Source organism: Eptatretus burgeri, chromosome 2, assembly GCF_056783735.1.
Source record: "Eptatretus burgeri isolate ZD-2024b chromosome 2, Ebu_testis_v1, whole genome shotgun sequence".
NCBI lineage: Eukaryota > Metazoa > Chordata > Myxini > Myxiniformes > Myxinidae > Eptatretus > Eptatretus burgeri.
The window spans coordinates 44,959,628-45,241,616 of NC_140962.1; the positions used below are offsets into that span (position 1 = coordinate 44,959,628).

At 43.7% G+C, this 281,989-nt stretch overlaps 2 protein-coding genes and 1 pseudogene across 11 annotated transcripts in view; 2 read left to right on the forward strand and 1 right to left on the reverse strand.

Annotated features, from left to right (window-relative positions):
- Window positions 1-12,578: 12,578 nt before the first annotated feature.
- Window positions 12,579-231,722, reverse strand: LOC147031950 (TRAF2 and NCK-interacting protein kinase-like). 9 transcript variants are annotated; one of them, XM_085869189.1, is made up of 35 exons: window positions 231,276-231,721; window positions 230,852-230,917; window positions 150,709-150,765; window positions 130,238-130,363; window positions 126,890-127,000; window positions 126,536-126,626; window positions 123,797-123,927; window positions 121,784-121,838; window positions 120,807-120,885; window positions 119,124-119,299; window positions 118,885-118,957; window positions 117,673-117,784; window positions 116,099-116,188; window positions 106,141-106,251; window positions 96,616-96,702; window positions 90,426-90,662; window positions 75,355-76,182; window positions 74,753-74,914; window positions 64,375-64,560; window positions 57,117-57,214; window positions 53,457-53,647; window positions 52,837-52,925; window positions 52,407-52,624; window positions 48,804-48,894; window positions 34,023-34,154; window positions 33,841-33,897; window positions 32,962-33,076; window positions 30,974-31,162; window positions 30,706-30,849; window positions 19,895-20,029; window positions 18,832-18,932; window positions 18,530-18,679; window positions 14,782-14,941; window positions 14,397-14,536; window positions 12,579-13,264 (listed from the first exon to the last, which is right to left on the reverse strand). In XM_085869189.1, the coding sequence occupies exons 1-35, from the start codon at window positions 231,330-231,332 to the stop codon at window positions 13,181-13,183; spliced, it is 4,929 nt and encodes a 1,642-aa protein (XP_085725315.1). In that variant the 5' UTR covers window positions 231,333-231,721; the 3' UTR covers window positions 12,579-13,180. The 9 variants fall into 9 exon arrangements, with proteins under 9 accessions (XP_085725315.1, XP_085725319.1, XP_085725317.1 ...); XM_085869193.1 differs by lacking the exon at window positions 64,375-64,560 and having other exon boundaries at window positions 231,276-231,722; XM_085869191.1 differs by lacking the exon at window positions 96,616-96,702.
- LOC147031951 (alpha-N-acetylgalactosaminidase pseudogene) lies at window positions 71,199-72,583 on the forward strand (annotated as a pseudogene).
- A 41,320-nt stretch (window positions 231,723-273,042) lies between the features above and the next one.
- The window catches only part of ESD (esterase D), a 57,642-nt gene continuing 48,695 nt past the window's right edge, over window positions 273,043-281,989 (forward strand). The window contains exons 1-2 of one of the 2 annotated variants that reach the window (XM_085869205.1): window positions 273,043-273,147; window positions 278,859-278,934. In XM_085869205.1, coding sequence (XP_085725331.1) covers window positions 278,867-278,934 — 68 coding nt within the window. In that variant the 5' untranslated portion in view covers window positions 273,043-273,147; window positions 278,859-278,866. Of the gene's footprint in view, window positions 273,148-278,858; window positions 278,935-281,989 lie in introns of those variants that run through there. The other variant, XM_085869206.1, reaches the window with a different exon arrangement.

Here is a 281,989-nt window from a genome sequence, read left to right on the forward strand (position 1 = left end):
GGTAGGTCTTGACCCGGTACGGAAGGATCGCTTCGCACACCGCCATCTATGACTGTAACGATGGGCGATGACCCTCGGCCCACACACCGTAGACGACCTCGAGTGCTCAGACCGCCGTCCGAGTGATTGCATTGCAACGCTCGCCCACGACCCGCGCCGCAGACCGTGGCCGTGCGTGCCTGGCACATCGCGCTGACCTCCGGACCATCTGTTTCGCACCGACCATCGAGACCCTGGACATTCTTCAGAGCTTGCACGACGTCTCACGCCGCGTTCGAGCCGAACCGCGTGTCCTCGTTCTTTAGCCGTGGCTTTGCAGCAATCATTCCCCCGTTCTGTCGTGCCTCAATAAAACGAACACTGAGCGCGGCCGTTGCCCACTCGACGTGGCCGAAGTCGATTCCGACGAAGGCGGGCACGCGTTCGTGCGCCGTGCACCGACCTTCTGCCATGCTCGTGCTGGCGAGACCCTTGGCTCCGTAGCCTGGAACCGCACGGGTTATTTGCCGCCCTGCACACGCCGATCCGAAGATCCTCGTCAGCCAACTGTGGTGTACTGGATAGAAGATGCTTAGCAGGCAGACACGAGCGGGGGAACAGTCGAGCCGGGCTGTGTTGCACAAGCGCGAGCGCGGGCGTACTTTGCCCGCGGCTCTCCTTTATTACGCATTCAGCACACTCACGAGCCGGGCGACTCCAGCATTACTACAACGCCTCAGGCGGTGCGCACACCTTATATTCCTTGCAGATACGATGACCATGACGACCCCTCCTCCCATCATCATGCCCCGCCCTGCATGCCCGCAGGCTACACCACACAAATGAGTTTAAATATATTCCTACAACTAAATTACTGACAACATTGTTTGATAAAGAGTAGTATGTTTTACATCAATTAAATGTAAAGCAATTTATAGAAGCAGGACTATAAATTAAAAAGGTACATCAAGTACTAAAGTTTAGTCAGTCATTGGTGAGGTAAATATATTGATTATAATATGAGGTGAGAACAAAGGCTAAAATTGATTTTGAGAAAGAATTTTACAAGTTGATGAATAATTCTGTATTTGGTAAAACAATGGAAAATATAAGGAAGAGACAAAATATAAGACTTGTTACAACTTGGGAGCAGGTGGAGAAGTAGATAAATAAACCAAGCTTTAAAAGAGTAGAAATATTTACAGATAATTTTTGTGCTGTTCCTTTGAATAAAGATGGATAAACCAATTTATGTGGGAACATCTGCTTTAGATCTTTCAAAGTATTTAATATATGATTACTTTTGTAATAATCTAAAGAAAAGATATGGTGAGAATATTGTTTTCCTATAAATGGATACAGATCGCTTCATTCTGGAGATAAATACAGATGATGTTTATAAGGATATGAAAGAAGATGCAGATATTTATGATACAAGTAGTTATGATCCTAATAACCCGCTTTTTTCAAATAAGAATAGAAAGGTTATTGGTAAATTTAAAGATGAATTAGGTGGAAAGATACTAAGTGAATTTGTAGGTGTTAGATCAAAGGCATATTCTTATAAATACTTATCGAGAGGGTTAAAAGAATGCAAATGTGAAAATAAACTTAAAGGTCGAAAGACGAGTGTATTAAAAGTGACCATGAACTTTCAACATTTTCAAAAGTAGTATCAAAATGGAGGCGACTGACGCAGTAATGTGTTCCAGTTTGAATAGGAGAAAGATGAGTGAGCGTAAGCAAGCAAATATTGAGACTTTAAGAAATGGGACACGTTACTGCATCAAAGCCTTCCTTTTGATACCACTCATATCCCTTTCCCCCCCCCCCTAATCCCTCTCTCTCCCACCCATCTCTCCGTCTCTCTCCGACCCCTCTCCGTCTCTCTCCTCCCCCTCTCTGTCTCTCTCCCACCCCTCTCAGTCTCTCTCCCACCCCTCTCAGTCTCTCTCCCACCCCTCTCAGTCTCTCTCCCACCCCTCTCCGTCTCTCTCCCACCCCTCTCCGTCTCTCTCCCACCCCTCTCCGTCTCTCTCCCACCCCTCTCCGTCTCTCTCCCACCCCTCTCCGTCTCTCTCCCACCCCTCTCCCACTAGTTTCTCGTTCCCTCTGTCGTCTGGCCCTGTTTATAATATCCAGTTTCCATTCTAGATAGTACCGAGCTGACCGTCAAACCCGCTCAGGTGTGTGTGTGTGTGTGTGTGTGTGTGTGTGTGTGTGTGTGTGTGTGTGTGTGTGTGTGTGTGTGTGTGTGTGTGTGTGTGTGTGTGTGTGTGTGGAAGTTGCTGGTGCTGGTGCTGTCTCCACACATGGGTTGGTTTCAGAAGATGGAATGGAGATCTACTCAGTCTCAAAGTATCCACCTCCATTTATGTGTGTGTGTGTGTGTAACATATATATATATATATATATATATATATATATATATATATATATATATATATATATATATATTGTTGTGGTTGACGAAATTCGCAAACCACCATTCAGGTCCCTTAGGTGAGATATCTCTGTAAGTATATGTGTAGTTAGGCCCAAACCCGTTGTTTCGAGGGAATAAATGTCATTCATTCGGGCTGCGACCCCTCTAGATAGCCGTTTTTCTTTTACTATCTTTATTTTGGACCAGCCGCCATTACTACCACCACCAACCACGTCTCAACAGCCATCACACAACAACCACCAACCGCAACGCCGCTTCACAACAACAGCCACGACCCTTACCGTCACAACTCGCTCTCGCAACCATCGCATCACCGCCATTTCCGCGCCGCTTGTGGGCACCGATACTGGACTCGTGCAGGGCGCGCACCGAGCAGGGGTGCAAAAGCGCCGGCCTTTCCGAAGAAAACGGATCAAAAACGACTCACGCCCACTTCTGCTCCGTCCTATCGGCGAGCGTGGGGCGATTTGGCCCCGCCTCCAGGTGCGTTGGAGGAATATCGCTATATGCAAATTCATGGATCAAAAAGCATTCACGCCCACTTTTCCTCGGTCCAATGGGGAGCCAGTTAGAGGTGAAGGGTCGGAGGTAAAGGGTCGAAGGTGAAGGAGCGAGGCCACGGGGCATATAAGGGGCCGCGCTCGCCAAACAGTTCAGTACGGAGGGGAGAGAGTTAAGAGTTCGGAGTCAGTGAAGAGTTGGGACGAGTCAAGAGAGGAGTCGGAGAAGGTGGTTGGACGGAGCTGTGGAGAGGTGGCGGCGGCGAAGGCGGTCGAGGGGGTGCTCGTGTCGGAGTCGGGGAGCTGCGGAGGGAGAGGCCGGCGGCGCGACCGAGGTCGTGGTGGAGACGCTCGTCGCGGGACCCGAGACAGGGAGATATCATCCTTCCCCCGAGCATCAACAACCCCCTCCTGTTTCCCCCCCCCCCCCCGCGCTGAGATAGTGCGAGAAGGGGGCCCCGTTCCCACCCCCTACGAGACACTGTCCGCGAGGCCCGCGGAGTCGGGGCGCCACCGCCATCTTGCGGCTCATCATCAGACGGGTAGGCCCGACGCGGTCTCGGCCCCAGGCCCGCCTACCCCCCTCATCCTTGAGGGTGGTCCTTTTCTTTTGCTTTGAGTGTATGTGTTGTCGGCGCCGTCTGTGAAGTAAAACTGTATTAGTGTTGCCGTGTGCTCGGTAGTCGGTTAGATCTGCATTGTTGCATTTGCTTTTTGTGTATTATTGTGTTTCTTCTTCTTTTACATTTGCTTTTGGTGTAATTGTATATGTGTGCTTTCCGTTCATCGCGAAATAAATGTGCTTCATCTTGAACTGTTTTCCCGTTTCGCTTCGTCTTTTCCTTTATTGAATCTCCATCTTACTTCACGTAAAGGGTTGGTCGTGGGCTAAAACGCCCGATAATTAATCGAACCGTCGAGGCCGATGATAACACCGCTCGGTTATCCCGATAGTACGGAACGGGTCGCTTAAAGTGGCCCGTGTCCGAAGTCGACCTGCGGCGAGGTGCGATCGCCCGGTCTACCCTCCGTGTGGGTACTTAGGTAGGTCGAATTTGGCGAGCAACCCTATCCCACGTGGGGGGCTGGTTGGCACGATCGTGGTGAGGCCGAAAGGTCCACCCGTGACTGGTTCCCGGCGTTAGTCCGAGAGGGTCACGACGGGATTGTCCGTCCGGTGGGCGACGTGCCGCGATTCGAGTTACGTGGCCGCTCGCACGCCGGCGGGCGCGAATCCGCAACAATATATATATATATATATATATATATATATATATATATATATATATATATATATATATATATATATATATATATATATATATATATATATAATTCCAGCAATGTGTGTGTGACCGCTGTTTCTCGACAACCTCTGGTCCGATCTAATTGAAACTTGCCAGGTATGTTGCTGGGGACCTGAGGATGTGCCTTTTCAAGGTTTGATATTAATCGGACAAGTGCTTCCCAAGTTATGGCCATTTATTTACCAACCAATGGCAAGACACGTTGCGTGGGCGTGGCCGATGGGGAAGGGAAGCTCAGCCGCGTTCCCCATTACGGGTTACAACGTACGGGCTTCCGGAGAGTGATGACTTCGTGTATTCTAATAATTTCTCGATTTCTTATGCGTATTTATAGATAAACACAATGGCCCAAGTTATGATCGTTTTCATATTAGACGGTGTATAAATTTCGGGAACATCAGAGTGCTGGTATGCTCCGAACCAGGAAGTAAATTTTTTCTCTCTCTCTTCTCTTCTCTTTTTGTTTTTCCTTGCCACGACATTGCGAAAAGGTAAAATATGTTGGCGCTAATTGAATAATTGGGTATTAAAAATAAATTGTGAATAATCATAACTGCGAATAATATCGAACTTCCGGGTCACGCACGTACGCGTACGTCAGAGCGAAGAAACGGCCTGTGTGGTTTATTCATTTTTTTTTTTTTTACGGGCACGTACTAGTATATATAATAATGTGTATATCACTTGTGCAATATCATGTAAAACGTGTGTATAATGTCATGCATTGTGTCATGGAAACGGTGTATATAACGTGCAATATCATGCATAACAGTATGTATATACAACAGTCTGTATAATGTGTATGATCACACATCAATATGCATGTATTTAATGTGTTTCAATCACAATTTGTGTGTGTATGTGTACGTGCATGCCACTGCCACCGGTCGTTATCTCCACTTGCGAGTCTCTGAACTGAGCCTTCCCTGGTCCTGAAGCATCCATCTTCACCGCAGTAAGGAACCAGGACTTGTGGACCAAGCTGTTCCCCTCATCTGTGCTCTGCCCAATAATAGAGCCCTCCCCAATGCTGAAGCGTGTGTGTGTGTGTGTGTGTGTGTGTGTGTGTGTTTTATTCAATAAGGCAATTTGGTCAATCATTGTCGTGGTGCACACCAAGATTAACTTTTACCCCAGGCACGCAAAGCAAAAAGCATGGTTAAGGAAATGATTCACTTCTGTCTGTCCGTCCATCTACAAACATCAGTTGATGATCGAGGAACAACTTGATTTCATTTGAGTGTTATATTGTGAAAACGAATCTGAAGTTTCGCAGTACTTTGGCTCTCAATTCATCCTGATCGTACACGCACAGAGAGGAATGAGATTACGTTTTCTCTGTCTCCCTGTCTCCCTGTCTGGCAGTCAAACCAAATTGAAAATCGTTCCAAACAGGACCCTTACTGTTTTTAAGGACATCATAAAAGGACACAAACAACAGGAACAAATAACTAATGTAACATGTTTGATAAGGTGGTGTAATAGACACCGAGTCAACCGCAGTAAACTTCTGGAAGAAATTTTTTTATACGACCTTTACAATATTTATTTTATTTCAATTTAATTATTTACTTGAACACTGTAGAACACAAATCACCTTCCTACTGCTTCCAAAACCTCCAGTTTTGCAGTATTTGGACATATTAAATAAAGTGTTGTATAAGACTACATCAATGGTACTAAACTTCCCGATTTGGTTTTAATACGACCTTTAAAATCATTATTTATTTAAAATGAATTTGATAATTGAACACTGCATGTGGTAAGGTGTTCTATGAACTCTGATTGCTGCAGCTTTAAACATCAATATTCTTAATGGTTTACTAAAGTCTAAATATAACCTGACCTTGATTAGGTGATCCAACTTGTGAAATATGTAAAGCCCTTTCTAACTCCTCACACACTGAATGACCATGGTAATAGATAGGCCATTTTGTTTGATGACCCAATGGTGCGTCACTCCCTCAGCCAGGGACAGGGGCAGCACTTGGACTGCGCATAAATAAAGAGCTCGTGCTGCTCACTCATTCGTCATTTTTATTATTTACTTATTTGCTTGCAGACCGCAAGCTTGCCCCACGAGTAAAATAATACATCCATTAGGAGTTGCTTTGTGTGGGGACTTTACAAGGCTAAGTAATGAGGTTATAAGGAAAGCAATGTCACTCCCAATTCTGTATTAGTTAGGTAAGGTGTCTTGTCAACCTTAAAAAGATCCCTGTTGAGCTTGAATCGTGTCTTATTGTCGTGCCTGTATACGCCATGAGTTATTTCATGGACTAGACTATTGGCTTGAGCCCAGGAATGACTACTATTTATTGTTTTGAGGCAGCCTGTAAAGATTGCCTCAAAGGTAACATACTATATTTCATTTACAATATTAAATGCACAACAGCTTTGGCAAGAAAACTTGTGAGGTCCATGGTGGCTCAATAAGATAAGTGGAGGCAACTGCATCCCCAGTCCTGTGAGTTACGGTGATATAATGGTCACAAGAAAGATGGGGGAACAGAGGGAAAGACATGTGATTATGTGGAAAGAGCTGAAAAGTTAGCAGTATGAAAATCAGGAATAAAACTTCACATCGCTCCCTCACCAATTTTAACACTAAACAAATAAAAGGTAAATTTTTATCAATTTAGTTGTCACATACACTTCATGAGTTCATAAGATGAGCCATCTCACCATGTCAGAAGATAGATGAGCAATTTCAAATGCTCTGGGAGAGAATGTGATTGTTTAGTATCTTGCCTTCTGGGGGTTAAAAGTAAACTTTTTTTTATCCAATGCACTTTAAGAAAAGGGTATTATGAGCTTCCATGTAAAATTTTAGGGTATAAAGATGGATTGGGTGTGGAAATGAAGCCCGTGTGATCATCGAGTTAAAGCCGAGGATTGTGCTTCTCAAAAAAATAATAATTAGGGAAACAAGAATTACTTGTACCACATTTGAATGCAGTCCAGTGTATTCTTTTTCCTGTTCCATAATCTAAGAACGTGAAAATTTTAGTCATTCTCACTTCTCGTTCTGCCCAAATGTCTGTTGACGATTCGAGTGGCCATTTGATGGAAGGTAAAAGCCTTTTGGTTCCAGATCCATAATATTCATCAAAATAGTCTTCGGAAACGACTTCTGATTCCCTTTGTTGATAAACTTTATAAGATTGCTGACATAGGTCACGTGGTGTGGCAGCCATATTGGGAAAAACTTTGGAACTCTATCTCAAACCGCACCAAGGACAAAATTGAAACTTGGCACGTAGCAAGTACTCCTCATTGGGAATGTGTGATTTTATGACGTCATAGGTGCCCTCATTATGACGTCATAATTGCATATGTAGAAGGCCACATCTGATCAGTATGAAAATTTTTGAGGGTCATCTAGGGATAAAATGGTCAAGAGAAAATAAATGAATGACGTCATCGGTCACGTGATTTGGCAGCCATATTGTAAAAAAAACAAAAACCCTTCAAAAATCTTCTCGGAAGTGGCTGAACAGATCGAGGCAAATTTACACGTATGACCGCCTGTCCGCGAGAAACAAAAGGTTCACGCATATGATATCACAGGTCACATGGTTTAGCAGCCATATTGGATTTGCCCTAAAACTTATAAAAACTAGACCACTCAAAAGAAGTCCTGGTGAAGGTCTGCAATCTCTGATTGCTCTTCTTCTTGTTTCATTCTTTGGATCGTCAATGGTACATGGTCTCATGGTATAAACCAGTGATTCCAGATGTCCCCAAATAAAAGAGTGAAGTGGCATTAAACCTGGACTACAAGGGGCCATTATATTGTTCCAAAGGCATGATCCATCCCAAAAAAAAGAAAAGAAATTAAAAAATATTTCCAATGATTCCGGACTTTTGAAACACACTGTATTACACTGACTAAACATGAGCCAAGTTTGCCCATTCCACATTCATTCAATGATAACAACCTACCCATTGTGACCAACAATCAGAAAAAGGAAGCAGATCCCCTCCCTCTCCTCACCCCCAAAATAACCCTTTTGTGTTGTATACCTGTCTTGTCTTCTGTTTATTCATCTCTGTGCAAAAAGAGTAAACAAAGTTTATTTTATTATATTTTTTTATTTTTATTTTTTGTTTGTATACCTTGTCGAGGCTCGTATGAGAGCGAACACACAACACACAGCAAGGGGGCATGATACAAGAGGGGCGGGAGTGGGAAGGACAAAACAGTGGGGAACAGAGGCATTAGGAGTTCTGTGGAAGGGAGAGGGATGGGGCGGGGAACATGGGGACATTACAGGGACTTTCAGGAAGGAAAGTAGGGAATTGAAGGAGATGGGCTTGGGTGGATTATCGGGGGTAGAAAAGATCGAGGATTTGGATGGGGGATGATAAAAGGTGGTGGTGAACAGCTGTTTTGAAGGCCTGGAGGGAAGAATGGGATTGAATAGAGTGAGGGAGTTTATTCCAAAGGTGGGGAAAAAAAGAGTAATGAAAGAGTGAAGGTGAGTAGTGATTCGTGATTTTGGTAGTTTTACCAGAAGGGGGTTTTTGGCGGACCTTGAGCACCCTGCGGAAATGTGGTGGGGACAAATCGCAGAGAGAGCGGGGGGGGGGCGAGGCTGGAGAGGAGATGGTAGAAGACAGAAAGACCACCGACCAGCCTGTGGTGAGAGAGTGAGAGGCCCAAAGACAGCCTCATCGCGGGAGATCCCAATGATCCAAAATGCCTTGGTTTCCACAGCGTGAAGCCGAGAAAGATGAGAGGCAGGAGCACCAGCCCAGAGGGGAGAGCAGTACTCCATCAGGTTGCGGATGAATGCTTTGTAAGTGGTCAAGAGCTCAGGTGGGCCGAGGAAGGACTTTGCACGACGGAGGATTCCCAGTCGGCGACTGACTTTGGAGGCGAGATTTGAAATGTGGCTTTCCCAGGAAAGGTCATGGCAGATAGTGAGACCCAGAAGCTCGAAAGAAAGGACTTCTTCCAGAGGATTGTTGAGAAAGTGGATGGGGGGGGTTTTCTAAACGGTCCTTTCGGAGAGACATAGTGAGAGTGAGATTTTTCCGGATTGAAAGACATGTTCCACGTGTTAGACCAGTTTGTTATTTTACCTCGATCTGCAGTGACCGAAGAAGCTGCTGCTTGCCGGTCTGAGGGATGCCAGATGGTACGGCTGAGGGTGGAGTCATCAGCAAAGAGATAAAGAGAATTTTCCAGAGTCGGATAGATCATTGATGAAAACCAGAAAAAGAACAGGGCCCAGAACGCTACCTTGAGGAACTCCAGCCTGGACAGGAAGAGGGGATGAAAGAACCCCATTTAGGGCAACACGTTGACTGTGACAGGAGAGGAAGTCTGCGAGCCATGAGTGGAGATGGCCTTGGATACCATAGGAAGAGAGTTTGGTGAGCAGGGCAGGGTGCCAGACCGTGTCAAAAGCACGCGATATGGCTCTGATTTCATGTCCGGCATTAAGTACCTCCATCCGTTGTTGGGAGAGCAGAAGCAACATGTCCACGGTAGAGTGACCTGGTTTGAAACCAAATTGATGATTGTAAATCAAGCCATTGGAGAAGAGTAAGGATTTAATGTCTGAGGCAATGATGGATTCCATAACCTTGCTGATGATTGGCAGAAGGCTGATTGGTCTGTAGTTGCAGGGATCTGTTTTTGTACCTTTTTTATGCAGGGCAGTAATGTACTCATCATAATTACCTGCCACGTTGGAATGAAGGGTTAGTAATCTGAGCGTACTTGTGTATCTCTAATTTCGAGTTAAGATGCAAGTGCCATATGTTTAAATGAGTACATGATTGACGGGTGAATCAAATGATACGACACGAATTGCTTTGGTGGTTATGTGCAGTTTAACGAGTTTGTTTTTCTAACCATTCCGGCTCTATTCTGCCTTGTGCACAACCATGGTACGAATGATAAATGTAGTAAATTTAGCAATCGAATAGCTTGGTTTTTAGTCGTGGAAATTTAATTCCAGCTGGGAACTTCTCTTTATGGAGCTAATCTCGCTTCCAATCCTGAAACAAAATGTGATAAAAGCAAAGAGAGTCTGCTACAAATCTGGCCTGTGTTTATCATTTATTCATTGTTGTAACATACAGGTGCAAAAGAAGCAAATATAGTACCATTGTTTCTGATCAGAGACAGCTGAACCTCAGCAGAACGTGTCTCACCGGTTAACAAAGGAGCTGGAGTAGAAACGTAGTAGGAAAATAATACACAAGTGCAGCTGCATCAGTGAACATAGCAACCCATACAGGCCTGCATTACAGCTGGGAATTGTGGGGAGAAAATGAGGGAGATGGACGGTGACCTTGTGACCACCTCTCCCGATCCTCCACACTCACCCGAGGCTGACTCACCTGAAACGTCCAGTAATCTAACAGTGCCTCAAAAACCACAGTTGCAAGAAATGTGAGAGCTGAGTAAACTTGGAAGAACTCACAATAAACAATGTGAAGCTCTAAAAGCAAAGTTATTTATGGTTGTGCTGCATAATTCAGCATTATACAATCACAGGCTGGGAAATGCATCAAGATCATCTCCAAATTATAACGAAGTAAAAATGTCCATACTGTACTTATATATCCCAGATGTTTGTAAATTCAGTGATTGCTACATCTATCCAGTTTGACAATCCGGCATCCACTCCAACAGGCCTCCTGCCTGGCAGGATTGACAATCCATATCGATGGGACAACATTGGTTCCCGTGCCTCAGGCAGGAAATAAATTGGGTTTCCCCTTGGCAGCTTGCACACATGGCTTGGACTTTCAATTGCCAGGAGCCAGGCCACCCCTCTCTGGTCCTTCGCCTTGCCACAACACCACACCGCTCACCGTTTTAGCTTCACATCAAAATGGATGAAAACTAAAATTCAAGGCCTTATTCGGCATTGACGAATCTTAACAGCCACATCTGACCCCCTTGTTCTTCATTTTCACAATTAAGAACAGCTACTGGATGATGGTGAAATTTGGAGGACAGCGGGACACCCATGTTCCAAAGCAAATTATATTTCTTACAGTGGTCAACAATGGCAGTTAAGACGAGCACTGTGTGCAGTACATTTTGGTTGTGGTGTGGTTTGCATTCTTTCAACCACCTTGCAACAGGCCAAAACGACTGACATTTTGAACAGTTCCTTTGTACCCTAAGAACAACGCTATTGACTCCTGCTAGTGCATGTCAGTGTTGCCGATTTCATTTGTGCGTGAACATTTTGGTCACACAAGGGGAGAGAAGACGGGGAGGAGAGGGAGGGCAGGGGGAGGGGTAACAGTGGGACAGGTAGCTCCGGCACCACCACCCAACCTCCTTCTGTGACAAAGAGAAGGTACACATGTCGCTCATTTGGGTTTCGTATGGTACAACTGCAAAAATTAAAGAAAGAAAGAAAGAAAATAACAAGCTCAAAAGGAAAACATGCTCAGAGTTATAAATGTGCACAACAGCCTGTGAGTTATCTTCACAGGAACCTGGCGTTAACCTATGGCTTATAAAACCATGAATGAACCGATAATGACCTGTTATACCAGATAACTCATCTCTATGAGAACATTTTCTGCATTGTCATTTGCTGATACTGAGCACAGTGCAGTGCAGTCTGTCGTCATTTCTGTATACATCAGTTAGACACGCTCGATGTCAAACTTGACTAATTATGATGCAGGCAGTCAGTCACCTGCTCTGTATACCTCGCATTTGGGAAAATATAAAGCGATCCCTGGCACAGTAACAACAAAATCAAGAGTCAAAACGCATCTGCAGACCAAATCAAATCAGACTGCCGGCGTTGAGGTAGAACTTAAATTGGGAATACGAGACAAAAAAAAGCAGTTATGTCACAGGAATCTCACAGCAGAGATGAAGCAACGACATGAAATCGCTTTCGACTGGAATGCTACTTCTGCCCGAGTCACCATCTCCACCCTTCCTTCTCCCTCCAGCTATGATGGCAGAAGCGATTTACTGTTCAGTGCACCAATAATTTGTACCGATACGCCGCCATTAACCCTGTCCTCGGATGAAAGCCCTGGAGGATTTAAAGAATTCGGCGAGGTTCTCCCCGGGGCTGTGGAAAAGGCTCGGTCCTAGCCACAAGAGGCTGTGCAAAATAAGGGCCCAATACCAACCCCAAATGGATAACAAAATGAAATATATATTCTCTCTCTCTCTCTCTCTCTCTCTCTCTCTCTCTCTCTCTCTCTCTCTCTCTCTCTCTCTCTCTCTCTCTCTCTCTCTCTCTCTCTCTCTCTCTCTCTCTCTCTCTCTCTCTCTCTCTCTCTCTCTCTCTCTCTCTCTCTCTCTCTCTCTCTCTCTCTCTCTCTCTCTCTCTCTCTCTCTCTCTCTCTCTCTCTCTCTCTCTCTCTCTCTCTCTCTCTCTCTCTCTCTCTCTCTCTCTCTCTCTCTCTCTCTCTCTCTCTCTCTCTCTCTCTCTCTCTCTCTCTCGCACTCCATTGTTCTGCTAATAAACTCTCTGTACCCATATCCCTCCATAATTCCATAACAATTCAACAGCAAGGCAGAGACGAAAATGTTGATATAAACCACATGTGCACCCCAAATAAAATTGTATAGCTTGAAAACTATGGACTCGTGTTTACGAGACCTGCAGGAGAAAAATATGCAGGCAGCTGCAAAAACCAACCTTAAAAAAATTCCCCACGGGCGTGTGCAAGTTTATGAGCTAATTAAAAAAAACAATGCATAATGGGAAGAGTCAAAAGCAGCTGTCAAGATACGAGAATATGAAGATTTAAAATACCACCACGTGCCTTGTGCTCAGGAAATAAGATGAAATGTAACTAAGAAAAGCCGCTGCCGAAAGATGTGGGAACAAGTCACAACCGTGGAGATTTGAACCAAGGCAAACGCTAACGGTTCGAAACTCCTCAAAGTTCTTCCAGCAACCTTCTTTTATTCTTCACACGTATCCAGGGCAACTAAGTGATCACCAATTCATGATGGAGTTGCGGTTGAGGGTCATGAAGTACACCTGACTGCTTCCTCCAGAACGGACAGAAGCAAAGAAAACCTGGAGGGCAGAGGGTCAAGAATGATAACTTGGAGTTGGAAGAGCTTCATCTTCAGAATTTTACATGTTTTTATCCACATAGCAATGATATATCAATTTGACAGACTGAACGAAGAGATCACAGTCGAGGGGTGCACATAAATTTGGACTGACAGGATGGTCTAGACGAGGTACGCACACACTCGCCTCTAAACCATCTAGCCTGGGTTTGAATTTCAGGCCAGCTATAAACTGTCATCCTTGTGTCTCGCAGCCAGGGCGAGGAATCGATGTGTGTACCGTCCCTCGGATGGACGTTAAACAGGGGTCCTATCTTCCGGCATTAGTTGGTGGATGTCAAATATCCCATGGTGGCCTTCGTGAAGAGTAGGCGAGCTATCGTTGGCACAATGGGCAAATCCCAAAATTCCTACCATAACTACTCAGTTCAACCTCAGGCTTGATCAGCGGTTCAGAAAGACTTAGGCCAAAAACTTTCCCCGGCCAACCCCACAATAATGTGGAAATAATTATGGCCATTAAAGAAGAAGGGTGAACATAAAGTCTGTACAACTTCACTGATAGAGTGAAGAACTAATTCGAGCTCGATTTGAAGTGCCCACACTCACTATAGAAGCAAAATCGCTCCTCCAAGGCTGTCAGATCATCCTGTTATGGGCTTCTGCGAATGATAAACATGGCCTTTGGTTCAAGGTCAAACTACTTCTAACCTGAACTAGTGCAGACTTCGCTAGTGGAAACAAGGTTTAATTAATTTGTTGTGAAAAAAACATTGCATGAATTGCAAGGCGACAAATCTCACTCATTTGACCTTTTCCCTTTTTCATGCAACATCTGGATGGAATACCACGAAGAAGTGCTTCTGTTAACATAGAAAGTGACAGGAGCCTTCAAGGCATTTTGATAATCAAGTGGTTCCTCCAGCATGTGAAAAATTGGTGCATCGTTAGGTAAATGTGGCTTGACGGCCATATCTAAAAACTCAGTAAATTCACTTTGATGGATACGTTTGCTGAGCTTGTCAACTGGCACGTTTGCTCGTGCTTTTTGTGCGACGTACATTACGTGGTGTAAAATAAATTACTTGTGATCGTCTCATATTGAAGAAGTAACAAGTGAACACTCCACATGCCTTGTCGTTTCTCTCGCACAGAAACTTGAGTCTCTGTGCTCGTTTATGCATGAAAACCCCATCAAGATGTCCAGTTTCCACCGAACGTATCTCTATTGCCTTTTCTCCCCAGCCCATGATCTGGCTTGAGTGGATGTATGCTGCACACGAAGGCAAAAGCGCACACACACACACACACACACACACACACACACACACACACACACACACACACACACACACACACACACACACACACACACACACACATACACACACACACACACACACACACACACACACACACACACACACACACACACACACAACAGGGTGAATATATAATTCATGGGAGAGACAAAGATAGATCATAGTTCTCTCTCCCTCTCTCGATCTGTTTTCTTACCCACGGAGGTTGGCGTCTCTCCCCACTGCAGCACCACATCCTTAGTGATGCGCCCATATGTACTCACGTACACCCCTTCATCCTCATAACATAGCAACAGCTCCAAGCCTGCAGTGTTAGGCAGCACGATGATGGCGTGCGGTACAACACTGCCCTGCATCTGAAATTAAAATTGTGACTGAACGTCAACAATTTATTCACAACATTGAATTTATTCACTACAGCCCTATTACGAGGGCGGTTCAAGGTTTAAAGGGATTTTTTTTTCTTGAATAACTTGAAAAAATAAAAATGAAATGCCAAATTAAGGTTATATATAGGAAGTGACACCAATGTGGGTCAAAGCATTATGGGTAAAACTAAGATAGCGGCTAAGTTACTTGTGATGTGTAACAGAGGTGTACGATAAAGTTCCTTGTGATGGAGAACATCAAATCAGTTGTAATTTACAGAGGAAGGCACACTGAATAATTTGGTGACAATGTCTTTCACACTAATGTGTTTAAATTGAGCAACCAGTTTAAAAAGGTCATGAATTGGTGAACAATGTTGAGCATTCTCACACACAACTAACCGCTGTCACTAAAATGGACATGAAATGTGCTGAACAGATACTTTTGGAGAATCATTGGATTATTATATGTGAAATTGCACATGAAATGGATATCAGTGTTGAAAGTACTGAGTACTGAAGCACAAACAGGTTTGAAAGTTCCACCGGTAATCATCTCTCTCATGTTCGAGCACTTCCAACGAACTTCCTACATTTCTTTGTCGAGGTCACCTCTGCATCTGCTGACGTAAGCTGTCTGACAGAAACCTTTATTTGGGGTACCTGTGTGGTTTTTATATCTTCATTTTTGTCTCTGCCTTGCTGTTGAATTGTTCTGGGAATATGGAGGGATATGGGGTACAGAGAGTTTATTTGCAGAATAAAAGAGTGACAGGGAGAGTGCGAGAGAAAATCATTTTGCAATCCATTTGGGGTTGGTATTGTGCCTTTATTTTACACAGCCTCTTGTGGCTGGACTGAGCCTCAGGGAGTACCTCGCACTGAACTGAACAGCAAATCGTTTCTGCCATCATAGCTGGAAGGAGAAGGAACGGTGGCCAGTCAAAAGCGATCGAGTTCCTGTTTCTTCATCTCTGCTGTGAGATTGCTGTGACATACTGCTTTTTGGTATCATATTCTCATTATAAGTTCCACCTCAAGATGTTCTCAACTCATCAGTCTCCCTCCAATGCTTTTATAAACCAAGCTCTCAGCCTGGTGGTGGGGCATATATTCGTAACTCGCTTCGCAACAACCCCTCCTCTTGCTTGCACCCCTGCCCCATCCCTCCTCCGACCCCATGGAGTATTCCTGGTTTCCCGTCTCTTTCCATAACCTCCTGCCTCTCTGTGTGTGGTGAACCATCTCCTCCAGATCTGACAACTGCATCTCGGTATCTTTCTTCAGAAATGCTGTCCTCCCATCCCAGGTCTGGGTGTTTTTGCTCCCACTGTCCTCCCACTCCTGTAATTTGTATAGACTTCATTTGTCACCATGCTGGCTTGCGGCCCACAGAATTCCAGCCATAGACTTTAGGTTGTCCTTAGTCTGTTTTTTCTCACCAAGATCTCTCCAATTGGTCGTCATACTTTGTGATGTGTAGTAGGTCGGTTTCTATTTTAAAAATTTTGAAAGTTGCAAGTCTCACCCCACATTTCTTTTCCTTTTGATGAGAAAACACCACTGATGAAGTTTCAGCCAAAATCGAACTATATTTAGGGGTCGCGACCGGACATTGAAATTTCAGAATTTTTAAAAATTCCAATAACCCAGAATAAGAAAGAAAATCTCCTGAATTGAATAACTTCTGGATAAAAAGTAATACAGGTCATGAATTTACAATCATTAGGCATTTATTTAATCAATTTTCAATTTTCACATCACTGAATACTTGCATAATAATGCATGAACAATTTCACTATTCGTGCCAAAGTTCTTTCATGCAGGTCGGCATTTTCCTTCTATGCTCTGAAACAACCTGGAGCAAATATTGTTTTTGGTCCTTGTTGGAAGTGAGTATTTCATTGTATTCCGTCATTAGAGCTACTCCAGTGGAGTAGCTGGAATAGTCGCTCTAATGTAGTAGCTCCAGTGGAGTAGCTGGAATAGTCGCTCTAATGTAGTAGCTCCAGTGGAGTAGCTCTAATGACGGAATACAATGAAATACTCACTTCCAACAAGGACCAAAAACAATATTTGCTCCAGGTTGTTTCAGAGCATAGAAGGAAAATGCCGACCTGCATGAAAGAACTTTGGCACGAATAGTGAAATTGTTCAATGCATTATTATGCAAGTATTCAGTGATGTGAAAATTGATGAAATAAATGCCTAATAATTGTACATTCATGACCTGTATTACTTTTTATTCAGAAGTTATTCAATTCAGGAGATTTTATTTCTGTTATTTTGGGTTATTGGAATTTTTTAAAATTCAGAAATTTCAATGTCCAGTAGCGACCCCTAAACACAGTTCGATTTGGCTGAAACTTCATCAGTGGTGTTTTGTCATCAAAAGGAAAAGAAATGGGGGTGAGACTTGCAACTTTCAAAATTTTTAAAAATAGAAACCAACCTAATGTGTAGTCATTTTAAATATCTCCTCCAGCCTGTTCTACTACTCACACTTTTGACTACAACCTTATGAGAGTGTTTGTCTCTTTGGAAGTCCTTCGAGACCCGACAAAGCCTTAACATGTATGGCAGTTTGGCAAGGCAAGTTGAACTGGTCGGAAATCCATCTCCCTCACAGACTTGTCCATGATATCAACTTTTAAAATCAACAGCACCTGAAATTGCTTCATCAACAGATTGCCTTTTGTTCTTCACCAGCTCCTCTACCAATTACCCTCATCAACATTTTGACCTTGGTAAACTGACGGATGTGTTGAGGCAATTGCAAAAAAAAATTATCCACCTGGAAAGGAAACCCAACTTTTGGGAAGCTAAGGTTCCAAAAGTTGGGTCTTCCTTCGATAATGCAGTACCCAAAATCAAGTTCATCTGCAGTGAAACCTCTCAAATCTCTCACCATCCTCCAAAGACTGGTGGCAGTGAGTCAATAAAAAGTCCATGTCAATCTTAAACTGCCTTTGTTATGAAAGTTACTTCATGGATGGAGTTGCATGGCATCTCGACCTATTGGTAACAGAACAGCATCCACATTTTGGTTGAGAGTGTTGAAATCCCATGTTCGGTTTCAAAGGAGCAGGCCATTGTGTGCTGTTACCCTGGTTACATTCAATCCTTTCTGGTTTAGTGTATAAGTAACATATCAAAATTGCTGGTATGTGGATGTAGCACAGGAAAAATGGATCACATGTCCTTGTTGAATATTTAAAGAATGATAAGTTTGCTCACTTTCTAACTCAAAGATAGTTTTTTTGATGTGTGATTATATAGCACTTAATGATGGAGACGAGCGGCAAAACTGCTGCACTCACAGGATGAGTGTGGTTGTAGCACAAGGGGCTTTGTAGATGCAAAATACAGACGCAAACACAATGTCACTTTCCGTGCGAGTCATGCTATGGGAGTCATGCAATCATTACTGTGTGAGTCAAGCAATATTATTTAAGATTCAGGATTTAAAAAGAGCTATCATTCTTTATTTTTATCTCGGCTGCCAATTTAATCTTTCTTTGCAGCAATGGTTCGACACCACCATTTTCTATGTTCATGTCAAGGGTGAAACCTCACATGTGTTGGTGTGTACACGTCGTACACACAGCCCGAATCAACATCAATCGCATGAAAGCCCACGTGGGAGCCGTAGATGACCTTCAGTCGTTGACCTTCTTCTACAGTTAGGTCAACAAGATGTGGTTTGTGCTCCAGCTCCGCAAAGGACTGAAGGTTAGAAAAAAAAGAAACTTTGACACAAAATAACTTTCTGAAAAGTGTTAGTTTGGAAATGGTGAGAATGAGCATGTATCAGGTAACCAAGGCAGGTAATGGTCCAGCTTTTAGAGCACCTGCAGGATTTTAAGTGTGAGTCTCACCTTAAAGGCCATAAACTTGTGGTAGGGCTTGGGGGCCCAAGCATACACTTCCACAGAGTTCTTGAGAGCGATGACCAGAAATTTGATACGTTCGTATTTTACTACAGGGGGACGCAGGGGCAGAATCATGCGGTAGAACCACACATTCAGCACAACTTGGAAAAACACTAAATTGCTACGATCGTGATACAACCAACTCTAGCATAATCAATTGGTCTGCCATCCCTACAACACCACATTTGACATTCTTGTTTGAAGGAATGTTGAAAAGTAATGCCTCATATTATTCTTCTCCAAAACAGTGAAAGATATTTGAATGAAACAAAGCGCAATCCGCACATTAGTTCTTCCTGCCACTGTGTGTGAAGTTATCATGATTCTGACACTGGATGTCTGGACGTTAGTCAAGATGGCAGAAAACAGCACAACGTTGTCAGTTAAGATGAGAGTTGGGATGACTGGAGATAAGAGTTTGGTGCACCATTAAGATCATGAGAGTATGAGACAGGAAATGGAGTGCTGTCCCAAAGGATCACCATCCCCGACTTGGCTCCGTCAGATTTTCATCTCTTCCCCAAACTTAAGGAACACCCTCGTGGAGAACATTTTTCTTCCAACGATGATGTCAAGGCCGCTGTGGAGCGTTGGTCAAGTCAGCAAGATGCACAGTTCTATCGTGACGGCATCACAAAACTACTTGAACATTAGCAGAAATGTGTGGACCGTAGTGGTGATTATGTTGGGGGGAAAAAATTTGCTCCATGGGAGAATAAAGATCGATTTTAGTATCGGTCTTTGTTTCATTCAAATATCTTTATAACGTTTGAATAAAAATAATGGGAGAGATTACTTCACAACACACTTTTCAACACATGTGTCTTTGGTACAAGATTAACCTACTTATTATGGAAAATCTGTCATCGTAAAAAAAAAAAAAAATTGCACAGGAAGCTGAGGTGCAACTTTAGAGGAAAGTGTGACAATATAGTCCAAATGTTACAGAATCTGTTATGAAAAGACATTTTATAGTGGACGTTCGTTTCAGATGGATAGCAAAACGTACCAACACGATAGTGCACACAGCCATCAAAGTCCCCAACCGTGGTCCATCCTTGTTTCTTTTCCACTTCGGGGTCATTGTGCAAAATCTTATTACGAAGCCAGGAGAGGTAATAAACTCGCAGTTTGTTTTTCTTTCCTATAACGATAGAGGGAATCAAAAAACAAATGTATGGACGATATTAATTACCCACCTGCAGCACACAAACACAACTGCTTTGGGAAGACGGTTGAGCAAAGAAGCGATTTCAAAAAAATCGATTATATAATGATTGTGAGAAGGAAGAATTGCTTAAAGTATTTACTGGCCAACTGTATCTTATGGACACTGGGAAAATGAATTCAGCATGGAAGATGTGAAGTATGTACACACAAATGGAATGTGGTGGAACACAGAAGGTTATAAAAAAAATAGGACCATGGGTCTTGAAGCTCACCTGGATCAGGAGCAACAGTCAATGATGTCATAAATATCTAAACTTTGTTCATGAGCAGAATCTGGTCATGTTTTTGGCTGAAGGCATGGCCATGCTACTGATGCAACTCTCCCTGTAGGTTAGGGCAGGAATTTTTTTGTGTGTGTTTTAGGCCTGATTTCAACACTATTAATGAGTGCAGATTTTGATGCAGTCAATAAACCATCATTAGGCATCAGAAAGGAAGCTTGTGGCCAAGTTTCATTAACCTCTGCCATCTTCGAAGATGGATGGAGGTTACTGTTTTCACCCCTTTCTGTTTGTTTGTTATCTTGCCAAAACGAAGTTTTTGCAAGATATGTTAGTCAGCTTGTATGTTTTTTTTTGTTTGTTTTGTTTGTCTGTAATCACGTATAAAAAATTCTGCAGAACACAGTTATCATTGGAAATTTTTGTAACTTCGCATATCAGAGGCCTATAGAGGTCCCTTTCAGCGCATAAAATGTTGAAGGTCAAGGTCAAAGGTCAAGGTCACTTTGTCGCAAATCAGGGGAGTCGACGAAACCCTTATTTTTTGAGTAATTTTGATCGGATCGTCTTCAAACTTCATGGGAATATCGTTCATGGTCTGGCGCTCAGCTGATTAATTTTTGGTGGCGATTGGCCTTGATCTTCATGGTTAGTGCCTAAGGTCAAACATATTTGACCCCAAGGTCAAATTTTCAAGTTTTAGGAACCATATCGTGTAGTACCTCAAATTGAACACCTCGATGAGTGCTTTCTAGATATGTCAAGCTTGAGACATTATGACGTCATTTGGTGACGTTATGAGGAAAAAGCATATTTTTCATGGTTACTCTGTAGAACAATTCTCATCGGAATCTCTCATAGGCAGATATTCCTTAAGGAGTCGCTCCTGGTGGATAGCAGTTCTGTTCACCTCAGTGTGACCTTAAAGAAGTCACACGTGGTCACCTTTTGGCAAGATACGGGTCACCCTGCGGGTGACATTGGTTTATTTGTTTGTTGGTTTGTTTGTTTGTGAACAGTATTACGGAAAAACTCTGACGGATTTCGACGAAACTTGGTGGGGGGGGGGGTTAGGTATGGTCCAAGGATCATGCCATTAAATTTTGGACTTGGTCCCCTCCCCCCCCCCCAAAAAAAATTGTTAGAGAAAATTTTTTTTTTTTTTTTTGCATTTCTACATGTTTTAAGTGATTTCCAACCCCCCCCCCCCAAAAAAAGATTGTTACCCCCCCAAAAAAAATTGTTAGAGAATTTTTTTTTTGCATTTCTACATGTTTTAAGTGATTTCCAACCCCCCCCAAAAAATTGTTACCCCCCCCAAAAAAGAAAAAGAATTTTTGTTTTGCATTTCTACATGTTTTAAGTGATTTCCAACCCCCCAAAAAAATTGTTACCCCCCCAAAAAATGGTTGGAGAATTTTTATATATTTTTTGCATTTCTACATATTTTAAGTGATTTCCAACCCCTCCCAAAAAATTGTTACCCCCCCCCCAAAAAAAGATTTTTTTTGCATTTCTACATGTTTTGAGTGATTTCCAACCCTCCCCCCCAAAAAAATTGTTACCCCCCAAAAAAAATTGTTTGAGAAAATTTTTTTTTTGGCATTTTTACATGTTTTAAGTGATTTCCAACCCCCTCCAAAAATTGTCACCCCCCCCCAAAAAAGAATTTTTTTGGCATTTCTACATGTTTTGAGTGATTTCCAACCCCCCCAAAAAATTGTTAGAGAAAAAAAAAAATTGGAACTTTTTTTTCAACAAAATTTCGATTTTTTTTTTTTTGCATTTTTACATGTTTTAAGTGATTTCCAACCCCCCCCCCCCCAAAAAAAAAATGTTGGAGAAAAGAACTATAACTCAGCACTGTTGACATCATATTTAATGAATAAGATATAAGGTTCACTTGAGTGACCCAGTAGTATTGGCGGCGGAGGTTTTACATTCTCCCGAGTGCTCCCCCTCTATTTAAAATTGTGTTTGGTTCAAGCGATAATGACTGAACTGCTTACAGACTCACTGACTGACAGACTAGCTGACTTATAGACATAGCTCACCGGACTAAAGTCCAGGTGAGCAAAAAACGATTTATTAGATTTTAGTTTAATCAAGTGAATATGAGCTTGTTATTTGAGGAATCCATGCTCAAAGCACAACTGAATAAGAGAGGGAACATAAATAGTCACAGGTCAAATCAGGAGGCAGGTATGACAGAAAAAGGTCAGGGTGGGTGAAAGACAAACACAAACTCCTCTCAAAATCTTTCTACTTTGGCAGAAAAAAAACATGGAATGTAAGTCAAAAGTATATTACTGTATTTTCCCATGTATAATCGAAACTTTTTTAATCAGCAAAAACGGTAAAAGTTGGGGTTGTGGTTGTGGTTAATATCAAGGGTACAGAAAAAAAAATCAGTCTTAAAAACGATCAATGCTGAATTTCAACTATATTCCAAATGAACACTTTTGTCGCAGTCAGAACTGCTGTTAAGCTCAATTCTACCATTTAAATTTTGAAAATTAGTTCAGGTTAAGAGTTTATACAGCGTTTTGTTAACCTGTTTTCGGATATTAAATTGAAAAAATTTAAAAACAGAGACTCCCGGAGTTTCGGTACATAAAATATATAGAGACTTGCAGCTCTGAAAACGCCATTAAACACAAAAGAGGAATTATTCACAATAGCTAGTCTTTGGTAAGGACACTTGCAGATCGAGTGAATCATACCTTTATTAACACTCCAAATAAGCAAACAAGAAAAACAACAGTGAGGGCGTCCTTCACGTTAAGCGGTGCAACAAACCTCTCGTAACTCACTCTCAGCTCTACCTTTTTTTGTGCCGCCTCCGTTAGAGGGAAAACACAATTGGTAACATTCGACGGGCAAATGGATGCTATCCGGTCTCTGGAAGGAAAGGACCGCAACAAGTCTAATAACGGAGCACCCACCTCAAATAAGCTTGTGCGCAATTTGACTATCAACACGACTGGTCAGGAGAATGACCGATTCACCATCATGCTCGCCTTCACCACAGACGGTGGCAAGCTTCCCGTGTTTGTCGAATTGAAGAGGAAGACAATGCCCAAAGACAAGTTTCCAGCCGGCGTCATTCGTGCACAGCAGAAGGGGTGGATAGACAAGGGACTGGTCCAGGACTGGGTGGTCCCGACAACGAAGCATGCTAAGACTGGACGTGTTCATTTGTCACAAGACCGACGATACCAAAGCGCTGCTCCGTCGGATCAACACCGATCTTGTCATCATCCCAGGCGGGATGACATCGCTCCTGCAGCCCCTTGATGTGTCCAGCAACAATCCATTCAAGGACGGGCTACGTCGCTGCTGGTCCGACTGGATAATGAGTGGGGAGAAGACCTACACCAACAGCGGGAGGATGAGAAAGGTCAACCTTCTGGATCGTCAAGGTATGGGAGGAGATACGGTCGGACATCATCAATAGAACATTTCTGAAATGCTGCATCTCCAACAACATGAACGGTACAGAGGACGACATCATTTGGGAGGAGGAGGCTGCAAATGATGGTGACAGCGACGGGAACTTGCTCTACGGTCAAGGAGTTACGTGCCGTCTCCGACGAGGAAAGTGTCGACGAGGATTTCCTCGGATTTAGCTGAAAAGCTTCATCAAACCCAAACGGCCCTTTTCAGGGCCACAAATCCACAAGAAATATGTATGATACCGCTATGAATCCCTTTTTGGGTGGTCGCTAGACTACTGTTATTCTCAGGTTTTCCGTCTGTCTGTATGTATGCAATGGACAGCTCTAGAGGCCAGAGGAGTCAACCGATTTTGATGAAACTTGACTGGTAGGTTCATACCAGGATCTAGTTGTATGCTTTTGAGCATCGTTGCTATGGACGCCACCGTTGCCGAGCAACGGGACTTTGAATTTTTTGGAAAATCCTAAAAAAAAAAAAAATTCGAAAATCAAAAATCGGCTTCCGTGCTTTTATGCGCACTATAATCAACCTCTTTGTCAAAAGATTTCAGCCCGATCTGGCAAAAACTGTATGACTAGTATGCAATTATATAGCGACCACCCATGTCGCCGACCGGCTTGTCTTCCTTTTTCTCGTCACAAAAAAATCCTCTTTATAATATTAAAAAAACATGAAAGAAAAACAAAAACTTCTTGGTATCCTCTCCTCTCTCTTCAACTTCTTGAAAATGAGAATAAGACTGAGGCAAAATTAAGCGGACATGGGAGTAAGCATGTTGATACCTCTCCGTCACTTTGTTCCGTACAAAGTTAATGTACAAATGTATTTAGATTGAGATCAGAAAATAAAATGATCAACATATTCATGTATTTTGGGGGTGAAAAACAGGGGTGCGGTTAATACACTGGAAAACACGGTATTTCGGATCGGTATTAATAAGTATTCTAATGAAGGTATTTTACAGGTTGTTTTTTTTTAACAGCATCTAAGACTCCTGGAAGAGCTGTCACACATATCACACAGACACATACAGGCAAATATACCAAACAACACAGGGCTTCTCTTCAGAAAATCACAGCCAGTGACAGAGGAATTGAAGCAACTTCCCAAAGCACTCTGGGTACTGGTGACGCCATCTTGCTACGTCGCTTTTCTATATATCATCAGCAAGGCAATTAAGGAGTAATCTCCCTAATCCTCATCCTATGGCACATAAACACATGGGGTTTGACTGTGCTCTATTATCTAAATGCTGAGTGTCAAGCAAAGGAAGAGGCACGTAACTTTTGAAGTCTGTGGCATGACTCGGCCAGCATCAAAATCGAAGTTCCAACCACCCAGGCTCAGAGTGAAAGCTCGAACCATGCCACTGTGTCTGGTTCAACTTTACACTTGGGAAACTTTGAAGAAAGATATACATTAAATATTATCTATCCATAAATAGTAACGTATATAAACCTCACACAAACACTCATCTAAATATGTCAACACTTAAATGACTGTCCTTTCTCTCCCTCTGCCAATCAAAATTTTTAAAGATGACCTCTTGTACTCCAAAGGACTCTGTCTGGCCATCCCCAAGGACCAGGCAGATGCCTGACCCATCCCCATCTCCTTGAGATGTTGATCAATCTGCTGCAACCACGAGGCACGTGGTCGGCCCATTGGCCTCCTCCATTCACGAGGCTCCCGCAATGAGAGAATCTGGTGAACAGGATCAGTGTCAGGAAAATGAGCCACATATCCATACAGCTGCAGCTGACGCTCACGTACGATGCAGATAACAAATATCATTTGAGTCTGTCTCAGCAACTGCTCGTGGGACACAAAGTCCGACCAGCGATAGTGAAAGATTCTCCGAAGAGACCTGGTCCCAAAGGAATTAAGTCTCCGTCTCAGATCCCTGGTCAGAGTCCAAGTCTCACATCCATAGAGCAAGACTGCAAGCACCAAGGACATGAAGACTCAGACTTTCGTCCTTCTGCACAGGTACCGGCAGCACCACACCCCATTATCCAGTGAATCCATGACTCCCCAGGCCCGACCCAGACGTTTGTTGACCTCTGACTCACAGCCAGCAGAGACATGAATATCACTGCCAAGGTAAGTGAATCTCTCCGTGACCTCAACATCCTCGCCACAGACAGCAGCATCCAAGATGTCAGTGAAAGCCTGGATCTTAGTTTTTACCCAGGAAACCTGTAATCCCAGCGAGTCCAACTCCTCATTCAGCACCTCGAGAGCCCCCAAAAGGATATCCAGAGTCTCCGCAAAGATGACTGCATCATCTGCCAAGTCAAGGTCACAGATCTTGACATTCCCAAACGATGCACCGCAACTTCATCTCTCCGACATCCTCCCCAGAATCCAGTCCATATAAGTGCTGAAAAGTGTGAGGGCCAGTCCACACCCCTGACAAACTCCAGTAACAACTGGAAATAAGTCACAGCACTGTCAGTACCAAAGTATATTTCAGATATCAGATTGATCAGTTTTGGTGGCACCCCACAAAGACCAAGAACCATCCAGAAGGCATCCCGATTCACTGAATAAAACGCTTTACAAGAGATCAACATCTGCTGCAAGCAGCCATGGCCAAAACTCTCGTCTGCGTTCGGTGAGGACCCGAAGGGCAAGGATATGGTCAATCATTGACATCTTTGGTGTAAAGCCTGACTGCTCCAGACACTGGTGCTCAAGCAGATGGTGGTGAACCCGATCAATAATTATCTGAGCAAAGACCTTGCCCAGCACTGAGAGCAGCATCACCCCTCGGTAGTTGTTGCAGTTTTGGCAATCACCCTTCCTTTTCCACGGGGGGACAACAAGGCCCCTCTTTCAGTCAGTTGGGATGATGCCCGTGTTCCAGGCAGAGCACAGAATGTGTTCAACTGGTTCATCGCAGTCTGTGTTTCCACAAATGAAGGTGGACCGCAGTTGACTGGAGTGTCAGCAAAAGGGATAGAAACACCCCTGACATCCAACTCAACAGCTAGTGGATCACCTTGGTACAGCCGCTCAAAGTAACCGGTCCAGCGGGCCTTCACTTCGAACTCCTCTGGCAAGAGCCCACAACCCTCTGCTCTAACTGCAGTGCACCGAGGGATGGGCTTGGAGGAACGTAATGCACAAATTCCCCTGGAAGCAGGATGAGAATCACTTGACCACAGGTGATGCTCTACCCCCCTCACAGATTCCCCGCACATAGGCCTCCTTGTCCACCCTAAGTGCACAAGCAGTTTTACGCCTCAACTCCCTGAACAGCTCAGCTCTGCCATTCAGCCTGGCCTTGGGACTCTGTTCAATGCGACTATGCAACTTGGACACAGCTACAGCAACCCCTTGGGCATGGTAACCATCAGAGCGACCAGGCCATCAGTGTTCCTTGAGAGACAAAATTCTTCTTCGCCCAACGGTGAGTTCCAAGACATCCACCGGCAACATCAAGAATGGTGGTCTTGAAGGCACTCCACAACTCTTCAGGATCCCCCAAACCACCCAGACCCCCAAAATCTCCACTCAGTCTGTTCACAAACTCCTCAGCTACTCTCTCATCCTTGAGCTCGCCAACATCCAGCCTAGGCTGGGATGGTACCATTCTCCTGGATTTAATCTGAAACTTCAGAGCTGTTACAACAAGCCTGTGGTCAGTCTTGAGGAACTGAGCACTCCGGTTGACCCTGCAGTTCTGGATTATCCTTCAGCGACCTTCAACGAGCACATGGTCAATCTCCTTTGCCACACCACCGGCGTTAGAATACCAAGTCCAGCGATGAGCTTGTGGGCACTGAAACCATGAACCAGCCACCCTAAGTCCATGACTTCTTGCAAAGTCAAGCAACTTAATAGAATTCTGGTTCACAGTTCCAGACCCATAGGGACCAACATATGTCTCATAATCATCCCTTTCAGTTCCAATTGATGCATTGAAATCCCCTACAACGAGAAGAGTATCTCGCATTGGGCACTGATCAACCACAGACTCCAGCGTGGCATAGAATGCGTCCTTCACGGTGAGATCACTCGCCTCAGTCGGAGCATCTACAGAGACCAGGGAAACGACACCCAAGGAGTGATGAATCCTTAGTCTCATAATATGCTCGTTGACCGGTGTTACCTCAATTATCATTGGAGTCGGCTTATTGGACAGAGCTAAAGCAACTCCTTGGGCATTGTAACCATCAGAGTGACCAGACCAATGGTAGATGTAACCACCCACCATGATCTTGCTGCAATCCCGTCTCCGAACCTCAGAGAGTGCTATAATACCGATGTCCAAACGCTTGAGCTCAGATGATAACAGAGACAGGTGATCCTCCTCTCTTAGGGATAGGACATTCCAGGCACCCACCTAAAGGGACCGCCTCAGGTTAACCCAAGGAGACCGCAGTCTGGTGGATGACACCTCAGCACTACCCCAACACACACTACCACAATCTTACCCTGGAAGGTTACCCCGTGGTTTCCCTCCTATCATCAAAGATTGGGGGTACCAAAGGCTTTGCCCCAATCCCATCATCCGGTAAGCTGCCCTGTGAATGGTAGCTGCACAGGAGGTACTCCCACAGAGTACGTTTTCAGATTTATTTTTGCTTTTGGTGTGTTTTGCGAGAGGAAGTGTTTTATGTTATGGTGGCCGGAGTGCAAATCCTGCCACCAACCTCCTAATAAAAAGTAACCCAACTGCAGGAGGATGTCCGCAGACACAGGTGAGAAATAGAAATGGATGGCCGTTGGCTCACTAGGAGCTCCTCCACCAGGCTACCAACTCGCTGTAATCCCCTCCCCCTTTCTTTCCATTCTTTAAAGCAAGAAGGTATTCTTACATTTCTTCTTTCACCGCATTCACAATCTTGGTAGCAACAATATATGTCTCCTGAGAACAATTCTCCAAACTACCTTCAGATCCCCATCCACAACCTCGCAAAATCTCTCCCGTGGAAATCCTGTGGCATTGCCACTCTCAAGTGATTGTGAGTAGCCTAATAATTGTGTTCATAAATTATCCGAAATTAATTATCTTCTTCGTGACGTCGAAAAGGTTAAAAGTAAATAATGACGAAACAACATTTAATTCACAATCTTTTGAGATATGTGGCAGAGGGACAGACAGACTAGCAAGCGTATTATGATATAGATTGACCTTCATGGCTTTCATAGTGACCATTCAACTATTTGGTCAATTACAGAGGTTCCTCTGTGGTTATACTCTTAAAAATCACCAATCAACTAACATTGCAGACACAGTCTACAATGTGGACTCATCTGTGATCACCGATGGGAAATGACTCACCAATTCCAAGGGGTGTCGTCACAGCTCTGAAAACAATTGTGATTTTGCATGGGATCAAAACCAATTTCAGCAGCTGTTGGATGTACATTTAAGGAACAAATAATTTATGGAACAGGGAGATGTACATTTTTCTTTCGATACACAGCGACTAGGATGAGATTGAGAGCAAATTCAGGCAAGAGGTTAAAAAAGAAAAGAAAAAGAAATCCCAAGAAGATCCAGAAGCCTGGTGTTTGTTTTACAGTCAAGGTGGCTGGCTTAAGATCTAAGCGTCCTGAGTTTGTATCCCTGTCGTGCCATTACATAACACCAGGTGGGCTGACAGCCTGTCATCCTTCCGAGGTCGACAAAATGAGTACCAACTTACTGGGAATGAGCAATTTGAGTATCCTGCATCGGAGTGGCGACCCGTCCTGGATTGTGCCCCCTACCCAATGTAAAACGGCCTCAGCAGCCATATGCATCTGAACACGCAAAATGAGTGGTTCTTATTCTTCTTCATCATGATCCATACGTGAGAAATTCTATGGCAAAAAATTATAAACACTAAAATGACTAATAATAATAACACGATCATTTGAAACAGAAGGCTGAGAAGATGTTACTTTGATGCACCTCTTCGAAACAGAGTAATGATAAGAGTATTTTCGAGACATCCATAGCTCAGTAGCATGAGTTATATTTCTGGAGATACTTTTGGATAGTCTGTTCTGTTTATCACTTTTGTCCCTACTTTGATTCTAAAACTAATACCTTGTTTCCCTGAGCAGAATGAGCACAAATCCAAGCTGATCCGTGTTATCTCGCAACCCACATTGCAATCCATCTCCCCGAGTTGAGTGAAATGACTTCGGCTTCCATAGGATGCATGTTTTCTAAGGATGTGGGCATTTCTTTCCCAGCACGCCTTGCAACAAAGCTCATCTTAATCTGTTTACGAAACTGAAGGCATTGACACTATTTCCATTTATTTGGAGATTTGTGTTGAGAAAGAAGACAGGGGAATATGAAAGCACAGATAAATCAGAAGTGAACCTGTTAATCCCACCCATTCATCTTTTGATTAGTTAATACTCTGACATACTTCCACCCATCCTGTGTTGGTGCCTTTGGAAAGGGTCCAAAAAACAAAACAAAACAAATAAAAGTCGGGCAGCTTGAAATGTCCGCTAAATCGGGTTTGCCGAAAGATGATGTATCAAGGTCATCAGGGTTTTCGACGTGGGTTAATTGGCGCAAGCATTTGAGGTGTGTGGCTACAAGATCATAAATGTATTATCTACGCAAGAGCGGCATTCATGTATTACCAAACTCAGTGGCATTGTGGTTAGGGTATCTGCTTTGAGTCTTGCAGATTGGCAGTTCGATTTCCCAAGGTCAATGGCTGTTTTTATCTCATGTTAAAGTCGAGTCGTGTGCGTGCGTGCATGCGTAATTATTATTACACAGGTTGTATGCAAATTGTTGGAAATCAATTTAAGTAGTAACAAAATAAATTTTAAAAACAAATAAACAAAAAGGCCAAAGGTAGGAGAAGGAGGAAAATTCAAAAACATGACAAATTTGTAGTTTTGTTGAAATCAGACCACACCCCAAAGGACAGCATTGTGGCCTCACCAGAAATGGTCACCAAAATGTTGAGTCCCTCCAGAACATCCATCTGCTGAAAGCGACGTCTGCTAATCAATGGATAGACTCGACCTTGTCCACTACGATCGAGCAGCAACAGACCATTTTCAGTACCAACCAAAAGATTCACACCTGTGGAACCAAAGTAAGCACCAAGGTCCAACCTGATTACCTATCTATACTTTGTTCAATGATAGCTCCAATCAAGCACATATCATATCCTCTTTACAAATAAATGATACAATCACAATCCTACCCCAGAGAGCTGCACAAAGAATCTCAGAGTTGAACCTCTTCTTGTATTTGCGGATCTCAGGTGTATCGCTGTGAGGCCGAGTATTTGTAGGGTTTACGTTAACTACTGCGCCATGAGGGACCTCATCTCCATGCTGCTCTTCACCGCACTCCTGTTCCGTCGATGAGGGTACCAAAGCACCTACTTCTTCTGCAAATCCAAATGACATTTGAACAATGCTTTTATAACTGTAAACAATTGGCATTTCAAAAAAAAAAACATGATTTAATAACCAGAATAAACAGCAGAATGGATGAAAGGATTAATCCCAAACCCTTTTCAATGTGTCGGATTGCCGAAGCAACTTATTGGGCAAGGAAATACAAAGGGTGATTTGCTATTGCCTGTCCAGCATCAGCAGTCCCGACGTGAATTTGGAATTTGGTCAGAGTTCCCGCGACAATCAGCTACTCTTTGTGAAAGATAGGGTGCAATATTTAATGTTCACTACCAATCAATGTTCACAATTGTGTGCCAGTTTAAATTCCCATCTGACAGACAGCGCACTCATCGATTCGACGTCCAGCCCACAAAATACCGGAGTGACAGTTTATTTACCGGTTGGAAATCGAACCCAAACCAGACAGATCAAAGACAAGAGAATACCTCCGAGATATTCTGCCAACCCAAACAGATTATGGATACAATAGAATGCATTAAATTTGGGTTATAAAGCTTCGACTGTCTTGGCAAACCTAGTTTTCACCAAATTTTTTTTTTCATTTTTCTGAAACATGCTTTACCCTCTACCTTCACTTTCAAAATCATTTAAATAATCTGTGAGTCCAAAATGCATGATGGAATTCTTCTGATTAAATTACCCAGAAATGCTAACCCCTAACCCTTTTTCAAGCAAGTATTTCAGTAGCTGTGAGCTGTTTTCCCCATATAAATGAAACTCAAAAGCAAAAGCATTTCTCGTACAAGGAACTCCAGCATACATTTCAATTTTAATTCCGAACGCCTTAAAGCACAGTCACCATGGGGCATTGGACAACAATTTTAGACGGATTTTAAAGAGACCCTAATACACAAGCCCAGCATGCAACATGCATGAACGAGCTTCGATGGTGAGCCTTTCTTATAATAAAACTATTGCAATCATATTACTATAGTATGAAATGGAAAGATGACAAATGTGAATTATATGTAATTTATTGGATTGTCAAAATCACTCAAAGGGAGAGTAAAGTGTGAAACTAGGGGGAAATGCACTTGGAAACAACGAGGTCTATTGCTCTCCACAAAGTAGAAATGTATAGATTGTCTTTACAGTGGCTCTGCTACTTTTAAATTTGATAATGAGAACCAAAAAAAAAAACCAATGCATTCCATTCAACTGGCTGGCAGAATGGCCGACAGGCATGCACTCTCGCCTCAAAGTTCTTTAGCCTGGGTTAGAATCCCGACCCAGCTATCAACTGGCGTTTCATAGGCAGGGTGATTCATCAATGGGTGTGCCGTCCCTCGGATGGATGTTAAACTGGGCGTCCGTTCTGTTGGCATTCGTTGATGGATGTTAAAGATGCCACGGTGACCTTCGCGAAGAGAGGGCGAGCTATCGCCAGCACCATGCCAAAAATTCCTGCCCTAACTACGATTGGGAAGGCAATGGCAAACCACCCAGCATAACACTTGCCAAGAAACTGCTTCGGCAGCACCGATGCTCTGTAAAGAGTATGGTACATCAAATCAGAATTCTGTTCACTGCGCGTTCTCTTTTGTCTGTAATAATGAAGTGTGGAAATCAGATCACATAACTGCATATTCATTCAACATAATTAATTCAGTAGGGCATCAAATAACAGCAGATTGGCCATTTTTCTGAAACAGGCTTTGCCCCTTACTTGTTTGTTGACGACATTAGACAATTTAGATCCTTTTGTATTTGTGTCTGGATATAATCAGGACAAATGAACTACAATTCCGAAAAGTTTTCGGCTTCTTACCACCAGGCAAGACCAAGGGTTCACTCCCTGGAGATGTCTGGTACACCCAAGGAGTAAATGAGGAAGATGATTTGTGCTTCAGCAACTGCTTGCTGTTAATGCCTGCACCTGGGAGCTGGGAAAGTGGGAAAGGAAGAAAAGTAGGCAAATAAATGAAATTTATAGGAAGTGTGGTTGGTGTTATCAGTGGGAGAGGGAGGAAAAAGGAAGTGAAGACCAATTTATACAAAACTATATAAAGCTACAACGAGAGTTATTTTGTAAAGAAACACAAAACAGTGTATAACAGCAAATGGAAAGCAAAAAGCACAAAACAGTGCATGAAGCAGAAGCAAATGGAACGAATAATGGAAGTGGTAAGGTTGATGTAGATGAGAGTGTCTGGTGATACGAAATGAGGCAACTCAATCATTCGGCCATTTTCATCACGGACCGAGGTCCACCTAAACCACAAAAAAATGCAGTGGGAATGAAGCCAAGATTCAGAGCACTGATGAGACAATTATCCAAATGGTCCTTGTGCAGCTCCTAAGACGACTGTTCCTCAGTCAATGCAAATGGCATATGCCAGGCACTGAAAAATCGGGCCGGCTCACACGAGTTCACGATTGAGAGCGTTCAGTTTGGTATTCAAATTATTATAACTATTTTGTGGTCACTATTAGAAAATGATGGTTTTAATTTAGGATGTTCAGTTGTGCCATTTAATTATTATGAAAAGTTATTTTGTACTCGCCCTTGCTTACGTCACTTTCTAAATGACTTTAATAAGTTTTTAAAAACTTATTTTCATTAGGGAGAACAATATAACACGAGGCTCTCCATTGGGAATTGAGTTACGACAATGAGAAGGAACATATAACCTTTATCTTCACAGACCTTATTCAAGTGATGCAAACATACTGCCCTCCACTTTTCTTCAGAAAGCCTCAGTTCCTGAAGGACCAAGCACCAGACAACTCTTAAAATTGACCTGTTCTTTCGATAATGAATGCTGAACGTAAAAGGTGCGACGAGGGAACAAGTGTAGGGAGATGACAGGAACACACTGACCGGCCTACCTCCTCCAAGAGATGCAGGCTTGTCGGAGCGACGGCACCTAATGCTGAACCAGAGGGGCCTCTGCTGCCCTGGACAACATCGGGAAGTGCTCCAGACGTAGGCCTGGGGCATGGCAGCCTGTCCTTCCTCAGCTTCAATCAGCCAACAGCCAGCCAAATCCCACATGCCCCAAAATTCAACCCAATGAGGGAAGAAAAAGAACAAAAAGCACCGTAAGGCCACTTGCGACGTATAATCAAAATATTAGCTGCTTGTTAAATGCTTAGGAAAAGAAGGAATTGACCAAGTGTACCAATTTGTTTAAGCATTTCAATTCTGAAGATGCATTTGCAAAGAAAACTGTGGGGAGGGGGTGGGGGGGGGAGATATACAAAACAAACTGTGAATGAAATGTTTTGCATTATCAATTCTTCAGGGTTCTTGAAAGGAAGTGAATGTTTCGATGTAAAAGCTCATGAAGTTGCAAAATCAATGTATTCAATGAACTATGGGTCCTTCAAATGAATACTTGCAGTCGCTTCGAGAAAATCCATTTCAAATTGTGTGGATACAGCTCTGCCGTAAGCAGCCACGAAAACATACAACAGCGGAAAACGGCTACAATGTTGCTCAATTGTACTTGGCATTTACTTTTTGTTGGCAGAAATGTAGACACCGTACAATGACTGACCTCAGTTATGTTAATCACATCCCATGCCCTTGTACTTGTTTTCATGCAGATTATACAATTACAGTATCTGGACAATGCTCACAGCAATAAAAGAACGAAGGTCTTCATTGTCTTACTGCTGTGAGCATTGTCCTGAAATTGTAATTGTATCATAATAATATTCTGCAAAGGAATTGAAAACAATTAAGTGAGCGAATGTTTCTGTTCTTGGTATTAAAAAAAAAGTATCCATTTAGCAAATGGGTTTCAGCAATAGCTATATTTAGACAAAGTGTAACAGTACGTGGGGCTGGAAGGGTAGCTTTGAGGTAATGCACTCAGCTCTGATCTGTCCAACCTGAGTTAGAAACTAGGCCAAGCGATAAAATGTGAGCCTGGTTTTGCATGTGGGGCGATCAATCCATCATTGTGCATGCCATCTCTCGGATAGACGTTAAACTGGGTGTCCCATCTGTTTAGCATTCGTTTGTGGATGTCAAGATTCTATGGCGTCTCACCGACACCAAAAACAAATTACAAATTCCTGCTCTGACTAACTGTTGCAGAGGCTGCCATCTCCACCCAACCTGTCTTCCCTTTTTCTTTCTCCACTTCTTCCACATATCCTGTTCTTTTTTTGCCTCTCCTTCTGGATCTTCCTCTCCCCTACCAGCTCCCCCCCTCCCTTTACCTGCTTTGAAATGCAATCTTAATTTAGCACCCCACCCACCCAGCAGCATCACGACACTAGCGCCCGTAGTTCATCACAGCTGCAACCGACAGTCACTTGCTGCATACGAACGAAAGCAGCAGCCTCCCTTACTCCCCCTCCCCTCTGCAGACAGCCTCCCCTCTTCCACCCCCTCTGCACTCCACACCTCCGCCTTCAATGTCTTCTTCATTAAGAATAAATTTTATGTAACTTTTATTGTACAAAGCTAAGTGTGTTGCTGTTTACTCATTTGACTTCTCTTCCTTTAACATATATATGTAAAGCCATGGAGCCATGGGGATGGGTCAATGCCAGCTCGACGTCTCCCCTGCCAGGGTTTAAGGGCCCTGGCCCACTGTCCTCCCCTCTACTCCCCTCCTCTGCACTCCTACGTGTTTCAGGTGTTGACCACCTCGGTGCAGAGGTGGCAGACTGAAGCTTAAGATCACCACAGTGGACGTCTGTAGCAGTTTGGGACCGTGAACCATTCCAATATTGGTTCACTTGAGGTCCTCTGCGATGAACGCCGACCCAGCACCCATATCCTTTCCACCGGATCTGCACAACTGGTGTGGTGGGTAAGACCATCTGCCCTGAAGAGTGCAGGGCACGGTGCTCACTGATATTGCCAGGCCGGCGGCGATTAGCACACAACGACCCAGCGGTTAACTACGTACGGCGAGGCCAACCCAGGTCAGGAGTCTGAGGTTGCCGGCGGAATACCTGTCACTGACCCCCAACAGACTCCATTGAGAGGGCCATGCCGCACGCAGTGAGTCGCAAGCACAATGGAGAAATCCTGGGGCACAGGAGTAGGACCTTTGCAAAGAAAATAGATCTTCTTGGAGGGATCGTCCCCACATCTTATAGGAGAGATCTGTCCCTACAAGCCCGGCCTTACCATGGACTGGTCACTGCATGCAGTAGACTGGTCCATGCGAGGTGAGCTGCCGCTCAAGACATCACGTACAAATATATATATATATATATATATATATATATATATATATATATATATATATATATATATATATATATATATATATATATATATATATTGTTACTGCCATGGATATTGAGACACCAGTTTGTCACTCAGGGGGATTAATCCCCAGTTGTCCTCGGAAGAGCCAGATCTGGGGCCACCGCTCACAATTAACGTTGTGGCACGGTGGGTTGTTTTAGAACCACGAACGCCACTCAGTCAACCACGAGTTCCAGTGTCCACCGTCTAATTATTCCATTAAACTTGAGGTCACGTGGTTACCTGAATGGGGAGCGTGCCCTCGGCAAAGCACCAATCTTATCTTGATTCGATCTTAATTAGGGCGGCCGAGTGTTTTTAACCACTGGTACCTGCCGACTTATACAGGGCATTTAGTCTGGTAATTACCTCCCAGTCTATCGAGGTTCGGACAATGCTAAACCAATAGAAGGAAAGGACAAATATGGACAGGTTGGAAGTCAACAAATTATTTATTAATAAGAAAATAAATAAATAAAAAGAACTTTTTATTTCCTGAGGTAAATAAGTGAATAAATTCCAAAGCATTCAAAATGAACAGTTAATCAGGGAAAATCAATCGAAATGACAGGAAAGAGACACAGAGCAGATGCTTATCGGGGGTTGACTTACTTACAACTAAACACAGACAAGGGTACCCAGAAGATCATTGGGGGGGGGGGGAGAGTCGTCTCGCTCACCAGAGAGAAGTCGTCCGTTAAGTGAAAACGTCCTGAAATGTGTATGTGCGTGTCTTGTCCGTCGCCAGCACCCAGCCTTGCTATGAACCCACTCGCCAACAGCCTTGAACACCAGTCAACGTCTGCGGGGCACCGAGATCATCTGTCGCGGGTTTAGGCCCTGGTGCTGCGACACGGGCAGCTATTCACACTTCACGGAACTGGTGACGTCCAGTGACCCACATGGTCTGTTGGTGACTGACCCGCGTCTCACTTCTTGGTGACCGACCTGTACCTCACTCGTTGGTGACCGACCCGTGCCTCACTCGCTGGTGACTGACACGTGCCTCACTCGTTGTCAGACACCCACACGCTCACTCGCTCGCTTCCTCGGTTGCTTTTCTTTTTCCTCAGAACGGACCTCCAATTGTTTTTATATATGCGGCCTGTCCCGGCAGGCAGAGTCCCAACAAACTCACCCTGCCCCACTTGCGCACCGTTACCATGACAACCCGTGCTCTCGAAAAAGGGTGGGCCTCGGTGTCGGTGAAAGAAATGTGTGTAAACGTTGTTGGAAAAAAAAAGGCGGGCATCAGAACTCGTGAAATAAATATGTGCATAAATGTGTCTGTCGTAAAGAAAAGAAGCTTCCCATAAGAGAGGGGATATATTCTTTAGCCTTCTCAACGCACCACATTTAAAATCCCACTAAACATGGGGATGGGTCTATCCTGAACATGCAGTTAAGGAAATAACTGTCTGAGGACCTGGATGTGTGGATGCATTCATCAGACCGGATTCTGAAATCCGTTATATATATATATATATATATATATATATATATATATATATATATATATATATATATATATATATATATATATATATATATATATATATATATATATATATATATATATATATATATATATATATATATATATATATATATATATATATATATATATATATATATATATATATATATATATATATATGTACATATATATATATATATATATATATATATATATATATATATATATATATATATATATATATATATATATATATATATATATATATATATATATACAGGGTGGCATGAAAGTCACTTTACCCCTTCCCAGTGAAGCATTGTTCTTGAACTCTGTTAATATACAGGTTTTATTGTGCAGTACTTACAATCATTAGTTTGTCATTGTATCTGTATGTGCCTGGTGTTGGCGTAGTGGTTAAGGTAGCGGCTTGGGATCCAAAAGCTCTTGAGTTCAAGCCCCGTTGGCCGCTTGAATTAATACACATCAGGAGGTTGACTCAGCCTGTCATCCTTCCGACGTCGGCGAAGTGAGAACCAGTGTACTGGGCCCAGTGTATGCCCCGGTTAGAATAGGTGTACCATATCCCTGTGTCGTAAGAGGCGATTTGCGTCAGGAAGGGCATCCGGCGTAAAGCCTGTGCCAAATCATTATGCGGATCATAACGGATGATCCGCTGTGGCGACCCCTAACGGGAGCAGCCAAAAGAAGAAGAAGATATATATATATATATATATATATATATATATATATATATATATATATATATATATATACATACATACATACATGTATATGTATGTATAGGGTAAACCAATCATCCCATACCAATAATGCCACATTTGGATGAATTACGAATTATGCAGAAACAATTTTTCCAAATGAACTTTTTATTCATGTGACGAAGTCGCCGGTGGCATTATGTTTTCGGGTTGTCCGTCCGTACATATGCATGTACGTACATCCATGCGAAACTGCTTATCCAATTGACACAACATTTTCACCATGGATGCGACTACTCCTGCAGAATTTTTAAATGATAATTATGACGTCATAGGTAACATGGGGTGGCAGCCATGTTGGAAAAACGGGAAAACTTTGGACCTCTGTATCTCCTCAACCGCACCATGGGAAAAAATTAAAACTTGGCATCTGGCAACTATTCTGCATGGGGAATAAGAGTGATCTGACTCTGACATCATCGGTGAAGTGGTACCCCGGTGAAAATACATTTTGAATGCTGCATCCCATCAGTATGAAAATTTCTGTGTTTCATCTGGAGAAAGATGTGAACACAGAAAAAAATTATTATGACGTCATCTGTCACGTGGTTTGGTGCCATTATTATTATTTTTTTAAAAAGAAAAATCTTCTTCTTCTCGAGAACCGCTTTACAGATCAAAGTGAAACTGCACCCAAATGATCGATTCACCACGTCAAATAAAGTTTAACTGTGACGTCATAGGTCACATGGGCTGAATACACTCCCGAAGGAGTTGTTGAGGGTCCATGCTTTCTCTTCATTTGTCGTGGCGAGTGAACCATCCTCCTTTCTTTGGATGGTATCTAAAAATAGTTGAGATGGGTGATGGATTGCCGTAGAACTATGTGCCTGGGACCAGTCAATATCTGGAAATTTCATATCTCCAATTACAAGGACCTGCGTATTCGTGCCCTCTGCTTCATTTCATGCTGTGTCAAGCATATCAAGATTGAGATCTGGGTCCATTTCTCCAATACAAACTTGAAGCTCAGATATCTTGTTCATTAATGAGTCTGTATCGTAGTACATAACATTGAGTTCATTTTGTTTCCTGTTCCCTTTTTCTTTTCTGACTAATTGGTGGTTATTTGGTATGGTCGTTCCTAGTCACTTCTGGCTATCCATTGGGAAACCCCCTCTGGCCCCTTCAAGCTCTATGTTTCTGCCATCACTGTCATCAGAGAGATGTTGTGGAGAGTTGCTCACTGCGATGTCTTCATCATCCTCCTTTTGGACACTGATTCACTTTTGACTCGCCAAGGTCGGTTGGGAATCTCTTTTCCCTGGTGACAATTTTCCCCAGTCTAATGATGAGGATGTGCTCACCACTTAGCTTCCTTGTTCTAAGCTCTTGTCTTAGTTTCCATCAATCCTCTCTGTCTCTTTGTGTTGGCTGGTGATATGAATACATCCTTCCATTCTTCGCTCTGCCTCAAGTTCTTAGCTGATGCGAGAAGATCCACCTTCTTTTTGTGACTATCAACTTGGATGAACAGAGTGGAAGAAATAAAATTAATTACATTCATGTATTCTCAATTTTACTACAACTGTTTTTAATAGTATAAAATAAAGTGTTACTTTTGTAGGGGAATCAAATTGACCGTCAGTAAAATCTCTTTTTACAGTCTTTTGATCTCCATAGTGATGTTGATGATATACAAGCAGGATAAAATGGTATCTTACTAAATCTTATGTGCTTTATCTCATATATATATATATATATATATATATATATATATATATATATATATATATATATATATATATATATATATATATATATATATATATATATACAGATAAATTAGTATTTCCAATGTTTAAATGCCCCTGCACCTTCGCTGCACCTTCTTGAGCACCTTCGCTGCTCAAGAGAAGGACGCTTTGCTGCTGACTCCAGAGAAGAGGCGTCCTATTGTTTGGTGGTAATTAAATAACTCCCGGAAGGCGATTGCAACAGACGCCTTGTTGCCCAATGACAATTATATAACTAATGGCTTTTGGTGGCAAAGGCTTTACTAACAGCATAAAAATGGAATGTAGTGTTTTGAGAATCTGGTTATTCAATGGTGAACGGAAGGTATGATCAAAGGAATAGGGTTGTGTCTCATCCACTCAGCCTCTTCATATTTTGTCTCAATTCTGTTATCCACCTCTCCTTCTGACGGCTGACCTCGTATTCCCATTCTGCAAATCATGACCTGAGCGTGTCTATCCCCCTTCCCTCCCAAAGTGGTCATGTCTGCAGTACCCTTTCTCACGCTTGCCGCCCCCATCCATTCACTCTTGCCAGATATTTAGCTCTTCCATGTCTTTTGCTGTCCAGGGTAATATAAAGGCAATTGCTCTGTGCATTATGAGCAGAAAGAGGATCGTGTTTGATATTGCTTGTCTTATTATCCTCTTTCCCATGTGCATGTTTGTTGTTAGTTGTAATTTGATGTGTGCCGTTAATAAATTTTTTCAGACTCCGCAAGAGAAGAACTGAATTTCTTCCACAGCAGTATCCTTGGTTTTACATTCCTGTTTTGACCTTTTCCTCCAAATCGAATTGCTTTCAAGATTTGTGTTCCCTGAACCCTCACTCCATTTGAGAGAATGTCTTTCACTGCCTTCTTGTCCCCTGCAACCCTATTGTGCATCTGATCCTGCTTTGACTCAGGAACATTGAACATTACAAGGTTGTTCTTCCTCCTCTCACGGTCTACCCATTTCCTGCATGGTTACCATGCTGACCACACTCTCCATTGGTTCCGACATGACTTCACATGTCTTCTGGCTTAAGGTAGACCCACTGGGATTTGAGTTTTGGGTATATAAGTGACTAGTATCATGAAATGTATTCTTGCGAGTAACCTCAGCAAATGTCTTGCTCATTTGTTGCATTCTGTCTTCCACCAAACCCTTTACTGACTGCTGGACCTTTGTCACAATTTTGTTTCACTTGATCACTCAGCACCTTTTCAATTTTTTCTGTCATAAGTTCTGCCAAATCCTTGCCTTTCATTGCAGCCTTGACTGTTTCCACGGCAGTCTTTTCACAGGTGTTGCAAAACCAGTGAGCACACTCCACCGTCATAAATACATCATACATCTCAGTCATGATATTTTGGCAGGTAAGACAGAATCATTGTTCATGGGTCTCATAATCCAATCATTAGATATACTTCTGCTTGGCCGTGGTAACACTCAAACCTTTCCTGGCAATTATATTTTCTGACTAATGCCATCTTGCTTCTTTTTTTCCAGCTTGCTTAGCTTTTCCTCTTTTACCCGTCTTAGTCTCCCTTTTATCTTCAACACGTGCAGCACTCGTGACTCTGTACACTGTGTCGCACATGTGACTCTCTTACTCCACGCAGCTCCTCATCCTTCCTTCCCTCCAGTCAGTAACCGGAATACCAGCGAATGGCGCCGAACCTCAATACCAGCGAATCTTTTCACCATCCACCTTCACAATCTTTTCTTAAACCTTTTCCTTTACTCGACCACTCTCTTACCTAACCTTAAAAAAACCAGTCCTTCCTACTGTACTAACCAATTGCCTAACATACCCCCACGATCCTGCTCAAGCTATGCTCCACCTGGCCTGTTCATCTGGTTGTATTAGTTTTTTTTGTTTTTACCTTCACATTCTGCGAGAGGTTATGTTTTGGTCGCTGTGTATTTATTTATTTGTGAATATGTGTGTTTGTTTATTATTCGCATAACTCAGAAAGTATTAAACCGAATTGCATGAAAATTGGTGGGATGATTCGTGATTATCCAAAGACGATTTGATTAGATTTTGGGAGCGATCGGGTCAAAGGTCAAGGTCATGAAAAGGTCAAAAACAAACCTTTGAGCATAACTTCCTTCATAAGACAGCTATCGACATGCAACCAACGCCATATTGTTCCATGACGAAATACCTTTCGGGTACGTGGTGTCAGATTTGACGTGACGTCATCAGAAGTGCGTCAAAATGACGTCACAAGATGACGTAAATTTTCAATTTTCGACCTCATCAGTTTTGATCATACCGTTTTGTAGGACTTACCTTAAGGACGTCACACACCAAATTTGACGTTGTTCGGATTGACCGTTATGACGTCATTGACGTTTGAACATAACATTTTTCAATTGTGGCTAAAATGTCCAGATATTTTATATTCAAATATCTATGTAATTTGTAAAGGAAATTGTCCCAAATCCAGGCATTATGATCAGTACCAAAATATCTGCTTATTTATGAACAGGTTTTGCAAATTAACTCTATGGTCAAGGTCAAGGTCACACTCAAGGTCAAAATATACTTGTCGGCATAACTTCAGATCTAATAGAGCTATTGACATGAAACCAACGTTAAAATGTTCCGTGAAATAAGAGCTTTCAGGATGGTAGTCCGCGATTGGTAGTGACGTCATTGGAAGTGCGGCAAAATGACGTCACAAGATGACATCATTTTTAAACTTTCGATTTTTTTCAGTGTTTATCATTCCATTTTGTTGGACTGCCCTCAATGACATCTAACACCAAATTTGACGTCCATCGGACTGATGGTTGTGACGTCATGGACGTTTTTAAATGACGTTTTTCAAATGTGCCCGGAAAAAAGTAGCGGCGGCGAAGGTATGCGCTCTACCAAGTGCCCGTTCTAGTTTTTTTTAATGTTTCAACTTCCTTTTTCTCTCATGTTGAATACTCGATTCAATGACAATTCACTCTTCTTTCCCTTAAAAAGGCTGCATTCAAATCGATCCTTCAATTATTCCATCTCCAGAAATTCCAACTCTTACAACACTTCCTTTCTCGATTCTCTTAACTCACCATTATTCCACCTCTCCCCTAATGTTTTGAAACATATCTCTGACTTGAAGATCTCATAAACCCCAGTTTGCAATGGCTGTTCATTTTCCATCAGCCTTTTTGTCCATCTTCAGTGTCAAACCTTTCCCTGTCTGTTCCCTCCTCCACTTCTACTTGCCCGTCGCCACCGTACCCTATCCCTTACCAGCATCTTACTACTTGTGCTCACTCTCGACTCCCTCCTACCCCCATTCCATCACAACCTTCCCCCTACCCCTCCCCTTCAAAACCTCCCTCCAAGATTCTTCCTTCACCTCCTTCAATCTTCTACTTCCGTCTGCAGTCTCTCATATTACTCCCCACTGTGCATCAATCAGCCCATCACCACCTAGGCTTTTGTCCTACTTTGACTCATCCTGCCCTCTCCCCAAGCTCTTCTGCAATCTCCTATGCACTGTCAACAGTTCTCCCTCCCTTGTCTTACCCTCCCCCACCCCTCCCCTCTCTTGAACCCAATGACTCCTCCCACCCCTCTTCCTTAACGGTGTGGACCTCAAATATCCGGGGCCTTCGCTCAAACTTGACAGATCTCTCCATACAGGTTGCCACTGACAAACCAGACATAATCTGCTTTACAGAAACTTTCCTCCTTCAAAGCATCCCTAACTCCTTAGTATCTCTCCCTGGTTACTCCCTCCTTCGGTATGATAGACCCAAGCCTCCTCCTGGTGGTGGAGCTGCTCTCTTTAGCAAAAACTCTATTCCTCACTCTCCATGCACAGCCCTCACTTTACCACACTCCTAAGAATATCTCTTCCCCTCCACTTCCACCTCTTGTTTCTGTGTGGTGTCCCATCCACCAAACAGGGATGACTCCATTACATCTCGCTCGCCGACAAGATAGACCAACTTCTATCCACTCATCCCAACTCTCTCTCTCTCTCTTCCTCATATGTGGTGATTTGAATTGCCATCATGTCAGTTGGTTGGGTGTGAGTAGCTTCCTCACCTGCCATGGCACTTCAGCAAAGGATTTCTGCAACTGACACATTCTGTTAACTTCCCGACCCGGATCTCAGTCAATGGTACATCATCACTTCTGGATTTGATTTTGACCAATTTCCTTGCAAATATCTGCTGTTTTTCTGCTCTATTCGGTTCATCTGACCATGTTCTTGTTCAAGTGGACATCTCTCCGGCCATTCTCAGAGAGACACCTTAGCGCCGAAGAGTCTGGCGTTTCACTCAGGCCGACTGGCAGGGACTTCAAGCAGCCATCAGACTTCTAGACTGGTCTCCTATCTCTACTTCCTCCGACATCAACTCATCCTGGGAATTCATTCAAAGAAATTTGCTCTCTCATGCACAGAATTCTTCCATCTCGTCTTCAGCTGTTATATCCTTCCGCCTATGGTACACTGAAGCCTACTCTATGGTGAGGCAGTTGGCCTGAAACAACTTGCCTTCACCTCAAGGAAGGCAAATCCAACTGAAGGCGATCTCAGTTCCTTCCACAAAACTCGGAACAAGTGTATGTCTGCAAGTGTGTAGCTGAGCCAGGAAACAACATCTTTCTAATCTCAAGACTGAACTCTCAAACCTGCCTTCCTCCTCCAAATCGTGATGGTGTCTGGTTACCTACGCCACTGAAGGTGAAGGAGGTTATGTTTTCACCACTTTCTGTCTGTTTGACTGTTTGTGTACAGGATATCTCAAAACATTGTGCACGGATCCGGATGAAATTTTGTGGAAAGGTTGGGTGTGTGACAAGGACGAAGTGATTAGATTGTGGTGAAGACCCGGATCCGGCTACCAGAATTTTAAATGTGATTCTTCACCATTAAGAGATCAGGCCAAAAACGATCTAGTACTGTGTAGCATGATATTTCAAAAATGTAATGGGCCCGACACGTTCTCGCGGATCAGGCATTACGCGGCGGAGGTTTGCACTCTACCAGGTGCCCTTCTCGTTAAGTCTGTTTCCGGTGTAAGTTCCCCCTCCATCCCCTTCCTTACCTCAAATGGCTGCACAGCTGAGCACTGGCTTAATGGAATTAATTCTTCCACCAGCACTGGTTTAATCAACGCTTGTTGCAGCAGAGTATGTATTTGTTGAATCAGTTAATCTCTGACAGGGGTTTCAGCATGGAGTGGGTACATTTTATGCAGTGAACTCAAGCATTTTCAAAGGCCCTCCATATTTCGTGATCCGACATAAGCAATTTGCCACAGTTTTGACAAAAAGCTTGGTGAAAAAGCTTATGCCTCATGTCCATAAGCACGTTTTCCTGCACAAACCTGTTCAGAATCCCCCCCCCCCAAAATCAGCTCAGCAAGCCTGCTTGTGCCAAACATTTGACTATGAGTTCTGGATATTTTTTTTGTGTGACATCACTGCCCACGCATTATCATGTTTAGGACGCAGTGTTCATCATGAGCCCTTGTTCAAAGCATTTTGGCACCTCGGGTGTAGCACTCATGGGTAATGGCCACATCCTGCGCTTGTATTAGGGCAGGCAACCTTGTTGGCTGACCACCAAAATACGAGCTCTTGTTGTGGCCATTACCTGCGAGTGTTACATGCTAGTAAGGTTCTGATTGTTCAAGGATGCATTGAAACAGTGAAAAACTCCTGATAAATTCAGCTGCCATCCTATAGGCCCTTCCATCCCCATCCTCCTCATCACCATCACCATCGTATGCATCACCATCACCATCCCCATCCCATATGGGGACCACAGCTAACAGAGCATGTAGTATTGGCCCAAGTTTTTTCACGAACTGGTTGGTCAGGCATGACTTGCAACTGGAGCTGGTTAGGGAAGGAATTTTGAATTTTACCAGGGTGAGGGGTGTAAAATTTGCGAGGGATATCGTTTCCAGGATGCCAGGCAATTCTTCGTCGAAATACACTGTGGGATATTTAACATCCACCAGCATCCAATGTTGTTAGATGGGGTTGGCCTTTCTATGTTTCCATAAATCATCCAACTTTGTAACCAGATATATAATAAGAAAGGGCATTTTGTTGTCGTTTATGCACAGTTACTTACGAAACATGACAATATGCAGGAGAGCATTACCATAAGCCATAAACCATGTACATATTGTATGGAGAATGGCACAGACTAACAGCATTGCTATGTGTAGTGCGAGTCTGACTGTTGCCAATTATACACGGTCCCAATTCTGCCAGCACCTGTATGCAGGTTCTTCTGATGCCAATACTAAACTAAACATGGCAGGCTTACTTTTTTCCTTATGGTTTTATGGATATGTTGAAAATGCTGTTTTAAAAGACAATATTCCTCGGATGAAAGTCATAGCTGGCACAGAGGCTGCTGGTGGAACTTTCATAGATTTACATTCAAAGGTTGAAGGGGGAAGCGATGGGGAAGATGTGATAAATGTAGGTTTGCCAAGACATTTTGGTTGCATAAACAGGGTCATGCTGCAGATGCTCAGCTGCATGTGATGGGCTACATGTAATAACGTGCCCTTGCTTCTTCCAAACCCCTTTTTGCTCTCCCCTTCTCTTGTGTGACTCATTTGCTGATTTTCTTTGTTCCTGAAGATCCCCCAATACTTCTGTCATCAAAAAAGTTTTCAAATATTGAAACAGAAGTGGGAAGGAGTGGAGAACATCCTGTTGTGATGATTGTTGTCGATGCAACATCTGCATATATACATCGTGATAATCACGTGACTTTTTAAATAGATTAGACCAGCCAGATGTCCCACACATACTGCATTCATTTCACCCCCACCAAACTCTTATTGTTGAAAGATTATTCCTCATGGTTTCACACCGACCGGGTTGGGGGTGGTGGGAGAGTGGGATCTCAACTGATCACACCAGGTCAAATGGGCAGTAGGTTGTAATCATCCCGGGCCAGCGCAGAGAACCAAAACTATGGCGAAAGGACGAAGCAGCTGGGAAGGCTCGATTCAGTTTCCAGATAATTAGGACAGTGCATCAGGGGGAATTCCAGAGTTGGCTGGAGTTGACCGAAGTTCCCTAGTCAAGATTGAAGTTCAGTTTGTCAGAAGCTGGGTCAGGAGCCAACATGGAGAATTCCACAGTTCAGCGCCATGATGGTACAAGTATCAGAATGGTGAAGCACCCAGATGGCTTCATGCAGTTCGAAAGAGTGTGAGCTGGGGGGAGCTGTGGGTGCCATTGCAACCAAAAATAGGGCTTAATGCCCAGAGCCCAGGAGCTCCTCGTGCCACAAGTGGGAAGGTCCACCAAATGGTCACATTTTTTCCCCAATTATTGTAGCACCAGCACTTTTGATTTTTTGCTTTGATTTCACCCATCATTCCCAACCAAACCCTCTGTCATATATGGATGTGAAGCCATAGCTCAGGTACTTTATATTCTTGTTCATCAGGCATGTAAAATTTGTGCCTTGTCTCCTCTTTCAGTGTGTTAACGGAACAGAATTGAGATTATTGTGTTCCTGTTAATTTCCATCGTCATCATTTTAAAGTTGTTCGAGACGATCATGAGGCCCCCATCTTGTTTTACTATTTCGAGGGAAAACCCATCAGGTAACGTTGACCATTAATTAAGGCATGAACAGAGTCACGTGATTGTTCGTCGATGCTATTCGATCCAGCCAGGTACCATTCAACAATTAAGGGGAAAAATAAGCCCGGCACATAAGTGGTCACTTAACGACCCCATGCATGCGTTCCAAAATATGCATATAGGCTGTGTATTTGTTTAGCTAGTTGTTTCGATACAAAAGCATCCTATGGAATCGAATGTTGTTGCTTTAATAGCATTTCTCCTTGTAAAGCCAAAGTTAAAAAATTCAACTCTTGAAACAGTCATTTAGTTACAAACAAGTTCGTTTCGGAGTAACGGTAAAACATTAGTTTGCAAAAGGCCGCTGTACTGCACCATTCACCTTCATGGATTCCCATCTCAGGATAGCTGAAGGTGAATGGAACATATTAGCATGGACAGGAGGCACCGTGTTGGCAGGACAATGGTTGGAACAATGGTAAGCATAATGAAAAAATGGACAAGATGGGTAGATGGTTGAGGCATGAGAGATAAAGACAGTGCACAACACAACAATGCAAAGCATTTTCACAGTTATACATTTTTGTTGCACAATGGATTTGGAATAAGGCCACATATTATCACTACATGCAAAGCCATGCTACCAAAACAACACCACAAAAAAGTCAGATTAAAAAAATAAAAAACCTTCAAATCCTATAAAGCCTCACACAACTATTGATATTCAGAAGAATCTCAAGATGAAACTGAAGGGCTTTGTAAAATACCAGTGCAAAATTCACAAATTTGTATGCTGTTAGTTATCTCATCCATCTCAACCTTTCCGACCTCACCTCATGCACGACGAGTGTCCCATCCCTCCCGGTCGCTGCCAGCCCTTCTGTGTGGATCACCAAAGTGCTAGAATCTCCCTCTGACTCAGGCCTGCACATATTAGTTCCACACTAAGTTGCAGTCCCTGACTTACCTAACTTCAAACATGCATGGGGAATACACCAAAAAACAAAACCCCAAATCCTGACACATATGCGCACGCACGCACGCACGCACGCACACACACACCCCTTAGGATGGATGGATATATATATAATAGGTTTTTGCGGTTGGGATGATCCATTGTAATTATTAAAAAATGCACAGCCAACCAAAATGATAAAACTCGACCAAACTCGCACCTATTTTAATACAAACAAGCGTGAGCCGATTAAGTCTCAAGGCAACGTTTCGTTCGTGACAAACAAACTTCTTCAAAATCTCGTGAACAATCGAGTGTGTGGACCTGCCTTGTTCTGCCTTGTGTTAATCCTCTTCTGGTCCAACACACTGATGTTCGGAGTGGAAAATAAAATTCTTACTTTTCTCCTTGTCATTCACGCTAATCGTCCTGATCGATTGTCTGCTCTCTCTCTCTCTCTCTCTCTCTCTCTCTCTCTCTCTCTCTCTCTCTCTCTCTCTCTCTCTCTGCATCTGTTTCCTGCATGGCCTGGTAAAATAAGTACGTGCATTAAAACTTGGCAAGATATTGGACATGTATTGTACATCCGGGTTCGTCCTCCTTGGTGCTGCGATCTGGTCGCGTGGTCCTGTTGTAGGTCGGGTTGGAATGTGGGTGGAGCGAGTCTGTCTCAGTGAAGACTGTGCGATGGAGCATGTCTGTGGTCGAGCGATTAGTGTGTCCTCGAGGTTCAATGTTCTGGGCATGTTGTGGATTATTTGTGGTCCACACTGTCTTCGTTTTTGGAGTTTGCACCAACCACTTTCTGCTTTTTGGATCAAGTGGTGGTACTGACCAGGAAGTTTTAATGTTTCTTCTGTTAATCCGTCATTCTGTGCTTTAGCATGCCAAGATTCCAAAATTAGTCGGTGGTGTTTGCTTGGCGTGACGTCCAGAATGTGTGTGTTGCTTCCATCATAACCGTGACCAGAGCGTACGCAATGACGTGCTATGGCTGATTGTGAGGCCTTTCTCAGCCTTGTATCTCTGGTATGTCCATTTAGCCTTAGTGTAAATTTCTTCCCGTTTCCCCTACATAAGTTGTGCCACACTCTCATACCGTGCAATATACCACATCTGATCTGTCCCCAAATGGTATTTTATCTTTAAATTTAATGATGGCATGATAAATGGTGTCGAGCGGTTTGTATACCACCGGTATTTGTGCACTGCGTATGATTTTGCCAATTTTCTCTGATAATACTGGGTAACATGGTAAAACACCAAAACCACGCTCGTCTTCTTTTCCTTCTTCCTCCTCCTCTCTGTTACCTACGCCACCGAAGGTGAAGGAGGTTATGTTTTCATCTCTTTCTGTCTATTTGTCTGTCTGTCTGTTTGTTTGTGTGCAGGATATCTCAAAAAGTTGTGGACAGATCCGGATGAAATTTTGTGGACAGGTTGGTTTGGTGTGTGACAAGGACGAACTGATTAGATTTTGGTGAAGATCCAGATCCGGATCCGGCTAGTAGAATTTTTAAAGTGCTTCTTCACCATTGAGAGTTTGGGCCAAAAACGATATATAGCACGATATCTCAAAAAGTTGTGGACGGATTCAGACGAAACTTGGTGGACACTTTGGGTGTGTGACCAGGAAGAACTGATTCAATTTTGGTGGATCTGAATCCAGATCTGGATACGAGAATCATTTAATTTTTAAAGTGATCATTCATCATTGAGGGATAGGGCCAAAAACAATGTAGTACTGCATAGCATGACATTTCAAAAATGTAATGGGCCCGATATGTTCTCGTGGATCAGGCGTTGCGTGGCGGAGGTTTCATAAAATCATAAACGGAATGATTCATAAATGATGAATCCCGACTGATACATGATCAGATTACATGTAAGGGGTCGAAGGTCTTGAATCCCTTCGGTCTGCATTAACACGTTCTTAAAACAATATACTCTCGTTAAAAAAAAAAAAATTGGCTGCCGTGTTTGTTCAGGAAAAGGCTGTACGTGATATCTCGTTAGCAAGAAGGGCTTCTTAAATCGTTTTGGTCGAAATGAAATCGTTCATACATGGTCGATTCTGACCGATATGAGATCGGAGGATATTTTACCATCAATTTCATGCTTGGCCTCAAAAGTCTAATTAGAACGCTAATTAACGCTAATCAGGGCAGTTTTTAAACCCCTTCGGTTTACGTTTTTATGATGCATATTCTTGAACAGGATGCCGAGATCTATCATGTGGTGAGAACTATATCCTTGCGCAGGAAACTCTAATAGAGACCGATTTTGGTGCCCCTTTTCAAGGCACCAGGACCCCTCGAGTCTACCTCGGGACACGCAAGAATCCACATTATTGCATTCGACCATCATCATCTATACTCTGGATAGGTCAAACCTTTTGTGCTCGGGAATCTAATTAAAAGTCGGTGGGCTCTCGGACTAACAAGCGGTTGCAGAAAAAAAAAAGAGAGAAAATCAGCATGGACGGACGGATGGAAGGACAGACGGACAATCCGAACTGCCCTAATGCCTCCGGCGATTTCATCGGAGGCATCAAAAGGTGCAAAAAAACCGACCCCCTTAACTAAAGAGCGAACAGCTTGCTTCCAATCAGCAAGGTGATAGAATCCATCATTACAGTTGATATGAAATCATTATTTTTCTCCAATGACTTAATTTCAGATCATCAATTTGAATTCAAACCAGGTCACACGACCTTGGACATGTTGTATTCACTCTCCCAACAATGGATAGAGGCCCTCAATGTCAGACATGAGATCAGGACCATCTCCCTCTCCACATATCTTGAACTTTCAAGATAGTCTGACATCATGCCTTGCTCCCCAAAATCTCTGCCTCTGGAATCCAAGGCCAACTCCAAACTTGTGTTGCTGACTTACTCTGCCCTCATTCTTTCATCTCCTTTCCCTGTCAAGGCTGGAGTGCAACAAGGCGGTGTTCATAATCTTCATCAATGATCTCTCTAACTCTCTGCAAATTCATCTTTATCTCTTTGCTGATGATGACTCCACCCTTTGCCATGACATCACTCATCCTTCAGAAAGACAGGCACAGCAGCTTCTTCCCTCTTCACACATTGTTTAAATAACAAGCTGATCAAACACTTGGAATATGTCTTTCAATCCCAGTCTGGTAAATGCTCCCATTTACTTTCTTAACAATCCTCTTGAAGAAGTTCAGCAACTCAAACTCTTGAGTCTCACTAGCAGCCACTGGATCATACTCGCAATACTGTACTCGCATGCTCTGCCTATGGTCGTGGCATGATTAATAATGTCTGCATTTGAACAAACAATAGAGACACGAGTAAAAGTAAATTAAAGCACACAAGAAAAGGTAAATAAAACAAAAAGGATTCTTAAGATGACAACAATTAAACTTCCAACATAAATATCCTTCAAAAAAAAAAAAATGAAAGAACAAAAAAAAAAAAAACAACGAATCAATAAACATTTCTGCTTACACAGTGAGCTGCGATTCTTGAGTCATTCCTTCAATCATCTGTGTCTCATCATCCTCCTCTTCTTCCTCCTCATCATCCTCATCCTCTTCTTCTTCACTGCTATCTGACTGCTCTGAAGATGAGGAATACTCAGTAACCTTACGTGGGTGTGTAGCAGGACGGCCGCTCGACTCTTCAATGGCACGAAGCTCGCGTGCAAGAGACGCCAGATCTGAATCCTGAATCAAATAAGCAATGATAGATGCATGACCGATTTCCAATGGTATGTTACAATCTTAAATCACTATATGGACAACTGTTATAGTAATGGACAACTGTATTTGTTCAAATACAAATATTATGAGCCAGGTGCATCAAGATGGGAATTACAATGAAAGCTTAAACTCTTTAAAAAGGACATTTTCCACACTGAAAATGAACTATGTCTCACCGCAGGTCGCTGGGGTCTCTGCGAGTCTTCAGGACGTCCAAGGCGAGGACTTTCATGGAGTCGTGCAGGACCATCAATTTGAGTTGGAACTGCACAATGATTTTTGTCAGACAATACTTTTTCTTTTGTTTCAAATCAGAACCTGTGATTAAACTTAATATGTGCTTTAAAATATTGATTATAATATATCCCTCAAGCTCAAATGGAAATTAGAATTGGAGATCTGTGTGTACCCATCAGTTATCAATGTTACAAAAGATAGTTTCTCAAAACACTTGTTTAATTGGAGACAATTCATGTTGATTTTTAACAAGGCTCAAGGTGAAATACATCAAATGTTTGGTGGTCTACAACATACATCAATCTTGATGGAAATATACGACAGAGAAGTAAATATGAAGTACAGGACAATGATGGAAATTAATGAAGAGACAGGGATCACACGAATGCAAAAAGGAGGTGATGCAATAACGTGGAGTTTCAGAAAAAAAGGTTTTTCCTAAAAGGTTTCAGAAAAGGACAGGCAGGGAAGAAAGGAATGGGACATCAAACTCCAGAGAAGGTAGGCAAGGAGAGAGAATACAACATGCATGCATGCGCACACACACACACACACACACCTGTATTGTGGTCACGCTCACTCGAACCAGAATGTGATCCAGGCTGTGAGATAGGAGTGCTGCTACTGCTACTACTGCTGCCGTTGCTACTGCTGGTGCTCGCACCTTGGGCTGTGACAACCGCTGGACCCGATGCAGGCCCAGTCCATTCCTTCTCCCAACCTGGTTCACCTCGCCTCAGTTCTGGAGAGCTTCAAACAAAAAAAATGTGGCCAAAGAACCTTGCATTTGGAAAACAAAATTACATGCAAAATATATTCCGCTGCGACACATTTTGCTCATCATCATGTTATTTTCAGGCTGGATCATCAAAACGCAACCAACATTGGTTTTGTAACAGACTGTAAACACCAATATTGTACTGGCTCACTGTTGCAGGAAAAAAATGTCACTTACAAAGCTAGCTGATGCAAGAAGGCATGTCATGGAGATCACTCTCCAAGGAGATCTCCAAGCCAAGCCATGCCTTGCATCAAACAATGCAAGACAATGCTTGGAGATCACTTTTTCCAAATTGCCAGTTTTAGAAATCTCACCTTTTGGCTACTTTAATTAACTGTCACACTGAACATTAAAGAACGAGTAGAAAATTTTAACTTTGGTAAGCTAAATACAACAAAGCGCTCGGATACAAATGATTTTAAAAGTATCAATGACACATCATTAAACTTGATACCACAAAACCAAAACAAAACTGATTAAAACCAACGAGTTGAGACATTCAGCTTAATTAAAATCCACTCGGAGAGCTCAACTCCCACCCCCTCCAACTAAATACAAATAAATATCTTCTTTTTAAAAAATATTCACACTTTAGCAGTGGTGGTACCACAAATGTGTGTCCTCTTGCAGCCATTGCCACACACGTTCTAATCATCATGCATCGCTTGCCATGCAAACCAAAAGGTTTTCAATAAAGGCAGTTAGGAAAAAAAGAGTGTGCAATAATCTCCCTGCATCCATTATCTCAGCCTCCTCACTTCAATCTTTCAAACGCCCTGTCCATCATTACCTCATCCGGTCATCCATGAACATTCACGACCTCTTCTACACATGCCGATTCCTTTCCATTCATCACTCTGTTCCTCTCAGGGATATTGCGACTCATTTTTGTGTTTATCCTCCTTTCCTCCTTGTGTATTGTCACCCCTGCCCATACCCATTGGTAAGCTGTGAACCTGCTGCCCATTTTAATTTTGCTCCTCCATCCTCTTAGACTCTTCCATGGAAAAAGAAAACAAGAAAGCTGTGATTGAATTTGTGTATTGCAGAGAGAAAATTATGTAAATGTCACAATTGTAAGACTGGATAATAAACATCCGATAAGTTCTGAGTGGCTGTCATGGATGACAGTACAAGCAGCCACCCTGTAAGTATCCTTTATGGAGTTATTCACACCAATTCTAAAGGCCCAGTCACACCTTGACGTTTTAGCCAGCTTATGCCGATTTTTGAAAAATTTGTGTAAAACGCTGGTACACGTCGAATACGTTATGGGTACGTTTTGTATATGTTAAGACCACGCTGAAAAACACTGCCATAAGTGGTAGTACGCTGGCTTTAAACCTTGAACTTTTGGGTTTTCCTCAAATTTTTTCATGCTTGAAATTTTACGACGTATGCCGGCGTATGACTCACACGTTCCGCTACGCTGGCCATAAGTTGTAGGCACGTTATGCGATCGTTGACACACGTTGAAACACGTTACTTGTAAGTTACTCATAAGTCGAAACACGTCGAGGTAATGTTTAGCGTACCCGAAACTTATTTCTAACCTATGAGTAACGTTTTGTAAGAACGCTACACAAACGTTGTTCACACTTTGCAACACGTTACTTGAAAGTACTACTACTACTACTACTACCAACATCGACATCACAAAATTCTCTTGAACTACTACTACTACTACTACTACTAATAACATCGACATCATTAAATTCTCTCGAACTACCACTACTAACACTACTACCAACATCTACATCACTAAATTCTCCAGAACTACTACTACTGCTACTACTACAACTACCATCGACATCACTAAATTCTCTCGAACTACTACTATGACTAATAACATCAACATCACTAAATTCTCTCGAACTACTACAACTACTAACATCGACATCACTAAATTCTCTCGAACTACTACTACTACTACCAACATTGACATCACTAAATTCTCTCAAACTACTACTACTGCTACTAATAATAACATCGACATCACTAAATTCTCTCAAACTACTACTACTATTACTACTGCTACTGCTACTGCCACTGCTACTGACATTGACATCTACTCAACATGGAGTCTGGAACACTGACGGGTTCCTCTTGTGAAGCCCATTTGTATATACCAATTCCCCTAAGCGCTGCCAATACGCCATTATACGGTAGCTGTAAGTTAGAAACATGTTCAGTAAGTTCTGTGGTCGTCCGGAAGACGTCAATCAAATTCGTCTATGTACGCCAATGTGCGTTTGAGATACATTACACATAGGTTCTAAGCACGCTACTCATAGGTTCAAAAGCATGCCACTAATAGGTTCAAAGCACGTTACTCGTAGGTTAAAAATTAAGTTTCGAGTATGCTAAACATTACCTCGACGTGTTTCGACTTGTGAGTAACTTACAAGTAACGTGTGGCCGACGTGTGTAAACGATTGCGGAGCGTGCCGAGAACTTATGCCAGCGTATGCGGAACTTGTGAGCCATACGTCGAGTACGTCGTAAAATTTTCAGCATGCTTGAAATTTCACGACGTACTCGACGTACGACGTAATATGCCAGAGTACTTCATTGTTTTTCATTGTGCTCCTAACGTATACACAACTTACCCATACCGTATTCGACGTGTCCCAGCGTTTTAGACACATTTTTCATAGGTCGGCATACGCTGGCGAAATCGTCAAGGTGTGACTGCGATGTTGACACTTCCAATTTTCAGGCGGTTATGATTTAAATCGGCGAGCGGCAGCTTTCTAACAGAGAACGCCACGAGTTCGTCGGCGATACGTGCAGCGCACTATGACTAAGTTAAACTATCGTTGGGCATAGGTTGTGAACGCCGACAACAGGCTAAGCATTTGTTGGTATAAGTTATCTTTGACACAACGAAACGTTCTGTGACCATTACTAATACGTTATGCATACGACCAACACGTTATGAATACGACCAAAACTTAAAAAAAAAAACCTCAAAACTTCAGCGTACGCCAACGTTTTACGTGCATTTTTATACGTTGCCATTCCTGGCTAAAACGTCAAGGTGTGACTGGGCTTTAAAGTAAGTGTCATACTAATTTATAGGAGATGTAAATGTAACAATTACACTAATACAGTACCACATAAGTTTCATCAAACCACTGCAATACTTACCGAGATATGGACCGGAAACAAAAAAATTTCATGGATGGACAGAAAAATTAGGGCAGCTCAGCCGGAGGCTATGTGGGTCATGGATTTTTATACTACAAAACATGCGCCGAGCATGATTGCACAAATGAGTGCTGAAAACATGTTATGTGCACTTCTGATTGACCACAAAAAAATACAAAGCTGTTGAAAAGGAAGAGCGCATGAAAAGGGGAAGAAAAAAGTGAGCTACGAAGAAAGAGCAAGCAAAATAAAGGGAGGTTAACATTCTGATGAACAATGAATGCCCACCTGCCCTGCAGAGAGGAAAGGGCTGGGCGAGTAGCTCCATTAGATGGTGCTTCACGACGAGACATGGCAGGAGAACGAGATGTTGTTCGAGGAGGCACCTGCATGAAGTAGAAAAGAGGTAGGAAAAAAAAAAAGCAGAAATTGTCCAACTAAGTAAAACAAGGATACAAAAACAAAGATGGAGAAAGACTACCCTGTAGTTTGATGTGATCAAAGCACATTAGCTCAGGATGCTGGGATTCCAGTTTCACATCACATATAATCAGATGATTTGTCATTTTCTCCAAAGTCCTCATAATTGATGGAAAAGTATAACGATGTCTGTTAATGTGTTTGTCCTGGAGGAACAATATACAAGTTCAAGCTCCTCAAATAGCATCAGACCATTATATAAACTAGAAGGGCACTCTTCGACATCACGGCATCACCAGATATGCCTCCGCCGACATCATTACATCATGATACATACTTGTACAAAGTTTGAATTTAATCCCTGAGCCTAGATTCAAAATATTAAATAATTCTGGCTGCCAGACCATGCACCCAATTCGGTTGAAATTTAAAACACAAACTCCCCATGACTACGAGATCATAACTGTGATGTTTCACATCAATTGATGAAGCGGTTCAAGAGAAAGAATTGTTTTAAAGATTTTCATTCAATCCAATATGGCTGCCAGACCATGTGACCTATTAATTATTCGTGAACAAACTGGTGTCTCCATGGCCTGGGGAACATGTGGGTGAAGTTTCCCCTTGATCTGTCAAGCTGTTAAGGAGAAGAAGATTTTTAAAGTTATATTCTTCAAAAAATCATAGCTGCCAAACCATGTGACTTATGGCGTCATAGGTGGAGAACTTTATGTTTTTCATGGACAGGCGATCATATATGTAAAGTTTTGCCTCGATCTGTTCAGCCATTTCATAGAAGATTTTTGAAGGTTTTGATGTTAAAAACAATATGGCTGTCAAACCATGTGACTGATGAGGTCATTAATCTCCCCCCCCCCCACATACAATTTAGCCCAAGATGACCCTCAAAAATTTTCCTACTGATAGGATAAAGCGTTCAACGTATACAATTGTATCATAATTAAGCCACCTATGACATCATAATGAAGCCACCTAAGACATCATCAACAAAAAATCACTTGTATCCCATGTAGAGTACTTCACATGTGCCAAGTTTCAATTTTTTCCATGGAGCGGTTTCGGAGATACAGATGTCCAAAGTTTTTCCTTTTTTTCCAACGTAGCTGCCACATCACATGACCTATGCCATCATAATTATCATTAAAAGATTCTACATGAGTAGTCGCACCTCTGGTGAAAATTTTGTGTCAATTGGATAGTGGTTGCAGAGAAAAAAAAACTAAATTAGCAAGGATGGACTACGTGCGTACGTACATCGATGCCAATTTTCTCTGTGCGTACGGGCATACATACGTACGGATGGACAACCCGAAAACATAATGCCACTGGTGACTGTCTGTGAAGACATAAAATAGCCTAAGTGAGCTGAAGGTCATCTCTTGAGGTTGTAGTCCAGACCTCTGATGAATTCAAAAGCTGGGAAATGGAGGAGGAGATCCTTTCAGAAGATTTTGTGGCCCAAGGGCCCAAATTTGAAAAAGAAAACAAAAAAAGTTTGAACTGAGATTCAAACCCATGCTGATTCGATTTCTTGGTCACGAAAGTTACAGGGCGAGATTTGGGGGAACACCCCTGGGAGCAACCCTGATCCGAAATCGAAAAATCTAAGCCTGAGCCATCCTGCGAGCTATCGAGTAGGAGGGCCGTACTGAGTTTCAGAGCAATCGGTCGGTAAATAGGGAACGATCAGGGATCCTAAGTTTGAGGGGGATAACCACCTGGGAGCCCCCATGATCTCAAATCAAAAAATTGAAGCCCGAGCGATTGTGTGAGCTACTGTCTTGTACTCATTGGTCAAGTTTCAGGACAACCAGCCAAGTGATAAGGGAGGAGTAGGAAAAATATCAAAAAGTTAATGGACTACTGGACGGATGCACAGATGGACATCAGGACCCATTTTATAAAGTCATCTCTTAGAGATCGAGAGGATATGACCAAAAAGGAAATTATAGTCAGGTCAGGTATGGGAGCATGCGCCAGCACAGCGTGTCGCTGCTCCTTTTCTAGTGCGTGTTGACTAACTACTATACATGTGCGTGCCGACACACCTAATCATATATTTATATACATATATACACGTTCGTGTACATGCACATGTATGCATTGCTGTCTTTCTTTCACCAGTCCAAAGGAATTTTTTCAAAAAAAAGCTAAAGCATCAACTCAGAGACATAATTGACTTTGTCCATCCTCTTCAATGATGGTCCATAATCATCTTTGTCCATCATCTTCTTTATCCACAGAGAGACTCACTGCTGAATCATTAAAAATATGATCATTGCTGGATCGACAATTGCAGATTTTGGAGGGAAGACTCATGACGACATGCTTACCATTATGGTATTCAAAAGATGATAGCTTTTTGTTGATAAAACATGATGTAGTAAAAGCATTGTTACAGATCTGAACTAAGGGGTAAATGAGGCATAGTTTCGAAAAGTTATTTCATAGTGCATGTTCGTTCAAGTGTGATGGAGTTACTGCAATTAAAGAGATAGTGTCGAGTAGTGCTTTGTGAGCTCTTGTCAAATTGTATGTTTTGAAGCTCCCATGAAATCACCGCCTCACCACAACTCCCCACCCACATTCTCAGATTTTCCACGATGTTTGCATCCATATATGACGTGTTCCTTGCAGCAAGCAGCTAATTGGTGCAGCCCCCGGCGTGGTCGCTGGGGCGAGCGGAAGGGTGTCAGACATGCTGGGTGGTACCATATGACGCCATGTCTGGGTAACACCCAATCAGCGTATACCACGCGTGAGCGTATACTAGCAGACCGCACGGGGGTAAACAAAGAGGACAGCACAGCTTCTGGGTGAGCAGATTCTCGGTGACTTCATCTTCGCGAGAGAGCTTCTCAGTCCTGATTTTTCTGGCAGCCTTTGGTGCTACAACGTGCTCTTTGGTGATCTCACGCAGCAATCTGGTATGTCTGTGTCTGTCTCTGTCTCTGTCTCTGTCTCTGTCTCTGTCTCTGTCTCTGTCTCTGTCTCTGTCTCTGTCTCTGTCTCTGTCTCTCTCTCTCTCTCTCTCTCTCTCTCTCTCTCTCTCTCTCTCTCTCTCTCTCTCTCTCTCTCTGTCTCTCTCTCTCTCTCTCTCTCTCTCTCTCTCTCTCTCTCTCTCTCTCTCTCTCTCTCTCTCTCTCTCTCTCTCTCTCTGTCTCTCTCTCTCCAGCTGGCATGCGAAGCTCGCAGCGGAATGTACGCAGTGAAGGACAAGCCGGCCGAGAGTTTCCGAGAGCGCAGGGGTATTTATTTCAGCATTCATTGAACACCGCCTGTTTCATGATCACATGTGTTGTGTTCTTTCCTTCCCTGCCACATTTTGTTAATATATCCTGTTTGTTAATAAAAAAAACCTGTGTGGTCATCGGGACATGGGAACTCAACAGTTCATGTGTCATTATTTACTTTTAACGATGAGCATCGATGCATCAGGAAGAAGATAATTGGTTTTGGGTCATTTATTGGCACAATTAGGCTGCTCATGGTCACTTGAGGGTTGCAATTCCACAGCGTTTCTGCATTTCAGAAAAGGAAATGGCATCACTCTCTTCAAATGGCGAATGCATGGATGGACCTATGATTACACATACAGGCGACTGTGATGGGGCATGACATGTGGGAGACGTACTGTTGCTGTATCGATCGTGGATTCTGTGAAGTTGGTTATGGCATGATAGGGGAGGGGAAAGAGTTAAATATTCCGCTATTTCCATGAGGTCCAAAAAAAAAAAAAGGTTATAAAAGGAGATAAAAGCCCTTGCTCAATAGAGAATTGGCAGAGTCGGGCAGTGGGGTCCATGCATTGAAAATGCCTGTAAAAGAGAATTGGTGACAAAAGCTCGGCTCAGCTATTCCTGTTGGCGAATTCAACGCAGTCATAGGTTTTAACCACTGAATCGAGCCCAAAATTAAAGGGCAGAAGAGGAGATCTCTTGGCCCCTTCCCACCTGGTGGCACGACTGTTGTCCAAGTCCCACAACCATTACGGTTGGCAGCAATGTGATACCAAATCCGGTTTGTCAAGATATGAGTGAAAACAAACGATGCTATCGGTTGTATCCCAGATAGCCTCCATTTAGAAGTCAACTCACTGCACAGTGCCATTGACAAAGAATTGTGACAGGATGACAAGAGTAGGTGCAGCTGTAATAACTAATAATTAAGGATATTTTGATGAGCAGAGATTGTAAAAAGTGCTCGGAAAACATATTGTCGTGTCCGAGTGTCCGTTAACATGGAATTTCTCAGAGCCGGGATCTTTCCTCTCGAGGGATGGTCAAAGTGTTTGTTTTTTTAAAGGCGCTGCATTCGATAATTACTATTCTTTACCATTCCCCAAGGTTTCCCAAATGAGCCGAAACGAAAGGATATATTTTATCATTAAAGCACAGGGAAGATGGTCGACAAGACGTTATAATAACCAAAACAAACCAAATGAGTCAAAAGACACAAAAAAAAAGAGCATGGGAATATGCAAACAGCTTGGCAAGGAGCCGTGGTTGATACAGTGATCTCTCCTCTGATTTGCTATCACTCTGGAAGATGTTCTCGCTCAGAGTGTCCTCTGAGCATTTTTGGCTTGCGTTTGAGCGATCCTTGGGGGAACGTAAATGGTACAAGTAAGTCCAAAAGCTTTTGGTATACGGGAGAAGACTAAATATTGTTGCGAATCTGGAAGCCATGAGCACACAACAGCTAGGTCCTATAAATCAGTTATATCGGTAAGTACGTGTTTCTAGTTAGGGTCCCGTCTTTTGTTTAATGGGTGATTAATTGTACGTGCGCTGTGCATTATTTTATAGTTAGGATTTTTACATCCCCCAACAACTACAACAACAACTCTCTGCTTTTGGCATTGTTCGTGCGCGCTCTTTGCTCGCCAGCGAGCGAGCGCGTGTGTGGGCGGAGTTTAGGGCATGGCGTCCCTCTTTGGCCAATCGGCAAGGAGCGGGCGTCTCGCCCGCCCCGTCCCCGACTCAACACCATCGCCATTACGCACGTGGTCGGAGGTGAGGAGGGAGGCGGAGCTACATATGCCTCCGATCGGGCCTCCACCCAGAAGGGTGGGAGTTGCTCCACCTACCGTGGGCCTGTCAAATGGGAGACGGCCAGGGAATTGCGCGATGGGTCCGACCAATCAGGAGGTGAGTGGCCAGGAGAAGAAGCCCCTCCCTCCGAAAGAGGAAGAGTGTGGTTGTCGAGACCAGCGTAGAGAGACGGAGATCGTGGCGTTTGCCAAGCAGCCTGTCATCGTGTGTGAGATATTTCTTGTGGGAAAGGACATCTCAATTCAGACATTTCGAACCTGGCATCCAAAGCCAAGTGAGTGGTTGTCGACAAGAGTGGGTTCTGGAGGATCGTGGATCGTGGCGATAGCGGTCGACCATCTCATCACGGGCAATCACCTCATCTCGCCTCCTCTGGATTTGGCTGCCCTGGTCCGTCCTTTGGCCACTGGTGCTCCGGGAAAGTGCGGACATCGAGCCGCGCGCTCGCGGCCAGGCAGCCAGCCGTTCTGACTCCCAGCCGAACTATCCTCCTCGGCTGGAGAATCGAATAAAGACCCGGCGGGTCCATTTCTTTTCTTTGGGTGTGCGTGTCTGTTTGCGGGCCTGTCTTGTCAAGTAGAATCGTTAAGTGCTTTTTGTTGTACATTATTTGCATTGCTTATTCGGATAACTCTACTCTGTGTCTCCCTGCCTATTGTAAATAAATATCTGTTAAATGTTCCAGCTCGTTTCTGTGTTTCTTTCATTGGCTGAGCACGCTGCGTATTGAGAGATAGCAAGGGTAAATTGTTCATTTGGTCCGGCGCGGCTCTGGTAACTCCGCTCGGTTATGCCGGATCCGAGTCGTTACCTGCAACTCGGATCGGACAGAGTCGGCCGAGGGTGTGGTTCCCCGGTAGTTAGACTGCGTGGGTATTTAGATATATTGAAATTAGGCAAGTAACCCTTCCCCACGCGATCGAATTATTGGCGATTCATGGTCCTGTAAGGGACCCGTACCTTCGGACTTATCCGAGGGTCACGACCTAAATTCCGGGTGTTCGGTGGGAGACGACTCCACTGCTCCACCTTGCGGTCGTGCTCGCCACCGATACCCGGCCCCACAACAATATCACCTAATTTTCGAATCATTCCCCCAATTAGGTTTTATTTATTCACCCTTGTTCTTTCATTCCCCTGCTGGCCCAGAGTATGGTAATTATTGCTCTTTTCTTTAAAGTCTTTTATTACCTCCACCACCGAAAGTGGACGGAGGTTGTGTTTTCACTTATGTCTACCTGCTTGTCTCTGTGTCTGTTTGTTTGTCTGTGATCAAGATATCTCAAAAAGTTGTGGACGGATTCAAACGAAATTTGGTGGACAGGTTCGGTGTGTGTCAAGGACAAACTGATGAGATTTTCGTGAAGATCCGGATCTGGTTCAGGATCCAACTCCTAGAATTATTTAAGTGATTCTTCACCATTGAGAGATCGGGCCAAAAATTATATATAGTACGATATTTCAAAAAGTTGTGCACGGATTAGGACGAAACTTGGTGGCCAGTTTGGGTGTGTGACAAGAATGAAATGTTTCCATTTTGGTGAAGATCCGAATCCATATCCGGATACTAGAATTATTGAATTGTTAAAGTGATGCTTCACCATTGAGAAGTGGCCAAAAACGATATATAGCATGATATTTCAAAAAGTTATGGATGTGTTGTGACAACACTCGGTGGTTGAGTTGGTGAGGTGACAAGAACAAAGCTGATTAGATTTTGTTTCAGGTCCGGATCCAGATCCAGCCTATCAGTGAGATACAATGTGTAAACTGTTCAACCTGGCAGAGGTATACGCTCTACCAAGTGCCGTTCTAGTTTGTTTCTGCTTTTGTCTGTCCTTATGTACAATTTGCTTATATTCCATGTGGTGTTATACTTTTTTGTTTCGATGGTGCAATTAAGGCTCTAAATTAAACCGTATGGGAGGTTAAGATAAACAGGTTTCTGTTCAACCCGATTGGCTATCTGAGCTCGTATTTATAAACTTTAATTCTCTGTGTGTGCTCGGAGGTTCGTGATCGTATGATATCAAGTACAGAAAAAGACTCACTCTGGGTGGCATTTCTTCTCCATCTGTACCACCCCAGCCAGAATCTGGGCCTGCCATGCGCGTAGACACGAGTGGGTTCTCTGACACAGGTTCCATATCCAGCCGTCCTGCATCTCCACGTGCACTAGGCCCCTCACCCGCCTGGTATGCACTTCCACCACTCCTGCCCGTCTGATCATGCACTGACTGGGATGAAGGCAGGGAAAAGTTCATTCTTTCAAGGGAACTCCATGAGAAACTGGCCAGTCGAGTGTTAGACAGGTTGGAGAGAATATACTGTAGCAGCAAAGAGATGGTGTACTTACTACTAACTAAAAGCATAGCCAAGTGATGTCAAAGGAGTGGAATAAAAAAAGCATCAAACCAGAGGGGGGAAAAACAAATTAGGGTGATGAATCAAAATTGAGGAAACAGGTATGAGGAGAGCAGGGAGTGAATGGTGGAAGAAGAATTTGATCAAAGTCACAAAAGTACGTGGATAGTTGAGTTACTCGTAAATGCTTTACATGAAGCTGAACATCGAATCCAAATAACAGACAATTTTAAACTGATGTTGTTCAAGCGTCAGGAGGTAGAAAATGAACCTAATGTATTGTCTGTCAGACAATATGGGATGAAATAAATTCCACTTCTTGGAAGTCCTTCCACTCACTGGGAACTACATTTTCAACTTGTGTCTAAACAATGAGTCGTCATTTTGAGGGGGATTTAAAAAAGCAAAAATATATATCGCACCCATGTCTGAAGGAAGTGGTGCAATTTGGCATTTTAATATGAAGTTGGCAAAACCTAGAAACTCATGAAACCTATTAGAATTACCCTTGAGAATTATCTTTTAAAATTAGAACTACTATTTAGAACCCTTTAGAACTCCCTTTAAGAATTATCCTTTAAAATTACCCTTTCGAGCCCTTTTGAATTACCCTTTAGAAACCCCTAAAATTACTTTGGAATCCTTGAAAATTGAACACTGTGGGTTAGAAATGTTCTTTATTTTTTTGCGGATGGATGGATGGAAGGACGGACGGACAGATGGAAGGAAGGACATACCAAATATAGAAGCGTCTGCGCCGCTTAAAGATGTTGAATGCATTGGTGAAATAAAAAAAATTTCAAGCTTAATGTTAGTTCGATCAAGCTATTTGCTTCACTTGAATACAACGTAGTTTTCATATTGTACAATTTCAATGTAATTCTGAAAGCTGTCTCAAACTGAGCAGTATTTTCCACGAGCAGTCACCGGTTGAAAAAAAAAATCACTGGGATGAGATACTTTGAATAAGATAATTTCCTGGGGAGGAGAACACGCTACGGGCCTGGGGAGGAGATGTGCACACACACATGGGTCGTCTGTCACGACCATCAGCATACAGATCAATGGGACACACCCGCAGAGCAATGGCGATCACCGCGGCATAATTCAGTCGATCACCGACATTGAGGACTGCGACACGAAAATCAAAATATTGCGCTCCATAGCGAGCGGGGCCACCGATCCATCGCGATGGGTGGAGGCGGGCGAAGGGCAGCGGGGAAGGATTTTATTTTGGTCAACCGCATACTTTTTGCACATTGTTCCACAGATAATATTTTTCGAAGAGGAATATATGCTTTTTGCAAAACTTTTGTCCAGAAATCTTGGCCTGGATGCCTTGAAAATAAATATTTTCCAGATTTTTCTCAAAAGCTTGAAAAGACCCAAATACATTGGAATGTTGTTAAAGGGCAATGGATACCACGTTTTGTGTTGCATCAACTGACGGACACCACTAAATAAGTTGGTAGCTACGACCGACGGTATTGATAGTGAGCAAGGTGACAGCTTAGAACTGGATGATGGTGTTACCGTTGGAACTGAGATCGCTAGATGGCAATTAATGGGGAGCCATTGACTGCTAAGTTGACAAACTCAATAATTTTGTAAAATATAGACAAAAAGTTACATTATTTGATTAAGAAGCAGAAAACAAATATAGTGAGCCAGATTCGTCTGTTGGACTGCCAGATGGTGAAGCATGATTCATCACTCCAGAGAACGCGTTCCACTGCTCCAGAATTCAATGCCGGTGAGCTTTACACCACTCCAGCTGATGCTTGGCATTGCGCATGGTGATCTTAGGCTTGTGTGCGGCTGCTTGGCCATGGAAACCCATTTCCTGAAGCTCTCGAAGAACAGTGCTTGTGCTGACGTCAGTTTGGAACTCGGTCGTGAGTGTTGCAACCGACGACGGACGATTTTTCCGCGCTACGTGCTTCATCACTCGGCGGTCCCGTTCCGTGAGTTTGTGTGGCCTACCACTTCGCGGCTGAGCTGTTGTTGCTCCGAGAAGTTTCCACTTCACAACAACAGCGCTTACAGTTGAACGGGGAAGCTCGAGCAGGGCAGAAATTTGACGAACTGACTTGTTGGAAAGGTGACATCCTATGACGGTGCCACATTGAAAGTCACTGAGCTCTTCAGTCCAGCCCATTCTACTGCCAATGTTTGTCGATGGAGATTGCATGGCCGTGTGCTTGATTTTATACACCCGTCAGCAATGGGTGTGCCTGAAATAGCCAAATCCACTAATTAGAAGGGGTGTTCGCATACTTTTGGCCATGTAGTGTATAACGCTCCTTCCAACCACTGACTGACTCACTGATATTAGAGATCGGTACTTTCCGGGTGATGTAGAAAGCTGAAATTTTGCGTGCCGATGGACATCGAAGCCGGGTACACCGGGAAAATTCACATGACCGCCAGACAACATCCACAAACGAAAATATAAATAAACTAGAAGGGCACTCGGTAGAGCGCATACCTCCGCCACGTAATACCTGATCCACGAGAACATATCGGGCCCAATACATTTTTGAAATATCATTCTATACAGTACGATATCATTTTTGGCCCTATCTCTCAATGGTGAAGAATCACTTTAAAAATTAACTAATTCTCGTATCCAGATCCGGATTCAGATCTTCACCAAAATTGAATCAATTTGTCGTGGTCACACACCCAACCTGTCCACCAAATTTCATCCCTGATCTGTCCACAACGTTTTTGAGATATCCTGTACAAAAACAGACAGAAAGGGATGAAAACATAACCTCCTTCACCTTCGGTGGCAGAGGCAATGGAAAAAAAAATAACTGAAAAAAACATGCAGGTGAGTGACCCGAGGCAATGGGGAAGCATGGTTCGTATGCTGACACAATGTGTAAGCACACCCCGCTAGTATTATTGTAGAACTGAGTCAAAGTCACTGGAGCTTCTCAATCATGTTTGTGCCAAAACCTGATGGATCTCAGAGATTTTGTCTCGATTAGATAAAGGTGAATCCCTAAGGCAAGACCGTCTCCCACCAGATTCCTCGAATTGAAAGTGGGTAAACTGGTTCTGTGTTTGTAATGCCGGAAGGCTTATTCCAATGAAAGTCATGCTTTTTTGAGATGAAGAATTTCCTTGCCACTTTCCAAAGAAGAATAAATCAGGTAAAATGCAGGGCTGAACAACTGTGCCACGAACATTGATGATGTGTTAGTGTACAGTAACACTAACACATGCTTTGACAGAGTCGCTAAAGCTAAGCTTGTAAATTTAAAGAAAAGTGATTTTGCCAAAAAAAAAAACCAAGTTACATATTTAGGACATGTTGTTGGTTTCAGTCACTTATTGCCACACGAAGCCAAGATTAAATGCATCATTGATTTTCCTGGAGCTATAAATAAAAGAGCATTACTCAGGCTTCAATGAATCCATCCATCCATTGGGCCCATACTCTGTGCAGAGCGTTGGTGCCAGTGTGACCACTCCTCATTTTCATAAATGTCAAGGTGAGCCAATGAAAAAAGCCAAGAATTCACAAGGTTTCGGAAAAGCGATGATAAGAGAAAACCTACACGCCAAGAAAACTTATAGAAAACCAAGACGCCAAGGAGAACAACGAATAGCCAAGATCTTGTGAAAAAAGCCAAGGAGTGGTCACACAGGTTAGTGCTGCCTGAGCAGTCTCCTTGGCTATTGAGCACAATCCTGGACGGGTCGCCACTCCGACACAGGATACCAGCAAGCTGGCACTCATTTTGCCGACCTCGGAAGGATGACAGGCAGTCAACCCCACCTGGTATTAATTCAACAGAAAAAGAGGGATTTGAACTCAGGATCGTAGGATCCCACCACCCTAACCATTAAGCCAACACCAGGCATATTCTATGAATGAGTGGATTTATATTAAATTTGTACCAAAACCTATGGTCTTTAGCAGCTGCACTGACTAATGTGTTCGTGGACGGCCCGTGCAAGGGCTTATCCAAGGATCTCACCAAACTATCTGATCAGTAGTAGCGACGGGTGGTGTGTACAAAGTGCAAGGACTTAATCAACCTGAGCTGAGGACTCATGCTTGCTGGGAATTCCTCGTTTGCGAGACACTGTCTCAAGCCCCAGTCCCCATCATGGATGGGACTCGGCGGTTTACCCGAACTGTTGGTGAAGGGCAAGGTACACGCTGGCCCGTCCAGTATAGCGTGCGTGTGACCCCGGACGTCGAAGGGCATCACAGACCTGTTATTGCTCCATCTCGCACAGCTTGCAGCTGCTTGTCCCTCCAAGAAGTTAGCCCGCCGGCCACACCAAGCCGTAGGCTGGGTCGCGGCAGTAGTTAGCATTACTCAGGCTTCTATGAACGAATGGATTTATATTAAATTTGTACCAAAACGTATCATCTTTTGCAGCTGCACTGACTAATGTGTTCGATAAAAATGTTAAATTTGTATACTGTACTGCAGTCTGAAGCTTGCCAACGAGCATTTGAGAAATTGAAGTCTTATACTGGTGCTGCAGCAATTTGAGGTACGTGTAAACAAGTGGAACTCAAGTTGTAACTGGGTCTATAGATCACAATTCTTCGATATTCTTTGAAATGTTTTAAAATGAGAACAAATTATTGTTTCGGTACGTCTTGAAAATTGTACATATCTCGAGCTGACATGATGGAATCGCAGATTTTCTGTCCAGACCCGAAATGCCATGCTTCCTTGATGGCGCATCGTGTGACAATTGTGAGGGCATACCGCACATCTTGGGAGATATTTCCAAGTCGTGTACAACCATTGTGCCAAAAGAAAACCTCACTTGAGTGACATTTTCTTTCGGGGTGGAGGTATCACATGCGACATAATCTTCATTAGTTTTGTAATTCTGGGGCTGTAAACCGCAACACGGGTAGTGATACTGCTACCATCTTAAATACCCTGCAAACCTGAATTGCTGCATCGATTGGTGAATCAGAGAGGCCATGTTATAGAGGTGAGCGGCTAGGGAGAAAGAGGTGAGGCTTTTTCCGAAGATTAAGATGAGAGCAAAAGGAAAAGACAGGTGCGAGAACAAATGTGCTTACACCTGAAATGGGTTCAGAGCCAGGACCGACTCAGTTCGTGATCAGCGAATGCTGATGACCAGCGGTTCTTTTTCTTCTTTTATTTTTGTATAAAATAGGGGGGGGGCACATATTTCAGACAGAGCAGGGGGGCGAGGCTGGAGAAGAAACGGTAAAAGACAGAAAGACCACTGACCTGCCTGCGTTGAGAGAGTGAGAGACCCAAAGACTCAGCCACATCGCAGGAGATAGCAATGATCCTAAATGCCTTGGTTTCCACAGTGTGAAGCCGAGAAAGGTGAGAGGCAGGAACACCAGCCAAAGGGGGGAGAGCAGTACTCCATCAGGCTGCGAACGAAAGCTTTGTTAGTGGTCAGGAGCTCAGATGGGCTGAGGAAGGACTTTGCACGACGGAGGATTCCCAGTTGGCGACTGGCTTTAGAGGCCAGGTTGGAAATGTGACTTTCCCAGGAAAGATCATGGCAGATATTGAGACCCAGAAGCTTGAATAAAAGGAATTCTTCTCAAAGCTAGTTGAGAAAGTAGATGGGGGGGGAGGGGTCCAGACGTTCCTTTCGGGGAGACATCGTGAGAGTGTGAGATTTGTCAGGATTGAAAGACATGTTCCATGTGTTGGACCAGTTTGTGATTTTATCCAGATCTGCAGTGAGTGAAGAAGCTGCTGCTTGCCGGTCTGAGGGATGACAGATGGTACGGCTGAGGGTGGAGTCATCAGTGAAGAGATAAAGAGGATTTTCCAGAGAGTCGGAGAGATCATTGATGAAAACCAGAAAAAGAACAGGGCCCAGAACGCTACCTCGAGGAACTCCAGCCTGGACAGGAGGATGGAATGAGGGAATTCCATTAAGGGCCAATAAGTTGGTTGCGACAGGAGAGGAAGTCTGCGAGTCATGAGGGGAGATGTCCAAGGATACCAAAGGAAGAGAGTTTGGTGAGCAGGGCAGGGTGCCAGACCGTATCGAAGGCACACATATCTGCAATGACGAATTGCAGATACGCGTGCCTTCTCTGGTAGTCAAGACATGAAAAAGTCTGCTTTTATACACATATCTGCAATGAAATAGCCCTTTCCTGCAAAATCCTGAAAGGTGATGAACTCGCTTTGAGTCATAAGCTACGGTGCTCGACCCACCATCAAAAGTCGACTTTCAAAACGTAATGCCAGTGGAGGCTGTACGGCTGAATGGGAAATTGTTCCTTTTGTCTCGAGTGGTGAAGGACATCTTGTCCTGAATGATCAGAGAACTGATTTTAAGTCAACAGAAAACCTGCTCCGCAAACTTTTGCTATCATTGTCGAAAACTCAAATCCTGAGTGTTGCCCACATTGATACATTCTACTTTCTGTTTTCTATGCAAGTGCTGGAGAGTCCCAGACATGCTCATAAATGGCATACAGATTGCCTAATGTATCGATTATAACAGTATCGATCGTTGCCTTCCTTTCTCACAATAAATTAACATTATGGTACACCCGAGCTGATGCATTGAGAAGTCAATTCCCTTTAAATAACTAATACACGTTGCAACTGGGATTGTGGGACAGGTGGTAAACGAGACTGGATTTTGGTCGTTCCCATTATTGGGCATGACAATTTGTTATAAAAAAAAAATGGATAATCTATCAGCAAAGGATGTCTGGAGTAACCTTGGGTACGAGTACATAAACATGAACAATGACTGGGCTGAGAAAATGAGGAATACCATAACAGGAAGTGTTGTGCTTGATCTCAAATGCTTTCTTTGGACTTTAAGCCCCTCACAGACTATGTGCATTCCCTGGGTTTGAAGCTCAGAATTTATGCTGATGTTGGCAACTAAAAAAAAAGTTAAGGATATCCTGGAACAACGCGTGATCAAATTGCATAGACACAAGTTGTCGAATGGAGTATTGGCATGTTAAAGCTTGATGGCTGTTCGGCCACACCAGAAGAGGGGGCTATTGGCAACACCATGGCGGGCAAAGTTTTGAATAAAATGGAGCGATTGATTGCATTTGGCTTGCTAACGACAAAGGTCTTCCACCAACAGTGAATTATACACTGCTAGGGGATATTTGCAACTTGTGGAAGAACTATAGGGACATCCAGGACGAATGGGATGATGTGCTGAGCATTGTTGCTTCAGCAGGGGAATAACCAAGATATCCTTGAGTCAGCTGCTGAACCTGGCCATTGGAAAGTCCCAGACATGCTCAATGTGGGTGACTTCAGCTTGAGTGACGGTGAATCTCTGCATGTGCTGTTGTTGAGCACCCCGGCCCCACCAACGTCAACCAGCACTCATTGTGCATCCATGGTTGGCGACTCTTTTACCATGAATCATGAGAAATATGGAAATGGCAGCTGAAAAGCGGACTATACAACGGCAGACTCGACAGTTTCGTGGTTCGAGCATCCGCTCTGAGTCAGGAAGTTCAGCAGCTTGATTCCAAACCTGGACAAGTCATGCCAAAGACTTTAAAAATGTGCATGCTTCTTCCTTGCTCAACGCTCAGCATTTAAAAGATAGAGCATGGGCAAACCCCATTGGTTGGCATCGATGGAGAGAGAGGAAATTCCTCCTTCGTTGCACCACTGTGTGTGGAGAGAAAAACGACATCGTAAAGATCCCTTCACTATTACCCAGAGTGCTTTGTTTAGTGCCGTCACTTCACCCAAGCTCAGTGAGCATTTGTCTGAAGTCAAGTCAGGTGTTGTCTAAAGTACTTGTTAAGATGGGTGGGCGATTTCTGTTGCACGTCCTCCACCAGCCTTATACCCTGTACAAAAAAATAAATAAATAAAAGGCACCAGTGGTATTCCCAGAAAGCTGCACCCGTCCTTGTCATTTTTAAACATCACAACGGCTAAGTTATACATAGAAAAGGATGATTATGAAGATAAGCCTCTGGGGGTTGTACAAGCCATACGCCTTTTTCCCAATTTTTCCGAACCCATCCGACGTTTCTTCCTGCTTGTCGTACCTCTGAGCTGATGGGTGACAAGATAATCACCAAGGCTGTTAATAGGATGAATAGTGACTCGGCCTGTTCATATTTCCATGCGAATTCCTTGCTCATTATGAAAGGAACTCTGATTCAAATCCATACCATATATGTTTCTTTGTTGTCTACTAATGTCCTTGTATTTCATGTAAAAATACACTGATGTCTCCTCACATTTTCCTCCTGAATGTGATGCATGTACCAGCTCCATCACAAGCTTTACATCAATGTGAAAACAACAAAAATATCACGAAAACTCCCAGAAAACCTGGAGAGTTGGATCCCAACCGGGTTTCCCCTCGAGATCGAGTAAAGAAGAAATGTTAAATAGTTGTCTGTTCCGTAGGAGTTGAGAGAAAGTTGTAATGAAGTGGTGTACAGTGTCAAGATGAAGATGACAGCACGGGCAGAACAGGTCCTGAGTTGGGTCGAGTTTGTTTCAATCGGTTTTAAGTGCGGGGGTGGTAACCGGACCCAAGTCGAGGTAAGGAGCGAGAAAGGTTTGTTCACATAGATGGATCACGGTGCGTCATTCGTCGAGTATTTTATCGTTGTGCCGTTGTTGCAAAGCGATGGTGGTGATGTGATTGTGAATGTTTTTTTGTTTTTTTTCCGAGATGTGTTTAAAGTTGGAGGTGGCACGTTTGAAAATCTGTTGCTATAGCAAGTTGCTTGTGAGATTATTTTCGTGTCTGAGAGGGGGTGGGTGATTGGACAAGGCAGAACATGGGTGTTCTCATGTGTGAGTGGCATCGATGAGGTGTGTGCTTCTGATATTGAGGTGGTGTTGGACAGTTAGAGGGGTAACTATTTTGGTTCCAGCATGGAGATCTATGCTGGTGAGTTAGGTGCAACCTGTGATGATTCTGAGTGCTTTGTTTTGTATTAGTTGAAGTTTTAACGCATTTGTTTTGGATATGGTAACTTGTGAGTTAATGTTTTCAACAGCAGCACAAAATGACAAATATGTAACTTGAAAAAAAAAAAAAATGGAAAAAAAAATACCTCCAACTTAAAGTTGAAGAATACACACCATGAATGCTGGGATGTGAACAAAAACGAAAACCTTTACAGTCAAAGCTACAGACAGAAGTTAAATTTGTACTAAAAGTAGGAATAGGAAGAAAAAGCGATAAAAGAAGAAGGCCAGAAGGAGAAAAAGAAAGAAAAATAAAAAATAAAGACATTATCAGGCACCTGAGAAGATGGTTCACCAGACACTTTCCCAAACAGTTATTTAAATTAAGTATATACAGCAGAACCGATGATAAGTACGAAGGCAATATGAATTGCCAGAATTGTCTTTTTTTTTTCCCCGAAATACGATTATATGAGCATTTTTTGGGCGGTTACCTTTTTAACTAGAAGGGCACTCGGTCGAGCGCATACCTGGGTCACGTAATACTTGATCCACGAGAACATGTTGGGGCCAATAATTTTTTTTTGAAATATCATGATATACAGTACTATATCATCATAAAAAAAATTAAAGAATCCAGATCTAGATCTTCAGCAAAATCGAATCGATTCGTCCTCATCACACACCCAACCACCTGTCAACCAAGTTTCGTCCAAATCCGTCCATAACTTTTTTGAGATATCCTGCTAACAGATAGACAAACAGACAGACTGGGGTGAAAACATAACGTCTGTCCACCTTCGATGGCAGAACTAATAAGTTGCATGCACTCCTGTGAAAAATATTTGGTTGTTTTTTTCACCACAAATAAACATTTTCAATCTTAGCCTTGAGATTTTTTTTTTTACTTTACCTATGGAGATGCGGAACAATTGGTTCCATTTTAGCTTGTTTTGAGCACGGAAACGTTTTTGTTCATATATTCGAGACAAGGTCATATAAACAAGGTTTCTTAGCATGAAATCTGACATGTGTGTGCATTGTTTATTGCTGACAATGGAAAGAAGAGGTTGAACAACAGCAATGAGATACTTAGCCTGCGGACTGCAGGAGGTTTAAATAAATAAATTGCCTCAAAGGGTATGTTCAATACCTGCACGTCAGTGGTACGTGTGAGTGGCGGGGTACGGCTGGGAGCGGCTGCAGTGCCAAATGATTCTGAGCGGGGTGGCACGGACGTCTCGGCATTACGCCCAAGTGCCTTGGATGCCATAAGAGGAGATGACTGCTTGTTCAGCTGGGAGCGAGCCTGGACCTGAAGAGTAGGAATGGAAGAGATTATATTGAGATGAGCAAGGACTACATGCATAGCCCCAAAGCAGAAAATCCATGTGAGCACGTCAGAAGGCCCATCCACCATATGAAAAAAATGTGCAATAGAGCTCCAAAGATTTGATGTTTCAAGCAACAGATGCAGAATTGAAAGAAAAGGGGAAGAAGAGGAAGCATTCCATCCCATAAAATTCCAAAGAACATGGAGAAAAGCAAGCAGAAGTAATATGGAGGGCTTGAAAGATATTGCACGCACTATTAGGTTGCCAATTTCTTTCCAAAATAAGAAAACATTGGCAATAATAATGAACCATGAAAGATAGAAATGGTTGACATGTCCAAAAGGGTGCCTCAGATCAGCATGGCTACCATCACCAAGGCAGCAAAAAGGCCCTCAACCAAGCACAACAGAGAAGAACTAGCCTCTGTATGAACAATTGATCCAGGCTGAGGGGTTGTGGTGTCCGGTGAGATGTGAAGATCTTCCAGAGATACTGAGCGCCGTGCCAGGCGGTTGAGGTATGAGGCACTAGGTACCGCAGCAAATAAGGGTGTTGGTTGGCTGGACTTTCGTGCTCCAGAGACTCTCATAGCCGGCGGCCGGGGAGGTGTGAAGTTGATAGATCTGTGTGATGCCGACGACAAAGCCAAAACATTGTTGGCTAAAACATTAACCCGTGCTGCAGGCCTCGCTGCAGGCCTCGCTGCCTCATCAACCACAGGCAGATCATCTGTGGAGGTTGAATGTCTCTTTTCCCACTCTGAACTGTGGAGAACAACAGGCATCTGCGTAGGCCTGGAGCTGACCCGGCTATCACGAAGAGGTCTGGGTGTCATTGACACAGCCTGCGGTTGTACGACAACTCGAGCCTGAGGATTCTTTAGTGGCTCAATAGACACGTCTTCCGAGGAAACAGATCTGCGCTGGAGTCTTTTCTGTGTACGAATAACATCTTGACCACGGCTATTCGGCGATTGTTGAAATACTTTCTCGTCGTGGGAAACTTGCTTAAACTCAGGTGGATAAACTCGCTGATTGAGTGGTGGCCCTTTCAAGCCAAGAATGCTCCGTGACTTAGCAATGGCAGCACGCAACAGACTGTCAGACATTGAGAGTGCTAAGGCACCATCTGCAGACTTGCGTCTTGGTAACTCCGGTGCCTGTATATTTTGGTTGTAAGGCCCACGACCAGGGTGTCCGACAAGGCCGAGTTGAGAGTCGTTGGCATTTTGGAGAGAACGCCACTGCACCTGTGTTGGAATAAAAATCAGGCTAAAGAGGCGATACGGTTTAAAACGGCACACAGCCGGAAACACAGCTACTTTTGTAGGGAGGTAAAGCTTAAAAACAAATAAATAAATGCATTTTTGCCACATAAAACAGGTCAACATTCATTTTGGGAACATCTGAGGCAGACAGAGGATCATGATGTACATTGACTTCCAATGAATTTCCATGAAAAATGAAACAATACACACGACTCATTCAATTAAGCCTTTGAGATAAAAACTTTATCCATTTCTTTGTTTTGGCTATCATTTCCTAAAGTACACTTCCGTTTAAAAAAAAAAATTCATCGTCAATATGATTAATCATGAAAAGCATTCACTTCAACGATTCGTTGTGGATATTCATCGTGAATACCGTTCAGTCTCGTGTATTATTAATATCAGTGCCACTCATTCATTATGCAAGATCCATGTCATGGGGCCTTGAACCTGTGATTAAAAAAAAAAAAACATGCATGGACAAATATTTCAATGCAATTTCAAAACTATACAGCAAATTGCTTCCAAGAGAAATACAGAAAAACATATGCGAGGTGAAATAAAATAAAATATATTCTGCAATTAGATGCAACTATAACCTCCTTATCTCTTACTCCATACAAGTTCGAACAAATAATCCCAAATACAGTTCAACGATGAGTAAACAACATGTGAAAGAAAATTCCATAAAATATAAAGGTTGTGCAGGTGGCCGCAAGGGTCGTCATCGTAATCATCATGGTTGCCCTTTGTAGCGAAGAAGGCTGTTCACACATGACAAGCACATGACCTGGGAATAAGTTTGTTCATAATGTAGGAGCCACTCCCCAGATAACAACCACAATGATATAGCAAGCAGTGAAACCTGGTGTTAAGGGATATCCAAGAAGATCAAACTACTTGCCACCCACAGATTTACGCAGGAATTTGTGATTCGGCCAGGGTGCTGGTGATAACTCATGAAAGACATCACTGAATCTTTAAGGTCCACCAACAGCCGGTGTTAGCGGAGGGGTCAAAATGGTTTAACGTCCTTCCGACGGACAGTGCACGCATTGATGCATAGCCCTGAATGTGAAACACCAGGATGACAGTTTACAGTGGGTTGAGATTCAAATCCAGGCTAGACTGCTCAAAGGCAAGTGAGCATTCTGCTGAGCTATCTTGTCAGTCCTGTATGGGTCAAAGCATAAGAAGAAATGAGAGTTTAAAAAAAAAAAAAAAACTAAACACAAAACACTTCCTTGATTAGATTGGAGGGAGAGGGTGGGTCAGGAGTGCTGGGAGGAGCTCGATAAATCACATTGAAAGTTGGGAAATATTCAGAGCATCCTTTGTAATAAACAGAGTACACAAAAACAGAACACTGTGGTGAGAGAAGACATAATTGTAACAACAAAATTCAAATTTTCCTTCATTATTAAGGTTAAAGGTTGAAACGTTGCCAAGATAAGCAAAAACTGCAGGTATATCATCTAGTCTGAGAACGACTGCATAAACCGAAAGATTTAAAACAATTACATTGCAATTATCCAAGTCAAAATGATCACAATTCGAAAGTTTAATGGAACTAACGATCTAATTTAATGCCACTGTCGAGCCGGCCGAATTAAGGAAATCACGAACCCAATAGTCTTGTTCCCTGTAATGGAGAAGATCTATCTGCACAATATTCAGACAGCCAAAGTGTAAGCCACAAGGAAAAAGAGAAAAACGAAACGAAAACCAAATAAAACTGTGTGTAAGTGGTATAAGCTTGCCATTTAAATGCATTACGATTCACGTGCAATCCGTTAATGTTGAATAAAACATACATTGCTGGAGTTTCCATTGCACACCATTGTAAAATCGACAAACCTGCGATGCAAGTTATCGTATCACAGGGATAGAAAATCATGCAAATTTGGCTTTTTTAGTTAAAACTATTTCACACACCAAAATAGGAAGAGTTAAGGCAGGATAAAAACTAGAAGGGAACTCGGTAGAGCGCATACGTCCGCCACGTAATGCCTGAGCCACGAGAACATATCGGGCCCCGACACATTTTTGAAATATCATGCTGTGCAGTACTAGATCGTTTTTGGTCATATCTCTCAATGCTGAAGAATCACTTTAAAATTAAATAATTCTCGTATCCAGATCTGGATTCGGGTCTTCACCAAAATCGAATCGATTTGTCGTGGTCACACACCCATCCTGTCCAACAAGTTTCATCCGAATCCGTTCACAACCTTTTTCAGATATCGTGCTTTATATTCGTTTAGCCCAATCTCTCAATGGTGAAGAATCACTCAAAAAATTCTCAGATCCGGATCCAGATTCGGGTCTTCAAAACTGAATCAATTCTTCCTTGTCACACACAGAATGTGTCCACCAAGTGTCGTCCGAATCCGTCCACAATTTTTTGAGATATCGTGCGATTATATAGTTTTTGGCCCGATCTCTCAATGGTGATGAATCACTTAAAAAATTCTAGTAGTCGGATCCGGATCCGGATCTTCACCAGAATCCAATCAGTTAGTCCTTGTCATACACCTAAATTTAATCCAGATCCATCCACAACTTTTTGAGATATCCTGTACACAAACAGACAATCAGACAGACAAGCCGGTAGGCGGCGATGGGTCGCCGAGCATGGAAACTATAAGATTATAGAGCAAAATGAATGTCATATAGCGGATAGGGAATCACCTTAAGATTATGCATATCAAATCTCATCCAGTTCCATCTATTGATAACTACTCGGTATCCATTTGAATGAAAAGTACCGAAAATGCGGTTTGATATCGGAAATCCCCAAAGTTCGAGGGGGTGCTGTGGGTGAACAAAGATCTAAATCGAAAATCCGGCTTGGACGTTTGTGCACAATGTATTCCAGACGATTAGTGTGAATTTTCATGACCATCCGACCATAACCCTAGGAGGAGTAGCATTTAGCTCGAAGAGACCTCCAGCTCTCGCATATTATCGATTTTTGCAATAATTGACCTTTGACCCCTGACCTAAGTGAAATCGGTCAATATGTCCTGAGGCAAAGTTGTAGTACTCATTGAGTACCATGAACCTGCAAAGTTTCATTCGTATCGATGCACTCACCTGGTCGCTAGGGGGCCTTCAATTTTCGTCAATTTTCGCGCATACCCTAATTGTCGGGGGTGCTGCGGATAAAGTATTCCATATATCACAAAAACTGGAATATATTTGATAGAGCATCACCTGTAGATCATTTGTGCCAAATTTCATAACCCTACGTGGGATTTTTTTCAGCTTTCGGAATTGATTTCGCATGAAAGGTGCCGATTTTGAAGGTTTTTCGGTTGTTGCTAGGGAACCAAAGCGTCCCTAGCAACCATCACAATTTCCAAAGCACTAGGTCATAAGATGTACCTACCACCCGAGTTTGGTCAAAATTGGCCCACGTTTACAACAATGATGCTGATGACAAACGAACAAACATCCAAACAAACATCCAAACAAACAGACAGAATTACTGACAATAAGGGTCACATATTTCGGCGACCCCAACAAACAAACAAACAGAAAGGGGTTAAAACATAACCACGTTCACCTTTGGTGGTGGAGGTAAATGATTAAAAAATTTTTTTGAGGGAAACAAGTATAGTAAATGACACAAAAACAAAAGAAAAAGTGAGTCCTTTTTTTGGCAGGGATCCATTCGACGAGAGCTGATGAAGAACAGTCAGTGCACGCAGCAGGCTGTTGAACTTGGCACATCAGCAAGAGAGGAATTCAGCGGAGTCTGAAATCTCACAATTGTGTTGAAAAAACACATCCTAAATAAATACCAGCAAAAGCAGTGAAGTATGCTGAATTAGTCACTGGCAGTGACTTCGTGTAAAAATTTTACTGGTCCTGCCAAGCCAGTTAAAGTGACATTATACCAATCTTTCCATCTTTTACTGTTCCGAATCACCGATAATCTCAAGCAATGGTTGACAATGTTACACCTGTCTGCGACTGGTAAACAAATAATATGGTGGACAATATGAATCTTTCGGAAAGAGGTCACTTTGATGTAAAAGCGTGATGAATGCAAGAATGGAATGCGAGTCTTAGTCAAGTCCGAGAGTACGAACTTATCAATCTTCATCGTTAATCTTATTTGTTGACAATCATTCAGATATTAATAGACAGGACAATGGACTGGCAGACTATGGAATTTCTAGACCTGCATTTGGAGGATTGTGTCATCATTCGGATGCTGGTCAGGTGTGGGTGGTAAAAGCTCAGGGCTGTCTGTAGCTGGTGAAACGTCGTTTTGTGTCCAGGATTGATAAGATTCGGTGTAATTGGAGAAAACCACAACTCCTCTCCAATGGGTACCTTCCGGACATCTGATTTCCTTAATGTCAAAGCCGTTAATTTAGATTTAGGATCACTGCAACTCCCTCTATACCCTCGACATCTATCCATACATTTTTTAATAGGTACTTTCAATCTCCCGACTGAGCGGCGCTATTTTCACATTTCTGGAATACTCGTGGACCTCAGGAGAAAGGAGAAATATCCTCAACTAGTGGTAGTGTATTGACACAACTTGTTTTCAGACATGAACCTTTATTTTACTACCATGTAAAAAATACAAGACATTTTTATTGCTCGGCTTTCGGAGTTTGATGGCTATTTGATGCAGTTTCAAAATAATTATGTGCAATGGGATTGTCCTTAGTCAGACAGGATGGTATGGAGGAAGCATACTTGCTTTTGATTCCCAACCCAAATATAAACTGCCAAATTGGTGCTTCACAGACAAGGTGTTGGATCACCAAAATGTATCGTCCCTTGGATGGATGTTAAACCAGGTGTCCAGTTTGCTAGCATTAGTTGGTGGAAGCAAAATATCCAAAAATATATTTTGTGAATAATTGGTGCGGTTAAAATGGGAGTAGACAGGAATGGAAATGTCCTTGCTAATATTGCACACCTTAGTGCCAACACACATGCCAAGAGCATGTCTGTGTCTGGCAGCATCTCTGGAACGTTATTGTGCAGGCTCGATCAAATAGTATATCTCGGTTGTTTTATATCTGCATTTGTCAAACCATCAACATTCTGTTGGACATGTTGTCTAATATCTTCAATTCACATCCATCATGATTGGACGTTCCACTTTGCCTCCGTATATAAGCATCAAACGTGTGATGTTTAACAAAGTTCATGAGAATATCAACTGTGGGAACTTCTCTGATGCGTCCTCATATCAGGTTTCCCCCAAAAAACATAATTCTCTCATGTTCTGGTTCTAAAGGTGAAGGAGTGGGGTCATTTTCCTTTTCATCCAAATTAAAAATGAGAAGTTCATGAACTAGGTTTGGCCTAAACGGGAGTTTAGTATAATCAACAAGAAGGCAGTATCGTTTTTCTCTCGATACCAAGAAGTAAAAATGTATCTACAAGTTGTTCCATTACCTTGAGCAGCCTGTTGTCATCTGCCAAGTCATATTGTTGTGGTGCCGGGTTTGGTGGCGAGGACGACCGTTAGATGGAGCAGTTGGGCCATCTCCCACCGAACACCGGAATTGAAGGTCGTAACCTTCGGATAACTCCGAAGGTCACGGGTCCCTTAGTGGACCGTGGACGCCAATATTTTGATGGCGTGGGGTAGGGTTAATTGTCTAATTCCAATTAACCTAAGTACCCACGCCGTCTAACTACCGGGGAAGCCACACCCTCGGCTGATTTTGTCCGAACCGAGTCGCTGTTACCGACTCCGATCCGGCATAACCGAGCAGGGATTACCAAAGCCTGCCGGACCAAATAAATAATTTACGGCACAAACGGCCTCGCTATTTCTCAAGCCCGAACCATGCTAGGCCAATGAAAGAAAACACGGACAACGAACTGGAACATTTAACAGGGGTTTATTTACAATAATCGGGAAGGGAGGAACAGAGCAGACTTAATCACGAATATTCAGGAAAATGTACAATGGAATCTCTTAAACAGTTCCACTTACAGACTGGCCACAGACACACACATCCAAAAAGAAATGGACCCCACCTTGTCTTTATTCGGTCCTCCAGCCGAGGATAGTTCAGCTGGGGGGACAGAGTCTGGCCGGGTACCTGGCCGCCTCGTGCGGTTTCAGACTCCAACCCACCACGGTGGGACTCGAACCCACGACCCGGAATCCAACGAGCCCACGATCCTGGCTGCCACGAACGACGATCGACGGCATGAGCGCCACAGAACACCTCCACAACGACCACCACCACCACGAGCACCAACGTACCCCGAAAAAGACCAGGACTAAGACCACACACACGACAACGATGACTGACGACAGTTCGATGGCTCGAGCGCTACAGAACACCTCCGCCACCACCACGAGCACCAACGTACCCCGAAAAAGACCAGGACCAAGATCAGACACACGACGACGACGACTGATGACAGCTCGCCACCTTTTTATCCCTGCCCCCGGGCGGGTGGAGGGATCCACTCTGAGGTGACTCGCCTCCGGATTGGTCAGGGTGGGGGGGGGTCGGGCGATCGGTGTCCTCCCCTCATTGGACGAGGCGAACATTCCATCTGGCTGGGGCGGAGTTGGCCCTGAAGTGATCTCACCCACGATTGGATGAGGGGGAGATTCCATCCTGCTGGGGCGGAGTTGGCCCTGAGGCGAGGGGGCTCCGCCCACGTCCGTAGCCTTGAACACGTGGGTTATGGCGCCGTGGTGTGATGTGAAAGCTGGGCGGGTGAAACGCTTGTTCGCCCGCAGAGTGGGAGGAGGAGTGAAGCGAGGGTTTTGTTGGCGTTGTGCAATTTCAAGATGTAAAAAAAAAACAGATTATAAAAGAAACCCGCAGAGCACAAATGAAATTAACCCATTAGACATAAGGACGGGACCCTAACTATAAACACATACTTATCGAAATAACTGAACAGAGGGGACTCTGGCTATTGTGTGCAAATGGCTGTCATATTCGTAACAATATACCTGCACAATCATAATCGGTATATACACTGGATTCCAGAACGACAAGTCTGGGAATAAACGACAAGAACGACAATTGCTGGGAATGCCAGAAGCTGCCAAACACTCAAATGCATGACTTTGCAAAGGTCACGATCAAAGTTGATTTCTATAAACTTTGCCACTTCACTCTTCCAGCTCAAACAAAGTGAGTTATCAGCAATGAGTATATTCACCACTGGCAGATAATAATCTTATAAATTTTCTAAACTTTGTGCACATGCTTGTAAAACTGGAATAGCGTCTTCCATTGCACCTTTTGCAGTCAAAAAAAGCAATGCAGTCGAACGAGATTTTTGTTGAGTTTGTCGTGACATGACTTGAGTTGCAGAGCGAGAGTTTTTGTATCCACTTTCATTTTTGTTGCTTCAGACATTCCTTTTGACAACTAAGTTCGCCTCAACTGTGTTGTGGTATTTGGAAATAATATCAGAATCCTTCTCGATGAAACTTTGATTTTCCAACTATGCAGTTGCAGGCTGGAAGTAAAGTAAAACATCGGGAAGATGGATGGGATACATTGGAAAAACGAGACCGGCACTCTGTGGAGTGCATACCTCCACCAGGCTGAATGGTTTATGTTTTGTATCCCACTGATAGGCCAGATCTGGATCCGGACCTCCAAAATTTAATCGGCTTGTTCTTGTCACCGAACCAACTCATCCACCTCGTCTCGTCCGAATCCATTCATAACTTTTTGAGATATTGTGCTACATATCGTTTTTGGCCCCATCTTTAAATGGTGAAGAATCACTTAAGAAATCCTCGTATCTGGATTCAGATCTTTAGCAAAATCGAATCAATTCTTTGCAAACTAAATCGCAAAGAGCTTAGCAAAGGAGGATAATAAAACGAGTAAAGATTCAAGAATGGCACAAACAAGGGTAGGTATTAAGAAGAAGCCACTGTTAAAAGACAGGACTTCAAAAAAGATGTAAACACTTTGATTGATAAGGTTTTAAAATGCAGAGAGTTCTCCAGTCAGGGAGAATTACTCATCTTGGCACAGGAAGAATCAGGAAATTCCTGGTTCTGAACCGCAGCTTTCTTGCAGGTTCTCATATCTAGTCTGTCTGTAAGGAGAAGGCTTTCCTTTATCCACTGGAGAATTTGAGGTGATGGATTAAGGAAATTATTTTTATGGATGACAAGTGGAAGAATGCACTAACATAATAGCCACACAAGCACCCATATCCCCTCTCCCTACCCACCTCAACTCACCCCACAGCAAAAACAATGCCTGGCACCCGACACCAGGAGACCGAAAATGGAGATACTATCCTGGGTCGAACGGAAAAAAAAAACCAACCTACCACCATAGGATTAAATTCAGTCTTCCTCCTCCAAGGTGGGTAACGCTCACTATGGGTATCCACCTTCCCAGTAAGAAACAGCCAGAGTGGATAAATGATGCAATGTAAAGGGTTAGGCAATCTCTTAGGAAAAAAAAGACTCGGTGGCTTAACTCAACACGTCACCCAAATAAACTTTTCAAACAAAGTAAAGTAGTTTGGTCCCCAGAATATCTCTGATGGAATACAAATGAAAATTATGCTGCAAGTGTTGGTGGATCAAGGTTAATCTGAGGAAACTACAGTAAATCCAGTCCATGTGTGATAAAAGTTCAAAATGAACGCTAAACAAATTATTATATTCTGGCTAACATTATTTTTCATGGACTGAGCTGGAGGATGTAATGGACTCCAATGAATGGAAGCGTTTGAGTGAAGAGGCATGGGATGGTCCACTCCCAACCATGAGCATCGAAGGATAATTGTCCTTTGCAGCAAATGAGGGCCCAGTCAGATCATTGAGGCTTGAAGTCATGAGAATGCTTGTGGCATTGAAAAGGTCATCATCAATGCGACCGAGTTGGCGAGGGCCAGCCAGCCTCCTGTCACTGACAATCTGTGTGGCGCAGGACACAGATGGGCATCATTAGATCCTCGTGGTCTCATTTTCAGATTATGTGGAGAAAGAGCCATCACCCAGAAAAGTAATCAACCAAGATAAGACTCTGTGAAATAATTTTAAAATCGGAATATTTTTGTACTAGCATGATTCGCAAAGGCAAATGACAGAAGGAAGAGCATTTTCCTCTCTTTCACACACGTGTGTTCTCTTGTTCTCTCGTTCTCGTTCTCGTTCTCGTTCTCGTTCTCGTTCTCGTTCTCGTTCTCTCTCTCTCTCTCTCTCTCTCTCTCTCTCTCTCTCTCTCTCTCTCTCTCTCTCTCTCTCTCTCTCTCTCTCTCTCTCTCTCTCTCTCTCTCTCTCTCTCTCTCTCTCTCTCTCTCTCTCTCTCTCTCTCTCTCTCTCTCTCTCTCTCTCTCTCTCTCTCTCTCTCTCTCTCTCTCTCTCTCTCTCTCTCTCTCTCTCTCTCTCTCTCTCTCTCTCTCTCTCTCTCTCTCTGTCTTGTCCATAAGATGGATCCACAATTCCCAAGCCATAGAAAGAAGACAACCAAGTAAATTGAAGAACGAATGAACAGATGATGTGCATGCCACCACAATAAACCAGGCACCATAAGAAGAAAAAAAAAAAAAGGAAAAGAGAGAGCAACGGAATGATAAAGATAACAGCAAAAATGGACCTTGTGCCCAGGCACATCGCTTTGGTGCTCATCAAACATGGTTTTGCGTCGTGCCAGGCGGCGTTGGACCAATTCACGAGCTTTACGCAGCACAGCTGCGTCGTTATAGCTTGCACGACGGTTTTCATTGGCATATTCACGTGCTGAAGGGAAGACCGTAGACGATGTTTTCGTGCCTTCCTCATGAAGCTGAAAAGAGGAATTAGTATGCGCCATTAAATCCATTCTAAACAGCAGGTGAGAGCATATAAAAACACCTGCAGAGACCGGTGGATCCCCACCAAAAATGACAGCAAGGGATGGTCACCTTTCTCATAACGTTCTAAACTCTCCTCGTTGTTTGGTGCTATATGACTGTTCATTTATACAGATTGCTCCCAATACCTCTCTTTTCTCACCTTCTCCTTCCACCTGCCACGGCCCTCCCTTGATCGATATTTTTCACAATTTACCCTCCTTCCCCTATTTATGTATGCATTACATAGATGCCCGGTTCCTGCAGTGAAGCTGAATCGCAACACAAATCGTGTTAAAAAATAAAAATTATAATAATAATAAAAGTGGAACTGTCATTATGGGATTTGTCAGGCCATGGTTCCAACTGGAGTCACTCGGTCACTTAGCATCAGCAGGTTAGTGCGAAAAAATGCAAACAAGGGAGAAAAGAATAACAAATTTCAGGAAGTTATTTGGTTCCGCCAAAGCTCTACCCTGACAGACTGATCAGATCCATTAAAGTCAATACCGAACAACTCACCGTGAAGGAATTGTTGACATTGGACATCATAATAATCTTCTAAGAACATTCCTCTGAGATACGCTTCACTATTTTTAGACATTTACAAACAATGAGAAATGGAAACATAATAAGACAGTTTACCATAACTCAAAACAAATAAGACAAAGTTATTTCTCAATGAGATTTCAAGATAACAGTTATTAATGTACTCGAGCTTTGGGGGCAGCCATTCATACATTTGACGTTCAAAGGTTAATTAAAAATTGTGCAATGATTAAGGCTGTTTTTAGATTTTAATATATTTTTATACAACAACTACTTCTTCTTCTGCTTCTTCTACTTCTACTTTGGTATGCAGCACATAGTTGCGGCTCGCAACATTTGCTGAAGGTGCGGCTGTGTTAATGATGCAGGGTCCCCTGAAGGTTAGAGCAGGAATTAGGAAGTCGGCCAGGATGCTGGCGATAAGTCGCCTCCTTTCTGTTTTTTTAATACAAAATTGAGGCTCATGTAAGAGTCAGATCACAAAAGGGAAACAAGGAAACAAAAAGACAGTGGGGGCACAAGGACCATATGTGGATTCAACAGGTAAGGGTTATTGATGAACCAGTTGAGTTGAGCATTATTGGGAATAGTTAGGCTCAGGGTTGTGAATGCCAGACAGTAAATGAAGTATTGAATTTCTCTATGTTACCATTATTTTTGTTAACATGATAAGAGTGCTTGCTATGTAGATGAAGCTATCAAATAATGCGCATGGATTTCCATTATGATAACATTTCCTGAGGGGAACCCTGTACATCTGTCGATAAAAGATCCGTGGGATATGGTACAGAACTGTATTATCCTTCAACAAGTCACAAAAGAGGTGGAAGAAAATGATTAAGGTATTTTATCAGCATGACATAGTCTAAAAACAAAAGCCAGCTATTGGAGAGGGGGGCAGGGGAGGGGGTGGTTCAAATTGTCCCCCACCAAATGTACAATTGAAAAATGCACGTTTCATATTAAAATAAGCATAGAATCCTCAGGCTCTGTATGCATGCGAGGCTGAAGTTTTTAAACCCCTTCCGTATAAATAAATCTTCATAATCTCAAAAGCACAACAAAAGTATCTCCGGTAAAGAGAGGATTTCAATATATAGTTACGGATCTGGAAACCATATGCATTCAAACATACAGATGTCCCAAAGTTCAGTTATTCCGTTAAGTACATGTGAGACAGGTCCCTTCCTTTTGTCTAGTGGGAGAATCAAAGGTGTGCGTTGTGATGTTCTTTTAGGTAAGTTATTACATCTATAGACCATCCAACAAACCATCTAAGACCATCCAACAAACAAACCGACAACACCACTGAACAAGCGCTTCACTCGCCAAACCGGCGACTCGCTGTCCGAGGCAGAATCTCTGGCAGTTCCTTCTCGGCTTCCACAAACATTGTAACTTCTTTTTGACGAGTATGGGCACGTGTGGAGTGGGGGCGGGGTTTTCCCGGCATGGCCGAAATCCCGCCCAGAAAGGGCAGACCCATGGGAGTCCCGTCCAATCAGGGCAGACAGTGACGTCTGTTCCACCGAGCCCCCGCCCCGTTCGGGGAGGTCCATAAAAGTTACGACGCGATCCTCAGTGGAGAGTTCTGAGGGGGTTCGGTCGTTGGTTCTGAGTAAGTCTCTTGGAGGAGGAATGAGAGTTGTTTTGGAGGAGCAAGTTGGTTGGTGTGCGCTCTACATTTTGCTGGCGTTCGTGGAGTTTTCCTGGGTCCCGTCCGCGACGCTGATCTCCACCCTGGGACTCCGACTGCCCCGTTCGGTTTCCTCCACGGGCACGAGCCCCACGCGTGTGACTGTTGGCCGAGCCGCACGACCAATAGCAGGTGCCGCACCGTGGAGCACTCCCTCCCTTCAACGTGCAGGTACTCACGTGAACTGTGACCCCCAGCTCGTCTCTCCCTCTGTGGCTGCGGGGATCTTTCAATAAATCGTCTGAGTGTGCGTCTGAGTGTGTGGGCCCGTCTTATAAGTAGAACTCTTAAGTGTTTTCCATCATTGTAAATTCTTGCTTGCATATCCACAATGTCTTGCTCTGTGTCTTCTTTATTGTAAATAAATTACTGTAGAAATGTTTCCAGTTCGTTTCCGTCCTTTCTTTCATTGGTCCAGCATGGTTTGGATCTGAGTTTTAGCCGGGTTTTTTATACCCGATAATCCGTTCATCCAAGCCGGCACGGCTTTGGCAGTTCCGTTCGACTGCACCCGAACCGGAGTTGGTAGTCAATAGTTGGAACTCCACCGCAGTCGGTAGAGTGACCTGGTTCGAGCAAGACGTGCCGAGGGCGTGGTTCCCCGGTAATCGAAATCTCCTAGTTAATTAGGTAAATTGGTTCTCGACAAAAAGACCCTACGCTACGCGATTGAGATATTGGCGTCCACGGTCGGTTCAGTGACCCGCCGGCTCACGGAGTTATCCGAGGGCGACAGCCTACAATTCCGGGGAGTCTGGTGGGAGACGGCGTAACCTCCCCCACCTAGTGGTCGTTCTCGCCAGTGGACCCCGGCCTGCAACAATTTTATCAGCACACCTCTTCAGATGACAAAATTCAGGCAGTAAGTTGGCTAACTTGACTATTTCTATACAAAAATCATGGCTCACAATATAGCTAGGAAGAAAACATGCAGACCAACACACAAGTTAAACTTAGTACAAAATAACAGGGGTATGTATGAAGCCTGGAGAGAGGGAGGGGGGTGGTGATGGGACAGAAACTTGTAGCCAGTCACCGTATTTGAAGACTGCAAGAGAAGATATCAAAAGCAGAGAAGGTGAGACAAAATAGTGGACATTGGAGGGATGCTTCGATTTCAGGAAGAATTATCAAGATTGTTATTACAGTTACTATTACATAAAAATATCCCCATTGGGGAGTGATGGTTATTTCTCCAAGAGGCAAGGTGCAAATAAGGGGTTGGGGGAAGGGGCCATGCCCCCCCCCTTTCCTGAAGTGCTACGGTCATGGGGAGCACAACTTAAGTAAACATGTTCCATATGTTTCATGAAGAGTTTGGTCTACATCTGGTCGTTGGTTTCTGAAAGGATTTTAAAAGAAATTACCTGAATTTGAGACGAAACGCCCCCCCCACCTCCTTTTCGGACTCATAAGGGGTGGATCCAGATGGGGACATAACCCCATGAGACCTTACTGTCCTAATGTATCATACTAAATTTGGTCCATATCGATCATGTAGTTTGGGAGGAAAAGATGGTATTTATGACTATGAGGGATTCGGGGAGGGAGGCCATGGCCCCTTTTGTGTGGGAGATACAACCATGAGGAGCACAACTTAAGGTGAGGGCATGGTCACGATGCCGCATGGCCAGTTTGGTCTGGATTTGGTTGTCGGTTTCTGAGAAGAAGATTTTGGAATGAAATCCCAATATTTGGGGCAAACCCCCTTTTTACCCTCTTTATCGGGAGCACATCCGTATGGGGAGCACAACCCCATGAGACCTTGCTGTCCTGATGCATTGTACCAAATTTGGTCCATTTATAATTGGTCAGGTAGTTTGTGAGGAGACGTCAAATGTTAACAAGCGTACGTACATATGGACACCGGTACCCACTCAATGAGCCTATTTCGGAAAAAATAAACCTTAAAAGTAATAAAGAACAAAATCCTTCATTGGCATACCTTCATATTTTCTTTAACGACATGAGTAAGTGGAAAGAAAGATTGCATTAAACATTAAGTAAAGACCAAAAAAGTTCTGCTTCAACTTCATCTTTCATGGAAACACATTGCAATGTACAACCAAACAAAATTTACCGAGCTGTAGGTGAAGGAGATTCCTTCAAAGTAACAGGAATTTAGGAGCTGCAAATAATACACAATTTTCCAATGTACCTCTCGTGCCCACGCTGGTTTCTCGTTGCCCACTTGGTTCTTGAAGTAGTACGGCGGCGAAGGTGCATGAGAACCTGTACTCATCGGTGGAGCATTGCTTGCACTTCCAGGTGGCACAGCAGCACGTGGACGTTCCTGGACTTGCTGCAGGTGCTTGAGGTACGCTTGCTCCTGTTGCAGGCGCCGATGGAGCATTTCTGCTTGTACCTGCTCCTCCCTTTGTTTCCGCTTGTACTCCTAAAAGAGATGCAATTAAAAACAAAAAGCTTTAACAAACAATGAGGGTAGAAAATGGATACAGCTAAGAGGACACAGCTAAGAGCTGCGAACAATGGGTGAGCAGGGAAATAAGACAAGTGAGAGGGGATAATGAGGAGGAAAGAAGCCAAAAGGAGGAAAAAGACAACAAAGAGAAGGATAAAGATAAAAAGCAATAGGAGGAGGAGGAATATCCAGAGCATCTAGTAGAAAAAGGAAAAAAGACAAGGCGAGAAGATAATGGTATTGCCTTAGAGAGGAAAAGGGTAAAAACATTGAAGGAAACAAAGAGAAGAAAAGCAGAGAAACAAAAAGAAAGAATAAGAAGTGAAGACAAGAGGAGGAATAGTAAGGATGATAAAACAAGTGAAATGTGACGACAACACAGAGAAAACAGAGTGATAGGTACTGATGATCAACTGCCTCTATAGCTTGATACTTCAGCAAGCAGACATTGACACTATAAATCGGTCAAACTAATATTTATTTTAACCGACATTCATTACTTTCATACAACATTCGGCACAGACTTTAACAACTAAGGCTAATATTTTGGATATATATATATATATATATATATATATATATATATATATATATATATATATATATATATATATATAAATATATATATATCGTCGACCGAGAATTAACAGGGTCCAACTACACTTTTTTAAAGTTTGAGAAAAATGAAATCAAAAATTCAAAGTGGAATTGCTGCTATCTCATAACATTTTATTTTCATATCGTGTGCTACATAACAGGTACATATAAAGGTTACATAAAATAATCTTACTTAGTTTCCTCTGTTGCCCTTCTACATGGACTTCTTCTAAATTTGAATGAAATGCCAGATCGACCCTGTTAATTCTCGGTTGACGATATATATATATATATATATATATATATATATATATATATATATATATATATATATATATATATATATATATATATATATATATATATATATATATATATATATATACATACATATATACATACATACATATACTCTTCAGTATCGAGTGTACGACATAACAAGGGATTAATCGTTTGATAAATTTATTCAGTTTGCTACTCTTTTTGGCATACACTTGTCATCCATCCAGTACATTTCCTTTTTACGTCACACATTTATTCTAACAAAACTGGGACAAAGCAACATACTTCTTGATGATTACAAATACAACTTGCTATTGAAATTGAAGTATTTCACTTCAATCATCAACCTCAATATAGGCAGTCCATAAATCAAAGAAAATGTGCGCAAACCTTTTTCAGGAATGTCGATCGCGTGTAAGCAATCTCTACATAGTCAAGGCAACAGAACAGTTGGGTGAAGAGGTCATATGCAGGGCTAATCACTTCTCCTTAGCACTTGTCCAAAACACCTTAATTTACTTTAGCAAACAAACAACACGGCAATGGAAAAAAAAAAAAAGACTGATGCACAAAGGCTGAAATAGCAATAGAATAAATTCAATTTACCGTGAAAACAAATATTACAAGATGTCAAAATGTGTTACACAATTTGTTCAAAATGAAAATAAAAACAATTGCAATAAACAAAACACAAACGAATATACGATGCAAGAGAAGGTGAGTGAGAAAATTTGACATTTTGCTGTGATCTCTTGCTCCGATGTTTGCCTTAATTTGCTTCCCACGGCGGTTAGCAAGCCTTTGTCAACTTTCATTGATCCAATTGTCTGCCAATGCAGTCCAACACCAGCCTTGACTTGCTCTGATAATTTCTCTATTTCTAATTACTTTGGTCACGAACTATACAAATTATTTATCGCTCAAAATATTGTATATTAGTCTGTACATCATAATATTTGAACATCAATGACAGAAGAAAAAAAAATAGGAACCATGAACAAAATACTGCACACATGCATGAAAGAGTTGAAGAAATAATTTTGCATGTTTTTTTTTAAGGCTTCTGGGGGGAGGTCACAGTGTCGGCCAGTCTACAAGCTGTAGCCTTGACTCAAAATCATACTTGTTTGCTTGTTTATTTATTTGTTGGTGTTTACATTATTAACTATGTAAAATATGTTCTCAGCCAAACGTGTATAAAACAAAGTACACGCAACAATAACAACCGTTTGACTTTTCAACATAATTACCCTTTTTAATGATGAATTATTTATTTCTTTAATCTTTGTAGGCACAATATAAAAGAAATCCTCCTTCACACTCAACTTTGCCAACTTTCGAACTGTTTCAGCTCTCCTCGTTCATTGAAAATGTCCCACAATAAAACAGGTGGCATACACCGACAAAGTTTGATCGAAGTTGAGAAAGGTGATCAATCTCCAGAATTAAAGAATTGATGCTGAGGACACGTGATAGCTTCCTTTACACCTTGAAGTATTTCACTATCAATATAAAATACACTACTCACGTCTTAGTGAGTCACTCACGTCTTACTCACGTCTTAGTGCTTAGTGAGAAAAAAGAAACTGCCTTACCTTCACCATTGTTTGTTTACTTAACTACTACGACTACTACTACTACAACTACGAATACGCATACCCAACTAGGGGATGTAGCGACCCCCACAACTGTCGGTCTTCGGCCTTCTGCCAACATTCCCGTGGGCTCAGGCCAAACTCATTGGCACACTGGCGTAACCAAGAAAGACTTGGGCGGCCTTGAGGATGGCACCAGGTTGGATTGGGTCGGAGACCATGGTAAAAATTCGTGGCAAATTCCAAGGAAGTATGAGCCGGTACATGTTCACTTAAACGGCAGATGTGTCCAAACAGGGAATAGCATTTCCTTGCAATATCGAATGTAATGGTGCCTAATCTAGTGATCTCACAAATAGTCCTGTTTGAAACTTGGTCATACCATCGTACCCCAAGGATGTGATGTTGACATCGCATGTGGAAAGCTTGCAAAGTGTCTTGGTCCATTTTCAAGAGTCCATGTCTCACAACTATAGAGGAGAACAGGTAGGATGTACGTTTTGAAAATGCGGAGCTTTGATGGTAAACTAAGCTGGTGCTGTTTCCAGTCATCGTCTGGTTACCCCATGACAGAGCCAGCCATGCCGATTCGTCTACGCACATCAGGGCTACAGTATCCAGATGAATGAATATTGGAGCTCAGGAAGGTGAAATGGTCCACTGACTCCACAACTACACCAGAGATAGGTACTGGCAGGGAAGAAGGACCAATGGCAACTTTCTGTACTTTCGTTTTTTGCCATGAGGGCTTAAGGCCGAGGCTTTTATCAACCGATTCAAAGCGGTTGAACACATCCGGACAGTAAACAGGGTCTCTCACAAATAGGGCAGCATCACGTGCATAGAGTAGATAGATCGGTGATGATTTCTCTACCGACATCGATTCCAAGCTGATCTGTACACCTTGACATTATACAGTCCATGGCGCAGCAGAAGAGGGAGGGAGCAAGGACGCAACCCTGACAAACCCCAGAAGACGTGGGGATAGGTGATGATAAGTTGTTGTCAACTCAGACGCAGGCTGTTGTATGTTAATGGAGGTTCAGGATCAGGTTGAGAAGTGGTGATGGAACTCCATTGCCGCTCAGCACCTTCCATAGTGATGTTCGGTCAACAGAGTCAAATACGGCCTTGATGTCGATATACGCCACATTTAATGGATGATGAAATTCCCGATGAAGTTCTGCAAGAATTCGGAGGGCTAGTATGGCATCCGTTGTCTTCCTGTTTTGGGTGAAACCAGATTGCTGGGGGCGTCTACGTTGTAGCAGGAGGGGGTGAATACAGTTCAAGAGAACATGAGCAAAAACCTTCCCAGCGACTGATAGCAAGGTGATCGGGCGATAGCTACTGCAGTTGGAGCGGGGGCCTTTGCCTTTGTAGATGGGGATTATGATGCAATTTTTTCCACTCAGCTCGATCATGCGCAGAATTCCAAACATTTATGAAAAGCCAGTGTAATACGTCACAAATTGGAGTCTCCACACATGTCAGCAATTCTCCATATGTTCTTTCCAGCAGTTGAGGGTTTTCTCATTGGTATGATAGGGGGCGCCGCTTGCCTTCATGATCGGAATGCTGCTTTTGTTTTTATTTGAATTTCAACCAATACACATGCGCTGGATTGATCAGAAGGCAGGTCTAAGGTCGTTTTGATGAATACCTTCCTCAGCTTCATCGGCCAGGTGCCCATACCAAGAGTCAAGATATTTCCTACCCTTCGTCCGACAGATACCTCAAAGGCGCCTTCTTTCTGGGATGTTTCCTTGAAGTCGTGCTTGCCTCTTCATATCAATACCAACATATTATTTTCATATCAATATGGTTTACTTAAACCAAGATATAATTTTCATGTGAATAAAAAAATGTATATATAAGTGCAGTTAATATTCATAAGCAAGACCAGTCTACAGCCATTTAGGGAAATACACTTGTGGGAGTAAAGAGAGAGGAGGGGCGTTATCATTGTGGATAAACAACAGTCCGTCTCTGCTACATGTGGAATGTAGATAACCAATTGCTACTTGAAAATTCAAGTTTACTATTTAACTTGGGCAATTAACACAAAACAGTAAAATAAAGAAAAGCCCCCTTCTGAAATGCACAAACCAACTACTTGTAATGGTTACACATTTTACCAAAAAAAAAAAAAAAGTGGAAAAATAAGCAGAGATGAGGAAGGAAACGCAAGCATAACAACAATCAAATAATATCGAGGGCAAATAACAGTGAAACATAGAGATGACCATAAAACTTTTCAATTCATAAACAAGAAATGTTCATGCCACAGTTGTCTCCTTTTCCATTCAATCATTTGATTTGGAATTTTTCTTAACGATCTATGGGAAAGATTAGAGCCAACTATTTTCACCAATCAACAGGAATTTTTTCTTTCCATAGGCGTACTGAATAATCTCCTGAATTTCCTTGCAGCTTCATGTAGCAAACACAATTAAAACTACAAGGACACTCGATAGAGCAGACATAATGCCTGATCAACAAGAACATATCGAGCCCATTACATTTTTGAAATATCATGAGAGATATCGCTTTTGGCCCCATCTTTCAATGGTGAAGAATCACTTGAACGATTAAATGATCATCGTATCCAGATCCGGATTCGGATCTTCACCAAAATCGAATCAGTTCATCCTTGTCACACACACAACATGCCCACCGAATTTCATCCGAATCCATCGAAAACTTTTTGAGATATCCTGCACACGACAAACAGACAAACAAACAAACAAACAGACAGGGGTGAAAACATAACCTCCTTCCACCTTCGGTGGTGGAGGTAATAACGTATAAAAAGAAGAACAAGCTTTACAAAACAGTGATGTAAATAAGGAAACATAAGATGGGCATATTTGTGAGATGAGAGGTAAAAATGTGCAACTGTAAAACAAATAAACAGACAAAATGAACACATAATAAAAGGGGAGAATACAGAAGAAAAATAAGCAAATCAAGTAAATAAAGCAAACAGAGGAGGAGCAAATAGGAAAAAAATAAAATAAAGGAACAAATGAGCAGGGAGGGTTAAAAACTGAAAGGCACGGTGATGGTGGTAGTAGTAATAATAATAATAATAATAATAATAATAATAATAATTATTATTATTATTATTATAATCAAGCTGAAGGAGGTCGGGTAAATGAGTAAGAGGGGGAGAAAAGAATAAATAAGCAAGAATTGCAAATTAAGAGTTGTTAAACAAAAGAAAGAACAAAAAAAATCAAGTACTTGGAGGAGCAAACAAAAGAGAATTTATTTTTAAAGAAGTGAAAGTAATAAATATAGAATGAGGACAAGACTTAGGAGAGAATAACAAGCTGGCAACAAAAGGAAAATAATGAAAAAGAGAATGTGTAAGAAGACAGCATCACTGTGCAAAGTTCAGATGAAATGCAACATCTCCTTGCTGTGCGAGTTGGTAAACATGGCATTACCAGGAGCAGAGCTTGCTCCTGGAGGAGCTGCTGCTGCAGAATCTCTAACTGTCTTTGCTCCTCCTCTAACTGCCGCCTGATGTACTCCTGTCTCCCCAGGAAGCAGGGGCCGGGTGGTGGGAGGGATGGGGAGGGAAGGGCAGGTGCAGCGTAGTGGGATTGGAGCATTAATAGACGGAATGAAATGGAGGATACGAGATTGGGAAGGGTGAAAGGGTTAATGGTATCGGGGTCAAAAGATTGGATTGGTGTTGACATTGAAGAATTCGAATATGGTTTGCATGAAGTAAAATGATTTGTCAAAATAAAATTGAGATGGAGGAATCGGCAATTCCGTGAAGTGAATTGGAATGAGATTGTTGGATTTACAAAGGATGTTTGAGATATAGGATTACAACAGATGGAGGATTGCCATGCAAAGTGAACATTTAAAAAAAAAAAAATTATAAAAATAGGAGACCGCAAAAGTCGATGATAGTCAAGGATTGAGAATGTGAATAATGCGAATGATTATGTCACAGAAAGCCAAGTGGGGATTCATTAAGAAGGGATATGAATGAAAACATCACAAGGAGACAAAGCATTAAAAACGTGATGCGATTTAGGATTCCAAGACAAAGAGGCATGGTGTAGAACAAATTAAATATATTGGTGAATGATATATGGTGCAAGAAGCAAATGCAATACAACATAAGAGGCATTGCATTGGGGGAATGTGTGAAACCACAAATTACGGACAGACGCAAGGTGTTGTTTGAAATGGGAGAAAGGAAAGGAGAACAGAGGTTATGAGAATTTTGGGGATGGGAGGAGAGGAGCAGGGTGGGGAGGAAGAAAAAGAGAAAGGAAGAGAACAAATGTGGTAATTTAGGGACAGGAGAGGTGAGGGGGAGGAAGAGAAACAAGAAAGGGTTTCATAAGATATTTGCACAAAGCACAGGAACGGCAAACCCCCAACCAACAGGCCTTTGCTTCCAGCCAGCCAGGAGGGTGGTGGGGGTAGGGGGGATTTTGCATTATCCTAGTCTGGTGTATTCACAACTTGATCTTACAGAAAAAAGAAAAAAAAAAAGGCATCAAATCTGTTTGGCCAAGGCAAGTTGAAAAAGAAATCTGTGACAGTGAGGCAGCCAGAAGAAGAGTGAAGAAGAGTCAGGATCAAGTGGTCAGATTAATTATTCGAGTGAAGAAAGACACTCAAACCACAAAGCCTTTCACAATTTCTTACTCGATCAAGAAAGACTGATAAATTGGTTTTGGCACAACACACATTCCAAATCACAGTAGAAAACAAAACGATTGTTAACACATGAGGCAATTTTGATACTCTATGAATTGAAGAGTATATAGGACAAAAAAAAAATGAAACCTGAAAATGTGAAAAATGAACAAACCAGAGAGGTTTTATTTTACAATCCCTCTAAATGACTGAATAAACAAAATTAGCAATAAGATTTCTTCTTTTTAACTTGCTCAAATGACTTGAGTAGAAACACAACAGCCTGAGACATTGAGACGAATGTGATGAGCATTTCCAGACAAGGGATGAAGGCATGACAGTAGCTATAATCTAGCAGGCAGAGTAAGATTGCTGCTATAGCCTGAATTTTGGTGGAGGAAGTAAGGGGGGGGAGGGAGAGCGGAGGAGAGAGGAAGAAGAAGAAGATGGCATTTCAGGGCAGAGGAAAGGAGTGGGTAATGTTGCTTCGGCAACAATGGTTTCCATTCTTATTTTACTCTCATAGAGTTGAGATAATACACTCTGAAAAAGCGAGTGGAATCATTTCGTTCATTGTCACGATAAATGGTTTGAAAGCGTCATTTTGAACTGTGCCTGTTAACAGAGTTACTTGTGACACTGATGTTTTGAGCTCGGGGAAAAACACAACAAACTGATTGTCCTGTCGATGGAACACTACAGTTATTTTAAACACTATGGTCAACCAAGAAATATACTTCAACTTGACATCTCCCCCATTGCAATGAAAGCAGAGAGAGAGGGAGAGAGAGGTGGGGAAAAGAGAGAGGGAGAGAGAGGTGGGGAAGAGAGAGAGAGAGAGGGAGAGAGAGGTGGGAAGAGAGAGAGAGAGAGGTGGGGGGGGGGAGAGAGAGAGAGAGGTGGGGAAAAGAGAGAGGGAGAGAGAGGTGGGGAAGAGAGAGAGAGAGGGAGAGAGAGGTGGGAAGAGAGAGAGAGAGGTGGGAGGGGGAGAGAGAGAGAGGTTGGGAAAAGAGAGAGAGAGAGAGGTGGGGAAGAGAGAGAGAGAGAGGGAGAGAGAGGTGGGAAGAGAGAGAGAGAGGTGGGGGGGGGGGGAGAGAGAGAGAGGTTGGGAAAAGAGAGAGGGAGAGAGAGGTGGGGAAGAGAGAGAGAGAGGGAGAGAGAGAGAGAGAGAGAGAGAGAGAGAGAGAGAGAGAGAGAGAGAGAGAGAGAGAGAGAGAGAGAGAAAGAGAGATATTGATTGAAATAGTTGACATGATGCGAGTACAACAGTACTTCTCAGCCACCTTCCTTCTATTCTGTTCTTGAACTGCGCTCCCACGCCTCTGCACCTTGACTTCATACATGAATAACTTTTATTCCAATAAAATTTGCACATTGCAAGCCATGATATGTGTTTACAAATAAAGCTGTTGAGTTGTTTTAAAAGGCTTCTGCAAAAAGCAGGGTGACAACCATAGCCCATCTTCAAAATGTCCAATCTCAAACAATATCTGATACTTTGACCAATTTTAACTTCCATTGAGTTCCTGGAATATAAAGTACATGCTACTAATTGAGACTGCTGTTTTACAATAACCACATTTGCATTAACAAAAGGATTAGCATGGTGCATACCTCCAAAGGTTCATGTGAATCCTTGTCGTCATTGTGTTTAGAGAAGAAAAGAAAAGGAAAATGTTTTAATTGCAATAAACTTGACAGCTTTCACATATTGATTCCATGTAGTCCAAAGGTTCTAAAATCATTGGAATCTCCTGTGATGAAATGGAAACTCCAGGCCTGTTACTCTTGCATCACAGACAGATTTGTGGCCTCCCTCTAATCTACTACCTCCTTTTTGGTGTCAAATACTCTGCCCTTTACACGCTGTCTCCACACCATCCCATATTCCCCCAGGTTTCACCAGGGTGCAGCATTCCACCAGTAAAACATTTGTGATGATACTCCAAAAATCAGGGCTCACTGCTGAACTCCACTCATTTGTTCCTCTCTTAAGACTGGTGTTGGCTTAATGGTTAGGGTGGTAGGCTTCAGATCCTTGGGTCCTAAGTTGAAATCCTGCCCCAGCCATTAAATTAATACCAGGTGGGGTTGACTCAGCCTGTCATCCTTCTGAGGTCAGCAAAATGAGTACCAACTTATCGGGATGACTGAGCCATTCGAGTATCCTGTGCCAGAGTGGCGACCTGTCCGGGATTGTGCCCAATACCCAGGAGACTGCTTCGGCAGCACCAACGCTCTGTACAGAGTATGGTCCCAATGGATGGATGGGTGGATAGATGGATGGATGGATGTTTCCTCTCTTCTCCCCACAGTGCAACAAACTTACTCAGTCTGTTCAATTTAATTCTTCTTCTAGGAATCTCGGGCTTCAAGACGGCTCTTCATCTCTTCCTCAGATCATCGACCACCATGATATTTTCTACCATCATTAACCCTCCGCAAGCCCACTTCTTGCTTTTCAGGTTATTGTATTTTCTCTCCTCTCCCTGCTTCCACCATTCCATTTTTCCCTTCCTGATTTTTCCTTGTCTTCCTTCCTGATTTTTTTCTTGTCTTCCCTAATGAAGACTAATTGTCTTCCCTTCCTGATTTTTCAAACCCTTTCCTTGTTGGGTTTGAGATTACATCCTACTTGTTCACCCCCCCCCCCTGTCATGCCACCCCCCTCCTCACCACATTCCCTCAACCTCTCATTCTTCTCCTTTCCCATTCTTCCTCCAAGTATCACTCTGTTCTGTCCCTCTATCTTACTGTCGGTGTGTTTCCCCGCTTTGTGCTCTCGCAGTTGTATTGTATGCCTGGTGTTGGCTTAGTGGTAAGAGTGGTGGGCTTGAAATCCTCAGATCCTGAGTTCAAATCCCCCTTGGCTGTTGAATTAATACCAGATGGGGTTGACTGTCTGTCATCCTTCCGAGGTCGGCAAAATGAGTGCCAGCTTGCTGGTATCTTGTGCCGGAGTGGTGACCCATCTAGGATTGTGTCTAATAGTCAAGGAGACTGGTTAGGCAGCACCAACGCTATGCACAGAGTATGTCCCAATGTCTGGAGTTGCATTGTGTTGTGTTGTGTTCCAGCAATTCCACGTTTAAAATACGTTCCTGATTTGGGGTCATCTACAAATTACAACCACATGGTGCAAAGGGGATCACCACTAGCATGTTTGGCGAGCATGTCCCATAGGGACTGGATGGGTGTGGCACATCGAGGGAATATGCTGGTGAGTCAATTCCAATGATTGTATTGCTACAGGAAGTCATTGAAAACACTTACATGGAGTATTTGGGTGTTTTATGCACAAGTGCAAAAACAGATCCCTGAAACTGCAGACCAATCATCTTCTCCCAATCATCAGCAAGGTTATGGAATCCATCATCACTTGAGATATTAAATCCTTCCTCTCCTCCAATGACTTGATTTCCGATCATCAATTTGGTTTCAGACCAGGTCACTCTACCCTGGATATGCTGCTTCTGCTCTCCCAACAATGGATGGAAGTCCTCAATGCCGGACATGAAATCAGAGCCATATCCCCAGACATATCACGTGCTTTTGACACAGTCTGGCAGCCTGCCATGCTCACCAAACTCTCTTCTTATGATATCCAAGGTCATCTCCACTCATGGCTCGCAGACATCCTCTCCTGTCATAGTCACCGTGTGGCCCTAAATGGAGTTCTTTCATCCCCTCTTCCTGTCCAGGCTGGAGTTCCTCAAGGTAGCGTTCTGAGCCCTGTTCTTTTTCTGGTTTTCATCAAGAATCTCTCCAACTCTCTGGAAAATCCTCTTTATCTCTTTGCTGATGACTCCACCCTCTGTTGTACCATCTGTCATCCCTCAGACTGACAGGCCGCAGTTTCTTCGCTCAATGCAGATCTGGATAAAATCACAAACTGGTCCAACACGTGGAACGTGTCTTTCAATCCGGAAAAATCTCACACTCTCACTATGTCTCTCTCAAAAGACCGTTTAGAACCCCCCCCCCCCCTCACATCTACTTTCTCAACAATCCTCTTTAAGATGTCCTTTCATTCAAGCTTCTGGGTCTCACTACCCCCTTCTGGTAAAACTACCAAAATCACGAATCACTACTCACCTTCACTCTTTCATTCCTCTTTTTCCCCACCTTTGGAATAAACTCCCACACTCTCTTCAACCTCATTCTTCCCTCCAGGCCTTCAAAACAGCTGTTCAGCACCACCTCTTATCTTCCCCCATCCAAAACCTCGATCTTTTCCACCCCCGTTAATCCACCCCAAACCCACCTCCTTCAAATTCCCTGCTTTCCTTCCTGAAAGTCCCTGTAATGTCCATCTTGTATACCCCGTGTTCCCTGCCACCATCCCTCTCCCTTCCACAGATCTCCTAATGGCTCTGTTCCCCACTGTTTTGTTCTCCCCTCTCCTGCCCCTTTTGTCTCATGCCCCCTCCCCACCCCCCTTTGCTGTGTGTTGTGTGTTAGCTCTCATACGAGCCTCGTCAATGTAAACAAAATTTTTTTTTTCAAGTATATATCATTTATCGACATGGAAGGTCCAGTGGATGCAGTCCTATATTATTGTGGTGTCACAATGCAATCGACTTTTTAATGATGATGTAGGCACTGTAGTGATACAAGAGACCACCTGACACCATTATGTGGCCCTCGGTTGGATGATTGGTCAAATAAAAATTTGCCATCATGTCAGCACGCAAGGAAACATGTGAAGTGAAATGTGACTCATCGGTAAACAATAATGAAGACCATTGCTGACAGATTTCAGCTGTCGTGTTAAGTTAGTCCCAAGCAAATCATGTTTTGTTCTGTGATGTGGAAGGATGGGTCACACTGCTCAGATGAATGTATTCCTCATCTTCGTTTTCATACTATGACCACCAAAGTATAGCGCTAGCCTGCAAAGCATCTCTGAGAGCATCTGCAGTGACTGTCTCCAACTATAGTGGATTGTTTTGATTGCATGGAATGGAGTTGATTTCTTACACAGTTTGGGTCAAGCTGTATTGTTGTGGCAGTTTGTGAATCACAGAAGGGCTCACTTGAAGTTTTCTGACTGTGTCCTCGTTTCCACTTCCAATAACTCCTGCTCCGTTTTCATTCCTCAAATTGGGCAGAGAGAGCACACCTTACAAATGTGCGATTAGTTGCTCGCAGGTAGACAGTATGTCTTGGTATAAATTAACATTCTGGCCACAGAAAGCACATCTTGCCTCGGCACCAAAACAATCATACTCGTCCGTCACTTTTCCAAACTGTCAGTGCTCTCTTCAGGCCATGGTAAAGGCCAGAACACAGCTTTTCCTATAACTGTGATGGCAGAATATGAATCCTAACACTTCATTTTCCAACTTTGTCCAAGCTTACTGATAAAAGGCATCCATAATGTACACAGAAACTAGCAATACTTACAGGTGGGGTAACAAGAAGTATGTTTCCCAAATATTTTGGAAAAATATAGAAACTTATTGATCTACCACCATTTCCATACAAAGCTTTCAGCTGTGACCAAAATTTGATTCACTATTTCGCAGAGCTTCTTAATGCACGCATGTTGTTTTTGTCCGTGACAACTGGCCAAACACTTGCAGTAGGTACCACAAGTAAAACGGCATTGTATTCTACGTTGGTTTTCACAACCAGAAATGTATATTTTAAAGCATATTTGAAGCGATGCCGATGCTAGACAACCATTGTAAATGGACTAGCATGAGAAAGAAAAGGAGTTAAACAAAATAAACAGAATAAGAGGAGAGAACTGAAGAAAAGAAAGAGAAATAAACTGATGCCTTTTGTACATAAACTACTTTCGAGGCTGTTAAGTTCACCAAGATTCTTTGCCAAACGTTTTCATTTGAAGGAATATTTTTAAACATATCTCCCGATACTATATGGATGTCGTAGTGTTGAGCAAAACTTTGGCAATGAACGCAAGATTTGCATTACACTTTATTTCTGTGTCGTTCCATGCATAGAAATGCAAGCAGAGCAGAATCATCGTTCCGATGTTTTGCACAAAATTTCTGGTGGCCATCTTGGAATATGTATGATGAAGGTGCCTTCAAGGAAGTCACGTAGCAGCAGTGGAGCAGAATATTTTGCGATTAACTGAACAAACTACCAAACCGGAGCAAAATAACGCGGTCAAAGCTTCCAGAAGTGAGTCGTGATTATTCATAATTTCTATGTTTATCTGTATTCAGCCGTTCTGAGCTTGATTTGCATGATTTATTCAGCGAGGCAAAGCAGCCTTGCTATGTCAGTGGCCGACAACTAGGTAGGCCGAGCAGCTATTATTGTCAACACCGTTGATTGTATGAAAGCCAGTGAGACTGTGCTTGCATTTGATTGATTGGGACTGATGGTGGGTAGTATCAAGGTTGATGAGAAGGGGGGGGGTCAGGTGAGAATGCTGCCACGGGGGCCCGAGGGGTTGAGTGGCCCAAGCAAGCTTCTCCCATAATTTTTTTGAAACAGCACAGCAAAACCCCTCATCAGATCGTCCTCAAATCTTCATCGTTAAATGATTGAAGAGTCATGACCGGTGAAAGATCACGTTATGCATTGTTTGAAGTCCCACGTACTTGCTGGGTTGGCCAGGGGAAGTTTGGCTCAAATCTTTCCCAAACCGGCTGGTCAAGCGTGACATTCAACTCAGGTTAGGGCAAGAATTTGTAATTTGCTCAGGGTGCCGGCAAAAGCTTTCCGACTCTTCGCCAAGGACACCATGGGATCTTTAACGTCCACCAACTAATGCTGGTGATGGGACGCAGAGTTTAACGTCCATCTGAGGGACGGCACACAAATTGATGAATCACCCAGTCTGTAAAACACCGGGATGACAGTTTATAGCTAGGCCAGGATTCAAACCCAAGCGAGAAAAGCAAAAGCAGCACAAAGCTATAAAGGTCCAAGGACCTCCCTCGTAATAAACCTCGACACCGCATCTGCAACAATATAATGTAAGGTTAAAAGAGCCATTACAAAATAGGTGGCGATGTCCATCGATCCATTAGCATTTCAGTTTTTTTTGCCCCTCCTCTCTTATTACTGGGCCGATTATTTTGAAACTAACCATCAGAGCTGCTCTCGGATCTATTATTTAATTTGCAGTTTGATGGCTTTCCCATTGTATATACAGTATATATATATATATATATATATATATATATATATATATATATATATATATATATATATATCTATGGAGAGAAAGAGAAAAAGAGAGAAAGAGAGAGAAAGAGAGAGAAAGAGAGAGAAAGAGAGAGAAAGAGAGAGAAAGAGAGAGAAAGAGAGAGAAAGAGAGAGAAAGAGAGAGAAAGAGAGAGAAAGAGAGAGAAAGAGAGAGAAAGAGAGAGAAAGAGAGAGAAAGAGAGAGAAAGAGAGAGAAAGAGAGAGAAAGAGAGAGAAAGAGAGAGAAAGAGAGAGAAAGAGAGAGAAAGAGAGAGAAAGAGAGAGAAAGAGAGAGAAAGAGAGAGAGAGAGAGAGAGAGAGAGAGAGAGAGAGAGAGAGAGAGAGAGAGAGAGAGAGAGAGAGAGAGAGAGAGAGAGAGAGAGAGAGAGAGAGAGAGAGAGAGAGAGAGAGAGAGAGAGAGAGAGAGAGAGAGAGAGAGAGAGAGAGAGAGAGAGAGAGAGAGAGAGAGAGAGAGAGAGAGAGAGAGAGAGAGAGAGAGAGAGAGAGAGAGAGAGAGAGAGAGAGAGAGAGAGAGAGAGAGAGAGAGAGAGAGAGAGAGAGAGAGAGAGAGAGAACGAGAACTTAATGAGCGTTGTGGAGCACCGTTGACATTTGATGAGCCACAAGTGGAGTATTTACGCGGATGTATTTCACGAATAATAGCGAGTGAAATGCGGCACAAATACTCCACGAGTTACCCATCTGATATCAAGAGTGGTAAAGAATGCCAGTTCGGGTTTATATTTATGCCATAATTCCTCAAATTGGATGTTTTTGGATGGAAAACAGATTGGATGTTCAACGCAAAACGTGCTCAATCAATGACGTCACAGTAGCGATTCCATATTCCAAGATGGCCACCGTGAGTTATGTGTGCCGCTACAGGAAATGACAGACGTGGCCATTCTACTTCACTTATATTTCTATGGTTTTATGAACACTGGTGCTCAACCATCATGTTTGTTATTTTTGCAAGTTGCTTATCCACTTATCAGATCTTTTTTAATCTGTTATTAAAAATAAAAAGGCTTTCTCTCTTTCTTTTAATCTGCCCGTCCCTTTTTTCCAGTACTTGCATTCTCCATGAGAGCCAGTGAATATGTGTATGACATGGTGAACCCATCCAATGTCCCATATACCTGTTGCTCTCTTTCGGCAAGACGGCGCTCCTCATTCCGTCTCCGCTCGGCATCCTTGCGCTGCTGCTCCCTTTCCTGCTGTCGGCGAAGCTCTCGCTCTCGCTGCTGCTTCTGTGGGGTCAAGGTTCAGCAGTGGAGGATAATTGCAATGAGCATGACATTAATTCACAAAAACACAAATGCACACACCGTGAGGTGAAAAAAATATGAAGCAATTATGAGATTCTGTCCTTGAAATAAATAAAATAAAATAAAATAAACCTTTAATCTCAGAAGTATCCTGTCTTGAAAAATTAAATGAATAAAGAATCATTAAACACCGAGTTTCACTGCAATAATAATAATAATAATAATAATAATAATAATAATAATAATAATAATAACACTTGTGCTCTTCCCATCAAAAACGATGGATGAACAAATTCCTACCCACTTGCAAGCCTTACTCGGCAGTGCATAAGGCATACTCAGACTGATAAAAATGTTTGCTGTAACCTAACAACTGAAAACTTAGGATGGCATCAAGTTTCTCAATGATGAGATTGTTATTTTGATAAAGTTCTGGAATCATACAATGCTGAACAGTAAAGCAAAACAAGGTGATGTTTCACTGCTTAATGGACGTTCACTTCAGCATGTGAAGTGAAAAAAGATGAATAATTATCTGATGTAGAAATTCCAAGTGTCCAATTGAGTGGTGCAGAGGAAGTGCACGTACCCTTGAGCTGCCTAATCGAGATTCGATTCACAAACTGACTATAAAATGTTGGATTGGCATTTCGCAGGCAGATTATTGCATCACAAAGTACACCGTCCCAGGGATGTACGTTAAAGCTGGGTGTCCCATCTGCGAGAATTGCTCCTGGTGGATGTTAAAGTTTCTTCAGTGTCCTTTGAAGAAGGTCAAATAGGCGAGTTATGGCCAGTGAGTGCCCTGGCCAAATTTCAAATTACTGTATTGCCCAAAAGAGCTCAATCTCGAGTGTCAGACCTGTCCAGTTGGTTTGTGAAAGACCTGAGCCAATCTAACATGATCTATGAGTTGCCAACCCTCTAACTTTTTAATTTTGCCTTTTGTTGAAGCCGCCAGGAAGCATCGACTAATTTGGAGGATTTAGAGATCAGCGAGAGGCAAGCAAATCCTCCATTCTACAACACGAGGAATGTCTAACAGCTGAATCTGTGCTTTATTAAATAATATAAGTACGGTACTTCAATTAAAAACCAAGACAATGAGGCTTGGCCCTAACTTGCTGGAATGCACACAATGTGTTGCTTAATTCATTTGAGAAACTTATAACTACAAGGTATAACTTAATTATTCAACTAAAACGTGTTACCTTCCCACTGTGTTGCACAGCGAAACCTCAAACCTAGAATGTGTCATGAGCCCAAGAACCATAAAAATAACAATATTTTATCCTTCCAAAACAAACAGAAAGGCAGTTTATTCATACAATCAGAGTACCCGCCCAACGGGCAATCTTTTTCCAGGAATGAAACACGTTCTTTTGACACATGCCTTTATTTGGGCATTGTGTAGGCAACTGACAGCTGCCTCAATCACTCCCGAAAATAAAAACAAAACAAAAAAACCGGGTTACGAAGATGAAATAAAAACAAACCTAATGGGGACAGGGGGACAGGAAAACGTGGGGACAGGAATCCTGCAATGTAAATGCTGGGACTTGTAATGCCCTCCCCCACCTGGACGCAGTGCTACACGATACACATTCACATAGAGAATTTGTGTCCCCCACCCCCTTATCTCCACGCCCCCCCCCGCACCCCATCCCAGACCACCGGCAGAGATTTTAAAAAAAATACCCCTATACACTAAATGGGGTCATGCTGATCCGATGTAGCAAATTTAGATGTAACGGACCAGAACTGAAGGAAGAGTAGGGCGGCAAACAAATACACAAACAAACTAGAAGGGCACTCGGTAGAATGCATACCGCCGCCACGTAATGCCTGATCCACAAGAACATATCGGTCCCACTACATTTTTGAAATATCATGCTATACAGTACTATATCGTTTTTGGCCTGATATCTTAATGTTGAAGAATCACTTTAAAAATTAAATAATCCTCGTATCCAGATCCGAATCCGGATCTTCACCAAAATCGAATCAATTCGTCCTTACGACACACCCATCCTGTCCACCAAATTTTGTCCGAATCCGTCCAAAACTTTTTGAGATATCATGCTATATATCGTTTTTGGCCCCAACTCTCAATAGTGAAGAATCACTTTTTACTTACGAAATCTTATATTGAATGCTTCCATCATCTGTTTGTGTGTTTGTGTGTTTGTTTGTGTGTGTGTGTGTGTGTGTGTGTGTGTGTTTGTGTGTGTAGGAACGATAACTCGAGAACGGAAGAAGCTACCAATGTCAAATTACACCACGTGATTCAGGAGGGTGATGGCTAGCGCTGATTAGATTTTGGTCAAAATCGGTCAAAAGTCAAAGTCACAGTGAGGTCAAACATTCGATTTTTGATGGTTCGGTAAAGAATCATCGTAGAAACTTCTGGTTTGTGTCGCTACCTTCTCGAGAGACAGCTTTTATTAGACAAGGTCAGAGGTAAAGTTGACGATTTCGTAAGTACCAGTCTATGACTGCTTGTTTTAAAAGTTCTAGTAGTCGGATCTGGATCCGGATCTTCAGAAAATCTAATCAGTTCATCCTTGTCACAAACTCAATCTGCCCACCAAATTTCATCTGAATCCATCCAAAACGTTTTGAGATTTCCTACAAACAAGCAGAGACAGACTTCCGGTTTACGGACTTCCGGTTCCGGTTTTAGAGCAGCGAGAGGTCTCCTTTGGGGCTCCCTGTTGACGTTCTCAAAGCTAAGTTTCCGGTTGTTATTTGTCCCGTTTTAACTGTTTAATTTTCTCACCTACATGTTACTGTGTGTTGCTAGTTCGGTTTTGTTTCAAAAATCGTGCTATTTTGTGAGTATTTTTGTCGACGTTCTTACCTGTGCTTGAGGCCTAGGCCTAGGCTTGAGGCCTACTGGTTCCACTCGGTGTTCGATCGTTTTTTTTTTTTGTTTGTTTGTTTTTTCTCCCCATTACCTTCAATTTCTATCCTCCCCATTACCTTCAATTTTGATCCTCCCCACTTTCCAAACATCCCCCATTCTCCCAACTAATCTCTTTCTTATCTCAAAAAAAAAAAAAAAAAAAAAAAAAATACCCTACAACAACAACAACAACAACACGCTCACCTTCTCTCGATTCTGCTTCTTCCTCTTAACTTCCTCCTCGTCTTCTTCCTCGATTTTTTTTTTTTTTTACACTTCCATGACCTAATCTGTTGAACTCTCTCATATATTAATATTAACAACAACAAAAAAAAAAAATATATATATATATATATATATATATATATATATATATATATATATATATATATATATATATATACCCAACAACAACAACACGCTCACCTTCTCCTGATTCTGCTTCTTCTTCTTCCTCTTAACTTCCTCCTCGTCTTCTTCCTCGATTTTTCTTTTTTTTTTACACTTCCATGACCTAATCTGTTGAACTCTCTCATACATTATTTTTAACTACAAAAACGATCTTGTAATGCTTCATCTTCCTCTCTCATACATGTGGTACTCTTTACTGTTTCACAATGCACTACTCTTCTGCTATTTTAACAGACTGCTCTCATTTCGACCTCTCCTTCATTCCTTGCCTAAAAAATCCAACTATTACAGCGCTTCTTCTCTCCATGCTCTGAATTCGCCTTCATTGCATCCATCAAGAATTGTGTTAAATCGCATCTCTGACCTAAAACTTTTAAAAACCACAGTTTGCCATGGATGCTCGCTTTCCATCAAACATTCTTTTTTTCCAACTTCAGTGCCAACTCACCCCCCTCACCCCTCACTCTCACTCTCAAAGCAACCATCCCACTCTTCTCCCTCCAAGCCCCCCTCTCACCTCTCTCAAAAATCCCCCCCTCACCTTTCTCCCACCTTTCATCCGGCTCACTCTTCCTTCTCAAAGTTGCCCCCCTCTCATCCACCAACCTGCCTCCCTCCACTGCCCTCTCACCTCCATCTCTTCACTCCACCTCCTCAAATCCTCAACTGCCTTCTTCCTTGTCTCTTGTCCCCCCTCTCCCCCAGCACCACAGAGCCTTTTCTCCTCCTCATTCGGCCCCCTCCCCTCGCTGTTCTGCAATACCCCACACTCCTTCAGCAACCCTCCTTACCTGCCCCCTCATCCCTTGTCCTACCCTCCCCTCCCCTCCACCTCCTGCACCCAAAGCCTCCTCCCCTTCCTCTTCATTAAAAGTGTGGACCTCAAATATCCGGGGCCTTCGCTCAAACCTTTCAGATCTTTCCATACAGGTTGCCACTGACAAACCAGACATTATCTGCCTAACAGAAACTTTCCTCTCCCAAGACGTGTCTGACTCCCAAGTATCTCTCCCTGGCTACTCCCTCTTACGGTATGACAGACCTGAGCCTCGTCCTGGTGGAGGTGTTGCTCTCTTCATCAAAGACTCTATTCCTCACTCTCCATGCACTGCTCTCACTCCCCCACACCCCCAGGAATACCTCTGGCTTCGGCTTCCCCTTCACTCCCACCTCATGTTTATATGTGTACTGTACCGTCCACCGAACAGTGATGACTCCATCTACACCTCACTATCCGAAAACATGGACCATCTTCTATCTTCTCATCCAAACTCTCTCTTCCTCTTATGTGGTGACTTCAATTGTCATCACGCCAGTTGGCTCGGTGTGGGTACCTCTCTCACCTGCCATGGCACCTCAGCAAAAGCTTTCTGCGACTCATTGGGACTGACTCAATCGGTCAACTTCCCGACCCGGATCTCAACCAATGGTACTCCATCTCTTCTGGATCGGATTTTGACAAATTTCCCTGACAATATCTGCTGCTCTTCCTTCGCTCCAATTGGTTCTTCTGACCACGTCCTTGTCAAAGTGGACATCTCTCTGGCTGTTATCAGAGAACCACCTCACCGCCGTCGAGTCTGGCATTTCACTCAAGCCAACTGGCAGGGTCTCCGAGCAGCCATCAAACTTGCAGACTGGTCTCCTATCACTACTTTCTCAAACATCAACTCATCCTGGGAATTCTTTCAAAGAAACTTGCTCTCCCTCATGCACAGATTTATCCCCTCTCGTGTTCAGTTGTCTTACCCTTCCTCCCGCCCTTGGTTTACTGAAGCTTGTGGCGAGGCAGTTGTCCTGAAACAACTTGCCTTTGCCTCATGGAAAGCAAACCCAACTGAGGGCAATCTCAGTTCTTTCCACAAAGCTCAGAACAAGTGTGTATCTACCCTCAGGAGAGCCAGAAAACAACAACTTTCTCATCTCAAGTCTGAACTCTCAAACCTCTCTCCCTCCTCAAAATCCTGGTGGCGTTTAATCAAATCTGTTTCTGGTGTATGTTCCCCCTCCATCCCCTCCCTTACCTCAAATGGCCGCACTGCTGATTCCACACGTGATAAAGCTGAATGTCTAAACTCGGTGTTTGCAGCTAAATCTTGTGTCCTAAACCCATCACTATCTCTACCCACTTTACCCAGTCGCACCCAACTGTCCCTGGACTCTGTATCCTTTTCTCCTGACAAGGTGGAGAGCTTGCTTTCAAACCTCGAGTCAGATTCTGCAACCGGTCCAGACGGCATCAGCCCACGTGTCCTCAAAGCCTGCTCTTCTGCTCTTGCTCACCCACTCTCTGTTCTATTCACCCTCTCATTTGCCCAAGGTCATCTGCCATCTGCTTGGAAATCTGCTAACATCACTGCCCTGCATAAAAAGGTGCAAAAACAGATCCCTATAACTACAGACCAATCAGCCTTCTCCCAATCATCAGCAAGGTGATGGAATCCATCATCGCCTCAGATATGAAATCCTTCCTCTTCTCCAATGGCTTGATTTCCAATCATCAATTTGGTTTCAGACCAGGTCACTCTACCCTGGATATGCTGCTTCTGCTCTCCCATCAATGGATGGAGGTCCTCAATGCCAGACAGGAAATCCGAGCCGTATCCCTGGACATATCACGTGCTTTTGACACAGTCTGGCACCCTGCCCTACTCACCAAACACTCTTCCCATGGTATTCAAGGCCATCTCCACTCATGGCTCGCAGACTTCCTCTCCTGTCGCAGTCAACGTGTGGCCCTAAATGGAGTTCTTTCATCCCCTCTTCCTGTGCAGGCTGGTGTTCCTCAAGGTAGCGTTCTGGGCCCTGTTCTTTTTCTGGTTTTCATCAATGATCTCTCGGACTCTCTGGAAAATCCTCTATTTCTCTTTGCCGATGACTCCACCCTCTGCCGTACCATCTGTCATCCCTCAGACCGGCAAGCAGCAGCTTCTTCACTCACTGCAGATCTGGATAAAATCACAAACTGGTCCAACACGTGGAACATGTCTTTCAATCCAGACAAATCTCACACTCTCACTATGTCTCTTCGAAAGGACCGTTTACAAAACCCCCCCATCCACTTTCTCAACAATCCTCTGGAAGAAGTCTTTTCTTTCAAGCTTCTAGGTCTCACTATCTGCCATGACCTTTCCTGGGAAAGTCACATTTCCAACCTCGCCTCAAAAGCCAGTCGGCGACTGGCAATCCTCCGTCGTGCTAAGTCCTTCCTCGGCCCTCTTGAGCTCCTGACCACTTACAAAGCTTTTGTCCGTAGCCTGATGGAGTACTGCTCTCCCCTCTGGGCTGGTGCTCCTGCCTCCCACCTTTCTCGGCTTCACGCTGTCGAAACCAGGGCATTTAAGATCATCGGCATCTCCCGCAATGAAGCTGAGTCTTTGGGCCTCTCACTCAATCACCGCAGGTTGGTCGGTGGTCTTTCTGTCTTCTACCGACTCCTCTCCAGCCTTGCCCCCCCTGCTCTCTCTGCGATTTGTCCCCACCACATTTCCACAGGGCGCTCAAGGTCCGCCAACAACCCCCTTCTGGTAAAACTACCAAAATCACGAATCACTGCTCATCTTCACTCTTTCATTGCTCTTTGTTCCCGCCTTTGGAATAAACTTCCTCACTCTATTCTTTCCCATTCTTCCCTCCAGGCTTTCAAAACAGCTGTTCACCACCACCTCTTATCTTCCCCCATCCAAATCCTCGATCTTTTCTACCCCCGATAATCCACCCAAGCCCACTTCCTTCATTTCTCCTGCTTTCCTTCCTGAAAGTCCCTGAAATGTCCATCTTCTCTTCGCCATGTTCCCCGTCCCATCCCCATCCCTCTCCCTTCCACAGTTCACCTAATGTGTCTGTTCCCCACTGTTTTGTCCCTTCCACTCCGGCCCCTCTTGTCTCATGCCTCCTTGCTGTGAGTTGTGTGTTAGCTCTCATACGAGCCTCGACCAAGGTATACAAAAAAAAAAAAAAAAAAAAAGACAGACAGACAGACAGACAAAGCAACAGATAAACAGAGAGCGGTGAAAACATTACCTTCTTCCACCTTCGGTGGTGGAGGTAACAAACACCGTTCCATGAATTATAGTAAGGATAAACCACAAAACCATAAGCTTAAGGACATCCTCATTACAGTACAACATACAAAGTTGCTTTCTGCATCTGAATATTCTTTTTCAGCAGAGTGGTTTGAGTACCAATGGTAGGAAAGACAAAAAAAAAAATACACAAACAACTAGATGCACAAAACAAGCATAAAAGAGAAACCATCTAAATATATTGTTGTGGTTTTGGAAGACCCCAGGGAGTTACATAAAACACATAAAGGAACCTTGGAGTTTAGTTATATCAGTAGTTCTGTATTTTATTTAGCTAAATTACCCCTCCCCCTCAAATCAGTGGAAGGGAAAGATGTGTTGTGAATGTAGTTAAAACTATCCCGAGTGTTTTCGTCATTCTCCAACTCTGTTTGAGAATGAAGTTCGAGTACACTTCTCAACTCTTGACGGATTCGAACCCCATACCACATTCACTCCACAAAACATACCAAAATCCACACAAATCCATTCAGTAACACCCCAATAGCATACCTCATACACGTTTAACACTGCAGAACCAGGGTGCCAGCAGTGCGAGCGTTCTTGTAACTACGAGCGCTGCGAGCGTTATCAATGCCAGCGCTGAGAACATTCTCGTCTCGCATTCTTGCACTTTACATCTGTGCATCATTCAGCGCATACACCTCATCGACTCACACTGTTGTGGAGTATCAACCGAGTTCACAACAGTTATTTTCAGAGCTCGCATTTCATGCACTTGCATACACCACACCTCCCACCTGCACTTCTTTATTACCCGCACCATACATCTTGTTCGTTACACGTGAGCCGTCTGGCTCACATATGGGTGAGGCCGGCGTTGACACCAAATTCACTTTATCTGTCTATCACCCTGGCTTATTTTGTTTCCCAGAGTGGCAGGTGCCTGTGTCTGTAGATTTGTGGTAAGATGAATGACTAAGGGGCTTGTGTTCTTAACAGTAAGATGTTTCTATGCGTCACTGCTTTTGCTCTGTAGATAACTGTTTTCCTGTAAATACATGCCCTTTGCTAAAGTTTATATAAATTTTCCAACCTGCCTGATCGTATCTTTCTCCATTGGTTAGACACTCATGTGTTTCTAGTGGATGGGAGTTTTGCTCCGCTGTTTTGCTGTGGACAGTCACTTACTGACGTCCCACTTACGGTATCGCTTGACTGTTCTTGATTTATAGTCGTGGGGCGTCAAGAGCATGGTTCTTTATATTGGGGGATTTGTTTGATGGGAAGGTAATGCGGGAATTGGTTGCAAGGATCCTACCAAAATTAATCGTCTCGGACGGCATCCGTGGTTGCTGAGCAACTCATTATGCCACGGAGTTATCTGTGGCCCGTCGACTTCAGGGTCAAAGGTCGGGAAGCGGGTCCGAGAAGCCCCTCGTAACCCAGCCGCCGACCCATAACAATATACTGTATGAGTGTTGATCAATAAGTCAGTGGCCCAAACGACAAGTTTTTTTTTTCATCCTTACAAGTAATTGTATTTATCCACATGGGAATAATGAGCATCAGTATTTTCATCATGCACAAAAGTTAGGTTGGTGATGTCTGTCACTCTTGTTATTCTGATATCAGTAAATTTTCGATCACAAAGTCGGCAAAAGCATATTTTCGCCAGGGAATCAAAATTTTTGAAATTCGGTCAGGGTGCCAGCAAATAGCAGCCTACCCATTTCAAAATCACATTAGGGGATCTTTAATGCTCACCCGTGAGCATGAGCAGGCATCGCAACAGGCTTACCATATTCACCAAAAGATGGGGGACTGTTTTTTTTTTTTTTTTTACAACGTCTTGCAAAGCACTAGGATGAGTTTGAAATTGGAGAGAAAGCCATTATAGAAAGAGCTTAGCTCCAACAAAAAGAGGTTTTTCAATCCAGGACACATTACCTACAAAATTATCAAATTTCATCACAACATAATGACTGTGTTTTCATCACTTACCATGGCAAGAAGTGGATCAATTGTGGGAGAGAGAGTCTTGCAACATATACAAAGCATATTGATCAACATTTACATACAAACAAATAATATTGGAAAAATTTTAAAAAAAGTGCACAACTATGAAATAAGAAAGCACATAATGTGATAAGATGTAATGAACATGTCACACATTTTGTTAGAAGCACAAAAGAAAACGTCCCACATGATTATAAAACTAATTACACGATGATAAAGCACTTATCAAAATATTATACGTCCTTTGATAAGTTCTTTTAAATTTTCCACTCAGGGAGGACATAAAGTATTAGCACCTAAAGCTCATTCACCAATCAAGCCTTGTTGTTTAATCACGTAAATAATACTGCATACAAAATGTCTTATGAGAGACCAGTGCTGCCTTCTTGCAAGCATTGATGAGGAAAAAGCACTTGCCTTTACATCTTAACAAAGCTGTACGCTTACATACAAAAGGTCAAAGTTATACCTCCTCCAGCCGTCGCCTTTGCTCCCTCTCTTGCTCAATACGCTTTTGCCGCTCAGCCAGAATATGCTGCTGCTGACGCTGATGTGCTGCCTGTAGCAAGCAATAGAGGCACACCAGGGAGAAAAACAAAATCTTATCTTAAGAATTGTGTCAAGGACCGTGGTCAAAATCAAGAGTTTTAAAATACATATTATTGCTTTGAATGGTGCCAAAAGTAAATGTGATAAAGGTTTTAGCATGTCATGAACCAGCAATGAAACCGCATGATTTTAAGACCTCGCAATAGTGAGACTATCATTAAGGCCCCGATAAATGCCCATTTCCGGTTACCCGACCAATTTTGTTTCCCTCTTGTGTGAAGAGTTATCTCCTCTCATGAAGGGCATGTGCAGAAGAGCACGAGAAATTTGCGATGACGACAACGTGTGACGTTCATTGTAGATATAAAATGTGACCGTTAAGGAAGAACATTTTCTTTTTCATGAAGTGCAGCTGTTAAAATTAGTGCATGCACTGTGGCTGAGTGGGGATATACACGAGTTGTGTTCCCCAGTGTAGTGCCATGACATGGACGACAGTTTAACAGTGAATATATCATCAATTTGGAAACTATGTAACAGGTGTGAGACAAAATCCACAACAACATGCAATTTATTCAGAATTATTTTAAAGTTCCCCAAAAACGACAGCAAACTATAAATACATCTCAAGTGTTTTCACCTAGGACACACAATTAGAATTGTTACAGTGGAGGTGTATTTCTGAAAGTGGACGTGTACAACCAAAGTAATGGCTGAAACACCGTAGTGAAGTTGAAGGAAGCGAGTGCGTACCTTCCAAAACAATAAATCTCATGGCCTTAAGCAGTTTAGTCCGAATCAGCCAAAATAATAAAATAAAAGAGTAGAAAATATAATTTTACATGAATGTGTCGACGGATATGCCTCCGCCCGTGTTGGATGTTCACCCAATGGTTAAATTTAATCTCAATTAATGGTCACATAGCAAATTAAAGATTGCATGAGAGAGTGCAAAAGAGAAAAGAGAGATAAGTCGAAGAGAGAAAACATCAGATGCCTCGAACTCGAGTTGCAAAATGATTCTGAAAGGGCACATTATCGTTTACCTGTTTAACCCAAAATTGAATCAGTTCATCTTTGTATCACAGTCCATACTTGTGTCAAATTTGGTTGAAATCCCTTTTGTGGGTCACAAGTTGTTGTGGTAACAACAATTTTTTCAATTAAAGTTTCAATTAAAGATCAGATAACCATAGACCTTTAATATTTTGAACCCAAAATCGAATCTGCTCATCTTTGTATTATTACAGCGTATACTTTTGCCAAGTTTGGTTGGAATCCCTTCAGTGGTTCACAAGTTATTATGATAACAAAAATCTGCTACGCACGCACGGACAAACCAAAAACATAATGCCTCTGGCATTGGGAGCCTTTGGCTGTGGAGGCATAAAAAAAATAATATCTTCTTTCCTTAACCTTTCTTGTCTTAGCCTGTAACCAGAATTGATTTCTTTGGGGGGTTTTTTGGCCTAACATTCCTCCTTCAAAACCTACCTGCAGGAGCTGTTGCTGCCTTTGGCGAGCTGCGTCCGACTGTTCCTTCTCCTGCTGAAGGCGCAAGAAGTCACGTCGAAGGGTGGATTCACCAGGAATGTTTACAATTGAACTGGGAAGGAAGTGCAAAGGGTCTTCGATTAGCAAAAATGAGCCAAGAAAGCAAAATAACTGCAAAGACTAACAATTGGAAAGAAAAATACAACCTCAAGGATTGCTTTGAGCAAACTTGAAATTTAAAAAGTTCCAATGTGGTACAATGTAGAAACGGCATGAAGATCGCTGGCCAGGAGACTCCTTGATAAATTAACACCAACAAAAAACAAAACACACACGCAATTCAAAAAGCTATAAAAGAAAAAAACAAACAAGATACTCACAATTGTTCAAGACGTTGCAAAAAGCATATACTGCATACACAAGAAAAATAATCTCGAGATTTTCTTACAAACTACAAATACATCTATTTTTTATTAAATTAAAATAATGTTTTGGTAAGTCTTGGACTATTGTGAGATCTCATTTGTATAATTTCATGAGCGTAACTTGTATATCCACAAATTACCTCTCGAAGACCATCAAACCCTCTCTACTTCACAAGAACCCATTCATCCATAAACCAATACACTCATGAGAAACATATTTTTTTCAAATTTTACTCTTTCAGTGAATACATTTAAACCAGTAACACCATTTGCTTCCTTGTTGTGCAACCAATGAAACCCTTTTTTGTAAAAAATAGGAATTTATGCGCAGAAGGAGGCCATTCGGCCCATAATGCCTGCACCACACCAATACCAGATTTAATAAATCCATCAATACCCCTTCCCTTCGTGTGCAGCCTTTTGGCTACTACACTGGTACTCATTTCACCGACCTCGGAAGGATGACAGGCTGAGTCAACCCCCTGGTGTTAATTCAGCGGAAAAAAACAGGGCTTGAACTCAGGACCCTAGGATCCCAAGCCACCACCCCAATCGCTAAGCCAACACCAGATAAAAAGCCAACACCAACACCTTTGTCACATGTCCAGTCTTGCTCATTCTTTCCAGGCTTCAATGTCATTTGCAACTCACAATATATGCTTGTGATTTCCCTTCCACCCCTTCCACCCCATCCCCACCCCAATTAAACTACAACTCCCACATTTAGCCAAAACTCAAAATTAACTTCACTTTGCTATCTGTACTCGTTTGGTGTTTAATTATCAACCTTGGCTCTCCATCTTGATTTCCCCCATCGTTCTCCTCATCTTCACTCCCACTGTATTCATACTCCGTCTCTTCTGCAAAGGAATACAAGTTACATCTTCCCCTCTGCCCCTTGCAAACAAGGCAAAATGGTCCGAAATAAGCATGCGAAATAAACTCTATTCCACACTAAGAAGCCAAAAACGAAACTTTGATGAGAAAATGCTGCATGCGCACACAATTGTTAATTGGCTAGCACACCTTTCTCACTCCTCTTCTTCTTTGTTCGGTCCAAGTGGTCCTTCAGCTGAATTCGGACTTGCCGCTCGGTTGGCTGCTCCCGCACCAGTGGGTGCTTCAGCAGCTGCTCAGTGTTGGACCTTTGCACGTAATTCTTCACCAAGCAGCTCTCGATGAAGCTGTGGAACTTTTTGGACCTAAAGCAATGCCAGACTCATTCATTGTCCACCATTGTAATCATAGCTATGAACAGTTAAGCCAAGTCTCTATACATGAGGCTGCATGCTAATTTTGTCCTCGTAGTTCATCGCATTGGTTATCGTAGACTTTTGGTGACTGAGCAATCTTCAGACATGTTCAACTATGGAAATCGATGCCTTTTAAAGTTTGCCTCATCAATTACGATTTTGTTTGAATTCTTTCTAAAATCTCACCTTTTTACAGACGTGTTTTTTTTTTTATAATTTGTACCTTTCTCACCTTTTCCTTTTTGGTAAATCTCTTGAGATTTTTCTGGGCTGGCAGGATAGCCTTGAAGTACACACACTCGACTCTTAGCCATCTAACCGAGATTTGAATCTCGGACCAGCGATAAAAACTGTCCTTCCGATGCTTCGCAGGCAGGGTGATTCATCAATGTGTGTGCCGCCCCTCGGATGGACGTTAAACCTGGTGTACCATTTGCCGGCATTAGTTGGTGGACATTAAAGATCCCACGGTGTCCTTCACGAAGAGTAAATGAGCTATCGCCGGCACCGTGGACAAATTCCAAATCCCTGCCCTAACCTTCAGAGGGCAATGCATCAGCGGCACAGCCGTGCCCTCAGCCAATGATACGATCCCACAACCTTGTGCTGCACATGAAAGAGGAGGAAGAAGAAGAAGAAGAGCAAATTTTGCTTGGAAATAAAAAGCGCTATGCAAGATATTGATGGAATGCATTCCATAAAATCTTCAGGGATGATGCACTCCTATCAAAAGGTTATAGACCAATTACACTCGAGTTAAGTGGCCAAATACAAGGGGAGGGGCAACACTCATTAACTAGCCAACAAGGCAGAGCTCCATGAGCTTCAAAGTTGCACTGCAGTTGTAATCACACCTTTATGCCTCGCAACCAAGGAATGTTCCAGTGATTTTTGTCAACATATCCAACAAAACACAGATAAAAGCTTGCAAACATGGCAAGTGAACTCGCAGGTATACCATTAGCTGTAAGGAGAAAACAAAAGATATTAACATCCGGTTAGATCTGGGCGTGCAATGCAAGTTGGTGGGGCTCAAGAGGAATGCCTTCGCAGATGAAAAAAAAACAAAGAAATCGGCAATGGAATAACTACAATTAAAGTACTGTTCACAACAAAGAAAAACCGAAGACCAAGCTGAAGTGCTGCATAAAAGGAAAAAAACAAAACATTGTATTAAAAAAGTGGGTCCAATGCCTTACACAATGAAGTATTCCAGATTTCTAAGCCACAGCATAAAATGTGCATACAAAGGAAATGCAATTCTTTGAAAGGACCAAGTCTAGTGGGGCCTGTCGACAGCTTCCTCAGCTGCTTAGCACGTAGACATAATAGGCCAGTCGCTTTGTTATTGTGGTTTGTGTTGTCGAATTATTTTACATATATCATTTCCTAAAAAAAAACTAAAAACAAAAGAAAACACATGTCGGTTGAACTACTGTGAGGAAGCATGTCTCACCACTTCTTGGATTTGAGTCTTGGTGGCGGGTTCCGTGGAATGAGGAAGAGTGCACGCATGGGGTGCATGTCACAGAGTGCTGCAAACGCATGCAATCATCGTTACAAACACTTTCATAAATTATTTGACAAATATAAACACAACATTAAATATATCTGCGAGCCAAATGCACCACAAGGACAACAACTCTGCTCGTAAAGCTGCCTTTTTAAGTTAACGGGCCCATCTTGCCATTCTGCTCGACAACATTTAACATGGTAACAGGCCATGCATTTGTTCGCCCGTCCCCCACGCAGCGGGAGACGGGGTTTTGCAATCACTTCTGTGTCTGTCTGTCTGTCTGTCTGTCTGTCTGTGTGTTTGTCCAGACCGGAACTTTTTTTTACCATTTGAGCTTTTGTCATAAAATTCTGAACGAAGCTATATTATGAGACTATGGAGAAGACAAATTAATTATTTGCTCAAAAGGTCATAGGTACCATTTAGCAGATGGAAGGATAAGAAGTCCGAATATAAAGCGGACGGGCCTTGCATCTTCAAATGCTTTTCAGCTACATTTGCAAATATAGTGGAATACATTCGCCACACACACAGACACACGCACGCGCACGCGCACACGCACACACACACACACACACACACACACACACACACACACACACACACACACACACACACACACACACACACACACACACACACACACACACACACACACACCTTCAACCAACCTTCCTTCCCTTCAATCGTCGTTGCTCCTAAACTTCCCTACCCTTCCTGCTCTCTCCCATCATCCTTCCTCATTTTACGTTACTCAATTTCACCCCTCTGCCAATTAACCGGTGAATACATAATAGCAGATCGGTCCAGTACCCAAACCGCAGATTTTGTGTTTCACAGCACATGTAATAAAACAAGGAGGCAAAAGGGCACCTTCGTTAACTAGTGGTACATGGTCATGCAAGGTGGTCACTTACGTGGCGCTCCCTCAGCCATTTCGATCGCCGTTATGCCCAGAGACCACAGATCGCTCTGGAAAATGCATGGAAATGACAGAGATCTCCAGGAGATTATCTCTCGAAAAGGTACAAAGTGAAAAACTGGAATTTAAGTTCTTAATACTGAGGGTAAGGAATGCTTGACGAGAAAAAGCAAGCATGGGGAAAGTGTCCGAGAGTGGCGGAAAGGTAACAGAATTTTTTTTTTTAAAGAGCAGGTTTTGGGTAGCTGATGACTTCGCGAGATTCAAAGGTTGTAATCACATTAATAATCGTTGGGAAATTATTTTCTTACATTTGAAACTCAAAATATGCTAAAATTAACTTTTAAGTCAAAACTTTTGTCAGTGATCAAAAAACAGACCGGAATTTACCGAAGAAGCTATGACGTCACGTTCTCCGAAAACTTCGTGAACATTCGGAAACAGCGTGTGAACAATGGCGAGATGCGAATCAGAGAGTGATTTCAGCGGCGATGAAAATGAGTGTTTTCATTCTGATATTGCCGAGGCCGAGTCAGAGGATGATGCGAATTTATACTATGGAGTTTCTGACCCTGAGCTATATAAATTTGAGCCACCAGCAAGTGCCAGAAAACGGCCTCTTTCGTGTACAAGTGGCAGGACTGACTGCCCGGCAGTTCACACTGACAGATTGGTTTGTAGATTTTCATTTTCTTGTTCGATGCATAAAATAATGTAAAGTTTGATTCGTCTGTGACTTGATATAATAATTTTTAACCCTGTCGTCACTCAAGAGTCAGAAATTGAATGAATCAATAATGGACCCAAATGTATTATACACCGTAGCCTTGGCGTTGAAGTCTTTCTGACAGCTGAGTAAACGTGTTCCGCCGTCCAATAGTGCGGACCCCAGCGAAAGTGAACAGTTAGAACAAACCCCAACTTTCAAGAAACTCTTGTGGCATATAAATACCAAAACATGTTTAGCCTCATTGGGAAATATTCTACCAAATTTAGAAAAAAAAGTGGAAAATTGATCAATTTTTTACAATTGAAATGAAATAGCCCAATTTGCTGATGCTGTTAAAAAAAAATTTAATCAACAATAAGTTGATTTGCTGAGAAATTTTTTCATGCTTGTGTTTTTAGAAAGTTTATTTATGTGTTTTTCCATGTACTCTTAAAGAATACATTTCAAGGTTTTTCTCACTTAAACTCAACAATTGATTCTGTGACAGAGCAGTATCTGGAGAACTTGTCAACCAACAACTCATATTCACAGAGTGGTGATCAGATGTGTATGCCTTCGTAATCCTCAGCTGTGAAATGGTCACCACAAATGACAAGTCTATCCAAAGGGTCCTCTTTACCCGTTTTCTTTGGGGGAAAAATTCGCCCGTTTTGCTTGTACAAATCTTATCCACTGCCGGCGAATGTTTGATTCTTTCGGGAATCGGTGGGAGCGATTACCCGTTTTCCAGCCATTTTCGCAAAACATGACGACACACGTACGAGGCATGATGTACAAACACCAAATAACTTTGTTCTACAATAATTCAAAATAAAAAAGGATAATATTGACAGTTGCAAGCTCAAAAAAGCGAAAGAACAGCCCGCTCAACTGGACACTTCTTCAATGAGCGAGTGAGCGTCCGCTTTGTTTTGGAGAACGTGACGTCACCATCCATATATGGCACGTGGCTGGTTTTTTTCAACAGCCTCGAGAAATAACTTCGGAGTTAAATTTCATTAATATTTCCAATAGTTAGGCAACCACAATAGTTTGCATCGAACTATTTAATGCACATATAATCGTATTGATAAATTTTCAGAACATGTTTGGTGACCCGCAACCTGCTCTTTAAGGTGAGCCGTAGCGTAGAAACAATGTGAGGAATGTGGATGAGATGGGGAGAGGGAGAGGTGGAGAAATGAGAATGAGAAAATAAAAATGAGTGTAACAACAGAGGGTTAATTAAACAAGAAAAAAAAAACCAGGGGAAGTTTTCTTTTTAAACAGGGAACCAACCCGGTAGTCATATGTTGCGTCTGGATTTTCATCACAGGCAATAACCTCTGGAGCCATCCAGTATGGAGTACCAATAAACGTGTTCCGCCGTCCAATAGTGCGGTCCAGCTGGGCACTCACCCCAAAGTCCACTGCAGGAACGTAGGAGTAGGTCCAGAAAAAGCTTACAAAAATTTAACATAATCTGAGATATCATACATATTCTCAAGTCGAAGCTGAGTCAAGGAACATAATATGATGGCATCATGGAAGGAACCATTAAGGTATTGAAATGTGCCACGTGATCGCTCTCCGATGATCATTCTCTCAAGCAGGCCGGCATTGTTGGATAACATTGATGGAACCGACCCAACAATGACTGAGTAAACTTGAAAATAACGCACAAGATATGTGCTGCAACCGAGGTGTAAATACTTTTCAACCTCGGGAATTCAATCGGTGATTGAAAACATTGAATTTGAAACACCAAATTGTGCAATGGATTTGCTAATAAGGTTTGTTGCTGCAGCAGGCTGTTTGTCCCTCCTTTTCCAGATTCCACAACGAATAATAATGAATGAAGGGCTTCACCCACTCTTCTTCTTCTTGTGGATAGCAACTATAATTTTGACGCAGCTGTGCCGCTGATGCTGTACCCCCATACCAGTACACTGGTACTCATTTCGCCAACCTCGGAAGGATAACAGGCTGAGTCAACCCCACCTGGTGTTAATCCAGCGACCAACAGGGCTCAACCTCAGGACCCTAAGATCTCAAGCCAGCCACCCTAGCTATGAAAGCAACACCAGGCTTATGGCTTCACCCATGAGAAGGAGGGTTTGAAAACCAGCACAGTCAATTAAAAGGTCTGTAAAATGACATCGGTCATTGTTGTGTAGAGGAAGGAGCATAATCACAAATGCAAGTGTATGGAAGCCGATGTCTGGCATTTGTATATCTAAACAAAATCTCCCTTGGTGTGTGGGAAAAGTGGCGTTCCTTTTTCTTTATTTTAATCGGGAAGTTATTTTGTGTGAGATTCAATCGGACAGGCCTGTATTCCATGATATAAGTGAACAGATATGTCGAGAACATAGTCATATGTTGCATTTTTAACCACTCAGTGGAGTCATGGTTAGAGAATCCAGTCAGAGTCTGAGAGGTCAGCAGTTCAAACCCTGGCTGAGTCATAACAAACGCTTTAACTAGAAAGGAACTTGGTAGAGAGCATACCTCCGCCAGCAGGCTGAATGGTCTACATTTTTTTTAATCCCACTGATGGCCCGGATTTGCTGATTTGAACCAAAATTTCTCAACAGATATTTAATGATAAATCTTGATTAATATTTTTGAAGCAATCAAAATACAGGAGGGCTATGGATTGGTCTGATCATCATGTCGATGAAACATTCACCACAAGGGTGAGCCACGTCTCAGATGACTTTCCTGATATTGTTGTTCATCATGTGCAGTAATATGCTGCAAAAATGGTGAAGAGCATGGAGGAGGTTTCTCACTGATAAAAAGGTGTCATTTGGCGATTTCTAATTTAGGAAATAAACCATAAGAAATAAACCTCCCCCTGCCTTCCCCCAAAAGAGCTTTGTGTTCCAACCATATGGTGCAATTGACCTACTCACAAGAGTTCAGATTGGAGTGACCTATGGTTTTCTCGTTTAATTATTTTTTGCTTGAAGGCTGGCAGGATAGCTTCAGAGTATATATATATATATATATATATATATATATATATATATATATATATATATATATATATATATATATACATACATATATATATATATATGTATGTATATATATATATATATACAAACATATATATATATATGTATATATATATATATATCTATATATAAATACATATATATATATACACACATATATATATATACACACACACAACCTACAATGGTCTCGCCTAAGTTTGAATCTTAGCCAAACTATAAACTGTCATCCTTGCATTTCGCATGCAGGGCGAGTGTGCTGTATCCCGTGTGAAGCTGGCAGACTCATCTGCTAGCACTAGGGGCATAAAGGAACATTAAAAATCCCCCGGTCTTTTGCAAAGAGTAGGTAAATTTGTGCCGGTAACCAGAACAAATTCCAAATTCCTGCCACGGTAGTGTGTCAGACCTGGCCAGCCGTTTCAGAAAGACTTGGACCAGAATAGTTTCCCCTAGCCGACCCCGCAATGTGAAAATAAAACGGAGACATTGAAAGGGGAGGTGGTGGTTTGTTTTTCCGCTTGAGGATTACTTCTTCAAATTTCTACAAAATTTTAAAATAATATACATTCTTTTTATGCAAGGGGGAAAAAAAACCCCACAAACAACATTTTATAAATTATTATTTTATAGACAACCTAATTTAACAGTGCCTCTTCATTGATTTAAAAAATATGTATAATAATTTCACAAACAAACACAAATGTCATTTCATTTGCTGGTCTGACGATGCGCGATGATATTCTCGTTAATCAAATGTATTGTCCGTGTGGCAGAATAAATTGCAGCGATATATATATATATATATATATATATATATATATATATATATATATATATATATATATATATATATATATATATATATATATATATATATATATATATATATATATATATATATATATATATATATCAAAACAAGTGGAGAGACAATTGAGAAATACAATGAATAGACAAAAGAGCATATTGTACATGCAGGTTAAAATGAAGTGTGTTCACAAAGTGTGCTTACCCAGTTTCACCTCCGCGTTCTCCGTCAGCAGTACATTCTGCCCCTTGATGTCACGATGAATGACCTTGTGCTGGTGCAAGTGTGACAACCCCTTCAAGGGTAAACCAATGAAAGAACACGATTTACATTAGGAATGCAGCCATGGTGATGAGGGAATTGGCAGTAAAACATAAGAATGTAACACATGGTCTTAAAAGAATGTAAAATGTAAATGTAAAATATGAATGTAAAACAAATAAGAATAACATAAGAATAAAATAAAAATAACATAAGAATGTAAAAAAAAACTAGTAAAACATAAGAATGTAACACATGGTCTTCAAGGACCATGCATGCAACCTGGCTGTCCCGTACCCTGAGGATCTCACGGCAGATGTAAGCAATCCACTCCTCCTTCAGTGTGTTCCCCTTGGTGTTTTTAATTAGGTCCGTAACCGAGCCAGCACCACAGAACTCCATCACCAGCTAGAAATACAAGAAGACCAGAAAGATAAGCGAAGAAAGTATACATGTGAATATGATAAAATAAAAAGGGCAGTTACATGCTCCATGGTCATTTTAATAAAAAAAAATCTCCAAGATAAAAATTGCTGCCAAGAGTCTTCAATATTTCCCAAGGTCTTTGCATGAACATGAGATGTCACTGGTAAAAGCATTAAAGAGGAAGTTGTCAAAGTAATATTAAACACAGGAGAAAGCAATTGAGCTGAAGCACAAAGGTCTATCTTCACGTACAGAGGCCATAACTTACAAACTCGGAGCCCAAAGTAATACATCCATTTCATGCGACTCACAAGAAAGGAAGGTCTATGTGGATGGAACATGGAAGAGGAAGAGAAGATAGAAGTGGAAGTGGAAGAGAAGATAGATGTATATTATTTGTATTATTCAATAAATGTACAGTACATGCACAAACACGATTGAAAACTGCATATTCATACGACGAACATTTAATGGCAGAACAGATAAGGTTTGTATACATTTATGATGTAAACTTCTGTAGGATTGTTCATTACCACTGCTACAGAAGGTGGACGGTGGTTATGTTTTCGCCCCTATTTGACTGTCTGTGTGTTTGACTGTGAGCAGGATATCCCAAAAAAGTTATGCATGGATTTGACGAAACTTAGTGCACAGGTTGGGGTTGGATGGGCAACGAGGACGAATCGATTTGATTTCGGTGAAGATCTGGATCCGGATCCTGATATGATAATTTTTAGCTCACCCGAAATGTAGTTCCAGGAGCTTATGGGATTTTGCGTCGTCCATCCGTCAGACCGTCCGTCCGTCCGTCCACAAATACTCTCAACTTCTCTAAAACTACACATACAATTTCAATGAAACTTTACCAGACGTTCATCCATGATTGTACCAAAGCCGTATATGTAACAAAGTTTGTTCATGGCGTAAAAAATAAAATAAAAATATCACGCTCTAAGGGAGTTGCACCCCAAAATAGGTATTTGCTTTCTTCTGCGAAACGACACACATAATTTTGATGAAACTTGACCACAACTTTCATTTCCCGTGATGTACCAAAGTTTGTTCATGCCATTAAAAAAATTCGAGGTCTCAGAGGGTCTATGGGGGGTTGTCCCCCAAAATAGATACATATATATATATATATATATATTTATATAGATATATTTGCTTTCTTCTCAGAAATTACACACACAATTCTGATGAAACTTCACCACAACCTTCATCACCCGTGATGTACTAAAGTTTGTTCACGACATTAGAAAAATCGGGCTCTATGGGGGTGTAAAGGGGTTGCCCCCCAAAATATGTATTTGCTTTCTTCTCTAAAACTACACACACAATTTCGATGAAACTTGACCACAACCTTCATCACCCGTGATGTACTCAAGTTTGTTTACGACAAGAAAAATCCAGGTCTAAAGGGGTGAAAGGGGGGATTGCCCCACAAAATATGTATTTGCTTTCTTCTCAGAAACCACACACACAATTTCGATGAAACTTGACAACAACCTTTATTACCTGTGATGTCCCAAGGTTTGTTCATGGCATAAAAAAAAAAATCCAGAGGTATTTACTTTCTTGTCCATTATACATTTTGTGGGTTATCCAAGCCTACCAGTGGTTCCCTGGTTATCTTATCCAGCCACAACCAGATGAGCGCCCAGGGGTATTGCCCCCATGTTTTAATTTTGCAAGTGATTTTTCGCCATTGAGAGATAGGGCCAAAAACAATATACGGATAGCACAATATCTCAAACAGTTATGGATGGATTCAGACGAAACTTGGTGGATGAGTTGGGTCGGTGACAAGAACAAGCCGATTCGATTGTGGTTTCGGTCAGAATGCAAATCCGGCCCGTCAGTGGGATACAAAACACAAACCGTTCAGCCTGGCGGAGGTATGTGCTCGACTGAGTGCCGTTCTAGTTACCCTCACCAGAGGAGAGGGTATTGCATTTGGATCCGTTTGTCTGTTTGTTTACACAGAACTTTCGTGTTTTTCTTCACAACCGCTTGTCGAATTGAAATGAAATTTTCACCATGGAGAAACTACTCATGTAGAATGCTTTAATGATAATTATGATGTCATAGGTCATGTGGTGTGGCAGCTGGAAAAACTTTGGAGCTCTGTATCTCTGAAACCACACCAAGGAAAAAATTGAAACTTGGCACTTGGCAAGTACTCCTCACGCGGAATAAGTGTGATGACTTATGACATGATACGTCCCTTCGTTATGACGTCATAATTGCATATGTAAAACGGTACCTCCGATCAGTCCGAAAATTTTGAGGGTCATCTCGGGATAAATTGGTCTGCAGAAAAAAATTTTGATGACGTCATCGGCCACGTGATTCGGCAGCCATATTGTTTCTTGTTTGTTTTTTTTAACCTTCAAAAATCACCTTCTCTGAAATGGCTGAACAGATTGAGGCAAAACTTTACACATATGACCGGCTATCCATGAGGAATAAAACGTTCACACATATGACATCATAGGTCACATGGTTTGGCAGCAATATTGGATTTACCTTTAAAAATAGAAAACCTCCTGAACGGCTGGACAGATCGAGGGGAAACTTCATACAAATGTTCCCCAAGCTTTGGGGGTATCAGGGTATTCACGAATAATTGATAAGTTACTGTACATAGTTTGGCAGCCATATTGGATGAAGCAAAAATCTTTAAAAAAAATCATTTCTCTTGAACCACTTCATTGATTAAAGTGAAATTTTCCCAATTATGATGGAAGAGTAATAGGAAATATATATATATATATATTTTTTTTAATTTAAACCTGATCGGACGCATGGTCTGGCAGCCAGAATATACAGTATATATTTTAAATTTGATCTGGGTTCTTTCTTTCTATTTCTTTTTTGAAAAAGGCTCACTTAGCTGCACCTGGATGGGTTTGAGGGTAGAGAAGTAGCATCTGAAATGTGAATCCTATCCAGGTTCCTCCTGATGACTTCATCTTTTCTTTTTGCTTGTTTGGCTTCCTTCTGATTACTCCAATGCAGGACTGTACATATTTGGTCTTCCATTTGATTTGAATTTATTTTAATCCCATTGTAAATTCAATTGAATATTGAGTGCCGCTAAAATTCAATAGAAGCAATCTTGCAACTTATGAGTAAATAACGGTTAAATGAAAAATAAAAACCACACATTGAACCAAATATCATTCATACAAACTGAATACGTTGCACAAGACATACCCAAAGCTGGTCATCATGTCCCGGTAGACTCTTCTTGATGAAAGCTCCATAGTAAGTGGCAATGTTACGGTGATGAGAGTATTTCTTGAGCATGTTTATTTCCAACTTTATCTCTTCCTCTTCATCCTGCGAGAAAGTATGACGTAATCCACAAAGAAAACTTAGACAAAATAATTGTTATTAACATGGGGATTTTCGTATTTGGGTTATGATACCACTGCAGTTATATCTTAAGCCGCTGTCACACCTTGACGATTTAGCCAGCGTATGCCGATTTATGAAAAATTTGTCTAAAACGCTGGCACACGTCGAATACGTTATGGGTACGTTTTGTTTTACGTTAAGAGCACGCTGAAAAACACTGCCATACGTCGTAGTAGGCTAGCTTTAAACGTTGTACTTTTGGGTTGTCCTCAAATTTTTGCATGCCTGAAATTTTACGACGTATGCCAGCGTATGACTCACACGTTCCGCGACGCTGGCCATAAGTTGTAGGCACGTTATGCGATCGTTGACACACGTCGACACACGTTACTTGTAAGTTACTCATAAGTCGAAACACGTCGAGGTAATGTTTAGCGTACCCGAAACTTATTTCTAACCTATGAGTAACGTTTTGTAAGCACGCAACACGAACGTTGTTCACACTTCGCAACACGTTACTTGAAAGTTCCTCATACGTCAAAACACGTCAAAGTAATGTTTAGGGTACCCGTGACTTATTTATAACCTATGAGTAATGTGCTTGGGAATTATTTGGAAAGCATGTCCTAAGCACAAATACGTATGTAGACGTATTTGACGTCTTCAGGACGACCACAGAACTTACTGAACGCGTTTCTAACTTACAGATACCGTATAATGGCGTATTGGCAGCGATTAGGGGAATTGGTATATAAAAAGGGGCTTCGCAGGAGGAACCCGTCTTTTTTTTAGACTTCGTGGTGAGTACATGTCCATGTCATTCCGAGAGATGGAGGATACGGCAAGTCTGAGACGACAATACCTACCTGTCCTCGAACATCAAAATGACCTCATCGAGTTGACACTGCACCAGTTGTGTGCCAATAGAGCCGGGAGAAGAAGACATGGACGGAGGAAAAGGAACTGGGTCAGACCATGGATCGGGAGGCGACGCCATTACGGCATATATGACCAGCTCATGGTGGAACTCCGGAACGAGGACCATGCATCCTTCATCAACTTCCTGCGAATGCCCCCAGCGATGTTCGACGAGCTGCTAGCCAGAGTGGGTCCAATGATAAGCAAGCAGTACACCTTCTACAGGGATCCGCTTGAGCCTGGCATGAGGATGGCACTGAGCCTGCTGCTGTTGGTGCCGTGGCTGCAGTGCTGTGGAAGTGATTTAACTCGTTCAATGAAAACGATTTCAATTGCCGATCACCAGCGTCCAAAAACAATAGGCGAGTGACAAGCATTTATTAAAAGTGAAGTTGCAGCCTATGAATAGAAAACCTCACGTAATCATCGACGATACGCTGCCACGCTCTGCATACGCTGCCACGCTCTGCATACGTTAGACCAAGGGTCGGGAACGTTTTTGACTCAGAGAGCCATTAAAGCAAAATATTTGGAAATCTATTTCAGTGAGAGCCATATAATATATTTTAAGACTGAATTCAACTTAATGTGAGTATAATAAGCCTCTGAATTTATTCTTTTAAATAATGTTGTTATAATACTCACCATTAATGGGACTTCTGGTGCTGCATGGATTTGCTGATGGCTTTGTAGTCTGGTTGGTACTTGGTGAGGTTAAGCTTCATGCAAGCGTTGAGGCTTTCATCCGTTAGACGTGATCGTAGGTTGGACTTGATGTTTTTAAGATGTGAGAATGACTGCTCACATGCATACGTAGATCCAAACAAGGTCAACACAGCAATACTCACACGCTGCAGTGTGAGGTATGTGACAGGAAGCGCGTTCCAAGTTTTGATAATCAGCTCGTCTTCGGGTTGAAGTTTTTTCATTTCTGTCCACATGTGCTTGCTCGCTAACTCTGCTTTCTGTCGTGCGATTCTTTCCAAATCTTCATTCAGTGACTTGAACTTATTCACCCACATGTCTGAGGCCTTCAGGTCAGCCACTTCTGCTTCAAAATCTCTGACGGAGACACCAGGAATGTAACTCAGGTCGGCTGTGTTCAGTGAACACTCGTTTGGATGGGTGATGAACTTAAAAAGACGAGTGTGCTCACGAAATTCTCCAAAGCGTGCTTTGAATGACTGTAGGAGACTGGATGTGAAGCCAGCTAACTGGTGGAGATCAAAGTTTTGAGTGGGCTCACTTGCTGTGCATGCATCTTTAAATTGTCTCAGTTTTTCAAAATGTAGTAAACGACCTGTTTCAAGATCCATGATAAAGAGCTCCAGCTTGTTTTCAAAAGCAAACACGGCTTGTTGAAGGGATAACACTGTATTTCCAATGCCTTGCATTTTCACGTTGAGCTGGTTCACATGTTCAGCCATATCCACGAGATCGTAAAACTTGAGGAGCCACTCAGTTTCGGCTAGCTCAGGATGCTCAATCCCTTTCATTTCAAGGAAAGTCTGGATTTCGTTCAGGCAAGCCGCAAAACGGCTAAGCACCTTCCCTCTTGACAACCAACGTACATTGCTGTGCAAAAGCAGGCCGTGATAGTTATTTCCAACTTCATCCAGCAGTGTTTTAAGCTGGCGACCATTTAAGGCTCGTGCAACAATAAAGTTGATCACACGAATGACCAGCGACATCACTTCGCCAAGCTGCCCATCACACATCTGAGCACAAAGTGCCTCCTGGTGTAGAATGCAATGGAAACTTAGGATGGGTCTATTTTCATGTTCACGGAGAAGCGCCACAAATCCTTTGTTTTTCCCCACCATACACGGAGCACCATCAGTACACACTGAGATAAGTTTATCCATTCGTAGATTTTTTTCTTGAGCGAACTCCATGAAAGACTTGAATAAATACTCACCTCTTGTGGACCCTTTTATTGGCAGAACAGCAAGACTTTCTTCGCGCAGTGTATCACCAGCAGCGTATCTTGCAATCACACTGAACTGCGACAAATGACTTACGTCTGTTGACTCATCCAAAGCCAGGGAAAAGAACGGCACTGTATTTATGTCCTTCACTTGCGTTTCCTCCACTTGGTTTGCCATCATGATAGTACGATCATGAACAGTTCTTGCCGACAGAGGCATGTCTTGTATCCATTTGATTATCTTGTCTTTGTTCGGAAGATCATCAAAAAGTTCATTGGCGACATCCAGCATGAACGTTTTAGCATACTCGCCATCTGTGAATGGTTTTCCGTTCCTCACTATTGCTAAAGATCCAGCAAAGCTGGCGGAATTATAGTCACCTTGCCGGGTCCATACGCGGAGTTGCTGCTGGCTGGCTTTTTTATTTTTGTTTTCCTTGGTCGAGGCTCGTATGAGAGCTAACACACAACTCACAGCAAGGAGGCATGAGACAAGAGAGGCGGGAGTGGAAGGGACAAAACAGTGGGGAACAGACACATTAGGTGAACTGTGGAAGGGAGAGGGATGGGGATGGGACGAGGAACATGGCGAATAGAAGATGGACATTTCAGGGATTTTCAGGAAGGAAAGCAGGGGAATTGAAGGAAGTGGGCTTGGGTGGATTATCGGGGGTAGAAAAGATCGAGGATTTGGAAGGGGGAAGATAAGAGGTGGTGGTGAACAGCTGTTTTGAAAGCCAGGAGGGAAGAATGGGAAAGAATAGAGTGAGGAAGTTTATTCCAAAGGCGGGAAAAAAGAGGAATGAAAGAGTGAAGATGGGCAGTGATTCATGATTTTGGTAGTTTTACCAGAAGGGGGTTGTTGGCGGACCTTGAGCGCCCTGTGGAAATGTGGTGGGGACAAATCGCAGAGAGAGCAGGTGGGGCAACGCTGGAGAGGAGTCGGTAGAAGACAGAAAGACCACCGACCAACCTGCGGTGATTGAGTGAGAGGCCCAAAGACTCAGCTTCATTGCGGGAGATGCCGATGATCTTAAATGCCCTGGTTTCGACAGCATGAAGCCGAGAAAGGTGGGAGGCAGGAGCACCAGCCCAGAGGGGAGAGCAGTACTCCATCAGGCTACGGACAAAAGCTTTGTAAGAGGTCAGGAGCTCAAGAGGGCCGAGGAAGGACTTTGCACGACGGAGGATTCCCAGTCGGCGACTGGCTTTTGAGGCGAGGTTGGAAATGTGACTTTCCCAGGAAAGGTCATGGCAGATAGTGAGACCCTTGCACCCTGCTCAGTAGCTCTTGGCATGCTTTCTTTCTGCTGTCTCCCACAGGGTATTTTGATGCAAAGGTAGCATGGCGCTTGTCGAAGTGCCGCTTTATATTCGACCGTTTCATCGATGCAATTTTGTCATTGCAAATTAGACACACCACAGAACCTGCTCTCTCCACAAAGGCGAATTCTTCGGCCCATTCGTCCTGAAATGTACGATACTCCTCATTTTTTTTTCTTTTCGCCATCTTCTTCGTCGAAGGGTTAGCAAATGTTAAAAGTTAGTTAAAGTTAGCTTTGTTAGCTTTGTTAGCAAAGTTAGCTTTGAGCAAATGAGAGAGAGGGAGATGTTGACCCAAGTGAGTCTGGCTGGCCTGCGCACGGGCTGACATACTCGAGAGGTGCGGCGCGGCCGGCCGACTCTGGGATGCTGTCGCCTCAGCGGTGGCGCGTGATTGGTCGAGATGAATTCCGTGACGCGTCTCGGCGGCGGCACGTCATTGGAGGAACCGAAATCACTACTCGCGTCGGCCGCATGACTGGACGAAACAAAAACCGCTTCAGACAATTCGGAGGTGTTTTTTCTTCTCTCCTTCTGCCAAGTTCAGCCCTGCACGTGAATGAAGCACGACACCATTCAAACTATAGGTAAAGCTTCCGCGAGAAATATTGGGCTTTCCAAGTTTCAAACGCCAATTTTATCTGCGAGCCAGATGCAATCATCAAAAGAGCCATACCTGGCTCGCGAGCCACACGTTCCCGACCCCTGCGTTAGACTATCGTTGGGCATAGGTTGTGGACGCCTAAACCACGCTAATCAATCGTTGGTATAACTTATCTATAAGTTATCGAAGTGTTCTGTGTTCATTACTAGTACATTATGCATTTGTCCAAGTCGTTTTGAATACTTTAAAAACTGAAACAAAAAAATAGTTCATCGTGGGAATGAGAAAAAAAAAAATTAGCCGAAAAGAACATCGAACAATGGTGCAAAGTAGTCTCCTATTTGTGGATGCAATGAGGATCCATCATCACCCACACCCTCCCCATCACGCTCACCTACTACGACTGACATGGACTTACTACTACTACCAATACTAATACTACTATTACTGATACTACTGACATTGACATCGACTCAACATGGAGTCTGGAACACTGATGGGTTCCTCTTGTGAAGCCCATTTGTATATACCAATTCCCCTAAATGCTGCCAAATCGCCATTATACGGTAGATGTAAGTTAGAAACACGTTCAGTAAGTTCTGTGGTCGTCCGGAAGACGTCAATCAAATTCGTCAACATACGACAATGTGCGTTTGAGATACATTACACATAGGTTCAAAGCACGCTACTCATAGGTTCAAAGCACGTTACTCATAGGTTAAAAATTAAGTTTCGGGTATGCTAAACATTACCTCGACGTGTTTCGACTAATGAGTAACTTACAAGTAACGTGTGTCCGACGTGTGACAACGATCGCGGAGCGTGCCGAGAACTTATGCCAGCGTATGCGGAACTTGTGAGCCATACGTCGAGTACGTCGTAAAATTTTCAGCATGCTTGAAATTTCACGACGTACTTGACGTACCACGGAATATGACAGCGTACTTCATCGTTTTTCAGCGTGCTCCTAACGTATACACAACTTACCCATACCGTATTTGACGTGTGCCAGCGTTTTAGACACATTTTTCATTGGTCGGCATACGCTGGCTAAATCATCAAGGTGTGACTGCGATGTTGACACTTCCAATTTTCAGGCGGTTATGATTTAAATCGGCGTGCGGCAGGTTTTTAACAGAGAACGCCACGAGTTCGTCGGCGATACATGCAGCGCGCTATGCCTAAGTTAAACTATCATTGGGCATAGGTTGTGAACGCCGAGAACAGGCTAAGCATTCGTTGGTTTAAGTTATCTATAAGACAACGAAACGTTCTGTGCCCGTTACTAATATATTATGCATACGACCAACATGTTATGAATATGACCAAAACTTAAAAAAAACATCAAAACTTCAGCGTACGCCAACGTTCTACATACATTTTTATACGTTGCCATTGCTGGCTAAAACGTCAAGGTGTGACAGCGTCTTTAAGCATTGAATAATTTGTGCTTCCGGGCATTTTAGCAATGTTGCATTTAGGTTTCAAATATTTGTAATACCGGTTCATTAAAGTTCATAATTATTTGGTGAAGTGTAATTTTGGAGTATGCGCTAGAGTGAAATATAAATTACACATACATCCAGTGAAATAAATTATTTGGATCATGTCACATGACCAGAAACAGACCACAGACCGGGAATGATCATGCTGATTGGTTATGAGGTCGTAAAGGTGACAGAGATGTTTCTTAAGGCAGAGATTGAAAGGGTGGAAAACAAACAAAGTTAAAGTATTGACCGGGAGTCTTGAGAGTGGAGAAACAAACGCTGTGCAGGATGCAAGCCCAAAACATACATGTTGTTGGGCCGACGCAGCATTGCTTTGTTTACAATTCTAGGGCGTGTGTGACTGAGATGAACCAGAGACTGCTCTTGTGCAACCGTGGAGTTGAGTGAACTTGGAACGAGCCAGAAGAGGATCATCCATGTCAAGAAAGGATTGAGCAGGTGCAACACAGATGAAAATTGACAATTTTAGAAACAGTTTTAGAAATGTGGCCCATGTTGACTTTTGGCCTATGTTGACCTATTGGCCGATATTGACCTCAAAAATAATAGGTGGTTGAATCCAGTGACCTGAGATGTAAATCCTTTTCAAATTTCAAGTCAATTGGATGAAAATAGGGTTTTAGAAAATACTGCAGTGGTCGTACAATATTTAACTATTCATGCTGTTTTTCAGGAACATGCTGAACCTATTCAAGGAAAGCGCGATCTAAACAGAAAGTGGATGTCCAACAGGTCATGGATTATTAAGGTCAACCCTTTGTCTTTCCATGTAATTTATTTTTTAGTAAGTCATTATGAGTAGCCTAATTGTGTTCAAAAGTGATTGTAAATTAATTATATTCTTCGAGAAGCCTCGACATGAAGTTTGCAACCTTTGCATTTGATGAGCAGCCTCGGTGCTGAAACGGCTCCAGTGAATTCAGTGACGAGGTGCGATGCGAGTTTTCTGTACTCTTTAAGTTGCAGGAGCCACAGAAGTAGTTTGCAAGCAGTGCCATGAAGGATATTTGAGATGACTCTCTTGACACTACTGGATCTGTTCAAGCATATTTTGTAATCCCCTCCTTTCCTGTGACTGGCAATCAACATAATATAACAAGGTCCTCATTCCATACATATCATCATCAGCAGTAATTTAATCATCTATGCTTCTCATTCAATGGATAGTTCAACTGTGCGTTCATTACATCCCGTTGAAGAAGAATAAAACTCCAGCTGCCTCACTGGAATTCAAATATTGGCCAAGTTGCTCGAGTTTGTGGCAGAGTATTTTACAAGAGCTGGCTGCATCCAGCTTGGAGATGAGAGTCAAGTATTAAGGTTAGAATTTGAGGATAATCTTTTTGTAATCCCATGAAATTAAATCAGGCAAATCTCTATGTGTGTATACATCTGAATATCACAGAAAAAAAGGGCTGGGCCAATCTCCACTAAATTTTGCATACATGTTGGTATTACCCAGGGTCAGGTCATGTCGACAACATTGTGCATGGTGGTGGATAGCCTAATAAAGGCTATTTCTACTCACTGTGACGTTTTCCTTTGACATTGTGACCTATTTATTAATTAGTCTTCTCCATGTTCTCATAATAAGGGCTTATTGGAAATTTAATAACATAAGCTCAAATGGCAACTGGACACGCACGCACGCACACATTTCATGTATAATTGCCAGCTGAATTTCTGTGGTAGCAAAAACTACCTAACTTGATTATTACACATTGTCCATAACATATGCACAAGAAACTTAATAAACTCATTGATGTTCTAGAACTTTTACCTTGTTATATTGTTTTCAATATTGTGTAGAAATAAAATCTTCAATAATTATATCAGGTTGTCATGATTGTATAATAGCTGAGACCAACTCAGAAGTCATACATTTTTGGAAGGTGTGCAAGACCTGTCCTCCAAATAAGCTTGGTAATCAGATGTCAAAAACCAAAAGATGCAATTCATATGCACTTAACCACACCAGGCTTTTGTTTTGTCATGGCTGGAGCTATAATCAAATGCCAACACCAAACGATTAGAACTAAGTAAAGGGAGTACATCGAGTGTATGCAGTTGCTGTTGCAGAGGCTCTCAAAATGTCACGGCTCCTTTAGAATGCCAACAACAAACAATTAGATCTAAGGGAATACATCGTATGTGTGAGTGAATGTTTCAGAAGCTCTCATAATGTCTTATTATAATGTTGTGGGAATGCCTTCCAGGGGGTAACTTTGCATAGTATAGTGATAGTTATTTCCCATTTTGCATGTTTTAGTGTAAGCGTGAGGTAATCTAATAGTAAAATAAACTATGCATCTTTTTATGTGTAGAAAGCTGTTGTCAACCTTCCCCACATGTTTGTGTCAAAACCTGCTTTCCCTTCATACATTTTTTTTTAATGTCTTACTTTTGTAATCTGTACTAAATATGCTTTTAAGCATTCTGACAAGCCATTAGGTGTGAGTTCAAGTGGGAAGACCACCATGACAGTGAAGCATGCCAAAAGCGCTGTGACAGGTTGGGAGGGGTATTGGAGGGAGGGGGCTGCTAGACGCATGAACTGCGCCCCGAACCAACAGTGGTTGAGCCTGTAGGGGCTAAGTGCATTGGGAAATCGGGTGGGGAAGACTCGTTTCAAAGGCATGACGAGGCTCCACCGGAAGGATTTGCAAAGGGAGCTGAGCTACGGAGCCTGCACAAAGTGCATCAACGGGGTTTCTTACAGAACAGGCCTTTACAGCACAGTCGGCAGCCAGGCTGTCACCCAAGAAGCCGTGCACACTCTTCCAGCTCGAGCAAGCTCCAGTCACAGACTGCGATGGTTCCCTGACAAGCTGCGTCCAGTTGGCACAGTAGTGGTATTTCCTGTCCTGTGTAAACTATCTGTTGTCTATCTCCTGAGGAATGTATGAGGCCTTAAGATTAGACACATAAGGTTCCCATTTGTTGAGTCATGGGTGCATATGGTTTGGGGAGGACTTCATTATTATTGTTACACTGCATTGCTTCTTTTGTATCCCGACTTTGTGTGTTCAATACATTATAAAATCACTTAGTCTCCGGGTTCATTCAAGTGTCTTGATCACGAGTTCGGTTATACATGTCTGTTAAAGAACAGATTGCGTTTGGGTGATGAGCACCCAAGAAGAGACAGTGTCAGCATCCGGCGATTTGCTCGGTAGCCAATAGTGTTATGGAGGCATTGTACTATCTGTCTGAGGCATTGACTCGCTCGGTTGTTCCATTGGAGGTAGTTATTATGGCACGCAAGCCCATGATCCAGCTCAAATGACAGAATCAATAGGCCATCACGACCACTTTGATGTGGTGCGTTGGGATTCGGACCAGGCAACTGGACAAACCCGATGGCTGTGACAATATAGCAAGAATCACCTCCTTTGCAATTAAAAGGTGATCAAGTTATCTGTTATGGATGTTTCAGATAATAAAAGGAAAGATAAAATAAGTGCAGAATCATTTTTCATCAGAATGGCAGTAGTATATATTGTTATGGATTTCAGAATCTGATCCGACGAATGCATACAAACATTTAGGTACTCAGACAGTTATTTCCCAAAATGCATGTCCAGGATAGACGCATCCCAATGTCTGGTGGGATTCTAACTTTGATCCGTTGGAGAAGGGTATAGAACATATTCCCTTTCTTATGGAATGGCCTTTTTCTCTTTACGACACATTCATGCACGCGAGATAGTCGTTAGCCCAACGGAGGCTCGTCGACCCCCTTTCCATCAGGACACATGGGCTTACAGTTGGATGATTTATTTACACTTTGGACTTACAGCACATTTGATTAAGCACACAGCGGGCTTTTCCTGAGCAGTTATTCTGATAGTCAAATGCGGCTGTGGATCATTTACCTCACCCACATAATTTCATTGACGTTTGACACCCACCTCTTTCACCGACGTTGACATCAACCTTTTTCCATCGACGTTCGACATCCACCTCTTTCACCGAAGTTGACGTCCAACTTTTTTCATCTATGTCATACAATTTCTGCCATTCGTTTGACATTTGACGCCCCGTTTGGCAGCTCCATGGATGCTGGCTGGCTCTTGTTTGTGTCGGGCTGAACGAGGAAGGAATGATTGTGAGGTTGACGGTTGGTTACAGGCAATAATGCGCCAATAGGCAAGGTGGATTTGGCTGAAGTCTGCTTGAGGCTCCGCCCAGACTGGTCGCCTATAAAAAGGACGGGAGGACTGTTTTTCCTGAGAGTTTTGTGACAACTGGGTGCCGGTTTTTTCAGCTCCAGTCAGTTGTTCCAGTGAGTCGGTTGGTGAGTTGGTGACAGCCTTATAGCCTTTCAGCTCTGACCACTGGTGACAGTTGGTGAGAGCCTTACAGCCTTACAGCTCTGACCACTGGTGACAGTTGGCGAGTTAGTGACAGCCTTACAGCCTTTCAGCTCTGACCACTGGTGACAGTTGGTGAGTTAGTGACAGCCTTACAGCCTTTCAGCTCTGACCACTGGTGACATTTGGTGAGTTGGTGAGCTGCCCTTGATGGTGGGTGACGGTTGGACCATTCCTGCTGGTTCTGCTCGGGACCTGCTCTTGGCGTGCCTGATTCTTGGCGTCCCTGGTCCTGGGGGTGACGACGTGACATTGATTGGTGTTCGAGGCTGTTTGCGAGTGGATGTATGGCGAGGCAGGGCGCTGGCAATGGACCAAGGCACGCTCACACATTTCCAGACATTTTATTTGACGCACGCCGACTTCTACCTCGGTAAGCAGAGACCGGTTTCTTCCCCCCCCCCCCCGAATGATCTGCTGGGTACCCTTGTCACATGTTTTATCGTTAAGTAAGGCATAGTGATAAGCATCTGCTCTTTCTCTGTTCTTCTATCAATGCCTGTTTAAGCCTTTATTTGCTTGATAATTTTGATTGATGTTAATTTACCTATTTTTACCACAAAGAAATAAAAGGTTCTTCAGTTTATTTATTTTTTTCCTTATTAATAAATTCCTTGTTGAGGTTTCAACCTGTCCGTGCTTGTCCTTTCCTTCCATTGATCCAGCATTGTCCGAACCTAGATAGACTGGGAGGTAATTACCAAACAAATTGACCTGTCATAGTCGGCACGCACCAGCGGTAAACGCTCGGCCGCCCGAACGAAGATCTAATCAAGACAAGATTGGTGCATCGCCGATGGCACGCTCCCCATTCAGGAAGCCACGTGACCTCTAGTTAAATGGAAAATTAGATGGTGGACACTGGAACTTGTGGTTAACTGGTTTGGCATTTGTGGTTGTAAAGAAACCCACCGTACCACAAAGTTAATTGTGAGCGGTGGCCCCAGGTCCGGCTCTTCCGAGGAGAAACGGGGATTAACCCCCTCATAATACACTCGGTACCCATGGCCGTAACAATATTGTTGCGGGTCTGGCTTCAGGGGTAAAATGGGAATAGATTTGAATAGTTATTTCCAGAGTACGTGATCAGCATTGGCGTACGTAATAAGTGTATTGTTACGGCTGTGGAAATTCACAAACCACCATTCAGGTCCCGTAGGTGAGATATCTCTTAAGTACATGTGTAGTTAGCCCAAATCCGTTGTCTAGAGGGAATTTATGTGATCCATCCGGGCTGCGACGCTTTGAGTAAGTCGTTTTTCTTTCCCTTTCTTTTATTTAAAACGGACGAAAACTGCCAACGATGCTGGTGTGTTTTTCGCGCCATTCTTCTCCGCGATTGGTGTGAGGGAGGAGAAGGGGGAGGGGCAGCTCGCCGCCGATTGGTGGATGACCAGCGTGAGGCGGTCGGGGTGAGGGAACGCCCCTCTTCGAGAACCCTCTCGAAGGAGGGTGGAGCCGAAAACGGGGGCGGAGTGAAGGGCGGAGCCCGGGGAATAAAAAGTCGGACACGGAAGGAGCGCTGTTGTTGCTCTTGCTCTCTTCCTGTCTTCCGGCTCGCTCGTCCTCTTCTCTTCCTGGTGGCCGCTGGCCTGGTCTTTTGTGGGGCGGTCCCGAGACCCCGCTGGCGGGACGGAGCGTCTGCGATTCCCCACACCGCGACCTCGAGCGACAGCGTTTCCCCCCTCCCCCCCCCCCCCCCGCTTCTATCCACGTTGGGATAGCGCCAGAAACTCCGTCCGTGGCGTCGAGCGGCCAACACGTGCCGGCGCGAGGCACGCCAGAGAGGACACGCCTACCACACCAGGGCACGGAGTCGCGGCCAGGCGCGACCACGTGGACGGACGTAGGAGAGGGACTCGACGGCCCAAAGGGAAGTCACCATTTATTTTCGGGGTTTTTGTGTGAATGTGTGTTGGCGCCGTGTCTTGTAAAGTATAACTGTTTAAGTGTTTCCGTGTGTCGGTCTTATTCGGTTGTAGCTCTGCATTGTTGCTTTTGTTTGGGTTGATATATGTGCATTTTGACTGTTTGGCTGTATATGTGTGCTCTCCGTGTGTCGTGTAAATAAAGTGCTTGCATGTTGAACTGTACCCGTTTCGCTTCGTCTCCTTCCTTTTAATTGACCCTCCATCCTGGTTCACGTAAAGGGTTCGTAGTGGGCTTAATACGCCCGATAATTAATCGGAACCGTCGAGGCCGACGATAACACCGCTCGGTTATCACTGTAGCATGGAACGGACCGCTTAAGCGGTTCGTGTCCGGAGTCGGCCTACGGCGAGGTACGATCGCCCGGTCGACCATCCGCGCAGGTACTTAGGTCGATCGAATTTGGCGAGCAACCCTATCCTGCGCGGGTGGGCAATTGGCACGGTCATGGTGGGGTTAAACCCCCACCCGTGACTAGCTCCCGGCATTGTTCCGAGAGGGTCATGACAGAATTGTCCGTTCCGGTGGGCGAGGCGGCCGCCATTCGAGTCGAGCGGCCGATCGCACGCCGGCGGGCGCGAATTCGCAACACTGGTGTCCGGGAGTGGGATTCGAATCCCTCCCGCCTCCAAGCTAAATTCATGGGGAATTGGCTCAGAGGTGAGAGGAGCGACCCCCGATTCCCTCCAAATTACGAGTAGGCCAAATTGACCCGTTACGAGAAATAGGATGGAGTCTCAAGGCGAGTGGGAGCTGGGGGTAATAGGAATGTATATGTGTAGAAATGTAGGATCCATGGCCCAGGATGGAGACCCCGAGCAGGACATTGGTGTGCAGAAACAAGAACTCCCCCAACCAAACCCAGAGCCCGAAATGGGTGCGGCAACGGCCGCGGTATATGACACCTCCCCTTCCCTCCTCCGTAACCCTCCCCCGATCCCTGCCGAAACGGCTCACCCGAGTGCATCCGACATGGCCCAGCTATTCGCCATGTTGGCAGAAATACAAACAACTGCACGACAGTTGAGAAATGAAATGAGAGGCATGAACGAAAAAATGGATACGAATGCCCAACAGATGGAAAACAAAATGGATGGAGACACAAACAGAATGAAAGAGATGCGGGGTGAGATGCGGCAAATGGGCCAATGTCTGCAGGCGGGCATAATGGCAACGCCACGTGTAGGGACGAACGAGCTGAAGGGGAGTGCACCGGCGGGTGAAGACAAAATAATTCGGGGGACGTGTTGGGCGAGAAGTGTGAAGGTGACTGAGAGAGCAACAGTGATGGTGACCGAGAGGGAAAAACTAATTGGGGTGACAGAGACGTGCACGAGGGAGATAATAAGGGAAGAGACGGAAATAATAGAGACACGGGAGATAGAGGGTGAATTGGACGGGATTGAAGACGAGCACACACACACACAGAGTTAGTGGAGGATAATGGGGGTGAGCTGGCGGACCGTGTAGGGACCCGGTGCAAGCAGCTGGATAGCCTCCTCCAGGAACGAGGGGAGGGAGTATGCCCCCTTGAGGCGACTCACGACCAGGTGAGTTTGGTTGTGCCAGGCGGGTTTGAGGGGACGGGTGCTGGGAACAGGTGCACGCCGAGCTTGGGGGGTATAGAGACCCCGGAATCCCTTGTGGGGACACGAATCCCCAGTGTGGTTGTCCCGGTGTGTGTGGTGCAAGGTGTGAGTGCGCCCCGTGTGTGGAAGCGACCCCGTGTGTGAGTGGTGTGGTGGCAAGTGTGCCGAGGTGCGTGCTTCCCAGCATGCCGTGTGTGGATGAGGCACCGCGTGTGAGAGTCACCGCATGTGTGAGTGAAAGGGTCCATGTGAGAGAGACAGTCTGTTAGAGAGCGGTATGTGAGGGAGATGTCAGTCGGCATGCGTGAGCATGCAGCCGCGTATCCCGGGGTGAGTGGAATGTCGAGATGTGTGAGCGTCGTAACACGCAGGTGTGAGTGGTTGGAATGGCGATGACAACAATTGAGGGACAAGGGCCGAATAGCGGCCGTAGCTATTTTGGGCACCGCGCCGGGTTCACCCAGCGGCGAGCGCGAGGTCCGTGCTGTGCAACGCACGAGGCGCCCACGTGCTCGCTTGCGGGAGTGAAGCCCGGTCCGGAAAAGCCAGCGGTGAATGTTGCCGATCCCGCGACGGACAAAGTTTAGGCAGGTAAACGGATTTGGACCGGACGGGTTCTCCACGCGGGAGTGTGTGTTAAGCTCCAACGGGCAGAGCACATGTGTTCGCGTGGGGAACCCCTCGAGACGTGGGGCTTGTGTTTTTTTTTTTTCTGCACCGGGTGACGTCATGGCTGCGTGTATGGTTGGAATCCGGCAGGAGGGTGAATCTCTGCGGGATGGTGCCGTCCAAGAGGGACGAGGGACGCGAACAGCTGCCATAACGTCACGCCACAGGCGCGCGGCTGTGAATTGCCGAGCTGGTGCACAGGTTGCGAGTTGCCGCGCTGGTGCTGCGCGAGGGGAAAAGAAAAATCAAGCCTCGCTTTCGGGTGAACAGGATTCCCAGGCAAGGGGTGGAAGACCCCCTGGCCTGGGCACAGGATGGAACTAGTTAGGGGGAAGGGTTAGCTTAGTTAGACCGGTTTCATGGGGCAGGGGTAAGTCCTCATGGGGCCCGTGGAATGGATTAGGTAGAGGGATTTAGATGAGCTTTAGTTGGGAAAATGATTTTTAATGAAATTATTTTGAAGGACAGTGACAGACTGTGGATGTGTAGTGGGGACGTAGCTTAGCTACGTAGTGTTAAAAGGAACGTGCTGTAGTGTAAGGGACGACGTGGGAGCACAAGTGAGTTAGGGGAGGTAGTTAGAAGGATGGCAGAGTTCAGCGGTGTGTGTGTTGAAGAGTTGGTGAGTTGAGTGGAAACATGTACTTGGTGAGTGAGTGAGGCCAGCAGGTCTGTGTGAGTGGAGCGAATGTGGAATGCATGGTGCGATGAGTGATTGGGGGGGAGGAGTGACTCCCGCCCAAGGGACCCCAGGGTCAGTGTAAAGTGAGTTAGCTGGGTTAGTTAAATTGACAAAATGGAAGTCGTCTTGCTGTTGGTGTGAATGTAGGCTCGATACCCATTTGGACGGGTGCAGGAGCCCTGTTGACGGGCTGGGAGCGTGGCTGCAAAAGGTGAGTATCGCTGAGTGGGTACCCTGGGCATCGGGCTAGTCGGCCGCGGTAGGCCAAGGGCCCATGGGGGGGCCGGGATAGCGTAGTGGGCACGGGTGCGCCCGCATGATGCGGGGGCCCGGGGCGCCGTTAGCCACGTGGGCAGTGTTGTGGGCACGGGTGACCCTCGGAAAGGGGCCCGGGAAGCCAGCCTGCCACGTGTGCGTTTCAGGGGAGGTGCCATGGGGGGCACTCCCCAGTGTTTAGGGAGCTGGTAGGCTCGGAGGCAGTGTAGTGCCCGGGGGTGCCATCGTCGGAGAATCGGAAGAGGGTCGTGCCTGCCAAGGGGAGCCACGCGTTCCAGCCATGAGACCGTGTGAGGGCACGGAAAGAAAATTGGGGGGCGAGGCCCAAAATTGTAAGGACACCAACACGAGCGACGGGAATCTGGGTTTTTAGAACCAATAGTTTAAGCAAGAGACGCTTGTTGAAAGCCCCGGGGTAGTTTAACAGTTAAATAGTTAGGGTAGATTAGGAAGTGTACCCCTCCGCACCATCCATCCCCTCGCTCTCGTTGTGGGCCGCTGGACCCACTTTGTGTTATAGATCGCTGAAGTCTGGGGAGGCCATCCTGAGGCTTCGTTGGGCCTCGGCACAGGACGCTAGTTCTCCCTTATTCCCCTCCGGGAAGGGAACGTAGGGGTTGGGAGTAGGCTAGGTGACAGGATAGGTTAGCCGAACAAGGACGATAAAGGGGGTTAGGGGACGATTTATAGTGGGGAAGTAAAAATAAAAAAACAAAAACAACCAAAAATAAGTTGGGGCTAAATTGGGTTTTTTATAAATTAAGGGGGTGGGTATGGACAGGGACAGGCAAAGGCGATAGGTGGGAGGGAGACCGTAAGGTAGGTCCGAGCCCGCCTTCTGAGTGGCCAGCACCACCGCACTCCCTCCACCAACCTCCATCTCAAGGCGAAAGGCAGGCCAGCTTCATCTGCTGGCTGTTTTACTTCAAGGCCTGTGCCGGCCGGGTCGTCTGCTGGTGTTTTGCTTCGAGGCCTGTACCGGCCGGATCGTCTGCAGCTGCTGTATTTGCCTGCTGCTGTTGCCATGCCATGCCCATGACCCATGTTCACCAGCCCCTGTTCAATTTTGCTTTGCCCCCCCCTGTTCATTGCCATGTGCGCCAGGATCCGCAAGGCAACAGTTTGCAAGCTGCAAGAACTGCCCTGTTGGCAGCTACAACACGGGCCTGCAGTGGCGGCCCGTGCACCGTGTTTGCGTCCATTCATCCATCCATCCATTGTGTTCATTGCGTGTGCCACTTGAGCTGGCACGGAGACTGCGTTTGTGCAGCCCATGCACCGTTGTGGTTCACTGGGTTCATTTCAAAAGGGAAGGCCTTGGACTGCGTGTGAGCAGCTGGCCACGTTCCCTGTCACCTGCATTGTTTGAGCCAGAGACTGCATGCGAGCAGCCTGGCTCCCTGCTAACTGCTTTCTTTTTGCAGAGTTCATTGATCCTGGGCCATGGTTTAGTGTAAAATTTCTAAGTTAAGGTTAAGATGTACTGTACATATGAGTGCGCCCCCGGCATGTCTGTCTTAGCGCCGGCAATTTTATTTAAGTCGTCCGTGTGAGTGGGTTTGTTTAGTTAGTTACTCAGCCCTCAGGTTATTTATTTTGGGGACACGAATACCATGAATGTCGCACTCAGGGATCCGTAGGTAAAACGTACTAGGGGAGAACTACACATGATGGCACACGAAAATTTGACGACTCGGGACGAGTCTGTAAAAAGGGGAGGGGGTAGTGTTGTGGTTGAGGAAATTCGCAAACCACCATTCAGGTCCCGTAGGTGAGATATCTCTGTAAGTACATGTGTAGTTAGCCCCAAACCCGTTGTTTAGAGGGAATAAATGTGATTCATTCGGGCTGCAACCCTTTAAGATAGCCATTTTTCTGTTCTATCTTTATTTTGAACCAACCACGTCTCAACCGCCATCATACAACAACCACCGACCGCAACGCCGCTTCACAACAACAACAACGCCAACAGCCACGACCTTTACCGTCACGACTCGCTCTCGCAACAATCGCATCACCGCCATTCAAGCGTCACCGTGGCCAGGGACCGCCACTTTAGACCCTCCACCACCTTCACCTCTCCTTCTGCGGCCATTCCCGCGCTGCTTGTGAACACCGAGCGTCAGGCTGTCCTGGCCTCGTGCGGGACGCGCGCTGAGCCGCGGGTGCAAAAAGCGGCCTTTCCGAGGAAAAGTCGGATCAGGAATGATACACGCCCACTTCTGTTCCGTCCTATCAGCGAGCGCGGCGCGATTTGGCCCCGCCTCCAGGCGCGTCGGAGTAGAATCGATATATGCAAATTCGAGGATCAGGGGAGGTTCACGCCCACTTTTCCTCCGTCCAATGGGCAAGCGTGGCTCCGCCCCCGAGCCCATCCTGATCTGGAAATTTGCATATGGATTCTCCTGCCGTACTATAAAGCGCCGAGCGCGGGGCGAATTCAGTCAGTTTCTGTTTCGGGCTCGGGCGAGTTGGAGAGGTGTGGCGGCGGCGAAGTGTGGCAGCAGCAGTCAAGACGGGTCTGGAGGAGAGTCGGTCTGTCGGGGTTTGGAGTCTGTCGGGGAGCTGCAGAGAGGGGAAGCCGGGAACGCGGTCGAGGTCGCAGTGGAGTCGCTCGTCGCGGGACCCAAGCAAGCCAGCTATCCTCTTTCCCCAGAGCATCAACAACCCCCCTGTTTCCCCCCGCGCTGAGATAGTGCGAAAAGGGGGCCCCGTTCCCACCCCATTCCAAGCAGTGCCAACGAAACCCGCGGAGGAGCGCGGAGTCGGGGCACCGCCGCGACATTTTGCGGCTCATCACAAGACAGGTAGGCTCCACGCGGTCTCGGCCCACAGGCCCGTCTGCCCCCTTGTCGTTGAGGGTGGCCCTTTTTCTTTTGCTTTTGAGTATATGTGTTGTCGGCGCCATCTGTAAAGTAAAACTGTGTAAGTGTTGCCGTGTGCTCGCGTAGTCGGTAGTAGATCTGCATTGTTGTGTTCCTTTTGTTACATTTGCTTTTGGTGCATAATTGTTGTAATTGTATATGTGTACTTTCCGTTTGCCGCGGAATAAATGTGGCTTATGTTGAACTGTTTTTCCCGTTTCGCTTCGTCTTTTCTTTAATTGAATCTCCATCTTACTTCACGTAAAGGTTTGGTAGTGGGCGAAATACGCCCGATAATTAATCGGAACCGTCGAGGTTGACGATAACACCGCTCGGTTATCCCGATAGTACGGAACGGGTCGCTTAAAGTGGCCCGTGTCCGAAGTCGACTTGCGGCGAGGTGCGATCGCCCGGTCTACCCTCCGTGTGGGTACTTAGGTAGGTCGAATTTGGCGAACAACCCTATCCCACGCGGGGGGCCGATTGGCACGATCGTGGTGAGGCCGAAAGGCCCACCCGTGACTAGTTCCCGGCGTTAGTCCGAGAGGGTCACGACGGAATTGTCCGTCCGGTGGGCGACGTGCCGCGATTCGAGTTACGTGGCCGCTCGCACGCCGGCAGGCGCGAATTCGCAACAATATATATATATATATATATATATATATATATATATATATATACATATATATATATATATATATATATATATATATATATATGTATATATATATATATATATATAAAGATAAATATATATATATATATATTTATATATATATATATATATATATATATATATATATATATATATATATATATATATATATATATATATATATATATATATATATATATATATATATATATATATATATATGTATATATATATATATATATATGTATATATATATATATATATATATATATATATATATATATATATATATATATATATATATATATATATATATATATATATATATATATATATATATATATATATATATATATATATATATATATATATATATATACATATATATATATATATATATATATATATATATATATATATATATATATATATATATATATATATATACATATATATATATATATATATATATATATATATATATATATATATATATATATATATATATATATATATATATATATATATATATATATATATTGCACCATTATGATGTACCTCTGCCTGCCCCACTGTGCTCTCCACTCCTACTAACACACACACACACACACACACACACACACACACACACACACACACACACACACACACACACACACACACACACACACACACACAACCTCACAAGGAGTCTATAAACGAAAACAGTGGATAAATATACAGTGTTGATGTACTACAGGTGTGATGGGCCAAATGGCCACTTCCTGTGTTAAAGTTCCTTGTGCATTATTATTTCACGAATTTTAATGTCAAAAGAGTACAGAAGCAAGGGAAGAAAAAAAAAAACAACTGAGCAAAAGCTGTCACAATGCAAAGTATATTCACAAACACCCACACTTAAGCTACAATATAAAACTCCTCCACATTCAGATGGCATTCAAACAGTAGTATTATTGAAAAAGTAAGAGTAAAATCTTTCCATAGATTTCTGTAACCCCAAGCCTTACCTCAGTAACATCCATGACTTTAATAGCAGCAAGCTGGCCTGTCCGTACATGACGACCCTATGCACAAAACAAAAACAAGAAAAGGAAAAGGGTTGAAATTACTCTTTTAAATGGAAGCACTGAAAAAGGTTGACTGCTCTCTGTGCAGCTGAAACAGCAAAAAGCAGCACTGAACTATAGGATAAGAAATGATAAATTTCAGCTCTTCTCTAAACCTATATACAGTACCTCGATTAAGAAATAAAATAAAATACTTGAAATGGGGGGGGGGGACAGAGACATTAGATCTGTGGAAGGTAAAGGGATGGGGTGGGGTACACAGGGTAAACAAGATGGACACTACAGGGATTTTCAGGTCCTTACACTAGTGACTTTCAAGAAGGAAAGAAGGGAATTTGAAGGAGGTGGGTTTGGGGTGGATTAATAGGGGTAGAAAAGATCAAGGTTTTGGATGGGTGAAGATAAGAGGTGGTGGTGAATGGCTGTTTTGAAGACTTAGAGGGAGGAGTGGGATTGAAGAGAGTGTGGGAGTTTGTTCCAGAGACGGGGAAAAAAGAGGAATGAAAGAGTGAAGGTGAGCAGTAATTCTTGATTCTGTCAGTTACACCAGAAGAGTTTTTTTTTGGTGGACCTTGGGCACCCTGCGAAAATATAGGGGGGGACAGAGCACAGACAGAGTGTGGGGGTGAGGGGGGGCAAGACCGGAGAGGAGACGGTAGAAGTCAGAAAGACCACAAACCTGCCTGCGGTGAGGGATTGAGCGACCCAAAGACTCAGCCTCATCGCGGGAGATACAAATGATCCTAAATGACTTGGTTTCCAAAGCATGAAGCCGAGAAAGGTGAGAGGTGGGAGCACCAGCCCAGAGAGGAGAGTAGTAATCGTTATGGCATTTCATCTGGGATGGCATCAAGGCATTACATCTATTGCTAGGCTAGACCTCTACTGACATACATGTTATCCCGGCGTCCAGCACTCAACCCGTCCCGTGCTTACCTATTTCTTTTAAGTTTTTTATTTGTTTACCATGGGTGCATGGGGGATGAAATGTGCATCGACCATGATGGTGGGTGATGGGGGTGAGGGAGGGATAAGTGTTGTGTTTGACTATGGTGTTTGTCACTCTGAGGGCAACAAGTTTGTGAGCTGCCCTGGGTATAAGCTTTTTGAAATGTGCGCTTTGACATCTTGATAAAAGCTCTCCTGCACGGTGTACAAGTTGCAATTCAGATGTGGTGATTGAACCTGTGCAAGCAGTTCCCTCCCCTCCAACCTTGGCAATGGCTAAATATCCTCAACGGAAGACCCTGTTGATGCAGGAGAACTGGAAACTGAGATGCGACAAAGTTTTCTCACCAATCGCATAAAAGGTGAGAGAGAATGGTGTTAAGTATAATCTAGTGTTTTACTGCGACTTTCGTGTTATGATAAAATGAGTGACTTCATGTCGATATTCTAATCAAATATATAAAAATACGTCTCAAATTCTTCAGTTTACGATACCGCACACCACTTTTTCCATTATTGAACGTGCCGATTTATCGTCAATTTCAAAAATGTAGTATCGTGTTGATGATATGTTTTCAATATCGTATCGAGCTGATAATATTGAGATATCGCTCATCCCAAACGAGCACAAGCTTTGTGCATTTTCATCTCTCGATGGTAAAGAATCACTTAGTTTTTTTAAATTCTCGTATCCAGATCCAGATCCGGATCCAGATCCGGATCCGGATCTTCACCAAAATCTAATCAGTTCGTCCTTGCAAAACACCCAACCAGTCCAAGGTTCGTCCAAATTCGTCCGCAACTTTTTGAGATATCCTGCACACAAACAGAAAAAAACAGACAGGGGTGAAAACATAACCTCCTTTGGTGGCGGAAGTAATAACATTGTTTATGAATTTTAAGAACACATTCGAACTACTTCTACTACGGCCCTGATTATTCCAACCTTTTTGTCGGGTCAGGTAAAGTTTTTGGCCCGGGTCTTTCATGAAACGCATTCAATTTGAGCAGGAATTTGTAATTTGTTCAAGTTGCAGACGATAACTCACCCACTCTTCAACAGAGACACCATGGGATGTTTAACAATCACCAGATAATGCAAGCAAAGGGGACACCCAACTTAACCTCCATCTGACAGTCGACACACTTTGTAATGCAATTCCCTCCACGTGAAGCACCACCCTGACAGTTTATCATTGTGTCAGGAATAGGACACAGACTAGACATGTCAAACATAAGTGCACTAACTCTGTACCATTCCGTTGGACAATTGAATCTGCTCTTAAGGCAGGTTTTAGAAAAATAAAAAGAGTATCCAAAATGCTTTTGTTCATTACTTTTATCGATCTTGAAAAGGCTTGTGACTTAGTTTGGAGAGGTCTACGGATAGCAGAAGAAGACGATGAAATCCATAAAAGAATAGTAAAAAAACTGAAAAAGTTATACAAAGGAGTATTATTAGTCTTAGGTATGAGGGAAAGGTATGGGAGTGCTTTGAAACAAACACAAGAGCAAGACTAGACCGGCACTCGGTAGAGTGCATACCTCTGCCAGGCTGAACGGTTCCAGATCCGGATTCGGATCTTGAAAATTAAATAGATTTTTCCTTGACAAACACCCAACCCGTCCACCAAGTTTTGTCCGAATCAGTCAAAAACTTTTTGAGATATCATGCTATGTATCGGTTTTAGCCCTATCTCAATGGTGAAGAATCACTTGAAAAATTCTCGGATCTGGATTCGGATCGTCACCAAAATCTATTAATTCGTTCTCGTCACACCCAACCTGTCCACCATGTTTCGTCCGAATCCGTCCATAACTTCTTGATATATCCTGTTCACAGACAGACAGAGGTGAAAACATAACCTCCATTCACCTTCAAGGATGTGTTGTTATCTCACATCAAGTCAAACAAACAAGAACACAAACAGACACTTCTTGAATTGTACAATGATGAATCATCCCCATTGAACCCTACAAAAAGAGAGGAGAAAACAAACAAACTAGATTCCTTTGAAGTGTACTTGTTAAGAAACATGTTAAAGTAAAATAATATGATTTATATATTTATTTTTTTCATGAAGATATCAGAGAAAGACAAATGTCAGCGGGTATGAGAGCAAATATGTAAATCTAGAATGAAATGGCTTGGATATAATCGAAAGATTGGATAAGGAAAAATAAGTGAAAAGAAGATACTAAAGTAGGATCAACGGTGAAAGGCCAGTGGACAGAACAAGAAAACAAGAACTAGATAGGGAAAGATCTAATGGAAGCTGGAATTACAATAGAAGAAGCACACAACATATCAGCCAAGACGGGAAAGGGCGGAGGCCTGTGGTTCGGGCCAATTACGCTCCGATGCAGCGGAAAGATGTCGTATAAAGATCTGTAACACAAGTGTATCTGCCATATTGCTTTGGCACCTCCTTTTATTTCATAAATTACCAGCAATTTGAAGCACTGACAATAACTTCAATAGCATGTCATTTATCAAGTGAAACAATGAATATTTAAGTATGCATACTGTTTGCTTAATTACATGTATTTCAAATTTGTGCGTTTTCTTTTCTTTCCGGTGATGTTGAAATGAAGTCAACAGATTAAATGTGGACCTGTTACTCTCACATCGCAGACAGGATGGTAGCCTGTCTCTGTCCCACAAGATTTCTGCAGTATGCATATGGTATGCCAGTAACACATTTATGGTGAAACTCCCAAAATCCAAGCTCACTGTTCACCTGCACTCATTTGTTCCCCATTTATCTCATCTGTGGAAAAAACTCCCTCAATCTGTTGAATCTCATTCTTCCCTCCAGGACTTCAAGATGTCTGTTTACCATCTCAGGTCATCCTCCATCCATAGTCTTGATCTTTTGTACCCCCGTTGAACCTCCCCACGCCCATCCTTTCCTTTGTCGGTCTTCATGTTTTCTTCTCTTTTCCTCACCTTTCTTTTCATTTTTTTTTGCTGTGGTTTTCACTTATTTTAACTGTGTTTGAGATCCAGCTTGTTCACACCCCACCCCATCTCCCAGTGTCCTCACTCCCATGCCCGCCATGTTATCCCCCCACACCTACCCTTGCTCTCATTCTTCCCCACACCTCCAAGTGTCCATCTGCTGTCACCATCTACCCTGCTGTTGGTGGTTTCCGTTCCGTGTTCTCGCTCTTCCCAGAGTCTAGATTTCGTACGCACAAAACATTTCACACCAGGATGATGAGAAATCCACAGCTTTTATTTTTTAAATTAAAGAAAAATAGGTTCTAGTTGTGAGTGAAAGGATTACCGACGACCGAGTATACCAATAACCCAAAGTCTCACCATCTACTGCCCCGCTCCCCAGCCCCCTTCCACTACCTCGTCTTTCCAATCTTCCCTCCCTATACAATGCATTTATAATGCCTGGCATACAATGAATGCAAAGTCCCGGATAAAGACAACCTGGTGGTCGAAACAATGGACCTGAGCTTTACCCAAAGCAGGAGTCATAAATGGTGATGCCTCCACTGTCGAGCACCTGGTTTCGGTATTTTGATTCGTTTTTCATCTACTAAATTAAATCTCCATGAAGAAACTACATAAATGGTAGCTGTTCTCTGCTGAATTACAAACCTGGGTGGCAAACACATGGGTAATGTGCTTTATGCTTTACACATACAGTCACAGATTATGCCTTGCTTCAGCTGCTCGGATTAACATAAGAGAGTAACGCACTTCATTTCAACAGCACAATAAAATGTACAATCGCCACAGATGGCAATACACCATAATAATCCTGTTTTGTATTCCTATTTGGCCACATAGCTCATGATGAAGGGATCCAAATTTCAAATTTTAATTCACTGTTTTGTTGCCCAACGTCCTTGCAAATCATAGAAAAGTACAATGACGTGTCCCAATGTCTTTCTCCAAATGGGTTACAATCTAAAGCTCTTCAATGAGCTTCAGATCATTGTTTTCAAAAATAATAACAATCACTATAATTCCTTTTTCCACAGGGGTGAGCTGATTCCGGCACCCTGACCAAATTCCTGCTTGAACCAACAAGGGGCACCGCACCAGTTGCACTGCCACACCCCTGTGAGAAGCGATGCTAACTGGCAGCGATGAGACGACGATCCTTTCTCATTTTTGCCAGTTCCTTCAACCCATGTGAGTGCCTAAATAACACTGTATCCCTGGGATCTCGTCAATCATGACTAATACTGTCACGTCCACGCCGATTAAGACCAACGCTGGACGGATAGACCAAAACTGGCTCTTATTCCCTTGCACTGCGTTCGAACAATGGCGGCTTTGCACGTGTGTGAATCGGAAGAAGCACGCAAGGCTATGAACTCTTTTAAAACCAACAGGTTTATTTCCCAAATCAAACAGATAAAAAGAACCAGGGGATGGTGGAATCATGACGGAGGAGTATGATGGCGGGTTGGGGGAAGGGAAGAAGGTGGAACACAGAATCGATAAAGAACTAATTATGTACAATTCCCATAAAACCTATGGTGCCACACACCAGATTTATTCACAGACAGGGATAGAGGACATGAACTGGATAATCCTTAGCTGCTAGTGAATGAGCAGGCGATGAGGAGACGAGCACGAGATGACGAAACACACAGCAGGAAAACAAATGGGGCAAGGCAGGAATGATGACGCAGGGCCACTGCAAGAGTAGGAACAGGAGAAGGCAGCAAGGCAGGCAGCACGGACAGAGCAACCGTTTTCTCTGCAGCACACAATCTCCTTATCCCTAATCCTTTTCTCCTTGTGCCTGGTGCCCAACCCTCTTCTACTCTCCTTGGCCATGAGTCACGACCCTTCTTCCTTCTCCTTGCTCCTCTTCAACCCCAACTTCCGTCTACTTGCTCTCGCGAGACATGCCCAAAAAATCCACCCTCTCGAGGCAGACAACTCCACCCCTCCAGAGGCATCCATAACTGTGCACTTCGGGAGGCGACGAAACACTCTTCTCCTCATTGTCTGGACCTTGCAGCTCCTCTTGTAATATCCTTCCGAATGAGGTTGACAAGGAGTTATATGCACAATTTCCCGAACCATCATCCCGAACCAATTATCACCACACACTATCCCCTGTATGGTATACATTCAAACAAGACAATTCTTAAGCTAACATTTCCCTACTTAATTACATCGAGATGGGTTAACTACTCGTACACGGACCATATTACTCGATACATTTCTAGCTGTAATAAGGCAATGTCTAACCTCTCCAACCCCCCACAAATGTAACAGTACTTCACTAGATCATTGGAATCTCCCGCACTGAAGCTGAGTCTATAATTTTGCCATCACAGAAAAGTCGATGGTCTCTCTGTCTTCTACCACCTCCTTTCTGGTCTTGCACCCTCTGCTCTTTTCTTGCTTTGTCACCCCCCCCCCCCCACCCTCAGGTTTCTGCAGGGCTCACATGGCCCACCATTAACTCACTTTAGGTGAAACGACCTAAATCCAGGATCACTGCTCATCCACACCCATTTGTTCCTCTTTTTTCCCACCTCTTCAATCTCATTCTTCCTTCCAGGTCTTCAAGACCACTGTTCACCACCATATCAGATCTTCCCCTATCTAAAACCATGATCTTTTCAACCCTCGTTAACCCCACCAAAATCCCTGTTCATTCAAATTTTCCAGTTTTCCCTCCTTGGAATTTCCTTCTCCATCCATTTCGTCCACCACATGCATGTGTTTTGCTTCCTGGTTTTTGTCTGTTACGTCCTGATTTGTTCACTGCCGTCGCTCTTCCACAAGCATCGACGATGAACACAAAAAGGGGGAAAGAAAAAAAAAGGTCAAGGCTAAAACAAATGTGAGTGCTGAACAGGTCAAGCACATATGAATCCTGCCTTGCTCTCCAAACTGCCTGCCTATGGAATCCAAGGCCAAGTCCACTCTTTGTTTACTAACTTCATCCATTCATGAAGTCAACGTGTGGCTCTCAACGGAACCCTTTCATCTCCTCTCCCTGTCGAGGATGAAGTACCCCAAGGCAGTGTTCTATGCCCCATATTTTTCCTAATCTTCATCAATGATCTCACTGTCACTCTGGAAAATCTTCTTATCTCTTTGCTGATGACTCCACTCTCTGCGATGACATCTCTCATCCTTCTGACAGACAGTCAGCAGGCTCTTCCCTCTCCTCAGAATGTGACAAAAATCACAAACTAGTCAAACACAATTTTGCTTTTGTATCCGTATTGTCCACCGTTTGCATTCTCCCTTACCCCTCATCATTACCTGCATCCTTTGTTTATCCGTCTCCTCTACTTTCTCCCTCCACCCTGCTGTTGGTTTTCGCCCTTTCTCCTGCTGTTCCCTTTATGTTGTGTCCTGAGTTGTTCTGTGTCATCGCTCTTCGAAGAGCCTAGACGATGTAAAAAAAAAAAAAGCCCTGGCATTCGAGTCATTTTTCAGGAGTGCATCTCCTGCGAATGTCAGGATCCGACAGTACGAGAGCAAAATATCATGGCATTTTACATCATCTCGACCGATCAAATTTCCTACTGGCAAACCCCACCTATGTCCTTTTTTCCTCAAGACTGCATGGAGTAAGATGTTCCATGCACTCCCTGGTTTATTCTTTCTTCTCGCACATAAAACTTGCTCTCCATCCTCAATTGTGGTACCCAGATCGTTCGGTTTGCCATTATGTCTCAATCCCTTTTGTCATCATAAGCTCCAACACCTGCTTTTTCTCAATGTAAAGGAATACACTGCAGCCTCAAATACCCTTTTCCACATATACGACCAAAGACACGAAACAGCGAGACAATTTGCTTCATTACAGCCAAAAAGCTTCTGAACCAAACTTTCTATGTAAATTCAAGCAATTGCATTTATAAAGCTGCTGTTTGAAACTGAAAAATAATGTGGACAAACGCTGATTAGATGTATTTACTGTGAAATCCTCTTCAAATTTCAAGTCAATGGCATGAAAATTGAGGATTTTAGACACACCACCTTGGTTGTTGACCTTGGACCTATGTTAACCTTTTGACCTTAAAAACAATAGGCTTCTTCCTTATGAAAACTCGACCATGTGGTGAAGTTTCGTGAAGATCGGTTTAAAATTGTGACCTGTAGGCGATAGATAGAGACAGACAGACAGAGACAGAATAACAAAATCGACTGACCAATATATCTTCGATTTTGCAAGTAACAAACAAGAAAACAGACTATAAACTGAGAACTCCCTTCTTTTGGTGCCCGGCAATGACGTCATGCATCACCTGGATATGGAATTGGGAAGGAGCGGTGTACAATAATTTGACGTGAATGCATCAATGGATGTTGAATGTCAATCCACGGTCACGTTTGATCTAAATTAAAGGTCACATGAAAAATTAGAGAGAGAGAGGGAGAGAGAGAGAGAACGAGAGAGAGAGAGAACGAGAGAGAGAGAGAACGAGAGAGAGAGAGAACGAGAGAGAGAGAGAACGAGAGAGAGAGAGAACGAGAGAGAGAGAGAACGAGAGAGAGAGAGAACGAGAGAGAGAGAGAGAGAACGAGAGAGAGAGAGAACGAGAGAGAGAGAGAACGAGAGAGAGAGAGAACGAGAGAGAGAGAGAACGAGAGAGAGAGAGAGAACGAGAGAGAGAGAGAACGAGAGAGAGAGAGAGAACGAGAGAGAGAGAGAACGAGAGAGAGAGAGAACGAGAGAGAGAACGAGAGAGAGAGAGAACGAGAGAGAGAGAACGAGAGAACGAGAGAACGAGAGAACGAGAGAACGAGAGAACGAGAGAACGAGAGAACGAGAGAACGAGAGAACGAGAGAAAGAGAGAAAGAGAGAAAGAGAGAAAGAGAGAAAGAGAGAAAGAGAGATAAGTAAAAGAGAGACAACATGAGATGTTTCTCACTCTAGTAATGGTCTGAAAAATGATTTTCACAGGCCACATGGCCTTTGACCTGGTCAATCTAAAATTGAATCAATTCATCCTCGTATTCAGTCCATAGTTATGACAAGTTTGGTCAAAATCCCTGAATAATTCACAAATTATGGCGACAATGGAAATCTGCTTCTTTCAGATGAAGGTCACATGACCTTTGACCTTTAACCCCAAAATCGAATCAGTTCATCTTTGCAGCATAATACACCTTGATACCAGGCTTAGTAAAAAATCCCTTCAGCGATTCACAAGTTATCGTGGCAACAAAATCATCATGTTTCAGATCCGTCCGTCCGTCCGTGCATCAACGTAATCCCTCCGGCAACTGAGGCATGACGATAGATATCAGACATCATAATGTGACATTCCAAGCTTTAAGGTTCTAGCGTGATCTGTGGATAATTTTAAACTGTCCACAGGGTCAGCTGAAGTCTCCCGCAAATTACCCCCTTCCCCGACCCAAACCCGCCAGCTGAGACACTCCATTTCAGCGTTGAAAACAGAGCTTTTCTTTCAGTGAAAATTTAAAAAGTTGACTTTTGCAGGCAGTGCACGTGGTGCCTTCCTGGAAATGCAGCAATTAGTGGTGTCATGTGATCGATTTGATGAGCCCAAAGAAGGCTCAATGGAGGGTTGATGAGTTGGAGCATTTATAGGTTGGAGTTTATGAGTTGGCGATTCGGCAGATAGGCTGCAGGTGAAAAAAAAAATCAATCTTACGCACTGGAATATTGGTATGAGAAAATGTTTTGCACGGTGGTCATGTTTTCACCCCTCCTGTCCGTGTGTCTGTTCCTCAAAAAGTTGTGGGAAGCATTAGGACAAAATTCGGTGGACAGGTTCGGTGTGCGACAAGGATGAATTGATTATATTGTGGTGAAGATCCGAATCCGATCCGGATAGAAGGATTTTTTTTTTTAATTGCAGTGATTCTTCATCATTGAGAGATGGGGCCAAGAACCCTAACAGCTCGCAAGTATGTGAGAAGCACGTGAGAGTGGTGGGGTGAGTTGTAAGGGGTCACATCCCCTCCCTTCCCCCAACAAAAACAGACTTGAAATGAATGCGTAAAGGGATTAATCAGGCTCAGTTGTGTGCAAGACAGAAAACTATGTTGACATGTACGCACGCACTTGTTCTTTTGCCACATATTTCGTTAAACACTGCAAATCAAATAACTTTGAATGTGAAGTGCATATCTATTTCGGAATACTCAAAAAAAATTTTTTTTTAAACGTTCACTGTACGTTTCAATTGGGCCATGCTACTCAAATTCTGTACCATCAAAGCATTTCCTAATAATATGTCACAGATCGATCCAAATACTTGTCTTCCCCGTGAAATAATTGGCTCATAATGCACCAGAATGCATATTTTAATGGTTATTTGTAAATTATTCCCAGTGGAGCATGTCCCGGACCCCACCAGCATGCTCGGGAAACTGAGTTCCCCAGGGTCGGGATGTCCGCCGATCACCTCCCTATATTTGGCCCTTCTAAATTCGAACCTCTGCAGTGCATCGCGCGTGAAAAATACTGGTCCGTTGGAAGGGTGTACACACACTAGTTAGGATGTCAAGTTCGCTTGATCTACTCGCATCGGTTAGATCGGTTTTTGTAACCAGTGACCCATGAGCATTAAGTTGTCCTCTTTTTACGCATGCCAGGAGAGGTGGTAGTTCACTGTAGAGCCAAAGGAGAGGAGTCACAATGGATGTGTCGGAGTTCCTTCTGCGGTTCAATAAAAAGGATCTTATATAACACGGAGTTGTTGTTGCTGTCGTGGGGTTGTGGTTGTTGTTGTTTTTTTGTGTTCCTTCCATGTATTTTTAATATTTTTTTTAATCTTTCTTTGAGAATTATTACTCATTCCTGCCTCGCCTGCATGTGAGCCGTCTCGGCATTTTGGTAATCCCATGGGGGGTGGGGGAGTGCCTCAATGAAAACCCCTTGTTTGTAGGGACTGGTGGGATACAGTACAGCAATTCCCGCTCGAGCTATTCATTTGGCCATTCTCGAAGTACATCACTTTGGCGTGGCAAGGCTGCATTTGCAAACACACCATCGACGAGACAACACGTTTCATTTTAAATCCCATTGCAATGTCTATACTTGTGATCTCATAAAATGATTGCATTAAAAAAAAAAGCAAACAATGATGTTAATTAGTTTGTAAAGTTGTCTCTGAATTATCAAAAAAAAAAAAAACATGCAACGTCAAGGTTGCAGAAAAACTTGTCGCTTGATTTGTATTCATGTGTTTATCGATTATTTTGTATACAAGGTCAAGGCTTGCGACAGAGATAGAACATAGAACGGATCAGGATGCAGCAGAACTAAAAGAACTGTAAAGAGAGAAGGGGGCAGGGGGAAACAAATAACAGGGTTGAAGGATAAAATAGAGGGAGACTTGGACAAGTAAGGGATGTAGGGAGGAATAAGATGCTGTTGGACGATGCATGGGGTGGATAAGATGGATACAGAAGGAATCTCCAAGGAGAGAAAACTGGATATTTGGAAGGAGGTGGACCTGGTTAACAAGGTTACAGAAAATCATGGTTTTGGAGGGTTATCATTAACATCTGAGATGATGGTGAACAGCTGTCCTGAACACCAGAAGGGAATGATGAGATTGGAAGAGAAAGTGAAAGTTGGCTCCACAGGCGTGAGAAAAAAAAAAAAGAGGAATAAATGAGTGGAAGTGAGTAGTGATCCTGGAATTATCTAAATTGTACTCATTGTTTGAAGTAAGTATTATGCATGGCTTTCCGTGAAAGCATTCTCCTGAGTGATAAATCTCGTGGTGTTAAATTAGGATGAGCAGAAAGTTTTGGTGTCACATTTACTGTGGCGGTGCATGTCCTGAGAGGAGGGTTTTGGGGTCGGGGAGGGAAGGCATGGGAGTGCAGCATGAAGGGATATTATTGCTTGCTAATAAGTACAATTACATTTGAAACTACTGCTTATTACCTCTGCCGTCGACGATGGACGGAGGTTGTTTTCACCCCAGTCTGTCATTTGTTTGTTTGTGTGCAAGATATCTCAAAAAGTTATGGACGGATTCGGGTGAAATTTGGTGGGCAGGTTGGGTGTGTGGCAAGGCCGAATTGATTCGATTTTGGTGAAGATCCGAATCTGGATCAGGATCCGGACAGGGCTATGCACTCTATCAAGTGCCCTCCTCGTTATTACTGTGTTATTATTACTCTGTTGAGAGATCAGTGGCAGACGACATGACGACATGGTGCAGGCACAGAGATAGCACTTGCACGTGTTGATGTGACGTTACCAGGCTGTGGAACAGCTTGGTCGCTCTTTCAGTCGAGCTAATCGCGTGCCTCCTCTACATCACATGGGTGGGTTCTGTGGAATTTATGAGAAAGTTCTCTCAGGAAGGGACAGGGAGGATACATGTTCTTCATGTGTTTATTCTCCATCTCGTAATACACGTGCACACCCTGATCACTACGGCCGACTGGCATTACGGCACAAAATATTTTTCTTGTGCTACACTGGGTCCTATATTGTGAATACTCCCATCATACGATTTAAGAAAGTGGCAGAGAAGGCAGGTGGGATATAAACTTGGTTTAGGAACTGGAAACAAGAGAGCATAGAGGACGTCAATTAGAAACTAGAAGGGCAATCGGTAGGGCGCATACCTCCGCCACGCAATGCCTGATCCACGAGAACATATCGGTCCCAAACCATTTTGGAGATATCATGCTATACAGTATTATATCGTTTTTGGCCCGATCTCTCAATGGTGACGAATCACTTAAAAAAAAAAAATCAAATAATTCTCGTATCCAGATCCGGGTTTGGATCTTCACCAAAATCTAATCAGTTCATCCTTGTCACACACCCAACTTGCCCACCAAATTTCATCGGGGTCCGTCCACAACTCTTTGAGATCTCCTGCATACAAACAAACGGACAAACAAACAGATAGACAATCAGACAGAAAGAGGTGAAAAGATAACCTCCTTCACCTTCGGTGACGGAAGTAAAAAGTAATGTTCCACACAGGTGAGTTCTGGGTCGATTGCTATTTGTAATGAACATACACGATCAATGCAAGGGACTGCAGTGAAGACATTTAAATTTGTGGACGACAAAGTCAATAGCTGGGAAGCACACACAAAGGCTTCATGTTCAAATCAGAGGAGATACTGCTGGCATTGTGCAGACGTCTGGTTTGACCACATGATCAATATGGTAGTCGATAGAGAGAAAGCTGCACGAAAGAGATTTCAGTGTGGACAAACAAAATTGCTTTATGAATAGCAGGAAGCTTTAATTACAAGGAAAGATAAGAAAAAGACAGACCTTTCTGGATCGGACAAGACGTTTCCTGGTAATTACAGATTTATTGGGGATATCAAAAGGAATTGTTTGAATTACATGCAAATACATACTTTGAAGAAAGAAAGTAAGACAAGATGACATGACTTGAAGATAGGAAAGAGCAACAAGCAAGAGATTAAACAAAGGATGATTTGTGCACAGGGTATCGTAAGTTTGCCAGATAAGGTTATACAAGTAATACTGACCAGTACAAAAGAGAAAATTGGACAAGCATAGGTTTCCAATCACACATGCGCACAACCGCGTCACAACTTTATGCACACACAGGAGCAGACAGCTAATAATAGGCAAGCATGTTGACAAACGAGCTATCAAACCATGCCTTGGAATAAGAACATCATGTTACATGGAGTTCTCACATCCACAATTCTCATAACTTTGCTCTGCTGAGATCTCGCAATATCTGTCTCTATATAGGAAACTCTTTGGTGTATGCTCCTCCAAACCTTCCCTCTCTTCAAATGGCACCAGGGCCGACTTTGCTCATGAGAACGTCGAATTCCTCAACTGCGTTTCCTTCCAAATCTTGTGTCACCAACCCCTCACTCTCTGTGCCCACCCTTCCCAGTCATACCCAACTGCTCCTGGTGTTTTGCACCTGAGAATGTGGAGAGGTTTCTCGCAACCCTCAAGTCTGATTCTGTAACTGGGCCAGACGGCATCAGCGCACGTGTCCTAAAAACCTCCTCTGCTGAACTTGCACATCTTCTCTCTGCCCTTTTCACCCTGTCATCTGCACTCCGTCATCTTCCATCTGCTTGGAAGTCCACCAACATCAGCTGCCTTACGTAAAAATGGCCGTGCAAAAAAAGGATTGCCTTTACATACAGACCTATCAGCTTACTTCCAATGACCAGTAAAGGTCATGGAATGGAATCCATCATCGCAGTTGACGTCAAATCATTCCTTTTCTCCAAAGGCCTCATCTCAGACCATTACTTCAGATTCATACCCGGTCACTCTACCCTGGACATGCTGCTTCCACTCTCCAGACTCGACCTAGTGATACAAATTCGAAGTAATCTTCATCAATGATGTCCGAGGATGAAAGATCCTCTTTATTGCTCTGCTGACGACTCCACCCACTGCCGTGATATCTATAATCCTTCAGATAGGTAGGCAGCAGTCTTTCTCTCTCTGCAGACCTCGACAAAAATCACAAGATGGTTAAACACTTGAAAGAGGTCTTTCAACCAAGACAAATCTCACACTCTCACCTTGCCTTTCTGAAAAGACTATCTGGCAAACCCTCCAATGTACTTAATTAACAATCCTCTTGAAGATATTCAGTCACACAAACGTTTGGTCACCATGATCTTTCATGGACAAACCACATATCTGAGTTGGCTTCCAATGCCAGTTTCCGACTGGGCATTCTCTATCATGCAAAGTCTTTCCTTGGCACACATGAACTTTGATCCACCTGAAAGGCTGCAGCTTCATGGAGTACTGCTCACCTCTGTCTCACACTTTGCTCACACTGAGGTCGTGGAAACCAAGGCTTTAAAAATCAATGGAATCTCCCACGATGAAGCCGAGTCTCTGGGCTTCTCACCTTAACATCACAGACAGGACGGTGGTCTCTCTGTCTTCTACCTACCTTCATATCCATGTGGTCTTGCACCTTCTAGCACCCTTGCACTCTCTGCAATTAATTGTCAGGTCAGGCCAGATTAGATCTGTGACTTGCTGCAGGTACCAACCCCATGCCTTGGCAGAAGAAACCTGTACCAGCCTGTTTTGTGGTCGGGTTGTCGGTGACTAATCCATCTCCCCCACCAGGTTTCTGGGTGAGGAGGGTGTTTGGATATGGACACCCAGCAGCATTAAAAACAAAACCTGTCAAAGAGTGGAGGAGCTCCTTGTGAGCCAACGGCCATCCATATCTAGTGCCAAACTGTGTTTGCGGATGTCCTGCAGTTGGGTTACTTTTTCTAGTTGGATGGTGGCAGGATTTTCACTCCGGCCACCGTAAAACCCTTCACTCCCCAAAACAGAAGAAAAACACAAAGACGGACAACCCACTCCGTGGGAGTTCCTCTTGTGCAGCTGCCCTTTGCAGGGCAACTCACTGGATGATGGGATTGGAGTAAAGCCTTTGGGACCCCCATTCTTTAATGATGGAGGAAAAACCACAGGGTAACCTTCCCGGGTTGGATTGCAGTGGTGTGTGTCAGGGTGGTGCTGATGTGTAATCCAACAGATGGCAGTCTCCTTGGGTTAAACTGAGGCAGTCCCTTCAGGTAGGTGTCTGGAATGTCCTTTCCCGAACAGAGGATGATCACCTGTCTCTGTTCTCATCTGAGATTGGACATCGGTATTGGAGCACTCTCTGAGGTTCGGAGACCGGATAGTAGCGAGATCATGGCAGGTGATGCCACCTACTATTGGTCTGGTCGCTCTGATGGTTACCATGCCAATGGAGTTGCTGAAGCCGTGTCCAATAAGCCGACTCCAATGATAATTGAGGTAACACCGGTCAACAAGCGTATGAGACCAAGGATTCGTCACTCCTTGGGTGTCATTTCCCTGGTCTCTGTAGATGCTCCAACTGAGGCGAGTGATCTCACCGTGAAGGACGCATTTTCTATGCCATGCTCGAGTCTGTGGTTGATCAGTGCCCCAGGCAAGATACTCTTCTCGTCTTGGAGGATTTCAATGCATCGACTGGAACTGATTTGGATGGTTATGAGACATGTGTTGGTCCCTATTGGTCTGGAACTGTGAACCTGAATAGCATCAAGTTCCTTGACTTTGCACTCATCTACAGGCTCATCGCTGGACTTGGTATTCCAACGCTGGTGCTGTGGCAAAGGAGATTGACGATGTGATGGTCACTTTAAGATGTTCCAGAATTGCAGGGTTTACCGGAGTGCTCAGTTCATCAATACGGACCACAGGCTTATGGTAGCAACTCCGAAGTTGCAGCTCAAATCTGAGAGAATTGTACCAATCCAGCCAAGGCTGGATGTTGGCAACCTCAAGGATGAGAGGGTAGCTGAGGAGTTTGTGAACAGGGTATGTGGGGATTTGAGAAGTCTGGGTGGTTTGGGGAATCATGAAGAGTTGTGGAGTGCCTTCAAGACTACCGTCCTTGATGTTGCCGGTGGATGTCTTGGAACTCACCATTGAGCGAAGAAGAATTTTGCGCAAATGGCAGAGCTGAGCTGTTCAGGGAGTTGAGGCGTAAAACTGTACGTGTGCTGAGGGAGAACAAGGAGGCCTGTGTGTGAGGAACCTGTGAGGGGGTAGAGCATCACCTGTGGTCAAGTGATTCTCGTCCTGCTTACAGGGGAATTCACGCATTGCGTTCCTCCAAGCCCATCCCTCGGTGTACTACAGTTGGAGAGGAGGGTGTTGGGGCCTTGACAGATGAGTCCGAAGTGAAGGCCCGCTGGGCCGGTTACTTTGAGCAGCTGTACCAGGCTGATCCACAAGCTGTTGAGTTGAATGTCGGGGGTGTTGCTATCGCTATTGCTGAACCTCCAATCAACTGTGCTCCACCTTCATTTAGGCAAACACAGGCTGAGGTGAATCGGTTGATATGAGGTAAAGCTCCTGGGATCATTGGCATCCATGCTGAACTTCTCAAGGCTGGTGGAAATGCTACACTGGTGTCATTGCATGCAATTCTGTGCTTTGCCTGAAACACAGGCAGCAACCCAACTGACTAGAAGAGGGGCCTTGCTGTCCCTTTCAGGAAAGGGAAGAGTGATCGCCAGGATTACAACAACTAGCGAGGGGCGACGCTGCTCTCAGTGCCGGGCAAGGTCTTTGCTCGGATAATTCTTGATAGAGTTCACCACCATCTGCTTGAGCACCAGCACCCAAAGCAGTCAGGCTTTACACCAAAGAGGTCAAAGATAGACCGTATACTTGCCCTTCGGGTCCTCACCGAACACAGGTGAGATTTTCAGCATGGGCTGCTTACAACCTGTGTTGATCTCTGTGAAGCGTTTGATTCAGTGAATCAGGATGCCATCTGAAAGATTCTTGGTCTTCATAGAGTACCACCAAAACTGATCAATCTGATGTCTGAACTATATTATGGCACTAAGAGTGCTGTGACATGTGGTGATGCCATCTCCGACTTATTTCCAGTTGTTACTGGAGTTTTTCAGGGATATGTACTGCCCCCCACACTTTTCAGCGCTTGTATGGACTATATTCTGGGGAGTATGTCGGAGAGGTCAAGCTGCGGTGCATTGTTTGGAAATGTCAAGATCTCTGACCTTGATTTCACAGAATCTGGACATGCTTTTGGGGGCCCTCGAGGTGCTGAATGAGGAGTCTTAGCTGCTGGGATTATGGGTTTCCTGCATCAAAACTAAGATTCAGGTTTCCAATGACATCTTGGATGCTGCTATCTTATCTGTACCAGTTTGTGTTGAGGATGTTGAGGACACAGAGAGATTCACTTTCCTTGGCAGTGATACTCATGTCTATGCTGGTTGTGAGCCAGATGTCAATAGATGTCTGCGTTGGGCCTGGGGAGTCATGGATTCACTGGATCATGGGGTGTGGCGCTGTCAGTACCTGTGCAGGAGGACGAAAGCCTGAGTCTTCAGGTCCTTGGTGCTTCCAGTCTTGCTCTACGGATGTGAGATTTGGACTCTGACCAGGGATCTGAGAAGGAGACTTCATTCCTTTGGTACCAGGTCCCTTCAGAGAATCCTTGGCGATCGCTGGTCAGACTTTGTGTCCAATGAGCGGTTGCTGAGAGAGACTCAAATGAGATTTGTTAGCTGCATAGTTTGTGAGCATCAGCTGCGGCTGTATGGACATGTGGCTCATTTTCCTGACACTGATCATGTTCACCAGATTCTCTCAGCGGGGGAGCCTCGTGAATGGAGGAGGCCAATGGGCCGACGACGTGCCTCGTGGTTGCAACAGGTTGATCGGCATCTCAAGGAGATGGGGGTGGGCCAGGCATTTGCCTGGGAGATGGCCAGCCAAAGGCTCCTAGAGTACCAGTGGAAAGTGGACGTAGCGACGTGTTGCTCCGGCGCATGTTCCCGTACCTGACCTGACCTGACCTAACCCTTTGCCCTTTCCGTGTTTTGTAAACTCCACTCTCTCCCCTCTCCACCTCGGTTTCTTTGGGGCATATAAGTTCTGCCAGCAACCCCCTTCTGGTGAAACTCCCAAAATCCAGACTCACTGCTCACTTGCACTCATTCATTCCCCTCCCCCTCCCCCACTTGTGGTACCAGCCTCCTCAGTGTCTTCAATCTCGGTCTTCACTGCAGCACGCCAAGACAGCTGTTCACCACCATCTCAGGTCATTCCCCATCTTCAACTGTGATCTTTTCTACCCCCATTAACCCAAGTCAACCTCTTTCTGGATTTCTCCCTGCTTCCTCACCCTCCTATTCCTTTTTGTTTGTTTTTGTTTTCTCTTCATTTTTGTTCAATTTCTGCTTCTTCTCTAGTTTTTCCTTCTATTTCTGTAATTGAGAGTTTGTGGCTGTATCCAGCTTGTCTTCCCCCTGTGTCCTGTCCTTGCTCTCATTCTTCCCCATGTCCTTTATTTCTCCAAGTCTCCCTCTATTTTATCCCTCTACACTGATGTTGGTGTGTTTTCCCCTAACGCCCCCCCACCCCACCCCTCTTTCCTTTGTTCTTTCTGGTCTGTTATGTCCTGATTTGTTCTGTGTTCTAGCTCCTCCATGAACCTCAACTTTACCAAAAAAAAATGTCCATTTCAAAGGTCCCATCACCAGGGCCCGATGGAGGTCCTTGTAGGGTGTGGGCCCTTGGCACTTCTGTGTTGTTGGCCCTTTGGTGGATGCATTTTTATGGGTGTATAGATTTCTATGGGTAGGTGAGTGATTAAAATTTTCTTGAATACCGTGATAAGGCGTATAATAAAGTGCACAAAAACGACCACAAAAATGACAAATGATTAAAGCATTAGAGAGAGGTGTTTCATAGCAGGATAATAGCTGACCAAGTGTTCATTCCTGGAGAATGAGCCAGTGCTCAAGGGAAAGTTGTTGTTGATGATGTTGATGCCCAGCCTCAACAGGTGGGGGCACAGAAATGCTCAAAAGCCAAATACCTGACAAGCTGATCAGCAACTTTCTGAATATGTTTACATTGCTCTAAGGATGTATTTTGCCATCTTGGGAACGAATTGTGAAGGGGAGCGTTCTTTTTCGAAGCTAAAGCTGGTTTAATAAGCTCGAATGAGCTAAGATCCTCGTCCTCTTTATGATGACGTCATAAAAACGAATATGACGTCATTGTGATGTATCAGGTTTGCGATAAATTATTTGTGCTAATGCCCGGCTTGATTCCCGCAAACAAAATTCAAATAGTTTGCCTAGTTTCGGAGATAATGGTATAGGCGATTTCCATTAGTGGCGATATCATGACGTCAACTTTTTTTCGAGGAAGAATTTCCAAAATCGGAGAAGGTTATTGCCTGTGTGTGGGCTTTCTGCATATACATGGCAAGTTTCACGAAGATCCGATGAAAACTCTGGGTTGTGAAACAAAAAATATCAAAAAATAGGAATGACGTCATAAAAATTGATGTCATAGTGATGTATCATGTGTGCAGTAATTCATCTTTGCTAATGCCCTGTTAGATTCCCGCAAACAGAATTCAAAAAGCTTGCCTAGTTTTGGAGATAATTTTTTTCGGCGATTTCCATTAGCGGAGACATTTTGACGTCATAACTTTTTTTCTAGGAGAAATTTTCAAAATCGGAGATGGTTACTGTCTGCACAGTGTATTTTTACATATATACGCCAAGTTTCAGGAAGTTTCGATGAAAACTGTAGGCTGTGAAACAAAAAAGTCCACAAGAACAACAACGTGAGTAAGACATCCTCCACGAGGATCTAAAAAAAAAAAAAAAACGTCTCCGATCAATCATTAGACAACAACGCTCGTCTTCCCTTGCACACTGTCTATTGAGAATGACATTGTGCAAAAAGCACCATTGGAAGTGCTGATTTTGCAATGAAAAAAAAACCTCTAAAAATTCACCTCTGGTGTTAATTTCTTACACCTTGTGCAAAAAAAAAACAGAAACCATTGACATTGACATGACTGCCTCTGTATGTAATGATACACTGTGCCTATCATTGATATATATATATATATATATATATATATATATATATATATATATATATATATATATATATATATATATATATATATATATATATATATATATATATATATAGTTACGAATCTGGCAGCCATTTGCACACAAATAAACAGCAGTCCCCGCAGTTCAGTTATTTCGATAAGTATGTGTTTTCGTTAGGGTCCCGTCCTTCTGTCTAATGGGTTAATTTCATGTGTGCGCTGCGGGTTTCTTTATAGTCAGGTTTTTTTGCATTAAATCTCCCCTTCGCTCCATCATCGCCATTACGCACATGTTCAGGGCCACGGGCATAGGCGGGGTGAGGTCGACTCCGCCCAGCGAGATGGATGTGCCTCGCAACCAATAAGGGATAGGAGTACCTCAGAAACCCTCGACCAATCTGGAGACCAGTTAACTCAGGGCTGCCCCGCCCAGCCAGATGGGATGTTTGCCACCGTCCAATCAGGAGGCGAGTGGCGAGGGGAAGAAATCCCTCAGACCTCGCAAAAGGGAAGAGTAGAGTGGTCGTCAAGAAAAGAGTAGAGCAGTCATCGTGGCCATTGCTCTTGGTGTGCGTCGTTGGAGTCATCGTTGCGATTGCTCTTGGTGTGCGTCGTGAGAGTCGTCGTCGTCAGCGGTTGTGGTCTGCGGTCTTTTGTGGGGCTCCTCGTGGTGGTGGTGGTCGAGCAGCCAGGATCGTGGGCTCGGTGGATTCCGGGACGTGGGTTCGAGTCCCACCGTGGTGGGTTGGAGTCCGGTGTGACCGCACAAGGCGGACAGGTACCTGGCCAGACCTTGACTCCCCAGCTGACCTATCCTCCTCGGCTGGAGGGTCCAATAAAGACCCGACGGGGTCCATTTCTTTTGGGTGTGTGTGTGTGTCCATGGGCCCCGTCCTTAAGTAGAAATTGCTAAGTGTTTGTTTGTATATAAATTGCATTTCTCATATTCGGTTTTAACTCTGCTCTTTGTGCTCCCCTGCCCCATTATAAATAAACCCCCAATTGTTCAATGTACTAGCTCATTGTCGTGCTTTCTATTATTGACGCAGCACGGTTCGTGCTTGAGAACCAGTAAGCCGATTGGGCTGTAAGTTGTCGTATGGACCGACGGACTTTGGTAATTCCGCCCGGTTACACCGGACCGAGGTCGCGAGAGCGACCCGGTTCGACAGAGTCCGTCGAGGGTGTGTGTGACTTCCCCGTTAATTTGACGACGTGGGTACTTAGGTGTAATGAAATTTGGCTATTAACCCTACCCCACACCGTCAGAGAATTGGCGATCACGGTCCTTAAGTGACCCGTGGCCTTCGGAGTTGTCTGAAGGTTACGACCAGCAATTCCGGGTGTTCGGTGGGAGACGGCTCTACTGCTCCACCTGGTGGCCGTTCCCCGCCACCGACCCCCGACCCACAACAATATATATATATATATATATATATATATATATATATATATATATATATATATATATATATATATATATATATATATATATATATACATGCATATGTTTATATATATATACATGCATATGTTTATATATATATACATGCATATGTATATATGTCTACATATATACATGCATGTGTATATATGTCTACATATATACATGCATATGTATATATGTCTACATATATACATGCATATGTATATATGTCTACATATATACATGCATATGTATATATGTCTACATATATACATAAAGTACTCAACGAACAGGGACGCAGACTCTGAAGTGGGAACGTTAGGTTTAATCCGGACATGGGCACAGCACAGCACAGCACCGCACCCTTACACTGGCGGGGCATGAGACTCCCCTTAACCACACCCCGGTGTACCGATGTATGTATGCATTAGTGAAAACTACTGATACATCACGATGTATATATATATATATATATATATATATATATATATATATATATATATATATATATATATATATATATATATATATTATATTCAAGAAGAGGTCATTGTTGCAGTTTTTATCATAGAAATAAAAAAAGATGGTCAAAAATTTTTTTGTAGGCCCTTTATTTTTCATATTCCTGAGGCACAGTGCCTACTGTGCCTATTGGACAATACAGCCTTGCTCATCACACTCACGTTCACTGCAATACAACATCTTCTACTCATGAAGCAAGCCCCCACACTCAGGCTGGAGAGAAAAGAAAAAAAAACCCACAAGCCCTGATGACAGGGCCAGCAGCCACATTTAAATGCTGCAGGAAACAATGCATCTGCAAAACGAGTAATATGGAACATACAGGTCTGAAAAAGCATGGAAAGTGTGTGGTGTAGGTGGAGAATTAAGTGAGAGTTAAACGCACACAAACAGCCAAAAGCAACCCGATACATGTGACGACTCACAGTCGATGGAAAACTGTCACTTCGCAAATTGGGCAAGTTCAAACAAGCTCTGTAAACAGTTTTGCCACAGCATGTAATAATTCCATCAGGAAAATACTTTCGTCTATTTTAATTCTTTACTGAGTAAGCTATATGTAGAAAATTTACCAACATGCAAACAATTTAATCGAGGATTGCACCACTGATGCGTACATAAAATTAAATGGGAAGATAATTAATGACCATTATATTGGGTTTTTTTTTCCTGAGCAATGAATACATTTTGTGCTTTTGTAAAGTGGCCCTTTTTTCCCAACACAAGATCTAGGCTATTGGAAGAGTGAGATGACAAGAGGGTAAAAAGACAACAAAAACACAGTGGGTGGTGGGGACACATTTGGACTCCATGAGCAAGGGAACTAATGTACAGGAAAAATGAGGGGAGGAAACAGTAACCTGCAAGTAAAGGGGTTAGGATTAGGTCTAAAAAACAAAAATGTTGAGTTTCCGGTAACCCGACCTACCCCAATAATTCCTGCCGACCCCAATTTTTTTTTTTTGCGAGGGTCAACTTCCGGACAGCCATTTTATGTCCGCTGTGCATGGCATTACTCTATGCCATTGTTAACTACTGTGGTCTCAACAGAGAAAATCAGTGGCTGTTTATTTCAGTTTCTTTTAAACTCCACTACCTAAGGTGAAGGAGGTTATGTTTTCACTCCTTTCTGTCTGTTTGTTTGTTTGTCTGTGTACAGGATATTAAAAAAAAGTTGTGGATGGATTCGGATGAAATTTTGTGGACAGGTTCGGTGTGTGACAAGGACAAACTGATTCGATTTTGGTGAAGATCTGGATCCAGATCAGACTACTAGATTTTTTAAGTGATTCTTCACAATTGATAGATAGGGCCAAAAACGATATATAGCACGATGTCTCAAAAATGTAATGGGCCTGATATGTTCTCGTGGATCAGGCATTACGGGGCGGAGGTATACGCTCTACCGAGTGCCCTTCTAGTTCAATTTTGTACCTGATGCTTCATCATTGATAAATGGGGCCAAAAATTATATATAGCATGATATCTCAAAAAGTTATGCATGGATTTGGACGAAACACGATGGACAGGTTGGGTGTGTGACAATGATGAATCGATTTGATTATGGTGAAGATCCAGACCCGGATATGAGAACAAACTACATATATATATATATATTATATATATATATATATATATATATATATATATATATATATATATATATATATATATATATATTATATATATCATGGCATTTCAAAAAGTTGTGGACGAGTTATGACAAAACTAGGTGGATGAGTTGAGTAAGTAACAAGAACAAGCGGATTCGATTTTGACCTATCAGTGGAAAACAAAACGTAAACTGTTCAGCCTGGCGGAGGTATTGGCTCAACCGAGTGCCGTTCTAGTTTTGAAGAGTATACACTTCATGGATGCCCCCAAAGGCTGTATTCTTGGATTTATGTCAACTGGAAAGAGTCGAATATCTGAATGTACAAGATTTTCAGGGACGATGAATGTGAAATTAGTATTCTTCAATTCCTTCACATGTTCTGTTGAGCCATGTTAATGATATGCTGTCTTTATCACTGCACAGACCAGCTTCACTGTTTAAAGGAAACCTTGCAGAGATACTAAATTGGTGTCATTTCATCCTCTGACTTGTGTGCACAATACTGTTTTACCCCTAATTTGGTATCTCACGATGTTACGATGGATATGTTAAAGTTCATAGATTCTATATCTTTTCAACTATCAACATACTGGTGAGAAAGATGTAGAATCTGAAATACTGTCCTGCTTCCATTTAAACACGTTCAAAAAAAAAATCCCTTCCTACCTACCCCATTCGATGAGCAGCATGTCACCAGAAACCCAACATTTTTTTGGGGGGGGGGGGGCCTTACGCAAGATTAATGCCAATTGATAAGATCATGGGAAGGTAGGAGGGGTGGTGACATAAGATAAACACAATAAAATGAACATTTGAAAGTCAGAATTAAAAAGTAACTGCTGCATAATTGAAAATCCGTTAAAACACTTCCCGGAAATATTTTATTTCATTTCAATGTCATCGGCAAAGACTTCAACGTCACATGAAAAAGAGTGGCCCTTTCACCATCCCCTCTCTTTTCCAATCCATTCTCTTCCCCTTCTTCTGAACTGAACTCTCTCCCTTTTCTCTCCACTCCTTCTGGATTAAACTGTTTTTCTCCTAACACCCCATATTTTGTGTCCCTGATGGAGAAGCTTGTATATATATATATATATATATGTATATATATATATATATATATATATATATATATATATATATATATATATATATATATATATATATATATATATATATATATATACACACACATACATATATACATGTGGTGCAATGCCATTAGGAGCTATCAGTGAACTTTTTAATGAAAGAAAGGACAAGGGAAAAGAAAAATACAACACAGGAATTCAAGCGTGGGCTCATAGCCTCCTGAGTTAAGTTCTCAGATCGAAAAGCCAAGCAAACAAAGTTTGTTTGTTAGCTTAACGTTGAGTAACTTGAGAATAGTACAAAGCCACTCAAAGCGTGAGTGACTAATTTACAGGTAAATGCACACGAGTATTTCTAAGAAAACACACCACGTTTGCACATAATTCAAGGAATGACATCTTCTCCAGCGAAGAGATAAAGTTCATGGATTTATATGCATTGTTTAATTTGAAAAAGGTTGCCATAATACAGCTTGCCTTACATGTGGATTTTTTTGGTGTTTACTCCTTGTGGTTTATGTGCCAAGCTTGGTCTATACTTGTGGAAGTGCCTTGTTTGCCAAATGAGATAACCATGATTCTCAGGTCAGGTCAGGTATGGGAGCATGCGCCAGAGCAGCACGTCGCTGCGTCCACTTTCTGCCGGCACTCCAGGAGCCTCCGTCTGGCCATCCCCCAGGCAGATGCCAGGCCCATCCCCATCTCCTTGAGATGATGGTCAACCTGCTGCAACCACGAGGCACGTGGTCAGCCCATTGGCCTCCTCCACTCAGGAGACTCCCTCACTGAGAATCTGGTGAGCAGGATCAGCGTCAAGACACCGAGCCACATGTCCATACAGCCGCAGCTGACGCTCACGGACTATGCAGGTAGCAAATCTCATTTGAGTCTTTCTCAGCAACCGCTCATTGGACACAAAGTCCGACCAGCGGCAACCAAGGATTCTCCGAAGAGACCTGGTACCAAAGAAACTCAGTGTCTGTCTCAGATCCCTGGTCAGAGTCCAAGTCTCACATCCATAGAGCAAGACTGGAAGCACCAAGGACCTGAAGACATGGATTTTCGTCCTGCAGCACAGGTACCGGCAGCGCCACACCCCATTATCTATGAATCCATGACTCCCCAGGCCCGACCCAGACGTCTATTGACCTCTGACTCACAGCCAGCAGAGACATGAATATCACTGCCAAGATAAGTGAATCTCTCCACAACCTCAACATGCTCACCACAAACAGGCACAGACAGGACAGCAACATCCAAGATGTCATTGAAAGCCTGGATCTTCGTTTTGACCCAGGAAACCTGTAATCCCAGCTGCTCCGACTCCTCATTCAGCACCTCGAGGGCCCCCGAAAGGATATCTAAAGTCTCCGTAAAGATGACTACATCATCTGTGAAATCAAGGTCAGAGATCTTGACATTCCTAAACGATGCACCGCAGCTTGATCTCTCCAACATCCTCCCGAGAATCCAGTCCATACAAGTGCTGAAAAGTGTGGGGGCCAGTACACACCCCTGACGAACTCCAGTAACAACTGGAAATAAGTCAGACATGGTACCACCACATCTCACAGCACTCTCAGTACCAGAGTAGAGTTCAGACATCAGATTGATCACTTTTGGTGGCACCCCGCGAAGACCGAGAATCCTCCAGAGGGCATCCCAATTCACTGAATCGAACGCTTTACAGAGATCAACATAGGCTGCAAGCAGCCCCTGCCGAAACTCTCGTCTGCGTTCGATGAGGACCCGAAGAGCAAGGATACGGTCAATCGTTGACCTCTTTGGTGTAAAGCTTGACTGCTCTGGACGCTGGTGCTCAAGCAGATGGTGGCGAGCCCTATCAAGAATTATCCAAGCAAAGACCTTGCCCGGCACTGAGAGCAGCGTCACCCCTCGGTAGTTGTTGCAGTCTTGGCGATCACCCTTCCCTTTCCAGTGAGGAACTAGGCCCCTCTTCCAGTCAGGTGGGATGATGCCTGTGTTCCAGGCAGAGCACAGAACTGCATGCAATGACACGAGTGCGGCATTTCCACCAGTCTTGAGAAATTCAGCATGGATTTCACAGATCCCTGGAGCTTTACCCCGTTTCAACAGGTTCACCGCAGCCTGTGTTTCCACAAGCGAAGGTGGACCACAGTTGATTGGAGGGTCAGCAACAGGGATTGTAACACCCCTGACGTCCAACTCGACAGCTGGTGGATCAGCCTGGTACAACCGCTCAAAGTAACTGGCCCAGCGGGCCTTCACTTTGGACTCCTCTGCCAAGAGCCTACCACTCTCTCCTCTAACTGCAGTACACCGAGGGGTGGGCTTGGATGAACACAATGTGCAAATTCCCTTGTAAGAAGGACGAGAATCACTTGACTTCAGGTGATGCTCTACCCCTCACAGATTCCTAGCACATAGGCCTCGTTGTCCACCCTTAGCGCACGTACAGTTTTACGCCTCAGCTCCCTGAACAGCTCAGCTCTGCCATTCCGCCTGGCCCTGCGACTCTGGTCAATGGAATCCAGTGTCCCATGAGAGACAAAATTCTTCTTTGCCCTCCGGTGAGTTCCAAGATATCCACCGGCAACATCAAGGATGGTGGTCTTGAAGGCACTCCACAACTCTTCAGGACCTCCCAAATCACGCAGACCCCCCAAAATCTCCACTTAGCTTGTTCGCAAACTCCTCAGCTACCCTCTCATCCTTGAGCTTGCCATCATCCAGCCTAGGCTGGGATGGTACCATTATCCTGGATTTAAGGTGCAACTTCAGAGTTGCTACAACAAGCCGGTGGTCAGTATTGAGGAACTAAGCATTCTCGTAAACCCTGCAGTTCTGGATCATCCTCCAGCGACCATCAAGGAGGACATGGTCAACCTCCTTTGCCACACCGCCAGCGTTGGAATACCAAGTCCAGCAATGAGCTTGTGGGCACTGAAACCATGAACCGGTCACCCTAAGTCCATGACTTCTTGCAAAGTCAAGGAACTTAGTGCTATTCTGGTTCATAGTTCCTGACCCATGAGGACCAACACACGTCTCATAACCATCCCTATCAGTTCCAGTCCATGCATTGAAATCCCCCAAGACGAGGAGTGAATCTCGTCTGGGGCACTGATCAACCACAGACTCGAGTGTGGTGTAGAATGCATCCTTCACGGTGAGATCACTCGCCTCAGTCCGAGCATAAACAGAGACCAGGGAAATGACACCTAAGGAGTGACGAATCCTTAGTCTCACAATACGCTCGTTGACCGGTGTTACCTCAATTATCATTGGAGTCAGCTTATTGGACACAGCTACAGCAACTCTTTGGGAATGGTAGCCATCAGAGCGACCAGACAAATAGTAGGTGTAACCACCCACCATGATCTCGCCGCAATCCAGTCTCCGAACCTCAGAGAGAGCTGCAATACCGATGTCCAAACGCTTGATCTCAGATGATAACAGAGACAGGTGATCATCCTCTCTTAGGGATAGGACATTCCAGGCACCCACCCGAAGGGACCGCCTCAGGTTAACCCAAGGAGACCGCCGTCTGGTGGACGACACTTCAGCACCACTCCGACACACTCTCCCGCAATCTGACCCGGGAATGTTACCCTGTGGTTTCCCTCCTATCATCAAATATTGGGGGTCCCGAAGGCTTTACCTCAATCCCGTCATCCGGTGAGCTACCCTGTGAAGGGAAGCTGCGCAGGAGGTACTCTCACAGAGTGGGTTTTCAGATTTCTTTGCGTTTTTGTGTTTTGTGGAATGAAGCGTTTTATGGTGGCCGGAGTGCAAATCCTGCCACCAACCTAATAAGAAGTAACCCAACTGCAGAAGGACGTCCGCAGACACAGTTGGGTACTAGATATAGATGATGGCCGTGATTCTCACTCTCCTGCTATGTACCCTCGCTTAGAAGTTAGAACTGTAAATCCGAGCAAGAGTTTTCAGTAAGACATAAAACAGGAAGAAAAAAAAATCAATACTTTTCATTTTATAACAACAATGGAAAAGGGGAAGTTGACTTGAAGACCAAGCACACACTACACATACTACTCGTATACCAAAAACACCAAATACAACACCTGGATTTTCACATAACAGACAGAATGAAGCACAAAAATGGTGGGATTAAAAATAAAATAAAAAGCTATGTGTGCTCGTGTGCCAACGAACATTGCAGTTTACAATGCTGCATTTACTTTACTACTCCATCAGGAGTCTGATTAAAGGGAAACTTCAACCTGAATACGAAAGCAAGTGAAAAATGTAGCTTATCTGGGTCCCGGCCTAATGTTATAACCCAAATTTGGTGGCATTCCAACTGGTGGGCCTGGAGAAGAAGATTTTTGAAGGAATTTACGGATTTTCCCAAAAATTTACGAAGACTGCCATTTTGACACACTACCGGTCGTGTGATCGGCATGACTTCCACAATTTAGCATCCTAACCATGGCCTAATGTTGTAACCCAAATTTGGTAGTATTCTGACTGGTGTGTTTGGAGAAGAAGATTTTTGAAGGAGTTTACGCGATTTTCCCAAAAATTGACCAAGTCGGCCATTTTGACACATGATCGGCATGACCTCCGCAATTTAACATCCTGGTGGGTCTGGAGGAGAAGATTTTTGAAGGAATTTACCAAGTCGTCCATTTTGACCGACTCGAAAGAGCTTTGCAATCCCCGTGACTAGTTATGAGTGGAGCGTTGCTGCCAAATTTCAGCCAGATCGGCCCAGCGGTTTGGCCGGAGAAGTTGAAATAGGAGACGTACAGACGGCGTACGATGACAACACCTTATCTGGAATTCCAATTCCAGATAAGCTAATGAGACAAAAAAAAATAAACCATGCACATCAGCGGAAGGAAATAACTTGTATGTTAAATGTAGATAATACACAAACACAATCTCGAGGGCTCATAGAACACCCTACCACACTCAGTCTTGAGAAAAAAAGGACGTGGTCAGGGTCTGCGAGCAGCAAATTTGATTGGTCAAGATGATGTAAAATGCCGTAATGTTTTGTCCAAGTACTGCTAAAGGAAAGGTTTTTGAAAGTGCCAATAAGGCGATTTGTGTTCTGCAGTGTTCACGTATATCATTCAATTAAAGTAAAATGAAGATTTTAAATTTTGTAGAAAAAAAAAATTATGCAGAACTTTACCACCATTGGTGGAGCGTCTTTTACATCACCTTATCTAGCACGTTACCTTAGTTATTCGTGCCTGTTTGTGTCCTTTATGATGTTGCGAAAAGAAAAAAAATTCCTGCTTGGAATGATTTTCAATTTTGTTTGACTGCCAGATAGGCAAAGAGACTAAAAGACATTACTCTCTGCACTTTCAAAATTGAGACTACTTCAGTGCCAAAGTAGTGCTAAACTACAAGGTTTTTCTTCAGAATTTAGTTCAAAATCTAACATTCAACTGAAATCAAATTGTTCCTCAATCATAAACTGACATTTGTGGACAGACAGATTAAGTAAAACAATTGCTTGACCCAGCTAGGCTATTCACTTCACGCACGGGGTAATGACACACACACACACACACACACACACACACACACACACACACACACACACACACACACACACACACACACACACACACACACACACACACACACACACACACACACACACACACACACACACACACACATTGAGACATGGTTGGTCTCCGTTCAATCTCCAGAAACCCACCCAAGTGTGAAGATAGCGGTCAACAACAACAACTTTCACGCACACACATTAGCACACATGTGCAATGTGCATGCGCACACATGCACACGCATGCAGACAAACACACAAAGGTGGATACTTCAATACCTGGGAGGGCTCCATTCTACCTTCTGAAACAAGCTTGCATATGAAGATAAGAACCAAAACACACACACACACACACACACACACACACACACACACACACACACACACACACACACACACACACACACACACACGAAACTTGGGATCGAGAATGAGAATTATGAATTATAAGTGGAGTGCAATCTCTATGGAAACTAAATAAGTGATTTAATTAATACGGCCGACATTTTGGGGTCCAAAGTGGTTTTCCACGTGCATGTGCAGAGTGCTTTCACAGCTATAACTACGTTCTAATCGTATTTACTTTATAGATGAACTCGCATTCTAATTTCATTAACCACTTACAAAGCTTTCTTCCGCAGTCTGACAGAGTAATGCTCTCCCCTCTGGGGTGATGCTCCTGCCTCACACCTAGCCCGACTTCACGCTGTGAAAATCAAGGCTTTTAGGATCATTGGTATCTCCCGTGATGAGGCTGAGTCTTTGGGTCTCTCACTCTCTCACCGCAGGCAGTTCGGTGGTCTTTCTGTCTTCTACCATCTCCTCTCTGGCTTTGCCCCCCCCCCCGCTCTGTCTGTGATCTGTCCCCACTACATTTATGCAGGGCACTCAAGGTCCGCCAAAGACCCCCTTCTGGTGAAACGGTCAAAATCAAGAATGACTGCTCACCTTCACTCTTTCATTCCTCATTTTTCCCCACCTCTGGAACAATCTCTGACACGATCTTCAATCCCACTCTTTCCTCCAGGTCTGTTCACCACCATCTCATATATTCCCCCATCCAAAACATTTATCTTTACTACCCCCTTTAATCCACCCCAAACCCAATTCCTTCAAATTCCCTCCTTCAATTCTCGTTTACTCCATGAACCTCGCCCCATCCTTTATAGACACAGGAGCCTTGCGGTGTTGGCTTAACGGTTAAGGTGGCTGGCTTGGGACCTAAGGGTCCTGAGGTCAAGCCTCTGTCAACCATTGAATTAGCACCAGGTGTGGTTGAATCAAGCTGTCATCCTTCGGAGGTCGCAAAATGAGTACCAGTGTCCTGGGGTAATAACCATTCGGGGTAACCTAAAACAGATTGATTCGATTTTCGGGGAAGATCCGAATACGGATCTGGATACGATAATTATTTAATTTTAAAGTGATTCTTCACCATTGAGAGATAGGGTCGTGGCGGAGGTATGCGCTCCACTGAGTGCCCTTTTAGTTTAAAATTAGTTTTCATAAACTTGTTCCCTTGCTTGAAAGTCGATGAGTGTTGAAAATGGTGCCAAGGAAACAACTTTCAACAGACTTCCAACTTAAAACAAAGTTTCATTCCAAAAGTCCTCGAACATTGGCAGAAAAAAAATAATAAAAAGGAGAAAAACCTAAAGGGTGATTTCATACTCCAAGGGGAGTAAGACCTTGACCTATAACACGGAGGGGTATGATGTAAATTATGAGTAAATGCGTTCTGATTGGACAAACTTTAGTCGAGTTATGGTGAAAAAGTTAGAATGTTTATAATTAGGTCATGACCTTAAAAATTAGGTCAAGGTCAAAAAAAATCAACCCCGTGTACTTTCTTTTCGCATTAGTGATACAAAATTTCATTCCGAAAGTCCAAGCTGGCTCCGAGATACAGCTCGGAAATTTCCGAAATTCGGATTGCTAGAAAAAAAAATTGTAAATGGTGGTCTCGTACTCCTCAGGGTCTGAAAAACTCTGTGCTAACATTAAAAATTGGGGGCGTCAATTGTATAAACAAACCCTTCAACAGCAATAAGCCTTCCCCGATCCTATAGGGGGAAGGCTTCACGAGAACCTTTCATATTAAATGTGTATCTTGCTTTTCTAGAGGTAAATATTCCCAACAATATTTAGAGCAAGAAAATTATAAAGACCTGTACTTGACTGTCATCTGTCACGTAAATGCACTGAACATCGCTTATCGAGGTTGCACTTTATAATTCAACAACTTCTTCATTGTTTGTTTGTTTTTTGTAGCAATTGAGGCTTTTGAAAGGAAGAGAACCTGTACATCATTAAGTGACAGTTCTAAGTACTCCATTCATAGTATTTCAGCTCCAACTGAAGAAGGCATTTTTACCATAAATGGAGAACAACTCAGTGTAAACCACAAATATGTGTGTTGTATTTCTGTCGTATTTTTCTCTTTTTCCTCGCTATTCCTTTCTTATAAACATTTATAAATACACAAACATGTATGCACACATGTAGAGGCGTACATAAAATAAATAATGAAGAAATGAAATAAATAAACAAATTAATATTTGAAACAAAATGGCCACAATTTGGGATGGTGTAATGTATCATATAATATATATATATATATATATATATATATATATATATATATATATACATACATATATATATATATATATATATATATATCATATAATATAATATAATATAATATAATATATATATATATATATATATATATATACATATATATATATACATATATATGAGCCTGGTGTTGGCGCAGTCGTTAGGGCAGCGGCTTGGGATTCAAAAGGTCCTGAGTTCAAGCCCCGTTGAGCCACTGAATTAATACACCAGGGGGTTGACTCAGCCTGTCATCCTTCCGAGGTCGGTGAAGCGAGTACCAGTGTACTGGGCCAGTGTATACCCTGGTTAAAATAGGTGTACTAGATCCCTGTGTCGCAAGAGGCGACCAGGGTTGCGTCAGGAAGGGCATCCGGCGTAAAAACTGTGCCAAATCACTATGCGGATCATAATAGATGATCCGCTGTGGCGACCCCTAATGGGAGCAGCCGAAAGAAGAAGAAGAAGATATATATATATATATACACACATATATATATATATATATATATATATATATATATATATACACACATATATATATATATATATATATATATATATATATATATATATATATATATATATATATATATATATATATATATATATATATATATATATATATATATATATATATACACACATATATATATATATATATATATATATATATATATATATATATATATATATATATATATATATATATATATATATATATGTGTGTATATATATATATATATATATATACACACATATATATATATATATATATATATATATATATATATATATATATATATATATCTCCGTCTCGGCCTGCATGTATGCGTCCGTCTGTCCGTCAATGCTGGTGCTTCTCGTGATATGGTAATTGTGCTCAGCATTTATAACAAATCATGTATATTATCATTGATAATGCACAGTAAACAAACTACTTGACAAGTCATAGACTTGCTATGGAAGCATAGATCCACTAAAATGGCATAAATAACTTCTGCCATTATTCATTGTAATCATCTTTAATTGGCATCACCTTATGAGAACAGGAATGGTTGAAAACACAAGCCTTCCAAGCTCGTGGGTACAGTGTGAAAGTGAAACCAAGACTGAATGTCTCATCAAAATAAATTTGTCAATTGTGCCAAAAGAAACGGATCGTTCACACAAATTGCTCTATGAGCCAAAGTGTCTGCAAAAAATATGGCCATTGCATAGGAAGAGAGTTTCCATTTTGTCGTGTAACAGAAACTAAACGACGAAATAGATTTCCCTGTATTATTACTTCTCATCACGGGTTACAAAGAAAGTAGATCTCTGTTCTGAATCACAGTCATGTCATCCAGGTCTGTTAACCACCATCTCATATATTCCCGCATCCAAAACATTTATCTTTACTACCCCCTTTAATCCACCCCAAACCCAATTCCTTCAAATTCCCTCCTTCAATTCTCGTTTATCTTCAATTCAATTTTCTTATTTATCTCTCCAAACATCCTCTATGGCAGGAAACATACAAACAAACGTGTCTGGATACATGTGGCCACGTCATTTGTCCCGTGAGAGAGCTGGCCTATTTACAGTGTAGTTTCTGTGTGTGAAATGTACCACTACATTTGGGCATTTCCTGAAATGCAATGGAGTTCATTCGTTGATGTACAGGTGTACATGTGCAGGTGTACAGCGCAGTACAGCTTGATGTCGTAAAAGAGCTACAATGGGTTACTGACTGCACAGCTGTTTTGTGAGATAATATTGCTATTTTCAAGTAATAAACCCATTTGTTCTTAGTGGCTTAGCACCAGAGCATTGCTCCACTGCTGTGCTGATCCCCGGGGGAGTGCATCCTGACAAGAATATCCAACTGTTCTCCAATGGGACTTGGAATGCAAAGGCCTAAATCCTGCATTACAAATTCACCTTGTTACAAAAAGAAATCCACACTTAAACCACCGTCATTTTTCATGCTCCGAAATATTTGACTGATGAAACTAAAAATGCGTTCACCCCTCAAGGAAAAGAAACCAACATCATTTCACATGTTGGTATAAATGGAGGTAATAACTTTGGACGATAATCCTTTTCATTTAAAAGGCTAAATAATGTCTGCCGTAAAATTTTGGCAAATCAATCAATTCTGAAAAATAAAAACGAATTTAAAATGCCGAAGTTGAAAGGATGACAGCATGAGCATTGTCACCTGATTTTTAAAAAAGGAAAACAACAAAAGTGTGAATCATCACAAAACGTTGGCATATCCCAAATTAGCAAGTGCCTTATTTCAGATAAAACTTCTTCTGCTTCTTCTTCGATGGCCATAATTACTCCCATGTTATTGCGGGATTTGCCAAAGAAGGTTGGCCCAGGTCTTTCATGAACTGGTTGGACAGGCCTGACGTTTGGCATCCTTGTGTTTCACTTTCTGCCCAAACTACTGAGTCAGTTTTTAGCTGGGTAGGGATTCAAACCCAGTCGAGACGGCTTAGAGGAGAGTGTGCTCATTTAAGATTAAGCACTCAAAGAAAAAAACATAATCAAAATTCAAAGCATTTATCCGTCGTGTGTGTTGTGTCAAAGTCAATGGCAGGATTTTCAATGGGATTTAGCCAGGCCATGGAACAGCTTGAGCCTGTAATGCTGACTTATCATACGACTGCAGGATGTTTAATACTGCAAAAGGTGCAAGTTTGTTCTCATTTCCAACACAAAGCAACTCGCGATTTGATCACAAGGCCAAAAGACTGCATCGTGCAATAATCCACGCAATGGTTCCGTATTATTTCAGTGAATGAGATCCATCTTGATCCTATAAAAATACATCTTTCAAAAGCCCAAAACATATTCCAACTAGAAGGGCACTCGGAACAGCGCATGCTTCCGCCACGCAATGCCTGATCCACGAGAATATATCGGGGCCCAATACATTTTTGAAATATCATGCTGTATCTCGTCTTTTGGCCCTATCTCTCAATGGTGAAGAATCCTTTTAAAAATTATATAATTCTCGTATCCAGATCTGCATTCGGATCTTCACCAAAATCAAATCAATTTGTCCTCGTCACACACCCAACCTGCAGCTAAGTTTCATCTGAATGCATTCACAACGGTTTGAGATATCCTGCACACAAACAGACAAACAGCAAGACAAGCCGGTAGGTGGCGATGGGTCGCCAAGCATGGAAACTATAAGATATAGAGCAAAATGGATGTCATATAGCAGATAGGGAATCACCTTAAGATTATGCATATCAAATCTCATCCAGTTCCACTACTGACAACTACTCGGTATCCATTTGAATGAAAAGTACCGAAAATGCGGTTTGAAATTGGAAATCCCCAAAGTTCGAGGGGGTGCTGTGGGTGAACAAAGATCTAAATTGAAAATCCGGCTCGATCGTTTGTGCAGAATGTATTCCAGATGATTAGTGTGAATTTTCATGACCATCCGACCATAACCCTAGGAGGAGTAGCATTTGGCGTGAAGGCACCTCCAGCTCTCGCATATTATTGATTTTTGCATTAATTGACCTTTGACCCCTGACCTAAGTGAAATCGGTCAATATGTACTGAGGCAAAGTTGTAGTACTCATTGAGTACCATGAACCTGCAAAGTTTCATTCCTATCGATGCACTCACCTGGTCGCTAGGGGGCCTTCAATTTTCATCAATTTTCGTGCATACCCTAATTATAGGGGGTGCTGCGGGTAAAGTATTCCATATATCACAAAACCCGGAATATATTTGATAGAGCATCACCTGTAGATCATTCATGCCAAATTTCATAACCCTATGTGGGATAATGGCTTTCGGAATTGATTTTGCATGAACGGTACCGATTTTGAAGGTTTATCGGTTGTTGCTAGGGAACCAAAGCATCCCTAGCAACCATCACAGTTTCCAAAGCACTAGGTCATAAGATGTACCGACCACCCGAGTTTGGTCAAAATCAGCTCACGTTTACTACCAATTATGCTGATGACAAACAAACAAACATCCAAACAAAGACAGAATTACTGACAATAAGGGTCACCTATTTCGGCGACCCAACAGACAAACAAGACGACGACGTCGTGCAGAGCACGACACTTGCAAAATCCATAAAACAAATTTGACCTCAAAAATAATTGGTGGTTAACGTCAATGACCAAATATGCAACTCCTCTTCAAATCTCAAGTCAATCGGATGAAAATTGAGGATTTTAGAAATCTCACCAAAGTCGTTCACCTTTCGCTGATGTTGACCTCAAAAATAATCAGTGATTGAATTCAGTAAAGCTGATATGAAAATCCTCTTCAAATTTCTTGTCAATGGGATGAAAATTGAGGATTTTAGATATTTGACAAATTTGTTGACCTTTGGCCTATGTTGACCTTTTGACATCAAAAACAATAGAATTCTTGCTTATGACGAACTCTACCATGTGGTGAATTTTCATGAAGATCGGTTTAAAATTGTCACCTGCAGGCGATTGACACAAATAGACAGACAGAATAACAAAATCGACTAACCAATATACTTGAATACTTGAATCTTCGACCAATACACTTGAATCTTCGATTTTGCAAGTAAAAAACAGACAGAGAGGGGTGAAAACATAACCTCCTTCACCTTCGGTGGCGGAGGTAAATATAACAAATATCAACATATCAAATTATTTTTGATGAAAAGTCCAAATATTGGGTATTTACAGACTGTGCTCGAGACTTCCGGCCGTTCTGTTAGTCATTAAATAACGTGTTTATTTCACATACCAGCAAAATATTTCACATATTTCACTTCCGGTTCCGGTTTTGAGCGGCAAGAGGTCTCCTTCGGGGCTCCCTGCTGACATTCTCAAAGTTAAGTTCCGGTTGTTATTTGTCCCGTTTTAACTGTTTAATTTTCTCACCTACATGTTAATGTGTGTTCCTAGTTCGGTTTTGTTTCAAAAATCGTGCTATTTTGTGAGTATTTATGTCGACGTTCTTACCTGGTGTTTGAGGCCTAGTCCTAGGCTTGAGGCCTACCGGTTCCACTTGGTGTTCGATCGTTTTTTTGTTTGTTTGTTTGTTTTTTCTCCCCATTACCTTCAATTTCTATCCTCCCCATTACCTTCAATTTTCATCCTCCCCACTTTCCAAACATCCCCCATTCTCCCAACTAATCTCTTTCTTATCTCAAAAAAAAAAAAAAAAAAAAAAAAAAAAAAAAAACCCAACAACAACAACAACAACAACAACAACACGCTCACCTTCTCCCGATTCTGCTACTTCTTCTTCCTCTTAACTTCCTCCTCGTCTTCCTCGATTTCTTTTTTTTTTTTACATTTCCATGACCTAATCTGTTGAAGTCTCTCATACATTAATATTAACAACAAAAACGATCTTATGATGCTTCATCTTCCTCTCTCTCACATGTGGTACTCTTTACTGTTTACAATGCACTACTCTTCTGCTATTTCAACAGACTGCTTTCATTTTCGACCTCTCCTTCATTCCTTGCCTAAAAAATCCAACTATTACAGCGCTTCTTCTCTCCATGCTCTGAATTCGCCTTCATTGCATCCATCAAGAATTGTGTTAAATCGCATCTCTGACCTAAAACTTTTAAAAACCACAGTTTGCCATGGATGCTCGCTTTCCATCAACCATTCTTTTTTCCAACTTCAGTGCCAACTCACCCCCCTCACCCCTCACTCTCACTCTCAAAGCAACCATCCCACTCTTCTCCCTCCAAGCCTCCCTCTCACCTCTTTCAAAAATTCCCCCCTCACCTTTCTCCCACCTTTCATCCCCCTCACTCTTCCTTCTCTAAGTTGCCCCCCCTCTCATCCACCAACCTGCCTCCCTCCACTGCCCTCTCACCTCCATCTCTTCACTCCACCTCCTCAAATACTCAACTGCCATCTTCCTTGTCTCTTGTCCCCCCTCTCTCCCAGCACCACAGAGCCTTTTCTCCTCCTCATTCGGCCCCCTCCCTCGCTATTCTGCAATACCCCACACTCCTTCAGCAACCCTCCTTACCTCCCCCCTCGTCCCTCGTCCTACCCTCCCCCGCCCCCTCCACCTCCTGCACCCAAATCCTCCTCCCCTACCTCTTCATTAAAAGTGTGGACCTCAAATATCCGGGGCCTTCGCTCAAACCTTTCAGATCTTTCCATGCAGGTTGCCACTGACAAACCAGACATTATCTGCCTAACAGAAACTTTCCTCTCCCAAAGACGTGTCTGACTCCCAAGTATCTCTCCCTGGTTACTCCCTCTTACGGTATGACAGACCTGAGCCTCGTCCTGGTGGAGGTGTTGCTCTCTTCATCAAAGACTCTATTCCTCACTCTCCCTGCACTGCTCTCACTCCCCACACCCCCAGGAATACCTCTGGCTTCGGCTTCCCCTCCACTCCCACCTCATGTTTATATGTGTACTGTACCGTCCACCGAACAGTGATGACTCCATCTACACCTCACTCTCCGAAAACATGGACCATCTTCTATCTTCTCATCCAAACTCTCTCTTCCTCTTATGTGGCGACTTCAATTGTCATCACGCCAGTTGGCTAGGTGTGGGTACCTCTCTCACCTGCCATGGGACATCAGCAAAAGCTTTCTGTGACTCATTGGGACTGACTCAATCGGTCCAACTTCCCGACCCGGATCTCAACCAATGGTACTCCATCTCTTCTGGATCTGATTTTGACAAATTTCCCTGACAATATCTGCTGCTCTTCCTTCGCTCCAATTGGTTCTTCTGACCACGTCCTTGTTAAAGTGGACATCTCTCTGGCTGTTATCAGAGAACCACCTCACCGCCGTCGAGTCTGGCATTTCACTCAAGCCGACTGGCAGGGTCAAGCCATCAAACTTACAGACTGGTCTCCTATCACTACTTTCTCAAACATCAACTCATCCTGGGAATTCTTTCAAAGAAACTTGCTCTCCCTCATGCACAGATTTATCCCCTCTCGTGTTCAGTTGTCTTACCCTTCCTCCCGCCCTTGGTTTACTGAAGCTTGTGGCGAGGCAGTTGTCCTGAAACAACTTGCCTTTGCCTCATGGAAAGCAAACCCAACTGAGGAGCAATCTCAGTTCTTTCCACAAAGCTCGGAACAAGTGTGTAGCTACCCTCAGGAGAGCCAGAAAGCAACATCTTTCTCATCTCAAGTCTGAACTCTCAAACCTCTCTCCCTCCTCAAAATCCTGGTGGCGTTTAATCAAATCTGTTTCTGGTGTATGTTCCCCCTCCATCCCTCCCTTACCTCAAATGGCCGCACTGCTGATTCCACCGTGATAAAGCTGAATGTCTAAACTCGGTGTTTGCAGCTAAATCTTGTGTCCCAAACCCATCACTATCTCTACCCACTTTACCCAGTCGCACCCAACTGTCCCTGGACTCTGTATCCTTTTCTCCTGACAAGGTGGAGAGCTTGCTTTCAAACCTCGAGTCAGAATCTGGAACGGTCCAGGCGGCATCAGCCCACGTGTCCTCAAAGCCTGCTCTTCTGCTCTTGCTCACCCTCTCTCTGTTCTATTCACCCTCTCATTTTCCCAAGGTCATCTGCCATCTGCTTGGAAATCTGCTAACATCACTGCCCTGCATAAAAAAGGTGCAAAAACAGATCCCTGTAACTATAGACCAATCAGCCTTCTCCCAATCATCAGCAAGGTTATGGAATCCATCATCGCTTCAGACATGAAATCCTTCCTCTTCTCCAATGGCTTGATTTCCAATCATCAATTTGGTTTCAGACCAGGTCACTCTACCCTAGATATGCTGCTACTGCTCTCCCATCAATGGATGGAGGTCCTCAATGCCAGACAGGAAATCCGAGCCGTATCCCTGGACATATCACGTGCTTTTGACACAGTCTGGCACCCTGCCCTACTCACCAAACTCTCTTCCCATGGTATTCAAGGCCATCTCCACTCATGGCTCGCAGAACTTCCTCTCCTGTCGCAGTCAACGTGTGGCCCTAAATGGAGTTCTTTCATCCCCTCTTCCTGTGCAGGCTGGAGTTCCTCAAGGTAGCGTTCTGGGCCCTGTTCTTTTTCTGGTTTTCATCAATGATCTCTCGGACTCTCTGGAAAATCCTCTATTTCTCTTTGCCGATGACTCCACCCTCTGCCGTACCATCTGTCATCCCTCAGACCGGCAAGCAGCAGCTTCTTCGCTCACTGCAGATCTGGATAAAATCACAAACTGGTCCAACACGTGGAACATGTCTTTCAATCCAGACAAATCTCACACTCTCACTATGTCTCTTCGAAAGGACAGTTTACAAAACTCCCATAACCACTTTCTAAACAAAAATCTGGAAGAAGTCTTTTCTTTCAAGCTTCTGGGTCTCACTATCTGCCATGATCTTTCCTGGGAAAGTCACATTTCCAACCTTGCCTCAAAAGCCAGTCGCCGACTGAGAATCCTCCGTCGTGCAAAGTCCTTCCTCGGCCCTCTTGAGCTCCTGACCACTTACAAAGCTTTTGTCCGTAGCCTGATGGAGTACTGCTCTCCCCTCTGGGCTGGTGCTCCTGCCTCCCACCTTTCTCGACTTCACGCTGTCGAAACCAGGGCTTTTAAGATCATTGGCATCTCCCGCAATGAAGCTGAGTCTTTGGGCCTCTCACTCAATCACCGCAGGTTGGTCGGTGGTCTTTCTGTCTTCTACCGACTCCTCTCCAGCCTTGCCCCCCCTGCTCTCTCTGTGATTTGTCCCAACCACATTTCCACAGGGCGCTCAAGGTCCGCCAACAACCCCCTTCTGGTAAAACTACCAAAATCACGAATCACTGCTCATCTTCACTCTTTCATTCCTCTTTTTTTCCCGCCTTTGGAATAAACTTCCTCACTCTATTCTTTCCCATTCTTCCCTCCAGGCTTTCAAAACAGCTGTTCACCACCACCTCTTATCTTCCCCCATCCAAATCCTCGATCTTTTCTACCCGCGATAATCCACCCAAGCCCACTTCCTTCAATTCTCCTGCTTTCCTTCCTGAAAGTCCCTTTAATGTCCATCTTCCCCTCCCCATGTTCCCCGTCCCATCCCCATCCCTCCCCCTTCCACAGTTCACCTGTGTCTGTTCCCCAATGTTTTGTCCCTTCCACTCCCGCCCCTCTTGTCTCATGCCTCCTTGCTGTGAGTTGTGTGTTAGCTCTCATACGAGCCTCGACCAAGGTATACAAAAAAAAAAAAAAAAAAAAAAAAAAAAAAAAGAACCCGTCCTCACAGATGGGTTATTTCCCCCACTAATATGTTTTAAAACTTGTAATACTGGCTTCCACCAGGTGGTGCCATAAGATACACATTTAGATTGAGAATGGGGGTCCTCACCCCACCCTAAACCCCTGGGAACTATTATTTATTATTTTTTAAACCACCTAACACCAACCTGCACACCCCACGGAGCACAACCACCTGTTTTTGAACTCATTCTGTTCGGTGTTTATAAACGCACAGAAGTTAAACACACAAATAAACAGACACTTATCAAACTATAACGGCACTCGGAAGAGCGCATACCTCCGCCAGGCTGAACAGTTTATGTTTTATATCCCACTGATATGACAGATCAGGATCTGGAGCTCAACCAAAATCTAATTGGCTCGTTCTCGTCACCTAACCAACCAACTCATCCACCTCGTTTTGTCATAATCCATGTACAACTTTTGGAGATATCGTGCTATATAACATTTTTAGCCCATCTCTCAATGGTGAATAATCACTGAAAAAATTGGAGTAGTCGGATCCGGATCCGGATCTTCATCTTCACAAAATATAATCATTTCTTCCTTGTCACACACCCAACATGTCCACAAAACTTTGTACAATTCTGTCCATAATTTATTTAGATATCCTTTTTGAGAAACGTAATCAGTGATTAATTGGTTCCCGAACAAAAATTAAACCCTTTTTTTGTTTCACATAAAAACGTTATTAAAATATGTACTTTTAAAATCAAAAAAATGAATAAAATGTAGTTAATCAAAATGTGTAGCAAAAGGGACGACGAGGGATAATGAACTAGTTAGATGGGTTTATGGTGAAGGAGATGGATACTGAGCTTGTTGGAGGGTTTTACGGTGAAGAAGAGGTATAACAAGCTAGTTACAGTGGCTTATGGTGAAGGAAAGGGATAACGAGTTAGTTGGAGGGTTTTATGGTGAAGGAAAGGGATAACGAGTTAGTTGGAAGGTTTTATGGTGAAGGAAAGGGATAACGAGTTAGTTGGAGGGTTTTATGGTGAAGGAAAGGGATAACGAGTAAGTTGGAGGGTTTTATGGTGAAGGAAAGGGATAACGAGTAAGTTGGAGGGTTTTATGGTGAAGGAAAGGGATAACGAGTAAGTTGGAGGGTTTTATGGTGAAGGAAAGGGCTAACGAGTTAGTTTGAGTGGTTTATGGTGAAGGAAAGGGACAACGAGTTAGTTGGAGGGTTATATTGTGAAGGAAAGGGATACCGAGCTCATTGGAGGGTTTTATGGTGAAGGAAAGGGATACCAAGCTAGTTGGAGGGTTTTATGGTGAAGGAAAGGGATAATGAGTTAGAGTGGTTTATGGTGAAGAAGAGGGATAACAAGCTAGTTAGAGTGGTTTATGGTGAAGGAGAGGGATAAAGAGTTAGAGGGGTTATGGTGAATGAGAGGGATAACGAGTTAGTTAGAGTAGTTTATGGTGAAGGAGAGGGATAACAAATTAGAGTGGTTTATGGTGAAGGAGAGGGATAAAGAGTTAGTTAGAGTGGTTTATGGTGAAGGAGAGGGATCACAAGTTAGTTAGAGTGGTTTATGGTGAAGGAGAGGGATAACGAAATAGTTAGAGTGGTTTATAGTGAAGGAGAGGGATAACGAGCTAGTGAGAGTGGTTTATGGTGAAGGAGAGGGATAACGAGCTTGTTAGAGTGGTTTATGGTGAAGGAGAGGGATAACAAGTTAGAGTGGTTTATGGTGAAGAAGAGGGATAACAAGTTAGAGTGGTTTATGGTGAAGGAGAGGGATAACGAGTTAGTTGGAGGGTTTTATGGTGAAGGAAAGGGATAACAAGTTAGTTGGAGGGTTTTATGGTGAAGGAAAGGGATAACGAGTTACTTGGAGGGTTTTATGGTGAAGGAAAGGGATAACGAGTTACTTGGAGGGTTTTATGGTGAAGGAAAGGGCTAACGATTTAGTTAGAGTGGTTTATGGTGAAGGAAAGGGACAACGAGTTAGTTGGAGGGTTTTATTGTGAAGGAAAGGGATAACGAGTCAGTTGGAGGGTTTTATGGTGAAGGAAAGGGATAACGAGTCAGTTGGAGGGTTTTATGGTGAAGGAAAGGGATATCGAGCTAGTTGGAGGGTTTTATGGTGAAGGAAAGGGATAATGAGTTACTTAGAGTGGTTTCTGGTGAAGGAGAGGGATAACGAGTTAGTTGGAGTGGTTTATGGTGAAGAAGAGGGATAACGAGCTAGTTAGAGTGGTTTATGGTGAAGGAGAGGGATAACGAGTTAGTTGGAGTGGTTTATGGTGAAGGAGAGGGATAACGAGTTAGAGTGGTTTATGGTGAAGGAGAGGGATAACGAGTTAGTTAGAGTGGTTTATGGTGAAGGAGAGGGATAACGAGTTAGTTGGAGTGGTTTATGGTGAAGGAGAGGGATAACGAGTTAGAGTGGTTTATGATGAAGGAGGGGGATAACGAGTTAGTTAGAGTGGTTTACGGTGAAGGAGAGGGATAACGAGTTAGGTAAGAGTGGTTTATGGTGGAGAGGGATAACGAGTTTGTTAGAGTGGTTTATGGTGAAGGAGAGGGATAACAAGTTGGAGTGGTTTATGGTGAAGGAGAGGGATAACGAGTTAGAGTGGTTTATGATGAAGGAGAGGGATAACGAGTTAGAGTGGTTTATGGTGAAGGAGAGGGATAACACGTTAGTTTGAGTGGTTTATGGTGAAGGAAAGGGATACTGAGTTAGTTAGAGGGCTTTATGGTGAAGGAGAGGGATAACTAGTTAGTGGTTTATGGTGAAGGAGAGGGATAACGAGTTGGGTAGAGTGGTTTATGATGAGGGAGAGGGATAACGAGTTAGTTAGAGTGGTTTATGGTGAAAGAAAGGGATACCGAATTAGTTAGAGGGCTTTATGGTGAAGGAGAGGGATAACGAGTTAGTTTGAGTGGTTTATGGTGAAGGAGAGGGATAACGAGTTAGTTAGAGTGGTTTATGGTGAAGGAGAGCGAGCATTGCTATCTCTTGTGACAGACAGACAGGGGTGAAAACATGTGTCCACCTTCATGGAGGTAATGAATCTTTGAACGTGCAATAATGTATTGTGACGTCCACGGGACTTGAACAGTCCCGCCAACGTAGAATGAGCCGAAACGATGGAGGTGGTTTATTTATTTATAACCCAAACATGGCGGTTCTAATCGCTCTACCGCAAACGGGACGAGGAAGGTGGCACGAGTCGCTTTTCACTGAGTTGATGATGTTTATTTGTTTTTATTATTAACCAGAAATAACAAACTCGGCAAGAAGAGGGATCCGGGGCGATTCGACGGGATGGTGCGGGATCGGGCGTGGGGAAAACACAGACAATTCCAATGAATATACAAATCTCAAACCCTCTAAGGCGTCAGGTACCCGCGCACGCGCACGCGCACGCACGCACGCACGCACGCACGCACGCACGCACGCACGCACGCACGCACGCACACACACACACACACACACACACACACACACACACACACACACACACACACACACACACACACACACACACACACACACACACAACGTAGCTATTTCTGGTGGTCAGGCTGGACCGTGGTGTGGACGCAACTGTCCCTGGATTGGCGTCGGACGAGCTGGCCTTGCTCTCGTCAGGGGGGGCAGGAGAAACTGTGGTGCTGTCGACCTCCTGGTCCTGGCCCAAGTCTGCTCACAGCCGCCAGGGAACCAGTTCTGGTGCCAAGTTACGAGCAGGAGAGGGAGGCAGGTCCGCCCGCCGTTCGACCCCGTACTCCGAGTCAGCAGAACCCCAGAGCCAACCAAGGTGAGGCACGAGGCTCAGCAAGGCTCCAAGACACGATGAAAAAACAGGATCGAATCTGCGCAACAACAAGCACGCTTCCAGCACAACAACCTCCACCCCAAAAAAACACGATCTTTTTGTCCCGATCTTCTTCCTCTTCCTTTTCGACCCCGAACAGAACCTTTTTATCCTCCCGTCCTCGTCACTTCCAATCGAGCCGTTTATTGGCCCACCGCTGTCGCCTTCCGCCAATCGTGATCACGGGGCGGAGCCATCCGCAGCACTGTCCTGTGACGTCACGGCCAGCCTCCAGGGACTACTAAAAGGGGTTTACGCAGACACACTTACCCTATCCCGTGTCCCTATCTAATTACGTGACAATTATCATTTCCCCCTTGAAGAAATGAACATTTACTAGACAACTTATCACCACTGAATTGCTACTTATTACATCGAGATCCTGGTAAACTCGAACAGCATGGCATACCTAATTAAACATCCTAATTACCCTTTGAATGCATACCCCCCCCCTCAAACGTAACAGTATCAATCAATGAACGAGCATTGTAGCCCGAGAAGATGAGGGATTTGTTTAACATGAAGGTGAGGTGATGACTTAAAGGCATACCAAATGTGCTGTCTTTTTGGTCAATTACACTACAATTGGAAAGTTTTGCATAAAATAATTATTTGTCTTGATGTGAAAATACATTTCTCCACAAATGAATCCAGTTTTCACTTGATGAAGGTTCCGAGGATGAAGAGCTGAAAAATACAACAAAGGACTCCAAGATCATCTCGTCACTGCAAGACAGCTGGGTCATGCAGAGTTGATCAAAGATAAAATACCAAAAGCATTCACAAAGAGAAATCAATATCACTTCAACCCGACAACACCAACCGAAGTTAATATCACCGCACGCCCCCTCCCCCTCAACCACCACCATCACTCCAAATTCACACCTCACCCAATTACAAACACCCACCATTGAATTTATTTATTTTTTTACTGGAGGAGAACTCCAACATTACATAGAGGTGAAAATATTTAGGCCATTCAGTACAGTTCGTGCAGACATATTTCTCCAACCACCAAAAATATACCATACTTCAAGGTTGTATGCATTCATACATTTTAGAACAAGCAGTAACTGGTTGAACTTTGCTTTTTTAAAATTTTGTTACTTAATTAGGATGTCATTCATAATCATAATCAATTCATAATCAGTCATTAACAACTACAAACCTCACAAAAGATTCATTTTTGCCATACAACTTATTGTGCTCAAACTCAATTCGTGAAAAGTGGCCAAGTGTAACCTTCACAAAGTCCTGCAGTTTTGAACTGCCCTGCTGCGGCTGAAATTGAAATTTCCTAAACCACTTGCATGAAAAATATTTCAAGCACTTGCCTTGATTACGACTGTCAATTATTTTCAACTAATTTTTGGTTCGAACGTTTGGTGATTGGCAATGCCAAGAACCAAGAATATGGCCACAAAATAACGAGTCAATAAATATCTTTCACAAGACAAACCAAAATGCTGTCTATTCATTGCGCATGAACACAGGGCACTCCGTTAGCAATGCCGACGCCACTCAGCCTATACATGGAAAGCACCAAGCATGGTAAATGGCAGTGCTCCAGAATTGCATTCTGACAGCAACAGCACCTTCAGAGTGAGTGAGTGAGTGAGTGAGTGCGTGCGTGAGTGCATGAGTGCGTGTTTTTTCACTTCCATGTTCTCAGAGGTGAATCAGGGATAACATTAACAGAAGCAATTACTGGATTTTGCATTTCATCACAGAAAGTGAGATCTAATTCACAAGCATTGTAATATATGCCCCCCCCCAAATTTTTTATTTGAAAATAAAAGCTAAAAATAGAATGCAATGGAAGTTTCAGCATAAACATCCCTCTTCAAGTAGCTAAAGGGATTATTAAAATGAGAAAAGAAGAGTCAGCAAAACTTCTGAAATCCATCAAGCTTATTCCAGAGGCAATGAGAGGGGGAGCACTCGGTAGAGTGCAAAACCTCCGCCGCCAATACTGCTGGGTCACTCAAGTGAACCTTATATCTTATTCATTAAATATGACGTCAACAGTGCTGACAGAGTTATAGTTCTTTTCTCCAACATTTTTTTTTTTGGGGGGGGGGGGGTTGGAAATCACTTAAAACATGTAGAAATGCAAAAAAAAAAATTTTTTTTCTCAAACAATTTTTTTGGGGGAGGGGGTTGGAAATCACTTAAAATATGTAGAAATGCAAAAAAAAAATTTTTTTCTCTAAATTCTTTTTGGGGGGGGTAACAATTTTTTTGGGGGGTTGGAAATCACTTAAAACATGTAGAAATGCAAAAAAAAAAAATTTCTCTTTTTTGGGGGTGGGGGTAAATTTTTTTGGGGGTTGGAAATCACTTTACACATGTAGAAATGCAAAAAAAAAAATTCTATAACAATTTTTTTGGGGGGGGTAATTTTGGGGGGGGGGTAAAAAAAATTTGGGGGGGCTGGAAATCACTTAAAACATGTAGAAATGCAAAAAAAAAAAAAAATTTTCTCTAACAAATTTTTTTGGGGGGGGGGACCAAGTCCAAAATTTAATGGCATGATCCTTGGACCATACCTAACCCCCCCACCAAGTTTCGTCGAAATCCGTCGAGGAGTTTCTTCCGCAATACTGTTCACAAACAAACAAACAAACACAAACAGAAAGGGGTGAAAACAGTAACCTCCATCCATCTTCGAAGATGGCGGAGGTTAATTAGGTATGTTTGTCAAGGTAGTTCAAGGTTAACCTACAGTTTTTGTTCTGTATAATGTGGGGAGCAGGAGGTGGGGGGGGGGGTAGGAGAGATCACCGAAACTGCATCAAACGTTAGAGGCAACATCTGGCAACTCCTGTGTGAAATGACGTCATAGGTGTGCAAAAAAGCATCTCAATGACGGAAGTGAAAAAAGCATCAATTGCTGAGAGCCGCACGGAGTAACGTAGTGTCTGAAAAATAAAAGTCAAACCTACAAGAAAGCATACAGTTGAGTGACGCATCTGCCTCTCAGGCAGAGCTGTGTTCGAGTGGTGCAAAACGTTAAAATGGGTGAGCATCAGTAAAATGATGATGAGCATGCTCTGAATGGGCAGCAAAGTGTTGTGACGATCAGAAAAAATTATTTGTGATAAACAGATGACTTTGGGCAATCACCACGAGAATGTACATGATATTGCAGCAGAACTGTATCAACAAGCAAGGAGCATAAAGCATCATCGATTTACACTTTAAGTTTGATGGAGCCAACGCTAGGGACTGGGGGGGGGGGGCTGTGTTAAGTAAATAAATGTATCTTTTCTTCTTTTTTGAGTGAAGTAGAGATTGATTGTTGATGAAAACCACAGTTGAGGAGAAACAGTAGATGAGAAATTATAACGTAGAAATCATACCAATATGAGAACCATGGACTGTCCAAGTCAACTGCCGTCAAACGTGCACTGGTACGTTACAAACAAGACAAAACAGAAGGAAGAAACATTAGATTTTATATTTATTTCCATGCTTAGCCTCTGGAAGAGGTTTGGTATACTAGATAGCAAGGCTGGCCTCCAAAGTTGCGACAGTTAGGCAACACATGCAAAAGCAACAGGAAAACTGCAAAAACCAAGACAGAAGCAGGACATCAGAGGAAAGCAAATTGTAATAGGGGAACACACAAATATAAACACTGCATGCAAACGATAATCAAAATTTACTTCAAGCTTGGGGCAACACTGGAGTGTACGCAATAGGTTTACCAAGCGGAGATAGAGCTGTTCCCCTCACTCACCCCTACCCCAACCCCACCTCCTCCCGAACGTGCGATTGGGCCCCATGTCTGCCACCTTATTGCAGCAATCCAGGTTTTTCTTCACTCTGAATCCACGTGCAAAGGAAATCCAACTTTATCCCCCATTTGGTTCATGCAACCGAAGGTACAACTCTGGGACATGGTGTTGCAATCAACATCCTCAATAAGTGTGTCGTAAAATGGAGAAAAAAAATATTGGATGATGTCCAAAAAATAAAAAATAAAAAACTGCTGTGAGAAGAAAAGCTCCCTGGGTTTCATGTTCAGTAGTTTTAAGGCCTTTTGCAAAACTCTGACTGCTGATGATTTCAGCATGTGGGCAACTTGCCCCGCTCACCACCTTAGATTGTTTGAATGACAACATATTTCTTTTGCAGTTGATCTAGTGGCTGCTTGAACTGCTGTGATCAGTGGAGGAGATACTGGATTTGCTCGGGCAAACTCAACGCGCACTGCCCTACCGGCTGACGGCTCCATCAAACGATTATTGGTATCGTGCTCGTTTGATCTTGTGGCCCCAAGTTCTGCTTCTATCTACGGCAAAGCTACTCAAGGACTCGTGTTTTCTTTTTAAAGGATGCAGTACTCGTGAAGCTCTGACAGGATGGTGGATTAGACAGTGTGAGGTCAAGTGCTCTACTTCTTGATTTTGACCGACTATCAACTGTCGGATTTGTGTTTTGCAGGCAGCGTGTTGCATCACAAAGCGTGCCGTTCTTGGATGGACGTTAAGCTGGGTGTCCCATCTGCTGGCATTAGTTGGTGGATGGTAAAAATCCCAACAGTCAATCAGGGTCGGAATTTGTCATTTGACCAGGATGCCGGTGAGGTCGCCAAGAGTATGCAAGCCATCACCGGCATCCTGGTCATATTACAAGTTCCAACCCTAACTGCTGGGAAGGCAATGGCAAACCACCCAGTATCACCCTTGCCAAAGAGCCAAGGACCTGCCTTCAGGAAGAGCACTCAATCAATCAATCGTCTCAAGCTCTTTGTCTTTGTTTTCACTCACAATTGTTATCTTTTCCAATGCTCTACTCTCTTGATGGTGTGCGCATCTGGTGTAAATGGTGTGCCTCCATTTCTGTCTTTCACTTTCCTTCTTCCAATTCTTTCACATTTCTGCATTGTCACTACCTATGTGTTTCTTCTATCACTCGCTCTGTGCAGCTCAAACTAGGCACTCATCAGTGTGAACCTTTACTCGCGCATTACACTTGTTTTGCCGTGGTTTCTGTGATATCTTTTAAGGTTTTAAGGTTTTAAGGTTAAATCAACCCTGATTGTATGCGTATTCTGACGCGTTGGAAGAATGAAACTTGAAGGGCACTCTTCAACATCGTGACATAGACAGATTTGTGACATTGACACTCCACCCACATTATTACATCATTATACATACTTGTACAAAGTTATACTTAAATCCCTTCAACCATTCTCAAATATCACATTTTTACCTGGCATGACCTTTGACCTCTTGACCCCACAATCTAATCAGTTTATGTATACATCATCACACATACTTGTACCAAGTTTGACTTGGATCTCTTCGGCCGTTCTTAAGTTATCGCGGTAACGAAAACCCATCACGGACACTGACCTTTGACCTCTTGATGTTGCCATAGAATCAGTTCATTTTTGCATCATACTGCATACTTATACCAAGTTTGGTTAAAAAAAAAATCCCATCACTGGTTCATAAGTTGCATAGTAGCAATGTTTACCTCACATGACCTCTGACCCCAAAATCTAATCAGTTCATCCTTCCATCCTTATACATACTTGTACCAAGTTTGACTTAGATCCGTTCAGCCGTTCTTAAGTTATCATGTTACCGAAAACCTATTACGAACACATGGTCGGACGGACGGGCAGACGGATGGACAAACTGAAAACATAATGCCTCCAGCGACTTCGTCGACAGATGCATAAAAAAAAGTATCATGTGATATAATCTTCCCTTTTGGGGCAGAGAAAGACAGCTTGATTAGAAAAAGGACACCACGGTTCATACACAATGGGCACAGGTTCAGTGCGTCGTGGTCAATGGAAACAAAATGGCTTCAAATAGCAAGTTGTCGCTGCTCCTAATATATCGGGAATCCTGGCTAGATACATCCCCAATGCTGATTTCCGTAAGAATTACACACCCAAAATCCCATTTCATTTACTTACAGTAAACAATGCTAAATTTATGGCACAAAATCCCAATTTTAGGAAAATGCAAATTATTTGGCCCAAACACAAGAACGTAAACTATTTTAAACTTTTTTGCTCATACATGAAGACAGCCAAGAAAATGAAGTCAACAAAATTCAAATCTCAGCTACGCAAAGATTCAGTCCCCACTTTTGAGTTGTTGGGGGTTTTCTCTCTTTGGAACGATTTGGCTTTGGGCGAAGCATAAATGTGAGAGCCGAGGCAGCATGGGGGCTCGTGCATTTGAGAAAAACTTGAGGGCTCATCGCAATTTCACAATAAATCAGGGCGGGGGTAAATTTAGCGGTTTTACAAATACAATGGGTAGAGCGGTTACAGTTTTTTTGCAGGGTGGTGGGGTGGAGTTACAGCCCCACAAACCCCAAAGTGATTCCGTGCCCAATTTCAACTCACACATTGACCTTGTGTTACTTGACAGTCTTCGATCCTGTTTTGATATCTCTGGATCTGCTCTTGAATGGTGTAAATCTTCTCAGATTTCAGATTGTACATCTATTATAAACATTGTCTACGGCAATTAATCGGACGAATTTAATCTATGCGTTGGTGGTAATCAGGGATCTGTTTTTGGCCCACTCTCATTTTCTCTTTCACTACATCTATTTGTGACAATTTTATGGAATTTAATATCACCTTTCACTCTTAAGCTCATACCCAGGACGGTCTACACCTGTCCAATTCACCTGATGATATGCTCTCCTCTGGAACTATAAACTTCCCTCTTTTTGAAATTCAAACATCGAGGTTCATTAACTTTCTCAAATTCAATGCCGCCAAGACTGCCATGCTGGCCCTTGTTCCCTCGGCCATCCTGAGAAAATTATGAATCTCATATTTTGTAACTTGGGAATCAACATGTGACTTCTGCTTTCATGGTTTCAAATACATGTCCCATCCATTCATTCATTCGGACCATACTCTGTGTAGAGCGTTGGTGCTGCCTAAGCAGTCTCCTTAGCTATGCGACACAATCCTGGACGTGTCGCCTCTCTGACACAGGATACGAGCAAGCTGGCACTCATTTTTCCGACCTCGGAAGGATGACAGGCAGAGTTAACCCCACTTGGTGTTAATTCAACAGCTGAGGGGGATTTGAACTCAGGATCCTCGGATCCCAAGCCCACCACCCGAACCATTAAGCCAACACCAGGCATAAATACATGTGTCATTATGGACCCAACTCTCTCCAATATTTTAGCACATTGCTAAAATCTGAAAATCTGTTTTCTTCCAATACTTTATTCTGTTCTGCACAATACTTTATTTCCGAAATATACTCATGATCAAACCAGAGGAGTACTGATACTTGGGTCCAGGCTCTATTAATGTTGCATTTGGATTACTGCAAGTCACTGTTCGCAGGCATTACACCTGCCTCTCCTCACAAGCCCATTCAATTCATTCAGAGTTTGAATGCTAGGCTCACAGTTCAAACTCATATATTTCAACATGCATCACTCCGATCCTCCAAACATTTCACTGGCTTCTAGGACTCCAGTGTATACATTTTAAAATATAGCTGATAATTTCTAAAGCCAAATATAAATTTCATCCTGCCTATATTTTTTTCCTAATTACACCTACAAGAAATCTGAAGTCCAACAACAGCAATCACGAGGTAGATGACGACTTCGGACAATCGAGCATTCTTCCGATACGCTCTTCAACTGTTGATCTCGCCCAGAAACAGATGGGACCTCGTCCCATGCGTTTCCTGAGCAGCCTTCCGTATCGCCTTAGCCTGACGAAAGCGTGACCCAAAATGGTCCCCTTTGCCCCAGGTCGTGTTGTGTTCTCACGGGCCACTGGGCAAAAATAAATTTGAAGCCAGGAGGAAACGGAGGCATTCTCCAAGGGGCCAGTTAGGCTCCGTGGACATGATACCACCTGCACAGCCTCATCAATTTCAGTTTTAAAATCTTTCACAAAATGTTTTAGTTGCTTTTTCATACTTTTTCTTTTGTCTTCCTTTTTATAAAGCCTTATGGGATTTCGCATTGAAATGAAAAGTGCAATAAAATTAATTGAGTGACCAACCGGCCCTTTTCAGGGAATTCAATAATTCAAATCGTGGCTATCTTGCCAGCAACTTTGAAGCATTTGCAATGCTTTTTAACATAAGGTCTCCTCTCACAAGGGAGGAGCAAACTGACACCAGGACTGCATGCAAAGCTTACCAACTTTGGTGTTTCAATTGTTCAGATCAGAAAGCAAAGTGTTCCAAAAGGGTAAGGAAGATGAACTGATGCGATTTAAGGTCATAAGCGTTTTCACACATTTGCATTTACTATTCGTCAAAATGTAGGACATAGCGTTATTTGATTTGTATGTTTTACAAAAGTCACTTTGCCTTACAAAACTGAAACAGTGAGACACATCAGCCTACAGCCTTTAATAAACAAATTCCCAAGGCCATTGTGCCACAAAGCGGAGAATCACGTGCCATGTGGACACGAAGCAGAAAAGGAAGATCCAACAGGTTGGGATGCAGTCACTCAATATTTGCTCAAGTTAAAGATATCACCTGAAGAGAACTATGAAGCCCTGCTATAGGAATGGAACCTTCACAGCATACGTGGATACCAATTGAGAATGCTCAGACCACAAAAAGTTGTAAAATTACCATACAGGTAATTGAAAGAGCTTTGAAGCCAACGATGATTTACCTATTTGTTGATAAGGTTTAAAACAGGATTGTCCAATTTAAAAAGTATTAAAATGATTCATCAATACATTAATGAGATCAGATATGCCAGATGTAGCAGCATATGGGGTGGGGGGCACTACTGGAAGAGAATAAACTAAGAGCGAGTAAGCATCACACGAGAGTTCATGGAACACCTTATCCTGTGCATGGTCAAATATACAATTCAATCGAAATAAAAATAGGCCCAATTTGATTTTAAAGGTCGTATAAAAAAATTTCAAAAAGTTGACCACTCTTGATATGGTCTTATACACAACCTAATTCGGCATGTCCAAGTACCACAAAACTAGAGGTTTTTGGAAGCGATAAGAAGGCGATTTGTGTTCTGCAGTGTTCTAAAAGTATATAATTAAAATTAAAAAAAGAAGATTGTAAAGGTAGTGTTAAAAAAAAAATTAATTCCGCAGGTTTACCGCCATTGATACAGTGGCCAGTTATTAACGTAATAGGTTTACTGAGGTTACGCCACCTCGTTTAACACGTTACATTAGTTCTTCGTGTGTGTTTGTTGTCCTTTATAACCTCTTTAAAAACAAACAAACGTTTCCTGATTGGAACGATTTCCAATTTTTATTGACTGTAGGGAAGGCAGAGTAAGAAAACTCTCTCCTCCTCTCTCTCTCTCTCTCTGCACATGTGCGATCGGGATGAATTCAGAGCCAAAATACTGTGAAACGGCAGGTTTGTTTTCCGATTCACGTTCAAAATATAGCATTCAATTTAAATTGAGTTGTTCCTCGATCATAAAATGATGTTCGTAAACAGACAGACGCACAGAAGTGAACAAATTGCTTAACTCCATTGGTTGTTTTGCCTGTGTGGAGTAATAATTAGCCAGAAGTGTATTATGGCTTTGGTAAAGGCCAATGAATGCAAAAATAAAAATAAATAAAATGAAGTCACAAGAGACCATCAAATAAACCATATACTTCCTAATAAATATAAAAATATCCTTAAGAAAAATATATGTGTGATGTTATCCTACCTCATCGACATGTTAGGGTTTTGCATGCATGCAGATGTGGTACTAACAAGCTCACAATCAGTATATTTGATTTCGCATTAAATGGGCCATTGCCAACCCATAAGGATTATTAGTGAGCATGGCTGAAGTATGCAATTATACAAGTCCAAATAAATGAGAAAATTAGATTTTTCTACGAAAAATGTATATTTTAAAGACTCAGTGGGTTACATTTTTAAATATCAGCTCAGTCAAGATTTCATTAAATAATTATTGATATGGCATTTTGGTTCAGGAACTAGAACAAATTATTATTATGTAACGGGCTTTATTCAAGCAACTTGGAGATCTGCAACTATTTCAAGCAACTATCCTGAGCCATTAAAAAAAGTCCAACTTATATTTCTCTTTCAATTTGTGGTTTAAGATTGCACAGACATGCATACATGGTAAAAGTATTACACATCATTCATATAGTTTGAGGTTGAACTACAAACGGAATCCACAATGTTACAATAAATTAAAAAAAAAAAACGTGTTAAAAATCACAGCCATTTTCCTTGAAATAAGTGACCAAAGCCAAGGTGATGTGGCAAAGGAAAGGTATTGATCTTGTTCGTAGCAGGAGCACAGGAAGAGATAAGAGATGGTTTGACAAGAGTGTCTCTGAATCATCTCAGCAGTTGTTAAAATATGAAACAAACCAGGATAACCGCGCATGCACACATCTTGTTTCCAAAAATAAAAGAAAATATTATTAATTTTGAGACAAATGAGCTCCACCAGTGTGAATACAGACTTGACTCCCAGCCCTTTCACTTTACAGTGGATGGAGGAAACAATTTCAACAAAATAACACTATTTCGCCGAGCCTACAACTTCGCTTTCGCTTGGATCGGAAGCGTCACGGTTGAAAAGCCATGCAACTGTGTGATCCTTCACTTATTGAAGACCAATTTTAATGGAACGTGCAGAGCAACATTCATTTATCATACCCATATTTTAAAACAAGAAGCTTTATTGAAAGATGTTGCACCAAGAGGTGCTAGCAGTTTTGCATGCTTTTGTGGTGAATCTGTCACATTACATCGCACGAACTGTACATAGTGGGAAGGATACAAACAGAAAACTACACGTTCCCACCATAGTCAGCCTCACTCTCCTTCATCACAGTAAAAACAAACAGACGCTACACACACCCGAGGATTCAAGCCCGTCTTCAACCACACTTCCACAAACATTTCCAATCAAATCACCCTCACTTGCATATGCCCACTTGTGACCTCTTTTTTCATGTCACAATCTGGGTAGAGCTTGTTATGTTGAGCATTGCCTACTGAGTGATATAGTTCACCCAGGAAGCTCTGATTAACATATGCAGGGGCCATCATCACAAATTTTCCACAAGTCTTGCAAGGTCTGGCACAGTGGCAATTACTTACTCATCCGTGCTGGGGTTAATACCTTCGGTCCTTCATCGTGTGAAGACTTATATGCAGTGCACAAGCAATTCAGCATCAACAAGATGTATTGACAACGTGTCAAAATCATGTCTGTAGTGTGTTTTCTTGCATGCTCTCTCCAAGCTAGAACAGAAAATGCAAGCTATTCGGTACAACAGAAGATAAATTTTACACCAATGTAAAATGAGGGACGATACATATATTCTTATTAAACTGCCATTATCAATAAATTTTCTTATCTCCCCCACCGAAGGTGGATGGAGATTATGTTTTCACCACTGTCTGTTTGTCTGTTTGTTTGTGAACAGGCTATCTCAAAAGGTTGTGGATGGATTTGGACGAAATTTAGTGGCAGTTTGGGTTTGTGACAAGGATGAAATGGTTTTATTTTGGTGAAGATCCGAATCCGAATCTGGATCTGAGAATTTTTAAGTGATTTTTCGCCATTGAGTGATCGGGCTAAAAACGATATATAGCACGATATCTCAAAGAGTTATGGATGGATTTGGACGAAACTTGGTAGATAAGTTGGTTTGGGGACAAGAACAAGCCGATAAAATTTTAGTTCAGGTACAAATTCATATCCGGCCTATCAGTGGGATACAAAACATAAAATGTTCAGCTTGACAGAGATATACACTCAACCAAGTGCTGTTCTCGTTTGTGTTTGGAATTATCATGGTAACCCAAAAAAAAGGACCACTTCACCTGTAGCTTATCTGGGCCCTATCCTAATGTTGCAATCCAAATTTGGTGGCATTCTGACCCGCAGGTCTGGAGAAGAAGATTTTTGAAGGAATTTACGCGATTTTCCAAAAAGTTGACTAAGTCGGCCATTTTGACACACTTCCAGTCATGTGATCGGCATGTCCTCTGCAATTTAACATCCCTACCTTGGCCTAATGCTGCAACCGAAATTTGGAAGCATTCTGACAGGTTGGTAGGTCTGGAGAAGATTTTTGAAGAAATTTACGAAGGCAGCCATTTTGACCTACTTAAAATCATGTGACCGGAATGAGCTTTGCAATTCCTGTTACGAGTCAGGAGAGGAAAGTTGCTGCCAAATTTCAGCCGGATCGGCCCAGCAGTTTGCCCAGAGAAGTCGAAATTGGAGATGGACGGATGGAGGGATGGACGGACGGACTGTACGTGATGACAATACCTTATCTGGCATTTAAATTCCAGATAAGCTAAAAATTAAACTTTATATGTTTAAGCCACTTTCCTCATCTTTTATGTTGTCTTCTCAGCTCTGGTTATGCTTGACATATTGTAAAGCATGCAAGACTACAGTTATGAGACTGCAAATCACATTAAAATAAAATAGATATCGAAGGCCAAGTGTGCCATTGAACAGCATTTAGCCATTAACATCTACCACAGTGCAGTTACTGAATTTGCTTTTGAAAAAGCAACTGGTTATTCAAGTGCTGCATCTTGGAATACGGAGGATGCAATTTTTGCAAACAGACAATTCTAATAAATGACTTGGAAACACCGGTGCTGAGCAAAAATGAGAAGTGGGAGCGAGCAATCAGAAGAATGGTATGGCCAAAAAGACTCCAATGCTGGTCTGTTTGTAACAGAAAATTACAAGAAGCTGAAAAAGCACCAGGTGTAGGTGCGTGGGTTATTATTATCACACATTCGCCAGCATGAATCTTTTGAGGCCCTTATCAGTAAATGCACTCGGTTGGCAGTGAAAAGGGCGTTGTAACTTTCGCCAAGTGGAGCGAGTAGATAACCAATGGCAGTAACATGAAATCTCATTTTGGAAAGTGGATTGCAATTTCCCCAAGTTATACCAATTCAGCATCATTCAGAGGAATTTTGATGGCCTAGGCCCTAGAAGTACGCACACTCACCTCAAAGTTGTTGGGCTTGGTTTTGAATCCTGAACCAGCTATAAACTGTCAGCACGTTGTTTCAAAGGCAGGGCGATTCATCAATTTGTGTGCCGTCTCTTGGATGGACGTTAAACTGGGTGTTCTTGTTGCCAGCAGTTAGTTAGTGGGTGTTAAAGGAAGAGTAGGCGAGCTGTCGTCAGCCCCATGAACAAATCCCAAATTCCTGCCCTAACGAATGCTTGCAAGGCAATGGTACACCATCCAGTAAAATAAAACCTGCCAATAAACTGCTTTGTCAGCACCGACACTGCAATAAAGTATGGTACATGAGAATAAGAATGCTGTAACAGAGGAAATGCTCTGTGTGCTAACTAAAAGTAACATAATAAATACTTTGCCTACCGAAACAAACCCACTAAGTTTGGACTAGTTGTAACTTGCAATGTAAATATCATTAGGCATACAGATTGAAGTGAGGGATTTAGTGAATGCAAGCGCTTACCTTTTCACTTGCACGTGTCAATGTGTATTTTACCCTCAAACAATGCCAGATTGTTCTGTTTTCACATAGCTGTGGCAGCCAAAGAGGAGAATGAGTCATCAAAGGAAACACTTAATCAGGATGGTCATTCATTGCACAAGAATCCTGCTCTCACTTGTGTTGTAAAATCCTGCTCTGCTGAGCCTTTGCTGCTCTCTTCAGCTTGTCCTTCATTATTGGCCACCTCCTGTGTCTGCATGGAAGACACTAACATCACTCCACAAAGGGTGAAAAATGTATCCTCTCAACTATAGACCAGTGAGCTTGCTTCCAATTAGAAGGAAAATCGTAGAATCAATCATCGCAGACTACGATTTCTGCATGTGTGTCGGTTGTTATCTCCATATGCGGGTTTCAGAAGGTGGAATGGAAGAGAGGAGGAGATCTCAAAGTATCCACTTCTGTTTCAATAAGGGGTCACTATTCATGGACCAAGATGTGAAGTTTTCTTATTCTCCAATGGGTAGAATCGTTTTTCCTGTGTCTGATTTCCCTCGAATTTAAAAGGAAATATAAAAAAGGCTGTAGAGGAAAAAAGGGTTTGGTGTAGAAGTTTGTGTGTGCACTTGTGCAAGGGTCCGTTTCTTGCATGTGGAACAGGTGAGCGCCGGGATCCTGCGTGTGGCGCAGGTGAGCGCCGGGGTCTTGCGTGTGGCGCAGGTGAGCGCCGGGGTCTTGCGTGTGGCGCAGGTGAGCGCCGGGGTCTTGCGTGTGGCGCAGGTGAGCGCCGGGGTCTTGCGTGTGGCGCAGGTGAGCGCCGGGTCTTGCGTGTGGCGCAGGTGAGCGCCGGGGTCTTGCGTGTGGCGCAGGTGAGCGCCGGGGTCTTGCGTGTGGCGCAGGTGAGCGCCGGGGTCTTGCGTGTGGCGCAGGTGAGCGCCGGGGTCTTGCGTGTGGCGCAGGTGAGCGCCGGGGTCTTGCGTGTGGCGCAGGTGAGCGCCGGGGTCTTGCGTGTGGCGCAGGTGAGCGCCGGGGTCTTGCGTGTGGCGCAGGTGAGCGCCGGGGTCTTGCGTGTGGCGCAGGTGAGCGCCGGGGTCTTGCGTGTGGCGCAGGTGAGCGCCGGGGTCTTGCGTGTGGCGCAGGTGAGCGCCGGGGTCTTGCGTGTGGCGCAGGTGAGCGCCGGGGTCTTGCGTGTGGCGCAGGTGAGCGCCGGGGTCTTGCGTGTGGCGCAGGTGAGCGCCGGGGTCTTGCGTGTGGCGCAGGTGAGCGCCGGGGTCTTGCGTGTGGCGCAGGTGAGCGCCGGGGTCTTGCGTGTGGCGCAGGTGAGCGCCGGGGTCTTGCGTGTGGCGCAGGTGAGCGCCGGGGTCTTGCGTGTGGCGCAGGTGAGCGCCGGGGTCTTGCGTGTGGCGCAGGTGAGCGCCGGGGTCTTGCGTGTGGCGCAGGTGAGCGCCGGGGTCTTGCGTGTGGCGCAGGTGAGCGCCGGGGTCTTGCGTGTGGCGCAGGTGAGCGCCGCCGGGGTCTTGCGTGTGGCGCAGGTGAGCGCCGGGGTCTTGCGTGTGGCGCAGGTGAGCGCCGGGGTCTTGCGTGTGGCGCAGGTGAGCGCCGGGGTCTTGCGTGTGGCGCAGGTGAGCGCCGGGGTCTTGCGTGTGGCGCAGGTGAGCGCCGGGGTCTTGCGTGTGGCGCAGGTGAGCGCCGGGGTCTTGCGTGTGGCGCAGGTGAGCGCCGGGGTCTTGCGTGTGGCGCAGGTGAGCGCCGGGGTCTTGCGTGTGGCGCAGGTGAGCGCCGGGGTCTTGCGTGTGGCGCAGGTGAGCGCCGGGGTCTTGCGTGTGGCGCAGGTGAGCGCCGGGGTCTTGCGTGTGGCGCAGGTGAGCGCCGGGGTCTTGCGTGTGGCGCAGGTGAGCGCCGGGGTCTTGCGTGTGGCGCAGGTGAGCGCCGGGGTCTTGCGTGTGGCGCAGGTGAGCGCCGGGGTCTTGCGTGTGGCGCAGGTGAGCGCCGGGGTCTTGCGTGTGGCGCAGGTGAGCGCCGGGGTCTTGCGTGTGGCGCAGGTGAGCGCCGGGGTCTTGCGTGTGGCGCAGGTGAGCGCCGGGGTCTTGCGTGTGGCGCAGGTGAGCGCCGGGGTCTTGCGTGTGGCGCAGGTGAGCGCCGGGGTCTTGCGTGTGGCGCAGGTGAGCGCCGGGGTCTTGCGTGTGGCGCAGGTGAGCGCCGGGGTCTTGCGTGTGGCGCAGGTGAGCGCCGGGGTCTTGCGTGTGGCGCAGGTGAGCGCCGGGGTCTTGCGTGTGGCGCAGGTGAGCGCCGGGGTCTTGCGTGTGGCGCAGGTGAGCGCCGGGGTCTTGCGTGTGACGCAGGTGAGCGCCGTGGTCTTGCGTGTGGCGCAGGTGAGCGCCGGGGTCTTGCGTGTGACGCAGGTGAGCGCCGGGGTCTTGCGTGTGACGCAGGTGAGCGCCGGGGTCTTGGGTGTGGCGCAGGTGAGTCAGGATCTTGCGTGTGGTGCAGGTGTGTTGATGTCTTGCATGTGGTGCAGGTGAGTCGGGGTCTTGCATGTGGTGCAGGTGAGTGTTGGGGTCTTGCGTGTGGCGCAGGTGAGTCAGGGTCTTACGTGTGGGGCAGGTGTGTTGGTGTCTTGCGTGTGGTGCAGGTGAGTCAGGGTCTTGCTTGTGGTGCAGGTGAGTCGGGGTCTTGCATGTGGTGCAGGTGTGTTGGTGTCTTGCGTGTGGTGCAGATTGTTCCCTTCAAATGCAGGTTTCAGATCTCCAAATGCAGGTTTTTAGAAAAGCAAGTGAGCATGTGTGTCAGTTGTTATCTCCATATGCGGGTTTCAGAAGGTGGAACGGAGTCCTCCCAGATCTCGAAATATCCACCTCCATTTCAATAAGGGGTCACGATTCATGGACCAATTTATGAAGTTTTCTTATTCTCAAAGTTTTGTTCTGAGACCTCTTTTGAGGACCGTCACTGATATGAGCCCTGGAAAGCTTCCAAATGTAGTTCATTTGTTGTAATATTTGCAGTGATGTTTTATAAGATCTCTGTGAGGTCTTTATCACCCCCATTGCTCCAATTATCACTGCTTCCAATTTTGGCATTCTTCAGCTTCGAGGATCTTTGGAGTTCATTTTTGAGATCTTCGTATTTGGTCATTTCCTTGATTTCTACATCGTTTAGACCAATATGCTGGGTAATGACACCTAAATAAGCAAGATCTTCTTTTCTTTTTTGTACCTCAGTACTATATCTAGACGTACTGCTTTGTTATCTATGTTCATGCTCGATGATTTATTACTTACGAAATCTAAAGATTTCGTAAGTATATTGATGACTTCCGTTTCTGTTTGTTTGTTTGTTTGTTTGTAGGCACGATAACTCGAGAACAGAAGAAGCTACCAATGTCAAATTACACCACGTGATTCAGGAGGGTGATGGAAAGTGCTGATTAGATTTTGGTCGAAATCGGTCAAAGGTCAAGGTCACAGTGAGGTCAAATATTCGATTTTTGATGGTTTGGTACAGATAACTTGAGAACGGAAGAATCTACCAATGTCAAATTACACCACGTGATTCAGGAGGGTGATGGCTCGTGCTGATTAGATTTTGGTCAAAATCGGTCAAAGGTCAAGGTCACAGTGAGGTCAAACATCCAAAACATTCGATTTTTGATGGTTTGGTGCAGAATCATCATAGAAACGTCTGGTTTGCGTCGCTACCTTCTCGAGAAACAGCTTTTATTAGACAAAGTCAGAGGTCAAGTTGACGATTTCGTAAGTACCAGTCTATGACTGCTTGTTTGTTACGAAATCTAAAGGTTTCGTAAGTATATTGATGCCTTCCGTTTCTGTTTGTTTGTTTGTTTGTTTGTTTGTAGGCACGATAACTCGAGAACGGAAGAAGCTACCAATGTCAAATTACACCACGTGATTCAGGAGGGTGATGGCTCGTGCTGCTTAGATTTTGGTCAAAATCGGTCAAAGGTCAAGGTCACGGTGAGGTCAAATATTCGATTTTTGATGGTTTGGTACAGATAACTCGAGAACGGAAGAAGCTACAAATGTCAAATTACACCACGTGATTCAGGAGGGTGATGGCTCGTGCTGATTAGATTTTGGTCAAAATCGGTCAAAGGTCAAGGTCACAGTGAGGTCAAACATCCAAAAAATGATAACTCGAGAACAGAAGAAGCTTCCAATGTCAAATTACACCACGTGATTCAGGAGGTTGGTGGCTAGCGCTGATTAGATTTTGGTCAAAATCGGTCAAAGGTCAAGGTCACAGTGAGGTCAAACATCCAAAACATTCGATTTTTGATGGTTTGGTACAGAATCATCGTAGAAAATTCTGGTTTGCGTCGCTACCTTCTCTGGAGACAGCTTTTATTAGACAAGGTCAGAGGTCAAGTTGACGATTTCGTAAGTACCAGTCTATGACTGCTTGTTTGTTTGTTTGTTTGTTTGTAGGCACGATAACTCGAGAACGGAAGAAGCTACCAATGTCAAATTACAACACGTGATTCAGGAGGGTGATGGCTCGTGCTGATTAGATTTTGGTCAAAATCAGTCAAAGGTCAAGGTCACAGTGAGGTCGAAAATTCAATTTTTGATCGTTTGGTACAGAATCATGGTAGAAACTTCTGGTTTGCGTCGCTACCTTCTCCAGAGACAGCTTTTCTTAGACAAGGTCAGAGGTCAAGTTGACGATTTCGTAAGTACCAGTCTATGACTGCTTGTTTTGGTTCTTGTTTGCATGAATTCTCTGGAACTGGGATATTGAGACTTTTGCAGATGTACCAGTGGATTACTGAGCATGCTTTGTTGTGCCTTTGTGTATTCACTGCTCTGACACGAGTTTTTTACATCCCGATCGGAAGTGATTCGTACTTTCTATTTCGACCTTGCAAAATCTACACTTGTCTGATTGACTCAGTTCTGCTATTATACTCAAGCCGTTTGTGTTGTGTTCTGGGGCTTGGTATTTCTAATGATTCGTTCTCATTCCCAATTAAGCTGACCTCTTCTTAGAAATTCCAAAGAGCCTTCTTTGTCTACTCCCAATCGATCCAACCCTTGTTTGTTTGTTTTTGCACCTTTCTGCTCTTTAATCGTTTTTAATAGGTGTGTGTGTGTGTGTGTGTGTGTGTGTGTGTGTGCGTGTGTGTGTGTGTGTGTGCGCGTCAGTGTGTCAGTGTGTGCGTCAGTCTGTCAGTGTGTACGTCAGTCTGTCAGTGTGTACGTCAGTGTGTCAGTGTGTGCGTCAGTGCGTCAGTCTCCCCCATAACTCCAAAACTATAAAACCTTGCAACCTGAAACTTTCCATGCAAACTAAGAAAACTCCAAGGAAGTGCAAGAGTGAAAATTGTGTGTTTGGGTTAATCAAAACACCTCTTTTGAAGATAATTAACGGCCTTATTTAATTATATCCTTTATCGGGTAATCCTGGGCCACTTCTCTCTCTCTCTCTCTCTCTCTCTCTCTCTCTCTGGGTCTTAAGGCGTTTCCCGGGTAACCTCACTGGGGTCTGAAGCCGCCATGTTTTTTGGCCTGCTCAACCATGCCTTGCCTTGGAACAAGCCGCAACGATTTCTTGATGATAAAGTTTTTTTGTTCACTTTCCTCACTCATATTATCGAATGTGTTGCTAATCATTGACATTTTGAGCGTCTCCGGGAGGTGTATGTTTAACGTGTCGCTAATTGCATGACAAACAAGCTGTTTCTTATCAACCGTTTCGTTTGAGTGCTTGCTTGAGTGCTTAAGCCATTTGGAGAGTGCTCTCCAAGCTGCTTGGTTGTTTGTTTCAGTAAAAGTACCCATGCTTTCAAGGGAACATCGATTAGATAGGCGTATGTTTCCGCCTGTGTTGGGCCCTGCGATGCCGTGCGGTGTCTCATCCGCTGAAAATGTGCAATTTTATTTTTTACAGGATATCGTTTTGTTTTACTTTTTTGTGCGATCTCCTTTTAATTTCATCCACCCCTCACTTTGACATCAACACATATATAAAAACAATAAGGTCCATCCGACTAGGTGTTTGCCATTATCTGGTTGTGAAGGCAGAGAGCATAGATCGACATTTTGTGTTCAATGCCTTCATATATTTTTCAATTGAATTTTGCTAATTTCCCACTTGAATTCCTCTTTCAAAGAACTCTGTTTAAAGGTAAATCTTTGTGTATGTCGTGTTTATATATTTGATGCGTGTGTACGTATATAAACTGCATTACCATAACGTAAGTGTGTGTGTGTGTGTGTGTGTGTGTGTGTGTGTGTGTGTGTGTGTGTGTGTGTGTGTGTGTGTGTGTGTGTGTGTGTGTGTGTGTGTGTGTGTGTGTGTGAGATTGGTATCTACATGTGTGGGTTTCATAATGTCGAATGGAGTCCTCACAGAGCAGGCTCAAAGTATCCACCTTCATTTTGGTAAGGGGTCATGATTCATGGACCAAGCTGTGAAGTTGTATATTCTCAAAGTTTTGTGCCGAGGGCTCTTTTCAGGATCGTTACTGAGCCCATGACGGCTTCCAACTGTAGTTCGTTTGTAGTGATATTTCCAGGGATGGTTTTTAATATCCCTGTGAGGTTTTTCGTCATCATTGGTACAACTTTGGCATTCTTTAGCTTCCTGGATCTTTTCACTTCATGCTTGAGATCTTGGTATTTGGTCATTTCTTGATTTCTACATCGTTAGTCCAAAATCACCAGTATTAACACCTCAATTTGCAATGCCGCCTTCTCTCTTTTTTGTACCCAAGCATGATATCTGGTCGCAATGCTTTGTATTCGATGTTCACACCCGATGGGATCACAAGGTCGTACGTGAGCGGTACTTCAATGTTTTCAATGATTGCTTTTGGTTCATTTTCCCACAAATTTTCTGGAACCGGAATATCAAAGATTTTGCAGATGTGCCAGCGGATTACTTTACAAACTCTGTTGTGCTTTTGGGTGTACAGCTGTTCTGACATGTTTTTTTGTTTGTTTGTTTGTTTTCGTGTTCGGTCATTCAGCATCACATATCATTCTCTTTGCTAACCCCACCTCCATTCTCACCTGTCTTTTTTTTTCTCCTCCCCCCCCCACCCTTCTCTCTCACCATTCTTTATAGTTAGCCTGCAGAAATGGCTTATATCCCCCTCCTCATAAAATGCAACACTCTCCTCCCACACCTCTGTCGCTCTCTCGCTGTGTGTGTGTGTGTGTGTGTGTGTGTGTGTGTGTGTGTGTGTGTGTGTGTGTGTGTGTGTGTGTGTGTGTGTGTGTGTGTGTGTGTGTGTGCGTGTGTGTGTGTGTGTGCGTGCGTGTGTGTGTGCGTGTGTGTGTGCGTGTGTGTGTATCTCGTATCACATCACATCACATCAGCCAAGCGATGGGTTGTATTTGAAAGTAAGAAAAGAAATGGTGGGGAAAGGGGGGGGTGGTTCATTGGAAGTGTGGAAACAATCATTCATTCACACCTGTAATTCAATAAAGTCCCCAGGCAAGAATTCCACTGTTGGAAGATAGAAGTAAATCTTCAGCAACTCCAGTTAACTACAGTCATGCTTAATTAACCATCATCATTTTATGGTGTACAATTTTGTAGTTATTGTAATCAACAGTTGACTGCAGTAAAAATACAAACTATAGCATCACACGACAATCATACCATAATTCGCAATTTCGTGTTTGTCTGACTGTCTGTCTGACTGTGATACATTTCGTCATCACTTATATAATTTCAACGAAACTTGCCAGGTGGACTAAGAGTCACGCGACGTATGCGGTAGGCTGGTAGCGACTTCATTTCTCTCCCCCCCCCCACCCTCAACAAGGGTGATTTCCACCTTGGACAAACTCTGTGTTAAAGTATATAAACTATCACAATGATTGGAAGTAAAAAATATTATAACCACAAACTAGAGTCTTCAGTCAATTCTGTTCAACGTGTGATTTATCTTTTTCAACAGTTGCTAAGGTTGCTTAACAATAAAGTGAAAAAAATTCAGAGGAAACCTGACGTCCTTGAGGCATTCTATGCTTATGGCAACCCCCACAGACTAACGGATCTGAGCCACCTCGACTTGCTAGGCCTCTCGGTAGGCCACCATGATCTTTATCTAATAAAGATGTTTAAATGAGTCTTGCACGTGAATGATGCATCCCATTGGCTGTCAGATGTTTCTCACAAACAATCATGTTATATGTGGACTGTTTATGGATGGTTTACAAAATATCCTGGGGTCTCATATGTGATTTCTCCCGGCCATGGCTTCAAGTATGGCATGCAATATTGCCCATAACACCCTCACAACCCAATTGTGACCTTTATTTGATGCATAACCCCATTCCTAAACCATTGTTTAATACTTGCCCTTGGGAAATTTGGAGAAAATTTGATGTACTTACCAATGGGCAGTGCATAGGTTGAGTTGCGAGTCCGCACCCACTTGAAGTAAAAATTATTATAACCAGCTATCTAGTTCCATAAAGTGGTGGCAAGACTTCTGGTGACATTCCTGATCACATTTCTCCAAACATCCCTATCCTGCACCGCTTCCCAAAGCTCTGGCAGAGGCAGTTTCATTACAGCCTTCATCCCATACATCAGGCACACAAGGTCTGCATCTTCCTCTTCTTCCATCACTTTCCCCCACATGGTAGGCTTCTCCAGACTTTCATTTTCTGCAGCATATGTCCAACCAAAGTATGACACAGCTTCTGTTTTAATATCAGTGCTTCTAATGTACATGATGGACAAATTTCCTCTGCATGATGTCTATCTTGTTTGTTTGCTTGTTTGTTTGTGTGCAACATATTTCAAAAAATAATGGACGGATTCAGATGAAATTTGGTGGGCAGTTTGGGGGTCTGAGGAAACCGAATTGATTTGATTTTGGTGAAGATCCGGATCCGGATACTAGAATTTTTAAAGTGATTCTTCACCATTAAGAAGTAGGGGGTGGGCAAAGGAGGGGAGAGTGAGAAAGGGGGCAGAGTGATGAAGGGGGTGGGGGAGAATCGGTTTGCTCCATCCATCTCTTCTGTCCATCCCTTCCTTCCACCTCATCCATCCATCCATTCCCTCCACCTAACCCTTCGCTTCTCTCCATCCCATTCATTCCTTCCCTCCATTTATCCATTCCTTCCTTCCTTCCAACCGTTAAATATAATGAACGGCAGGCTTGGCACCACACGACACTTCTGGGCACAACACAGGCAGGTGATGCATATGGACAGTTCAGAGGGACAGTGTGGCTTAAGCACTCAAATGAAAGGGTTGATAAGGATCGGCAGGCCTGGCAAGCGATTGGAGATCACTGGTCCATCACATTAAATACCTCCCGGAGATGCCAGAAATGTCAAACTATGTCCAAATTGGACAAATGAACACTGTTTTTTTAGGAGTCGGAACTGCTGTGAAGTTCAATTCTGGAGTTTAAATTTTGAAATTCGGATTAGTTTCAGAGACTCTAGAGGTTATGGCATGTGCAGAAATGAAATAAAGCCACAAACGCTGGCGTCACTGGGTGTTTATAAGCATTGCGATGTATCCAGCAATTATGTATGATGATCAGGCATTTGATAATGAGTGAGGAAAGTGAAGAAAAAAAAATCTTTATCATTAAGAAACCGTTGCGCCTGTTCCAAGTCAATGTGTTGTTGAGCAGGCCAAAAACAATGGCGAATTAAGACCCCAGCAAGGGACAGCGAGATAACCAAGGATGTGCCTTAATAAAAGGATATAATTAAATAAGGCAGTTAATTATCTTCAAAAAAGGAGTTCAAGTTAACCCAAACACCCAATGTTCATTCATGCACTTCCTTGGAGTTCCCTTACTTTGCATGCAAAGTTTCAGGCCACTAGGTTTCATGGTTTTGGAGTTATGGAGGGCAGACGGACACACACATACACACACACACACACACACACACACACACACACGCACACGCACACGCACACGCACGCGCACACGCACACGCAAAGATTGTTAATTCTTCACTTAACCAAAGTTGAATGTTCTATATCCACCCATGGGGTAGATAAAGCACTATTAGCATATATCGTTTGGCTTGAGAGTTTGTTTATCGTTTGACTTGTATGCATTCCTAAACCACTGAACAGAATGAGTTGAAAATTGGTGGTTGAACTGGGGGTGTGTGCCCAGGAATGTTTTAGGTGGTAAAAAAACAAAAACAAAAAACCTAAAGTGAGATGAGTGAAACTATAGTTACACTGTAGTAAGGTGAAGTATACTTTAGTAGAAAATAAGTACAACTAATTTTTTTCCAATTTACCAGTGCAGAACTAATAGCATACAATTGTACCGCATACAACGAGAGTGTAGTACAACTACAAAATATACTGCAGTAATACTATAACATTTCAAATGCAGTACTATATAGTACTTTATAATTACCATATCATAGTACTATTGGAATGGTCTTGCCTGGGGATCAGTGCCAGATGGAGAAAGAATGAGAATAAAATCCAAAAGATCTCTAATGTGAGAAGAATGCAAGTAGGATGGAAAATGCGCAACATAACTGTGCATCACCTTCGAAGAAATTTGCCCCTGTTGAGACCACTCAATACATTTCGGCAGGTTAAACTTTTGTGAAGTTATAAAAGGAAATGTCCCAATTTGTTCTTATCCTAAAGATTTCTATGTTTATATATTAAGGAGAACACCTTGATAAACAGTTATTATAATTTGCTTCACTTTACTTTAAAATTATATGAGAACAAAAGGAGCAGATAAACCTTGAAATACCCTCGTACACAAGGACAGGAGAAATCATTTTCATTGTTCAAGGCTGCACTGTGACATTAGCAACCGGTCACCGCAAGAGAGGAAGTGAAGAGAGACGGGTGAAAATATACAGTGCAAAGGGAGAACAGCCAGCGATTAAATACCCAATGAAAAAAAATATGCAGAGGGACCTGTCATAGGAAGGTGAAACCAAACACCACCTCTGTTACAGCATGTTATCATATTGAACTCCAAAGCCAATGGAGACCACCGAATTACTGTATTTAATCATAAATTGCTACTTTCACTGCAGTCACCCAGGAGGTGGGTACGGTTCACTTCCCAAGTAACCTTAGCAATATGTTATAGGCAGTTGAAGGTGTACGATTGTCATGACTGTCACAATGGATATACCCAGAGGCAGATCTGGGAGATGAACAAGAGTTTGAACCTTTCCACCCTAACCTAATTTAAAAATATTGTAAAACATTTATTCAACCACAACACCTTCATTCAACCACTCCAATCATGTGTTTTAGAGTACTGTATTTTTCCCCATTGATGACAAGACAGGAGATGCCCAATAATGGCTGCCCATGAATTTTATTTCGACAATCTGTAAAGCCATGTGGATAGGTTGATACCGAACCCTCCCCCCCCTTTTCCTCCCCCAAACTCGCTGGATTCATCCCTGATATGTTAACACCATGGGAGCTAATCTCAAGTTTGTTTGTTTTTCCAATACTAGGTCAATACAACTAAAACAACCAAACCTAGGGAAGAAAATCTATTACTTTAATAATTAAATTAAAGAATGTAAATAATAATCAGAATTACCAAATTGTGAGTAATAAAAAGCTGACGTTTTGGTAGAGCTCTGTCTCTGATGTAGGACTGGGCGCTCAAGGTGTGCAAGAGCAAGACCTTTGCCTGCATCTTGATTTCAATTTACAGCAACAAGCAAGATGAACCTTCAGCGTCGTACCGATCATTTTCTATCAATTAAATGTTTAAAAACTTATAAACTCACCATTGCAAACTGTTTATGCTTTTGTTATTAAAGAGTGGGATGACTTCAGTGCATCCAAAGTACATTTTACACAAACTAATAACTATTTATATAAGAGATGTTTTTACAAAGCTCCTTGTAGTATTTAAATCCAAAAATACCAAACACAGTGTACTTCCTCAAATAAGAGCCATCTCATACTTGGACTGCTATTATCGAGTCATTTGCACAAGTCTTTGACGTGAAAGCAATTGCGTCATAGTGACCAAGTGAAAACGAAGTCGAACAATGGTGTCGGTTTAAAATCCTGATCCACACACAGCATTACCACAGTTCACAATCACATGGACGTTGCATTAAATGTTCCCAATCCCTGTCCACGTGAGTGCGTTGCTCAGCCTTCCCATAATAACAGGCATGCAATGTGACTTGGAAGTCTATGATACGGATGAAAGCAAAATGATGATCAAATACACAGAACTCCGAACGAACGTTGGTGGAAAGCAGACAAAATTCACAAGGTCATATTGCTTCTTTTGTAGAATATTGGTAATGACACCACATTCTTATACTGGCAACAGAGGATGCACATTACTCTTCATCAAGAGTAATTTTGCTCCAGTTGGTAGTTTGTACAAATACCAGGGTTGAAAGATTGATCGTTTTGATGATGGCTGTTGGTACTAATGTCCTAAAAAATAAAGTTGCATTGGCTCACTTACACAAATTGCCTGCTGCTGTGTTACATATCAGTATCGACTGATTTGGACGTGCAAATATCGGTTATCGGCATATCAATAGCATTTTCATCGGTGCAACATGAGGTGTTGCAAGTCATATTAAAATAGGCCAATTCTGGGCGAATTAACCAGTCTGCAATTCTAGAAGAATTATCCCATCTATTTAAAGGACAGGTTCTTCACCAGTCTTGAATGAATTACAAAATAAAGAGATTACAGATGGACAACAGGTCATTATGACAGAAAATAACCCTTTCGCCTATTTCATTACAAGGTTGTGGTCACCACCAGGCATCTGTTGACAGAAACAAATTCAGAATATGAATACATATCTTTTAAGCAGAACTTCACGCTAAATTTGAAGATGCAATCTTCATCTTTGAAAGAAAGAAATGTTATTTATAGTAGGGAGGGAAAGAAGCATTAAGTATTAAAAGGTTGTGTACAAATGGTTACGACAACAAAATAAATAAATAAAATAAGTAAAACTACCACATTATTGTAACAAAAAAAAAAAAAAGGAAAAGGATGCTACAGGATATTCAACACCGATTTAAATGTGCACGGTCCGTCGGATGGGATGTTCGGCAGAGGACCCATCTACTAGCATCGATTGTTGGTGGATGATAAAGATCCCACAGTGTCTTTCATAAAAGAGTCGGAGAGTTATCACCCAGCACTCCGGCCTAATTCCCAATTCTTGTCCTAATAGTGGAGCCAGACAAGTGATTTTTGGTAGAATCGTTCAAATGGTGATACAAGCACAACAATTGGCACAAACATTCTATTTGGGTCACTTTTCAAGGAAAAAGTGCAAGCCACTTCAAATTCCAACATGGCACCATTTTTTTTTAAGATGGCCACCAATTGGCTCCAAAAATGCAACTTTTCGTTATGGAAATTGATAGGGTTGTCTGATTGAAGTGATCTTGGTGTCAATTTATACGTTTTAGACCATTTGGTTCACTATAACTAGCCGTGGGTGCATGCAGGACACCTTCTCGCAGTGGACCTCGAGGAATTCTCAGGTCATGTCAGGTATGGGAGCATGCGCCGCAGCAGCGCGTCGCTGCGTCCACTTCTATCGGTACTCCAAGGGCCTCCGTCTAGCCATCCCCCAGGCAGATGCCTGGCCCATCCCCATCTCCTTGAGATGCTGATCAACCTGCTGCAACCACAAGGCACATGGTCGGCCCATTGGCCTCCTCCACTCACAAGGCTCCCTAGCTGAGAGAATCTGGTGAGCAGGATCAGCATCAGGAAAACGAGCCACATGTCCATACAGCCGCAGCTGACGCTCATGGACTATACAGGTAACAAATCTCATTTCAGTCTCTCTCAGCAACCGCTCCATGGACCCAAAGTCCGACCAGTGATTGCCAAGGTTTCTCCGAAGAGAGCTGTTACCAAAGGTACCGACAGCACCACACCCCATGATCCAGTGAATCCATGACTTCCCAGGCCTGACCCAGACTTCTGTTGACCTCTGACTCACAGCCAGCAGAGACATGAATATCACTGTCAATGTAAGTGGATCTCTCCGTGACCTCAACATCCTTGCCACAAACAGGTACAGACAGGATAGCAGCATCCAAGATGTCACTGAAAGCCTGGATCTTAGTTTTGACCCAGGAAACCTGGAATCCCAATGTGGCTCCGACTCCTCATTCAGCACTTCGAGGGCCCCCCTAAAGGATATCTCGAGTCTCCGCAAAGATGACTGCATCATCTTCGAAATTGAGGCCCTGTCAATGTACCAAATGGCCAACAACCTAATGGGCTGTACAACGGTGTCTTTGCCATGAACAAAAGGCATGATTGGATGACTAAAGTGCAATCCGTTCATGAAAAAACAAGTTTCTCCACCATTAAAAATAAAAAATAAAATACCACCCCAAAACTCATCAACCGAGAAACAGTACAGGGTTTCAGCCGAATGCAGCAAATGGTAACTCAAATGGTCTGCTCAATAACCATCTGATATCGGAATCGTGCGAGACAAATCCTACACTCTTCATTCTGTCCACTCTCGTGCAAGTGTCAATTGGGAAAACGTACAATGCTGTACAATGGCGGTAAACACAGAAATGAAAAACTACTTGGCCAGCATACCACATTAAAAAAAACACTCATTCCTGTGCAAGATACACAATAGATCTGGCACGCTAATACAAGTGCATTAATAGAGCCAATTTAATAGATTTGCAAAGTATGTACTACAAGGTAACCCATTAAATGATACACACACAAAGAAACCCATGAGACACTGGAGGATGCCACTTGGCCCATATCTGTACACTTGGAACCCAATCTTAAAGAGACATTTGTGGTTGAAAAGGAGTATGTCGGAGGGAGGAATGTGTAGCCTTGGAGGAAGGGGTAAGTGGGGGGGGGTGGAGGAATTGGGGGATAAAAGGAATAGATACAAGCCAAGACACCACCCTTTATTATAATATATATTTATATATTTTAATTATTATTTGGTAATATGACGTGATCAGTTTGTTTGTTTTTTTTCTTTCCCGGTCAGTACGTAAGCAGCGATAACACCATTCCGCATATCAAAATAATCTTGTGGAAAAGGTATTTGGTGCATTTTCAGACAGGACAATGAAAGACAAGAGAGTTACTATTGGCTGGGACTGTGGTGCAATTCAGAGCCCTGTTTGTGGCAATATGGGCACCCTGCGGAAATACAATTATTCGACGTCACAGAGAAGAGAAAGGCACTATGCTTCGACCGAAGAGCAACCATCAGTGTGCATACCAGGAAAGGTCTGAAGCACTTTGAACTGCAAATAATCAGTCTTTTCAAATCAACCAGAAATGCACATGAGCAGGTTGTTTTTTTGGCCATATTACAGGAGCGAGGCTCTTGGAAGATGAAGAGAAAAAAAATCATGAAAAATAAGTCGACACACAATATTGTTCAGATTTGACAAATGTATTGTGGCTGCAAAGACACATTAAAACTTTTCAATCGCAATTGTTAATGAAATGTCATTTATTGGGCCACCGTGTTTGCATTAAATATTTATCATTACATAAATCACCATTATTGTGAGAACCACAGAATGTAAAGTGCAAAAGAACAAGAAACTATGAAAATTTTGCTGAAAGCCAAAAGCTCAGGAAGTCCAACATTTCATCCTCAGAGCGGCCTTCAGCAGGGATTAACATGAGCCATGTGAGGTCAGATATTAAATACCCTCCCAGAGCGATGGAGCAACACAGGCATGCAATAGATGACAAGACACGGGAAATATAATTCAGATGTCAAAAAAGGTAAAGCAAACTATCTCATCATTGCCTTTGCAATTTGGAAAGGATGATGTCAGGATTTAGGAATGAAGGGTGAGAGTAATAAAAAATAGAGTGAAAGTGATTTATGAGAGAAACAGTGTGTGTGTGTGTGTGTGTGTGTGTGTGTGTGTGTGTGTGTGTGTGTGTGTGTGTGTGTGTGTGTGTGTGTGTGTGTGTGTGTGTGTGTGTATACATAATTGTCAATACCATCAAATGTATATATCTATATTACTTATACATGCACACCATCAAGTGTACAAGCTTTTCCAGATAAAACAATGATTTTATGTTTTAAAGTACAGTGTTAACAAAAGGATTCAAATGTCAATAAAACTTCATAGATTCAACGTAAAATGAAGAACTTGTCTTGCTGGTGAAAGCTAGTGTCGATCTGCATCAGCAGACAGGTAGAAAAACAGACAAAAATCAACAAGACATCAATTAAGGTTTGCTAACCACTGTGGGAAGCAGGGAGAAACTGACGTTTTGGGCTTTAACCCTTCGACGTAGCAAAAGAGAACAAAGGGTTAATATCTGAAACAGCCTTTCCTTGCTTCCCAAGGCGGTTAGCAAACTTCAATCAACATCCTGTTGATTTACACGCCGGTTCAAAATGTCGACCATATCATTTTATTCTGCTTGTGTTTCCAATTCCATAGGTAGATGATAAAATCATGACCATTTAAAATCCATAGCAGCGCTCTAAAAATGCAGCACGCTTTGAAAAGATCGACTGTGGCTTTTCTTGTATCAGAATCCTGTACACTGAGAAACCCTGACATGTTGAGCTGCAAAGATTCCTGCTGTATTGACCTTTTTGGAGATGGTCTAAAAGCTCCCAGGACATCTTCAACTTCCTTCTCAGTGTACATTTTGTTCCGAGGATTACACGATGGAAAAGGCAAGACATATTCAATGGCATCACGATGAATTTTGTACATTGCATGTTAGTTGGTGCTGACTCATTTCTGCCATATTCCTGCCTGAAATAGTACCGAACAACCACGACTGAGTGGGTCTCTTCAAACCATGCTGTAATTTTAACGCGTTGCCTTGCGTTGCAAGCAGTCGATCTATTTTTGGAAAGAGAAATACAAGCAAGAATAGGCAATGCAGGCAGAATAAAGAAATCGAAGGACAATAGATAAAATGCTACATAGTTTTTTTATTTAAATCACTTCTTTTATGCAATTATTTATGTAAAATATGATCATTCATTCTTGTCTGAGACACTCTAACACCATGTATATATGTACATAAGCGTCTGCAACAAATACATGCTTGCATCCATGTACAGATACTGTTACATGCAAGCATGCATAAAAAAATTTTATTTTGCACAAATAGTCACAGCTCGTGGAAGAGCGATGAGACAAAGGGCAAAAAGGCAGCAGACCGACAGTGGGACAACAAGTGGACGCAACAAGTAAGGGAATGAATGAACATGGCAAGAGGAGACAGCAACCTGCAAATATGAGGGCTGGGATAGGTAGGTTAAAGGTGGTCGAAAATATAGGTAGGGTTGAGGGGTGGCATGAGATGATGGTGTAAACCAGGAATGTAAAGCAGATGGGAAAAGCTGACAAAACAGGATAATGTGGAAAAGAGTGCACAGACATGAGAATGGAAGCTTGTGAGAATAGAAAATATAGAGATAAGGATGAGGGGATTACATGAGATGATGATCGCTCAACACGTTAAAGGAGTGGGAAGAAGAACACGATTGGACAGACGCAGTGACACAATTGCAGTCAGGAGAAGAGGGGGATGAAAGGGTAGAGTAGAGTTCGTTGTTTATAGATCTTATTATATAATGCAGTATCACATTACAGAATTATTAACTGTTGTAAATTTTAGAAAAAAACACAAACACAAAATAAGATATTGATAAAGAAGATGGGGTGATGGTTACCCTCCCCTAAACCAGTCTGTTGCACCTGACTGTTGCAAATGGAATTCAACACGTTATCGAGCAATTGGAAATGCAAACGGTTTCTTTCTTTTCATGAAATGCAAACTCTTCTCTTCCTCATCTCTTCTCCAACCAACATCTCCAACCTCATCTCCTTCCCTTCCCTTTGTTTTGCTTTTGGCAAAAAAAAAAATCAAAAAAAAATCTCAAGTTCGTTCTGCTTTTGTGTTTTCCACTCTATATTTCTTGTGATATTGGTGATTATGAACTCGACCAACTACAAACTCTCCTCCGGTTGACCTATCTCCAGCAAAATTATCTTTTGCACTGTTCGGTGCTTCACCTTAAATTATTCACATCCAAAATAAATTTTCAATCAACCCCCACCACAGCCCTACCCCAAAAATACAATGGAACTTACTCTGTCATCACCAAACCCAAACAACTGATTAAGGAACATACCTCCTCCACGCAATGCCTGATCCACGAGAACATATCGGGCCAGATACGTTTTTGAACTAGAAGGGCAGTAGGTAGAGTGTATACCACCGCCCCATAATGCCTCATCCAGGAGAACATATGTGGCCCAATACATTTTTGAAATATCATGCTATATATCGTTTTTGAGCCCCATCTCTCAATGGTGAAGGAACACTTTAAAAATTAAATAATTCTCGTTCTGGACCCGGATTCAGATCTTCACCAAAATTGAATCAATTCTTCCTCATCACACGCCCAACCTGTCCACAAAATTTCATCCGGATCCCTCCACAACCTTTTGAGATACCATGCAAAAAACATACAGACAGACAGACAGAGGGGCGAAAACATAACCTCTTTCACCATTGGTGGCGGAGGCAATAAAAACAAGAGCTCAAGTGAGCACAATATACGCCCGAACAAGAAGGTATATACAGAATTGTGCTACTAGATGGAAAACAGCATCCTGGTTGCCATGGCAACTACTTTAGATGACGAACGTATGTCGCGACACACCGTCTCCACAATCTGTACCTATGTACCAAATATGAAACATGAAAGTTGAAAACTTTGGGAGTTAGAGTGCAGACAAGAACTGACGGACGACCGGTATCACATAATATGCCCCGATATATATATATATATATATATATATATATATATATATATATATATATATATATATATATATATATATATATATATATATATATATATATATATATATATATATCGGGCGTATAAAAATTACTGCACATAAAAAAAAATTGTGATCACACACCCAAAAAGGATTGGAAAACCAGGCAGGTTCTTGGGTTCGACGAAACCACAAAAAATACAGCAATTAATGAGGGAATCATATTAACTAGCAACAAAAAGAGGAATAGAAACAAAATTTTCTCAGTCGAGACAAAAGCAAACTTTTCAATCAGTTAGATTTGTGAGACAAATGGGCGATTGCACAATAACATCATCAACGCGTGTACAAGACGATGGTCCGTAAGAAGTTTCAAAATATGGATGTGGTGACAAGCTTCTCCATGACAATAAGCAATCGATAAATTTTGATTACTTGCGCAAAACCTCAACGAGTTTCCCTTGGTCATTTGCTATCAAGCAATAGCTCCAAATAACCGATGCACAAGAAAAGCAGAGAATACGTAGAGGTGCATAGTTTCACTATCGGTGAATAACAAGCAGCGACTGAGAAACCATGACAGTTGGGAGTGAGTGCGTAGCTGTACTATATGAAGGTAAAGGTGAAACTCAGAAAAATTCCACGTAAAGCGGATGAGCATTGCTCTTTTTTATCAATGAGAAATAAATGTCAGGATATCGTTTGGAATTAGGGGAAGCAATTTAAGTGGTTTCTTTCGTCAATTCGTGAAAAAATATGTAGGACAATTTCCGGTAAGACTAATACTCTGTGTTGTTTGGTTTCATTGCTCATGGAGAAAGGGGTGGAAATACAACTTGGCAATGTGACTCTCAAAGATGGGGAATCAATGGATCAGTCTGGTCAGACAGTGAGCTGTGGAGAGGGTGGGAGGAACAGTGGGACTGGGAGAATCAGGACGCTGCCAGCATACTGCCAGGGCACGTTTCCAATCAAATGACTCATGAGGAACAAAGGACAGGCTCATACCCCATTGTGTGCAGCCAAAACGACTGCTTTGAGCAGTTATAGTACATAAGACATAATTGATAAACAAATGCATATACAAATAGGTTAAAAAAGGCAACGAGAAGTAAACTAATCCCTCTTTAGAAAGAGGAGAATATGAAGGCAGGGCAAGGAAACAGATGGGGACAGTGAGCCAAAGAAACAAAGTCAAAGAAGGATGTACGCATGTTCATAAGAAAGGACAGACGACCGGGTACATCGCTGGACATAGGGACGAGCAGAACGATGGATGGAAGGAGGGACGAGCAGAATGATAGATGGATGGACAAGCAAATGACGGATGGATGGAGGGATGAGCAGAATGATAGATAGACGAACAAACAGATGACAGATGGACGAAGGGATGAGCAGAATGATGGATGGATGGACGGAGGGATGAGCAGAATGATGGATGGATGGAGAGACGAGCAGATGACGGATGGACGAACGAGCAGAGCGATGGGTGGACAGACGAGCTGAGTGGACGGAGAAACAGAATGGACGGACGGACAGAACGATGAATGGATGGACAGACGTACAGAAAAGCAGAACGACTGACGGAGGCACCGAGTCCGTGGCACGGACAGACTGACAGCAAGAAAAAAAACTCCATTCACGTTCTCCTCTCACCTTGTACACTTGTCCATATGTTCCGTTCCCGACGACCTCCACCAGCTCGAAGATCCCAGCCGGGTCCTGCACCAAGCGGACAAACACCAAGAGAGCCGATTAGAAGAAAAAAAAAACCCACCAAGCTTGTCCGGGCATTTCACACCAAGCGAACCAGTCGAGGAGCTCGTTGTACCGACTAGGCCTCACACCAGCCCACGGCCTTGACTAGAAGCCAAAGGGAAGCGCGTGCACGCTCGGCAGGACAGGCGGATCGGTGAGGAGACGTCAGGTCAAGCGGTAACAAGATCGATTCAAAAAGAATGAAAATGAAACCTGTTTTACTCGGGGGGGAGGGGGAGAGTGACGACCCCCACGCTCTCAAACAAGAGCAGCAGTCGGTTTTACCTCACTCGGAACAAAAGGCATCGAAGGGAAAATTCACCTTGAGCGCCGTTAGGTCGATATCGTCCAGACTGCGAGCTGGGGACTCGCTCGCCATCTCTTCACCTCGACCACGACCACGACTCTGGGGCCCGCTTCAGCCTCACCCCCTCGGCCTCGGCCACGGCCACAACCCCGGCCTCGGCCACGACCCTCCGTCTTCGCGATCTCTCTGTGGCGTGTGTTCGTGCCCCCCACCAGCTCGCTCGCTCGCTCTCTCGCTCTCTCTCTCTCTCTCTCTCTCTCTCCACCTCTTCACCCTCGACACTCCGCACGTCCCTTATGCCCGTTTCCGTCCTCACGTCCCGCACTCCGTGTCCCTCAAGCGGTCCTTCCTCCTCGTGTCCCCGCCCCGAAGACCTTCACCGACGCCTTTGTCACCCAAGACCCGCTAACGCGTGAAGAGCCGCGCCCGAACCCCTCTCCATGGAAAACAAAGGGACGCCGCACACAGCGCCTCCTGCTGACTCCCGAGCATGGGCCCAACCCTCTTGCGTCTGCCCCGTCTGTGTTTGTGTGTGTGCGCCCCACCTGTTTGGGGGGCGATTGACCGACTTGACTAAGGAAGGCTAATTGGCTGGTCGCTGATAGTCCGGACTAGGGTGACGACCCTGCGGGACGGTAAACTCATGAATGGCGTGTCTCGTGGGTGAAAGGGGGGCATATCCACGTCTTCTTCTGTTTTTAGACTGTCAAGATGATTCCGACATTCTTATGGATGATTCCGACGTTCTTGTGGATGATTCCGACGTTCTTGTGGATGATTCCGACGTTCTTGTGGATGATTCCGACGTTCTTGTGGATGATTCCGACGTTCTTGTGGGGTTGGTCGGGGGGAGGTTTTCGGCTTAAGTCTTTCACGAACCGGCTGGCCAGACATGACGATCGACCTCAGGTGAGCACAGGAAATTGGAGTTTACCAATGGTGCAGAGGCAAGAGCTCGTGAAGGACGCAATGAGATCTTTAACGTCCGGCAACTAATGTTCTGGCAGACGGGACTCCCGTTTAACGTCCATCCGAGGCATATTATTGATGTGAAACACCAGAATGACAGTTTGTAGCAGGGTCGGGATTCGAACCCAGGCTAGACATCTTCGAGGTGTGTGTGTGTGTGTGTGTGTGTGTGTGTGTGTGTGTGTGTGTGTGTGTGTGTGTGTGTGTGTGTGTGTGTGTGTGTGTGTGTGTGTGTGTGTGTGTGTGTGTGTGTGTGTGTGTGTGTGTGTGTATACCTCCAGGAATCTAGGACAGATCCACGTGTGGCAGAAACGAAGCGAGAATTTTGGAAATGGAGGAAGGATGGCTCCATGAAGTTCCCCAAAAACTCAATGGAGGTGCACAATATGAACTGAAGATGTATTTGTCAAAATCACTGGAGAAAACTGGACAATAGGGAATTTAATATGGCATGACCACTGCCTGTTTGGGTGGCTCCTTGATGGTCGCTACAGGATGATCCAGAACTGCAGGGTCTACCAGAGTGCTAATCCTCAATACTGACCACCGGCTTACTGTAGCAACTCTGAAGTCGCAACTTAAATCCAGGGGAATGGTACCATCCCAGCCGAGGCTGGATGTTGGCAAGCTCAAGGATGAGAGTGTAGCTGAGGAGTTTGCAAACAGGCTGAGGGGAGATTTGAGGGGTCTGGATGCTTTGGAAGATCTTGAATAGTTGTGGAGAGCCTTCAAGACCACCATCCTTGATGTTGCCAATGGATGTCTTGGAACTCACCAGAGGGTGAAGAAGAATTTTGTTTCTCAAGGGACACTGGATACCATTGAACAGAGTCGCAGGGCCAGGATGAATGGCAGAGCTGAGATGTACAGGGAGCTGAGGTGTAAAACTGTACATGCACTAAGGGTGGACAACGAGGCCTGTGTGCGAGGAATCTGTGAGGGGGTAGAGCATCACCTCTGGTCAAGTGATTCTCGTCCTGCTAACAGGGGAATTCCCGCATTGCGTTCATCCAAGCCCATCCCTCGGTGTACTGCAGTGAGAGCAGAGGGTGGTGGCTCTTGGCAGAGGAGTCCGAAGTGAAGGCCCGCTGGGCCGGTTACTTTGAGCGGTTGTACCAGGCTGATCCATCAGGCTGATTGGATGTCAGGGGTCTTACTATCCCGATTGCTGACCCTCCAATCAACTGTGATCCACCTTCGTTTGTGGAAAAACAGGCTGCGGTGAACCGGTTGAAATGGGGTAAAGCTCCTGGGATCTGTGGCATCCATGCTGAACTTCTCAAGGCTGGTGGAAATGCTGTATTCATGTCGTTGCATTCAGTTCTGTGATCTGCCTGGAACACAGTCATCATCCCAACTAACTGGAAGAGGGGACTTGTTGTCCCTTTCTGGAAAAGGAAGGGTGATCGCCAAGACTGCAACTACCGAGGGGTGATGCTGCTCTCAGTGCTGGGCAAGACCTTTGCCAGAATAATTATTGACAGGGTTCGCCACCATCTACTTGAGCACCAGAGTCCACAGCAGTCAGGCTTTACACCAAAGAGGTCAACGACTTCTTTTTTTTTGTATACATTGACGAGGCTCATATGAGAGCTAACACACAACGCACAGCAAGGGGGGGGGGCATGAGACAAGATGGGTGGGAAAGGGCAGGACAAAACAGTGGGGTACAGAAACATTTGGAGATTTGTGGAAGGGAGAGAGATGCTGCGGGGAACACGGGGTATATAAGATTGACATTACAGGGACTTTCAGGAAGGAAAGCAGGGAATTTGAAGGGGGTGGGTTTGGGGTGGATTAACAGGGGTAGAAAAGATCGAGGTTATGGATTGGGGGAGATAATAACAGGTGGTGGTGAACAGCTATTTTGAAGGCCTGGAGGGAAGAATGGGGAGGAGGAGAGTGTGGGAGTTTATTTCAAAGCTTGGGAAAAAAGAGGAATGAAAGAGTGAAGGTGAGCAGTGATTCATGATTTTGGTAGTTTTATCAGAAGGGGGTTGTTGGCAGACCTTGAGCACCCTGCAGAAATATGGTGAGGACATATCGCAGACAGAGCAGGGGGGGCAAGACTGGAGAGGAGACGGTAGAAGACAGAAAGACCACCGACCTGCCTACAGTGAGAGAGTGAAAGGCCCAAAGAGTCAGCCTCACCGCGGGAGATACTGATGATCCGAAATGCCTTGGTTTCCACAGCGTGAAGCTGAGAAAGGTGAGAGGCAGGAACACCAGCCCAGAGGGGAGAGCAGTACTCCGTCAGGATGGGGACAAAAGCTTTGTATGTCGTCAGGAGCTCAGGTGGGCCAAGGAAGGACTTTGCACGACAGAGGATTACCAGTCGGCAACTGACTTTTGAGGCCAGGATGGAAATGTGGCTTTCCCAGGAAAGATCATGGCAGATAGTGAGACACAGAATCTTTACTGAAAGGACTTCTTCCAGAGGATTCTTAAGAAAGTGGATGGGTGGGGGGGTGGATGGCAGGAGGGGTTCTAAACGGACCTTTCGGAGAGACATAGTGAGAGTGTGAGATTTGTCAGGATTGAAAGACATGTTTCACGTGTTGGAGCAGTTTGTGATTTTGTCCAGATCTGCAAAGAGCGAAGAAGCTGCGGCTTGCCAGTCTGAGGGATAACAGATGGTATGGCAGAGGGTGGAGTCATCAGCAATGAGATAAAGAGGATTTTCCAGAGATTCGGAAACATCATTGATTAAAACCAGAAAAGAACAGGGCCCAGAACGCTGCCTTGAGGAACTCCAGCCTGGACAGGAAGAGGGGATGAAAGAACTCCATTTAGGGCCACACGTTGGCTGCGACAGGAGAGGAAGTCTGCGAGCCATGAGTGGAGATGGCCTTGGAAGAGAGTTTGGTGAGTAGGGCAGGGTGCCAGACTGTATCAAAAGCATGTAATATGTCTCGGGATATGGCTCTGATTTCATGTCTGGCATTGAGGACCTCCATCCATTGTTCGGAGAGCAGAAGCAACATATCCAGGGTGGTGTAACGTGATCTGAAACCAATTTGATTGGAAATCAAGCCATTGGAGAAGTGGAAGGATTTAATGTCTGAAGCGATGATGGATTCCATAACCTTGCTGATGATTGGGAGAAGGCTGATTGATCTGTTGTTGCAGGGATCTGTTTTTGCACCTTTTTTATGTAGGGCAGTAATGTTTCCTGATTTACAAGCAGATGCCAGATGACCTTGAGAAAATGAGAGGGTGAATAGAACAGAGAGAGGGTGAGCAAGAGCAGAGGAGCAGGTTTTTATGACACGTGGGCTGATGCCATCTGGACTGGTTGCAGAATCTGTGTCGAGGTTTGACAGCAAGCTCTACTTTGTCAGAAGAAAAGGACACAGAATCTAGGGACAGTTGGATGCGACTAGGGAAGGTGGGTACAGAAAGCAATGGGTTATGGAAACAAGATTTTGATGCAAACACCGAGTTTAGGCATTCAGCCTTTTCACATGCGGTATCAGTTGTGCGGCCATTTGGTGTAAGGGAGAGGATGGAGGGAGACCATACACCAGAAACTGATTTGATTAGATGCCACCAGGATTTGGAGGAGGGAGAGAGGTTTGAGAGTTCAGACTTGAGATTAGAAAGATGTTTTCTGGCTCTCCTGAGGGTAGATACACACTTGTTCCAAGCTTTGTGGAAGGAACTGAGATCACCCTCAGTTGGGTTTGCTTTCCATGAGGTAAAAGCAAGTTGTTTCAGGACAACTGCTTCGCCACAGGTTTCAGTGAATCATGTGCAGGAGGAAGGGTAGGACAACTGAAGACGAGGGGATAAATTTCTGCATGAGAGAGAGCAAGTTTCTTTGAAAGAATTCCCAGGACGAGGTGATGTTAGAGAAAGTAGTGATGGGAGACCAGTCAAGAAGTTTTATGGCTACTTGGAGACCCAGCCAGTCAGCCTGAGTGAAATCCCAGACTCGACGGCGCTGAGGTGGTTCTCTAATAACAGCCAGAGAGATGTTCACTTTGACAAGGACGTGGTCAGAAGAACCAATTGGAGCAAAGGAAGAACAACAGATATTTTCAGGGAAATTTGTCAAAATCAGATCCAGAAGAGATGGAGTACCATTGGTTGAGATCCGGGTCGGGAAGATAACCGATTGAGTGAGTTCCAATGAGTCGCAGAAGTTTCTTGCTGAAGTGCCATGACAGGTGAGGGAGGTACCCACACCTACCCAACTGGCATGATGACAATTGAAGTCACCACATATGAGGAAGAGAGAGTTCGGATGAGAAGATAGAAGGTGGTCCATGTTTTCGGATAATGAGATGTAAATGAAGTCATCACTGTTAGGTGGACGGTACAGTACACATATAAACATGAGGTGGGAGTGGAGGGGAAGCCGTAGCCAGAGGTATTCCTGAGGGTATGGGGGAGTGAGGGTGGTGCATGGAGATTGAGGAATAGAGTCTTTGATGAAGACAGCAACTCCTCCACCAGGACGAGGCTCAGGTCTGTAATACCGGAGGAGGGAGTAACCAGGGAGACATACTGGAGAGTCAGAGACGTTTTGAGGGAGGAAAGTTTCTGTTCGGCAGATTATGTCTGGTTTGTCAGTCGCAAACCGTGTGGAAAGATCTGTCAGGTTTGAGCAAAAGCCCCGGATATTTGAGGTCCACGCTGTGAATGAAGAGGGAGGGAGGTGGCTTTGGGTGTGGGCGAGGGGGGGGTAGGACCAGGGAGGAGGGGGGACGTATGGAGAGTTGTTGAAAGAGTGTGGGGGATTGTAGAAGAGCTTGAGGAGGGGGCCGGATGAGGAGGAGAAAAGGCTCTGTGGTGCTGGGTTGAGGTACAGTGGAGAGTAATAAGAGAGGGGGCAGAAGGCAGTTGAGGATTTGAGGAGGTGGAGTGATGAGATGGAGGAGGGAGGGTAGGGGAAGGATGCAGCTTTGTGGATGAGAGGGGGGCAACTTTGAGAAGGGTGGGTGGGTAACGGGGTGAATGGTGGGAGAAGGGTGAGTGGGGAGAGTTGAGGGAGAAAGGTGATAGGGGAGTTTTTGAGAAACATGAGAGGGAAGCTTGGAGTCGGAAGTGTGATGGTTGCTTTGAAAGGGAGGAGTGAGTTGGGTAAATTGGCACTGAAGTTGGAAAAAAAGGATGATTGATGGAAAGCGAACATGCAAAGCAAACTGGGGTTTTAAAATTTATCGTTCGGAAATGCGACGAAAGACATTTATTGAGGGATGCAATAAAGGCAAATTAAGGGAATGGAGAGAAGAAACATTGTAATAGTTGGATTTTTTTAAACAAGGTATGAAGGAAAGGTCGAATGGAGAGCAGTCTGTTGAAACAGAAAAAGAGTGGTGAATGATGATACAGTAATGAAAACCACATGTGTGAAAGAGGAAGATGAAGCATTATAAGAGATCATTTTATTATTATTATTATTATTATTATTATTATTATTATTATTATTATTATTATTATTATTATTAGATTTTCATTGAGATTGCAGAACATTAAGTGAAGGAAAGGTTGAAGATAAGATCATGAGGTGAGTGGTGAATTTAGATCAGTAAACGCAGAGGGTGGAAAAAGATCACGTGGTTAGGGGAGAACCACGTGGTGACAGGAGGTGTATCAGTAAAAGCGAATTTATTTATTATTGTTTTTAAAAATTTTTTTAATAAGGATTGCATAAAATTCGGAAAAGGGAAGGTTGAAGTAAAATTGAGGAAGTGTATAGTGATTTTATATCGGGAAACGCAGACGGTGGAAAAGATCACGTGGTTACGGGAGGTGTATTGGTAAAAGTGAATTTTTTTTTTTAATAAGGATTGCATAAGATTCGGAAAGGGAAGGTTGAAGTAACATTGTGGAGGTGTATGGTGAATTTGGATTGGTAAACGCAGCGTGAACCTGATGGATCAATGAAAAGTAACAGGAAGTGTGTACAGAGCCACGTGGTTACAGGAGGTGTATGGTTAGGAAAGTAACAAGGAAAATTATTATTTTTTGATGCATTTTTGAAGATTCGATAAGATTGGAGAATTGAAGGATGTAGGAAGAAATTGTGAAGGTAATGGTGAGAGTGGGTCAGCTCGAATAGAAAAAAGATGGTGTACCGGCAGAAGGAGGGGGAAAAAAAGAAGAAGAAGAAGAAGAAGAAGGGGCGAAAGAAGAAGAAGAAGAAGAAGAAGAAGAAGAAGAAGAAGAAGAAGAAGGAGGAGGAGGAGGAGGAGGTGGAGGTGGAGGTGGAGGTGGAGGTGGTGAAGTAGAAGTATCGTTTCTCGTGAGTATGGAGCGATAAAGGGTTTTTTTTGTATTTTTTGTTTTTTTATTTAAGACAAGAAACAGAGTGTGTTGTTGGGAGGGATTGATGGTGGGCATTGGAAAAAGTGGGTAAAATAGGATTTGATGGTAATAGGGAAAGAAAACAAATAAAAATGATCGTACACCTTGATGAGTAATACCGGAAGGCCTCAAGGAGCCTGATAAGACAAGGTCTTTGCTGCTTCATTTGAAGTGTTCCTGCGTCTGTATTGCTTCGCTCTGGGACATGCTGGTATTGCATTTACTACATCCTCAAAAGATGTTGGCATGCCATATGTAATTGCTTTCACTTCCGCCATGGCTGATTAGATTTGTCCCGCCATTATACAAGGGCTTTGGCAGTGTAAGCTCCGATTCCATGAGCAAATGTTCACGTTTGCGAGCTGTAAGGGTTTCTTTTCTGTAAACTGATCTCGTATCCTTTCATCAAAGCTCTCTAACCTCGCAACTATCCGCAATCTCACGTAAAGCAGCAACAAACTGGAAGTCGATTCACTCGGTCTTTGTGCTCGCTGGCGAAACTTGTTTAGCTGGAAAACAATGTTCACTTTTGGCATGAAAAAGGCTGTTCATGCAGCGAAAGGAGCAGAGTACGTGTCCTCAGCAACTGGGAGAGTAGAGAATGAACGCGGCCTTTCAACTCCAAGGCAGTGTATAAGCAATGCTCGCTTCCTCGCGTCGGAAAGTGCCACGTAACTTACTGCCAGCACGAGGTTCTCGAACATACGCATCCAAGACTTAAAAGGTATCAGAGGCTCACCTTTGTAAGAACCGGTGATGGAAGATCAAGTTAAGCCATCCTCGTCACCAATATGTTGTGTCGTGATGGGGAGATTATTATCAATTCATATTGTTACGGCTGTGGAAATTCACAAACCACCATTCAGGGCCCGTAGGTGAGATAACTCTAAGTACATGTGTAGTTAGCCCCAAACCCGTTGTTTAAAGGGAATTTATGTGATTCATTCGGGCTGCGACGCTTTGAGATAGCCGTTTTTCTGTTCTATCTTTATTTTGAACCAACCACGTCTCAACCGCCATCACACAACAACCACCTTAACCACCACGCCAGCCATCGTCACCAACTACAACCATGCTCCAACCCTCAGACAACAACAACAATGCCAACAGCCACGACCTTTACCTTCACAACTCAATCCCGCAAACATCGCATCACCGTCATTCCCAAACGGCACCGATAAACCCTCCACCACCCTCACCTCTCTCCTTCTACGGCCATTCCCACACCACCTGTGAACACTGAGCGTTGGGCTGTCTTGGGCTCGTTTAGCGATACGCACCGAGCCGCGAGGCAAATAGCGGCCTTTCCGAGGGAGAATTCGGATCAGGAATGCTACACGCCCACTTCTGATCTGTCCAATTAGCAAGCGCGGAGCGGCTTGGCCCCGCCTCCAGGCGCGTCTGTGTGAAATTGATATATGCATATTCTAGGATCAGGGGAGGTTCACACCCACTTTTCCTCCGTCCAATGGGCGAGCGTGGCTCCGCCCCCGAGGTCATCCTGATCCGGATATTTGCATATTGTTTTCTCCGGCCGGCCTATAAAACGGCGAGCGCAAGGCGAATCGTGGCAGGTTGTGGCAGTAGCAGTGTGTGTCGGCAGGGCAGAGTGAGTCGATTCATCGGTTTGGCAAAGAGTGGAGTCGGGTGGCGAAGTCATCGGTGTGGCATCGAGTTGGGTTCTGCTGTCGGCTGAGGAGAGTTGCGGGAAGAGGCAAAGGAGCTCGGGTCCGAGGCGAGAAGGACGGCGGTCGGCGACGAGGTCACGGTGTGAGATCGCTCGTCGCGGGACACAAGCCAGCCATCCATTCTCCCCCAGGGCATCAACAATTCCCCCTTCCCCCCGCGGTGAGATAGTGCAAAAAGGGGGCCCCGTTCCCACCCCACTCCAAACGTCGTGCCAACGAAACCCGCCAAGGAGCACGGAGTCGGGGCACAGCCACGCGGCCACATCTGCGGCTCGTCCGCCAACGCGTCACGAGGACGCGGGTAGGACCCCCCCCCCCCGGTCTCGCAGACCTGGCCGCTCCTTCAGGTCACGCGCGCATATTGGCCTACAGGCCCGTCTGCCCCCTTGTCTATGAGGGTGGCTTCTTTCCTTTGCTTTTGAGTAAATGTGTGTTGGCGCGGTCTGTAAAGTAGAACTGTATGTGTTGCCGTGTGTACGCGTATTCGGTAGTAACTCTGCGTCATTATTTCTTTTGTTTTAACTGCTATATGTGCATTTTGACTGTTTGGCTGTATATGTGTGCTTTCTGTGTGTCACGTAATAAATGTGCATTGTGTGAACTGTTTTCCCGTTTCGCTTCGTCTTTTCTTTATTGACCCTCCATCCTGCTTCACGTAAAGGGTTCGTAGTGGGCTTAACACGCCCGGTAATTAATCTGAACCGTCTAGGTCGGCGATAACCGCTCGGTTATCCCGATAGCACGGAACGGGCCGCTTGGGCGGCCTGTGTCCGGAGTCGACCTGCGGCGAGGTGCGATCGCCCGGTCGACCATTCACCCAGGTACTTAGGTAGATCGAATTTGGCGAGCGACCCTATCCTGCGTGGGTGGGCAATTGGCACGATCGTGGTGAGGTTAAACCCCCATCCGTGACTAGCTCCCGGCGTTTGTCCGAGAGGTCATGACTGAATTGTCCGTCCAGTGGGCGACGTGCCGCGATCCGAGTTACGTGGCGGTTCGCACGCCGGCGGGCGCGAATTCGCAACAATATTTAGACCAGGTCACTCTACTCTCTCAACAATGCATAGCGGCTCTCAATGTCAGACATGAGATCAGGGCTGTCTCTCTGGACATATCTCAAGCTTTAGATACAGTCTCGCACCCTGTCTTGCTCTCCAAACTCTGCCTATGGCATCCAAGGCCAACTCCACTCTTCTTGGCTTCCTGACTTCCTCCAATCTTGTAGCCAATGTGTGACTCTCAACAGAATCCTTTAATCTCCTCTCCCTGTCAAGGTTGGAGTGCCCCTAGGCAGTGTTCTCACCCAATTATCTTCCTAATCTTCATTAACGATTTCTCTGACACTGGAATCGGAGAAGATGAGATAGAGATCGTCCTTCTCTCTTTGATGATGATGACACCCTAATCTTCATCAGCGATCTTGATGGTGGTGAACAGCTCTCTTGAAGACCTGGAGGGAAGAATGAGATTGAAGATAATGTGGAAGTTGATTCCATAGGTGGAAAAAAGAGAAAGTAATGATTGGAGGTGAGCAGTGATTCTGCCTTTTGGTGTTTTCACCAGAATGGTGTTGATGGTGGACCATGTACACCTTGCAGAAACCTGGGGGCTGTGAGGGGGCTGGGGCAAAGCACAGAAAGAGCAGAGGGTGCAAGACCATAAACGGGGTGATAGATGACAGATAGACAGCTGGCCTGTTTGCAATGAAAAAGTGATTGGCCCATGGACTCAGTTTCATCAAGGGAGTTTCCAATGATCTTGAAGGCCTTGGTTTCCATGGCGTCAAGCTGTGCGAAGTGTGTAGCAGGGCGCCAGCCCTCTGCGGGGGTCAGTACTCCATCATGCAGCGGTTGAATGCCTTGGAGGTGGATAGGAGTTCAGGTGTGCCGAGGAAGGACTTTGTATGACGAGCAAACCTTTCATGGGCAAACCACATTTCTAAGTTGGCCTCAAAAGCCAGTCACTGATTGGGCATTCTCTGCATTGCAAAGTCCTTTTTTGGCACACCTGAACTCTTATCCCCCACATAAGACAAAACTGAAGGTACATGAAAGTGTGAAGAAGGTGATTTATGTTCTCCAGTGTTCAAGTGCAGGGTGTTTCAAAAAGATTGATACAACTTTGACTTCCTGCCAAATTTTTTTTTTTTAACCGACACCATTTTCCTTTTCAGGGTTTGGTGGTGTTATCTTGTTATTTGTTCCCTGGGATTTCTAGCTTCGTAGCTCAACCATTGACAGTGAAGCAGAAGCCAAAAGTGGTGGCTCTGTGATATGAGACTAAATCATATGTAGACACCCGCCGGAGGTTCTGCCGGGAATACAACCTCAGAACACATGATGGACCCACAAATTGTGCCATTCAACATATTGTGAAACATTTTGAGCACAATGGTACAGTGCAAAATCAGAGCAAGGGCAACAGTGGCAGGCCAGCATCATTAATTATGCCAACATCGACGCCGTGCAGGATTCTGCAGTCGACAGTTCCAAGAAGTCTCACTGCCGGCACTCCCGGGAGCAAGGCATCAAACCAACATCAGTCTGGCGTATTCTCACGAAGAGTCAAGCAGCTAAGGACTGTATTTGAGATGGATATGGACGTTCTGGACAAAAGCGCCAATTCTTTCCCACATGTTACCCATGACCTTAGTTTTCCATTTTTGATAGGAACCACTTCCTCTGAATACATTATGGTAACACACATTTTCTTGGTCAAGGAATATAACTGTACCATTTAGAAAAGCAACAGACGATTGTTATTAACACAAAAAAGGAAACTGAACATAAAAATTGAAAAAAAAAACACAAACGGAATACTGTTAATGTAGCATAGTCACTGAAAATATTGCAAGGACTGAAACTATATCAACTGTAAATGCGACGGTATATTGTCATCACACATCACTGCACATGTATTTTATTCCCAGCTTACTTCTCAAAGTGACAACTGCAGAGTTCAGTGCACTTCCAATGTGTCTTTATGCACGCGCACCTCACGCCACATCCACTTTGAATCTTGCAGATACATTTGACTGGTTCACTGCAGGCCTTGGAGACCACAGGTAACATGTTCCACACAGGAACCCATGAATTGCTGTCCTCATCAAGAGTCCAGTCCCAACCTTCTGGAGTATGTGTGTGTTGTTCAATCTGCTCACTGGTGCACCATATTCCTGCCTGATATGCAACTCGCTTTGTGTGCTGCAATAGTGCATCCTGTGTTGGGGGAAAGTCTCTCCATTGTCTTCCCCTTCTGGCAAAACAGCTCCTTTCTAGCTTCATCCACATGTTGCAGGTCACTCGTCTTATCATACAGGATAACAGTGAAATGTTGAGCACCAACCTCTACTTCTGTGTAAGGATGAAGTGCCATGTTTGTAAAGGCACATATCACATTGTGATAGCAGTTCCAAGCCTCCCGTGTTGGCTTATTACCTCTTCCAAAGAATGCAGATGTAGTATCGCATCCCGTGAAACTGTGAAAGATAGGGAGGGCCAAGGATTTCTCCCTAACCAGGTCTTCGTAGATATCATTGATGTGATGATATGTAAAGTTCTTGCCTGTACCAAAGGCAACTCAAATGCTCATATCTTGGCACAGGGTGATCAGGTGATCGAACTTGCCAATGAGAATCACCACTACATCCATGCCAACAGTGTGCACCAGACAGTTGGGACAGCCATTCTGAAGAGCATCCTGTAAGTGGATCAGCAGCTTGGTGTCTGCTTCCTCATGATTACATGGTGTCATGGATCGATCGGTTCCTCAAAGAATAGCTGTGACACCAGATGTAATGATGATTTCCTTCTATTTGGGGCAATCCACAGTGGCAATATTGTTGGAAAGGAATGCAAACAGTTCCTGTTTGTTGGCTGGGTCACATAAAAAGTCTTGCCCACAACCTTTCTCCGAACACCCTTTCCTCACTTTTCTCTCGTGGATTCATTGATGCTGCTGAGGATGTATGTGTCCCATACTATATCAACCCTTTTTGAGTTTTCTAGTTGTTTTATGATGTATGGAACAAAGACCCAATCAGCATACTCATCAAATGTCACAATGTTGGTAGTGGGGAGCAAGTGCACCACAGCAGCTCCATCAAGAAGCCTCATGTCAATGGAATTAGGAGGATCATTGTGGTTGTCTTTGGCCAAAATGTTCATCAGATCAGATTTCTTTCCTCAGCGCAATTTTCCATCATTAAATAGTGAAGGGGGGGGGAAAGTGAAGAATGTACTCATGTCACTAACCTATGCTGCATCATGATGTACAGGTGAGAGAACATAACATCATCCTTGAGCAGGGAGATATTTCCCACTTGTTTGGTATTGGCTTTTGGCCATGGACAACTGAAGAGAGGAAGGGCATTCTTCTTAATTGGCTCATGAATGGAGAATGTGCGATCAATCATAAGTTCTTTGCAATATTTGGCATACTGATCCTTTCCTCGACTATGTACTGTTCACACCGTGTTCACCACAGATTCATCCAAAACATTCCATGTGTCTAGTGCCAGTAACTCATCACTGTCATCAAGGAAAGGGTTTCCCAGCTCATTGATGACCTGAACCAGACTCACAACCAGCTCCTTGAATTGTCTTTGTGTGGAAATTCCCTCTTCATGATGATAACCACAATGTGAGTTTTTATCTTTTGGAAGGTTGTCCTCTTCAAACTCCTTCAGTAACCTTGCTTGTTGGGGCTAGTAACCTTGCGGCATCCTTGTCAAGCTTTTTGGTAGCTCTCTCCAACTTCTCTTTGCTGAACTTGACACAGCAAGGTCTGTGTCATACACCCCAGTTTTGGACCAGTTTGTAATGTCCGGGAAACAGTGAGACACGGAGAGTCGAGAGGGTTGTCGTAACTGTTTATTGCGTTCCCGGATGCACACTACTATGTTCCTCAAGCAGGTGCGAACAGCAATATGCATTGCAGACACGTGACTATTATCACAACTCCTCCACGCCTCCTCAACGCTCTATGCCAATACACCACACTCTTCCCTCCTAAAAGCATGATTATAAAATGACAATGACAATAATCAAGAATCATTGGCCCTACGACACAAAAGCAACTAGTGCCAAAACGGCACTCAACAAAAGCAATGGCACCATGACACAAAAAGCAAAGAGGAACAAAATGACATCAATCATGTAAAATCTTACAAGTACCACGTCGCTTGATCTAACCCTCGGGTGATGGTCGGGCTGAGAATCGAACCCAGATGAGATGGCTCAAAAGAAAGCGTGCTTCATCCGCACCAACTGGTACAATAATACCGTTGTTTTAATCAGGCCCATAACTCACTCTTCTATTCCCATCACATCATATACCGTGTTGGTGCGAGCGAGTTGAATTCCAAATTCAGTGGACTGGGCGCTCGAGTACTGAGTTGCACGACGAAGTCAATGGTGTTAGCAGACCCTAATAACAATGGCCGTGTTAAAGAAATAAAGAGGGAACTTTGGAAGCACAGTACAACTATGCAGCAGAGGTGCTACCAGACGGCCCACTCACAAGCCTTCTGGCTAGGTCGAGGTGACACGCTTAGACGAACCTCCTGCGCCCCTGGCCGACAAGCTCGCTCATCCCCCACGGACAGAAACAGGTAAACACGCTGAGTCCGCCAGACATGAGGGCGCCGGCGCTGGCGGGAGCAGCGGGTGGGGTGGCCCTGGCAAGATAACACCAGGCCCCCGCGAGATGAACGGGAGGGGTGACGCTGAACAGTGCCGTAGTTCCACGTGCAAGTCGAACCGGCAATTATCCGGCTGCAGTACCAGCAATCCCATAACAAAACCAGCCGAGATCCCAATGCACCTCCGAACGGACGATCAGCGTAGACTGGATGCACAGCAGTGTCATAAAGCAGCAGAAACATCGTTTGCGCAGATGCAAACTTCTCTTTACGTACAGCGCGTTCCCGCAGTATAATTTTAACACATAAGGCTGCAGCGAACTGCAGACTGTCATCGAAGACCGGGATCTGAAAGACCCCTTTTTATTCGCAACGATCGCCCGCAAGTTCTTCACATCAGAGAAAGCATTCATCCCAATTAAACACATTTTGCTCACATGTGGACCGTCGGCATTTGCTTTTATAACGCCATGCTTAATCACTCGTGCTGCGAGAATCAAACATACAACTATTAACAAATCATGAACCACACTGTGAGCAAGCCTCTTGGTTGTCACGATGTTGAGGCGACTTGCTTGCAGGTCCTCATCTGAATGTCGAAGAGGACACCGTCGATGGTCGCGCACCGCAAACTTCTTGGATGTGACTGGTTCGCTTTGGACTTGGCACAGTGCCAACACATCAACCCGGTTGGTTGATCCAGACGAAGGTGGACCCTCCGCGCAAGGCAAGCACGAGAGCCCGTCGCAGCTGGCACGCTCCCCGTTGCTCCGGAACCGTATATCGTAGTTGCAGGAAGCAAGGAACGGACACCAATGTTGTATCGCCGTGGCCCCTGCCAGCGGGACCTCGCCCTCGGGTCTCGAGGGAGGCACGGGCTCAAACGGAGGTACGGGCCCCGAAGGAGACACAGGCGCACCAGGAGGTACGAACTCCGAAAGAGGCACCTCCTCCCACCGACTCTCCAATCGGCTCAGCCCGGGACGTCCAAGGCCACTGGCTGGCGCCGTCCAGTCTCAGCTGAGGCTACTCAGCCTCACCTGCAGTCATGTTTTCTCTAAAGTTAAGCACCACTGGCAATGTGCCCAGGGCTCTGAAATAATTAACATTATTCAGGAAGGAACTGTATGGTTCTGACTTGTCCCCACTTCTTTGTATATTGAGTGGGCATTTCAGAAGTTCTGTAGTCTTTTCTTGACAGATCAAGCACATGTTCCAATCCATCATGCCAGTCAACCTGAAAATAAATGAAATTATTAATTTCCTATTATATGAAATAATCATCCTATAAAACATGTCACTTAGCGTCTCCATCTGTTTTACTTCTTTTTATTTCCTCTATGTTGATGGAACTGTTCCGCTTGAAAAAAAAAACCCTGAAAATAACCAAGCCATGTTTTATTTTTGACCAAATAACCAATCTGACACTATCCAAAATGGTATAGTTGTATTCATTGACCCTGAAAATGTATGTTTAGACACCAAGTTTATGATCCTAAGTGGCTTAGAAGCTGAGATATTGAAAGACATAACATTTTACATGGTGGCCATCTTAAAAATCCAAGATGGCTGCCATAATGTATTTGGAGGAAGGAGTTCCTACCAAAAATGGAAAGCTAAAACTATGGGTAGTAAATTTCGCGCTTTTGTCCAGAACGTCCACATCCATTTGCTAAGATGCCTGACAAAAGGAACTGAAGCTTTTCCCATTCATCATTTCTATTAGGCATAAATTGAGTCAAGATGACACGAGAAGGAGACTTTGTGTGTGCAATTGGCTCAGTGACAGGATGGAGTGGTACCCGAACTGGATCAACCTGATCTGGTTCAGTGATGAAGCCCATTTCCACTTGAACGGTGCCATCAACAACATTTTTGGGGGGCAGAACCACCTGAGATCACTTAGAGGTACCTGAAAGGACCTAAGGTCACATGCTTCTGCACCTTCAATGCCACATGGGGAGTGCTAGGGCTTTACTGGTTTCAGAATGACAACAGCAGGAAGGTGACGATCAACGTGGAGCGCAACCGGGCCATGCTCCAGAAGTTCCAGAATGATCTAGTCCAAAAGGTCACCCCAAACCAGCTCAGCATGACCTGGTTTATACAGGATGGTGCACTCCCACATACAGCTGGTGACACCATCACTTTCTTGCGGCAGCTCTTCAGAAACCGCCTTGTTTCCCTGTGTACTGTTCATGAATGGGCACCCCATAGCCCAGACATGAACCCTCTGGACTAGTGGTTCAGATGCTTTGCTTTGGTCCAGAAAAGGCATATGTCTACCTTTGTGTTGGACTATGCCAACCGCCCTGCCACACTGGACGATCTGAAGCAGGAGGTGTCAGACTACCTCCAGGCATTGCCACATGAGACCTACAGGAACGTTGGACAGAACTTTGGAGTCGGAATCAATGCCTGTCTGAACCGCGGAGGGACACGCATCGAGAACGTCAATTGCAAGGATTTTGTGTAAATGCCAATTTCAGACCTTGGGCTCTCACTCACTCTAGCAGTGACTGACTGCAATCACAATCAGTGATAGAAAATACCATGTCTTAAGCTTTCAAGAAATGTTTGGTTCATGTTCCTGAGGTTTCTGTTTCTTTGTAAATAAACATTTAAAGTTGCACCACTCTTTTTGAAACACCCTGTATATAATTCAATCAAAATAAAATAAATGCTTTAAAAACTGCAGCAAAAAAATATACTGTACTGTGTATGTATTTATTCAGAAGTTTATCACCATTGATGCACCTTCTTTTACACCATCCTATCTAACATTAAATTAGTTATTTGTGGCTGTTATATGTGTCCTTTGTGACATTCCTTGAAATAGAAAGTTTTCTGTTTGGAACATAGACTCCTATAGAGAAGGACTGGAACCTCCCATGCTCGGGGTTTGTAACCTGAGTCTGAAGGATTAACTTGAGTCCGGGGCTAAAATGACTTCTAGAAGGGCTAGAGACAGGATCTCGGGATCCATATAGGGGTTTTTGAGGACGGCGAGTTCAATAGTGTCATTTTCAACACCACGTGAGGTCATCTTCAAGGTCAAAAGGTCATATTTCAAGGTCAAATTACTGAATTTTGGTATTTTTTGCCCGTTTTTGTGTCTAACTCATAAACGGTGAGAGATGGCTGATTGTAATAAGATGCAAGTGTGTAGAGCTGTCAAACTTTGATATTTATTGTCATATCGTATTAAATAAACATTATATGCATGTCACAGCACTAGATGCCTATTACAACTATGTCTATGTCTATCACGAGTTGGAGAGCTTTTCTTGCCTCCTGAGGCATCCCAAAGCTTTTTCTTTGTCACTTACATTGAGGACATGAGCTTTCAATAGAATGTTAGCTAAAGTAGTACATGCAGCGTTACTACGAGCTAAAGGTGCATCTACAGAGGATAACAGCTCAGCAAAATGAAATCGGCAACGCATTTTAGTCTTGGCATTATGTACAAAAAAGACGGTTGACATAGTCGGCACACTCAATCCACCTCTATTCAAATTATCTAGAAACTCAGATGACACCTCGTTACCATCTTCATCAATGATCTCCTCCATACTAGTGCTATCGCCATATTTATGAACAAGGTGTCTGGCCAAATAAACTACTTTATACTTAAGGGCATCGTCAGACCCCAAGACATCCTGAGTGTCTTGAGGAGTAATCTCGTCAATGAGTTCACTTCGCTCATCTGGATTTATGGAAGTTGTACAGTTCTTGTCGCAATCAATCACACGAGAACTAGATTCGGGCATAATGTCATGTTTAATGAGTGTTTGCAAATTTACAATTTTAGCTGCAGCCATAATGTCAACGACGTCAATGTAGAAGTTTCCACCGCTTCTTTGCCTGGCTTGGCCGAAAAACTTTTCCAAGGCTTCATCTGCAAATATAGCAGGAAGAACGTAGTCAAAGTCTTTCTCTGCCAGAAGCAATTTGACAGCATCCACATTATTACGTGTGGACACAGTGAAGGCTTCAGCAGTTTGCTGAGTTTGCTTCAGCTTACGACCACCACCTCCTTGCCATGCGCAGGTAGCTATAATTTGGCAGGCCTGCTCCAGCCTAGTGAAACTTGTACAGTCTGCTGTCCCAGGCTGTCTGGATCTGTCGCACAGATGGATAGCTGAGAAACGGTCTTTCACGTTCATCATCTTGAACCACTCACTTATCTGGGTGAGGATGATTGTGCCTTCGCTGATGCCCAGTGAATCCTTGAAGGTCTTTAAAGCAGCAACAGTCTTGTCATTGAACACTTGGCACACCAATGGTACGCTCTGGTGTTGAAGGGGCTTGGGGAAAACAGCGGTGTGTGTTAGCTTGGTTAAGCGAATAGGAGTAGCCCGGTCGATCTCATAACCTTCTGAATATCACTCCAATAAGCTTTGTACTCATTACCATCTACGACACATGAGAGTGTCTTGCCATCAACAGTAATCCAGTTGTTGCGAACATTTTTGAAGATGTGCACGTAGTCGTACACTAAGAACATGGATTGCTCTTGAATTGACAGCACTTGGCAACTTCCTGGTCCTCCAAGTTTTGAATAAACACTGCGGTTGGTATTGCAATTGTCACATATCAAAGAAATCACAGTACCGCCAGCACCAACTACAGCTGATGCAGCTTCGATAAGGAGTTCCTTCAGCTGATCGGCAGTTAGTTTTTTGCAGGGCAAAATGCGTAGAATATAGCGTGGACCACCGAAATGGCAGGCAACTTCAACAACCATAGCATGTGAAGCGAGCATTTCATGTTCACCACCCGCTGCTGCATTTTGAGCATATCCTACAACATGCCCTCCAGAAAATCACAATGTCTCGACCAGCTTTACCTCGTCAAACATTAAATTGACCAAACGCTGCTGTGGTTTAAGCTGGTCGAACAAGGTTTTGAGGTTGGAGTCCTGCTGACTACTAGCAAGCATCTGTTTTACCTTTTTTGTTGATGGTAGAATGATTAAGCCGGATCGACGAATCATTTTGTATGCACTGGGTGATATTTTGTGAAGCTGCAGTGCGAAAATCATAGTATCAGTATCAAATCGGCGACAATCAAGAGGTTTGAACATAAGATGCAGCTGTGACTGAAGGAAGGTGAAATGAGGAAGCTCGTGTGCCTCAGTCATCCAACAGAGCTGGCTTATTACAAGCTGAAGAATTTCCTTGCTTGTGCATTCATCAATGTTTACCTGGTCAGTTAGGGATCTAATCTGAGACCATTTTGAGAGCAGGCTGTTCTTCTGCAAAGGAAAAAGTCATTTGGGCACCTCAATGCCATCTTTCTCAACTCTATTCAAGAATAGAAATCCAAAAGGTGAGTGAACTTGTTGGAAATGAAAGAACTGCTTGACAGTTTGTCCAGTAGCATCAGTTCTTGATAGGTAAAGGTTTTCCTGGTCTTTTATGACGTTAAAGCCAGGAAAATAGGAGCTGATTTTAGCACAGAAGTGGTCGAAATCTTGGATATTGTCTGCAGCCTCATCAGATGCCTGCATCTTCTTTGCTCTTGATTCTGACATAGAAGATTATGTTGGGCGTGGGGCTGAGGTCACCTGCTTCAAAGCTGATTTCGGTCCTCCAGGAAATATTGATGGGGGTTCTTTGGGTCGTTTGCCACCCCTAACTGACACCCAATCACAATTGAAATGTGTCTCACAAATATATATCTCCTTTAAGCACCTCAAGCTTTCTTTCTCATTTGGCATTGCCAACCAATATCCATCTCTCCCTCTCCTCAGGATCTTTTGGGAAGGATATGACCTTTACATAAGGCGTCCCATCATAGTTTCCTCTACAACCAAAGCAGCTGCAACGACGTGGCATATTGTCACCGAAGCAGGAAACAACACAAAGATCCTGTGAGATCACCATCTGGACAGTTTCTGAAAGAGAAACAAACAAAACATACATTAGTTAACGATGATATAAATCAGCAAGTAGGTGCAGTCGGTGCACAATGATTTGTTTTGTCATAGACTTTACAAAAGTTTTCCTCTATGAGTTAGACACAAAAATGGGCAACAAAACCAAAATTCAGTAATTTGACCTTGAAATATGACCTTTTGACCTTGAAGATGACCTCAGGTGGTGTTGAAAATGACACTATTGAACTCGCCGTCCTCAAAAACCCCTACATGGATCCCGAGATCGTGTCTCTAGCCCTTCTGGAAGTCATTTTAGCCCCGGACTCAAGTTAATCCTTCAGACTCAAGTTACAAACCCCGAGATCGTGAGGTTCCAGTCCTTCTCTATAGGAGTCTGTGGTTTGGAATGATTTTCAAATTTGTTTGACTGCCAGACACAATTACCTTACTACTCTGTGTGTGCATCTGTGCTCAGGACGAGATTCCATACCATTTGCTAAATTCAAAGCCAAAATACTGCTAAACTGCAAGTTTGTGTTCCGATTCATGTTCTACATTCGACAGTGTTAAAAACAATATATAATTCCTCAAGTTGTTCCTTGATCATAGACTGACGCCTGTAGACAGACAGGCAGACAGAGACAGAGTGAACCAATTGATTAACCCCACTTCATGCTACGCATGCAGGGTAATAACAGTAAAGTAACTCAGAGGTTAGCACGCTCTCAACTGAGCAATCCTCCCACACTATAATTCACTCACTGTTTGGTGATTTCTAAAACATCATGTATTTGAAGTCACTGCATGAATCCTGTTTGTTTGTTTTTTTTCAGTTTGATCTGAGTTTGTATACCTTTGTCACTTTTCATCTCAGGGTTGTAAAATTAGCTTATTTTGTGGAAAATGAAAAACGTTTATGAATCAAGTTCTCTGCGGTGAATGAGGAAAATGAAAACATAGAAACTACTTTGATTTTCTTTTTCTGTTTTTTTTTTTTTTTTTTTTTTTTTTTTTCCAAGCCATGCTGCGTCACCAATCGACAAACTGTTCCACAAGCCCAGAAATATGTCTCATTCTGGTCCAAAAATGTTACTCATGCTGCATCTTGTTTTTCCACCCTTACCTGCAGGATGCTGATTCATCGCTTACGTAAGAAATGCTTCAGCATTTGCAAAACCATTTGGAGACATTTTTAAAGGTTAGAAACACTTTTATGGTCAATGAAATCGAATCAGTCCATTCGTACCCAGTGAGAGATGACACGACTGAGCCACACATGGAAGATGAAACTTATGAGGCATTGAGCAGTCGCAAAGGGCACAAATCAGGTTGATAGATACATGGATGCATTCGAGATTTAGAGGTGGAGGGACATTGGCAGGACTCGGAGGTATATAGCAATTGTGTGGATGGTTGACGATACTGAGGTTGGTGCAATGCAGGTGTGTGTGTGTGTGTGTGTGTGTGTGTGTGTGTGTGTGTGTGTGTGTGTGTGTGTGTGTGTGTGTGTGTGTGTGTGTGTGTGTTCGGGTGTATTCCTGCCTATGGAAGAGACATGAAGGACTACATCCTGGAACTCTTCAGCTCTGTGTGCAAAGGACAAACGAGTCCCCTATTGAGTAGCGAGATGCAGTGTAACTACCAATACCAACCTCGATCAGATGAATACCTGTTGTTGAATCAGCTTGCTATTGTGGTTCTCAATGCAACTTTCTAAGAGCAAGAGAACGTGTGGACATAATCATCTGTGCATGGCAACTTGCAGACAAGGCTTGGGGTGCAATGACACACAAAGGTAGACATATGCCTTTTCTGGACCAAAGCAAAGCATCTGCTTGATTTGTTCTTTAATTATCAGGCTCTTTGCCTGGTACATAATGCAGAAGCATGGTATACCTCCTGTGATGATGATGAAGCTTGGTATGAGCTACGGGGATAGATATGTTGATCCGTAGATTGAAGGTATATATAATTAATTTAGTTGATGGAAGATATATTAATATTGTTGCGGATTCGCGCCCGCCGGCGTGCTGGGCGGCCACGTCACTCGAATCGCGGCACGTCGCCCACCGGACGGACAATCCAGTCGTGACCCTCTCGGACTAACGCCGGGAACCAGTCACGGGTGGACCTTTCGGTCTCACCGCGATCGTGCCAATCGGCCCCCGCGTGGGATAGGGTTGCTCGCCAAATTCGACCTACCTAAGTACCCACACGGAGGGTAGACCGGGCGATCGCACCTCGCCGCAGGTCGACTTCGGACACGGGCCACTTAAGCGACCCGTTCCGTACTATCGGGATAACCGAGCGGTGTTATTCGTCGGCCTCGACGGTTCGATTAATTATCGGGCGTCTTAACCCACGACCAACCCTTTACGTGAAGCAAGATGAGGATTCAATGAAAGAAATGACGAAGCGAAGCGGGAAAACAGTTCAATAATAAGCACATTTATTTCGCGATGAACGGAAAGCACACATATACAATTCCACCAAAAGCACATGGAAAAGAAGAAGACAAAAAGCAAATGCGACAATGCAGATCTATCCGACTACCGGGCACTCGGCAACACTTATACAATTTTACTTCACAGACGGCGCCGACAACACACATTCCCAAAGCAAAAGAAAAGAGAACCACCCTCCAGGATGAGGGGGTAGGCGGGCCTGGGGCCGAGACCGTGTCGGGCCTACCCGTCTGATGATGAGACGCGGAGCGGCGGTGGTGCCTCAACTCCGCGGGCCTCGCGGACGGTGTCTGGTCGGGGGTGGGAAGGGGGCCCCCTTTTGTCGCACTATCTCAGCGCGGGAGGAAACAGGAGGGGGTTGCTGATGCTCGGGGAAAGGAGGATTTCAGAAGAATCTCGGGTCCCGCGACGAGCGTCTCCACCACGACCTCGGTCGCGCCGCCGGCCTTTCTCTCCGCAGTTCCTCGAATCCGACGCGAGCACCCCCTCAACCGCCTTCGCCGCCGCCGCCTCTCCACAGCTCCGTCCTCTTCACTGTGACTCCGCGAACTCCCAACTGCGAACTGCCACTTCAACTCAACTCTTCCTCCGCGAACTGAACTGCCTCGACTGACGGACGCGGCCCTTTATATCCCCCGTGGCCTCGCTCCTTCATCTTTGACCCTCTGCCTCCGACCTTTCACCTCTCTTGCTGGCTCCCCATTGGCCCGAGGAAAAGTGGGCGTGAATGCTTTTTGATCCATGAATTTGCATATAGCGACCGCCCTCCAACGCCCTGGAGGCGGGGCCAAATCGCCCCTCGCTCACCGATTGGACGGAACAAAAGTGGGCGTGAGTCGTTTTTGATCCGTTTTTCTCTGAAAGTCCGCGATGCTTTTGAACACGCTCCTCGGTGCGCGCCCCGCACGAGTCCAGCATCGGTGCCCACGAGTGGCGCGAGATGACGGTGATGCGATGGTGGCGAGTTGTGACGGTAAAGGTCGTGGCGGTTGTGGTGAAGCGGAGTTGTGGTTGGTGGTTGTTGTTGTGATGGCTGTTGAGACGTGGTTGGTGGTGGTAATAATGGCGGTTGGTCCAAAATAAAGATAGTAAAAGAAAAACGGCTATCCTGAAGAGTCGCAGCCCTCATGAATGACATTTATTCCCTCTGGACAACGGGTTTGGGCCTAACTACACATATACTTTCCGAGATATCTCACCTAAGGGACCTGAATGGTGGTTTGCGAATTTGGTCAACCACAACAATATAATTAATTTAGTTTCATGTCTTTGAGGGATGAGTAATCACAGCGTGCTTGTTGTATTTCTTCATTGTTGTCTTTTCTTTTGTCTGTGTGTATCTATCTTGATGTGCATTTGCACAATGCTCAGGCATCTATGCGTTGCCCTGAAAAGTGCAATGATGTCAAAGAAAAAGTTTTAGGGTTGGGTCAGGTAAGGGTAAGTGAAAGGTTGGGTCAGGTATCGGCGTAATGAATGAAGAAAAGATCACTAATAGAGATGGGAGATGGCATAAGATGGTGATGCACGTTGTATGCCATGAGTAACCGCGCTTGGCAAACAGAGAAAAATGCAAGACTGTCAAATGCACGAGATAAATAAAGGGAGACAGACCTGACCTCATTTTTGAGATCAAGAGCCTCTGACCATTGCTGAGAGAGAAGCAGCAGCATGTCTGTAGTTAAGAGGATGTTTTGTTGCACCTTTTATTACCCTCGCCAAAGGAGAGGGTATTGTATTTGGGTCCGTTTGTCTGTCTTTCTTTCTGGCTGTTTGTCTGTTTTTGTTTGTCCGCACAGAACTTTCGTGTTTTTCTCCACAACCGCTTGTTGGGAGACAATTTTCACCATTGGTGCGACTACTCATGTAGAATGTTTCAATGATAATTATTACACAGAAATTATGCGCAGGAGGAGGCCATTTGGCTCATCATGCCTGTGCCACACCAATACCAGATTTAATAAATCCATCAATATGATGTCATTATGACATCATAGGTTACGTGTTGTGGCAGTCATGTTGGAAAAAGGAAAAAAATTTTGACCCCTGTATCTCTGAAACTGCACCATGGTAAAAGTTGAAACTTGGCACACGGCAAGTACTCCTCCTCATGGGGAATAAGTGTGATTTTTATGACGTCATATGTGCCTTCATTATGACGTCCCAATTGCATATGTAGAACGCTACATCTGATGAGTATGAAAATTTTTGAGGGTCATCTAGGGATAAAATGGTCCACAGAAAAAAAATTTGATGACGTGATTCGGCAGCCATATTGGATTGAAGACCTTTTTTAAAAAAACCTTCCAACATCTTCTTCTCCGAAGTGGCTGAACAGATTGAGGACAAACTTTCCACATATGACCACCTATCCATGAGGAACAAAAGGTTCACACATATGATGTCATAGTTCACATGGTTTGGCAGCCGTATTAGATTTTCTTCATCCTATAAATATCTTCTTCTCCAGAACGGCTGGACAGATTAAGGGGAAACTTCACACAAATGTCCCTCAAGCCTTGTTTGTACAATTTTATTGAGGAATAATTGATGGGTCACATGGTTTGGCAGCCATGTTGGATTGAAGAAAATATTAAATCATGTTTTCGCTCGAACCGCTTCATTAATCGAAATGAAACTTCCCAATTATGATCTAGTATTGATGAGGAATACATGTTTTAAATTTCGACTTGATCAGCCACATAGTCTGGCAGCCAGAATGATTTAATTTTTTGATCTGGGTTCTTTTTTACTTTTGTTGTTTTGTTTTTTTGAAACAGGCTCACTTGGCTGTGCCTGGATGGGTTTGAGGGTAGAGGAGGAGCAGCTGAAACGCAATTCCTATCCAGGTTCCTCCTAATGCTTTCATCTTTGCTTTTTGCTTGTTCTTTACTTTTTGCTTGCTTGTGCTTTTTGCTTTCTTCTGATGACTCCAATGCAGGACTGTACCTATTTGGTCTTCCATTTGATTTGAATTGAATTTATTTTAATCCCATTCAAAATTCAATTGAATAATAATGAAAAACGTCATGGGTTCGGGTCAGGGTCGGGTGTCCCATCAAAGCGGGACATCTTCGTACCCGGTCATCATTGCCAGCAGTTATAAAGTGGCAGTTCTAATTATGTCTATTATTAATTACATAACATACCAGTACACAAACACCACACAAAACAATTTCGAGCGAGGGTCTGCAATCTTTGATTGCTCTTTATAGTTTCCTTTTTTGTAAACATGATCGAGGCTTGTGGCAGACCAAGAACAAAATGGAAAGATGGAAACACCAACAGTGGAGTAGAGGTGAGAGTGAGATCAAGGGGAGGAGGAGAAGGACACATGAGGTGATGGTCTGAGGAGGGAAGACCTGAGGAAGTGAACAGCTGTCTTGAAGCCCTGGAGGGAAGAATTGAACTGAATAGACTGGGAAACTTGGTTCCACAGGTGAGAGAAAAGAAGAACAAATGAGTGGAGGTGAGCAGTGAGATTGGATTGTGGGAGTTTAACAAGAAGAGGGTTACTAGCAGACCAGACGCACCCTGCAGAAACTTGGAACAACAATCTCAAGAGAGGGAAGAGGGTGCATTACCATAAAGGAAGCTGTAGAATACAGAGAGGCCACTAATGGTCTACAATGCAAAACTAACACATGTAGACACTCGGCTTCATTGCGGGAGATCCCAATTATTTAAGGGCGTTGCTTTCCATGGCATCAACAAGGGCAAGCTACGAGGCAGGGCGGGCTGACAATATGGCCTCGAGGTATGCACACTCGTCTCGAAGCTGTCTAGCCTGAGTTTGAATCCTGACCCAGGTATAAACTGTCATCATGGTGTTTCACAGGCAGGGTGATTCATCAATGTGTGTACTATCCCTTGGATGGACGTTAAACGGGAATCAAATATCCCATCGTGTCCTTCGTGAAGAGTAGGCGAGCTATCGCGGGCACCATGGCAAAATTCCTGCCCGAATGAGCAGAGGGCATTGTATCAGCAGCACAGCCACACCCTCAGGAAATTATGCTACCCCACAGCCTTGTACAGCATACAGACGAAAAAGAAGAAGGCAGGGGTGCCAGCCCAAAGTCGAGAGCAGTACTCCATTAAGCTGCAAATGAAGGCCAGCTGTATGTTGTAAAAAGTTCAGATTGGTCAAGGAAAGACCTTACACAATGGAGGATGCTTAGTGATGGCTTTGTCGGCCAAATTGGAATTATGGTCTGCCCAAGAAATATAATGGCTGATGGTGAGGCCCAAAAGTTTGAGTGACTTAACCTTTTCAAGTGGTTTGTTTCGGAAGTAGATGGAAAGGTTTGCCAAGTGGTCCTTTCGGAGAGACAGGGTGAGTGTGTGGGATTTGTCTGGGTTGAAAGATATATTCCAAGTGTTGAGACAGGTTCTGATTCTATCAAAGTCTATAAAGAGGGAAGAGGCTGCTGCCTGCTTTCTGAAGGATGAGGCATGATATGGCAAAGGGTGAAATCATCAGTGAAGAGACTGGCAAGATTTTTCAGGGAATCAGAAACATCATTGATGAAGATGAGGAACAAATCTGGGCCCAAGATACTGTATTGGGGCACTCCAACCTTTACAGGGAGAGGAGATTAGAGGATCTGATTAAGAGCTACATGCTAACGACGGGAGTGGTGGAAGTCAGTAAGCCACGAAAGAAGGTCGCTTTGGATACCATAAGCAGAGAATTTGGAGATCAAGGCGGGGTGCCAGACTGCATAAATGCTCAAAATCTGTCCAGAGAGATGGCCATGATGTCATGTCTAAGATTGAGGGCTTGCGTCCATTGATGGTCTGCCCTGGCTCCGAGGAGGTAGCACCTGTTCCAGGCCAGGGAAGAAAACTCAGTCAAAAACCAACTCACTGCCAGATGGCAGATAAAAAGATAAATGACAGATGGAAGAAGTATGTTGATTATCTGCTTAATGTTGAAAACAATAGCACATAATTAATGGATGTAGAGTCAACACAGGGACAGTAACCAACAATCGCAATGGATGAAGTTAGGAAGGCAATCAATCAAATAAAAAAGAGGGAAAGCCGAGGGAGCCTCTGGAACTACCATTGATATGATAAAAGCTTTAGGAAAAGACAGTGAGGAATGGGGTAGTTTGCTATTACAGAAAGTGTGTGAAGAAGAGAGAATGCCCAAAAACTGGGATAGAAGTCTTTCTACTGTTCTTTTTTTCATATTTTTTATTCTGTTATGTCCTGATTCCTCCTGTGTTCTCGCTCCTCCACGAGCCTCAACTCTGTATTCAAAAACCAGCTGCATCATAGTGCCTATCTATAAGCAAAAGGCCTATCTTTTAGAGTGTGGCAACAATCGAGGAATTAAATTGTTAGAACATATTATTATGTTACTTGTAGGCCAGCACCCGTGGGGAAATCCACGGACGTAGACATGTATGACATTTGGATACCTTGAGTTAGATGCAGCGTGTTGAGTTTTCCAAAAATGAGTACTGGAAATTTGGCATATCCATAAATTATGTAATGTAAACAAGTTATTTACTTCACATAATATGTTAATACATGTCCATACACATATGAAATCCAGTTTGTTTATAAATCCGAGATATCTGAAATGTGAATTGTAGTTGCCCTGCGGTTGTTGATTGGCCAGAGTACCTAATCGGTATAAACTGTCATTTTCGACTTTGTACTTTTGAACCGTTATTTCTTGTTTTAACATTGTCTTTATTAACAATTGCAACTTTTTATTGTGATTATTGTCTGGAATGCAAATTTTTATCATGATGACTGTCAAAATAATACAGCTCAAATAGAAAAGTCCCTGGGAAAAGGTCTTGTGGGTGATGTTTCGGCAATACACCTTTCTGTACTTGAACATTATTCAGCCTTGAAAACTCAGGCGAAAACCAAAATTACGTACAATAACCTTCCAATTTTTTCACCATTATATACAGTACATAAAAGGCCACCAAAAGAATGGGTTGGAGTTTTTTTAAATTAAAGACTTCAAATATTAATTATGATTATTTTCTTTCCTCTGCATGGGTTGTAATCAAAACATACCTTACTTTTGTGATAGACGACGTGTTGTTGAGTTTTTAAATGTACCATACATAAAGTTGGAAGTTCTCTTGAGTCAGAAAATTTTCTTTGGGCAGTGTATAGGCAAAAGACTGCTGCCTCAATCGCTCCCAAAAATAACATTCATTACCTCATTTCCTCTGCATGGGTTGTAATTAAAATGTACCTTTCTTTCATGATAGAAGACACGTTGTTCAGTCTTCAAATGTACATCAAAGGTCTAAAGCCGAAGGTCCTTGGCCTGAAGGCTGAGGCCTATAAGTGGCGTCATCTTCTCAAGGCCTGTCGCCTCCAATATTTCGATATTTGATGATTCTTTTAACAGTCGACTTGGTTGTTTTACACTGAACGGAAAACTTATAGGGAGGGCATGGTGATTGGGAATATTTTAAAATGACACTTCTGTCGATGTCTTCGGCACACCACAGGACCAAAATGGCAGATGTATGATTTGAGTTTTCCAGGTTACAATTGTGGGTGGAATCAGGCCAGTAAGCCAAGCTCTGCCCTGGACAGATAGAGCTTCAGACATTGACTGGTGGAGAATATTGTTACGAATTTCAGAATCCGGTCTGATGAATGCATCCACACATCCAGGTCCTCAGACAGTTATTTCCTTAAATGCATGTCCAGATTAGCCCCATCCCCATGTTTAGTGGGATTTTAAATGTGGTGCATTGAGAAGGGTAAAAAAATAGATCACCTCTCTTATGGGAAGCTTTTTTTCTTTACGACAGACACATTTATGCACATATTTCTTTCGCGAGCGCCGATGCCCGCCTTTTTTTTTCTTCAACAACGTTTACACACATTTCTTTCATGGATGCCAAGACCCGCCCTTTTCCGAGAGCATGGGTTGTCATGGTAACGGTGCGCAAGTGGGGCGGGGTGAGCTTAGGGGAACTCTGTGCCCGCTGAGACGGTCTGCAGATATAAAAAGAGGAGGTCTGTTCTGAAGCGAGGGTGCGAGCACACAAGTGAGGAAGCGAGCGAGTGAGCATGTGGGTGTCTGACCAGCGCCAACAACGAGACAATTCATCAGTCAGTTCGTCCTTTCCATTGCTTGAGCAAGTGAGCGTGTGGTGCGCGTGTGGGTGTGAGCAGCGCCGACGAGTGAGGCGCGGGTCAGTCACCAACTGACTGCGTGGGTCACGGGACGTCACCAGTTTCGTGAAATATGAAGAGCTGCCCGTGTCGCAGCACCAGGTCTAAACCCGCGACAGACGATCTCGGTGCCCCCCAGACGTCGACTGGTGTTCAAGGCTGTTGGCGGGTGGGTGCACGGCAAGGCTGGGTGCTGGCGATGGACAAGACACGCACACACACACATTTCAGGACGTTTTCACTTCACGGACAACTTCTCTCTGGTGAGCGAGATGACTCTTCTCCCCCCCCCCCCCGAATGATCTGCTGGGTACCCTTGTCCATGTTTAGTTGTAAGTCAACCCCCAATAAGCATGTGCGCTCTCTCTCTTTCCTGTCATTTCGATTGATTTTTCCTGATGAACTATTCATTTTGATTGCTTTGGAATTTATTCACTTATTTACCTCAAGAAATAGTTATTTTTATTTATTTATTTTCTTATTAAAAAATCCTTTGTTGACTTCCAACCTGTCCATGTTTGTCCTTTCCTTCCATTGATCTAGCATTGTCTGAACCTCGATGGACTGGGAGGTAATTACCACAGATTTGACCAAAAAAATCGTCGGCACACACCAGTGGTTAAAACGCTCGGCCGCCCGAATTATAATCTCATCAAGATAAGATTGGTGCTTTGCCGAGGGCGCGCTCCCCGTTCAGGTAACCACGTGACCTCTAGTTAAACCACATAATTAGACAGTGGACACTGGAACTCGTGGTTAACTGGGTGGCGTTCGTGGTTCTAAAACAACCCACCGTACCACAACGTTAATTGTGGGCGGTGGCCCCAGATCCGGCTCTTCCAAGGAGAACCGGGGATTAATCCCCCTGAGTGACAAATTGGTGTCTCGGTACCCGTGGCCATAACAATATTATAATTTGTTATGGAGAAACTCGTGGAGACAAAACTGAGAGTGGTGGGTTTAAATGAGATGCAATTTGGTTTTGTACCAGGAACTATTGATGATATCTTCGTTACATGACAGATCCAGGAGAAGTTTCTTGAAGGCAACAAAAAATTCTACCACACCTCTGTTGACCTCGAAAAGGTATATCACCGAGTACCAAGGGAGGTTGTTTATTGGTGCTTGAGGAAGAATGGGGTATGAGAAAAGCAAATAAGAGTCATCAAGGCAATGTACAAGGAAGCAAAAATGAACGGAAAAACAGCTGGATTGACAGATTGACAGACAGATAATCAAGGTCAGGATCAGTCAGGGAACGGTACTCAGCCCTTTGCTTTTCATCATCGTGATGGACATGCTGAGCGAAGAGACAAGAAAGGCGGAGGTACTCTTATGCGGATGACTTAACACTGAGAGCAGAGTAAGTTGAAGAGTTGAGTAAAATGTGGCCTAGCTGGTGTAGACAATTGGTCAGAAATTGTAGAAGAGTAAACACATAGAAAACAGAGATGATGATACGTTATAGAGGAGAAGCAGAAGTGATTGTAAATAATGATATAAACAATGAACAATTTAAACAGGTGGAGAGGTTAAAGTACTTGGTATTGATAGTTGATGAGAAAGGGGGTTGTGAGGCAGATGTAAGGGGCAGGCTGGAAGAAGTGGTGAGATGTGGCAATTATGGGAGACAGAAGAATACCAATTAAGCTTCGAGTTAAGATGTACAAAACGATGATCATACCAATGATGTTGTACGGTGCTGAGACTTGGGCATTGTGTAAGAAGGAATACGAGTCACTTGACAAAGCAGATATGAGGATGCTGCGATGGATTCAAGAGGCAGCACATAATGGATGATCACAAAAAAGGTCCCCATTCAATTCAATAAACCGTTTATATTTCTATTAAAAATGACACGTTCTTCACTTCACGTGATGCATGATCGCTATGATCATTTCAGATAGGTATGTTTAATGGCATTGATTTGATTGAGGTTCGAGCACATGCTCCAGATGTTGGCCTCGACACTGAAGGCACACTTGGATTCGACTGGCAAAGTTATTATTCTGGTACATTCAGCTGCGCAATTGAAAGGATTTTTTTTTTCAGTTATTGCTGTTTTGAGATCATCTATGCATTGTGATCTTTCTCGGTAGACATTATCCTGCAGTATCTCACCATAAACTCAGTTTTAGTCTTCTTGAAAGATTTCATTCTCACGTAGATGTTGACTGAAAATGATTTTTCTTTTGTTGTCCACAACATGTTGAAAAAATGGGGCTATCTTGACTAAATCTAAATCTGCTGACCAGATACGAAATCCATTTTGTGCACCTGCAAAAAGTAAGAGGATATCCTTGTATTGTATGGGAGAAACAGAAGTGATTGTAATTAATGATATAAACAATTAACAATTGAAACAGGTGGAGAGGTTTCAGTACTTAGGATTGACAGTTGATGAGAAAGGGGGATGTGAGGCAGTATTTGCACAACGGCAAATGTAACCTTACCTGAATCACCGAAGCATAGAGGAGAACCTGATTCAGCTGTTACAGCTGTACCACCAACAAACAGCAGGAGGAAGTTATTGGAGGTAACGCTGGTAACGGTGTTTTTGTGGTCACCCAGTAGGATAAGGTACGAAGAGATAAGAAAGTTTGGAGTGAGAAGTATTGTAGAGAAGGTTTGTGAGGCAAGATTAAGGTAGTATGGACATGTTATGCGGAGTAATAAAGGAAATGCAGCGAACATGGCATTAAATAGAAAGGTTGAAGAAAAGAGGGGAAGGGGCAGACTGAGACTGAGCTGGCTTGACAAAATGAAAGGCGAGATGGAGAAGAAAGCATTAAGATCAGAGGATGCAGGGAACTGAGCATTTTGGAGAAGGAAGATCTGAGCAGCTGACCCCACATTCATGTGGGATTCAACAGTCCGAAAAAATAGATGATCAGGACAATGATGATCCATTGTTGGGAGAGCAGAAGCAGCATGTCCAGAGTATAATGACCGGGCCAAAGTAATAATCTGAGATCGAGGCGATGGGCCCAATGCCTAAATTGCAGACTGTCCAACCACTGAGCTGTAGCTGGGTGGGACGGCGAGCGTTTTAGCATGAATCGGGCCATAATAGGTGGGGTACTCAGTCCACCTAATGCCTCCGAAAGTCCAAAGGTTTTTGGTGCTCTCTCATGCATTCTCACTGGATTTTGGTACTATTTTACAACACTGTTTCAGTCAATAATTGCTCTGAAATGTGACTACTTACAGTGATAAATTAAAATCATGTTGTAAGACAGCTCAGCCCACATTTGCACTGGGAACTGACACCGATCTTCTGAGAGATGGTGGAAGATGGTCTGGATCCACCTATGATTGTCATACCTTGCCCTGATGTACCCAAACATGCTGACACATTAAACTTTGTTTGTTGTCATTGTGTTGTTTATTGATGTCATCAGCACTTCTCAAATATTGTTTTCTTTCTTGCCATATAACTGAAATTAGTGTGAACAGCATGTGACAGCAGCTGGAACAGCTCGCAATATATGATAACTTGGTATAAAAAAATGCTTAGACACATAATGAAATTGTAATAGTACAAGCGAGATGATATTTTATGTATTTATGTCATGTAAATTTGCAATGTGGACAATGCAATGTTATCAACTCAACTAAATGAGGCATCAGCATGAATCGGATCAGTATCGGCATTTAAATCAGAAACTGGATTGCCTTCAACTGTGGCTGATGCTTGCACTGCTGTTAGGGTTAGCATTGTATTTGCAAACATCTGATTTGTTCAACTTCAGAAGCTCTGCTGCAGGTTTTTGAGTGAAGCAGGCATCGTCAATGTTTATCTTAAGCATCAGCAGAAATGCAACCATGCTCCTCTCTCGGTGGCTTCTGTCCTCTAAGTCAATTTTACTTACCATCAAAAAAAAGTCAAAAAAGCAAAAGTCTAAGTCAAAAAAGCAGTGCTCACTGTCAGCATTGCTTACAGGGAGAGACAGTAGCGCACGAACCAGAATCAGCAAAGTGGAGTGCATCGGTGAGGAGAAACTGATTCTTCTTACCCCATGCAGCTTTTCTCAGAAGGGTTCAACACTGATAGAAAAAAAAAGAAGATATTTCGCTGCATCTCACTACTTTTGTCCATTTCACACATAAAAGCAGGACATTCCATTGGTCGGTCAGGAAGTGGGACGCATGATGTTAAATTGGGAGAAACAAAGCTGAGTCAACAATGCCACCCGACAGTCACTTCCAGAAAAAAAACATGAGAAGAGCCAACTATAAAGCAGGTATCTTCAAACAGTCTCATCCAGAATCCAGATGTACCACCACCACCACCTGATGATCATGGATGGATCCTAGATGATGGAAACTTGGAAATCCAGTGGATGGACCTCCCATCAGCATGAAGGAGTGTGCTTGATTTGATACACTGTGGATGCAAAAAGTCTGGCTGCACCCAAAATCATTATGCATGCCTCCAGATGGGTCTACGTTGCATTAACTGCACAAATAGAACTGCTCCAGTTGTTTTTAAACAGATGATATGGAGAGGAACTGAAACGATCATGTCTAAGGACCCCTTCCCCAACAGAATGGTCCTTTTCATCCCAAAGTCATGTTTTATGGTCATTGTTGTTGTTTTTTTCATGTTTGTGTCATCTACCACCACTGATATCAACTCAGATTGGGAACTTTTCCACAAACCTGTTGGGAGAGTTGAAGGCACAGATCCATCCCATCTCATCTTCAGTTGTGTTACGTGTCGACCTCAAGGCACTGCAACTAGTGCACCGGTAACCCAGAGGGCATCACAACGGAAAATAAATAAAGACACTGATGCGTCCTTGGTGTTGTTGTAAGGGTGAAACCAACAAATGACAGAAGACAGAATGGTAATGTTATAACAAATATTAAATAATCCCTAATGTCTTCCGTACGCACAATAATACAGTAATCAAATGCAGTAAAAGATAATTCATCGAAGAATCCCAAATGAAATAAGTACGAACGTCACATACAGGAATTCCACGATGCACTACGTTAACTCATGAATCTCACGTGGTAGCTCAGATTAATCGAGCAGCTCGCAAATTAAACCAAGCGAGTCATAGATGGGTGAAAGGTCAGCGAAAAACATCACGGGTCTTGTCGCAGTCCAGAGGGTGTGCACAAACAGTGAAGCCGACGTGGGCAGTCATGTTCAAGAAATCCTCAGAAGGTGAATTCCTGAATCACCAAAGCATAGAAGAAAACCCGATTCAGCTGTTACAGCTGTACCACAGATAATGAAGGAGACGAGCTCCAAGCTGAAAAGGACGATTTGGTTGAAAGACAGGGGGGCTTGAGGAACGATAAGCTCTGAAAGTAAGCATTGGTCACCATGCCGATCTCCTTCTCAAAATGGTGAGTAAATCATCAAAATGCTACCACAGCAGTGACACAAGGAGCATCGATGATATCATCACTGCGATGACAGAAGTGCAAAGTCCAACATGTGCAAAATCCACCGAATAGTCGAGCGAGTTCAGCAGAGAAGAATACCTCAAAGGGTAGACATAAGAAGATAAGCTGAATCTCCTCCACGGACCAGCGCACAGCAGGTTAAAGTTGAGCCATCGTGGCAAAGGAATCGATGAGACATTAAACCCTTACAGGTTCACACACAGAAGACCCCCGATCTCTCCTTCACTGTGGAAGTCAAATTTAAATGGGATGGACCACTGGAAACAAAGCGTGGCCACTCAAGCGAAGTCCCCAAAAGGAACACTGCCTAATGCCTTCTTGCTCCAACCACTATCCATTTTTTCTGGTTCAGTCTCCCAAAAATGTGTTGTTTTTTTTGCTGCTCATGTTGTTGTTTCCTTTGTTGTAACTTCCTTTATGTGGAGTCCAGAAACTAAACAACAAATGTAACCTTTCCCAATCACAATTAAATCCTGGAAAAAGAAGAGACTGGTCAGGTCAGGTGAGGAATGGGAGCATGCGCCAGAGCAGCATGTTGCTGCGTCCACTTTCTGCCGATACTCCAGGGTCTCCATCTGATCATCCCCCCTGGCAGATGCATGGCCCATCCCCATCTCCTTGAGATGCCAATGAACCTGCTGCAACCATGAGGCACGTGGTCAGCCCATTGGCCTCCTACACTCACGAGACTCCCTCGCTGAGAAAATTTGGTGAGCAGGATCAGCGTCAGGAAAACGAGCCACATGTCCATACAGCCACAGCTGACGCTCACGGACTATGCAGGTAACAAATCGCATTTGAGTCTTTCTCAGCAACCGCTCGTTGGACACAAATCCGACCAGCGATAGCCAAGGATTCTCCGAAGAGACCTGGTACCAAAGGAATTAAGTCTCTATGTCAGATCCTTGGTAAGAGTCAAAGTCTCACATCCATAGAGCAAGACTGGAAGCACCAAGGACCTGAAGACTCAGACTTTCGTCCTTCCACACAGGTACCGGCAGCGCCACACCCCATGATCCAGTGAATCCATGACTCCCCAGGCCTGACCCAGACATCGATTGACCTCTGACTCACAGCCAGGAGAGACATGAATATCACTGCCAAGGTAAGCGAATCTCTCCACAACCTCAACATCCTCACCAGAAACAGGCACAGACAGGACAGCGGCATCAAAAATGTCATTGAAAGCCTGGATCTTAGTTTTGACCCAGGAAACCCGTAATCCCAGCGGCTCCGACTCCTCATTCAGCACCTCAAGGGCCCCCACAAGGATATCTAAAGTCTCCGCAAAGATGACTGCATCATCTGCAAAATCAAGGTCAGAGATCTTGACATTCCCAAACGATGCACCGCAGCTTGATCTCTCCGACATCCTCCCAATAATCCAGTCCATACAAGTGCTGAAAAGTGTGGGGGCCAGTACACACTCCTGACGAACTCCAGTAACAACTGGAAATAAGTCAGACATGGTATCACCACATCTCACAGCACCCTCAGTACCAGAGTTGAGTTCAGACATCAGATCGATCAGTTTTGGTGGCACCCCGCGAAGACTGAGAATCCTCCAGAGGGCATCCCGATTCACTGAATCAAATGCTTAACAGAAATCAACATAAGCTGCAAGCAGCCACTGCCGAAACTCTCATCTGCGATTGGTGAGGACCCGAAGAGCAAGGGTACGGTCAATCGTTGACCTCTTTGGTGTAAAGCCTGATTGCTCTGGATGCTGGTGCTCAAACAGATGGTGGCGAAACCTATCAATAATTATCCGAGCAAAGACCTTGCCCGGCACTGAGAGCAGCATCACCCCTCGGTAGTTGTTGCAGTCTTGGTGATCACCCTTCCCTTTCCAGAGAGGGACAACAAGACCCCTCTTCCAGTCAGTTGGGATGATGCCTGTGTTCCAGGCAGAGCACAGAACTGTATGCAACGACACGAGTGCAGCATTTCCACCAGCCTTGAGAAGTTCAGCATGGATGCCACAGATCCCTGGAGCTTTACTCCATTTCAACCAGTTCACCGCAACCTCTGTTTCCACAAGCGAAGGTGGACCACAGTTGATTGGAGGGTCAGTGACAGTTATTGTAACACCTCCAATGTCCAACTCGACAGCTGGTGGATCAGCCTGGTACAACCGCTCAAAGTAACTGTCCCAGCGGGCTTTCACTTCGGACTCCTCTGTCAAGAGCCCACCACCCTCTGCTCTCACTGCAGTACACCGAGGGATGGGCTTGGATGAACGCAATGCGGGAATTCCCCTGTAAGCAGGACGGGAATCACTTGACCAAAGGTGATGCTCTGCCCCCCTCAAAGATTCCTCACACATGGGCCTGCTTGTCCACCCTTAGCGCATGTACAGTTTTACGCCTCAGCTCCCTGAACAGCTCAGCTCTGCCATTCAGCCTGGCCCTGCGACTCTGGTCAATGGTATCCAGTGTCCCTTGTGAGACAAGATTCTTATTTGCCCTCCCGTGAGTTCCAAGACATCCACCGGCAACATCAAGGACGGTGGTCTTGAAGGCACACCACAACTCTTCAGGACCTCCAAAAGCACCCAGACCCCCCAAATCTCCACTCAGCTTGTTCGCAAACTCCTCAGCTACACTCTCATCCTTGAGCTTGCCAAAATCCAGCTTAGGCTGGGATGGTACCATTCCCCTGGATTTAAGGTGCAACTTAAGATTTGCTTCAACAAGCCGGTGGTCAGTATTGAGGAACTGAGCACTCCGGTCGACCTTGTAGTTCTGGATCATCCTCCAGCAACCATCAACAAGCACATGGTCAATCTCCTTTGCCACACCACCAGCGTTGGAATACCAAGTCCAGCGATGAGCCTGTGAGTGCTGAAACCATGAACCGGCCACCCTAAGTCCATGACTTCTTGCAAAGTCAAGGAACTTAGTGCTATTCAGGTTCACAGTTCTTGACCCATGGGGACCAACACCCATCTCATAACCATCCCTATCAGTTCCAGTCGATGCATTGAAATCCCCCAAGACTTGAAGTGTATCTCGGCTGGGGCACTGATCAACCACAGACTCGAGTGTGGCATAGAATGCGTCCTTCACGGTGAGATCACTCGCCTCAGTCGGAGCACAAACAGAGACCAGAGAAATGACACCCAAGGAGTGACGAATCCTTTGTCTCATAATACGCTCGTTGACCGGTGTTACCTCACTTATCATTGGAGTCAGCTTATTGGACACAGCTGCAGCCACTCCTTTGGAATGGTAACCATCAGAGCGACCAGACCAATAGTGGGTGTAACCACCCACCATTATCTCGCCACTATCCGGTCTCCGAACCTCAGAGAGTGCTGTAATACCGATGTCCAAACGTTTGAGCTCAGATGATAACAGAGACAGGTGATCATCCTCTTTTAGGGATAGGACATTCCAGGCACCCACCCGAAGGGACCGCCTCAGGTTAACCCAAGGAGACCACCGTCTGGTGGACGACACTTCAGCACCACTCCGACACACTCCCGCAATCTGACCCTGGAATGTTACCCCGTGGTTTCTCTCTTGTCATCAAATATTGGGGGTCCTGAAGGCTTTTCCCCAATCCCGTCATCCGGTGAGCTGCCCTGTGAAGGGAAGCTGCACAGGAGGTACTCCCACGGAGTGGGTTTTTAGATTTCTTTGCGTTTTTGTGTTTTGCGGAATGAAGGGTTTTACGGTGGCCTGAGTGCAAATCCTGCTACCAACCTCCTAATAAGAAGTAACCCAACTGCAGGAGGACGTCCGCAGACACAGTTGGGCACTAGATATGGATGGCCGTTGGCTCACAAGGATCCCCTCCACCCTTTGACAGGTTTTGTTTTTAATCCTGCTGGGTGTCCATATCCAAACACCCTGCTCACCAAAAACTTGTGGGGGAGACGGTTTAGTCGCCGACAACCCGACCATGGAACAGGTTAGTACAGGTTTACATGATACCTATAGCAAGTCACAGATCTGATCTGGACTGGTCCTTACCAGTTATCATACCCATCCTCCTGCCCATGGCACACTGAATCCTGTTGTGAGGCAGTTGACTTGAAACAACTTGCGTTCTCCTCCTGGAAGGCAAATCAGACCGAAGGAAACCTCACATCATTCCACAAAGCCCACAACAAGCATGTATCCACACTCAGGAGAGCCATAAAACCCGTCTGACCAACCCACCGGTCATCCGTCCATGTACTTTTGTGTACGTGATATTTCAAAAACTATTCAACAAATTGGCTTTCATATTTCAGATATCTATTCCTCGTGACATGATCTCAACCTGATGAGATTGCGGCTATGATTGGCTGAATTATGTTGTCATGGCAACCATCTCAGTCATTTGGCTTGTGTACACGATATTTCAAAAACGGTAAAACATTTCGGTTTCATATTACACAAATCTATTCCTCATACCACGCAAAAGGTGGAGGACCCAGAGTATCAGCTCCTTGTTTATTGGGAATGCAGCAGCAGCCAACAGCACCAAACGACCACAGGCCACGAATGGAAGTAAAAAAAAAAAAAATGAGTATAGTGGGGCAACTTAGGATAACAATTGTGCATTTTGTGAGGAAAGCACCAAATTTGGCACACTAGTCGCCTATCGTATTATGAACAGATTTGGATATTGGGCCATCTCAAAATTTTTGATGGCAGTGGAAAATGGCTGCCACAGCCATCAGCGGCTGAATTTGAGATGGCCCAATATCCAAATCTGTTCATAATACGATAGGCTCCTAGTGTGCCAAATTTGGTGCTTTCCTCACAAAATGCACAATTGTTATGCTATATATTAGCTAAGTTGCCCCACCAGTAGATAAAACTCTGAAGTGGGGTTTTTCAGCCATTGGATCATAAATGACTGAACTGAAGTCCCTCAGTCGGTGGTTCGTCAGTTTGTGCACCGTCTGTTCAGGCCTTTAAAACACTTGATTTACATTGGAAAACTGGGAAGTTTAGACATTTAGCCTGTGCTGGTTCTCTGTCTTGCAGTCTCTCATAAACATTTCGGAAATTCATTAATCAAAGGATTTAAAGACAGGAAGATTTCAACAGGACAGGCCCATGATGATGAAGATGAAGAAAACTTTGTGGCCTCTTATATAAACACACAAGTCTTATATGGAGGACTTTAGATCCAATCATCCCATTAATAAACTTTCCAAATTACAAAAAAAAAAAAAAAAAATTTATTGAAAAAGAAACAGCTGACGAACAGCAAGAAAAAACAGGGAAGAATAAGTTGTTATAATCCAATAATTTATTAAGAATTGAAAATTTATTCCACCATCAAAGCGCCTTGTCCGTCGCTGACGATGATGCACGTACAGCCACATACTGACTCAACACCTCCTCCCTTCTTTCCCCCCTCCCCTCCCTCTCTCCCCTCCCTCTTTCCCCTCCCTCTTTCCCCTCCCTCTTCCCTCTCCCTGTTTCCCCTCCGTCTTTCCCCTCCCTCTTTCCCTCCTCCCTCTTTCCCCTCCCTCCTTCTTCCCTCCCCTCCCTCCTTCTTTCCCTCCCTCCCTCCTTCTTTCCCTCCCTCCCTCCTTCTTTCCCTCCCCCTCCCTCCTTCTTTCCCTCCCCCTCCCTCCTTCTTTCCCTCCCCCTCCCTCCTTCTTTCCCTCCCCCCTCCCCCTCCCCCTCCCTCCTTCTTTCCCTCCCTCCTCCCTCCTTCTTTCCCTCCCTCCTCCCTCCTTCTTTCCCTCCCTCCTCCCTCCTTCTTTCCCTCCCCCTCCCTCCTTCTTTCCCTCCCCCTCCCTCCTTCTTTCCCTCCCCCTCCCTCCTTCTTTCCCTCCCCCTCCCTCCTTCTTTCCCTCCCCCTCCCTCCTTCTTTCCCTCCCCCTCCCTCCTTCTTTCCCTCCCCCTCCCTCCTTCTTTCCCTCCCCCTCCCTCCTTCTTTCCCTCCCCCTCCCTCCTTCTTTCCCTCCCCCCTCCCTCCTTCTTTCCCTCCCTCCCCCCTCTTTCCCTCTATTTCTTCAATCCCACACCTCATTTGAGCGGCTCCTGTTTGTATCTAATAAATATACGACCTTCATAAAAAGACGATCCATCATTTAAGTTCCTGGTTTTGTCGATGAAATCGAATTTGACATTTTGAAGTAATCTCTCGTGGACTAAAATTTCTATCAACTCAGAATAACAAAATAAAAAGTTCAACAACAACAACAACAACAACCCAAATAGAGGAAGAAGTGCATGAGCACGTGAGGACGGACCTTCAGTTGTGGAGAGGTAAATCAACAACGGGGAAATACGTGAAAACGTGTAACACGTGTTTGTTGTGTCGGGCTTCCCGCATTCATCGACACTTGCTGTTCGCGTTTCGCGATTTAATTTTGTGCTGAGCCGTGTTTGTGAGGATCGTAGGTTTAAATTGAAAGTGGGACCTTGCTTGGCTTGGGCTATTTTGAGTGTTCTTGGTTGTGCTGAGCCGTGTTTGTGAGGATCGTAGGTTTAAATTGAAAGTTAGACCTTGCTTGGCTTGGGCTATTTTGAGTGTTCTTGGTTGTGCTGAGCCGTGTTTGTGAGGATCGTAGGTTTAAATTGAAAGTGGGACCTTGCTTGGCTTGGGCTATTTTGAGTGTTCTTGGTTGTGCTGAGCCGTGTTTGTGAGGATCGTAGGTTTAAATTGAAAGTTAGACCTTGCTTGGCTTGGGCTATTTTGAGTGTTCTTGGTTGTGCTGAGCCGTGTTTGTGAGGATCGTAGGTTTAAATTGAAAGTTAGACCTTGCTTGGCTTGGGCTATTTTGAGTGTTCTTGGTTGTGCTGAGCCGTGTTTGTGAGGATCGTAGGTTTAAATTGAAAGTGGGACCTTGCTTGGCTTGGGCTATTTTGAGTGTTCTTGGTTGTGCTGAGCCGTGTTTGTGAGGATCGCAGGTTTAAATTGAAAGTGGGACCTTGCTTGGCTTGGGCTATTTTGAGTGTTCTTGGTTGTGCTGAGCCGTGTTTGTGAGGATCGTAGGTTTAAATTGAAAGTTAGACCTTGCTTGGCTTGGGCTATTTTGAGTGTTCTTGGTTGTGCTGAGCCGTGTTTGTGAGGATCGCAGGTTTAAATTGAAAGTGGGACCTTGCTTGGCTTGGGCTATTTTGAGTGTTCTTGGTTGTGCTGAGCCGTGTTTGTGAGGATCGTAGGTTTAAATTGAAAGTTAGACCTTGCTTGGCTTGGGCTATTTTGAGTGTTCTTGGTTGTGCTGAGCCGTGTTTGTGAGGATCGTAGGTTTAAATTGAAAGTGGGACCTTGCTTGGCTTGGGCTATTTTGAGTGTTCTTGGTTGTGCTGAGCCGTGTTTGTGAGGATCGCAGGTTTAAATTGAAAGTGGGACCTTGCTTGGCTTGGGCTATTTTGAGTGTTCTTGGTTGTGCTGAGCCGTGTTTGTGAGGATCGTAGGTTTAAATTGAAAGTTGGACCTTGCTTGGCTTGGGCTATTTTGAGTGTTCTTGGTTGTGCTGAGCCGTGTTTGTGAGGATCGTAGGTTTAAATTGAAAGTGGGACCTTGCTTGGCTTGGGCTATTTTGAGTGTTCTTGGTTGTGCTGAGCCGTGTTTGTGAGAATCGTAGGTTTAAATTGAAAGTTGGACCTTGCTTGGCTTGGGCTATTTTGAGTGTTCTTGGTTGTGCTGAGCCGTGTTTGTGAGGATCGTAGGTTTAAATTGAAAGTGGGACCTTGCTTGGCTTGGGCTATTTTGAGTGTTCTTGGTTGTGCTGAGCCGTGTTTGTGAGGATCGCAGGTTTAAATTGAAAGTGGGACCTTGCTTGGCTTGGGCTATTTTGAGTGTTCTTGGTTGTGCTGAGCCGTGTTTGTGAGGATCGTAGGTTTAAATTGAAAGTTAGACCTTGCTTGGCTTGGGCTATTTTGAGTGTTCTTGGTTGTGCTGAGCCGTGTTTGTGAGGATCGTAGGTTTAAATTGAAAGTGGGACCTTGCTTGGCTTGGGCTATTTTGAGTGTTCTTGGTTGTGCTGAGCCGTGTTTGTGAGGATCGTAGGTTTAAATTGAAAGTTGGACCTTGCTTGGCTTGGGCTATTTTGAGTGTTCTTGGTTGTGCTGAGCCGTGTTTGTGAGGATCACAGGTTTAAATTGAAAGTTAGACCTTGCTTGGCTTGGGCTATTTTGAGTGTTCTTGGTTGTGCTGAGCCGTGTTTGTGAGGATCGTAGGTTTAAATTGAAAGTGGGACCTTGCTTGGCTTGGGCTATTTTGAGTGTTCTTGGTTGTGCTGAGCCGTGTTTGTGAGGATCGCAGGTTTAAATTGAAAGTGGGACCTTGCTTGGCTTGGGCTATTTTGAGTGTTCTTGGTTGTGCTGAGCCGTGTTTGTGAGGATCGTAGGTTTAAATTGAAAGTTGGACCTTGCTTGGCTTGGGCTATTTTGAGTGTTCTTGGTTGTGCTGAGCCGTGTTTGTGAGGATCGCAGGTTTAAATTGAAAGTGGGACCTTGCTTGGCTTGGGCTATTTTGAGTGTTCTTGGTTGTGCTGAGCCGTGTTTGTGAGGATCGTAGGTTTAAATTGAAAGTTAGACCTTGCTTGGCTTGGGCTATTTTGAGTGTTCTTGGTTGTGCTGAGCCGTGTTTGTGAGGATCGTAGGTTTAAATTGAAAGTGGGACCTTGCTTGGCTTGGGCTATTTTGAGTGTTCTTGGTTGTGCTGAGCCGTGTTTGTGAGGATCGCAGGTTTAAATTGAAAGTGGGACCTTGCTTGGCTTGGGCTATTTTGAGTGTTCTTGGTTGTGCTGAGCCGTGTTTGTGAGGATCGTAGGTTTAAATTGAAAGTTGGACCTTGCTTGGCTTGGGCTATTTTGAGTGTTCTTGGTTGTGCTGAGCCGTGTTTGTGAGGATCGCAGGTTTAAATTGAAAGTGGGACCTTGCTTGGCTTGGGCTATTTTGAGTGTTCTTGGTTGTGCTGAGCCGTGTTTGTGAGGATCGTAGGTTTAAATTGAAAGTTGGACCTTGCTTGGCTTGGGCTATTTTGAGTGTTCTTGGTTGTGCTGAGCCGTGTTTGTGAGGATCGCAGGTTTAAATTGAAAGTGGGACCTTGCTTGGCTTGGGCTATTTTGAGTGTTCTTGGTTGTGCTGAGCCGTGTTTGTGAGGATCGTAGGTTTAAATTGAAAGTGGGACCTTGCTTGGCTTGGGCTATTTTGAGTGTTCTTGGTTGTGCTGAGCCGTGTTTGTGAGGATCGCAGGTTTAAATTGAAAGTGGGACCTTGCTTGGCTTGGGCTATTTTGAGTGTTCTTGGTTGTGCTGAGCCGTGTTTGTGAGGATCGCAGGTTTAAATTGAAAGTGGGACCTTGCTTGGCTTGGGCTATTTTGAGTGTTCTTGGTTGTGCTGAGCCGTGTTTGTGAGGATCGTAGGTTTAAATTGAAAGTTGGACCTTGCTTGGCTTGGGCTATTTTGAGTGTTCTTGGTTGTGCTGAGCCGTGTTTGTGAGGATCGCAGGTTTAAATTGAAAGTGGGACCTTGCTTGGCTTGGGCTATTTTGAGTGTTCTTGGTTGTGCTGAGCCGTGTTTGTGAGGATCGTAGGTTTAAATTGAAAGTTGGACCTTGCTTGGCTTGGGCTATTTTGAGTGTTCTTGGTTGTGCTGAGCCGTGTTTGTGAGGATCGTAGGTTTAAATTGAAAGTTGGACCTTGCTTGGCTTGGGCTATTTTGAGTGTTCTTGGTTGTGCTGAGCCGTGTTTGTGAGGATCGTAGGTTTAAATTGAAAGTGGGACCTTGCTTGGCTTGGGCTATTTTGAGTGTTCTTGGTTGTGCTGAGCCGTGTTTGTGAGGATCGTAGGTTTAAATTGAAAGTGGGACCTTGCTTGGCTTGGGCTATTTTGAGTGTTCTTGGTTGTGCTGAGCCGTGTTTGTGAGGATCGGAGGGTTAAATTGTTTGGACCTTGCTTGGCTTGGGCTATTTTGAGTGTTCTTGGTTGTGCTGAGCCGTGTTTGTGAGGATCGTAGGTTTAAATTGAAAGTGGGACCTTGCTTGGCTTGGGCTATTTTGAGTGTTCTTGGTTGTGCTGAGCCGTGTTTGTGAGGATCGTAGGTTTAAATTGAAAGTGGGACCTTGCTTGGCTTGGGCTATTTTGAGTGTTCTTGGTTGTGCTGAGCCGTGTTTGTGAGGATCGCAGATTTAAATTGAAAGTGGGACCTTGCTTGGCTTGGGCTATTTTGAGTGTTCTTGGTTGTGCTGAGCCGTGTTTGTGAGGATCGTAGGTTTAAATTGAAATTGGACCTTGCTTGGCTTGGGCTATTTTGAGTGTTCTTGGTTGTGCTGAGCCGTGTTTGTGAGGATCGCAGGTTTAAATTGAAAGTGGGACCTTGCTTGGCTTGGGCTATTTTGAGTGTTCTTGGTTGTGCTGAGCCGTGTTTGTGAGGATCGTAGGTTTAAATTGAAAGTTGGACCTTGCTTGGCTTGGGCTATTTTGAGTGTTCTTGGTTGTGCTGAGCCGTGTTTGTGAGGATCGTAGGTTTAAATTGAAAGTTGGACCTTGCTTGGCTTGGGCTATTTTGAGTGTTCTTGGTTGTGCTGAGCCGTGTTTGTGAGGATCGTAGGTTTAAATTGAAAGTGGGACCTTGCTTGGCTTGGGCTATTTTGAGTGTTCTTGGTTGTGCTGAGCCGTGTTTGTGAGGATCGCAGGTTTAAATTGAAAGTGGGACCTTGCTTGGCTTGGGCTATTTTGAGTGTTCTTGGTTGTGCTGAGCCGTGTTTGTGAGGATCGGAGGGTTAAATTGTTTGGACCTTGCTTGGCTTGGGCTATTTTGAGTGTTCTTGGTTGTGCTGAGCCGTGTTTGTGAGGATCGCAGGTTTAAATTGAAAGTGGGACCTTGCTTGGCTTGGGCTATTTTGAGTGTTCTTGGTTGTGCTGAGCCGTGTTTGTGAGGATCGCAGGTTTAAATTGAAAGTGGGACCTTGCTTGGCTTGGGCTATTTTGAGTGTTCTTGGTTGTGCTGAGCCGTGTTTGTGAGGATCGCAGGTTTAAATTGAAAGTGGGACCTTGCTTGGCTTGGGCTATTTTGAGTGTTCTTGGTTGTGCTGAGCCGTGTTTGTGAGGATCGCAGGTTTAAATTGAAAGTGGGACCTTGCTTGGCTTGGGCTATTTTGAGTGTTCTTGGTTGTGCTGAGCCGTGTTTGTGAGGATCGTAGGTTTAAATTGAAAGTTGGACCTTGCTTGGCTTGGGCTATTTTGAGTGTTCTTGGTTGTGCTGAGCCGTGTTTGTGAGGATCGCAGGTTTAAATTGAAAGTGGGACCTTGCTTGGCTTGGGCTATTTTGAGTGTTCTTGGTTGTGCTGAGCCGTGTTTGTGAGGATCGGAGGGTTAAATTGTTTGGACCTTGCTTGGCTTGGGCTATTTTGAGTGTTCTTGGTTGTGCTGAGCCGTGTTTGTGAGGATCGTAGGTTTAAATTGAAAGTTGGACCTTGCTTGGCTTGGGCTATTTTGAGTGTTCTTGGTTGTGCTGAGCCGTGTTTGTGAGGATCGTAGGTTTAAATTGAAAGTTGGACCTTGCTTGGCTTGGGCTATTTTGAGTGTTCTTGGTTGTGCTGAGCCGTGTTTGTGAGGATCGTAGGTTTAAATTGAAAGTTGGACCTTGCTTGGCTTGGGCTATTTTGAGTGTTCTTGGTTGTGCTGAGCCGTGTTTGTGAGGATCGTAGGTTTAAATTGAAAGTTGGACCTTGCTTGGCTTGGGCTATTTTGAGTGTTCTTGGTTGTGCTGAGCCGTGTTTGTGAGGATCGCAGGTTTAAATTGAAAGTGGGACCTTGCTTGGCTTGGGCTATTTTGAGTGTTCTTGGTTGTGCTGAGCCGTGTTTGTGAGGATCGGAGGGTTAAATTGAAAGTTGGACCTTGCTTGGCTTGGGCTATTTTGAGTGTTCTTGGTTGTGCTGAGCCGTGTTTGTGAGGATCGGAGGGTTAAATTGAAAGTTAGACCTTGCTTGGCTTGGGCTATTTTGAGTGTTCTTTGTTGTGCTGAGCCGTGTTTGTGAGGATTGTAGGTTTAAATTGAAATTTGTGCCTTGCTTGGCTTGGGCTTTCCTGTTCCAGTTTCTTTGTGTATCTCGAAAGTAATCCAGTTTGTGATGGATTGTTGCAGGAGTCACCATGGCACTAACTGAGGTTTCAAGCAACAAGAGTTTTGGAGGTTTTCAAAAGGTTTTTGAGCATACAAGGTTTGTCTAACTTTTATAATCAAAACTTTTTTTTTTCCCCCAAGTGCGAGTTTTTAATTTTAAAGTGAATATTCATAAGCCATGCCAAGTTAAATGAAATCGTGTGTGGAATGTATACAATGATGGATATTATCAAGTCTCGTGTTTGGAGGATGGAGGGAAAAGACGTTTGAGAGAATCTACACACCTGCAGCATCCATCCCTTGAATCCATCAGGAGCCCACAACCATTCATTAGTCCTGTGTTTAGCTGTAGGTGTTTGTCATGTTTGACAATCTCATACTTCTCCTTTTTTCCAAGTCGTGAGTTGGGGCGGTGGAGGGGACAGAGAGGTTGATACCTGTGGTGTGTGTGAGTGGCCACCTGGAAGAATATCCAGAGAACGTACTGGTCAAAATGGAAGCAGAAAATGCCTTCAATGTTATTATTCTGGGAGAGTTGCTGAAACCTTGACTTGGATAGTCCAGATCTGGCCCACCATGTCCATTTTACCAAGCCAAGGAAGATGCAATTCCAAGGACTGGTTGAACCAGTGTCTCATTGGTGCTTTTGGGAAGAGGGGGTGAGGGAGAGAGATCAGGGAGATCCCCTAGGTCCAGGTATATTTGTTGCCACCATTATCCCAGAGAGTCTGACACCCTTGGAGGAATTTTCTCGCCAGACCATCACAACTTGTGTTGATGATGACTAGCAAATGGGAAATGCAATCCAAGTTGGCCAGGCATTTATTTCTCTGCAATTGAGGCTGAAGAAGAGCTGCACCTAGTGGTGGACTCAACAAAGAGTGGAAACTGTTCTTCCTCTTTATTTTTTTTTATTACGAGAATGCAGGACCCATCGCTTCTCAGTCTCGGTGTGCCTGCGTCAACAATTGTCCCATAGGGGATACAACTAATCAAGGAATAACGGTACCCCTACATAATCAGCAGCACAGCATGCATGTACCTGCACAGCATAGAAATAAACACATCTACGTACACGCAGCATATAATGTACTGCACATGCACGTTTGAGGAGCATTTGTTTCCTGGCAGGACCCGTGCCTAATACGTGCCTTGGACAGTTTGATCAAAATAAGGAAGAGAGGGGAGGGGGAGAATATTTTTAAATAATTTTTTTAATTTTGATCTTCCTCTTGGTTTGTTGTGCATTATTCCAAATTCAGCATGTAAAAAGGCTGTGATAAATATCCCATTAACACACTCTCATCTTCCTTGCTCCTGAAGTGTACAGCTAGGCAGGTATCTTTCCTCTGCCTAATTATATTTTTCTCATTAACGACAACCGTTTTTTTTAAATTTTATTATTATTATTTATTTTTTAAAAGCAATTACACAAATTGGTATTCCCGTCAGGGAAGCGATCGGTCTTGCATTCCAGGATAGAGGAGGCCCTACAATATTCAAGGGGTTAGGTTCTTGGAAAATTCCGTGATAGTTGACACCGTGATCGGGCCAATGGGAAGAGGCCAGTTCAGTTCTTGGGATTTGAGAAGATATTGACAGTAGCCATAAATAAACACACTATATATATATATATATATATATATATATATATATATATATATATATATATATATATATATATATATATATATATATATATATATATATATATATATATATATATATATATATATATATATATATATATATATATATATATATATATATATATATATTGTTGTGAATTCGCGCCCCGCCGGCGTGCGATCGACCGCGTGTAACCAATAGCGGCCGCTTCGCCCACCGAACGTGCAATTCAGTCGTGACCCTCTCGGAACAACGCCGGGAGCTAGTCACGAGTGGGGGTTTAACCTCACCACAACTCGGTCCGCATTCTACTCGCGCGAAATAGGGTCCGATCGCTGAATGGTCGATTTACCTAAGTACCCGCACGGATAGCGTACCGAGGAGTTGTACCACGCCACAGGTCGACTCCGGACATGAACCGTTTAAGCGGCTCGTTCCGTGCTACAGGGATAACCGAGCAGAGTTATCGTCGACCTTGACGGTTCAGATTATTTACCGGGCATTTTAAACCCACTACCAATCCCTTACGTGATGCAAGATGGAGATTCAATAAAAGGAAAAGACGAAGCAAAACGGGGAACAATCGGACAAACACATTTATTCACGGAAGCACGGAAGGCACGTATATTACAGTCACAGGGATACAATAAAAGCAATACACGTATTTACAATCACCGTAAAGAAACACAAGCAAAGGACCAACGCAGATCTACAACCGAATAAGGCAATTCACACGGCAACACTTAAAACAGTTCTACTTCTTAAGACTGGCGCCACCCATAGACATTTACACAAAACCCCAAAAGAAAAGGAAGTCGCGACTTCCCTGAGCGCGTCATCCAGCCCTTGGCGACCGCAACTCAAAGTCCCTCTGGCGTGGTCCACTGGGCTCGTGCCTCGCGCCTGCACGTGTCGTCCGCCCGACAACTCGGACGGGGTTTTGGGGGAATGGGCCGGGTTTTCGCCGCTATCTCGGTGCGGACGGGGGGGGGGAGGGGGAGGGAAATGGCAAGCGCTCCGTCCCAGTAGCGGGGTCTCGGCCTGCACCGACTCCGAACGACCCTCCGACCAGGAACAATCACCAGGGACCAGGTTCGACGACCCGTGGAAATTCGACGACCTTCACCCGACCACGACCAGACCCGAACGAACATAAGCAAGGACTCTCCAACAATTCTCGACTATTCTCATTCAGGGACAAGGGACCAGCGACTCTCCAACAACTCTCGACAATTCTCCTTCAGGGACAACTGACCACACACACGCCTTTTGTAGGGTCGGGCTCCGCCCTTCGCTCCGCCCCGCGCCCTGCCCCGTTCTTGGCTCCTCCTTCCTTGGAGACGCTTCCAGAAAATGCCTCGAAGGGGGGCGTTCCTCTCCCCCGGCCGCGTCACACCACGCATCCGCCAATCGGGAGAGGACGCGCCACCCCCTCACCCTTTCTCACCATGTGTGGGGAAAATAGCGGGAAAACCCCACAGGCGTTGTTGGTTTTCTTCTCCACGCGCCGTACGACGAGGGAA

Bases quoted from the DNA above. Each gene is read 5' to 3' on its own strand.
- LOC147031950 (XM_085869189.1), bottom strand. From the start codon at position 231,332: ATGGCGAGCGAGTCCCCAGCTCGCAGTCTGGACGATATCGACCTAACG. The intron at 48,895-52,406 runs GTAAGCAGAAAT...TAATATGTGCAG, and splicing joins CAAGAATCGCAGCTCACTGT to GCCTGAGTCAGAGGGAGATT. The intron at 30,850-30,973 runs GTAGGATTGTGA...TTGGTTCCACAG, and splicing joins TCTTTGTGCAGCTCTCTGGG to GTGTGAATCTTTTGGTTGGT.